The sequence below is a fragment of the Cygnus atratus genome, chromosome 2, assembly GCF_013377495.2.
Source record: "Cygnus atratus isolate AKBS03 ecotype Queensland, Australia chromosome 2, CAtr_DNAZoo_HiC_assembly, whole genome shotgun sequence".
Classification (NCBI taxonomy): domain Eukaryota; kingdom Metazoa; phylum Chordata; class Aves; order Anseriformes; family Anatidae; genus Cygnus; species Cygnus atratus.
Genome location: NC_066363.1, coordinates 69,503,473 through 69,747,671, shown reverse-complemented (window position 1 = coordinate 69,747,671; position 244,199 = coordinate 69,503,473). Strand labels below are relative to the sequence as shown.

The window sequence follows — 244,199 nt, the reverse complement described above, 5'->3', positions numbered from 1 at the left end:
TGGTAAAAAAGTTGAATTGCCTTGCTTTTGTTGTGGCCTGAAAGGCATTTGCATGTGACATCAGTGTGGCTCAGAAGACTCATTAGACTGTGCTAGCATGGTTGTGTGTCTGAGTTCCAAATTAATCAGAGCTGAGACCTGCTCTAGAGAATACAAAATGACAGCCTGTAACAAGACTTCTCTACTAACATGCACAGAGACTGGTTAAAAAGTCAGTTACACATCTGCTTGATTTTACTTAATATTACTAGTGTGTTACCTTACTTAGGTTATTTTTATTAGTACTTAGTGAGAGGTTTATTTCCCATGGGAAGATCTATCTTATCTTTCTTGTAGAGGCCACTTCTGGTCAGATTTTCTCTTTAAAAGACTTGTCTGTTTTACAGGTTTCCAAGTTGAATATTTGAAATATCTGTATCTTTAAATAAGTCAAATTTCAGACCTGGATCTTGAACTCTCCCAAAGTTTTCATCAGCAGGTCACCAGAAATATCGAAGACTTCCCCCCCCCCCCACCTCCTTTATTCCTCTCCACTTCTGCCATCTCTGGAAACAAAAACAGCTCCTACAGCCAAAGCTCTCCCCTCCTGCTGGCCATCTGGGAAGCACCTTTAGTGTTTGCTGGTCCATCAGGTGATCATTCCTTATCATGACTTGCAGAGCCACTGCTGCACGTCTTCCCCATGGATCAGTAGGACTCTGCTTGTAGCAGGGAGGTGACACTTCCTTCAGTCCCATCTGCACCTCGTATACCGCGTCCTTCACAGGACAATTCTAGATCTGTGTTTGCCCAGCAAGGTCAGGAAGGTGTAGTTAGAGCCTAACACCAGAGCATCTTCCTGCCAGCCATCAGCTTCCCTACTGCCTTCGGCCTTTCTTACTTTGGCTTTGCAGCAACTTGGAAAAAAAGCCTTTTTTTTTTTTTTTTTTTTTTTTTTTTTTTTTAAGTTGCTGCTGCTAATGTGCTGGCAAATGGATAAGCATGTACTGCTACATAGACATCTGGTCTTAAAATTGGTACTCAAACTCCACCACTGAAGAAGTGGATGGGGGTGTGTAAGGTAACCCTCACCATAAGGCCTGGTCTTCCTGGGGAGCATCCTAGAGCTTGCTCACCCTCCTCTCCCTGTCAAGGCAGTTGAAAACACCTGGAATCATTCACCTCTGGGGAAGGGTAGTTTATGGTAACAGGCTCATTGTGCAACTAAGATGAATCTTAAGTGAGTTTTTAAGCTGGACTCATCACAGCTTATGGATCTCTCTCCCTTTCTCTCTCTCTAAGGTCTGGAGAAACAATAAAATCTGTATTTCTAGCTCATTTTTTACAGCACGTCTGACAGGCAGGAAAGGAGAAGTTTAGAAGGCAGTAGTAGTAGCCAAGAATATAATTGGATTATGTGGCAAGCCTCTTAGCATAATCATAGTAAAACTTAGGCTTTAGGAATCATCTGGAGCTCTTTAGCCACTCTTAGATATTTGGCAAAGCTTTTAGCTGTAAAGTCAGTCATGTACTGATGGAAGGTAAAGCCCCAGAAGATGCTGCTTTCTGTTATCATTTTCTTTCTTCTTGTTTTGCGCCCTGATTACTATGAGTGTTAAACTGTGACTTTGTGCACTAGCTCTATTGTCTTTACTTTTGGTCACATCTTGCCTTCTAGACCTGCCATCCCAAGAGACCATAAAGATCCGTGAAATCGCTGTCTCTCATATTCTTTATGCGTGAAAACTGGCTTCATTAGCATTTTGAAATTAACTTTATTTACAGACTTTTTTTTATTTACAGACTGCCATCCATTCCTGGGCTCCCACATACCCTTAATCACCCTGGAAATAACAAAGCAGTCCAAATAAAACTCGTCAGCTTGCTCATTATTTATCAGTGTTGCAGAGGATCTAACTTCTGGGGTTTGTCTGGATATCTAAGTGAATTTAATGTGCTCAAATAATCTGCTTTGATATGGCTAGAAAATTATTTCCAATATAGAACAGGAACTACTTGAAAGCTTAAAGTTTATACATCATGTTCCACTTACATGCTTTAGTTAGCTATATTCAGGCATAAGAGAAAGCCTTTGATTTTAGGCCAAAAAAGCCTTTGATTTTAGGCCAAGAAATTATTAATGTAGGTGTTAGAATGACTTGGGTGTGGGGAGGAGAGGGGAGTGGGCAGCAGTGTCAGAAATGTACTTCACAGTGCAACCTCTGATTTCTTTCAGTTGTTTTAAAATATAAAATTCCAATAAATGCTATTATTAGTAGACACTACAGCTTTTTGTTATCTTCAGTTCAAATGCAACATACTGGCTTTTATAGTGGGAATAAAGTTAGAGCTCAACATTTTTATTTTTTAAGTATCTGATGGATAAGTATTATTTGCCATTCCTATGTGTGATTAGGTGGTTGTCCTCTCTTCAATCACAGAATCACATAAAGGTTGGAGTGGGAAGGGACCTCTGGAGGTCACCTGGTGCAGCCCCCTGCTCAAGCAGAGCTACCCATAGCAGGCTGCGCAGGACCATGTCCAGGTGGGTTTTGATGATCTCCAAAGAGAGAGACTCCACAGCCCCTCTGGGCAGCCTGTGCCAGAGGTCAAAGATCCGGGCAGTCAGTGTAAAATGTACTGGCAGTTATTGTTCCATTTTTATACCTTTCCCTACATGGATCCTTCTGCCAGACCTCAGCTTCATCTTAAGCTGTTTTTTTTTTGTGATGACTTTTGTTTCTTTTCTCTTCTTTTTTGAAGAGAAGTCCATTTGAAGTTAGTTGTATTTACAGCTAGATAGATTTGGTAGGCGGGTTCTGCAGTGATGTCACCAAGTAATCACGCTGGGGCACAGTAAAAGTGTTTCCTGATTTTCAGATGGGAACACCTTTGTTTCATTGTGTGTCCATTGCCTTGTTGCTGTGCACCACTGAAAAGGACTCAGCATTGTCTTCAGATATTTGAAATACATTGATTAGGTTTCCCCTGAGCCTTTTCTTCTTCGTGCTGGGCAAAGTCAGCTTTCTCAGCCTTTCCTCATATGAGAAATTCTTCAGTTTCCTTGCAGTACCAAGATGCTTTCCCTTTTCATCTTGGTTCAAGAACACCATAACACTTCTGGAGGGTAAGACATGATTTTGAGAAGATCTGATCATTCTTCACTTCTACTGTCCTCCCTCAGGCATAAATGTGCTTCGGACTAAGCTGTGTGAGTCCCATGTGGAGGAATGGCTCCAAGGTCAGTCTTAACTACAAAGAATATAGATCAGTATTCTTTATTTTGAAGGGTTGTACATTGGTGCTTCTGAAGGATCATTGTAACCTGATAATGCATCACAGAGACAGGAGAGCAGGGTTGAGACTTCAGGCCGGAGATGTTTGAAGGTGTTATGCGATTAAACTACAGGCTAATAGTATTTTACTGCTTTTGATAGCTGTGAATCCTTCCTCCAACCCAGTGTGTAGTGTGTCACTATTAGTAAATGTTAACATGCTTGTAAAGATTTAGGAAAAAAAAAATCTTCAGAGAATAGAAAAAAGCTCTCTTCTCCAGAAGTTAAATTCTCAGTGGCCCTAGAGCTGAAATTTACACTCAAATTCAAATACAGATACAGATCAGAGTAACCAACCTTGTTTGTAATCTTAGGTAAATCAAGAGGAATTAGAAGTCCTTTGATTTGCAGCTATGAGGAGAGAGGCTGTGCCTTCTGGAGATCTAGGATGAAGTTCTGGCTATACGAAAAGAATAGGGAACTGGCTACTATTCCAGTGGGACCAGTTTTTCACCTTAGTCCTTTCATATTTTTAAGCGAACTCAACCTTTAAGCAAATAAGCAATAAGCAATATATATATATATATTTATTTTTTTTTCAAAACCCTAATGCTTCATGTGCAATGTCTTGCTCTACTTTATTCTGTAAAGGTCTGTCTTCCTTACCTCTGAACCAGGAAGTCTGCCATGACCTGGCTCTCTGAAAATGCTGCCACAATCTGTTGTAATTTCCACATATTCCATGTTAGTATACTTCTAGGGAAGGGAAGAAACATGCAACACGAAAAGCAAATCAACAGAGCATAGCTAGGTTAAACATGGCACATTTAAGCAGTATTTGATGCACACTTTCCTTGTGTGTTCCAAGCAGGAGAAAATATACGTCTCACTTCCATATTTACAAACCCATAAAGTAAAAAATAAATACATAAATAAATAAAAAAATCTCCCGCTCATCTTCCTGCATGGAAGAAAAGAGGAGAAGGAAAGAACAAGAGTGAAAATTAGGCAAACAAGTTTAATTACAATCTCAGAGAAAGAAACCACAAGGATGTATTATTTGCAGTCAGTCAACTTGCCACCCCAGGAACTTCACATCAGGTTTCTTTCGCTGTCACGTTACAGTCTGCATGAAGTTCAGGCTGTTGCACAGCAACCTATGGGATATGTCAATAGGAAGACAGGTTCTAAAATTGCCGAACAGTTGCAATTTAACTCCAGACTGTCTGCTTGTCCATATAGGCGCCTTCACTAGTGTGTTTGAGCACTTCCCAAATATAGGACTGTGTAAAAATTCATTGTCAGTCTGTGGATGAAAGAGCTTGGTAGGTTTGTGGATTTGTCTGCATAGGATGGAGAGGAGTTCTGGTGCTTGTATCTGAAGAACTAATTGAGGAAATATTAAGCCTCAAGGAAATATCTTTTGTATTTAGTTCAGAGTGTTAAGGTATGAAGTGATCTCAGTTGGGAGTGAGTTTCTAGAATTTCATGTCTATAAAATCCTCTGTGTTTCCCACACTGGAAGGCCCCGTTTTGTTCTAGTGGTGGCTTTCTGTGACAAGTCAGGGCCACAAAGGGAAGGCAAAAGCTGTATTTGCCTGAAATACCACCTGAATAGAATTTTCTTTGTCTTATTGACCCATATGTATTATCAGTCCATAAAATATTGCATTTGGATGTTCTGCTGCAATGCAGATACTGCATTCAACCATCACAACATACTGCATGATGGAGATGAAATATTAAGTGTAACCATACTACACATCTTGTTCCTATGTGACTTCTTTTTTCCTTATGAACAGTAGTGTGTTGTCTGTGGAGGCTGTGATGCCTCTGGCATTGTTGTAGGACTCTGTTGGAGCAGAGTAGATATAGCTTTCTTTCTATGGGTCATGACCAGAAGAAGTGGACTCATGATAGGCATGAGAGGTTTCTTCCATATAATACAAATAAAAACCAGGATAGTATATAATGTAAGGCATGCTTGTGGTGGTCATCTTCTGCTTATCCCCTGGTGTGTAGGCACTAAAGCGTATAATTCCAGGTTCAGGCGCAGTGGGGAAGGATTCTGGTCCTGTTTTCCTGTAGGTCTCATTGACTCCTAATACACATTTGAGGTATTGGTAAGAATGAAAATGAATGTCTCTTGCACAATAGTAAAGCTCTCTTTTAGTTTCTCCCAGTGTTTCTGGGCCTTTGCTCCTGCAGTACAGACCTCTGCAGAAATCCCATTCTACTTCAAGGTCCACAGACATGTACAGCTGAATTTATGGCACACCAAAGGAAGTATTAACCCCTGTCATCTAACATTAAGTGGTTACATTAAGCCAGTCAGCTAAGCATCTTCTATATTCAGGGAAAAAGGAGAGAGTATCTAAATAAACATGCTGAATCACACAGTGCCTATTAGCAGTGCCTATCTCCTAATTTTTACCTATCGAAGGTAAGTTAGGTGGTCAGCTTAGACTAGCTGCACACCTTTTAGAGGGTTAAAGTCAGATCCCAGTCTTGCAAGTTATGAAGCCAGCATGGAACTGACACATTCATTCCTGCTATAACCTATCATTAGCTGTTATCATTCACTTACCTCTTCATCTACTGGCATTTCCGTAACTGGATTTGCTGTATGACTACTTAGAATAGGTCTAAGTTTGTCACTGGGAAGCCTACTGAAAATATCAGTAAACTAACTGGAAATCATAATAACAGAAGTACTTTTTATTTATTTTTGCTTTTAGCCAAGCTAAAGTTGATTTCTTATCATGTACCTGAAAAGTATCCAGACATTTCTTGTCCTTTGATGTAGAATGGAGAAAGTCACAGCAAAAAATACTAGAAGCCAGGTTCCTACTGTCATCCACATCACAGAGGAAACCTGCTGGTACAGCCAAAGAGAATCAAGACGTGATTAGAAAGACAATCCTTTCTAGCTCATAGCAAAACAATAGTGGCCTTTGGATTCTTCCAAAATTTTGCAATTTGTAGTTCATGCTGTTACTTTGCAGTGTGCAAGTGAGCCGGCAATTGGACTAGATGAACTTCTGAGATCCTTTCCAACCTGAATGTGTTCCCGTGACCCTGTTATATACTAACCCCAGATAACAGCATAATAAACTTCAGAGTGAAGGAAAGAACAGTTCCCCTTCAAGGAGACATACCACCTTCATTAATATCTGTTGTTTGGTATATTTTGCTAGGTAAAAGATTGTAAGTGTTTAAAATATGGCATGGTTGTTCTTTAGTATTATTATTAACTTGCAAATAGGACAGAGCTGTACGCTTCTCTACAAATGTGACATTTAATATCTGTTGTTTTTATCTGAAGCTTCAACTTACAGCAACAAAACTAATTTAGATTCATCAGAACTTGGATGAATTACACAAGTTGTCTAAAGCACAAAAGAGCTTGATACAAGAAGTGTTATGAGAAAAAGGAGATTTTAAAAAAAACAACTAACATACTGTTAAATTTTTGGTATGGAGATGCAACAGTACGCTGTATTATAGGATAAAGAAAAAGTTGAAAAGCAATGTTAAATCTGGGCTAGAAATCACTTAGGAGCCACATTCTCAGAATTGGTGCTGCAGTGCTGAGAGTACCTTTTCAGATAACTAAACACTCTGCAGACAAAAATAAAAATAAATTGCTCTTTTACAAAAACAACTCTACTCCTCAGGGAGAGCTTAAAATGCTCAACCGAAGTGTAAGAATGTTTCCCCCAGAAAGTCAAGTCCTTGTAATGTCTTAATAATGATATCTGAAACCTGTAGAGCTTGGGTGCATGCCTCATGGTTAAGTGTGAGGTTTAAGCACTTACCTGAATTGGCAGTCCTTAAAAGCAGTGGTAAAATGTGAAGATCACTTAAAAAAAAATAAAAATAAATAGTGTAATAGTTTAGTGAGCTACTGTAAAGATATTTCTGTATATATATATCCAAAACTGGAGGGTTTCTGGAAGTGAATAAGCTTAAAGAACATTAACCCTCTACATCCCTTTCCTTACTTTTTTTTTTTTCAAGCTTGAAAATGTATTAAGGGTACTTATTAAAAATAGTAAGGTAGAAAATATGCCTTAAAGTTTAAGAAGAAAAGGCGGGGGGGTGGGGGGGGGGTGGAACCACCAATGCTTAGGAACTATTAATTTCTGAATTGTGTCAGGAACGTGAGTAACAAAGATCAACTGGCAGCAAGACTAGACATTCCCAACCAGAGAAGGTTAAACAGTGCCTTTTGTGAACACAGAGGAAGAACTCCTGAATATGAACATGACAGAGATGTATTGGTTCTTTGTTTGAGTCTGTGAAATCAACAGAAATGTGCAAAATCTAGGTGTTAGTTTTGCTTTTGACCCAGCATCTATACTGAATAGAGTGATTTTTATCTATACAGGAAGATAAAGATTGAATTTATTTATTTATTTTGAACTTAAAAAATGCAAAGCATAACAGAAAATGGCTTCAGTTAAAATATAGTTTGAGGTGTCTTGGTGTGATATACATGGTAAATTTCACTGTCTATCATTTTGTCACTCAATATACCTAGAAATCTTAATGAAAGTTCTTTAACTGTACTATTAACAAATGAGTGTAAGTTAAATGCAGTTACTACTGTCCATTTAATGCCACAGAATGGTTGAGGTTAGAAGGGGCCTCTGTAGGTCACCTGGTCCAACTCCCCTTTTCAAGAAGGGTCACCTACATCTGGTTGCCCAGAATCATGTCCAGGTGACTTTTGAATATTTCCAAGGAGGGCAGACTCCACAACCTCTCTGAGCAACATGTGCCAGTGCTCGGTCACCCTCACAGTGAAAAAGTGTTTCCTAATATTCAGGTGGAAGCTCATACATTTCAGAATATGCCCATGGCCTCTGTTCTTTCACTGGGCACCACTGGAAAGATCCTGTCTCTCTCCTGTTTTCATTCTCCATTCAGGTATTTATAGGAATTGGTAAGGTACCCCCTCCTGCCCTGAGCCTTCTCTTCTTCAGGCTGAACAGTTCCAGCTGTCTCAGCCTTTCCTCACAGGAGAGATGCTGCAATCCCTTAATCGTCTTCATGGCTTGATCTCTTTCCAGTCACTCCTCTCTCTTGTACCGCAGAGCCCAGGAGTGGACGCTAGAGGCACTAGACCTAATTTGCAATGGATTATAAAACAAAACTTGAAGAAAAAATATTTGATATTTTCCCCCTCAGTTTTAATATAATTTCAGTGGAAACTAGACTTATGTGAATGACCAGCTCTTTCTCTAGATGGCTATCTAGTTGATGCGTTTAGCTCTGGGCCCCCCAGCTCAAGAAGGACATGAACCTATTAGAGTGAGCCCAGAGGAGGGCCACAAGGATGATAAAGCTGGCAGGGGCTGGAGCACCTCTCCTATGAAGACAGGCTGACAGAGCTGGGGTGGTTCAGCCTGGAGAAGAAAAGGCTCAAGGGAGACCTTATAGCAGCCTTCCCGCACCTAAAGGGGGCCTACAGGAAAGCTGGGGAGGGACTCTTTGTTAGGGAGTGCAGTGATAGGGCAAGGGGGAATGGCTTTAAACTTAAAGAGGGCAGTTTTAGATTAGACATTAGGAAGAAATTATTTACTGTGAGGATGGTGAGGCACCGGCACAGGTTGCCCAGAGAACCTGTGAATGCCCCATCCCTGGAGGCGTCCAAGGCCAGGCTGGATGGGGCTTTGGGCAGCCTGGTCTGGTGGGAGGTGTCCTTTCCCAAGACAGGGGGGTTGGAATTAGATGGTCTTAGAGGACCCTTCTAACCCAAGCCATTCTGTGACTCTATGGGCACATAGCAATTCCTGCATGCTTTTTCTCCTGATGTGCCTTATCTCACGCTACATCAGCACTGAATTCTACCAGCTGCAGTGACTCCTATTCTTTAAAGATGACCCCTGAAATTTCCACAATACTCTCCAATTCTCATTAATCTAAATAATTTTTGTCACCTGGATGTTTTGCCTCTTCACTCTTAATCCCTGTATTCTGCAAAATCAGTCCTGTTTCACAGGACTTCTGGATTTCAACATATACATATATTTTTTTTAATTATTATTTTTAGTAAGTTACAAGTGACTTCTTCCTTACATGGTGGTTTTCTTAACTGTGGGTCTATTTTGCTTCTTGTTGAATGGTCACTTACTTTAGTATCCTCCTGAGATACAAGAAGGGTGACCTTGTTTTCTTCTTAAAAGATGGGATGGAGAAAGGAGTTGATCCTTATTGGAAGCACCGATTCTGTGCAACACTTCCAGGTTTAATTTTGAATTAAAATGCCATGGAGCTTGAAGACATTTAAAATTGTGTACATGGTTAAGTGCTTTGTTGCCTTTGAGCATGAATTAATATAGATCAACACTGATGAAAACAGGCAACTTCAATGATTCAGTCATTCTCTGACATACTTTTCTTTAAAAGGGGAACAAAATTTCTCATAACAAATTACTGCAGTCATTGCTGCTTAAAATTCTTGAATTATAGCAACTTATTCACTCTTTCTGTTACCTTGATGTGTTAGAAAGGCAGTGTTTTTGTTACAATTTTAAGGAGCACCTTCCTCTGTCCCAGTTTTTGTTTCAGGAAGAAACTACTTCTGACCATGTAGCTGTTGAGTAACATGCTACTCTTTTAGGCCAGAAGTCCTGAAAGCCTAAAGGAAACAACTGATACAGCTCAATGTAGAAGTTACTTGATTTATACAACCTCTTAGTAAGACTGATAAAAATAAGATATTTTGTCATGTAATAAATGTTGTGATAAGATATGCATGTGTACGTATGGATATCATATGTGTCTATATCTTTATATGCTTTTGTAATACATCAGGAGCAACTGCTTAACCAAGCAGGCCACCCAAGTCAGCAGTGTATAGTAGGCTGCAATGTGTGTCAGATGTGTGTGTCACCCTGCAATAACTTTTAAGGTATAGTTTTGCCTTGCAGATTATCAGTGTCTGAGCATTCTCCCTTGAGACATGAAAATATTTCCATTTAATTTTAAACGGGCTGTTCAGTAGAAGGTTATTCAAACCAGGCTGTTAAACTCAGCACTTTGCATTGACGTGGGAACCACTGAAATGAAAGTTAAGGGAGCTGATCTCAGATGAGCAGGAGTTCCAGTGCAGTGGCTCTGGTGGAAAGTGCAGTCAGATTAAATTTTAGTCAATTTCTTATTTGCCCTGAGAATGGAAAGTTACACAGAGAATCAAAATACCAAGATAGTGGTACTGGAATCACTTCCTAGAGGAGATGACATTGTGATGGAGTAGTTCTGTTTTTTCATGGATCACATCCTTTCCTTTGTACGGTCTCAGAACAATGCTGTAGCAAATACAGCCTTGATTGATGTGTTAAAAGTAATCTTGGAAAGGATACATGTGTTTCCAACTGCCTTTTAATGAAAGGGAAGGAGGCATAACTGTGGTCCGCAATTACATAAGTTCTTAAACAGTCCCATGTCCCACTAGCTTCAGATGGATCGATTAAAATACAGCCTGAATATTCCCAGGTTCAAGTCTCATTGAGACTACTCACACGCTGATGATTAAGCAACTGTTCAATATTTTGTTATGCCATTGCCAGAGTGTCTAGAGAGCCAAGACTTATGACTTCATTTAACTTCCACTAGAATAGAAAGACAAGAGTCTTATTGGCGAATGTGCTGGTAAGTCCACCTTTAATTACAGGTGATTACAGGACACTATAATAGCTGTATTTACATCTTTTCCTTTCTCTCCCTGTTTTTCTTTTTCTAGCCTGAAGTTAAAAGAACAAACACATTTGCTCACCTCTTCACATGTAAAATACACAATACTTTAGTCCTTCACAGTCACACACGCTAATTTACTGTCATGCATTTCTGTAAATGCCATAAACATTAGGTTAATAAAAAGGACCAGTTTGCCAAATGATGTGGAAATAGGCACCCATAGGAATATATGATCAGACCAAAATTATATAGCCTAAAGTACACTTCAGGAAATCTTTTTGTAAGGTTCTGTCATCAGGATAAATTATTTCAAAAGCCATACTGTCTTCCAGATTTAATTTTGAGAATAACATTTGGAAGCTGAGATATAAACAGGCTTATAAAAGGTGTTTTGTTTTTTTTTAAGTTAATGAAGGAAAACAGAGAGGTTTTCCTTTATCTTTGTACTTAAGTTTGATATAATTTCCCAAATACTGGCCTCTAAAAGCACTGTCTAGATATGTACCAGTAATTCCACATGCAGTAACAATTCTTTTAACACTCTACCCTTCATAGCTGCATCTTTGTGTATTTTCTTTCTTCCTTGACCATCCTTTTCCTGGTGAAATGATTTTTCAGGGCAGTTTTCCATTAGCTTCCTGTGTGGCAACTGCTTCATGCTGATTTTTGTGCTCCAGCCATGTCTACAGTAATTCTCAAAATGGTGAGAAATACCTGCTCCCAAAATGCAAACCTGCCTGACTCTTAGATTCCCTGCACAGTTCTCATCTTTTCACCTACCCTTCACCACAACATGATCTGTGATTAAACTAGTACATATGATTTTTGCATTTTCTTCAGTATTCTTTTCTATAGAAAGGAAATGTAAAACCCTGTGTCAGAGGATCATAGAATCTGCTTGTGTCCCATTCAAATGCTGAAATGACAAGCAAAAGACCTTTTGCATTCCTAGAATAATTTAAATCCAGCCATATTTCAAACATGAAATATTTTCTTTCCTTTTCTGATGCATTTTACAGATACATATGTGAAAGTTTTTCCACAACACACATCACCTTTTAGCAAATGTTGCCTCACAGACAATCCTTGTCTCTCCTAAAAGAAAAGAAGTCCTAACTCCACCTATTCCCTCTACTCCAGCTACCTCTTTCACACTACTGCCCTGATCTCTCCTTTTCCACTTTCTGAATTCCTTTCCTTATGTCTTTTATAATGAACTAAAATTGTCTTGGCAAAAATATCCTGTTATCCCTAAGTATAAATGCTTCATCTTTACTTTCCAGGATCTCACTACTACTTTGGCAGTTGGTGATCATCTTCTCTCTCATTGTTGTTTGTTTTTTTTGTATCTTGCTTCTTTTCTGCAACTCAGGTAGCGAACTACATCATTATTTGCAGAATCAAGACTAATATGAGAGTGCACAGTTTATTTGTAAAATATAGCCAACTTAAGAGTGCTGCAAAACTAACTTTTCATGTACCCAAACTATCTGGAAAAATGATGCTACGTGGTCTTTTGACACAGAGAAATATAATTAAGTGGAACACTTCAACAAATTTTATTTGAAAGAAAAGAAAATTTTCATTATATGGACAGACTTGTGGGTGAACTTTAGGATTTAAAATGAACAGACCATGCTGTACACTTAAGAGTTGTCTTGTCATCTGTGATCAATATTGCTTGTATCAGCAACAAATACACTGCTTTCTTCCTCATGTGGCCCCACTTGGTGGACATGCTGCCCCATGGCCACGCGGGGACATGGCACTCTCCGTGGTGCTGAACCCACGCACCACAACAAGCAGAGTGTGGCTGAGCCCACGCCATGTGGGGCTGGGAGCTGTGGATCCCCAAAAGGTGGCGGTGCCCCTCGACACCTGCACACTGAACTCGGTCGTTTGAGGAATGAGGGATGAGCGTCCTGGTGATTTGTGGCGGTTGGTTGTGCGGCCCGGATCTATTGTGAGACATTCTTGCCCTTGCTTGTGTGTTGTTTGCTGGACAGTTTTCCCTTGGAGATGGATGTGGCAATTCCTTTCATCATGCGTGAAATGAGTAAGAAGGGATATTCAGAGAAGGAACAGGGGATATGCTGAAACATGTAAGTTAAATACTTCAGAGCTTTGTGTCCGCCAACAACCTGATGATATAAACAAAACTGGAACTGAAAAAGCCTGTTCCTTAGCAGACGCAAACCATTTTCACTGAAATTGCCTTTTGTTTCTCAGTTGAATTCTGGTTAGTCAGACTGTGAGTCATAGCTGTTCACTCTAAGATAAAAACCTTTCATCTGCAATGAAACAAGTCTGTCTGTTGAAGCATTTCATTTAAGATTTACTAATAATTTATTTTTAAATAGTATTTTAACAGTGGTTTGTATAATTTCTGTGCTTGAATAAACAGAAATTTTCAGCGCCTAGAGTACTGAGCACACTACATTGAGGAGAGATTCAGATATGTGTATTCAACCTGGAAAGCATTTTTAAAACTTGGTCTCTTGGGAATGGGGAGGTGGGAAGGAAATTGATTCTTTGTGTCCTCTTTATTTAGGGTCTTAATTCTCCTTGTAGGAACCATAACGGGAGTGGAGATAAAAAATATATTGAGTATTGTAACTTGTCTCTTGCATAAAATGGTTTCTTGGTCTTTGCTCCTTAGACTTTATCTTTCCTGCACTATTCTGTGTCACCTCCTATTCTTCTTAATTATCCTGGGTCCTATTCACCAGCTAAATTGCTTGACAGGAGCAAGAAAAAAGCAATGGTGAGAAGATCATTATGGAGAGTAGGAGTGGATGGAATTATTTTATAGGCATTGCTCTGTTGGATGACTTCCATAGAGAAAAGGCTAAAATAGAGAAGGGATATAGTACTACCTGTATCTTTGTGTGAAAATGCTGCAGAAGGATGATACATATTGATAAGATGACATGCCCCCTCCTCTCCCCTCGCCCCCACCTCCCCCATTAATGATGTCTCTGAACTCTGGACTTTCTCTTTGCAGTTAAACATTATGCTTTTTATTTGTTTGTGTGATATCCTATTCAGAGTGTAAAACAGTCACGAGTTAAGCTAGTGAAAGATGGAAAGTGGTAAGATGACTCAAATGTACCACCTCATTCTATGTTCAAAGATTAATCTCCTAAGGTCTCATTTACACATAAGGACAGTCGATAATTAATATAAATTAATAACAGATATGACTTTCAAGTAAGTTCAGAGCACTAAGTTAAAGCAGTCTTACTCTGTTTTAATAAATACCCACACATATAGAATATATTAACAAAAAAATAATGCTTTAAAAGCTACAATACTAAGTACAGTACAGCTATCTGTCCCAAGTTACAGGATCTATCTGGCAAACCCTATGACAATGTGTTTCTCTTTTACAGCTACATTAGAGGAAAATTTCCACACAGCAGTCCAGGAAAAGATATAAATTAATAAGGAGGTGGGGGGAATCACTAAGATTGAATAAACCTAGATTTGGTGACTCAAAGTGAGAGTCATTGGTAGGGTAGTGGGAGACAGCTTGAATGAAGAAATAGGAGCAGAAAACTGAGGTGACTGGGCAAAGAAACAAGGAGGGATGAAAGAAGATGGAAAGGCAATGAGGGAGACCTTGACTTGAGCTCAGTGGGGAAAAGAAAAGGTATGGAGGTGGATGCTACTATGACAAATCAGAGTCAGGATTAGCAGGTAAGGAAACAAACTGAGGAGGAGAAGGCAAAGGTGAATAATGACAAGGGCATGGTATGGACTGGTGAATGAAACTGGTCCTTTTTGAATGGGTAAAGGAATCTTTGGCCACCATAGTACACTCTCACTTTCACCACAAGGGGATTCTAGAGGTCTGACATTTTTCTGGCAAAGCGATATGCAGCAATTCCTTGTGGGGCTGATTCCCAAAGAGAATGGCAGCTTTGCTGTCATGACATTTTTATTGTAAGTGTGAGAATTTTGTGTGTTAGGTTAAAGGTTGGAACTTTGTTAATACCTGGAAGTGTTAATGTGATCCTGTAAGAGGGGGTTGCAGTGGGGGTGAGAGTACAAATGGATAAAGCATTCAACTTACTATTTCAAAACCTAGAAATTTATGATGCACGTAATACAAAAAAAGACAACAATTCACAAACTCAAAAATCAGTAATTTTTGCTGTACCACCTTCTCTTTGTCTCTTTGGTAGTGTCATTAGGACACACCCTTTAATCTTCCCATCGATCGTTTTCACGGGAAGTCTTACCTCATAGAGGGCAAAAGATGGAACCTTTTTCTGGAGATAAGTTAAGGCTGTGTAATGAAAGCACTATTACCTGTCTAGATATGTCTCTTTTGTCACAGATGTTAGATAATCTGTATTAGGAACTCAAGCAGAAGGCTGCAAAAAGAGGGAAGATGTCATATGGTTCACAGATTAGTGAACAGGCTGAGTTGGAAGGGACCTCTGTAGGTCACCTGGTCCAGCTCCCCTGCTCAAGAATGGGCACCTACATCTGGAGGCCCAGAATCATATGCAGGCGGCTTTGAATATCTCCAAGGAGGAGACTACACATCCTCCCTGAGAAACCTGTGCCAGTGCTCAGTCACAGATTCACAGAATGTTAGGGATTGGAAGGGACCTTGAAAGATCGTCTAGTCCAATCCCCCTGCTGGAGCAGGAACACCTAGATCATGTCATATAGGAATGCGTCCAGGTGGGTTTTGAATGTCTCCAGAGAAGGAGACTCCACAGCCCCCCTGGGCAGCCTGTTTCAGTGTTCTGTCACCCTCACTGTGAAGTTTTGTCTCATATTTAAGTGGAACCGCCTATGTTCCAGTTTGTACCCATTGCCCCTTGTCCTATCAGTAGATGTCACTGAGAAGGGCCTGGCTCTGTCCTCCTGACACTCACCCTTTAATGTTTATATTTATAAACATTAATAAGGTCACCCCTCAGTCTCCTCTTCTCCAAGCTAAAGAAACACAGCTCCCTCAGCCTTTCCTCATAAGGGAGATGCTCCACTTCTTTAATCATCCTCGTGGCTCTGCGATGGACTCTCTCAAGCAGTTCCCTGACCTTCTTGAACTGAGGGGCCCAGAATGGGACACAATATTCAAGATGCAGTCTCACCAGGGCAGAGTAGAGGGGGAGGAGAACCTCTCTCGACCTACTAACCACAGCCCTGCTAATACACCCCAGGATGCCATTGGCCTTCTTGGACACAAGGGCACAGTGCTGGCTCGTGGTCATCCAGCTGTCCACCCAAGGTCCCTCTCCCCTTCACTGTTCTCCAGCAGGGCACTCCACAACTTATCACCCTCACCTGATGTTCAGGTGGAAGCTCCTACATTTCAGTTTGTGCCCATGGCCTCTTGTTTTGTCACTGGGCACCGCTGGAAAGATCCTGTCTCTCTCCTGTTTTCATTCTCCATTCAGGTATTTATAGGAATTGGTAAGGTACCCCCTCCTGCCCTGAGCCTTCTCTTCTTCAGGCTGAACAGTTCCAGCTGTCTCAGCCTTTCCTCACAGGAGAGATGCTGCAATCCCTTAATCGTCTTCATGGCTTGATCTCTTTCCAGTCACTCCTCTCTCTTGTACTGCAGAGCCCAGGAGTGGACACAGTACTACAACTGTGGCCTCACCAGTGCTGAGTAGAAGGGAAGGATCACCTCTTTCAAACTGCTGGGAATACTTTGCCTAATGCAGCTAGGGCTAGAATTAGCATCCTTTCTGATAAGGGCACTTTGTCGGCTTATGTTCAACTTTGTGTCCACCAGGACACCCAGGCCCTTTTCTGCCAAGCCACTTTCCAATTGGGAGGCAGCCCCAAGCATGGACTGGTGCCTGGGGTTATTTCTCCCCAGCTACAGGATTTGGCACTTCTCCTTGTTGAACTTCAGGAGGTTCCTGTCAGCCCAGTTCTCCAGCCTGTTGAGGTCCAGCACAACCCTCTGATGTATCCACCACTTCTCCCAGTTTTATGTCTTCAGCTAACTTGCTGAGGCTATGCTCTGCCCTATTGTCTAGACCATTAATGAAGATATTAAACAAGACTGGACCCAGTACTGATCCCTGGGATACAGAGCTAGGTACTGTCCTCCATCTAGAATTTGTTCCACTGACCACCACACTACGGACCTGACCATTCAGCCAGTTTTCAATCCACCTCACTGTCTGCTCATTCAGGCCATGCATCAGCCACTTGTTTAATGAGGCTCTTATTTGAGACCATGTCAAAGGAATTACTGAAAATCAGGTAGATAATGTCTACTGCTCTCCCCTCATCTACTAGGTCAGCCATTTCATCACAGAAGTTTATCAAGTTGTTTGAGATTGTATATGCTTCTCTGTTAGCATCATGACTAGTAGAAACAAACATGTTTAAAGAGTCACTTAGAACTGATGAAAAAATAGTTTGTTTTTCATTTACTGTAATCACACTAGTAGAATCCTTCCTGACTACGTAAACTGACATACAATGCTAAATATGCAAACAAAAAGTCATGCCATAGGAATTGCCAGCTAAGCATTCAAAAAGAAAGTTTTTAACCTTCATCTCTCTTTGCCTCTTTTCCCACTTGTAATATCTTTCTCATTTATCCTCAGTTTACACGGGTATTATGAAAATAAATGATTTATGAAGCACTTAGCTATTCAAGAGATTAATGCTTTAGAAAATGTAACGAGCAAATTCATAGAAGGGTTTAAATAATGTGTGGCAAATAAGGCTAAGGACCATATGTTAAATGACAGTCAAAAAAATCATTATCGATAACAAAATACATGACAGTCAGTTAATATGTTCTGATTAAAACAGGACTGGTATGGAAAGAAACACCACCTACCTATTATAATGAAATTAAAGACTAACAGAATTTGTAGACTCAAATAAACCAAATTAATAGTCCACAAGCAACCTTAATTCTGGTATTTCCTGACTCTGATATGTTCAGCTCTGCTACCTAAAGAGACTGTTTTTGTACTTTTTGTATATGTGAGATACAGATTCATAATTCGCTTTCATTTTCATAAAACCTGCCATTCTTCATGTTTGCACAAAGAAATTGCCTTGGAAAACATTTTAAATGCTTCCCTGCTAAAAAAAATTCCAAATGCCTGCAGACTAAGCAGACCTCCACAGTTAACGAGATTTCTATATACCTTCAGAAATGCTAGCTTAGTGGAACAAAGCCTTGCCTGGTTCAAGAATACAGTTATTTTCTCTTCCTCTTCTCAACCAAGAAGTTTTGAACTGTGAGAAATTTCCCTCAGAACTCTGTGTTTCCAGTATCTCTCGAACAACCAAATGCATACTACACTATAGGTACTTCCACGAGTTTCCCATTTTGGTGTGGCATTGCCCCCTCAAAATCAACTCCATCTGCAGAAAATCCTTCAAGAGTTGAGGTCATAAGATTTTAAGAGGGCAGTCTTTCCACTACCATGATGATAAAGACACTCAGAGCCATTAATCCCCAGGCAATCCCATATACTATGCATCCAGAGCTCTAAAAAATAAGAAGACTCAGGGACTGAAGGTGTCTGCTGACATATTATTGGTAGATATTATAGACACAAGTAGTCAGTGAGTGATGAAAGTGAAAATAAAACTAGAAATTTTAAATCCATGGCAGTGAGATCTGAATAACAGTACACAGATCTGGTGGGTTTTGTATTTCAGGTGTTGAAAGGTTATATTGATTTGAAACCCACTAATAAAGAGGATTGTTGCTGTCTACTGCACTAGTAACGTGTTTCCATCCTTTCTGCTTTGGGGTAAGAAAAGCAGTCATTATACACATAATGGCTAATTACCAACACCTTGGAACCTTGTATGATGGGATTATTTTTAATGTAATCATCTACACTGCAGAAGATTTTCCAGGCTTCATTCAGCGTGCATGGCCACAGTGCTGAGTACTACTGAAATAAAAAGAGACTGCCACGACCCACAGAATTTCTTGCTTAAAATAAGACTTCTAGTTTCCTCTGTTTTAAAATCACATTCCTTTGCCAATATTGTCTTTAGCAAGAGCATCTGAGAATGGATAAAACAATAAAGAAACATAGAAAATATACTCAAAATGGAAGAGCTTTTCTAGTCTCATTGCTGAAAAATATGGTGTCCTGGAGAGTTTCAAAAGTAGGAAACAGACTGCTGCTTCCACTGTGTCATGTATCGCACCTGTTGTGAAACTTCTCTCCCTACAGATGTCATAAGACTTATCAGGTGTTATAATAATCATGCCCCTCATCATGTACTGACGACCTCATGTTTCAGCAAGGGTAGTGCTATACAGTATGGCAGGAGAAAATCTTTTTTTTTTTTTTCTTCTTTTCATTTTTTCTCTGTCAAACTCATGAAAATATATCTTGGTTTTGGAAATCAGTGTACATTGAAGCGAACAGCATTTATTGTGTAAGTTTATACTACACCTCGCAATTGAGGTCTAGATACATAGCTAGCTGGGCAGTGCATGCAAAACCACGTTTTGAGAGTGCCATCTAGCGGCTCCCTAGTTGGTATGTGTAGCAAAGAGAAGTTGATCTTTCTGAAATTCAGGGTCTTGAAGACCCTGCTGGCTTCAGAGTTGAGGTGGTCGGTGGTGAGGCCTCAGCAGCTATTTGCAGCCCACAATAAGCAGTAAATGCTGTAACTTGGCCCATATAGAAGATGTGACTGGAACAGGAAAACCTGTGCAAATGCCCCCTGGAAGTGCATCTAGCTGCTGCATTTGGATGTGAAATGAAAGTGTGTGCACAGATGTATGGATAAAGGGCACATAGGGATAACTGAGTTTTAGTTCTTCCCTAGCAGGCAATCTATTTCTTCCCAAGAAGAATACAGCCCCCAAATGTCCAGTTTAAGCTGATTAGTAATAGAGATGCTTCTGGCTAGTAATAGAGATGCTTTCCTTAATTGCATTTCTGAACACCTTTAAATTAGCCTGCAGACCTCAGGGGTCTTCAGAGACAGCGTGAAAATCATTGATGCACTTAATTTTCTTAGAAATATAGGGACAAATTAACTGGGTCAAAATAGACAAGGCAATTTTTTTTTTTTAGCAAAACAGTAGTAGTTTTGTTCAGACATAGCCTATAGTTTTGTGACTAGAAAACCAGGGAAAGGAAATTAAACTTTTTCAATCAGATTTTGTTGAAGCAAACCCAAAGGCTTTGTCACTCTGTATAACAACTTCAAAATGAATTCATTGTTTCCCAAGAGCTGCTGAATTCTATATGTGCTTGTAGTAGCTTTACTACTGCTATAGTTTAGAGTTCTTAGACTGGCATTGGCTCTTCATAGAAATCATCACTTTTGACTACTGATCCCTTTCTGCAAGTGACAAAGGAACAGTAAACCAATATAAATCAATGCACTATTTCATCTTTTTACAGTTTTGGAAGACCACAATTCAGTCTCAGAATTTACAATTTTAATTCCCTTTCCATTATTTTATGACTCAAATTTTCTTCCAGGTTATTCTCTTGTGGCTGGAATAAATGGACCGTTCACTCCTGGTTCCATTTATGCATATCTGTCATTATGAGTGAAGCTGTGCAGAAAGACACAAACTTTGTGAGAAGCAGTTAGATAAGCAGAAACTTTATGCTCATCTATGACTTAGAGGAAATGTATAACTTAAAACTGGACCTAAACAGGACTTAAAACTGGCCCTGTACTACACTTTATTCAATAGTATTTTTTTTCCCCCAGTTCTTCTTTCTTGTGGTGATGGTAGTTGAATATGGGATTAAATATATGATTCGCATAAATATGTTGTTTAGCTTCAGACTTGTGCTTAAGTCTTACCACTTCAATGTCGTTCATACAAATGTTTAGCTAAACTTATGCTGAGTTTATTTTTTTTTTTAAACAGATATATATGTTTTTATGAATTGGGGTCGGAGCACTACTGATTGTACTATACATAAAAATAGATGTTCGTGTTGTTGCTATATCTGTTTTTAATAATCTGGGAGACACTCAGGCACCGTGATGTTGGGGCCTAGACATACTTCTTAACCTTCTAAGACCCAAATAAATGATATAACATATGATAAAAGCCCCAAAAGAAAGGGAAATAACCCACAAAGAGCCACCAGAACAAGAATCTTAAAGTCCCATGGAAATAATTCTGTTAATTTAGTTCAAGATTACACGTCTGTTCTTCACAGTTGAAACGAGTTACATCTGGAACACTAAGAGAGAACACCAATTTTTCATTTTTGACAGATATTTTAGTATTAAACCAAATGATGTCCTTGAAAGCGATAAGAGGCCATATGGCTATAGAAGAACATTATTTTTTCCTAATTCTACTGATGCATAAAATCATGCTAAAATTTGACATGTTCCTGCCTCTCCCACACGATCATTTTGGAGATTCATTCCCTAATCAAAAGCATTATCCAATGAAAGAAACTCTTCTCAGAAATCATTATCAAAAAACAAAGATTTTTCCAGAAGGTTCACAAAAAAGTCTTCACCTCACCACAGAACATTTGCAAAAGCAAAATGCAGATGCTTCCTCAAGTTCTAGTTACATGACCCTTAATTTAAAATGTGTTTCTTTTTAAAACGTGGCCTATAAATATGCTTGAGGGGGAACTCAACACAGTCATTTAGGAAACAGAAACTTTAGACATGTGGTTGAAATATGGTGGGAGAAAAATAGAATGCTTCAAATTAATGACATTGAGAGCAATTTCAAATGTAATTTTCCAATTATTTTGTCTTCAAATGGGATTCTGGAGAGCCAGGGGACAAAGGCTAAGTGAGATAATTGGCCTTGCAGTTTGTCATTTGCTGTTTGTATTTAGCCTTAACTTTCTAACACAAACCCTTCTGAGGTAAAGCACTCAACATAGCAACTGTCAACTGTTTATCTGCCATTCTGATCTTTAGGATGACTGGGGAATGGTGTTTTTCCTGTATATTTTATTGCCTATAGGTGATCAATGAGTGAACTGATAGTTGTTAAATTAGTTAGTGTATTCTACACACACACAGAAAGTGTAACCAATACAAAATTTTATACCAAGATATTGCAGCTTGAGTCCCTTTTAATTGTTGCATTAACTGTCAATTTCAATGGAGGAAGGACTTAAATGCACGATTAGGCAGGACAGCAGAGTTGAATTTCTTGCTGCTGAAGAGCTGTTGTGTTTAGGGATCTGCCATTGCCTCTGCCAGTCTGGGGAAAGGAAAAAGAAGAAGAAAAGCTTTGCTACTGGGAACCTACTGCCACTGTATCCAGCACTGAGAAGTAAGATATGAGAACAGTGTATTATAAATACTTCATTTTTTTAGGTTTTGCATGGTTCACAGTGGCCATTTCAGCATAGGAAGGGAAGTTCCACATTAAGCCATTATTTAAACCTTGCTAGCCAAAATGATGCCCAGGCATTGCTACTTCATTTTCTGCAGCTAAAGTGCATTTGTGTAAAAGGGCTGGTCTCTTACATGGCTCATACAGACTTGACAAATTATGAAACACAAGCTTTCTGTCTCATTGTATACCCACAAAAATGATAATATATCTTGACTTCCAGGAACCGTATGCTTTACGACATGCTTTATCCAGCAGAGTTATTTAAAACTGCACACAAAAAAGGCAGTGGTGACAAAGGATAGGGGAAAAAAAATGGGAAGGGGTGAATAAAATTTAGGAGTTAGAATATTAAGATACTGTGGATTCAGATCATTCTTTTTTCCCTATCAAACAGTTTGTGAAGGGAGCATACTGGTCAATTCAAGTCTGTAGGCACAGCTTCTCTGGACCTCTTCTGGTATTCTCCAGCTGAAGGGGCTGGTTAGGAACATGTCACATTCATACAGAGCCTTGACCGGATCTGGCAGGACTTATCACTTAGGCGTTATGTGGTGCAAGGACATCTTATTTCAGGAGGGAGATGATTCTTTGTCAGACTACCCTAAAACCAAGTGACTCGCAGGTCTCCTCAGGAGGTCTAATGTACTCTTGGGCACTGCCTGCCTGCTCTGCTTCTACAGGGTGGGAGAGGGACCAGTGTGCAAAAATCTGTGCCCTTTCCCAAATTATTTTTTCCCAAAGGGAGCAGCTGATGAGCAGATTCATTTCCTCCATGCTGGGGCTGTTACATTTTCCAAACATGACAAGATGGAAGAAGGAAAACTCAATCGCTTCAGGTTCCATGTGTAGCCATATCAGCCAGTGACAGTCTTGCCCTGGGAAGTGGAAGCCTTAGCCAGTGGATTTTTCCTCATGATGCCGCAGAATGAGAGGCTACCTCTAATCTCATGCAGTGCTCTGGAACATGCTATGTGCTAGGCTGTCATTTGAAAAAATATCCGTGGTAATAATCCTGGACAAAAGTCAAAGCTTCCGTCTCCACCATTTTCTTAGGAGGGGAATATTTTCAGAGCTTGTATGTCAAAAATTGTTCACCTCTTTTTAAAATACCACACTACTGTACAACTTGTATCTTTCTTAAATCACTTCCCCAGGGCTCGGGTATTAGTCCAAGTTAGATGTGCAGCTGCCTCCTCTCTTTCAGGGATCTGCTCTGGGTCATGGCCAAGCCCCTTGCAAATAAAATTGTTGGAGGTTTTCTACAGGCAGTAAAGAGAGGCTACTGTAACCACCCATGTTACTCATCAGTTAATTTACTGGAAACCTGGAGACTTCTGCAACTGGTTAAATATTCTTTCTGGAGGTGCACAAAATTCCCCAGGTTAAAATAATTAAAAAGGCATTACAATCTGCCAAATGATGTATCCAGGTTGATAGCAAATAACAGTCTTTTTATTCTTTGGCCTTTTAAGAAGATTACAAATTCTGCCAAAAAGTTATTAAAGCCAATATGTGTATATGAGAATGGCACCAATTTTTTAGTCATCCTGAAGATCAGAACTTGGGATGAAATTTCAGCTATTGAAATGAAGACCATCTTCTCTTCCCTTACTGCTAGAAGGACTCATCTTCTCGTTTGGTTTACAGGAGGAAGTAATTTCATTAAAAATTCAGAAGATGAAAGTAAATTTACTAAATCTGATATAAAGAATTATAACAGATTCTTTCATTCAAAATTTTTCTCATATCTTGATGGAATAGAGGGCATAGAACCATTGTAAAAAGTATATGGTGCGCAAAGACAAGAAATGCAGTAGGGTTAAGAATAAGACAAGTATGTAGTTTACAGCAGATATTGGGATAGTACCTGGAAATGATATTTCAAATCCAGTCCGGACTTGCTACAGAGTGCTTATGGATTGCAGACTTTATAAGGAAGAGCATTCACTGAAAAAGCAAACAGGAAACCACATTTTGAAAATGATAGCTGAACATATGGAAGTTTTCACATACATGATGTGAAGTGAGGACTGTGCGTGTGTATGTTATTTACAGGCAGTGCTATAGCTGACTCTGTATCACAATAGGCCTGAGTTGTAACAGACTCCAAAGCACTATTCTCGTGTTAACTGTAGTAAAGAGCGTATGCCTAAACTGAGAGGTTGGTTACAATAGCTGAGGAGCCACTCTAATAATGTACAATTTCAAGTGTTTTGATCTACAATATTTATTATATGGATGCATTTCTTTTACCTAATAAGAGACTATGGAGAAAATGCTAGCAGAAGTATTCACAGGTGGCCCAAAGAAGTCTGTCTGCCAGCAAACTCTTGAAATTTCATGAAGGAAAGCACTCAAAATATTAGCTTAGGGAACTTTTGCTCCTTCATTGGTTGAGAGCAAAATTGGCTTTGCTCACACAAGCTGAGTAGCAGCATTCAAAAGAAAAGTGGGTATTTCTGGAGTAAAAAGTACTTTCAAAAGGGTCTCTTCAGAAGAAGAGGGAAAATCAAGCTTGGGAAAAAGGATTGGAAAAATCAAGCTTAGGGTATCTGCAGAAGGCATAATGTTTTGCTTTGCAGAGATGCGCTATTATGTGCTATCTGCAGCTGCAGATGCTCTCATGCTGGGACATCTGAATCGTAGGCTATCTGCCTAAGTTATTATGCAAGGGTGATAAAAGTGCTAGATCCCAAGCGGGAGGATATGGTGCAGTCCGTTCAAAATCCTGATGACCCAAATGACTTGCTCATGGTGGACACTGCCATTTTAGAAGGTATGTAGCAAAGAGCAGTATGAATTTAACACAAGGCATCCAGAGACACTTCTGTAGGGCTATACGTTCATAGTTACTGAAGTCAGTGTCCCTGGATAGTCCCTAGCTGGTGCCGCTTCAGCCACTGCCACCAGCGAGAACATGCAGGTTTATATGCACTATTTGCAATGGCCGTCATCCTGCTGGGAAGCTTTCAGTCGGACAGAGGTGTTGTGTGGATGTTGTGCAGGCCTGTGTGACATGGGGTTTCACACAACAAGGTTTTCCAGATTGCAGTTAACAGCATATAAGAGGAAAGGATGCCCTTCGTGCAGTTTGGGGCAGCTGTGAACTGTCACAAGTGTGTTTTATGGAGGCTGATTTTAATTTTTCCACCCAGAAAAGTAATAGTCCCAAGGAAATGAAGTGTCTTTCTGCTATTGTTATATATCCGAAGGAAAAATCCTGGCACATAATTGGCTAAAAAATAGTAGTGTGATGAGTCAATAAATTTCTATTGTGTAGCTTTCTCTGGGTGAACAATACTATGTTCTGGGGTAGTGTTAAACAATTAGTTCACATATCATACAAATAAGCACATCCTAGATGGATACATCTGGGGGTAGTAGAAATTATTCATCTCTAGCCAATCAGAGAGCAGTTTTTATTTATTTCAGTGTTTAACAGAATACCTCTCTGGGCTCCAGGAGACCTTGTGAGCAATTTAAAATACAATAACTTGAGAAGGAAAGCCAGCAGTTTTTCCTCATGCTCAATCCAGAATAATAATATATGACAAAATATCCTGTTCCCACAACTATTACCCTTTCTATCCCCAAGTGTGTAAATAGATAGCTGTGCAGGATCAACGTACATCTTTGCAGAATATGTCCTACCGCAGGGCTCCCTGCTCTCTTTCTCTGGTAGAAGAGTTTTCAGTGTTAACATTTCCATCAGTTGTAGCCCCACCAGTACAAGGCAGAGAGATGAGACCTCCGCAGATCCATCAGAAATGAGTAATAAGGCCAGAGCCTTAGTTTATGTACAACCAGCTTGCTGTGTTGAGGAAAGTAGAAAGAACCAGCTTAAAGCAGTGAAAAATCAGCTGTATTGTTTTTTTTTCTTCTTTTATTTTTTTTTTCTGAATTTCAGATATTAGTTCCCTACATAATGATATTTAAAGGCAAAATGTTGTGTTTTCAAATATATGCCGTGAAAACATTTACAAGGAATGTACCTTCATCTTCAAATGGTACTCAGCATTGTTCTTGATTTTGTTTTGAGTAGTTCTGTGTAAATTCCTACTGTTATTTTTATTGTTTTGTGTTACAGTGATGCCTAGAAATCTGAACCATTTTGCTAAATGCTGTTCAAATACATACTAAAAGATAATCCTTCCCAGAAGGTTTGCAGCCTTGTTGCTTACCCTGAGAGCAGAATTTAACTCCTGGACTTCATTTCTTGATACATTTGAGTTCTTGTATCCCATGAAAACTACATTTTTCTCTGTTGTTGTTCAGTCTCAATCACTGCCTAATTAGAAGTTAATGCTTTTGGAGGGGGACTACCAAGAGAGTTTTCACCCCATTTGAAGTTTGCAGGATTCTGTGAATTAAGTCACAGATGACACATGTCTACAGTGCTGACCAAATCTGTCTAAAGCACTAAGGAAAAGTTTAATACTTCTCATTTTGTGCAGAGGGATTAGTGTTCCCCAGCTGTGCCTGGTACCATCCATTCTTCACAGCTGGTCTTTCTTATTAATCCCCAGGAAATGGCTTATGTTCTGATTTGTTGACTTTTAGATACAGGCTGAGCAAAACCCATTTAAATACAGCAGTGTAAAAATTGAAATCATACTTCATGATGGATCCATTAATGAAGAAGTAACTTCTGTGTGTGTGGGGAAAATAATACTCTAGGTTCACCTCTGGTGTTTATTTTGAAGTGTCATGGTAAATGTAATAGGAGAACATAAGCATCCCAGACACCCTTGTTAATGAACCCAAATGCATTTCTAGTCTGTATGTTGTGTTTTGTCTTCATGTGGGAAGAGAGATGTCATCACAGAAAAGCACAGAGCCACTCTGACAGTTGGGATTAACAGGCCAGAAGCTAGTAATGCCGTAAACCAGGAGAGTTCTGCTTTATTTTTACTGACATTCAATGCATTTGAAGTGCATGGTTCTAGCTGTATTTCCTGAAATAGGTGAGGTTTCCAACAGCTGTCAATCCTAACAATGAGTGGTCAGCAGGTAACTGCAGTGAGAGTTCATTATGGAGCTCATTGTATATTTTCTATCCAGATAAGTCTGGGTAAAAAATAGTTACAATCTCTGTGTTCCTAGGTGCATATTCTCCAGTTGTATGGACCATGCCTGGCCATCTTTGTAGTAATGTAGATCCTCTTAGTTCACATGCCTCAGACCTAAAAACAGGTGATAAACTTCTCCTACTTGCCTCCCTTCTGGTGCTTGTTTTTTTTTTTTTTTTTTTTTCCCAGACTTCTAATTACTCAAGCACTCTAAATGATCATCCTGCTGGTCAAGAACAAATAACAGTAAAAGTAGAAAAGGCATACTTTGCAAAAGAGCTTGCTAAAACTTACTTTTCTCTTAAGCAATATTAAGACAATTACAGATATAACAGAACACACACCAGAGGAATACAGTCTCCCACCCCTCACCTTACTGCTCCAGAGACTTTTGAGGGCTTTAGTCACTGCAATTGAGAAAAATACAGAGCTTTTTTGTTCCTGCTTTTCCAACTGCAGTATTTCCTTCAAGACCCAGACCAGTCCTTTTCCTTCGATGGGATCTCTGTTTAAAAGTAGTTCTATGTATTCTCTTTGTGTTCTGGCTTTTTACTGCAGAGCTTTTACTGTATCAGCTCTACCTTAGGGATATCTAGGTAAAGAGATGGGTTCTGGCTGTGCTGAACCCCTTTCCTCCACTGTGGCAGAGCAGTTCTTTTGGTCAAAATTGCTTAATTTTACTTTGCCAGATGTAACAAGCTGTATAACTAGCATTAGCTGTCAGGCAGATGCTTTAACACAGTGACTTTTGTCACTGAAAAAGGTATTCACCAGGACAGAAAAAATGAAAGAATTATTCTCTAAACAGTGCAAGGCTATTTTCTTCTATCTTTTTTGTTTGTTTGTTTGTTTTGCCAAAGCAAGATTGAAATTTGGACTTTTCAGTATAAAAGCCCTCTGTCCTGATGAGTATAAAATTGGTGGGCACTAGAAAATAAAAAAGCCTGAATTAGTTTATTTTAATCCTGCACTGTCTACTTCTCCTTCCTAAAACATAACATAAATGTATAATTAAATATGATTTGCATCTACTCAAAAAAGATCTTAATCCTCTTCATTTTTTTCACAACTGGATGAAAATGGGCTCTTGAGAAGCTTAGGTTGTGAGATAGACAACATTTTTTTTTTTCTTAGAAGTCTACTTGTATTGAAATTAAAATTAAAGATAGACAAAATATTAAAAAAATGCTGATTTTTCTTTTTTCGGTGCTTGTTATAAAATAATTCTTTGAATTGCTTTGAGCTAGTAAGTCTTATTTTTTTCTCTTTGAAGATTTGGACCAGCATGGTAATTGGTAAATTCAGTATCTCAGCCGTTGTAAAACAGTGTGGCTTCCTTTATTTTCTCCCACAAAGTCTAGCCTCTTAATTGTTTTAATTATAGTGATTGGGGAACTATATGACTTCTGAAAATATTTATTATCCTTGTGTGGAAGCATAGTTTATATTGAATGGCAGAAAAGTCTAGTGGCATTTTGTTCTGTGCTAGCACATCTATGATGATGAAACATAGGATACATCTTAATTAATTTATTAATTTGGAGCAAGGTTGTTCTTCTGAAGCCTAAATCCTGAACATCCTCTCTTTCATGTGCTTTCTTTCATGTCTTGGTGAATTTGAGCTGGGTTGCTTCCACATGACACCAAGCTGGAAGGTATACTCCAGGAGTACAATGGTTACACTGTTGACTGGTGTTCTTTCCATGGGACTACACCAGATCTAAACAAAAGGAAAACTTCCTTGAAATGCGTACAGCATAGACAGTGGGTCCTTAGTACCAAAAACTTTGGCCTGCGCTACTTGGTAATGTAGATGTAGTCAGAGACGTGTGAGTATAGAACCCAAAATAGGGAAAGAGAGCATGCATATTATTTCATATGTCCATCTTATTTATACTATATACATTTATCTTGAAAGTTTGGTAGCTGAACAGTGGAGAGTTGATATATAAGACCCATCTCTGGAAAATGCAATCCTGTGCCCTGTTTCAAAGAACATATCAAAGAACTTTTTTTGAGTTGACAAAAAGAGATAGCAAAATAGGGAGAGATGTGATTAGTTGTTAATTAGAAGTAAGTGTTCTGCATTTGTTTAGGTGGGGAACATCTCCATGTATTGTTTACTATTAAAACATTAAGAATGCTTGCCACATTTCCTGCAGATGTTCTTTACATTTGAAGGGTAAAACCTTGACAATGACACCTTGCATTTGGTTCAGTAGGATCAGTACTTAAAACTAATTGCTCCTATTATTATATTAACTTCTTATCTTTTTATTTATTTTTATTTATTTATTTTGTATTTATGCTCTTGTCCTCTGGTTTACCTTATGAACTATCCAGCATCAAATCTGATTTTAGCACTTCTGTACATGGAAAAAGGTAAATTGAAGGCATATTCTGCCCCAGATTAACTAAATTAGCATTTGAATCTCCTTTCTGTATTTTAAAAGACTATGCATATGGACATACATACAATGTATATAGGCAGATGTGATCAGCAACCTAGAGTATCAAACATTCATTATTAGCCTTTTAATGATAATTCAAAAAATTGAGTGATTAATTTTTAAATGGTGTACTTTTAACATGCTGTAGAAATATAGGCTAAATAAGTGAGAATCACTTGGTGTTTCTGAATCAGAGAAGTCCAAATACAAGCTTTCAGCAGATTTTGAAATAAATGAGCTATTTCAGAGAAGAAGCAGTTCAAACACCCAACCTATCATTGCAGTTCTAGGTTTGAAGTTGGTCAGGATTTTGAAAGCTAATTTTCTCCAGCTAAGTTTGTTTTGCTAAATTTAACTACTGAAAAGAAAAATCAAATTAAAAATTTAATTTAAAAATTTAATCTGTCTTTAATTTATATTTTAAAAGAATGTAGCTGGCTCTATAATAATAGCCAATCACCCAGTAACTGCAGATATAAGCAACCTACTGGGAACTTAGATTTTCAATGATTTTTATTTGGACTATAGTCAAATATAAGGCAGTATAGTGATTATTAAGGAACACACTTCTGATATAAGGCATCCTTCTTCTCCAAGACACACAAATGGTGAGTTTATCAGCCTTGTGATTTATCATTCCATGAGTATAAGACCAGACAGCCTGGACACCAGAGCTTCAGAAAGTACAGCTCCCCTCCCCTGCCACCGCTGGAACAGTTTGGTTCATTCACTCTAAGAAAAGTATGTTGGACCAAATCTCTGTAGACAATATCCTGATTTACCTCAATAGAGTTACAGCCTATGTGAATTTAGCTGTCTTCTGCTATCAGTGCCCCGTATTTTCTGTACCATGGTTCACAGCTTTTTTTTTTTTTCCCTGCAAAGATATTTAGCCCCAAAATCTTGAAAAACGTAGATATTATTCTCCTGTTATTCAGTATGACAACATATTCTCTCCAAAAGTCTGTGTTCCACGTTTGTTTATGTTTTGTTTTGTGGGAAACTTTTTTCAGACTGCCTAAGCCAAGGGCATCCTTGCATGGTTTGACATCAACAAATGCAAAATTGCTCTTCTTTTGCTTTAGACTAACCATTTAGCATGACTTTTTGGCTCAGGCAGAGTAGAAGTCTATGTGTCTTTGGGACAGGTGCAGGCATCCTTTGAGTGAGGTAGAGAAAGCCTTTATCTATTTGCCATGTTTGAAGGAACATGCCCCGAGATACCTTGAAGAGGTGTAACTTAAAGGAGCACTGATCACATCTTCAGAAAAAAAATCAAAATCCTTCCAAAATATCTCACCTTGAGCATTCCAAAACAAAACCATCTGGAATAGCAAATAGTTTTTGAAAACTTCCCCCCTAAGCTTAACTATTCATTTTTTGTCTCCTCAGTTTCCAGACTATTGGTTATTCTACTTTGTAATACTTATTACATGATAACAATCCTAATATGTACGCTGTTACAGAGCCATCACTCTTCTTATCCAAATGAAAAAGAGGTAAAAGGATGGAATTGGAAGCAGTGATATTATAAGTCCACGAATTTATGAAAATGGTTTGTATTAAGCCTTAAAAAAAAAGGAAAAAATGGACTTGTATGTGGGATTTACAGCTTTATTTTCTTATGACATACATGAGCTATATATAGCACACAAATGAACTAAACTGAAAAAATGATGGCATTGGATTTTGCAGGCTTCAGTAGTGATTCTGTCTGTTAATCTGTGCAACGGAGATTTCTGATTTTCTTTTATGTTCTGGAAACTTTTTTTTTTTTTTTTAGCATTATCATACAGTCCTGTGTTAAAGTTAATGCTATGTTCTGATTCCCATCAGTGTGGTTTAATCAGTAGCTAAGTTTTCTTGCTGCACTTGAAAATAATAGTGCCTCAGTTACCCAAAGAAGACTTTAGATTTTTCTGTCTGGGCTGGAGGAGGATGGATGGAGGAGGAACAGCCCCAGTGATGAAGAAATATGTCTGTAGATTAGGAGCGATATATTTCTGGCATGCACTATCTAAACTCTCTGGAAATAAGTTATATTAAACTTCTTATTATGTGTATCCAATCTTAAAATGCAGGGCACATGGCAGTTGCATGCCTGTAGTCTCCCTTTGTATTGTGGTGTATACATAGCTTTGAGAAGCACATACTATCCTCCCTTGTCCAAAACACTCAAATTACAACATTTGCCTAACCTCTCTTTGGGTACCCCTTCATCTTGGCACCAGTCATTGCAAGACTTGCTTTGGCTCTGTGCTTATTCCATTTTCAATGACACGTCTTTACGGAATGTAGTACCTCTTCAGGGAATAATTAGTCAGGGTGCAAGAAAAGGGCATGGGGCAGATTACCAGAAAAATCAGTGCAATGCTGATGCCAGGCAAGAATCTTCACCATCAAGAGGCTAAGCATCTTACTTCATTTAATTGTTATATTTGCTTTTTGGGAAGTGATGTCTTAATCACCCTGAGGACATGCTATACCTCTTTAGTCTCATCATAGCCCTGATGGCTGAAGCACCAAAACATACAACATCTTTTCTAACTTTCAGGTACCAAGTTTTCTTATGGATGTTCCATAGTGGCAATTATTTCTTCCCACTGCTTCTTAGGAGGGGTAACTGGAATTTCTGACAATACAACTGTGTAAGAAATATAAATCAGATATTCCATGTGGTGGGCACAAACCCTTTGTGCCTTAGACAGCCTGTCCTCCTGCAGGTTTGTACAGGACGCAAACTAGGAGTTGGAAGTGTTACCAGTAGAGCTCTGGCTACAGCCAGAGCTGGAGCCATCAGCTCTACAGCCATCCTGGAGAAGTCGTTTTTTAGTCTAACTCTGTCATTGCAGTTGGTCTACAGCTGGAAGAACATTCCATCTTTCATGACACTCTTGCATATGAATTTGTTCTTTAAAATCTGTTTCTTGAGTCCAGCACATACACGCAGCTATGAACTAAAAATTTAGGCCTGCATATGTGTCTTCTGATATTACCCTCTGGTTTTTGGATAGCTGTGAGAGAAACAGCGCTGTGTCAATAAGCTCTGAATTCTACAGTGTTAAATGTAGATCTGAACTTAAGAACGGAGGTGAGGAGGGCACTGCAGAGAACTGCCTTTGCCTCTCATTCACAAAATATTTTGTCTTGGATGACCTCTAAGTTTGTTGGCCAAAACACTTTCAACCTCCTTTGGTACATTACATTGTTCTTCCCAGTTCAGACAACTGGGTTTAATTTTCAACACATAATTATTCTACACTTCTTTGTGCATTCCCTCTTCATCTCCCCAAAACTAAATGCATTTTGACAGTTACTACCAAGAAATAAAAAATGTTATATTCTGTGTCTCACTGGATGCAATACTGGAAAGTGAACTATTACTCTCCTGTATAAGTGCTACTATAAACTGTTGTATTGATTGTTGATTTGGAATATATAACTGCTTTTACCTGATCCTGGGAATTTTACCTGGGAATTTTACAAGTTTGGAGGCTCTGGCTAGTACATACTTTCTAACATTATTAGGTCTGGTCCACACTAAATGGTTTAATGACCCCAGACCTTACATCAGATACGATTGTTTTTAAAACCTGCTATCTGCAATACTTGAACCCTGTCATGGGGCTTTCATAGACAGAAATTTAGTACTTTTTAACAGGAGCAGTTCTTGGGGACTCATTTAGTCAGAACATGCATTATTTCTGTGATTTCTTTTCAACCACTTATTTCTTTCAACCACTTCAACCACTTTTTTATTTTTTCCTTTTTCCATTTCTGCACCTGATATTTTCTTCACCTCAATCACACTGTAAGCTTGAATAAAAAGATAAAAAGTTCATTTTGTATCACCGTCTGCTTCTACCAGTTAGGGTGAATTTACTACTTGTGGGTGAAAAAAAAATCTTGGTTATCGTTTAATCTGGTTTCAGTTTGGGATCCAGATATGTGTGTAGATATGTACAGCTGTGGTTGACTCTCAGTGTTCATTAAGTGATCCTTTTTAATGTCTTCCAATAACTGGTTTCATGAGAGATTTGCATATGTGTTTACTAATCTGCCAGAGCACTGGGACCAGCTTATATCCTGAGATATTTTCCCTTCTATCAACTTCATATTGACCATCTCAAGGATAAAGAACCAGCTCTGCTTGTTGTATGTACTTTTGCACTTTCACTATAAGGACATATTCCTATGCTCAGGGGAATACATCCTCATCTTTCCCAACATGCCCAAGAAAAGTTCAGAAGCATGTCCAAAAGCATGAATTAATTCTTCATCTATTTGCAGATAAACCACCTCATTAGGAGACAACATAATGTCTTTTGAGGAGAATCTCTGTCCTGGAGCAAAACTTCCCGTGTTGTTCATTTTGGGGTGACACAACTTTGCATTGCCACCAGTGAAAAAACAAAACAAACAAACAAAAAAACCTGTTTCATCTTCTCTTCTTGATTTCATACACACAATGACCAAACTTCTACCTCATCCTACACATGAATATTTTTTTCCCGTTTATTTTAAAGATCGAATTGGCTGTTTATATCCTTATTTGTAACCTGGTTTAGCTGGGTCTGAAAGCTGCCAGTACTTGGAGACTTGGAGGCAGGCATTCAGACTTTCTTGGTTTCTTTCTTTCAACCTTCCTTTGTGCATCAGTGTCTTGAAAGGGTGCTTTCTTCCTCAGAGGAATACAAAGTCCCTCACTTTCTTCTCTCACTGAAATATTGTATCATACTTGTAGTAACTGAGCAACACAGATCCCAACAATGAGAAAGAATGCCATTTACCTGTGAATGAATTTCTTTGGATGAGTTTAACATTCCCTGCAGACACATGCTTTTTCCATCCTTCCTCCATCCCTGTGTTGTTCAGATCATGGATTCAGACCTGTCAGTTTGCAAAGTACTGAGCAAAATTTTCTATGGAAATAAATTGGCATATCTCCTCTGAGGGGATACACTGACTGCTGCTGGGACAGGGCCTTATGTGAAACTTTTTAGGCCAACAGATAGAGCTGTTTGCTTGGGCAAAGATAAAAAGGCAAGGGTGTTCATTTAAAAGTTTAGGAGTACTGATTCATGACTCTCACCGCATTCTGAGGCATGTGCTTATCCAGTGAAAAAAGGGTCTCAGGAGGTGGCGAACATCTGGAAACAAAACAAAGCAAAGCAAAGCAAGCAAGCAAGCAAACAAACAAACAAAAAAAACATGTTAGGAAAGAGTCTTGTTCCCTCATTGCTGAGTTGGGTGAAGAAGCACTAAAATGAGGAGTGGAAAGAAGCTTTCAGACTATGGGAGAGATGAAATAAGGATGCCTGTACAATTTTCTCCTCCTTTATAGCCATTAATGCTTATGGCTTGCTTCATTACCATTCACTAGGTCTCCAATAAGCTACATAATAGGTGTAAAAAAAAACACAAAAAAACAAAAAGCAAACAAACAGAAACCCCCCCAAACCTCCTAGGTGAGCATTTAATGTGTTGCGGTCTTAAGGAAATGGATGTAACTGAGCACATAGTGTTATTAGAGAGAAAAGGAGTGCTGCTACAAGCTGCTCAGAATATCCTATGACTTTTCCCTGCAGTCTTGAGATATAAGTTATGTCCTTGTTAGGACCTTCGAATGTCCACAGTGGTATAAACAGGCATTAATATAAGTAAGAATAGTGTACTTTGTTTCTCTTGCTTATGTTTAATACAGCTGAAAGAAAGACCTGTGATAGAACTGTTACTTCCTGTTTAAATCTTAATTTAGGAGTCAGATTTTCAGCTAGTTTAAATTAGTATCCTGATGATATGTCAAGGAAACTATCTCAGTCTACTGGCCCTGTATCTCTAAATATTACTTATTTATAGGCCCCAAAGCCCCCTTGAATTTTATAATTCAGATAATTTCTAAATGAAATGAAAACATTTGAAAGCAGGATATATGATTGGTCTGTACTTATGAACATATTTTTAGCTGTTAGATATTTTCACCGTATTTGGACAGATCTGTTGAACATCATAATCCATTAAGAAATGCTGTAGTCTGACCTAAAATAATTTTACTCCACAAGTGAGGAAGCCAGTACTAATGATCTTAGCTGAACTCAGCTGAAAATTTTGCAAAATGATCATGTTGAGACTTTGACAGACGGGGATCTGAAAGCATGGGAATATCAGCCCTGTGTCATCCAGGATTAAAGATGCTCCCATTGAGGCACAGCTGCATTTCTTATAGGGCCTGTGTAAGGAATTTGCAGATTTTTAAAACTGAGAGAGTTTGACTTGCTATGAATTAAACTTGATGCTTTATTATAGACAAAAGATATCACTGCACTCTTCCTATTGATTCTTTTCAAATACAATGCCTTCCTAGCTTTGTGTTACAGACAGTAAATGGGTTGAAAAAATGTGATGATTGCCTAAGATTTATATGTAAGGTTTTCTAATATAAATCTGTTCCTTGAAGTGTTCATACATCCCCTCCTCCCCCCAAAACAACAACAAACCCACAAAACAACAACAAAAACACACCTGAATTTGTCAATCAGGGCAACATACATTCCTAAATAAAAGCAAAGAGTGTCCCTTCAGCCTCCCCCCAAACTGGTCTTGGACAAACTCAGAGGGGAAAAAAATTAACAATGTTTAAAGCTGTACTGACCCCAAAATGAAGCTTTCCTGGGTTCACTGCTGCACAGTCTATCTTTTCTGCGTTGTTTTGTAGGAGATAATTTCTGTGCTGGTTATGATTTGAAAGAGCTGGCCCACAACCCAACCTCAATCAAATTCGAACAACATGTCACCAAAGGTCCTGGTCCCATGGTATGTACTTGGAAATACAACTTCCCCAGTGTGGAGAGGTTTCTGGCAATTCAGTGAAACTAAACTCAATTTCCATGCTTAGAAATTGCTGCAGGAGCATTTCATTGTGTTTCAGTTGTTCTGCTGTGTATGTTTGTGTGGGGTGGTGGGTGGGTGTGCACTTTACATATGTGTGTGTTGCTGCTTTACATTTAACAGTTAGGGCAACTCTGAAAGTTTGATTTATGGAGAGAAATGACAAATTTCTGTTAAATTATTGACACAGAAGGGAAAATACTTTTCTCCTTTGAAGTTAACTAAAACCAAATGGGATTGTTTCCCCAAGGGAAAAGTAGGAGTTTAGTTATGATGCATCCCCTCCCAGAAATCTTTCAAATTATACATACTGTACCCTCTGTTTATATAAATATGAATTACATGATTGTGTGTACAGGGTCATTTGTAGTTCAAATGGAAATGCAGTGCTGCTATGCTGAGGCTATTGAAAGATAGACATGATTCTGAGATCTGCCATTTAACCCTTTTCTAACATGCCCTGTTATGTGGCTTAGCATAGATCTGAAAGGAAACTTTGGCCCTGTGTCATGTGGAGACACCCCAGTTTTGCTGGTAAATCTGGATTTCCATGAGGCTTTAAATGAACATAGAGAGGCTGGTCATTTCTTACTTATGTGGTGTGCTTTGGTTGTACGTGGTTGTTGATGGTGACAACCAACAGTTTTTTGGTGACAACCAACTGCATTAAATTTGCTTATGTGTTCTCCTCCAATGTGAAGTTCAAATTTTGCAAGAGATGTTTTTCCACAAGCAGAATAGCAAATTTGTCAGATTGACCTAAGGGTTGCTCTTTTCCAATTTGCTAGTCATTTCTTTTTTATTTCAGCTAAGTTAGTTATAGCTATTTTAAATGTCATTAAGACATAAATAAATTGTTTTCTGAAACTTTTTTCTCTGTCATATCATCATGTTTCTGTAGGTCAGTGGAAATACCTATTTTGGCTGAGTGTCTTCCTATCTTTTAAGCTGAGTCAGAGTTCATCAAATTTAATTTCACCATATGACATTGAGTTATGCTTGTTCTTTTATTGTCTATACCCTTGGACTTAGTTTTGGCTGCCTTATGTCTTCTGCAAATTCTCTGTGAAAATGTAGACAGAAGTGACAGAGTACCTTTTGGTAGCTCTGGGCAGACCAAACATGTCACATATATAGGAGTGTCATAACTATTGCCTTGTAGAGAAAAAAAAATTGTTCCTAATCTGTTGTTCTTCACCTCACACCCACCTACCTATGCAATTTTGTCACAGGTTTCCCAAAAGCTCTGAGAGTTTTGGCTAACCTGGGACTTATATCATCTCTGAGAATGTCTCCTCTGCAAAAAATTTCCAACCTAGATGATCTTTTTCACTACAAATTGGGAGTAATCATCACCAGATATGTGTGTTGTTCCCTAAACATTGTCAGGATCAGTGTAGTGGATATGTTCTGTCTTACTAAAAATTTGATTTAGACTGAAGCCCCTGAGAAAGAGTCCATGTTGATCTGGATATACTACATAGCATGGACAAAGATGGCACCCAGCAAAATCTCCTGATTCAGTTCTTCAGACAACATCTTTCTGTAGTGCCGGTGGCAAGCAGAGTGCATGATTTGTCTGGTGTGTTAAAACACATCATTTACTCCTCTACTCTCATGGGTTCAGTTTTTTCCACTGCATCTGCTGCAAAGACGACAGGAGAGCTGCCTCCACTTCCAATTATAGTCAAATGCATTGTTCTGCTCCTAAAAATGTGACCTATACTTTCAGAGCTGCTGTGGTTGGTGGCTGGGCAGTGGAAGGACTTTGTTTTACGAAAGAGGCTTGGGACAAACTGGTCTGTTACAGGCAGGGAGTGTTGGGCAAGTGACTTTTTCCACTTTCTGACGTCTTCACTGCTACATGTCCATGATTGTACTCAATTCTTTATAAATCATTTTACAGAGTATCAAGAGACATGTTTACATTTCGATTAGCAGTAAATTTGCTAGAAGCACATTCGTAATGGCCCATTAATAAAAAGCAATGCAGGGGGATACAGTTTCAGAAAGCAAATGGTTGAATTAGATACACAGGTATCAGTATTGGATTCGCAGGTGTCAGTATCTACTGGCCCAACACTATATCTCTTCTGGTCTCACCTTAGGTAATGCTAGATCCAGTAAGGTCAGTAAGCTTTTCCAGTTGAAATGGAAACAGGGCAGTTGTATCACCTGAAATTTGTAGCAGCTTCTCTCATTTGTAGATCGTTCTTGGTTTTTGACAGACAAAGCTATGTAACTAATACAGAGGGTTTGCTTCCTGAAAGTAAGTTTTCCAGATGCTTTAATCATGCAATTCTGTGAATCTTAGCCTCAACGTAATTCCACTGAGCAAAATAATTGTGCTCTTTAAAGCTGTGCAGTGACCTTCATAAATAGCATCACACTTCTGTTCTTCCCTCTTTTGCTGAAGGCAACAATGAATCTGCTGCAGCCTTCTAAGGTTTGAGGTTGTCTAATGAAAGGTACAGTCTAAGAGCTGTATCCTGCTTTTAAAGTTACTGCCCTGTTGAGAATATAGATTGCATTTTTGTGACTCTTTACTCTCCACCTGCAGACTGTTGCATCGAATAAGAAGCATGAGTATAACCTGGCCACGAATAACTTTAGGCTGGAAATAGGAGTGTTCCCAGTATCAGAGCTCTCGGCTTCTGAAACAGCTTTCTGATAGGAATGGTGGGAAAAGAACAAATTGACTAAATACTTTAAAGATGAGTCATGATAAATTAGTTATCCTCTCTTCCCTTACTGTAGCCACAGGGTTATAAGGCTATGACACCTAGTCAAAACCAAAATGCAGAAAATAACTTGAGTATGTGAATTCATTCAGTGGTCATCAGTGTTATCCAGCATTTTTAGACCATCCCCTACTCTAACCATTGTATTTTATGTAATGGCTTTGATCTTCTGCAGTCCAGCATCCATTCCTTGCTAACACACCTAACTCAAACCCATCCTCTACGTATATCTTGCCCTCTAAGCTCAGTTTGAGTAGCCATGGTCTTCAGCTTAAGACTTTTGAAATCGAACACTCCTTTTCTCCCTACCATTTTTCTGCAACTCTTCACAGCCTGCCTGGTTCCCCCAGCAAAGCTCACCAGACCCCAGGAGCCATCCCAGTTTCTGCTCATTACCCCAGCCCCTGAGATCCCCTGCCTTCACTGCATCCCCAGCCCCTCACAGCCCTTCTCACCCTAGTGGGTGAGGAACAGGAGGCTCCACCACACTGCCCAGGGCACTGCAGCTGTTGTGACACAGCCTCTTCACTTGGCTCTTTGTTGTTGCTTTGAGAAGTGGTGGAGGATGAGGAGGCAGAGGAAGACAAGCCATGCCCAGCCTGGAGGTCTGTATGTGCTCACAGGGTGTGCTGGGCTCTGCCCTGCCTTTCTGGACATGCAACTTCCCACTAACCCACACCTGCTGCTTTGCAGTAAACGTTCCTCACGCTCAGCAAGGGACAACCTTTCAAGGAGGCTTGTCAAAGGTGTGGCAAAACTTATGAGATTGTCTTTGTGGCTAAATAGATGCCAGGAAAAACTAAAGTAGGTTGGAAATACAGAGAGAAAGATCCAAAGTTTTGAAAATACTATCTGCACATTCTACAAACATTTGCACAGTAGCACACTGAATCTTAACTCTGTCATCTCTTTCATTATTTAACTCTAAAGCTTTAAAGGAATGCCTTCTTAATGAGCCACAATAGAAGTAATTACTTTTGGCTTGGTATTTAGCAAGGGTAACTTAAATGTTGTTTTGACCTTTGTCAGATTTGTACATTAATTCAAAGCTCAGTTCTGTTCTAAGGAGTGAATCAATGGAAAAGGTAGTGAGAAAAGTTTCATGCTTGTGGACTTTCTTCCTCACTCTGCAATTATATAAGAAAAAAAAATATTTTTTCAAGCTGCTAGCACCTAAAAATATTAGCCTGGGCTGGGAAAATCAAACAGAGTTTTCTCTGCTATCTACATGACAACCAATAACAACATCCTCACTGTCCAGTCTGGGGTTTGTGCAGCTGCATTTTTTAAAGTAAAGATTTTCAACTTGTGATACTTGAATCTTAGGGACTCTGCAGATGGCTTCTAGGACTCTGTGCAAAGTAACTAAGAAAACTGAATCTGATGGTAGGCTTAAATTTGCTTGCAGAGCTGCACTTTTCCTACTGGGAAAACAGACAATCAGGAAAAAAATCAAAACCACAACTTTAGCAATTTGCAAATTAAAAAGAATTGAAAACCACTTGTCTCAAGTTTATCCTACAGTCACATGAATGTTAACAGACAAAATGATATTAGATTTTACACAATTGTTCCTGGGGAGAGAAATGGAGTTGTGTAGATGTACCTGAGGATATATTTGGGCTTCCAGTTACTATTTAGCCTGTGTAGGGAAGCCACTGCATTTTGAGTTTGGAGATACATATCTGTTAACTTGTTTAACTGTCAGTTCAATCCTCGGCATTGGGTGAGTGTTTGTTGGATTGCCTTTTCCCTGATACAGTTCTGATTAAACAAGAGTTACTCTCATTCAGTTTTATTGCACTAATAGGTGCTTGGGATGCTGCATGCTAGAGCTGTCTCCAATAAGCTAAACAAACTGTAATGATAAAAACATGCCCTGACCAAAACAAATCCAGGATTAGCTGAAGTGCAACGGCTACAGACAGAATTACTGTAATGCATGAGCTTGCAAATACTCCATGTCTCAGGTCTTTTACATCTTTGCATCCTCTATCTGATTTATCCACTGAAGTATTTTTCTACAGAATTAGGTCCTGTGTAAACATAGTATATAGATGCATACATTTAAAAAAAATTCAATGGCATTCTTCATAACCAAAGTTCTCCTAAGCAGTGGCTGTTTAAGTACACGGGTATGCAGTACTGGTGGACTTGAAGTATCTTTTCTAGCTGACTGACATGCTTTGGAGGAAAGAGCTGTTCGGAGTGTTCCACACCACTTTGGTGACTTTTGATGAAGTGTTTAAGGAAAAGGCAAATGCTGAATATCTAAAACAAGCTGTCAGATTCACTTTCTCTTCTGTGTACATATGCATACATGCAGATTTTATATAGGTAAACCTTTATTTTCTTGAAAATTGCATTCCTAAACCCATAGGCATCTGGTTTATGTACGCTCTAGGTTTGCAAATGTAACGTTACAAGCCTGCTTGAGAATTAGACCTAATCCCTCATAATTCGCTACACTTAATTTTTCTTTTGTCTCCTTTTTTAATTGCTGTATTTTTAATGGGGATTTGGAAAACAAGACACCTTACAATGACTTCAGTTAATGTAGTGATAAGTGCAAAGAGGCTGAATTTGAAAGGACCTTGAACATGTGCTAAAAAGGCCAAATGTATTAGAAGTGCAACACAGCAGAATCTGTTATTAGGTCAGTTAAATAGTTTAAGTAATTAGTTTGAATATAGTGATAAAATATATTTTAAAGTTTGTATTTTGAACATACCAGTTTGCAGTGACAATGAGTAAAAAGACACCCTTTTAAAGATACTAAGGTGCTTGTTGCACAAGGATGTACTTGTATACATGGGATTTTCTGAAATTCTTAAATTTCCCAACTTCTATTTAAATTAATTGGAATGCCTGATGTGTTTTTTGGAAATTCCTTTAGTTTCATCACAGTATGTTTGGCCCTTAAATATGTTTTCCATCTAACCTAAATGGCTGAGCTAATATTACTTCACCCACTTATTTGCTATCTGGTGAAAATAACTCATTTTCCTTTGGATGTTATGTTTATGGCTAATATTCATATAGATTGCAGTCACTATACAGATGTCAGGGGCTATCAGAAAAAGTATCCTGGGGTAGGAGCAGTCGTGGACTCAGTGTGACTTGGTCATGGTGTCAAAGGGAGGTGAGTTAGGAGGTACTGACCTCCTGCATGCAAGAGATGGGGACTTGTGGGTCCACCTCTAAACAGACAGAAAAAACACAGGCAGCCCAGAACAGAACTGGCAAGGGTTTGGGATAAGGGGCTATAGCATGGGGAAGCTGTGGAGGAAGTTTTTTAGAGCGGGTTTGAGAGCAGGCTATGATTTTAGTCATTGGTTCTACTGAACCAGCTCTGATAGCACTCAGCATGTCTGTGCATAGACACAGATGATGGCAGTGGAAACTGAAAATGTTAAATATATTTAATTAAAGTTTTAGCTTAAAGGACTGTTATAGCTTACCCAAAAGTAAACATAAAGATAACTTTCCATTTTAATAAATAAACAAAGCAAACTGTTTATCCCAGTGTTTTCCATACCATGTCCTTTGAAGACAAAGATATGTAAGAAATCATGCAAAAGCAGTGTGTGTAGAAGCATTTTATTGAAGTATTTCCTTTGTTGTAAGAAATATGCTATTGGAGGTGGGACTGGGGGGGAGCTGCAAGGTTATAGAGCCTGAGATAGGATTTGTAGAAGCAAAGGAAAGTTTGAGGAATGGGCTGTTCAGAAGGGGTAGGGTTCAGAGAAGAGGGCAGAAAGGCTCCATGCCACAAAATTTGTGCAGCTTCCTACACTGAGAGCAGTACCAATAGCTTATACCATCTCATTCAGAGATATGCTCATCAACAGGTTCACAGAACTACCTAATAACTGCCAGAGTAACTAATAGCTTTCTATCAAACATGTATTTATCTGTAACTCACTGATCATTTAGCAAGAAACTTTATATAGAGTCTACATTATTTTTAGACACTTGGAAAAAAAAAAAAAAGTTTACTTAAGAGGAAGAAAGGGAGAACTGTAATCTTTCTCTTATGGATATTCCCCTGACTTTTGGGAAGTCCTTTGGTGGGAGATAAAGGCAAATTTTCATTAGTTATTGTTAGCACAATTTGCTTAGTGTATCATAGCTGAATTTTCTTTAATTCATGGATGGCTTGAACTAAAACAAACAAACAAACACCTTTGCGAATAGTTGTCATGTTGCAGTTGTTCTTCACAGCACAGATAGCTGTGCACTCTGACTTAGCCAATGATTTTATTGATGACACTGTAGTATATCCAACATATGGGCCTCTTTGTACAGGAAGTAATTGATTAAGGATACATCTAATTATTTGTTTGTTAGCAGCATGGTTTGTTCTAGCACTATCTTGGATCTGAGTTACGGTCAGATATTGAGGATGATGACTGTAGGATGACTGGGAATACAAAGCACTTTCACCACGCTGGCTTCAATATGTTGTCATGTTATAATTATCGTAGTTTATTCATTGTCATTAACCTGTTCAAATATTTGAGAACAAAGTGGTGTGGTTATATAAAACGTCATGTGAGAAAACGCAACTCTTAAGATCTCTTTTAAGTGCTGCTGTTGTCATGTGCAATCCTCTTTGATCACAACCACACAGCCGCATAGTAGCTCTGAGGATCTGTGAACCATTTCTCCCTTTCTCTCTGTTTCAGATTGCAGCTCATGCTCATTAGAACAGTTCAAAACATCTCTTTGAAGAAATGTGGTGGTGACAGTGGCTGATCAAAACCCAAATACTTAAAAACCTTACAGGAAAAAAAAAAGTCCATATGTCAGAATCTTGTTACGGATTGAATCTGTTATTGGAGGAAAAATAGACAAATGTTTAGGGCTCTGAATGGGAATCGGAAAAATGGGATTCAGCTCTTGGTTTCCTTTCCTTGGTAGGACTGTTTTGTTATTGCTGTTCCTTAGTTTTCCAGGTGAAAACGAGACTTTTCTTTCTCACAGAGGCCTGTGAGCTTGATTTCCCCAAGTGTTGGGATAGCTAGGCATTCAGCTGATGATGGTAAGTTGCTCAGAGGGGTGCTGTTGGAGACCTCAAGTGGGGATGTCCTCTGGTGCTTGAGGGATTCAGCCCTGAATGACCACCTATGTGCAGGACAGGGGATGACCAGACTACATGCTTGCTGCTTGCAACTCCTTAGAGCTTTGGTGTCAGAGCAAAGTGTGCGGTCACTTACCAAGTCACAGAGTAGCCACATGAATGCCAGCACTGATTCTTGGGAATTATTCCCACCAACATCATCTTATCTCATCTCAGCATGTAATGATGAGACAGCCCTAATCTGGAGAGTTTTGGGAAAGCAGCTTTTACTTTGTGTATTATACAAACACCCAGAAGATATCTGTACTTTACTTTTGACAGTTTTGTAGAGGCAACAAGGTAAAGGAGATGTGAGCTTGAACTCCTGCTCCTTCAGCACTGGCCCAATGATTCACTAAATTACAGCTTCTGTAAAATGCTGTTGGTGGTGGCAAGTCTACGAAAAAGTGTTTGAGGTCACAATACAGACCAACAGCAATGTATTTTCAGTGATGGGAGCCTATGAGGGGATGGGCATTGTTTGTGGCTAGAAATCCCATCTGAGTTCGTACTACTGACAAATAAATGTGAAACGAGTGTAAGGTATCACTCCTGGCAGGAAAATGCAGAAGTCAACACTGACATTTTCAATGTTCTTTCTACAAAATGAACCTGTGATTGACATTTTACATTTTTTTTTTCCTGTTCAGGTACCAAACTGAAAGGCAAATACTAAAAAAACCAAACCTTTCTAATGACAGTGCTCAATTGTGTAGAGCATTCCTGGCATTCACCTAATTCAAAAAAGAGTCTATCATATCTGTATGCTTTTGCTCTTGGAAAGGGTTCCTCTAATTGCCAGTGGCACTGTCTGACTGCCCAAATGAAGTGATCCACAGGATCTCAGTCCAGGCAGCTAGCCTGGACCCCTCACCTCCCCAAGCCATGTTCCCTGTGTGGTTTAGATAAATGGCTTTTCATGTGAACCTTTTGATGGTACCAAATACTGATTACATGATAAAAATAAGTTGTCATTTATATTTTTAGGGAAGGGATTGAAAACTTGATTGCAGAATCCAGGCCCTGAATCCAAACTGAGGCCTCTGGGCCCTTTCATGATGCAAACAGTAATCTGAAGTATACATCTGGCACAGTGCAAAGACAGAACATCCAACATCTGTCACATCCCATTATCTTGCCTTGCTGCTATTAAGCTATTATTACTATTTAAACTGAATATATCTTCCAGCAGGCTGCTAACCATAATACTTCATTCAAGTACCCATTCCTTTTACTGCCACAAACTGTTCTGAACATTGTATAAATGAAACTGGAACATCACTTGATGGACTGTTATCATCTTTTATTACTTTATTTTATTTTAAGTGGGAGGAAACAAAACTTACCAAATGTTGTCATATGGTTTGAAGAAAATGAAAAGGATTTCCCTATCATCTTGGGTGAGAGAGATGAACAGAGGTTTTTCTAATGCAGATCAGCTGTAGGCGTTTGATTCCACGCTAGCAAGGACACATACACTGTCACTGGTGTATCAGTTTTGTCTTGGGGATTTAAGACTCTGGATTGACTGATTTTTTTTTTAACTGTCTTTTATAATTAATTATCTGCCTCCTCTATCTCTTCAAAGCCGAGTGAAATAAAGACGTTGCAAGAGACTAGAATTACTCTAAGCAAGATGTTCTCTTAGAAATGTTTCCCTCACGAATTGAATGCTCTATGTTTCCACTCAGAGATCTGCTCAGCAGTTAGAAAAAACTGACTAAAACCTCAGGTAGCCTTTTGTAATGAGCAGTGTTTTTAATTTATATCAGCAGAGATCCAGGAACAAGAGCAGCGCCCTTTCCTAAGCTGCCACTGAGGGTGTTTGTGAAGCAGCCCGTTTGTGTCACAGTTTGGCAGGCATTTACACACTAACTTTGTCCCCATACATCAACCAGTGCCCCGTTATTATCTTAGGTCCTGGGACAGGACTGTCTGCATGGCTAAACACCAGCACTTTTTTGCTTGAGACAGCTGTCAAGATCGTGAATGGTTCCCTGGCTGTGTGGATGTTAGCACAGACCAGCAGCACTGGAAGATAATGGAGTGGAAGTGAGCTTTCCCTGCCCAGGGACTCAGTCCCAGAAAGCAGTCCCAACAACATTTAATTTAGAAGCAGGGAAGATTAGGGTCCTGCAGCAATAGTCATCTGCAGGGCCTCTCCCACCACCCCAGCTCATGCTGAATGAGCCTGAGAGTAGCCACAGCATTTGGGCTAGAAAGACTGGGCAGAGTATTATTGCTAATGCAACTATGCAGCTTTCAGTGTCTGAACTGTGTTGCTCAGTTACATCAAATATCTAAAAAGTGCCAGGAAATGACCCTTCTGTTGCTCGTTTCTGAGACTGTCTTTTGCTGCAAGATTCCCCTGGCACAGAGCAGAATAAGGGATACAAAGCTGGCTGTGTGTCAGTCTGACAGCCAAGGACAAAAAAGGACAGCCAAGGACAAAACCTTTGCTCTCTATGCTCCTGTCTGCCCAGTGCAAAAAAAAGGGGATGTGGCTTTGGAGCTATTCTCCCCCAAACTCCTTTGAGCCAAACTGGCTTCTAAGAGCAGGCAAGCTACTCCTATGCACCAGAGGTACTTGTTTTTAAGCTACTCTTATCTTCTCATTGACATTACTTATTTATTGTTTTACATTATTGATTATAGTACTCTACTTGTTAAATATGAAAACAGCAACAATACATCATGTGCTACCCTTTCCACCTTGTGTAAATCATCTTTTTATGTACAGGCAAAGAACCCTGTGGATGCATACCAGATAACTGCCTTGGTCCCTCAAAAACAGCTTGCTGGGGCTGGGAAGGGGAAGTCAGAATCACAGAACCATAGAATATCCCAAGTTGGAAGGAACCCACAAGGATCATCAAATCCAATCCTGGCTCTACAAAGGACCACACAAAAATCAGACCATATTCCTGTGAGCATTGTCCAAATGCTTCTTGAACTCCAGCAGGTTTAGTGCTGTTACCACTGCTCTGGGGAGCCTGTTCCAGTGCCCAACCACCCCCTTGGTAAAGAACCTTTTCCTAACACCCAGCCTGACCCTCCCCTGTCACAGCTCCATGCTGTTCCCTCAGGTCCTGTCACCGTCCCCAGAGAGCAGAGCTCAGCGCCTGCCCCTCCGCTCCCCTTGTGAAGGAGCTGCAGGCCACCATGAGACCTCCCCTCAGCCTGCTTTGTTCTGGGCTGAGCAAACCAAGGGACCTCAGCCACTGCTCATACGTCTTGCCCTCTAGATCCTTCACAATCTCTGTAGCCCTCCTTTGGACACTATCATAGTTTTAAGTCCTTTTTATACTGTGGTGCCCAAAGCTGCGCACAGTACTCAAGGTGAGGCCTCACCAGGCAGAGCAGAGCGGCACAATCCCTTCCCTTGACCAGCTAGCCATGCTGTGCCTGATGCACCCCAGGACACGGCTGGCCCTTTTGGCTGCCAGGGCACACTGCTGGCTCGTGTTCAACTTGTCATCAACCAGAACCTCCAGATCCCTTTCCACGGGGTTCCCTTTCCACGGGGTTCCCTTTCCATGGGGCTGCTTGTCCCCTCAGTTTGTATGCCTATCCAGGGTTGCCCCATTCCTGGTGCAGAATCTCTTGTTGCTCTTGTTGAATTTCATGCAGTTGGTGATTGCCGAGCCCTCTAACTTGTCAAGATCCCAGTTTTCATAACCGGGATTGCGTGCCTGTGCTGCATTCCCAGTTGTGCTGTACGGGCCTGTGTAGGCGTCCTAGCTGGAGGGAGTGGTCATGCTATGCACCAGCCCAACGGCATGGCATCACCCCATCGCAACCGGCTTTCCTGGTTTGGGCACTGGGAGCTGTAACCTCGTGGCCCACATCACAGGGGTGGTGAGCTCTGGGCTTTGTCTTGCAGTGGGGATGGAGGTTTTGGAGTTGGTGCGTGAGCTGGCCTAGGCACAACATTTGAGCTCTGCTGTGGGCCCGCACTTTAACAAAGGCAAAGCTGGCAGGGCAGGCGTGCTGTTGCTTCAGAAACTTGAAGGCTCTCATAAGCAATGCCATTAAGAGCTGGTTATCAGTTTTGCTTCACCAAGGAGTAGATTTTATTAATTTAGAGAAGGCTAAGAACACACAAATAGATGTTTACAAGGCTTTCTTCTAATAGCCCTTAAAGAAACCACATTTCTATCTCTTTGTGATCACTGTAGGATCTACCTCCGGCAGGCAAATTTAAAAAATCTTTTCTGGCAGTCTCTAAGCATTTCCTGTAGAAAGCAAAAAGAAGACTCTTTCTTCTGAGTTACCTCATTCTGAACTGGCACAGAAACTGGTCTAGTGTACAGTAGCAGCTGCTTCTCTTCAGCTTAAACTGATATATTTACCGCTGCTTACCTCAGCACTTCTGACTTGTTCACCAAATTATTACTGCAGTGTGTACCTTTCATGTCTAAACGTTAAATGGCGTTTGGGAACCACTCCTGTCCCCCTTCCTCCTAGCTGAAAACTCAGTTCCCTTCAGGAACTAATCCATAAATCCATCAGACGTGACAGTAAATACAGGTGTTGAAATATATCCTCCATGGGGGATGAGGGAGTGTTTAAATTTGGTTTGTTTGTATGAAAGAAAAGGCTCAGCTATAAGACAATAGTTTTTTTTAAGTTCCTCAAGCTGCTACAGCTCTTAATGCCTGCAAATGCCTTTGCAGACTTGCTGTCCTGTGTGGCATGCCTTCTGAGACCCTGCAACCCTGTAGACCTGTATTTCCTAAAATACACGTTTGGGTTGGCACGGGGTGAGGTTTCTTTTAAAGTGAATGTGAATGAAACCACGTTGTGTTTACCGACTGCTGTAAGCAGCAAAAGCTATAGGAAATGTGTTTTATCCCCAAGAGTAAGCCACAAGGAAAAAAAAAAGACTTGATGGTAGCTCTGGGGCAAGAAGGGGGTGCACTCATCAGTGGCCAAAGAGAAGTATTGGAGATGGCAGCAAGAAGGCACCAAGCTGCACCCGTGCAGCCCACCCACTGCTCTGGTCCAAAATGTCACCTCCTGTCCCCCTGGGGACCATCCCCAGTGCACTGGAGATGGGCCGTGGGCGCACAGAGGAAGATGTTCACCAGGGTCTGGGTGGGATGGGTGTAAGGCTGCTTGGATTTCTGGTGTGAAACAGCTGCTGAACCTAACATGCCAAGGAGCAGTCTCAGGGATTTATTTTTGGAGGGTATTTAGGGGTAATCACCTTTGAAGGCTTGTCCCTATGTGCAAATAGATGAGATGGGGGCAGATCAAGTACAGCTGCTTCTGCTATGGGATGCTGCTGGGAGCAGCGTATGTATTTTCAAACTGAAATCTGTCGGTCCCTGCTGTGGCCTCATGCTTCTTGGGTCTATCCCAATTTTATTGAAAAACGTTGTTGAAAAGACATATTTTGCACACTGGTCAGAGAACAGCTTGTCAGAATTATTTTAAGTAAGATTTCAGAACTTTTTTTTTTCTGTTTTTGTCCTTATCAGCATATTTTTAGTCCTATTCTGCAAGATTTGTTAGCAATTTTAACAGCTGTCCTTAATTATTATACTTAAAATAATCTTTTTTTTTTCTTCTTTTTTTTTTTTTTTTCCTGTTACAAACCAAAAGGTGATGACCAGTCCCTTGTATCTCAAAACTACATATCTTCCTTTATCTGTGTAACAATGTGTACAATCTGGGGGAAAACACCTGAACACCATCCTTACCATATCGAGACAGAAATTATTCACTAATTCTAGTAACTGGCCAATGCAGATACCTTACACTGTCTTTGGTGTCTTTCCCCTTTCAAGAAAATATGAATTAAACTGGAAACCCAACTTTGTTGGACATTTGGCTTTATAATGGATAAACTGTTTGGATTAAAATCTTCCTGAACCTGTGTTTAATCTTAATCTAAATTTAATCTTCATGCGATAACCCACAGCACATTCTGAGGTTATAAGTGGCATTTGAAACCTCCCATGTTTTCCCAGCTTGCTTGCTTCTTTACTCAATTACAATAGCTTTTATGAGCTCAAGGAATTCACCATTTGGCATATCCACTGGCACAAGGGCAGAAATGGCAGCTAATACAAGCTCTGTAAGAGCTTTCCATGTCTGAGAGAGGGTTCTTCAGTTGTATCATCCCCTGCTGCATTTGCCAAGGCTTAAAGTTGGACTGATCTAACTGAGAAACTTTCTTCCATGCAGCTCTGTTAAAAAAGAACAAACACAAATTAATCGCTAAACAAAAATGTAAGCCAGAGTTAGAGTTACTGGTACATGTTTACCAATTTAAAACATTAGAACACAATTGTAGAACAAATATTTGAAAACAAAGTCTTGGTGAAAATCAACATGTTGACCCCCTCCTCCCCCCTCCCCCTTTACCTCTTTATCCTCTCCCAACCTTAACTTATCATCTAGACATTTTTGCCTCCATTCATTATATGTCATGTGAGCTGAAGGTCATGATCTACCTGCTAAAATCACAGTCTTCTCATTCATCATCACATTATGAACTGCCCTGTATCAGCGTTTACTTTTTTGGCCCACTACAACAGATAGCATAAGAGGAGGGACATGGGCTGATAGCTTGCCATCCGCCACCCACAGGGGATTGCATGAGAACTTCTCTTGTCATCTTTTTGCTGCATTCAAGTGCTCTCAGTGAGGTACCTCTTTAGCTGGCATCGTTCAGAAGAAATTCAGTTCTTTCTCTGAGACTCCACTGGAGGACAAAACCACCATGACTTTCATCCAGTACCCACGCCCCCTCTGAAGCCGTCTGTACAGGCTGGACATGGCACAGTTTTTTTTTTTTTTGTACTTGTGGAACAATTACGCAACGTACATGGGTTTATCTGCACAGAGGAAGAAGGTCTGTTTGCAACATAGGCACACCTGCAATCCAGCTTGTATGGATTACAAGGTACATCTTTACTACTGTTGTTTCTTATGACAACTAAAATAATGGGGGCCTAGTGTTATTAAAATCTGGCCTTTGCTTTATGTAGGCTAAAGGTAGACTCTTACCTCTTGTTGAAATTTCTATATTTTCTGAACTTTCACTTAAATTAATCTCAATTCTACATAGAACATGTAACTTCTAGTTTACGAAGTCTAATTCACAGGCTGTAGAGAGCAGATTTTTCTCTTTCCCTTGTACAGTCAATGATTTACTTTTCTTGGTTTTAAACAGAAGGCACATTACTAGTAAAAATAAAATGAAAAACAAATACCATGAACAGGCTCAGAGAAAATATATTTATGATATGATATGGTATATTAATATTTATTTAATTGCTGCCATTGTAGGTCAGTTTCCCTTAACATTTGATACTGTTGACTTCAAATAAACTTTAAGCTATAATTGTTAGCTCATAAGTATATCTTTGATAGGGCATAGATGGTGGACAGGCTTGGAACAGAGTTGAAATTGTTTGTGAAATGTGTGTTCTGACTTACTTCACTTTTAACTGTTTGCTTTTTCAAGGATAGTGGTCCAGCTGTGTTATTGAATTAATATTTATAACCATTTTTATAGTATTCTGATCTGGGAAATCATCGTTACATATTTTTAGCTGAGATTTCTAGGTAAAGAAAGCAGTGGTTTGGTATGTGCAAATAAGATGTTGTTACTATTTTTCAAATGTCCGTAATTGCAGTGGAGAAAGTAAGTTCATCAAATGAAAGGAAAAATTTGAGCTTTCATAGCAAATGCTGTTTTTAGCCTGCTTCCATCTTTGAACTAAGATTATACTAAACCGCTCTTTCCCTTTTCACAAGTATGCCTTGGAAATTAATATGCTAAAATTAGTAGGCATGTTTGCATTTTCAACCTCTCCAAGTGCAAATAGTCCATTCCAGCTGTCTTTATTGTACAACTTTTTTTTTTTTTAAGAATGCAAACGTAATTCTTTATTACTTTATTACTCTTCCACGTTGCTTTAAAAAAATGAAAAAATAAATCTGCCTCTGCTTGGCCATACAAGCGTGAATACAGAAACTCCCTGACTGCAGTGTCCTTGCTGACTCCCTCAGGGCAGAAGACTGGCTTTGTTGGAGGTGCTTTGGCGAGTCTGTCTCTGGCACTCAACGGTTCAGCTTGAGGGAAGGTAGGAATGTAAGGTTATAAAAATCCAATGCCTTTTTTGTTTCCAGGAGGTGGAGAAGGGAATGGGGGAAATCGCCTGATCACTAGAATAGCAAGGCCTATGCTCTGTTCAGTAGTTATTATTAGTCCGGAGAAAAATTAAATCCAGGGTATACCATTTTGCTAGGGTTGTACCTGGGAAGTTGCATACCTCAGAGTATTGACACAGGTTTTGCATATACCTCCTTATGAATAAAGATGAGATGGTGTATTTCTAGTAAGGCACTGCTGCCCTAAAATAATCAATAACTGCATAGTCATGGACCCTCTCCATTTTTTACAGTATTATTTTTTTTTCCTGAAAGTTTCCTATTAAAGTTACCTCTCTTCCATTTCACTTTTTCACAGGCCTGGAACTGCTCCTTCTAACTTGTGTAGAAAACAACTAAGAAGTCTAATTTGCTTAAATAAGATTGATGAATGATTTGCTAAACGAAGACAACTGAAAACCAAATGAATCATTTTCAACTAGAAATAGGTAGCAGGGTTTTAATTGCATGCAACCTAAACACTGGCACTACCAGGAGAAATTAACTGCTGTAGCTAATCCTTGCTGGCCACATGCCATATCTTGGAACAGGATTCCTGTGGGCAAACAGGTCTGGTGGTGGCCACGCTCACAATATGTGAGTGACAAAGGACTGAGCAGGTGTGAGTGTTTGAATGCGGGCTGACGTCTGGCTTACAGGCAGAAAAGTAAATGAGGATTTTTCTGGGAGAGGTAAGAGACCTGTATGAATTACTATCTTTTGTTTGTTTGTTTGTTTGTTTTTCAGAGAAAATGAAAAACGTCTTTATTGCCAACTTGCCAATGAGGAAAGCTTCCAGAAACAGACACGAGTTTCTCCCCTTGGCCACCAGATGTCCCTCCTGAGCAGGGAAATCCGATGACCTGAAAGATACCCAAACGTCTGTAATCCACAAGATTTTTGAAGACACGACAGGCAAAGGAAAATTTGAGTGAAAGTAACTGTTACAGCAGAGTTTTTGGATAGCGTGCGTGCTACGAAGGCTACATGGCAAGCAAAAAATTCTGCCAGTAGCACTACAGTATATGTTTAATTAACTCTTAAAATGTGTCATAGCCTGCAGCAACTACATAATACATAGCCTTCACCTTCCTCCAGAGAATTAGGTATTCATCTCTCTTCTGAAGTCTTCACATCCTTTTGCAGAAACATGCACTTTCAGATTGCAGGGATATCTGAAATCTGTAGCTGTGGGAAGATTAATTCTTTCTAGGTCTGATAACATTAGCTGAAACCCAAAGTACATTCACATCTACACATGAGAGGCATTTCCAGGGATAAGCAGCCTACATCTCTGGGGAGCACTGCTGAAAAAAGATGAAGACTTAAATGAAACTTCACAAAAAGTGCAGTGACTTACTAAGGAGGGCGATTAGCTTCCTAGCTACACACAGAGACTTAACAAGAAGGTAACTTCACAGGGAAGTACTTGAAGGTTTACTGTGTGCCTATGTCCCTAGACCACATCAAGCTCAGATGCCCAAATGTTGCCAACTGTTATTACACAGCTGCTATTTACTGCAGAAACCCACATGCAAATGGAAATGTTCCAAATACTTTTCTTTGAGAATAAAAACATACAGGTGATGCACATTTGCTACTTAGTATCAGGGAAGCACAAATGCGTGGCAGCTGCCCTGGAGTTTAGTGCTGTCTGTCGCTAAGCATGCACTACCTCTGCCTGGCTTCAAGAGGAGCTGGGGACATTTCAAACTGAAGGGCTCATTCTTCAGAGCTAACCATATCATGTGGTACTTCCCTCTGTAGCTGTCAAAACAGGAAACAGCAGCTACAAAGTCTTGCCGGAGAAAGCAGTGTAAACTAGATCTGAACTGGAAACTGGAAAGTGACTGACTGGAAAGTGAATGCCACAGAGGCAGCTGCTCCCTTCCCTGACCACCCTGGGGATAAGTACCTGCCTGGGAAATCACCCTCATGCTGACTCCAGAGCTCCTGTGCTTCCTCCCCAGCCTCCAAATGCCCCCCTGAAAGCAGATATATAAAAGGCCTCGGGAGGGATGCAGCTTGTGCATTGGGCTTGCTTTTGGGAAACATGGGTTTTCCTAGCAGCACCCCACACCTTGCTGCTCACTGCCTCTCCCCCTTTAATCAAATCAGCCCCAGGCTTAGTTAGAAAAGTGGATAAAAAAGTGCACAGTACAAAAGTTTCCCTGGAACAGCCATCCCTACTCCCTAGGCGATGAGGCGTGAAGGTAATGGAGTCCTGTATAGCAAAAGGAGAGTGTTGGGTCCATGCTGTCACATGCACACTTGCTTTCAAACAGAAGAGTATCTGCATAAACTGAAAAATGGGCCAGCTGCAAAAATGACTTCCACACTCTTCCCTTCCACCTATCTGTGCTCAGATCTCCTTAAAAAATACCTTTTTTCCTTCCAAAACAAGGTTTAAATAACCAATGTTATGGTTCCTTGACTGGTGGAGTTAAAGCACTCATCTGTAACCTAACTTGCATATAAGCAAACATTCGGTGTAACCTCCGCTTCTGCAAATAACATATTCTGTCTTGAATATTCTCAGCTGTGTCTCTGGGAAACTGAATACAAGCTTATTGCCAGATTCTGATTCTAATAAAGTTAATGGAAATTTTGCCAGTGACTTCAAATGGTCCAGATATTATTCTCAGGGCCAACTCCTATGAAATTATCCCAGTTCAAACCCAGAGCATTTCCACTGATTTCAGTGGGGCTAGCCTTGACTTATTCATCCAGCCCAAGCAGAGTTGAAGCTGATCCTTGAAGTCAGAAGCCAGCATAGGGAAGAGCCAACTCTCAGTCAAGCTGACGGCCACTAAAGGGTGTTTGTTTCTTTCCAGTTTTGCGAAGGAGCTGGAAGCAGAGCTTCCAATCCCAGCTATTTTCTGTCAGAACCAGCTTGTTCCTTTACAGGAGGAGAACCTTTGTCCCAAAACACACGTGTGGATTGGTACTGCATTGATCAGTGACCCAGAGGGGGTCACCTGTGCTTAGTGCGTGTCCTGTGCTAAGTTCTGCCGGGTGTCCTCGGAAAAGGGACCTGATGCTGTAACCCGTTCACCGCAGGATGTTTTCAGATGAGCAGCAGCCCACCCATCTCCGTAACAAACAACCCGCGTTCCCTAAATCTTGAGGACAGGAGGAACGAGTCGCTTTTCCCCGCCACCCCATTTACTTTTCTCCTCCGAGCGAAAAATCCCCGTTGGTTTCGGGGGGCAGCGCTGCTCGGAGGCTCCGGGGGCGCAACCTGCGGCCGGCGCCCACCTCCCCGGCCCCTTCCCCGTTCCCCCCGCCCCGCTCCGCCCCGGGGCCGCGCTACCTGCGCCCTCTGCGACTCCCCGCCCTGGAGGAGCGGCCGCCCGCCCCGGCGAGAGGCGGGGGCGCTGCTGATCTGCCTCGGCCGCCTGCAGCCCCGGTCCCCGCGGGCTGGCCGGAGCGGAGCTGCAGTTTGCGGGACGGGAGCCCCTCGGCTGCAGCGCGGGGAGGGCGCAAAGTCCGCTCTTCATCCTCAGCATCACCCTCAGCATCATCGCCTTGCTTCCCCGACGGGCATGGCGAGCTGAGCCGTGCGCCCAGCAGCCGGGCCGGGGGGCAGCCCCCCGGCTCACCTGAGCGGCGATGGGCGCCGGAGGGGGGGCCGAGCGCTGAGCCCCCCTGGCCCGGCTGTCCCCCGCCGGCCCGCGGCGTTAGGGTGTCGCGGGGGGCCGGGGGGGGGGGGAGGGAGAGGCTGGAGGGCTGCGGGGAGCCCCAGGGGAGAGGGGGGAAGCGGGGAGCTCGCCTGCCTCCGCCCGGCCCGACGCCATGCCGCGGCGGCTGGTTTGGCTCTGCTGCTGCTGCTGGGCAATGCTGCTGCTGGGCTTCTGCCGCTCCGCGGAGCCCGCAGACGGAGGCAGCCTCGGGGAACCGCCGCAGCCTCCTCCCGCAGCCTCCTCGGGCTTCCTCTACCGGCGGCTGAAGTCGCACGAGAAGCGGGAGATGCAGCGGGAGATCCTCTCCGTCCTGGGGCTGCCGCACCGCCCGCGCCCGCCGCCCCGGCAGCCTCCGGTCCCGGCCCTGGGGAGGCTGCCGGCGGCTCCGCGCTTCATGCTGCGCCTCTACCACGCCCTGGCAGAGGCTGCGGAGGGCACCGCGGCTGCGGAGCGGCGTGATCGCCAGCCGGTGCCCGTGCCCAGCGCGCAGGACAGCGCCTTCCTCAACGACGCTGACATGGTCATGAGCTTCGTCAACCTGGGTGAGTGGAGGCTGCGCGGGTGCGGAGCGGGGGGGCTTACGCGGCTGCGCAAGTCCCCACTGGGGATGTGTGGCGAGGGGCCGGAGGCTGGAAACAGAGTGGGGCATGCTGGGGTTGTGCGGGGTTTGCTGCAGGTGAGGGCAAAGCATCCCTCCGCACCCTCCGACGTTGGCCAGCCAAAGGTGCCCAAACAGAGAAATAATAGTAATAAATCATTAAAAGTTGCATTTTTGCTGTGATGGTAGCACTCAGAGCCCTTTGAGGCTAAAACCACTCCGCACGGGTTTCTGTGCACAGCCGTGGAAGCGCAGGTTGCACTGATGCTCCTGGAGCCGGGGCAGAGTGCCTCCCCTCCTAGCCCCTGCTGTCCCTTTCGTCTCTTTTGAGTCGTCCGAGCTAGCGCGGGGATGAATACGTGACTCCGTGTCAGCTGTTCTGGTGCTTGAGCCTGGGAATGTGATAGAAATCTTGAAATAATTTCTGCTAGACGTCAACCTGCTCTTCAAACAAATTATGCTGTCAGCATGTTGCTGCTGCGAAGGGCTCCGAGGTGGGAATTTCAGTGGGAAAGCCATTAAGCTTTTTACTTGAAGGAGCCCTGAATGCTAGCCTGCAATTACAAGGAAACAGTGTAATTAGATTCAGCCTAATGTGGAGAATGAAAATATTTCAGTTGGCAAATTGCAGTTCCTTTTTTAGTGAATTCCTGTGAAGCTCAAGCATCTCAGCAGCGAGTCAGCTGAAAACTGGATCTTTTCACCAGTGGTTGCAGAGCTGCACATCAGGCACCTGCAAACAGCTTGTGGTGTTTGACAGATAAAAACTGGTGTGCATTTCATGTGTTTCCTAATCTAGAGCAAGGGTATGTCTCAGGAGTGGGAAATCCATCTGAGTTATCAGCACTGGTAGATGCATTCAATAGCTCTGTGCCATAGTACATGTATTTAGAACAGATTTAGCCCTAGTCCCTGGGGCTGGGAGATTTTTGTACCTGGTGGAAATCCCTGGGCAGGTCAGAGGTGCTCCCCTCACGCTGTGTTTGCTCTGCTGCTTTTGAGTGCAGAGTCCTGAAACCAGCTGGCAGCAAAGCCAGCTGAGTCTGTGGCTAGCTCAGCCCCTGAGGCATGTGGAAATAGTGTGTGGATTTTGCAACCAGAGAGCAGGTACCTCTGTGCTCCCTTTTGCTGCACTGCTCCCCTCCCAGCCTCTCCAAATCTGCCTGTCCTTTGGGCAAACAGAGCTGCTGCCGGTGTCTCTCTCCTTTGTCTTGGGGACTTTAGAGACCTGTGCATGAAGCACGTGATTTTAGTAAGCATGGCATCATCCCTGCAGCTTTCTGTGAGCAATCCCCACAGCACATTTTACTTGAGGGGTGCTTGGCAAAGTGCGGGGCAGTTCCCAGAGGAGCTGATTTCAGGGAGAAATTTGAGCATGGAGTGTTTTTAGGTGTTTAGCACCCAGCTTTATAAAGCATCTGGCAAGCAGTATTAGACAGTAGACCTGAAAGAATTTGTTTATTTTGAAAATAAAAGTATTCATACGATTCAAATCAGTTCTAATAATTTCTATCTAGACACTTATGTAACAACAAGGAAAATTATTCATGTAATGTAGTAAAATCACACAATTGAAACGCTGGTTAGGAGTTTCAGGAAGTATGAATCAACTGCAGAAATTTCTCATCAACTTCCAAATTCCGAGTCATAAACCGTAATGTCATTGAACATGGTTGTTTGTTACCGAAGTGCTTGCAGAGTGACTGACTGAAACCAAAGAACTCTTCAGTTGTTCTCTGTAGCTCCTCTGACTTGTCAGGGATATTTTTTCTTCATGTGTGTATGGAATTATTGTTTCCAACAAACAATAATTCATGGCAGAAGACTAGAGGAAGCCAGAGGTTATATTGTGATATGGAAACTGGAGGTGCAATGGGTGAAAGCCAGCCTGTGATCTGTCGGAGTGGTTTGTTAGGATGTAGTCTAGAAAATGCAGACACGGATGGTGGGACCAGAGCAGAAAGGGAAGAGCCCTGCCCCTCAAGGACACCGACTATTTCAGGGGGTGTATGCAAAGCAATCCTGAAAGCTCACAGTTGAAGTGTCCTTATAAGCAAATCCTGCCAGAAGGATTTTATTTGGGAGTTTCTGCATGGGGTCAGGCCTCCTATAATAACTTGCGTTTGGTTAAAATCAGCTTCTGAAGAGCTGCATCCATGTTCAACCTTAAAGAGTTGTCTTTCCATTACTGATGTGACAGCTACCAAAGAGATCTCAGTGGCCCTTGCCACTTTCTCAGAACCAGAGGTGTGTGGTATTATTTGAGTATACCTCACGCAGATTGCCTTGAGGGTGTGTGGATGAAGGAAGCGTGTAGATCTTGGGGAACTACTGTGTGCATGTGAAAAAGGTGTGAAAGACAGCCACGTGCCTCCTTCTGCTTAATGGGCAGCTGCTGTGACCTGCCTTCAGGTGCTCGTGCTGCTTCTGCTGCAGCACAGAACCAGGTGAACATTTGACGTGGTGCTTTTTGTTGTGCTGCAAAGCCATTGCCTAGATTAGCTGCATGGAGAAGTCCTGCTTTGTTGTGAAAGTCTGAAGGTGTTAAGGCTTCTTAAAAAGTGCATTTAATTTTTCCAGCACTCTAGCCTGAAAAGAGTCAGTAGCTTGTAGTCTCTGCTGATTTTAAATGTGCTTTTTTGTAATTTATTTATTATTATCTTTAAATTATTATTAAGAAAAAAGAAAAAGAGATGTGCACAAAGGAGTTAGAGGTTCCCCAAATACAGGGAGCTGCTCCCTGACTGAAAGGACAAGAAACATCAATCTTCAAAGTGTAGAGTGTGGGATTTGTCTTGCATACCTAGTGATGTCTGCACTGTTGTATGGACTTGGGAGATGTGGGCAATAATTACCTGAGGGGCTAACTTCAGGGAAACTTGGAGAATTCAAAATTCCTAGGAAATATTTAGCACTTTGCTTTGTTAGGCACCTGGGAAGCAGTATCAGGGAGTATCATAAGTGCCTGTTTCTGTTGCAAGTGAAAACACACAGAAGATTCAAACCAGTTCATATAATTTAGAGAATAAATTTCATTTGTCAATCTAGATATCAAAACAGATTTTGATAGAAAATACCAGCTACCCCAGGTAAACCTGCTTCCTATTATGGGGGAGATGATCCCCAAAGTATCTTATTTCAGGCATTTTCACCGGGATGAGGCACTCAAAAAGTGCCCATTTCTTTCCATTTCCCTCACAGGAAGCCTGGATATCGAGTTCAGATGGAAACATCTGTGTTTTGGATCTCTTTATTTGAGGTTTATCTGATCAACCAGGGCACCTAAATTCTGTGCTAAGGGAATGTACGGCAGGGGATGAGGTGCTGGAGGGGGCATTATGGATCAATGAATATCCTCATGAAACTGTTCCTCTTCAGGAACATCCCTGATCTAAATGTAGCACTGGCACATCTTGACACAGTGCTTTTTTTGGGGGAAGAAAAATGTGTTAATATTTCCTATTTGACTAATATACCTTCCTCATGGCATCTAGTAGGGTTAACTCTTCTTTATCCTCTTGGTATGACCTGGGGTCAGTATGGACATTGGTCTTTGATGGAGTTATGCTGGACTGAGGGCTAGACTCAGGCAAGTGTCCTTCTGTTTTTCTTCCAAGGCTGCTCTAGTGAGAGATGTATCAAGTCCCTCACAGCAAATCCCTGCTCTCTAAGTCCAGGGAGATGAGGAGAGAGGAGTCACTATTCAAACCAAACTGCAGGCATGGGCTGGGGGCTGTGACTGATCAGATGTCCCCTTGGTTTCCTCTGAATCATCATTGCTGAAGTGAAAGGGAGATGTACTCTGGTCCCTGTTTCACTAGCTGATGCCTTTGGAGAGCAGTACGTGCAATTCGTAGCAGCAGAAACGAGACTCTGGAAGGCTTTTCTAATTTAACTGTGGCCAGAATTACTCCCTGTGTAATGGGAGGAACAATCTGGATCAAAACTGAGAAGCTTATCTGGTCCCTTATACTTGCAGTTCCCTATCCTGGCAGCCACACTGAGAAGAAAATGTGTGCTTCCCCTAAGAAGGGGAAAAACAAACAAACAAACAAAGACCCAAATCTAGGGCTATTGACAGCGAGATAGCAATGCAAGAAAAGTCCAAATTAATCCAAACTCGAGGGACAACTACCATAGAAAACACACTTTTGAGTTGTGATGGCTGATTATCCGCAGTATTGCACATTCCTGTTGCTGCCTAACAGCATGAATTCACTGTATCACTTTATTTATGGGAGAAAAGGCTCACACCTTTACGTCAAAAGACCCACAGGTCTCTTGGAAAGACTTAGGGCAAACCCAAGGAAAACCCAGATCATCCCTGAAGCTTTTCTGCATGATTTGAGTTGTGGCCATGTTGAAAAGCTTCTTGAATCTTTGAATCCCCCAAACCCAGCCAATTACTGTCTTCCCTGCCAACGTAAAGCTTGCTGTACAAATTCTCTCTCTCGGCTTGCCTACAAAGCAGCAACTTATGGATGTGGTGTCTTCTAAGTCTTCTCTTCATCTCTTTTGGCAGCAGGCACTATCCAGATTTCCTTCTAGGAACGATCTTGCATAAATCCATGGCAAGCACTTACGCACAAGCACCATGTCTTTTCATGGGGAGGAAGCAGGACTCCATGTTCATTTCTAAAGCAGTTGAATTTTTTTCTTCTGCAGCCTCTGATCAGCCTACCTGTCTTATTACGTGTTATCGTGCTCGGTGTCAGAGGATATGGAATTCGGTAACCAAGATGTATCAGGGACGTGGCGTGATTATAGTGATGGGACCTTACCGTTCATACTGTCATCCCATCTGTTTATACTCTTGGCCACATGTTGTAAAGGTCAAGACATCTACTCACAGGGAATAACTGGAGTGTGTGATGCTGTGTATCTGACTGTGCGGCCAGCTGGCTGCATAGAGCCTCGCGCTCTCGGCATGCGAGCATCCTCCTCCATGTGTGTCCAGAGCAGGCCAGTATTAGAAATCATGAAGCTGACGATGGGAATAAGCTTACTGACATCTGCCAAGACTAGTGTGCTGGGTTTTGATGCCAAGACGGATCCCAAGTGTCAGAGAGCAGCCTTATATTAGCTGTTCAACTGATGCAGCTCAAGGTCCTCATGTATGTCATCTTCCTGAAGTCGCTGCTTGCTAGCTGCCTGCTGGCACGTAGCTGACTGATGACAGGATTAAAGAAAAGACAAACAGTCCACCGTCATACTTTGATTGTTCCTTCCCTTTTTAGAAGGAGTTTTTAGAAGTCCTTAGCTCCTTCAGGCTATGAATTTGAGTGACTACAGGAATCCTTCTGGCTTTGGACAGGTGTGTGACTCCAGGAGAAGCTGCTGATCAAAATCTGCAGTGTCAAAATTGGTGGAGGGCCACATTTGTATCCAAGCAGTGTATCCAGGTGTCAGTGTCATCCGGACTGAGCTATTCGAACCAGATCACGTGGGATTAGCCAGTACTATTCTCTATCTTCTGAAAGCTTTTTAGAACTTAAAAATTTACACTGTCCTAAATTTGGGTGAGGGGAAAAAAGATAAAAAAGCAATTGTAATTAGAAAAAGTAAGTATGTGCCAAAGTGGTCTTGATCAATTCAAGCCAAATTTTGTACGTGTACATAAATAAGAAGTTGCATTTTGGAATACAAACCTAGGTGTGTGTGTTTATTTATTTTGAAAATATGAAAGCAGCATTTCCTAATTCTTTTTGCCACTCAAACAAAGCTGAAATCAAACTGTTTCTTTAAGAAAGGTGCTCTTTTCAGAGCTTCCCTTCAGCTGAATGTTTCATCAGCAAATTACCTGGGCAGCCATTGTGGATGTCCTGTGCCGAGCTCCTGCAGGGACTTTTTGCTGCAGGCTCGCGCCTTTGCCAAGGAGCTGCATGTCCTTGCTGAGCCTGGCCCAGCATATCGTGGTGGTGACGCTCTCTCTCGTAGTTTTAAATATAAACTTTTAAGTGGTGTTTGTGATTTAGGAGGAAGGAAGGTGGTGTTTAGACTTTCCATGCTGTGGAGGCATGATTCTTTTTAAGTCATCTTGCATCATTGCTAACTTGTGCGGCGTTAGAGGAAAGTACGAGTTACTTGAGACATAAACAGTACCATTGTGTGTTTCTGCTGTTTCCCAGCAGTGGCGCAGCAGTGTTCTTAAGTACGCTCCACCTACCAACAGATTAGCATTTCCGTTTGGCCATTTATGTAGTGATGTGAAACAGAGAACAGACAGTATAGGGATCTTCAAAAGCCACCTGGGCAGCCTGCTCTGGGTGGCCCTGCTTGAGCAGGGGGTTGGACCAGGTGGCCTCCAGGGATCCCTTCCCACCTGAACCCTTCTGGGATTCTGTGATGTTGCATGGATGGAAACATAACTCGTGGTTGAGAGAGTCTCATTTGATTTAGCAGGCATCACACCAGTGTGAGAGAGACCAAGGTCAAGGTCCAGAAAGTCTCTTCTGTGTGAATGGTTTGGAGGGTGACACTGGGTCATCCCAAGGTTTCCTGTTTGATGTGTGGAGAGGACGATCCAGGCTGGGATTCACCAGCTTTGATACATGTGAAAACCGGCCAGTGACTTGTCTCTTTCGACATTTCATGGCTGGATGAGGAGGAGGAGCAGTGCCTCCTGCCTCCTCCCAGGGAGCTCTGCGGCCCTGTGCCTTGCACCTGGGGCTGGTTCCCAGGATGGTGGCTTTTTTGGGAGGGCACAGGGATGCAGCTGCTGCAGGGGCCTTGCAGGGGAAAAAAAAAAAAAAGCTTAATTAAGGGAGCTGAGCCTTGCTGGGACTGCAGGGGTGTTTGGTGGGTCATGCTGTGGTTTGATTTATAAAACCCACTTTGGACTGGGGCCGGTATTTCCTGAACTTTCAATTAGTTAGATTCCAAGGCCAGGAGACAACCACATAGGATTGGGTGGGTTTTAGGGTGTGGATTTTATTTATTTATTTATTTGTGATGGCATAAGATGATTTTTTTGTTTTTAAGGGCACAAAGATTTTGACAGAACTGCCTGCAGCTCTCTCTTTCACATTGCAGTGTTTGTCATAGCACAATGACAGAATTGAGTCAGTCGTAGCAACACTGGGTTTTTTTGGCAAAAAAGTATAATGTAGACAGAGCTGAAGTGTTCTGCTAAGTAAAACAGTAGCTGTATTTTAAGAGAGCTAGACATGACTGTTTTGATCCAATGTGGTGTTAATCACAAGAATACATAGCTGCTTTCCTGTGAACTTTCCCCTTAAAAATATCCAATGATATCACCTGATGTTTTGCATGAATGCTCAGTATAACCAGAATTTAGAACAGCTGGCTCCATGTAAACTTGGAATATTCATAGGTCAAATATTAGTGTATAAATAAAAACATTTTGAAAATGAAAACAGAAGCGCAGTATTTGAAATACACTCAGTGTGCAGATGTACTTCAGGGCTTGAATAGCTTTACAAATTAATCAAGGCACTGTTAACACTTGTTCTGAAGAAGTCAAATTTCCCGATAGTAAATGAGAACGTGTATTTCAAATGGTATTCCAAAGACGTGTCGCACCATATAATTTAATAGTCATTCGCAGTAAGGAAGACATATGAATCAACTGCTTGAAACTCCCACATAAATAAGATGCATTTGATCAAACTGAAAACTTACTGGGGTGAATGGAGAGCCACTTTTTTTTTTATCAGGTGCAGGCTGTAAAATATGCTGTGTTTAAAACACAAAACTGCTATTTCATGCAAGCGCAGAGGCAACGTTCTTATCTTGTCATTTACTGCATTACGTGTGCGTGGTGCGTATGGTCAAGGTATTAGACACTGTGTTTGTTTAAGGGCTAAGGGGTGACATAATGTCTATTGAAGTGTAGTCATTTAGCTTCACACCAGGCAACAAGGATCATGTAAAAAATGAGAACAGATTAAAGCCTGTGGGCAGGCTGTGATATTCACGCCCATAAGCAAAGAGGTGTTGGTGAAAAGGGTCTGTAGTTTTTGTCTGAAACGGAGGAGCTGAATTGCATCATTGTGTCTCCTGACCGCTGCTCCCTGGAGTTTCCAGAACACTTGAGAGATGAATCAGGGAGAGTAAAACTGTACACAGTCAATCCCAGTCCTCTTACAGGGAATAAAACTCTCCAAATTAGTTGGAAAAAATGTTGAACCATAACAAGCATCTACAAGACGCAAAATACTTGTCTGCCTCCGTCTTCATAAACTGTGTAATAAAAGCTGTTTAGACATGAACATGTAGTCTAACTTCCGTATTTTTCAAACCTCATTAAAAGTGTGTGGAATAAGGATCTTTACTGGGGAATAGAGAAGTGGATGGGGCTTTATTTCTGCTTAAGCGCAGTTATGATAGACTCTCAGAATAATTTGCATTGGAAGGGACCTTAAATATCATCTAGTCCACCCCCCTGCCATGGGCAGGGATGTCTTCCACCAGATCAGGTTGCCCAAAGTCCCATCCAACCCTGGTTTGAACATACTTCCAGGGGTGGGGCATCCACAACTTCTCTGGGCAGCCTGTTCCAGTACCTCACTCCCTTCATCCTGAAATATTTTTCCCTTATATCCAAAGCAGATTAAGCCCAGTTCCTCAATACATTTGCATGCAAGCCCTAGAGGCTTTTCCACCAGCTTTCCCCTGACCTTCCTCCCCTTGCCAGGGTCAGGCTTGGCTCCCCTAGGGTCCCAGCAGCGGAATACCCTCTGGGTGCCACAGGCTGGAGGGGATGCGGGGCCCCGTTCTGCAGAGGGGTACCATGCAGGCACCCTCATTTACCCAAGAACTGGGGGTCAAAGCCTACGTCTCAGGCATGCTCCTATGGGTTAGTGAGGAATGCTGAGCAGTGATTCACCAAGCCAGGCTTTTAAAATCTCAGTAACAGCCATGGAGAACTAGAAGATCCCAAATCCCAGTTAAATACATGAGTGAAAGAAGATGTGTGCTTATTTTTAAGCATCAACTTTATAATGAATGGACAGGATCGATTCAGTAGTAGTTCCTGTCACTAAATATGTTTTTCTAATTGCAGTGTGTGGCTCAGCTGTGCATGATCTTTAGTGCAAAATGGTGGGAGCATGGTTCTAAAATTTAAGCTAGTTACATAATTAGTATTTGGATATCTGTACAAAGATTTGATCTGAAAGTACAGAGTCCAGGTATGTGATTGAAATGATGAAGTCTAGAGAATAAACCCTTCATTTTAGAAAAGCAGCGGTCTCTTTTGCCCACAAACCAGCATCCTGAGACCACATTTCAGGCATGCAGACCCTTGTACTTAATTATTGTAACATCAAACGTCTTCAACATGAAAGGGGCCAAGCAGTGGCTATGCAAGATAATGACTTGTTTATAAAAATAATTTAAACAGCATATGAAAAGAATAAACATGCATGTCCTGCCAAAATTCACTGTATGTTCTGCAAGCTTTAGTGATTGTGAATCTCTTGGCTTGCTCTTTCAATCTCTTTTCTGTTAAATTCCTCTCCCCCCAAAAAAAAAGAAAAAAAAAAAAAAGAAAAAGAAGAAGGGAGAGGGAGGAAGGGAGGAAAGAAGGGATACAAAAAGAAAGTCCTCATACTTAAGGAAGTTCCTACTTAGTATGCTATGGAAGATAGCTGGAGAGAAAATGTTTGCTGAATGCAGGGCAAGAGCTATTTTCACTTCAAGATGTCTGTGTTTTGTCTCTTGCATGTGATGGTTTTTACACTTTAATGACTGTAGCAGCCATCCTCTCCAAAAATGTTCCATTCTGCAGGATGTGGAGGGCTCCTTGCCTGTTATACAATGCAAGGATACAACTATCTTTTATCCAGGGCCTGAAAACACTTCACAAGCATCGAAGTCGTACAGTGTGCTCTGACTAATGTAAAAGGCCATTATACTCATTTTCCGAATGGCTGAACGGAGGCTCAGAGGGCATGACCAGACCAGGGGGCTGTGATGAGGTCCACAAGGTTCTTGCTCGCGGCCCTGTGATCTAACCATGAAACCGCATCTCTGGCCTGGCAGGCCTCCAGGTGGCTTGCACAGTATACTCTTATTTGGCAAAATCCATCCTCCCCCAGGTTGCAGCATCAGTCATCTGGAGACCACAGCTTCTCACTTTACGTGCACTGTGGTCTTCCCTGATGGTGAACCTTCCTCACCAGCGTTGCATGATGTTCTGTGGGCACCCTCCCTCAGGGACATGGCTCCTCAGCCGTGCTTGTGAGCAGCTTGGCTTTGGTATCACCTCCTGCTTTTGTGGGTACTCTCTGAACACAAATATTCACCAGTTGTCCATTTGTACCTGATACGTACTATTTGCCCTATCCTGTGGAGTACATGGCATGGGGCAGAGGTGGGCTTGTGTGGCCATGAGCACAGCTGCGCCACCCTGAGTCTGTCCAGGAGGGGAGGGATTTGGGGGCATCTCCTGCCCTGAGCTCTCCCTGCTTTTGATGGTTTTCTCACAGGTTACTAATATTGTCTGGGGAGCTAAGATTATGTTTGAATGCAGTTCTATTTTTAATGTCTATCGAATTAACAATAGTTGAATCTTTTCTGAAAATAGCTCTGTTTTTATGTGTGTGTTGAAGCTCTGGTACATAGGCATTGGCTAGTGTCCAAGAGGATTTCAACAGGAAAGATGAAAGAGGTCACAGGCTGGCACGCTTTTCACTTGAAAATGTTGGAGAGCCTAGTAAAGATTTGGTTGACTTTTGGTAACATGAATGCAGTGAAAGGGGTCTGTTTAGGTAAAGCAATATCCATGCTGCAGGGAGGTTAAAAGTAGATGTTCTGAGTTAACTGATAGTTTTGTTAAAAATCTCTGAAAAAAAATACAATGTAATGGCTGAAGTTCTTATAACGACTCCTTTATGTTGCAGGAGCTATTGAAGTTGGGTCCGCCTGATGCTTTTGCTATCACTAGTCTCAGTAAAAATAATTTTATGGGGTCCCAAAATATTCTGTTGCTTCTGGCAGCCGTTGAGCTGGCAGCTCAGCTTCACTGGGGCTTGAAGAGATAGTTCATTAATTCATGGCACTTTCCAGAATAAACATGGCAAACCTCCTCTGAAATAACAGACGGTAAATCCTCCTTGTCACTCAAGACCGCACATTTGTCTTCGGAAAGGGGCAGTGAAAGAAGCTGTCCATCTCATAATGAATGAGAAAATAAATAGCAGATGAATTGTGCATTGTGTCATGCTTACATGGCAAGGCTTCAAGTAGAATAACAACAAACCTTTCCTCATGTGTTTTCCCTGTTAAATGTGGACCTGAACTAAGCAATGCCCACTAGGCAGGCTATCAGACAGAATAAATATCGCAGCTGTCTGGCAGAGATGCCCGGTGGGAACTGCAGCCTGCTTTGCCCCTGCTGTGGGCTTGCTCTCTGACCCCAGGTGCTTTCACTCGTTTGGGAGGGTGGATTTCAGCACCTCTCCGCTTTGGGTCTTCAGAGACTGGGCTCCCTCGTTTTTTGGCACTGCAAGGTTTCCAAAGGTTGCTGCGAGGCTGGGTTGCTCCGAGTGCACAGATGTTTTGTGAAGCTTGTTATTTTCTATGTTGGAGGTTATGAGTCAGATTACTGTTACCAAAATGTTTATGTGAAATCATTTCTGAGTCATATATTTGCATCATATACAACCTGTCTGACAATCAAAACATTCAGCACTCAGCTAATGATTATACTAAGTTTTCCAGCGCTCTGCTCCAACATAACATAATTACGCAGCAAAGTGCAATATATTACTTTGACAGCATTCATGTGTCTTGTGATGTCAGAACATTATAATTGCTATTATTTGAAATTATCAGATAAATATGTACTTTGTTGCATGCAACAAAGTTAAAAATAGTGAGATGCAGTCTCTCAGAAATGAAATGCCCTGCAACTGTTCCCAGAAATGTGCTTTATTGGTTCCCAAGAAAATATAAATTTCAAAAAGTTTCATAGTACTTTTAACGATGTTCTGTCCAGCGGGGTGCATGATTAAGGTTTGGTGATGAACTAGTGGATAGTTTTGAATACTTTTGTGGAGAAATTGTTTGAATACCAGGATTTCGGCAGCTGTTCGGAAGGCTATTTGAGAGTTTCTGTATGACACAGTTTATAAGATGGGACTGGAGTGTTTGTAGCAGCGTGGAAGACATAAACAGTCTGTAAACTACAACTTGATGCATGCTGTATTTATCTGTTGTGTAAGCTCTAGCATAAATAGGGGTCACTTGCAAAAATACTCTGCATAATTAGGGCAAACATTTAAAAATACATTTAACTTCATGCATGCGAGAGCTAGGGCAGGGCTGTTCATTGTCGCATCCCAGTAAGTCCAGTAACTCCTTTTTAAGCTTCTATCATAAAATGGGGCAGGGAAAAACCAAACCCCTCCACAGCTCAGTTATAAGAAAAGTGTCAAGGAGATTAAAAATACATAAGGGCACAAGGCTGCTCATTTATTTGTTTTTAAGTAACTTTCTGTTAAAAAGCATGTGGATTTTGAAGTGGAAAATGATTCTAGGGCTGACTTGTCTGAAGTTTGGCTAACAGTCTTTTGGAATTGGCTTCTGGAATTGGAATCCGGCCAGTTTTGAGTGTGAAGGGCACTGACCGGTCCCTCTACGTATAAAATATCATTGGATTTCATCACTTTTACTGAACTGGCACAGTGCAAAGTGCAGGATGGATTATGATGACATTCTTTATGTTTGTAGTGAAAAAAGCATGAACAATACAGTAGTGGACTTCCTTGGCTACAAGTGTCTTAACCATGCTTAGCAATCAGGCAGCCTGCATTTGGAGCTTCCCCGTGCAGTAACAGTAAGCACCATCTCAGCTTATCCATCTCAGCTTATCCATCTCAGCTTATCCATCTTTGCTTATCCTTGTCCAGCGTCAGTGGCAAATACATAATTGGACTATGAGGACCAATATATTGTGAAGTTTAGTGAAAAATGCCAAAAAAAAAATTCAGTTGGATAAAGTCCATTTGTCCTGTGCTAATTTCTAGCCCTCTAAACAAACACAGCTGCTGAGCATAGAATCAGTGCTCAGAGTGGTTAAAAACAGTGATGCATTGCTAGTGAGATCACAGCAGAAAAAATATGTAACATATGAGGCTGTACTGAGAATCAAGACTATCCTCAGCTCTGATTAATTGTTTCTGTTGATATGTTTTCCTCTATTTATGATGCTGTTGGGTAACTAGAATGTGAAGATGACTTTTTAGTTGCCCGGCCATTTAGTTGAGACTGTCAGAGTACTAAGTATCGATGAGCCAGTTGTGAACTTTTAGTAAAAGGGTCTGAATTGGTGACTGAAGGCTTAATGAATGTATACATATATATTTTATATTTCTCTTTTTCATTTTGATATGTCATCAGTTTGGTCATCCGGGCTTGATGAGGCATGAGGCTTCAAACATCAGAAACCTTGGGGCAAAGCCTGGTATGTCATTGGCAAATACAGCGGCACTTACACTGTAATTTGTCTTGCGGCACAGTTACATGTTTTGACATCCCTGAGCTGACTAATTGCTCTGGGGAAAAAAAAAGAAGAAACAGTCTTGGTTGCTGTAGTAGAAAAGACAGCTTCCAACCTCTTCTGTCCATCACACCAATTATTTAGTCACTGCTGTATGGTCATCCCAAGACCTAGCACAGTGGGGCTCCTATAATGTGCTTGACATCATATTGTGCATCACCTACCCTCACCTAGGATTAAAGAGATCTCTTTTTCTCTGTCGCTTTGAGAAAAGAGAAGTCTAAAGGAGCTAGATAGTTCAGGTGGAAAGTAAAGGAGAATAGATAAGACGGAATATAAATCACTAAGTATAACTTGTTGGAGGAGTTAGGGAATCGTCCTCTGGTGGTATCTGTGAGGGCTTTTTGTCAGAACGTGTGCCTGGTCCTCGACCGGCTTGGCTTCATGTGTCTTGCTGGGAGGATGTATGCTTTGCTCAGGGCACTTGCAAACAAGGCTGGTTTCTGTTACGTCCTGGCTTTCTGTTGCTTGTCCTTTCTATCTGGGGAGGCTAGTTGCCTAGAAGCCCTGAGAGTGGCAGATTGTCTCTTTCCTCAAATCTGTGCTTGTTTTGCAAACATAAAATCTTGTGTGAAATAGAAGTCTTCATATGAGCAGCTCTAGTTCGAAAATTTCAGGCATTTCATAGCCATCTGGGGCTTTACATCAAATTACACGAGGTGTTTTGTTGCGTGCTTCCCGTGGCATGTAGTGGTGTCACCCTCTTCAGAAGCCTCTTTGGTCTCAGGAGATAATTGGGTGTTTGACTTGCTGCTCACTCAACTGTCCTATCTTGATTTCTGTCACATCTGCAGAACATGACCAAGGCACTTCAGTGGCCCAAGTTTCTAGAAATGCTCTTTGCTGTTGCCCCTGCTAAACTATATTCTGGTGTGGAGAATTTAATTCTTGAACTGTCAGTCTGACACTTTCCATAAACTCTAAATTGACTCAGAGTGGCTAGGTCTAGTGCTATAAAACATACCGTTCAGGTCTTATTGCCAAGAAAAAAAAAATTACCTGTAAATAGCAGACTTAGAGCATAGGGGCTCATTTCTGCGTTTATGCTTTTCACATTTCCATTTTTGCACCAGCCTGGCAAGAAGTTAACTTAAATGTCAAAACTATTTTTATGTAAATATATGCGGTATTGAATCTCTTACTCATAAAGCAAATACTACTTTAAACCCACACAAAACAGCTGAAGCTATATATATTTTCTCACTACTGAATTTGGCTTTTAATAACTTGGAGTTGACTGTCCAAAATAAAGTTAGGAATCAAGAGCACTTTATTTTCCAGCTAGCAACATATGTATTCTTGGCTTTAAACTGTACCTATTTGAGATGGAAGAAAACTTGGATTTGTACGACAGGTCCTCTTAGCAATTAGAGAGAGAGAGAAAGAGATCATGATTAAATAAACATGTTATTTTTAATTTAGATACATTTTCTAAAATTCTGAAAAGCTACAAAAATGTGAAGGAATAGTAAGAAAACTTGAAGGCTTCGATATTGACCAGTGGCTTTCTAGTGGGTCTCTCCTGCTGAAAGTACTGCCTACTGCCCGATTCAGAGGCAGTAGTTATCTTGAGTGAAGGCTGTAGTCTGCAAATAGTCCCATAGATTTCATTGATGCTATTTGAGTATTAAGGACAGCAGAACCTGCACTTAACAAGTACAAACAAAAACAAAGACGAGTTTAGGGATTGTGCACTAAACCCAGGTCGTAATGACCTGGATGGAGATGCTCACTCTCATTCTTGGAATTCATGGCTTTTTTCCACTCCACTTATTTCCTTGTCCTACTGCCCTCCTCTCTCTGGGAAGTTACCTGAGGTCAGTATCAATTCTCCACTGTAGAAATTCATGCAGATGGGAAATTGTTCCAAAAAAAGACCCACCAAACCACTTGCCAGTGCTCTATCATAGTCTCCTGGTGGGACTCATTGCTACCTCTCACACATTCAGAGTTAAAGCAGCCATATCAGAGCTGCACGTTCATTTTGCCTTGGTCTCTGCTGCTGTCAGGACTCCCCAGGCATGTCCCACTAAGGCCCTCATGCTTGCTGGGACCTGAAGAAACAAGGTGGAGGTAGTGGGGGATCCCCTGCAGAATTGCATGTGGTCTGTCAACCCAGATTCGACTTGGAAGGTTTTAAGTTTGTTATCCAGACAGCCCAGGCAAAGGAATTTCAGTCTGAACTGTTTGGAAACTACTGTCTTTGGGTTGCAGAGTACTCGTCTGTCACTATGTGTGGCATGAAGTGTGCACATCGCTATTTCTGTTCTTTCTGGTTGAATAAACCCAAGCTGTACTCAAGTAGAAAAAAAAATCAAAGTGCTGTTTGAGGCAGACAGGCTGTGAAAGCATCCTGAGTTGTCTGAGGCTGGAGTTATAAGCATAACTGGGGAAAAACCCAGCAAAGAAAGCCTTAGACTGTCTGATACTATCACAAACTAAATTGAAAGACTCCACTGATGTCGAAGAAGATGCTGTGGTTGGTCACAAACGGATCATGTACAGCTGGTCACTGGAGCTGGTTACCCACGTCTGACTTTGTGGCCACAGAATGAGGAGAGAAATCTTGGGGGCAGGAGAAATGAGCTGGACTGGAGGGAAGTGTATGTGTATGGGTCCCTGCTCTCATCCATGCAGTTTTGGGGCAGGAAGAACACAAATGTGGGCTTGAAGGATGACGCCTAAGAGATTTGAATTTTCTAAAAATAACGTTTCCAGCTGGATGAAACCACAGCTCTTGTTGATGCAGTTTTTGATCATTTTACCTCTTATTTCATGTCTCCTAGTTTGCATGATTCAGACCTGTGTAAACACTCGTAACAGCATCTCATTGCCATGAAAGTGGAGCTGCAATGGAAGAGTCAAGGTTTACAGGGGCAAGACATTTACCATCTTCATTACATCGACTGATGGAGCTGAGAAAACAGGCAGGCTCTCCATCACAAAAGCCTTTTTGCCCGTCAGATCCTCTGAGCCCTGTCCCCTTTCGGGAGTATTCCCACGTGGCATCCCCTGTATCTCCCCAGGCAGCCGTGTGGTGAGCAGGCTCTGTCTGGAGGTGCCTGGGAGGGAAGTCAGACAGAGCTGCCAAAGAGGAAATGATGTTATTATGCTTTTCTTGTGATCTCCTTTTCTAGGAAAACTGATCATAATGTTCTTTATTCTCTCTCATTAAACACAGTGTCTGTTAAGAGGCTGTTGAGAATAGGCTTGTCTGGGTTGTCTTTAAACACAAGCCTTAAGGAAAAACTGAAATAACAGATAAATAAAATGGTTGTGGTTTAGCTTACAACGTAAATACTGTTTTCCTTTGTAAATACATTTTTGGAAGGTGAGGGGAAATTAATTACAATCGAGTTTAAAGCAAGTAGACTTTCCTATGCTTGACTGAGGTGTGTGATTCGTTTTGACTGGTCTTTTCTTCATTTTTAAGTCATTCTGCTTGTGCAACATCCATTCTCTAAGCTTATTTTGTTAACCTTGCCACCTGAACAAATTAAATGGATGTGGTTGTCATGGGGTGTTCCTTTAATTAGGCACATGTTGGTCACAGCTGCAGGCATCTATATGTTCACCTGCTTCTCTGTGTAGCCAGAAGAGAATTCGTCTGGCGGATTTGTTTTTTTCAGCCTTTGAAAACTTTTTTTATTTTGTTTTGCAGATTATTTAGATAGACTTATATGTCCTCATTCCACTGCTTTTGTATTTCTGTGTGTGCTTGGAGTGCAGAGCTAGTAAGCTAGGGTATAATAATTGTTACTTTCATTAGAGGTGATGGTGCACACAAAAAGCCCAAATTTGGGGAAGAAAGGTGAAATGATGTCACTAGCTAGGATCCTCAGGGCCATTGCAGGCAACTGGATTGTAGCTCCACAGAAATCCTGCACGTTTCTTGAAGGACTTGTACTTACCACCTACCTTGCAAGAAAACTAATAGCAAAGAAGTAAAAGATCCACACCTGCAGCTGTAAGCTGATGGGGGTACATTCCCAGGAGCAGGAGAGATCAACAAAGGTGCCTTAGGTCCTTCCAGCAGTAAAAGAGGTTCTGGGTGACATCCCCAGGCACAAGGTGGACTGTCATCAGTCTTGCCTGACAGCAAACTCTCCTTGTGTTTTGGTTTGAGGAGAATTTCCTTGCTGGTCTTAGCCCTTGCAGTTGTTATTGTTGCCTGTGAGTCACTGTCAGTAACTCAGTAATTGGATGCCAGCAGGCTCCTTTGCCATGAGATGCATTGAGGATCTTCTCTAGTTGGGGTCAATCTCGGATGATTCACAGGTGGATGGAAAAAGCTATGGTCCAAACAAATACAGTGAAAGTGATGATTATGTCCTACTTCATTGCATACTGACAGTGGTAACAAATTTGACAGCTCTGGCCTTGTTTAACAAGCTTCAGTTTCTAATTTCAGGAGCTACAGGAATAGTGGTCAATTAGGATAAAACATACCCTGCATCCTCTCCCAGCTTTTCCTGTAGATATGTCTGTGTGTGTGCTTACACACTTTATCCCTTGTGCTCAACACAATTGGCTTCTTCTTAGGCAAATCTAAAATTGCAAAGGAAAGATACTGGAGCTATCTTATAAGAGATGCAAAAAATGCAGATTCTGTACATTGGCTGTGGTGGAAGGATCTGCTTTTGCTGAAATTTTGGCTTTTTGGCCTGACTTGTGACATCTATACTGGTATAATAATGCATGATAATATTTGGAGAAGCACTGGCTGAATGTCACTGATCAGTAAAGATTTCAGACATGAGTGTTGGTTTAGGTGAAATTATATTCTTATTGAATATTACTGAGAGTGAAGTCGACCTCCAACTCCATGTGAAATTATTTCAAATGATATGCAGTCAGTAAGTACCCTGTATCAAGGTAACTGGTTTTGTTGAGATATTTCTCATGAACAAGATATATTTGAATGACAATGATGGAAAATATAGAGCTGAACTGAAACAGCATTTAGAGGTTGTCTCTTGGATTACAATCAGTGAGTAGTAAGGGCTGTTAAATGGATACAAAATTTCAGTGACTGTACTCTTAATAAAGAAGCAGCTAAATAAATATTTCAAGAAAACGATGAAGTAAAATTGCAATAAATTTTATTATTTAGTGCACTTTTAAGGCCCCAGGGCAGGAATATATCTGTATTGAGGAAAGCACTTAAGTACATGCTTTCCTGAATAGGGACAGTCTAAGGCTTGTATTAAGTGCTTTTTTGAATGTGGGCCAATGCCTTCTTCTAAGAGTTTGTTTTAAAGACACTCTTCCCTTAATTAAAACACTTGGTTGAGTTTAACAATTAGGTGTCAGCTTGCTTACTGACATCCAGCAACTTTCTGGAACAGCAGGCGGTGGTGCTATACAATGACTGAGGTCAGCAAGTGAAGACTGCTTCATCAGTTGACACCAGAAGTGGAAACTTAATTTTATGGGCTTCCCAACAGTCCCCTCTGGCTAGTGCTGGCAATCTAAAATAAATGGACAAGGCTCTGCCAATATGGCCCCAAACTGTTCAGAGGATCTGCAGTGGAACCAGCCTGAGCTTGGGGCTCTTGCCCATTGCAGTGCTGAACAGTTTCTGCTGGTGCAGCTAACAGATGTGGTTGGGCCACTGTGAATGCCGCCAAATGTTTTGGTCTGTTTATGTAGACATTAGAGTTGTATTCAGTCATTCCTCACAAGCATCCAGTTGCTCTTTTTCTCAGTTCTGTGGCTGGGTGCCAGTTGTACTAATGGCACTATCGGTTGACCTAGAGAAAGCAGAGTCAGAGTAATGCTACTTTTTCTCTTCTGCCCCAGGATCCTGGCTGGTCTGTATCACTCTGAATTGTAGGACTGGAATGTTATTCACTCCTACTGGCCTTCCCCACTTTTGATGCTCACTCTTTTCTAACTGGTGGAACAAGATGCTGAAGCAGGCGGGAGGTAGAAGTAGGACCCGGTCATGTTTCTAACAGCTGCTACTGACAGTTCAGTGTCCAGACCTGGCTTTGAGTGCTTTGGTGGTATTTACACTAGTAAGGATAAAAATTAAGCTCTTCTGGAATGCAGTGCTAAGAAGCCGTTACTTCCTGAGGATGTGTCCTTTAAGCACCTCCTGCCATGTCAGGTGAACATAGAAAAGTAATGTTCTTGAGCAGCTTGGAGCTGGATGAGTAGCTTTTATGAGAGGATTTCCCTACAGAGCCCACCCAAGGCCTGACACTTCGGGCACCCCTATCCAAAAGCCAGGTTGGAGAAGCACTGCAAGTGGTGTTAGGGCTCTTGTCTTGTAACAGCCTCAGCTGACCTGTGGAAGAGGAAATTTACTCTTTGGTTTTCCTGGGGAGACAGACTTTAAATGAGGTGTATATGTTCAGAAACACTATTGTGTTTTCTTTCTCTCCTCTCAGGTTCACTGGGCCTACCCTTTGCCTCGTAACCAAAGCAGTTCGCTCCCATTCTGCTGCTTGGGTTTGGCTCCATTGCTACTGTGGTTGTCATGTATGGCTTACTTTTATTTTCTTTGCTCCTTAGTTTGACATTTGTAATTGCAGGATAGCACACAGCAATCAAAGCCATTGTCTTTGTGTGAATGTCTTCCTCTAAGTCGTATCTGTACAGTGTTTTCCTCCTGTTACAATACCTTTGCTTTGCAAATCAGCATTTAAGTCCTGAAATTAACAGGTACTAACCATGGCTAGCCTTGCATTTTCTCCCTTTCGTCACCAAAGCAAAAGGACTGAGGGGAGAGCAAATTCATGAGGCGTTCACAACTGCTTCTGGAGGACATCCCCATGCAAAGCTCTGTGTGCTGTGGTCCCCTCCTTCTCAGCTGCCAGCTTCATCTTTCCCCTCTGGTTATAAGCTCCTGACTGAGTAGGGGAAAGGGACTGTCCCTTCTGGCATTAATTTTTAGGACCTGCTGGAGAGATGGGGGCCCAAGTGGAACAAAGCTTTCTGTCATGAATTTGGGAAGACCTGAGGCTACTCTTGGCAGTGTCCAGGGTGTAGAGAAAACGACTTAATGCCTGTGCTGTACTACTGCATAATGAATCAGACATGAGGTTATCAGGTTTGCCCAGTTCACTCAGCAAGGAGGCAAAGAACAGAGAAAGTAATTTTTGCAAAGAAAGAAAAGAAGGCTTTAAGTTGTGGTAAGCAAAGACTGCAAATTGGATCCCTGATAGGTTGAATTTTCCATTTTATGGAAAATGTGCCAAAATACTGCTATAAAATACATTATGCATTTCCCCTGCCTTCTCATTGTAAAGCTTGAGAGTCATGGTGTATTAACCAAAACCAGATACATCCATCAAGTTTCCATACTCTCAAGCAGTATAGGGTGGGGTGAAGCTGGTATTAATAGGCCTATTCATTACAATAAATTTTCCTGGTAGATGTGGGTGGTTCAGACTGTGAAGAAATGGCTCAGAAGCCATCAGTCTCCACCCAGACAAGCAGGAATTTCTAGCAGGGAGTGTCCCACATACCGGTAATAATAATAATAATAAAAAAAAAAAGGATGGCTAATAGAAGAGAGTTTTCTTCAAGGGTTTTATTTTAATTTCAGGTGAGCTGAGAATCAGTTTGCATCAAGATTCATTTTGGTTTCACAACTGTTTTCTGCTATAATTTGCCAGTCATTGGTCTGTGCTCCATAGGTAAATCTGTATTTGATTAAGAGCTGGCTTTAGCCTGTCATCTTCTCACTTCTGTCCCAGCTCACCATAAAAAGCCCTGTAAAACATGGAAGTTCTCGAGGGATTCAGCATTTGCAGTTCTGACCAACACAAAACCAGCATTTTTGTGAATTTGTGTCATTATGTAAATTGTACAGTCTCTTCAGAAATTTATCTATGTATTCACAGGCTTAATTGCTATTTCTTGTACAGCAGTGCTTGGAGTTAGTAATGAGAACTACTCTGCGCTGGGCGTTGTACCAGTACATAACAGAGAAGACAGATCTGCTCTTGACAGCTAAGAGGACATGACAGGATGATGGGAGTAACAAAAGGGGTGGAGGATAAAAGTAACAAAATGCACAGTGATTAACAGACAAATACACAGCTACCCACATTAAACAAATTATTTGAAAAATAGTGTTATTCACCAATTATGTAGGGAATATGCATTTAATGGTATTTCATATCTAAGTGCTTTTTCTCTTTGAGAAAATGTAAGAATCAGACAAAATTTATTTGTATATACACACACTGTAGTCTTCTGTGCCTAATCTTGCTTCCAATGTCCCTGGGAGGGTTGAAACTGAAACAGAAAATGAAGCATTGGTGATGTCTGGGTTTAGAACTTGGATATTTGTTCATGAAATGTCAAGAGATGGTTTGAATTTTTGCTCAGTGGAGAACAGAAGGATCAGTTGCGTTGCAAAATGATGGACTTCTGTTGATGGTTGTTCTCAGTGTAATATACAGAATTACCATGCTTTTTGGAGAGTGGGGGTATATGAACTTAGGATGGTCAGCAGAACAGAAGGAGAGCAGACAAATCTGTATTTCAGTGCAAAGCCCAAACACAGGCAGAAAGGAAGCTTTTCCCTTAAATTTTTTTTTTTTTTTTGGGGGGGGGAGGGATGGCAAGAGTTGGGGGAAGGGGAATGACACAACCAGGAGTCACTATGGCACTAAGCAATTTGCCATTTCCTTCATATGCTGTTTGCTTGTAGGCATCTTTGGAGGTCGCATTTGGTAGCAGGTTCTGCAGGGAAGCTTATGGGCTCCCCGTAGATGAGGAGCACAGTCTTCCCATGTGTGTTGGATTTTCTTTTTGGCCTTTCTCCTATGACTAATCATTGTGAAATCATTGAGATTAGATGGGACAAAAGATACACTAAAGTTGCCCAAGGAGATCAAAAACGATAATGTACTGCCATCTATTGCAGTAAAGGTGAAGTTAGCCTCAGATCTGTGTTTGCTTGCTGTGGGCCATCTGCAGCAATCGAAGGCAATGTATAAGCTGGTGGAGGACCACTGTTTGACTGGGGCATGGATCATCGTTTGGTAAGGTAATTCTGAGATGGTCACATTTTTGTGGACAAGTGTGGGAGGCTGTGCGCAGTGTCGCACCCTTACTGTCTCATGTTTTACCATTCAAGTCTCCTGTTCACTGATTATGTGATGGCTGAGGTTTCCTTCTTAGGTCTGGGGCTTCCTATCTTTGCCCTGGAAAAACCAGCCATCTCCACTGCAATCCAGCCAGCATTTAAGATGTGTCTTCTAGGCTTGCTTTGTATACCCTGTGGTTGGCACTGACAAGTTGCTGACCCTCACAGGTTAGACACAGTGGGTGCTGGGGTGAGCATGGATGGTTATGGGCTCCTCTGAAATACATGCTTCTGACGCGGCATTGAGGAATTCAGACAGTAAATGAGGCCCTTGGTCTGTGGTGGCAACAAGAGACCAGTGGAAAGCAGCCAGAGGCTGTGGGTGAGTGCCCCCATTGGCCAAGGAGAGATGGAGGGAGACAGATGGGTAGTCAGGGCTGGTAAAATGGGTGAGCAGTCAAGTGGGAGGCAAGAGCATTTCTGCATGAGTCCCTTGGTGGATAAGTAAATGAGTGCGGGAATGAGAGATGTGACTTCTGAGCACTGCTGGAGCAGCTTGGATTTCTGTGCTGCGTGCAAGGGTGCTGCTGTGCTTCTGTAGGTAGTTGAGACAGCATCGGTACCTGTATTCTTGTGCAAAGAATGGGTTAATCACATATATATTATTATATATACACCTTGAAGAATTATATCACCTTCAGAAATGCAATGCTTTTTGTGTAAGGGTTGGTATATAGTGACATTAAAGAAATTTAAAGAGTGTTCTTAAGAGTTGTGAGATGCTGAATTACCTAGGCAATAAAGGAGCAATGCTTTATTGAAGCAGACAAATTTCCAGTGCAAGTTGCAGTAATTTTGCTGACATTGACTTTCAATGTTGCTCTGACATAAGTCTCAACAGCATCTGCAAGAAGGGGATAGAGGCCCTTGGGCTTCAGATTCTGGGATTCTTGCTGTGGGTCACATCTCTGTAGCTTCCCTCCCTTTGTCTAACTGGAGGGTTTGGTTTGCCCTTTTCTGATGTATAGCTGAAGGGACCATATGGGAACATCACCTATACATACCTGCTGCTTCTCTGACATAGTCACTTTGTTGAATTTGGATTTTTTTTTATATAGTTCTATACTACTTCTGTTTTTTTTGTTTGTTTATAAAGTATAAGTAAAGTGGGTCAAGTTTCCCATAGGAAGGAATGCATGTTGAAACATTATTCACAAGAGAAGTCACAGTGAAGCAACTACTAGCACCGACAAGATGTAACCTGGCTTGAAAACTGCCCTAATACCTCTTACCTTCATAGGTGAGAAGTATCTTTCTGATTTGTTCTGCTAAATGATGATTTTGATTTTGCCTAAGTATGGCTTGTTATGAGTTGCACTGCTGGATTTCAGCATCATTGTTGGTCATTTGTTTGAAAAATTAACATTCTAACTTCTTTTTTTAAAAAAAGAGCTGAAGTGTTATGATTTGGGCTTTTTAAGGTCATTATTAATTTTTCTATTGAAAGGGAAATGAAAAAGAGAAGGGGGAGAAAATGAAAAAATAAGTCTTTGCCATTAAGAAAACTTTTTTTTTTTTCCCCCATCCTTTTACTTGAATATGTAGTGGGAATTTGTAGAAATTTATTTCATTTTTTAACAGTCCCCAGCCTTTTTTCTTTAATATTTCAAAAATGAAAAATATCATTTTTCATTTATTTAATTTTGGAGTTTTTTCTTTGCTATGACCCCAGTTCACCAGTTGGGTCTACGTTGTTGGTATCTTGAATCTATTTTTGTCAGTGGATCTCTGCATAACAGTTGTCCTCTTTTTGCAAGAGTAGGGTTTTAATGAGAGAACCATCCAAAAGACAGAGTGGACATAATTAAAATATTTAGCCCAATAAAATATGCAGAAAATATGCATCTCATGCACTGTGAGCCACACCAGGGAAAAAGTACTATCTTTTGAAGGCTGGTTTCTGGAATGCAAAGAAAATGCCCAGGTTACTATAGTTTGGGTCAAATTTCTTGCTTTCTGTTGAAAATAATTGAAAAATCTGTTCTTTTTGTACAGTCACACATAACCATTTCTTTCACAATGCTGATCTTGCCTTTTCATAACTTTTTCTTGCACAGTACTCTAAAAAATTCCTTAGCTGTCTTTCTCAGATTTTATCTCAGCACATGTTTTTGTCATTAATTTCATTCTTATGCATTCATTGTTTTACCAACTTTTGGTTGGCTTACAATCTGCACGCTGTGTGTATCTTCTTATCAGTCCATGTTTATGTTCAGTTTGTCTTGCAAGTGCAATTTCCCCCCCTGCCTCTCAGAAATAATCTGTTTTATGCGCATCAGTGTTACATTATGAATTTCATTGCCAAAGGATGTTGGTGAGGCTAGGAGTGTGAATGGCTCAAAAAAGCTACCAATAGATATATTATTCTCCTTCCTGTTACATGTGATGATCTGAATTTGCTAGGAAGTTGCTAAGTTTCTGATGGCTAGAAGAGTATGTGCTAGGGCTCAGGTCCTTCTGTATCTTCTTTTTTCTTATGTTCATCCCTAAATATGTCCTTGGCTAGCATGGCCGTCCTTGGAGATAAGATGCTGGGCTGTCTGAGTCTTTGCTCTAGTCCAGTAAGGCTGTTTCATCATCTCACAAAAACTGGATGCTGACATGGTCTGTGTGGTGCTTCCCCAGTTCATGGTGCAAGCAACACAAAGCTCATCAGCAACACAATGATGGAAACCTGTAGGGAAATGCTCTCCGTCCCTTGGTTTCTTGAGTGCAGAGTTCACATTTAAAAAAAAACTGAAAGAACACAGTGGTGGACTCCCCATCCCTGGGGGTATTTAAGAGATGTGTGGATGTGGCAGTAAGGGGCACGGTTTAGTGATGGGACATGATATGTCAGATTGGTGGTTGGACTTGATGATCTTGAAGGTCTTTTCCAACCTAAATGATTCTATGAGGTAACCACTAGTTGAAAAGAATTATGGTTTTGAACCTACTGTGATCTCTGAGATTACACCTGAAAGAACATTTCCTTGCGTACTGGATTGATTCTCAGGTGAGCCAGCACAGTTTCTCCTGGGTGAATTCATCATGCACCTGAAGGAAGAATTTAGTTGTTTTGTGATGAACTACTCAGTGCACAACAGAAGTGACGAGCCGTTTGTCACATACATACATAACCTTCTATCTAAAGTACTTTACAGGCAACTAGAGAGAGACCAAGAAGGCCTAGAAGGTAGCTCCTTGCTTTGCACAGGGATAAGCTGAGGCATGCGAGTAAATAAGCATGACTTAGTATCAGCTAGCAGGCTGAAGGATCAGTCTCAGCCTTCAGTAGCTGTGTATTTTGATGAAGCATTTGAAACAGGCAGATCCTTCAGCTTTTTTGCTTGTTGTAGAGCAGCGTTGGGAGACTTTATTGGAAGTTGTCCCTTCACTCGCCTGTTGCTGATCTCTGCTTCCGGGAGGGTTCATCCAGGCATTGCCTTAGGGTGGCCTGTCATCAGGGCAAGAGTTTGTGAACAGACTGCCATGGACATACAGCTACAGTTTTTTGTGATTTGGCTCTCATGAGCAATTTTCCCACATGAAAACTGTAGGGAGCAGGATTGCCAGCCTTTGTTTTGTGTGTATTTCAAGAGCAGAAATGAACAGAGAAAGATCAAACTCCTCAGGTCATCTTGTTTTTGTCAGCCAAGACATTTAGTATTTTTCTTCCTTGCTTTTGGGTTTGGAGCCTGCAAGTTTCTTTTTGTTCTGAATTTTCCCGTGGAAGGCTAGAAAAGTAGAAGTATATATATATACTTTAATACTAAAAAAGGAGTTGGTTTTACTTTATTGGCTGATTTTAGGATTTTCAATATATGAAAACAAATAAGTGTATTACAAGACTCATGATAAAACTCCTCTATTCTGTAAGGAGATGATGAGCAACTAGTGGTTGTACTAGGGCATCAACTGCACCGTGACTGCAGGAGAACCCTTTCTGTGGGTCAGCTGAGCAGATTCTGCGCTAGGCAATGAGATATATGTAGATGCCAGTATTTGTATTTCACTTTTAGACCTGTTCATTAAAGGTCTGTGAGCATATACCTAAATAGTAGGCTATGGGCCTATAAAAAGCTAAGCACACTATTAATACTGGCTTTGTGTTATGAGAGCTCACACAAATGGTAACCTTTCGAGGCAAGATTGTTTGGTTTGGACATACCTACAATTAGGAAAAAAAAAAGTGCAAACAGCTATTTCAAGGTTTTGTTTTGCTTTGAATAAAAGTATCCAGTCCTAGTTCAGAGCTGTTTAGTGCCAAGTTCTCGTTCAAGGCTGGAGGGAGACCTTACAACTGAATTAGAAAGTCCTGAAATGACTCTTCAGGCTGGTGCCAGCACAAACTGCAATGGCCCCTGTGGACACTGCTGGACCCTGGGTGCAGGGGATGGGGTCCTGGTCCCACTGTGGGGTGAGCAGAGCCTCCCAGGAGAGGTCCCGGAGCCCCTGCAGAGCCTTTGTCCTGCAAGAGGGCTGCTTCGTCTGGCCCCAGTCCATGCACGGCACAATGTGTTTTGGGTGCAACACTGTATTTTCGTGTGTATTTTTGGATCCTGCAAGAATGTCTTTGTTCTCAGGGGAGGTTGGTCAAGTGAGTTGATCATTGGGAATCTGCTGACACAAAAGACAGATACTGATACTTGAGCTGCTGGGACCTGGATTCTAAATACTTGTCTTGAAAAACGTGAATCACGGTGATGCTAGATATTATTAATAGGAGTGCCTTTTAATTACATTGACTTCAGTTAAATAGAAGAACTTAAATTTGGTTAAAGACAAAAAAGAAAAAGGTTCCACATGCTCATTTGTTCTTGCAAAATAATTTATTTAACTGTATTGGTGCCTCCTTCTATGTTTGTTGCACACAAATAAGTGAATATGCTGGCAGGGATGGTGGTAAAGAGGTTAAAATTTGGTTGAATATGGGATAGTAAAAAGGACGTTTAGAATTAGAACATGTTTGTATTGGAAAACTGTTAGAGCAAAACAGGAGAAAGAAACATTCCTGTCCTGCAGCCTGCGAAAATTTCCGTATTGCTGATGTTAAGCATGATAGCATAAGATTTTTAGTAGATCTTGAGTACATATGAATGACAAGAAGGTGCAGATTTAGCATCTGCTAGGCAAGCCAGTAGGTCGGACAGTGAACAGTTGCTGTGAGCTGTCAGTCTGCAGCTGACAGCCCCGGAAATTAGTTGGAGAAAACACTGGGGTGGGTGATGCCAACTAACAGCATTGAGATGTTCACAAACTACTCATTGACAACTGGCAAGTGGAGGTTGCCAAAAGGAGAAATATCTTTTGGCTAGGTGAATGCTTGTAGGGTCAGTAGTTCTGAGAACAGCAGCTCTCCAGGGGAAGTACTCGTAACTAAATATTAGTTCAAAAAAATATTTTTTTTTTTGTCTTTCACAAGACAAAATGCAGAACGATGCCTTTCATGGTGAATTTCAGGAAAAGTGAGCGTGATGGGAATTGTTATATCACTGATCTTAAGGGACTATTTCTGATACTTAATGGTTCTCACAAAATTCCAGTACACGCAAAGCATCTCTCAGAGCCATCAAATGATCACATTTAGGTTGAACTGGCTCATGCTCGCTCTTCCTGGCTTACCTGGGAGGTATCCACAGCGAAGCGCACGTCCTTCCTCTACTCCTGGGCCAGTGGACTTCCAGAAGGCAGGATTTGCTTCTTCCACCTTCTTCCTGAAGGTGCTTCTGCTGGTTTATCTCAGACCTTCAATTTTGTTGTGGACATTTATTATTTCTGTGTGTTCAGAATAGATGTGATGCAAGTTTCTGTGGTGGTTTGGGGGATGCAAATGGCTATGTTGACGGTGGAGAACTCCACTGTATATAGATCCACGTTGCATAAGTCTGCTGTTAATCAGGTGCATTAGCTCAAGGATATACTTGTCAAGAGCAAGTAAGAATGCCAGCAGCTGAGCCTCAGTTGTTTCAATGGAGATATATGGGGCTGCCCTCCCCTGTGGCAGGAGGTGCTGGGACTTCTGGGGTCCCTGGTCCCTGCACAGGTATAACTCATCCCCAGATGCACAAAGAGCACATCCAACTTAGTCCAAAACCATGCTTGAAAGAAATGAAAATTTCCTGACAACTGGAAATCCTGTTTTTCTGCCAGCTCTATACCTGGCCCTGATTTCATCTCCTAATGGAAACAACCTGTAAGATCCTAATTACTGGCTGACAGCTTGGGATAGAAGAGGTAATGGCACTGTTAAACTCGGGAAGCAGATTTCATCAGAGCTTTGTCAACTGTCCTGCCGAGTCATTCATGTGAGGCGATGACTCAGCCCAGGATCTGCGGTCCTGCCCCAGGTCTCTGCCCTAGACCAGATCACTCTGCAGCGTGAGTGCGATCTGGACCCACTCTGAACAGACTACGTGGGATTTAATGCTACCTTGGTGCTTTTATGTTGGCGTTATGTTGCCTATGGGAGTCACAGGCTGACAGATGACTTGGCCAGGAGCCTGCCAATACAAAGTCAAATCGGTAGCAAAGAGAGGAGCAAGCTTAAACCGCCAAAGGAAATTTTTACTATGTCTTGGTTCTTTGTCACATTTTTGATTTGGTAGTAGCAGAGTTTTAAAGCTGGATTCACTGTACCAACAAACTTCAGTGTCAGCATTAATATTGATTTTTCGGCCTTGCTGCCTCTTTCTTTATTAGCCTGATCTTTTTGCAGACCTGATCTGGAGCTTGGCTCCACAGATGCTTCACTCGGCACAACGAGGGGCCGATAACAGCCATCAGAGGTGAGGGAATGTCTGGAATGGCATTCTGGAAGCAGAAAACCAGACAGATAGCTCAACATTGTCTCTGCTACCAAAGGACGCAGGACATGGGACTGCCCTGTCAGAGCCAGGATCTGCTGGCCTTGTTCTCTAGGTGGCTTCAGAGGTGGCCTCTGGTGCTGGCTGTTACTCTCTTCAAACTATGGCTTATCTCCTTTTTTTTTTTTTTTTTTTTTTTTTCCCTTTGGTGTTTCAACACAGTTCTGCATCTATTATTTCCTACTGGTATCCTTGATCTTTTATCATTAGAGGCACAATTTCTGTATTTGTTTTGAAGCCCAGCCTATGGGTCTGTCATGTTCTGAAGAACCTGAAAAAGTTAACATGTACTATTTAGTAATACCATGCAGTGCCTTTAAGTGTTTTTTTTTTTTTTTTTTTTTTTTGCAAGACCTTGGCTTTGTAATGTCCATAAGAAGTAAGCAGCCCCAAGTGTTGTCAGTGAGATCTGTGTCCCAGAAAATAGTGGGAAGTGATGGTCTGCATCCCCTCTGGAATTCCCCATCCCTTTCTGTATATGTGCACATATACACACCTATGTGTATGCTTGGTTTGTGTAGCAGCCAAACTGTTACATGATTTCATTGCAGCTCTTGAAAATTACTGCCTTTCCTGCTTTCTGCATTGCCAAAAAATCTAGTTGTTTTTGTCATTTAAGGAAAGATTAAATGTAGGTATACCTAACGTAGATACTGCACATATGCGTGTATGTCAAAAAAAAGGAGGGGGGGATGAAATACAGCTGTGTGGAGGTCAGAGTGTTGCTTTTTGTGTTGGTAAGGGCTGCTGTAGGACTGATATATTAAAAAGAAAAAGAAAAAAAATGCACAAAACAACCTTCTGCAGTTTAAAGACCCTCTGAGCTTTGCTTGCATCTCATCTCCAGGTCTGGGTGAGAAGAGGCTCAGAGATTGGTTGTCTCTTAACTTCTTTTAAGAGGGTTTCCTTTAAAAATCTGTTTATGGTTGGGGAGGACATGCCTGAAAAAACATTTGCACATAAAACAGCTGTTAAGTGAATCTCCACACACTGAGATCAAGAGAACGTGAAGAAATATGTACTTCCAAGGACCTCTCTGCCAACTTGGAGCCTCCTTCAGAAAATAAATACAATCTCCCTACAAGCCTCTGGTAACTTAGTTACTGAAAAATAAATTGAGCTACTTAGACTCTTGAACCATCTTTTTATTTTTTTCCTCCATCCCACTAAGTCTGAAGCAAATGCATAAAATTGTGTTGGAATGATGCACGCCGAAGCCAAATAGATTGATTTTAATGTTTCTTTGGTATGTTCTCAGCTAGTCAAGCACGGGCAGCAGCAGAGCCGTCCATGTGTGAACTGATCGCTTCCAGTAGTGCAGCCGTCTTTCCAGCAGTAAATTAAAATGCTGCAGAGCTCTCTTTAGACTTCCTTCAATGCCACTTGTGAAACAGAGCATCATCTGGGGGGACTCTCAGAGGTGTAGGATGGCATTATTGAGGGCTTTTCTTCGTTTCTGGTTTAATTCCTCTTTTCTTCTTTTGCATAGTCCCGCGTGCAGTAGGAATGGGCTTGCTGTGGAGGCACAGCTCTGTGTCCTCTGTTTTCATTTGTTTTGTTTTGGGGATCCAGTGGGTGCCAGCGTGCATTGTCTCAGGGTGGCTGCAAACCCCTAGTCCCCTGCTGCAAAGCTGTGTCCCTTTAAAACCCTCTGCCGCTGCAGCTAGGGAAGGTTGGTGGTGCGCTACAGATGTTTTTACAGTTTGTTTCCAAACAGCTGCTTTTCCCTTCTTTCGTCTGTTTTTCCTTTATTTATCAAACCCCTCAGGACGGCTCATGGCTTGCAGCCGTGGCAGTGGCTTCCTCCGTGAAAGCCCTCGCACAGGGCCCTGGGATGGAGCCGGAGGCAGCACCTGCTACCCCAGCGGGGCTTCAGCTCAGCAGGTTGCAGCCCTCGTGCCCCGGGAAGGAGAGGGACAAGCGCTCCTCCATGGCAGCAGGAGCTTCAGGGGCACACCATTTTAGTAGTCTTTATCCCGCTTCTGGTGCTTAAATGGATTAAAATCTCTGCATCTATCATCCTTGGGGGAGAGTGCACTCGCTAGCTGCCCTGGCACATCCCTGGGTGCTTCCTGGTGTATGGAGATTTGTCCAGTGTCAATAGTTAAATGTTTAGATCCCAGGTAATAGGAAGCAGGAAGAATGAAAACAAGCTGTGGAGCCCTATTTGGCCAGCAATCAAAAGTCTGATGGCAGTTGCGACTCTAGCCTTGGCTCACAAGCAGGATTTTTTCCCATTCATACACTCTTTCAGCAGACAGATTTCTGTGGATGGTTTAAGGGAGAAGGGGAAGAAAAGTCAAGAGATTAATCTTTTCTCCACCCGCTCTTTAACCAAGTTGTTTGTTCCTTAACTTGTTCACAAAATCAGAAGTGAATATGCTCCATCTGCTGCTTTTCCTTTTATTTTTCTGTGGTGGTTCCCTGGTTTTGGAGGAGCACAGGCAGGCGTGTGCTACAGGGGGCTGCTGGTTCCTTGCTACCCTGCTTGGTTGTGTCCTGCAAGGCCAAAAAATCTGGGTTTGCCTTTTTTCTAAACAAGGCTTCCAATTTTCTAACTCCATGTTTCAAAGACCGCCTGGATCAGAGGGCACTAGGGGAGTTTGTTGAGGGTTGGGTCTGGCTTTGTTAGCTCGGAGGGGCTGTCAGCTGTTTCGTCATCACATTTTCAAGTCTGGGAAAATAATTATTGGTGACAAGTTAGCAACTCGAAGAAATAAGGTTAATTTTGCAGCGCAGATTCTTGGTGGATAAGGAAACAAGATTAAATGAGCTTGCATTTTGTGCAACTCTTTCATAGAAGGACTCCACTCGTTGCCCCTCATGCTGAGTTCAATTAACCACACAGTCTTGCAAAACTGAGCACAAGATGCTGCAATTTTCTTTTAATAAATTGCCATCATGGTCTGTTTTTTTGCAGAGCATGTGGAGCAGCACTGGGCATGGAAGGAAAAAGCACTGAGAGATTTCTTGGAGACCCTTAGCAGAGCCTGTGGTCGAGGTCTCTGCTCCCAAGGGTCCTGCCTTGTCCAGAGAAATGCGCAGGTTTGGTTGCTATCAAAAAACTGCATTGAAGATGCTTTTGGACTTGGGGGGAAATGTGCCCAGCAGTGGTCCAGATCCTAACAAACCTCTTTCTTGTGTGGAGATGGAGCAGGACCTGGGGTTTTGTTGCTGTGTTAGTTTGTCCTTGTGCAGCTGTGAAACCAGAAGGCTGCAGGGGTTGATGCTGGGAAGGCTGAGGTGGGAATGGGACCTTGTCCCTGAGGCTGTGGACTTGGAGCACTCATGAAAAAGAGAAGGACGTGCATCCCCTGCAGGGATGTCTCTGCACCTTTCTTCCACAGAGGAGTGCTTTTGTCCAGGTTCCTTGTGCAGTTAGATCAGAAATGAACCATTTCCTTTCCCATGTGTTGTGCAGCCTACTGCTTTACAAGTGGTTGAGAATCCCCGGGTTTTACAGTGGGTGGTGTTGAATTCCCACTCGAGTCCTCTTTTGGCTTAGTTCTCGAATGTGGAGGATATAAGCAGGCCGTAATAACCAGAGGTGGGTCTGGTTGGAGCTGGAAGGGTTGAAACGTCAACTTTTTTCTTTCCAGATAAAGAAAAAAAAATAATGCTGGCCTTTTCAGATGTCCCAGAAGTGGTGGAAGTCAGGAAGTGTCTTTCCCTCTGATGACACACATTGGTTATCTGCAATTGCTGTGGATCACGTTTGAAATCCTTAGCTAATATTTATGGCATACAGTGTTGTAGAGTAGAGGGGAAAAGGGCTCAGGAAAGCTGATGCTTTTAGACGTTTTCTGTACTCCTGCAAGATTTGAGCAGTTCTCTGAAGCCTTGCACAAAGCAGTCTGGAGCTGAGCAAGATATTTAGAAAACATTAGCTTTGACATGATAGATGTATCATAGAAGGTTTATGTAGTCTTGACCAGCTCTCAGGTTTAATTTTTCTTCACTTCCACATTTTACTCTTGTTGGCATTTGAGATGCTTGCCTTCTGTTGGGATTCTGTTATACAGCAAGTTTTTCCTGTAATTTCTTCAGTATTATGGCATTTGCAGCATTAGCAAGTGTGATACAAAAGCCACTATATGGCTAGAAATGTATATTCAGTTCTCATATTTGCAAAGGTGTTCTTCAGAACAAAACCACTTTTGTGGGTTTGTTATGCAGTTAGAATTAGGATTTTTTGACATCCTAATGTAAGACACCTTCTATTCCTGATAAATAACTGCTCTGATTTCTTTTTTCCATTCACGCAGACCTACCACTTTTGCCCAGCTGCTAACTTAAAAAGGGAGCTCCTCTTTCTCTTTAAAACTTACTTGCTTTAGATTTAGTTTTGAATTCCACAAAAGCTCAGGCTGATGCTTAAATCTGAGTACTTGGAGGAGACTCCTTAAAGTTCAGGTGGAATTTGTGTGACAAATACTGTTTTTCAGGATTGAGGCATTCATGGGTTGACAAAGCAAAAGTTTGAATATATGTTCAACTGAATCAAAGCTTTGTTTTCTTCCATTTACCTTGAGAAGAGTAACCATGCCTCTTCCTGAGAACCTCTTTCTACAAACCCTCCTCTCACAGAGTTGTTAGTGACCTGGGTGGGAGATTTGCCCTGAAATTTTTTCGTCCATGATAGTTGTATTTCGTGACTGTAGAAAAAATACTGTACGTAAATGCACTCTTTAAAAAGATGATGGGAAAACAATTAATTTTACTTCTGCTTAGGATTACTTTTTGCCCAGTTTTTGACCAAAAAGGGCTTAGTTTCAGAGTGCTAAATGTGAAAATCTGTACTGCATGACTTCATTTATTAACAACAGAAAAACTGTCCCATATGTTTTACTGGCAGAGAAAACACATTTTTACAGAATAGAATTAGAGCAGAAAATATTATTCCCTCTTGGAAACATTATAGTGTATTAAATATGACTTGGAAGCTAGGTTTCCAAACAATTTGATTCCAAAAGCTCATTAAAATTTGATGTATGCTCTAGTATCTTTGATTTACATTGGTTGTACGCATTCTTATTAGCTACAGAAACGTCAATTGACAGCTGTAAAGTTATGAATGTGCAAATTACCACTCCTGAGTCCTCAAGCAATTCTCAGGGAATACCTGCACTTTTATGAGGGTTACCACTGGAGGTGTAGAATTTTTTCATCTGAATACGTGAAGAAAGTGTATACGTGAAAGACCTTTTATCCCCTTAAGAGCTAAGTCAGCTGCTCAGTTGTTACTTCCATCCTAGTGCAAACGTTTACATTTATGAACATGCTGTTTTGTTTGTGTTATGGTGACATCTGGAAGCCTTGATCCGAATTGGTCTTCTCACAGTGCAAGGTACTCTACACAGGGATCAGTCCAGGAGAGTTTACCTTCGAAGCTAAACTAGATGCAGAAAGGAGTCTGCCTGATCAGGTGTTAAATACTTCTTTACCTGTCAATGACCCAAGCTGATACTGGCCCTCTACCTCACTGGGCAAAAAGCAAGTTGCAATCAAGACGCTTGCACTGTTGGAAAAATGAATGTCTTTCATAGTAAAGCAGGAGAGTTGAACCACTACCACTACCTGATCCTCCTTTGCAGTCCTGCAAGGCAGGTTTAGGATGGGCAGCAGCAATACATGCTTTGCTGTGCTGTTCCACTGGTGTCCTCTCTCTTCAACCTGGTGAGAAGGTAGCTGAATCCCCGTGTCTATTCATCAGCCTTTCTGCAGGGGTTGGCAGGAAGGGCTCCACCTGAGATGGTTTCCTCATGTCGACATTTCTTCTTGAACCTGGACTGGGAACAGGCGCTTCCCTTCCTGTCCCCGTTCCCCCTTGTGAATGGTTGCAAACATCTCAAGTGGAGTTTGTTCGATCAGGGCAAGCCTCAAGGAGGCAGTGCCAGTAAGGAGAAATCTTTGTGACAAATGCTGGAAATGCCCCCATTTCAGAAGCAAACTTGCATCACAATGAACTTACCATTGTTAAGAAAAGGAAGAATTCTCTTGCAACTCTGGATGTATGAACTAAATCTTACATTCAGTCTTAGCTTCTTTAAAAAAAGAGCTTTATAACATAGGATATTAGTAGAGGCAGGGGGAGGGAAGAACTCTCTTCTTCACGGAGGTGCCTTCGGGCAGTAACTGGAGATCAGAAAAATATGTAAAGACCATCGTAAGCACATTTTAACAATACTAGAAGAAACCGAAGGCAAAAATCATGGTGTTTCCTTTATAACTTTTTTTTTTTTTGCATTTGGAGTGTTCTTTTTTTTTATCATCATGAATGTCTGGTCAGAGAGCTTTTTGTACACACATTCATTATGCAGGGCAAGTTTGAGTAACTTTTTTTTAGCCTCTGTCTTTATGTTGCATTGTGTGTGATGTTCACATGTGCTTTAATGAATGTTCAAGCTGGTATCTTGACTTGGACCACAAGTCAGTTAGGATTTGGTTTAAGATATTTGACGTGGAACATGAACAGATGAGGACTAGTGAATTCCTGTGTCAGCTGGGATCACAGGACCTCCTTGAAAAGGCTTCAGGCATTCTTAAAAATCCCACCCATAAATAATTCTGCAAAATGCCTCTTCCCTCCATACATAACAGAAATCTAGGAAACGGAGGGATGTGTCACGAAGCTGTTCCAGGCTCCCAGGGAGAGCGACAAGCTTGCAGGCAGATGGGTGCTCTTTTTCTTTTCTTTTGCACCACCCAATGCTTACCCTAAAGCCAAATGAGACTGCATGTAGAGTGAGCTCAGGAGAATCTGAAACAGAGCCTGCCCGTCTTGATTTGAGGTTGGTCTGGACTCCTGCAGCCGTCCTTGGCATCGGTAGGGCTTGTGAGCAGCACCACTGGTCGGGAGATGCCCCAGTGTTTGTAATGAAACACTTGCTGAGGCTTGGGTTGGGATTTTTGGCCACCAGTGGAAAAGCTTCCATTCGTTTTGTTGGCTTTTGGGATAGGTCCTGTATTTTGCAGCTGTTCCTTAATCATGCTGGCACTGAAGAACAGTCTGTTTGTTCTTACTGGTCTTCCCATTACTACCCTTGTTTACGGACTGGTGGCAAATGCATTCATCGGTTGGCTGCCTTGCTGTGCCCACGCTGTCTTCATAACCAGATATTTCCACAACAGAAAAGGGGATTAGTCACAGGAGGAAGCAGGTGTGTCAGATGTATGGGAAAGAGCATGATTAAACAGCCGTATTTTCTGCTTAGGCTTCTCCAGTGAAGTGACGGAGTCATCCTCAGCTCAGCATCCCCTGTGGTTCAGCTGTTGAGCTCAGGAAAATGACTAGCCCCCAGGCTAACACCTGGTGGGCTACCAGCTGCATATTTTTCTTTTTCATTTTCCCCAAGAAACACTTTTTTTTTTTTCCTGATATTTGCCGTGGGATCTGGCCACTCATTTTTCCTTTGCCTTGACCATAAGTAAGCTCATGTTTTAGAGGCAGTTTTTCTCATAGGTCGGGCTGCCAACACTTGCAGAGGTAAAGTGGGTACTTTGACTAAGGTTGCGACTTAGCATCCTGCTTACTTTTGAATATATCAAAATGACCAGAAATCTGTGTTTTTCAAACCTGGCTTGCAATTGCTATGGGAGAGTTTGCTTTCGTTTTTCTTAACCCCTAAAAAGTTTTATTTCTGGTTTTATCATGTGTTGCTAGACCTAAGATGAGTTCTTTCTCATTGGATTTTGGTATTTTGAAACCTGACAGAGAGATAGCTGTGAGAAGTGACACTGTGAAGTTGGATTTTGCCTGGTTGGCTCTGAATGCTTCTTAAGGGAGGCAAATCCAGGTGAAGGGAAAATTGTTTCCCCTCTGTCAATGTTTTAGGAGTAAATTTCACCTTCAGAAGCACCTGTACAATTGCCCCTGTGGCAAAGGGGGAAAGAATTTGGGCTTTGATGCTGTGGTCTACTATGATTAAATACTGAGTGAGAGTAGAAATGGATTTTGCCAAGTCATGTGTTGCCCACATATTTATTTTTCTAAAATATTCTCAAATAGTTGTGAGAAGTGGCTGAAAAAGTCAAGAATGAAGACAGAGTGTTTTCAGTTTATTGTTATGCTGCTGTTCAAACAATTTAGAGTAAAACACCTCGTATTTTGGAAGAGACATTATTTAAGCATAAGGACTTTGTGTCTCGCTCCCCTTCTGCGGTTGCTCTGCACATCACCTGCAGCAATGAAGAAACAAAACTTACTGATAGCCACATCTGTGGACTGGTTTCCAAAACACAGACAAAATTCAAGGAGGTACCTTGCTCAGGAAACCATTTTCTCCATGGCAGATACCACAACCAAATTACAGAATGGTGATATGTTGCTAAAAATAATCCCTCTGTGTTTTGACAGCAGCTTCAGTAAACCTCTATCTAGTCGGCAGATTATCTTAATCTGGGTCAAGAGATACTGCTAAGAATTTGCAGGAGGCAAAAGCATTTGGGGTGGCATTGTTTACTTCAAGCAGTTAAAGAGCGGTCACAGGCAAATTCCAATTACAGAGGAGTCAGCGTATCCAAACTGAGCAAGTACAGATACTGCATTAAGGGTATACACCAAGTCATCTGATATGAACAGACATTTGCTAGCAGGGTAGCTCTTCTGTCTGGTGGTCATCATGGGAGCACCCTGTCATGCACCCGGGGAAAGAAAATGGTGGTAGAAACCGTAGTTTCTAGTAGAAACGGTGGTAGAAACAGTAGTAGGGAAGTAGTATGTGGGGATGGAAGTTAAGTTAGGAGGTGATGGTGCTGTTCAGAGGAGTCACGGGAAGGTGGTGGGCTCAGTAACATGCCCATTGGTTCTGTCTAAATTCCACGGTTTGGAGGTTATATCGTGAGGACTTGGCCAAAATTTTAGGTTATTGGCAAATGAAGGATGATTAGAAGGAGTGTTAGAAGACACAAATCATCTGAGGAGGTTTGAACATGAGTGGTCTTTCAAATATCAGTGCAAACTGAGTAATTTTGTTCACAAACAGAGTGGTGAGGCATAGCTGGTCAGAAAGTGGGATGGATGCCATTCAAAGATGTTCCCAAAGTAATTTTTTGTTCTGTCAGGGGCAGAATTACTTCAGTCTTCTCTGTCAGTAAACTTTTATTTGAGAAGGAGACTTCATCCAACTGGTGAAAGGGCCAGCAGCATCCTCCAAGTAGTTGTGCCCACTACAAAAGATTTTTGTGTGTCAAAGGAGCCCAACCTTATTCATCAGATGGCTGAGGGGCTTTAATTGGTCTGCAAGTATGATTTCAGTAATAGACATGGAGTGCAATGATGTTAGGTTTGGCTAATTACAGCCTTTCTGAGGAGCAATTAACATGTCAGAAATGTAGTTACGCCTGAAAGAAATGCTGAAACCTTCCTTGCTTCCTGTTCAAAAGCACAAATGGAAGATTCCTGTAAACTAATGAAAACAATCCGGCAATGCTTGGGGAAACATTTGAGAGAACCTGTTTGTCACTGGTGTGACCCGATCCTTGCCTGTTGGGTGATGGTTGTAAAGAGGGCTGCCTGCAGCTGTAGGTTTGCTCTTGCTGAAAACAAAGGAGATAATGCTGTGTGTATGAGGCTCATTAATACCCCTGGCAGCTGTAAGAATTTCCAAGGCTATAAAAGGAGCTTATCTCCTGAGGAGGAGAGCCCCCTCCCCTCCTGTTCCCCCTTAAAATTAGACAGATTCACTTCCAATGAAATGGAGAGTTATTCCACCCCAAACCAATGCTGCTAATCTCTGGAGGGCTGAAAGGCCTCTTGTCTGTGATCGGAATCATATGATAAAGCCTTGCTTTCTTTCTGTTTTATTGTGCCAAAAAGTTTGTCTTGCTTTTTGATCTAGCTGAAAGCTAAAGCAGCTTTGTGTGTGTGTGTCGTATTGAGCATTTTGAGACAGAGTTTTGGGTCTTGTCTCTCTGAGCTTCTGGCGTGGTGTCTCCGCGTAGCCCACATGGTGCTTTCCTCAGGCATTGGCCCTCCCTTCTCCTTAATGGTGGTTAATAGCACCTCTGAGGGGGCTTTTCCACTGATGTGGTGAGATTTTTCAGACCCGGGGCAAAATGCTGGCAGTGGGCCTTTTCAGCCCCAGTCAAACAATGCGCAGGTGAACAGCCCTGCCATGCAGGCTCCTGCTGTGCTTCCAGGCTTTGCAATGAGCCAGAGTCTCGGTCAGCTGTGCTGTGAGGCCAATTTAAGAGACTGTTTTGTTGTGTGTAAAATGCAGCACTGGGCTGAGAAGATTGCATCCTTGTCAATAGAGGTTGGGAAAGATGAGGCCTTGCCAGCAAACTCCACGAGAAAAAGCTTCCACAGGGAGAGGAGTAGGATTGCCACTAGATAGGGTATGATGGCTGAAATAAATTCTGAAACCAAGGGAAGAGGCACAAGATGTCACATCCCAATATAAAATACTAACTTAATCAGGCATGGGTTCCTTCTACTTCTGCAAAGAGGTGGACTGAACAGGAGGTAAAGCTGCTATTTTAATCCACAGGTTCTATTTTGAAAGCTGCAGAGAAAAGAATGCTGCAGAGCACCAAGGTCGTACCTGCCCTCCTGCATCCTTGCCCCACTATGGGGCTGGCCCCCAAGTCCACCTTTGCTGTCCTTCACTGCTGTACTCTGGCGTGACCTTTTAAAAAATACTGTGGCAAACACTGAATTGGAGTAGCTGCATCTAATCAAGAGATATGATGGGTAATCTCTGCCCTTCCCCTCCCTATAATCCACTAATCCTTGCCTGATGAAACGAGTTTACTTCTGAAGAGGTCTAGCTTTGGCATAGGCACTACTGAAAAAAAAAAAAAAAAAAAAAGACTAATTTTCCACTTTATTAAATGCTCAAGAGTCTTTTACATCAAAAATCTATTTCTGTTTTTTTCCAAAGAGTAAGCAGTCTTTCCTCCTCCCACCCAAAAAAGTCCCAAGGAAAAAAGTCTTTCCAATGTTCAATACATCAGGGTTGTAAAAATGCAACTAGCCCTCGGTGCATGGGTAAAGTTTATGCTCCCCAGGACTGAATCCTCATTCTTCCACAGAGCTAAACTGCATAGGCTTTGCCTGGATGGGGAAAGACGGCATTTCAAAAGGAAGAGGACTTCCACACCATGTTTTCAGTGCCAGTGCTGATGTTGAGGTGTCCTCTGCATTGATGTAACTGGGGGTAGCTGTTGTGGGAATCCATTTTGGCATGAGGAGCCTGGCTGGTGGGTTTTCAGCAGTCTGTGCGTGCTACCACTAGGCTGATGCTGGGGGAATTTTGGGGATATTGTGTGGACTACCAAGCCCCCGCCCTAGATGGTTATTCTCTGCTTTCCCAGGGTGCAGGAGATCGATACCACTCCCACTTTGTTTATTGCTGGCTGGGATTGGGGGTCCTGGGAAAAACTTGGCCCTGAAAGCCCTGGAGGGAGCAGGAAAAGAGGAATTGCAGGGCATGTGGTTAGTTGAGCACTCTGTAATTTGGAAATACCAAGGCAGGCTCCCAGGCTCTCTTCTGATAAGATGAAACACTCTAAACTGTGTCAAAAAATGAGTCTTCCAAAAACATCCGAATTCAGATCACAGCTCAAACCCTGGCTCCATTTTGACCTTATGTAAATCATGTAACCTCCCCTAAGAAACATAAGGGGCCTTGCCCTTTGAACCTGTGGTTCTTGGCTCATCCCTTTTCTGTCTTTCCTTTTAAACTCCTGGAAGCCATTCTTGTTTGCCTTCGGGTTGGGAAACTGGCTGCTCCATTTCTCAGAACAATGGAGGAAGACTCATTCATTCACCAAAAAGAGTTATTTTGTTTCTGTTGCAATAAAGTTTTTGCATTCTTCATTTTCAGTCTGCTTAGCTGGCTTAAAGTCTGAGTGAGTGACGATTCAAAGTCTGCTTAGCTAACGTCATGTTACCAAATGGAATACAACATTTTTGGGTATTGGTAGGGAGGATTGGTATTGTTTTTCTGAACCCTGGGAAAACACGTGATGCAGGGGAGCCTGCATGCCCTGCCGAATGTCTTGAAAATCCCCTCTATACCAGGAGAGGAATGGGAGAGAGCAGAGCATTTGGAAGAAACAAAACTACAATGGAGAACATTTAGCACATAGTTTGTACTATGCCACACACCTATTTATTTCAGTGTTTTATAGCATCTGGCTTTTGTTTGTTTGCTTTAATCTTTACATGTTTGCATTAACTGGTCAGAAATAATGGTAGCCAGTTTCACTTACACTGAGTTTTGCATCCTCCACTGCTTCTGCGGGGGTCAACATGGATGTTACGTTGGCTGCTGTGGTGGAAGCTGTCACTGAGGGCTTCTCTTTATTTTTTCTTTCAGTGATGATCGTAAAAACTTCATGTTTGTTGAAACATCTGTGGCATTTAATGCCCTATTGTTTTCCTGCTTTGGAAGCAGGAGGGGAAAAATGTATATTTTCCTTTACAACAAACCAGCCTCTGTCAGTTGCTGACTCACTTGGCCTTGTTGTGCTGAACTGCTACAAGTGAGTTCATTGTAAACGTCCCTCACAATGTGTGGTTCAGACCTCGTGTTTTTTGGACAATGAAATCATATACTGATATACAGGTATGAGAGAAGCTTTGTGTCCATTCAGCACAGATAAGATTGTTATCTGGGCTGTGATTAGCTTGCATAGGAGACTGGATTTAACTGTTTCCCTATGATAAATTTACACAGTTGAGACTTTCAGATGCTAATTTTTTTTGCATTCCACAGGTTCCTTTTTTTCTCTCATAGCTTATCTCTGTTTTAAGTGGTTCAAAATAGATGGCATTTTAATTGTGCAGATGTATCAGACACTCTGAATGAGACCAGATCTTTTCCAGCTAGGGTCATGCTGAAGTTTTCATGTAATGAAAATGACTGTGAATCAATTACATGATACTTCATTATGATGAAAGAAAACAAACGTGGCATCAACAATGGGTTCAACAGTCTTTGTTTCAAAAAGGAACTTGCAGAACTATTTAAGGCAAAACAAAATCCCAGAGAAGATCATCAAAGAGCTCAAATGAGAGCATAAAGTACTGTACAATGAAAAATGCCACAAAGGCTTCAATGTCTTAGACATGTATGTGAAAAATTTCAGGCTGAGCCTTCCCACACTATGGGAGGTCATCAAGTAAAGCAGAGTTAGCGCTATTTATCTCCAGTCAAAGTGACACATGACTTCATTTGGGTTTTAGTCTCATTACTGCTGTAGTGTGAAGTGTCAGGTTAAAAAGACTACACGCTTTTCACCCATAGGGATTGCTCTGTTTTCATGGGTCAGGTCAGCACTATGGCTCTAAGCATTGCCTACGATTAATATGTAATACGTTTAAAATTAAAGTCCTCAAGAATATAAAATTAACCCTCTGGATGTCTGTGAATGGGACTTTTTGATGGTCACCTTGATTTAAGGAATGCAGTGTGCCACAGCTGCTGGCAATGGAGAACTGAAACAAAATCAGATGAACATATTTTTCTCAGATCCTATTGTTCTTCGCAGAGTGGTCCTGGCCGTCATTGCTCTTGTATCCTTGAAGATTGCCAGGGTGAATTATGTTACACAAACATGTCAGTCTTGGACAAGTCTTGGGGCAAATGTCCAAGCTAGGTCAAACAAGAAAGTACTGCCCTTTATTTTGCCCAATACTTTCCTATTTCTGACTTTACCACATTTCTCATATTGCATACCAAAACTTTTTTGGGAAAAAAGCAACTTATTCAGAAGAGAGTTTTCTACACCATATTCTTGAAATTTTTGTGGAGAAAGTTAGCAAACAGGATACTCTCATAATGCCCACATGTTCAAAAAAATTGTTACATCTGTTAAAAAAAAAACAAAAACAAACAAACAAAAAAAAAAAACAAACATTGATGAGGCTTTCCGAGGTACCACACAGTATATCTGCTGACTTGTGACTTTCTAATTGTAGTGGTGGGTGTCTAAAATAAGTAACTAAGAAGAAATGGGTATGTTTTTGTATCTTGTCAGGAGTGTTACTTTTGTAGTGTTTCATCATGCCTTGTCGTGTATTAATAATGCAGAAAAGACTGGCTAAGAAATAGCTTAATACACTGCCTTTTTTGGAGTGGCATGAGGACAATTTGCCTTAGTCATAATTTTAAAGGAATGCGATAGTCTATGTGGTATAAAATCTAAGAGGAGCAATTTTTTATGGTGGCAGCATTGTTCGTTCAAACCTTTTTGTAACCTAGAGTAACTGGCAAATTTATTTCAGAAAGGCATAGATAATGTCAGTGTTGAGTTCTGTGGCTGTATAAAACAGTGGGACGATGAGTTAAATTAGTGTATATTGATTTGTGGCTTTTTTTAATATGATTTAATAAAAGGAAGCACAATTAAATGAATGTCTTAAAATTTAAGATCAACGTTCTTCTAGATGTATAATCTGTCAAGGTCCTCTCATGGCTCTTGTCATTCATATGTTGAGTGCCAAAGAAAGTATTCTGATCAGCAAGGCCTAATGGAAGGATGTTTCTAAAACAGGATTATGAATCTCATAAATCTTCATTTCTGAGACCTTTTCAGTGTCTTGAAGCTGAAGCCAGCATGTCACAATCTGTTACTCTGAATTAAATGCAACAAATAGCTCGGTTGAGGTTCTGGTTTTAAATTTTTTTTTTGTTTTGAATTGAACATTTGTTCTTAGGAAACCAGAAGGCTAAGAAACATGTTGATATTTCCCCCTCACCGCTGGCACTAGAGTTGTCTATTTTTATTTACTTTGAGAGACAGGGAGAATTGGACAATTGGCTGAACCACAGTAACCAGTGTCATCCGCTTCTCATTAATTCTGATGCTTCCTTAAACTTCTGAAATCTTGAGTCTGTAAAGAAAGCGTACAGTCATTTCTTTTGAAAACCACACAGAATCTGGCAAAAATTCCAATGCTTTCAAACAATGACAGGATATATACAGTCGTCTTTGATGCATACATTGGGAAAGGCTTTGCCCCCTGCTCCATCCCCACCCGTCTCCTCTATGCAGTTTAAATTGGGCTGTCAGAAGTGGTTTCAGTGTATAACCCTTGGCAGGCAGAAATAGATTGGCATCCCCATAAGCACTAATTTTGCTGGCAGTCCCCCCCCTCCCAAAAAAAAAATGCTGGCGGTCCTCATGTTCGCATCCCAGCTTATCTAGCTGTGCTGTGAGATGAAGCTCTTTATAGATTAGCTGTCCTGAGGAGAAGTGGACGAACAGCTCTAGAATTGGGAAAATGCACAGCATGGATGTTATTTTTCTTTGTGGTTGGGTGCAGGCAGAAAAGGATGAAAATGTGGCTCGGAAATCAAATGCAGACAACTGCTGTTCTCCTCAGAGGACTGTGCAGAAAATGTGTATGTGCAGGAGACACTGCTGACCACTCTCCACATCTCACTCACCACCCATTAGGGATTTTCAGAACCCAGGAGAAAGCCAATGGCAAGAGATTTTTATTTTTTCATGAGGAACGATTTATTATGAGTATCTCTTTTAAGGCTTTGCAGCTGGTGAATTGGTTTATATCTGAAGTTGAGGCTCCATCTGGACTGGGGGGTGGAAGAATGGGAAAAGGTTCAATAGACAAAGAATGGGGAATTTATGCTGGGCATTCGCAAGCTCTTCTTGGGGATTTAAACTATTTGTAGACATAAGGTCAGCTGAATCCATGGTTTATGGAAGGGGCTTTGTCTTCTCTGTTTTCACTCCACCCCCGGCTCTTTGAGCAGAGTAGCATGAAGTTTTGAAAGTACTGTACTGAATATTCTTAGTATTAAAAAGCTTTGTTTCAAAGCATAGTTGGCTACCTCTAGTCAGGTGGCTTTAACCCTCTTCAACTCTAACACATCGTATGTAGTTTTAAGCCAGTTAGAAACTGTCAGTCAGTGTTTGAGCTCTTGCCCCTAGGAACTGGGACAGCGCTCCAAGCCTATGTCCCAAAGTGCCATGGGGTTCACAGTTGGCAGAGTCTTCCATCACACCTCTCACCTGCATTGCCTGTGTAAGAGGCCAAAATTCCCATTTTCACTGTCAAAAGCTTTTCACAGCTCCACTGATTCTGTTTGGTGTGCTTCACAACTGGCTTATAAATAACTTGAATTTTTTTTTTTTTCATCCTTGCCCAAATCTTCAGAACTAAATCTAATGTGCAGAAGTTCATGCTTCCAAACCTCTTGTGCCTTTGATGAGGCTCTTTGCTCAGCAACTTAAAGCAAGACCTTGTTACTGCTCTCCTGGTGCTGCAAGTGAATGTGCTGGGGATGACTAGGGAACCTGCTTCCTGTCTAACTTCTCAGGATGCTAGGAAGACACACAGCATAGTCTCCACTCAGTATCTCACCAGGGGTCTGTGAGAATGCAGTATACAAGTGATCTGATGTGTGAAGTGAAAAGTATGTAATTTTATGTGAATTTAATTTTTAAAGAATTGTCTTAATCTCTTCTTTGAGGAGGTAAGGGAAGTGAATGGAGTAAATGTGCCACGGAGACTCTTCTTCCTTCCTGGTGGAGACAAGCGTTGATTTCCTGGAGTTAGTATAGCACTGGGTGTATCAGCTAGATGCAGAGCCATTTCCCTCCCTTGATAATGCTTGCTGGTATAGCAGACCTAAGAGCTTTATGATGTGGATGCAAACTCAACACACAAGAAGAAAGTGTGTTTAAAATTTGCACGGTACATCTGTGTAGACATACCAACCTACCAGTCTCTCATCACCAAAATGAGCATTAGCTTTTACACCTCATCTGACAGTTGCTGTTTTACTGAGTGTCTAAGAGCATGAGGGATGATATGCTTGAAAAGAAACAGCTCAGTTGAGAGTGAATGAACTGCATGCATGAAGGCCCACTGAGCTAAGAACTCGAGGAAGAGTATGAATGTCTGCTTACACAGGCAAATGCTGCAGGAGAAGGTGGTCAGTGGCAAAGCAGGGCTTTTTCTGAGAAGCGTTGAGGATGTGTTGGTTATGCAACATCAGCAGTTCACCTCAGTGAGGCTAGTAGTGGTGATGTTTGCAAGTGACCTGCAAGTACTCTTGGTGTTTCCCAAAATTCAACCCAGTGCTGACTCATCTGTGCCTGGGGTGGTGGGGAAAGCTCGACTTCTGGGAGTCTTATGAGAGGGAAGGCAGTCACTTGTATACAAAGCATTTACCCCTTTGAACCATGGCAGAGATTCAGCCAAGTAGGCAGTTACGTAGTGGTGCATGAGTTACATAGTTTATCTGTGGTTATACAATTGTGTATGGTAATTAAACGAGGGGAGGTGTTTATTCCTTTACTGATGCACCTACACAGATCCTTGATGGTACCATCTGCTTCTGAGCTCTGCATGTCCCTCTCTTGGTTATGAAACACAGATACGTCTATAGCAAAAACTGGGCAACAGTCTGCATCCAGATCGTTTTACAGTTACACTTGTAATGTAGGTAAAGTTTAGCAAGTGCATGCATGTATAGTGAATAAACATTTTTAAGAGGCTAAATAGATTATGCAGTATTTGTTCAGGAGATGTGATATTATTTTCTAGTCTCTCTGAGTGTCTACTACTATACCTTGTGAGCTGAATGCTATTTCCTGCAAGTGCAAAATTTTGTTACAGTTTTCTACTATCTATAGGAATGCAAAATAAAATCTAAACAAATGAAAACTTTCTATTGCCCACATAGATCAAAAAGCAGATGTCAGTCTTTAGTTGATGTTGGTAAGCAGCCAAATAAAGGTCAGCCAATTTTATTGGGAAACAAGGAAAATCAAGTCAAGTATTTTCCAGCATGAAATTGCCTTTCTTGTCCAACATGCTACTGGTATTAAAAATATAGATTTGCTACAGATTCCAGCAAAATATTTAGTTTTTTTTTAAAGCAAAAAACATTGTGAGGAAAACTGCAAAATAATTTACATTCTGGTTTCCCAAGGTCTTTCCACAGCATTTTTTTAATACCAAAAGCAAATAGACTTCTGTTTGTTTTTATGTCAGGAACAAATAGCTGCAATTGGTACAATATCTTAGAGAGAGCTTCCTTTGTGGAAGTGGGTTTTCATGGGATTCTTAACAGTGCTCTGATAAATTTATACCTACTGCAGGTTCATGGAGGGTGTGGTTGTTACATCAGTTAATAAATTAACTTCTCCTGCAGTGCTTTTTGTTGAGGGACTCTTGTTAAGAGCAGAGGTGTGTGCAAGACCTTCGGTGTTTCAGTGTGTCAAAAGTACTGTGCTACCACTGTACAGCCCAATGCTCTTAGGCTTCTTAGAACAGGGATCAATGCTGCTTTGATGGAATTGCGGTGGGTTTCTGTTTCTTCCCCCATGTTGGTCTGATCTCCCTGTGGGGTTGGGACTTTTCTTGGTGGAGGTGGCAGCCCCAGAAAGCACCCAGAACTGCAGCTGGGGTTGCAGGTGGGAGTGGGTGAGCACTTGGGACTAAATTTTGTTTCACATTGCAAAACACAGTTCTGCTTAGAATAGAAATATTTCTCAGGAGCCAGCTGATTTCATTGAAAAAAGAAAAATGAGTTAAGTATCTTCAGAATTAGTTGAGGTGAAATTAGTCTGTTTGTTTCTTTTCATCTAGTAATTTCTGTTTTCTCACAAGTTTGAGTTTTTGTGTACTGTTAAGCATAAAATGGTTGCTTCAGCAAAACATTTTTTTTTTCCAGAATTTTTGTTCCACCAGTTCATCTTTGTTATACTCTGGTCCCAGTCTGATGCTAAATAGAGTCCCCTCAGAGGTGTTTGAGTTTGGGAAAAGGCACCTCCATTTCCAGCCCTGTGGTAGTCCTGGGCTTTTGGGGATCACTAGGCATGTTCCTGTAAGCACTGGCTTTTAATGCTGAGGCAAAGCTACTGAAAGAGATTTAGATACTGTGAAAAGCAGTGTGATTGCAATACCTCAATGAATTATGGATTCTAGGCCTTGTTGCCTTACTTAATGCTCTAAAATAGAAAGTGGGTGGCAATTGCAGCTGATGAGCACTTTTGCACACTTTGAACACCTAAGACTTAAACTGAGTGTCTCAACATTGGAAAATGTTATCCATGGAAGAGGCATTTGGCTTCTTAAGCAGGGCATTGCCAAATCTAGTGTATATTTACCTGCAAGATGTCTGAGCCATGATGGTGTGTTTGTAAACCTTGTAAGTAATTTCTAAAGGAAGAAAAACAGGAAAATGTCACTGCTTATTCAGTAGTGTTCCTTGTTAAAGCTCTGTTTTCTAATAATGTGGAAACCAGACAAGACCATTAACTTTGTTGGCAAAGGCAGCTGCATGGGAGGGGATCCTTAGAAGCAGTATCTTGCCATTGCTTAATGCCCATAAGTTCGAGCTTGTAACGTGCATCGTTGGATGCCTTGGACAAGGCACACAGTGAGCGGTAAGGAGTAATGTTTGCTGTATTCTGAATATGGCATGTATTTGTCCCAGAGGCTTTTGACTCAGCCTGTATTGGTTATTTAAGAGTGTGCAGCCTTTCAAGAACAGTCAGTTTGAAGAAGAAAACTAATCCATATCAGGAAGTGCAACATTAAAGCTGTGTGTACAAGAAACACGAACCTTGAGGATGAGGAAGTGTATAGTGAAAATGCCCCTGCAGCCTTATCTGAGCCATACAGAAATGCAGCTTCAGCCTCTTCTCTCAATCTGCATGCAGAATCCCACAAATGTCGAGCACAGGATGCTGACTGGAGAGTTGGCTGTTTGTGTGTATCAGCAGATAGCAAATATTAAGGCATTTCACTGTATTAATTTTTCTTGGCTTTTATTTTGCTTCCATTCACTGTTTGCATAGAATTATAGAATGAAAGAATGGTTTGGGTTGGAAGGGCCTTAAAGATCACCCAGTTCCAACCCCCTGCCATGGGCAGGGACACCTCCCACCAGACCAGGTTGCCAAAGCCCCATCCAGCCTGGCCTTGAACACCTCCAGGGGTGGGGCATCCACAGCTCCTCTGGGCAACCTGTGCCAGGGCCTCACCACCCTCATGGTGAAGAATTTCTTTCTCATATGTAATCTAAATCTAACCTCTCTCATTTTAGAGCCATTCCCCTTTGTCTTTTCAGTACTGGAAGGCCGCTGTAAGGTCTCCCCGGAGCCTTCTCTTCTCCAGGCTGAACAACCCCAACTCCCTCAGCCTGTCCTCATAGGAGGTGTGCACCAAATTTTACTTCTGTTTTCTTAAGAATCCTGAGGTCTTTCTGTAACGTGGGTAAGGTTGCTCACACAAAGAGACAATTTATGGAGATATTTTGTTTTACAGTAGCAAAACTACAGTTTATTTGAAGTGAAGCAACTTGCATTTGATTCTGCCCTTATGTATGTATTAATTTGGGAAGTTCATCAGTGCACATTTTGCCTTTAGCAACATAATCAAAATAAAAAGGCCCCTGACAAATCCTTCTAACATTTTATTTATTTATGGATAGACTAGTTCATAAACTTTTTCTTTTCTCTGTCCCATCCATCCTGAAAACAACAACTTTTAAAATGAATTTCAACAGGGGAGCAGGGGCAAAACCTAGTTTCTTTTGGAGATGCCTTGAACGGGAGGAAGCTCTGGTGGCAGAATTTAGATTTGGAGGCAGCTTCAGAGGCTTTCCACTGCACTGTCTTCTGTGTGCAGAGGACTATTGGCTTACTTATTTATTTTTTAATGATCAGACTATTTCTGATAGCCATCTAAAAAGCTTGATGTTTACACTTGGCAATGCCCCAGTACCCAAGCAGAATTTATTTGTGACACACCAAGACAAATCAAATTTATGACTGTAGTAAATCACAGATAATAATAGACCTGCCTCAGATTGGTCAGGCTGCCAGTATCAGCCCATTATCCATACCCAGTGTCTTTTTTGGATGAGATGCAACTTGTGTAGGTCCTATGGCAAATGATGCATTGAATGCAGGATAACTATTCCTGCTGCTGTTGCTGCATCAGTGCTGCTCTTGTCACCCCAAGCAGCTGTGAAGGAGCAGCAGCAAGATGTGGCAGAGGAAAAAAAACTTTTTCCTGAATTTGGACCAGGAATGTGAGGTTAAAACAGATGCACAGGAAGACTTGTATCAATTTCACAGTTGTTGAGCATCGTTTTTTTTTTTTTTTTTTAATATATATATATATTTATAATGAAAGCTAGTCTTTGTTGAACACAGATATGTCTTCCCACTAAAAGTGTCTGAGTTTTTTGTGTTCCCTAATTGAAAAAGTAATCCAAGATATGAAGTTCATAATTATTAGAAAAATATTTCTAATGGAAATACTTGTTAGGAAACCTATTGTTTTCACCAGTGTTTTTTTTACATGCCCTGCCTTACCTCGATGCCTACAGTAGTTGCTGAGAGTTCTCTTTCACCCAGACTCTGGCTCAGCCTGAAGCAGGGTTGCTCAAGCTTTTGATTTTTTCCACATGGCAAAGGCAGAAACTTTGTCTCTGTCCCATAGAAAAGGTTTTCTAATGCTGGATGGAAAGATCTTCTAACACTAAATGGATGCTATCCCCGATAAGTTTAGCCCTCTATCTAAAGTATTTTCCAGCTCAGATTTTCCTCTGATGAAAATATATCATCAAGTGATTCTTTCCATGCATTTGGCTAACAGGAAGAGAAATAATATTGCTAGAAACTCTTGAGGATCTTGAAATACAAAGGTGTTATTATTTGGGCTTTTTTTTTTTTATATGCCTTTGGATGAAAAGCATGGGTCAGGAGTCTGAGAGGTTGTATATATCAACACCTCGCTTAGACATCACCTATATGGAATTCTATATTGCGGTGACAAGGCTTTAAAGAATGCCTGAAAGGATTCTTTTAGGCTACCCGGGTGAGTGTGTGTAAATCAGGTATTCACAGGTCTTCAGAAAACAAACAGAAAAGTCCGCCAAAAAAACCTCCTTGGAGTTGGCCTATTTCCTGTAATTTTCTACATAGCGTCAAGTAGCCAAAATCTGTGGTCTAGACTGGTTTGTTCTGCTGATTTTTTTTTCTTTTTTTTCTTGGGGATTTACAAACCACAGAGAGTTGGAATGGATCAGAACAAATATTTGCTCATGCACCTACTGATTAGAGCTTTCAAAGTCGTCAATCTTGTTACAACACACGTGAACATTAGCATTCACACGGTTAGGTAAATACAAGGGGTTTCCTCTCCATGTCGGCCCCTTTGCCTCAATTTCTGTTTAATGGAGACAACACTTTAAATGTGGTGTGTTTTCGTTCTGGTATCCTGCACTGTTTTCTGCCTAGTAATTCTCCGAGAGACTGTTATTTTACCAGAGTGCATTTTTTAAAAGCCTTTTTATCCCCCTCCCTTAATATCAAGCATATTATTACTCATCTTGGAGCGCTTCATCACTGCTGTTTCTGAGTTGGAGATTTCTCCAAGTATGATAGCAGCTGCAGCTAATAACATAAAGTACACAACACTGAAGTTCCTGTGCTCCTATTTCAACTGGAGAAAGCTCCTTCCTAGGACGTATAATGTCATTGTTGGGCTCTCTTCTGCATGCAAATGTTACCCAAAGCTTTAGCCTTGCTGTCTGTTTGGGACGACTGCAGTAAAAGCATTCATTCTCGCAGGCAAGAACATCACTTGTTAAGGTTGGTTTAGTGGTCAGAGGTAAAACTGATTTCATGCACGTGCATTGAAAATGTTTTTACTTGTCACGTTATCCTACTGTCTATATGTTCATAAAGAGAGTGTGTTGAAAAGCTAGCCTGATCCGAACGTTCTGATGGTTGACGGTTTTCTTGCTGAAACCTAACCAAAAATCAATCAGGTACAGCAGCTGTCTCCCTGGAGTCCTACTTACACTGTCAGAGCTATAGCATTGCCATGTTGCAGTAACTTGAAAAAAAAATAAAAAAAGAAGAAAGATGTTAAAAGACTTCTAAAAAAGCTGATTTTTTTGTAACCAATGTGCTTGCCACTGAGTCATAAACCAAATTCTGTGTCTGGGCAATTCAGCTGTTGACAACATTAAAAACACTTAAAGCATGATAAAGGATAAAAGACAGATTTCAAGACCAAGATTGAAATTGGTTTTGGATTCTTATTTAAATCTCTCTCTATATATATATTTACTAAAAATTGTCAGGGTTTTGATGTTTTCATCCAAGGATAGCATGTGACCAGTCAAGGCAAGAGAGGAGGGCATTACTAAGAGAGAAGCAGCAGAAAAATAAAATCAGTAATGACAAGGCTGCATTGGGTGGGGCAGAAAACTGCTAGAATCGTCAAACAGCCGGGACATGAATTGCAAAGAGCAAAGATGTAGAAGCCAAATGTCTGAAAATTAATTTGTGGGCAAGCAGCTCTGCTGGGAATTTTAACACATTCCCTTTTGTTCCTTTCCCTTTTGTTCCTTTTAACTGCTGTTTTCAGGACCCTGATCACTTAAGGAAAATAGTCAAGATAGGCTGAAAGTCAGAAATGCCTACTTACTGGGTTGCATTTTAAATCATTGAGGTTTAAATTTAAATCATTTAAATCATTTCCTCAATTAATTGTTAACCCGTGCACTTCGAGTCAATTATTTGCTGTTCCTTTAAGACCAGTTGTATGTAACTTTGATTTTAAATGCCTAGATCGTAAGGGTTGCTTTGTGTATCTGGTGAAATTGAGAAGGGGAAAAAAAAAAGGAAAAATATATAAAGAGAAAGAACTTGGCAGAGGCTGTCCCTTTTCCTGCTGGATGTTTTTCAGGTGAACTACCCAGCTATGCTACTGTGTTAAAGTCAGGCCAACTGTGTGGAACTAAGGATTATTCCACAAATCCCATTTTAGTAGTTCTTTTAATGGTGGTTTTCCTCAAGTCTTACTTTTTCCTATCATTTCCCACCCTGACTGGGATTCTCCCAGCTTCCCCAAAACATTGTATCTTCTGGGCTTTTGATGCGCTGGGAGCTGCGGCCAGGAGCAGAAGCTGTGTGCCCCATGGGTCCTTGCCTGACATTGGGCTGCAGCCTCCAATCTCTTTATCAGATGGACAGAAGCATTCCAAGTACGCTTCTGGTCACTGGGGGATATGGGGATGTGAAAAATAATGGAAAAGGAAGGCTTAGAGAAAAGAGGCTAGGGAAACTGGGGCTTTTCGTCCTTTTTTTTTTTTTTAAAAAAAAAAGGTTTTTAACTTAATTTTTTTAAGATTTTTTTTTTTAGGAGATGAAATTCTTTACCCCTACGCAGGTTGTTAAAGCAATGTGATACTTTTTTTTTTTTTTTTTTTTTTTAATCAGTGGGTGTAGGAAGGGTGCTCTGGTACTTCTGTGTGGTCTGATGTCTTCTGAGCATCTGGCTCCTACAGGTGGCACAGGGGTTGTTCTGGTGCCATGGTGGTGCAAGACCCCAGTGGTGGTTCAGAGCCTCCAGTCCTAGTCAAGTGTTGGAGATATTTCCTCCAAATTGGTGTGCCAAACCAACATGCAACAAATGGAAGTAGTGAGGGGGTTTGCTCCCAAAACACACTATTCCTTAGACAAATACACATGACCAGGAGGAACGACCTTCAAATGTCTTCCAACTCATCACACCTTCTCTGTCCTCAGTCTTCAGAACTACAGCATCTTGTCCCCTTGACTCTCCCAGAGGGCTGTTTTGTGATCCTGTTGAACACTGAGAGCTTTTGACATCTCTGTACAGTGGTTTTACTTGTTCTTAACCCTGCCATCATTCTGCCCTCACTGGGTGCAGTATTTCCTGCCTTTCTTGTATCACTTTTCTCTTTTTGATAACAATTCTGTTGTCCTTCAGTTCTTTTTTTCTTATTGCCATTTTTTCACCAAGCAACCTGCCAACTCCCTAAAGCCCCTGCTCTTATGTGGTGCGTGGAGATGCTTGATTTGGCCAGACACTGCATCATGCAGTCATTTGGAATTGGAGCCCTGTGTAAAATACTAAACACTAAATCATAATGCTCAGTGACACAACTTACGGTGTCCACGGGAGTCACAAGTCACGTCAGTGATGCTCCAGTCGCAGCTTTTTTTAAAAGGACTTTTATTGAGTGATGGATTAAACATTTTCAATAATTTATAAAATCTTAAATGCTGCAGGCACTATTTTTACAGGGAGTGATTGTGTAGTGTCAGGAGATATCTTTTTCAGCTGGGCTATTACATGGAAAACTGCCTGTGATGCAAAGAGATGAGTACTCGAAAAAATGAACGTAGCTTGCAAACATTTTTATGTTGCCCACTTTCCTGCTTGCTGCTGGTTGATTTTCAGTCTTGCTGATCAATACTAAAGCTGTCTGGAAAAAGGGCAAGAGGGAAATGTAATTAAGTTAAAAATGTTTTCCACTTTGCACAACTTCAGTTTTGAAATTTAGCTCAAGTGTACAAGTGAATTAGTTGGGACTGCCTTAAATTCCTACTGAAGGGCAGATAATTTACAGAGAGGATGCAAGATAAGCCAGGCGGCTGCTACAATGTTTAAAAATCCCTGAAAACATTTCAGGATCCGGTCGATGCTCCCTGGGCAGCTGCACAACTGCAGGGAGCTGCCGCGTGAGCAGCGATTCCAGCAGCAAAAGTAGCGTGACCTGTATCAAGCCCGGAGGACAGGAAAAGCAGCCACGGGTGCAAACGAAGAGCCAAGGGAGAGAAGAGGAGCGGGGCAGGGGTGTCCTCGCCCCTCTGTGTGTGGCAGCAGAGTGCTGTTGGTTGCCTGTGGCTGCCACTGGGCGGGTGGCACTGGCTGCTCCCACAAACGCTGCCTCTGCCTGTACGAAGCTTGGCTGTGAAGTACGCATGGGGTTTGGAAAGCATAATGTTATTTTAATCATAAATTATTTGGAAACTTGATACAGAAATAGCTGCGGATCACTTATTCCAGAGGGGTGTTTTGTGCAGTCAGGGTCTTTATCAGCTTCTCAGTGGGAACTGCATTAATATTGCCACAAAAATGCAAACAGTAGTGCCTTTGATAAAGCAATTTGGCATCGCTTAAGCAGAAAGATGTTTTGTTTTCCTAAGATACAACACTGTTTTCAGTACAGGGACCTGCCATATGTGCCAGCATATGGAAAGAAAATACCAGTTTCATTAATGTTTGTATTCAGAAGCTGTGGGGAGGAGATGTAGGAGGAGGCTGCCTCTGCGAAGAAGGGGACAGCACAGGAATCCCAAAAGTTAATGCCGTGGATGAGATGGTCTGCAGCCAGCCTCCCACACTTAGCCCCGTGAAGCACCCATGGATGTCTCCCCTCCTCACCCTTGCACATGCTGGTGCAAGCTGGTCCCCAGTCCTGCCTGCTGCAGAGGGAACGCCTTGCTGTCCATACAGTAGGTGTCTTGGTGGAGAGTGTGGAAATACCCTTTAGTACTCTCTGGTATCCCGTGTGTATTTTATGTTCAGTTAGTGCATTATTTTGATTTTTAGATGGCTCTCTGGTTCAGGAGTCCTGAAAGGAAGCTGTTGTGCAACTGTTTTAATCTGATTTTACAAGTTGGTTCCAGCTTGATTCCCAGCACAAAGAGACAAAGAGGAGCTCAGTTGTATTTTTCATCCAAAAGTAGAAGGCCCTCCTCCTTTGAAGCTCTGCTGCAGAATGCTATGTTTAGAGAGTGATTTGCTATTGTTTAAATTTAATCTCCATAATTACATTGGGGTTGTATTAATGATGGGTTATTTTTCCGAATCATTCTCTTCTGGCACTCGCAACTCTGGAGTATAAAGCCAGGTTTTCATCGGATGTAAACTGGCATTGCTCCACTGAAGTTAGTGGAGTAATTCCACTTTATATTGTGGCAGCCCAGATGTGATATTATAGCCGTTTCTAAGAAAGCGCCCTTTTGGAGTTTTGTTGGCCTTGAATCTTTTATTATTATTTTTAAGCTATCTAGGCATTAACTTCCAACTGCGTTACATTTGTGGTAGCGTAGCTAGCCCTTGTCTCTAGACAACCTTGGCTGTACTCAGAGGGATAAACAGCAGGTGCGATACCGAATTCAGCCATATGTATCTTGGCTTCTTTCTGTTTAAAAGCTGCTTATATTGTGAAGAGTGTAATCAGTTGCAAATGGGAAAGGCTCACTATTTATGTCCAGTGAGCTTCATCGTGCCCTTGTCTATCAGGATAGAGATTGGTCTGTTCATGGTGTCTGAGATGCAGTACTGCAGGTCCAGGAGAGATGTTTGGGAGGCAGAGGGACTCAAGGAGGAAGAAAAAGACCCAGGGAGACCCGACACGTCTCAGGGTGGCATTAGAAACAGTGGAGAATGTGCTTGACATAGGGGATAGTGCTGCCACCATGGTTGTGGCTATGGAGAGAAGCGGTCTTTTCTGAGACCCTGAGGGGTTGTTCAGAGTTGCTGTGATCATGGAGGGCATTTGAAGGTGCTAGGCTGACAGCAAGATGATCCCCACCTTGCTTTCAGACCTCTTATTTTAATGTCTCATCTCATCTTTCATATCTTCTATTTGAAAGAATTTTCTTGCTCACTGTTTGTAAAATGGTGTGCTAATAGATCTTAGTTTGGAGAATGAGGAGATTTTGCTTTCTTTTGGGTCCTTACTGGAAAGAAGTGGTCAGTGCTATCCCTAAGGGATAGTGGATGTGGAGTGTCATTGCAGTGGTAAGAGCACAGGGCTGTTGAGCCCGATGGCCATCTGGCAGTGGTGTGCACTACAGTTGAGTGTGAACAAGAGGCAGCAGCAATACTTTCCCTGATGTATCCTCACTGCTTCCAGGAGCCAGCTGTTCTGCTTGCTGTCCTACAGATGCAACATCTGCAGGTGCACTCGGTGTACAACTCAATGCTTGTTCCCTGTAACAAGCAGAAGGAAGGTGTGAAGCTTTTTAGATTTCTCTTCTTCCCATTATAAGAAGTCGAACGGGTGCTTTGTACTCTTTGGGGTGTACTCTTTGTTCTTTTTTACACAGTATTTAGGAAATACTTTATATTTTAGTAATAAAAGTCAGTTTTAATCTGTAAGAGTTGCACTGTTTCCACAGTTGGGCTAACTGGGAGACCTGATGTCTTTTTTTTAGATTGACCTGATAGATTCAGAAAATCCAGACAAGGCTTCAGGTCTATCCTGGACATCTCTTCAGAGTTAAAAAAGACTTGCTGCAGGTTCCAAACTTGTAGGTCCTGGTGCCTGATGGTCTGGATAAGCATGCTTTTTGACACAGGAGTCAAACTGTAAGACCCAAATGGAGACCAGGTCTTACACTGAAGTGTACCTCATCTTGCATGTACAAAGCTTGCATGCCAGAAATCTTCTCTTCTGTCCTCTCCCACTGTGTGTCAGTTACTTAGTTACTTACAAAAGTACTGCTAACTTCTATATTAATCCTGCCCTATACTTTGATTCTTACTCCTTTTGCTGTTATTTATTTATTAGTTTTAGGGGCTCTCTCATTTTATTAGGGAGGGGGTCATGAAGGCTGAGAAGAAATGACTAGTAATGTCTTGTGTATGTACTCAAATTTAATTCCTGAATACTTGCAGAAAACCCACTCTCCATAAGCAGGTGATGAATGCTGGTTGCTTTTGCTGGAGTGTGGTTTTGATGGTCCTACAAAGCCAAGTCGTCGCTGAAGCACTTTGGGTGCAAGAGGTTCTTTGGAAGTTTCAGGCTTGCCGGGGACAGGATGGATGCAGAATGCCACATCCCAAATAGTTGTGTGTCAGTGGTCCCTCTCCTTCTCCTCCCCCTCCAAGGAGCTAGGTTGCCACAGAAATTATAACTACCTACCCAGATAATATGTAAAATGTTTGCTTTTAAAGCTGTAGGTTTGGAGCATGTATTTTAATATTTTTGGCTTTATCTCCTGGAGCTTGAGCTAAAGACTTTCTTAAGCCACCGTTGAGACTGTCACCTGAACACCTGACCTAACACTTTTTCAGCATCTGAGAACTTGAGAAAAACACTGAACATCATGACATGTTAGTCATGTTGTTATTCTAAAAGAAAACTGTGTTTAATCGGAAAAGACTGTTGTCTTGTTGTTTCTGCTTACTAGTTACTTCAGATCCAAAGAAAATCCTGAAAGCTCCTACGTGCAAGGAGAGTTCATTCAATGACTGTCATCAGGGTTAGATTCCCTTGGTCCAAGGTGTATGTGACACTCTCAAATGGAAGTAGGATGGTATAGTTACCAAAATAGATAAAATGTGTTAATTTCTGAATTAATTTTGTTTTTATTATTATCCTTGTGCAGTGCTTTTAAAGTAGCAAGTACTGTAAGCAGTACATTATTTTTAAACCAAGGACATCTTGTGCTGAAATTGGCCATTGCAAAACTAGTTTAGAATTAGAATACACAAAATTCAGAACCACAGTAACCCTAATTTTGACATTCTTGCCTTTTTAACTGCTCAACAATAGTGTTGTGTTTGTATAATATTTAAAAATATTTGTAAAGGGGAATGTAAAGAGCTACTGGCACGGTTCTCTGTTAACTGTTTGTGTGTGCTCACCCATTCTGCCCAGAGAGAGTTGTAATGAAAACCTGGGGGCAACTCCCCCATAGCCCCAAAGCCCATAGCTTGGACCCTACTTTGCTTGTGACATGCAAACCTGGATCTGTAGCCTCCAAGGAGCTACTTCAACTAATGGGTAATAATGCTCAGAATGAGGGTGACCCTGAGGATGAATTTTAGAGGGTTACAGTTTGTGTCAGTACCCTACCATCCCTATTTTAGCCTGGCTTGTTCCTGATGTGCTGGTGTTCAACCTGCCCAGCCATGAGCTGTCTGATTTTCTCTGCAAGGGCTTTGTGAAGCTGGGACTTGCACATGTCCATCCTCAGGCAGAAATCAGCTTTGGATTGACCATGTCGCTGGTCAGACCAACCTGAACAAATTCCCGTGGGAGAGGGAAAAAAAAAAAAAAAAGGAAAAAGGAAAGCAGCTTAAGAAATGATTTCTCCTTTTTGCTGTTGCCTTGCATCTTGGCATGCACCATCTGCATTTTGAATAATAGATCATCTGATGCGATGTAATGTGATAGCAATACAAACTGGGTAATCCTGGGAAGCAGCAGCTTGGGTCTTGCCTTTCCAAATTTTACTGTTCTAAAACTTGACTTTTTTGTTAAAAATGAACTGTTTCCAGGGGGTAAAAAGCCCCCAGAGAAGAACTGTTGGCATTTTATATTTTTAAACTGTCTTGCTGAATGAAAACAGTTGATTTTTAACTTGATGGGGTGACAATGAGTATATAGAACTTAAATATCTCACCACTCCCACGAAGAAAAAAAACCCACCCTCCATTCTATCATGGGAAGATACATAGCCAGAAAAACTTTCCAACTCATTAAACTTTTATACTTGCTTCATACAAGCTTAATGTAGGCTTTTTTTCCACCCTGTGATGATGCAGGGACACTGAACATAGCTGAGAAGGACACCATCCACTTAAAGCCTTTCTGAATGTGCATTTCTTGTAAAAGAAGAAGCAAAATTACTTAATCTGAAGGATTGAAAAAAGGTTTCCTTGTGTGTGTGTTTCAGGTTGTTTACTCTCCCAGCCTTGATAACAAAATCAGTTTGAATGCTTCCCCCATAAACAGTGTGGTCAGCTTCTGTGATTGTCTGGGGTGTTCACACAAGGACAGGGAGAAAGGAAGAAATTTTTAAAAAACAGGAAAATACTATTGTAAACATATCACACATGTTGCAAACTGGGAAAGGGTACTCAGAGTCAAAAGCTGTACCTGCATCTACTTTTGATGCTCAGTGGTGGGTGTTTGGGTGTTTTTTTTTTCCCTTTTGTGGATGCGTTTGACTTTTTAGTAGAGGGGTAGTGCTATTTCCGTTTTAAACTGTGAATTTTGTAGCGTAGGTCCGCAAGTAACTGCAGAAGGTGGCTGTTCCCCTCGCACCAAGCATCGTGTCCCCACTGCAGGCCAGGTGGGATGGCTCTGCACTGCCACACTATGCCTTGGCAGGAGGTGTGGGGGCATTCCCATGGCTATTTCTCTCCTGCGTCATTGAGGTTTTCCTGCACCCTGCCTGTCTCCCTGGCTTGGTTCTTGCCTGGGGTCTGCTGCTCATCCCAGTGGTGTCCTTCTCCTTGTTCTTGTAGGTTTTTACCACGCACAGTGGGGCTGCTGCCTGTTATCCTCAGCCATGAGCCTGGGGGAAAGCAGTCTTTCTGCAGTGCATCTTGCCCTCGCCCCACTGGCAAGGCAGGAGGGGATGAGGGTTTCAGCAGGTTGTTGCACCCACAAGCAAGGACGTTACAAGTTCTAAATCGAGACTCGTTGCTTCATCCGCTCTGTCTCTCCAAAACGGCTGATGCAGATGTTCCCTCACCATTAATTACATCCTCTCGCCTTGTAGCAGCAAGCTACAAGGCCAGGCTGGGCACGTCGCTCTGCTGCAGGCGGCTGAACACAGCTTCTGAGTGGTTGGACCCTTGCAAGTTTCTGAAAATACGTGGACACTCTGTTTTGGGAGACATGTTGTGCTTTGGGGCAACTTGGGCACTGGGCAGCTCAGGTCCCTTTCTGGCCAGCATCCACACGAGTCTCATCAACCAGCCCAGCATTTCTGGGGTTGTTCCTGGTTAAAAGCAGGGACAAGTGCTTCAGAGGGTCACCCATAACTGGTGGCTACCTATTTAATTGCTTGGTGGCATTGCATTGTTTAGCTTGGAGCAATCTGTGATGGAGATGCTGGGAATTGCCACCTCCTTTCTGGAAGTCTCAGGGTCTCGTCACCCACAGCTTTCAGTCATTTGACATGTGAACTGCTCAGTTAATAATGCGAGCATGCCAAAATTGGCAGCAGCTTCTGACTTCGACAGCAGTTTTGTTTGCACTGTGGCAGCTTTTAAGGCGGTATCTCAAGGCGCGGTGTCCCACAAAATGCTCCACGGCAGTCATGCGGAGGTGAAAGGATTTCCAGGCGAGCTTCAAAGAGAAGGATGTGACTAAGTGTCTCACAGAGAGCCAGGATGCACATCCAGCCAGATGAGGCAGCTCACACGAAAGGGCTGCCAAAGGAAAGGGAGAGGAGACAGACGAAACTGGTACTGGGGAATGAAGAGGAACAGGCAGTCAGGAAAGGTAGAGAGGAAAATCTCCATGGGCTGTTTCCAGCAGCCAGGAGAGGTTTCTGCTCTCCAGGGAGGTCACCTGTGGGTAAAGCAGTGAAAGTCAGGCTTGTTGGCCATCATTCCTGGCTCTGCCACAAGCCTGTCTGTGAACAAGTCACTCTCCTTGTGACTCAGTATTGCATCTGCAAAACAGGGACTGTGGCTTGCCTCACAGGCTGTTGTGACGTTAGTCTGGTGGATGCTCTTGCAGTTTGATGTATCAGTGAGGAGCAGGGGAAAAAAGGCAACAAAAAGGGGGCACAAAGACTGAAGTGAAAAGGAATCTGCACTTCTATCACTGCCTCCTCTGAATTTAATCATGTCTCTAATGATAATATAATGGGACTGATCCCTCACTGACGTATGCTGCTTCAGTTGCATGGGTGGGAACAGTTTTTTTTGTTTTAGTTTTCCTTCTCCTTAGGGCTTTAAAGATGTAATTATATATGTTTATATAGCATGTTAATGTTTTAAGCAATTACTAATAGAAAATTAGAAGAAATAATGAACAATAAATTCAAATCAGACTATAACTAGATGTAGTAAAGTACTACAAGAATGGGATGAGAAGTAAAGTTTGCAAATGTAGCCTGAAACAGAGAAAATGCAAATCCTCAGGCCTGAAGAAGGAAGGCTTTTTGTTTGCACCTGTCTGAATATCCATACCTGACAGCTTACCTGGGGAGGGTTGAGGCCAGGGAAGATGACTACAGAAAGCAGAAGAGGTCACTTCTTCACAGCTCTCAGTCTCAAATAAGCTCCTGCAAAGGAAGGCAAGCACAGTGTTTGGTTAGGTTTAACTCTTGAGATAAATGCCATGTTAAATCTTACTCTGATCACAAGGAAGTCTGACAGCCAAAGCACAAACCTAAGAGCCAGAAAGCAGCTGCTTTTAGGACCATTAGGGAACCAGTTGACCTTGTGCTAACATTAATTCTGTCTTTGCCTTTATGTTTTGCCTTAAAATAAAAGGAAGCTAATCATCTCCTCTGTTGGAAGAGAGGTGTGAGGCTTATGGAAATGCCATAAAAAACATGGAGATCCATAGGTGGAAAATGGTGGGGGGGGTACCAGCTTCAGAGTTGTTGTGAGATGTTCTAAAAAGGAGCAACATGCATGGTCATATTTCACCTGTCAAAGCTGACTTTTCTTTAAAAAAAAAAAAATTGAAATCTCAAAGGCATAGGCTAGAGAAGATGAACATCAATCTTTTCAAAGTACTGTAGGCTTTAGCTGCAGAAGCTTTTCTGGCACTTGCCAAGTCTGTGTTTGGAGAACAAATCTGATTTCTGTTTTCTTGAAGGAACAGGTGGCAGCATGAGAAGACCTTTTGTTGTTAAATTTTAGTCATGGTTCCTTTTTTTCTTGTCTTCCCTCTCTTCATCTGCAGTTGAGTATGACAAGGAATTCACGCCTCACCAGCAGCACCACAAGGAGTTCAAGTTCAATTTGTCTCAGATTCCTGAGGGTGAGGCTGTCACAGCCGCTGAGTTTCGGATCTACAAGGACTGCGTGGTGGAGAGCTTTAAAAACCAAACCTTCCTTATCAGCATCTACCAAGTGCTGCATGAACATCCAAACAGGTAGGCGAGCGGGAGATAGACCTGTGAGGCAACTCCCTGCAAGGCTTAAAGGAAAGCCAATGGGGCGAGACATCCCAAGCAGTGGTGGACCCCCTGCCATGTCGAGCAGAGGGCACTCTTCAAGAAGGAAATCTTAAAGGCTCAGGAGTGGTCTTTCCCCACATGCCCAAAGACGAGCCAGCGTGGAAGAAGGCCAGCCTGGCTGAACAGAGAGTTGTGGCTAGAGCTTAGGAAAAAAATGAGGGTTTATGATCTTTGGAAGAGAGGGCAGGCCACTCAGAAGGATTATAAGGATGTTCTAAGGATGTGTAGGGACAAAATTAGAAAGGCCAAAGCTCATCTGGAGCTCAATCTGGCTACTGCTGTTAAAGATAACAGAAAATGTATTTATAAATACATTAACACGAAAAGGAGGACTAAGGAGAATCTCCATCCTTTACTGGATGGGGGGGAAACTTAGTGACGAGAGATGAGGAAAAGGCTGAGGTGCTTAATGCCTTCTTTGCCTCAGTCTTTAGCGGCAAGACCAGTTGTTCTCTAGATACCCAGTACCCTGAGCTGGTGGAAGGGGATGGGGAGCAGGATGTGGCCCTCACTATCCACAAGGAAATGGTTGGCGACCTGCTACAGCACTTGGATGTACGCAAGTCGATGGGGCCGGATGGGATCCACCTGAGGGTGCTGCGAGAACTGGCGGAAGAGCTGGCAAAGCTGCTTTCCATCATTTATCAGCAGTCCTGGCTATCAGGGGAGGTCCCAGTCAACTGGTGGCTAGCAAATGTGACGCCCATCTACAAGAAGGGCCGGAAGGTAGACCCAGGAAACTATAGGCCTGTTAGTTTGACCTCAGTGCCAGGGAAGCTCATGGAGCAGATTATCTTGAGTGTCATCACACGGCACTTGCAGGGGAAGCAGGCGATCAGCATGGGTTTATGAAAGGCAGGTCCTGCTTGACGAACCTGATCTCCTTCTGTGACAAAGTGACGCGCTTGGTGGATGAGGGAAATGCTGTGGGTGTGGTCTACCTTGACTTCAGTAAGGCTTTTGACACTGTTTCCCACAGCATTCTCCTCAAGAAACTGGCTGCTCTTGGCTTGGACTGGCATACGCATCGTTGGGTTAGAAACTGGCTGGGTAGCCGGGCCCAAAGAGTTGTGGTGAATGGAGTTAAATCCAGTTGGAGGCCAATCACTAGTGGAGTCCCCCAGGGCTCAGTACTGGGGCCAGTTCTCTTTAATATCTTTATCGATTATGTGGTTGAGGGGATTGAGTGCACCCTCAGTAAGTTTGCGGATGACACCAAGTTAGGGGCGTGTGTCGATCTGCTCGAGGGTAGGAAGGCTCTGCAGGAGGATCTGGATAGGCTGGAGCGATGGGCTGAGGCCAACTGTATGAAGTTCAACAAGGCCAAGTGCCGGGTCCTGCACCTGGGGCAAAACAACCCCAAGCAGTGCTACAGGCTGGGAGATGAGTGGTTAGAAAGCTGCCTGGCAGGGAAGGACCTGGGAGTATTGTTTGATAGTCGGCTGAATATGAGCCAGCAGTGTGCTCAGGTGGCCAAGAAGGCCAACAGCATCCTGGCTCGCATAAGAAGCAGTGTGGCCAGCAGGGCTAGGGAAGTGATTGTCCCCCTGTACTCGGCTCTGGTGAGGCCATACCTCTAGTACTGTGTTCAGTTTTGGGCTCCTTGCTACAAGAAGGACATCGAGGTGCTTGAGCAAGTCCAGAGAAGGGCGACCAAGCTGGTGAGGGGTCTGGAGAACAAGTCTTACGAGGAGCGGCTGAGGGAGCTGGGCTTGTTCAGTCTGGAAAAGAGGAGGCTCAGGGGTGACCTTATCGCTCTCTACAGGTGCCTCGAAGGAGGCTGTAGCGAGGTGGGGATTGGTCTATTCTCCCACATGCCTGGTGACAGGACGAGGGGGAATGGGCGAAAGTTGCACCAGGGGAGGGTTTAGGTTGGGTATTAGGAAGAACTTCTTTACTGAAAGGGTTGTTAGGCATTGGAATAGGCTGCCCAGGGAAATGGTTCAGTTACTATCCCTGGAGGTCTTTAAAAGACGTTTAGATTTAGAGCTTAGTGATATGGTTTAGTGGAGGACTTGTTAGTGTTAGGTCAGAGGTTGGACTAGGTGATCTTGGAGGTCTCTTCCAACCTAGATGATTCTGTGAGAGGTTGTTGCTCTGTGCCGCTATGTGCTGTCCCCAGGAGGTCTGAGCATGGGCGTTCATGCTGGGAGGAATGCTTGATGATAACCAGTCTGGTACACGTGAACAGGACATGTCACTGCACGGTCCTTCGCTTGTGGGAAAAGGGCATGGCAGAGCACTAAATGGGGCTCAGCCACAGAAAGTCCCGGGTATGACCTTTTTGATGTCTTGGCATACAGCAAGAATCTGATGCAAGGCAACAGAATTTTAAACCAAAGATGATGTATGCTTGCATTGCTCTTGCATACTGAAGTCCATGTATCTCCTTTCAACTTGATACTACCAGCATAAAATCATAGCGTTTTTGCAATTGATTGTGATTATTGCAGCCTTGATCTGCTGTCCACTAGTTGATGCTAAGGTAAATAGAGCAGAATAAAATTCAGCATGCTGACGCAGGGATAAAATCACTCCTGGACTTTCAGTGGCCATGAGGTAGGTGAAAGAGAGAGGCTCTGAGGGTACAAACTGACAGACGAAAAAACCCTAAGTGTAAACTTGATTGATTCATTTCAAAAGAATAATGTTTCTGTTGAGGGAGGGAACATGCAAGGCTGGGTAACGTGTAGTCAATTAAATGTCAGAGTAATGCTGTGGTACAAAAGTGTTTCCTTGCTTCTGATGAAGCATGTCAGGATTTTAACTGTTACTCTGCTGCTGAATAATAATAATAAAAAAGGAAATCAGAAATAACTGTGTTTTAAAAAGCTCCATCTCTTCTCCGTGAAGGTTTGCTAAATGTTTTCCTTTCTGGCCCATCTTTCTTCAGCCTTTCCCCGATACCATTTGTAGAATCTACCTTTGATGAAGAGTTCATCAAACAGCTACCAGTTTTTCTGGTTTTTCTTTTTTTTTTTTTTTTTTGTTGTGGGGACTCCGGTCTTTGGGGAAATGGAGAGAAATACTGCATATATAGTTGTTAGTAAAAAATGTGTTTTACAGTAGTGTTGTTCCCTTTGCCCTTTGAGTTGCAGGTTGGCTGGTGTGTCTTCTGGGGTAATGTTACCTCACTGTCCACTTAAAGAACTGAAGAAAGTCAGACGGTCATGCAGATTCCGTAGATATTAGCTGTATTGTTCATTTATGGTTTCATAGAGTGAAAAATTGTGTGTTGGTCCATTTTAGATTTCACAAATACAAACCCATCTCTGGAGCTGGAGGAAAATCTCTACCAAGCATCTATGGAAGTGGTAGATACGCAGTTTTGTGATGGTCAACAAAGCAGGACACAGAGCATGTCAGGTTTGAGGTTGCCTCTTGTAAAAAGAAATGTCAACTTTTATGTGTGTATTACACTATTCTATAGCAAACTGAGCAAGCGAGTAATGCACTTCAAGAAAGACAATAAAGCACAAGGTAGACATACCTCCTTCCTAACAAATTCATAAAATCTTTGTTCAGAAGGTGGCTGTTGTTTTTTTTACACAAAACTATACTGTCACCTTGTATCTTTTTTCAAACACACCAGAAACCTGCCTGGTGAAGCTCAGTGCACATCCCTTGGCTCTGGGTGCTTCAGCCTTCATGAATGCTGGGCACTGCCAGGTGAAGAGACCTCTGCACGTACAGGGCAGAGGCAGCATCTCAGACGGAGGTCACAAGGGAGTTTTCAGCCCAGAGTTGGTGAACTTTGTGGGTCTTTTGGTTCCCTTCTGTCATGGTCCTTCTTGCCGCTACCACTGGCCATGCCGTTGGGACTGGGAATGGTGAGGCAGCTTCTTCTAGGTCCAGACCGCCAACAGTTCACCGTCCCTCCTGCCACAGGCTCTGCATGAACTGCTGACCCAGAGATGAGTGTCTGTAGTTCATTACTAACCTCTGACTCATCCAGTCCCTCCAGACTCCCTTTTTGTTTCTTTTTCTTTTTTTATTTATTTATTTTTGCTGGTGGGAAGGAGGGAGACGTTTGGCTAAAGGAACTCACGCTTCGGATGAGACTGCGGGATGTGTCACACTGCCTGCGCAGAGAGGGGCAAAACATGGCTCATTGATTTTTGCAGCTGTAAAAAGGAGACGTCCCTTTGTACTTTTGGCCCAAAGGACTATTTCATGTATATACAGAATACAAAAGCACATACGAAAACATGCGTTTGTGTATAAATATGTACGCATGTAGGTATTCTTTGTATGTATCTATATAAAAGGGTATATATATTAATATATATTGTCTTCTCTAGTAATTATTCTCTCTATATTAAAAATATACAGCTGTTAAAAGACAATTAAGATCTTAGAAGCTGCTTACCACGCTTCAGCCTTCCCTTCAGTGTAAATTCTGACTCTGCTGGATGCTGTTGCCCCTGTAGATTCAAACATACAGCCATGCTAATACTAAAACATTGTATTTAGTTGTTCTCTAATATCTCTTCATGGAGGAAAAAAAATATTGATTTTCTTTTTTCCTCAGATTCTTCTGGGATGCCTTAAGGAGCTGTATTCTTTGAGTAGTTTTTATTTTTGTCATCAGTTCACTTGCTTTTACTTTTGTCTCGGTGGATTAATTTGGAGTGTAATATTTTCTTTTCCTGTTGAAAATGGTAGAAGGTTAAAATTCAAAATAGCACTATTTTTTGAAGAAACTTGTTAAATATTTGGAAAGCTTCTGCTGCACTTTAGCAGACATCTAATGAGCCAGAAAAAAACAGCTGCCTTTGACTTTAAAAAAAAAAGTAAAAAAAAAAAAAAAAAAAAAAGTTTTGTCACACTTCCTTTAGAATAATGGCTTGAATAACAGCCTGATATTTCCTGACCTTTGACAGCATTTTATTGCATAAAGAAGAGTCTGTACAGATCTCAAAGTCTAGCTCATGAGCTAGCAGGTAAAACATAAGGAGTTGAAGTAGCACCTTTCTTCATCTTGTTCTGTTGGGAAGTACTCCTGGTCAGGAAAATTCATCTCTGAAGGCCACAGAAGATGTTTGTTCAGTCAACAGTGGCAATCACTATATTAATCTTGGCTTTTATGGGGTTAACAGTTGTCTGCAACAGTTATTTGTAGCTAATAAAATATTATCAGGTGCAAATAATTCTTACAGGCGCAGCTGGAGTGTATGGGTTTTAACCAGCCCTTCCCAAGAGAAAGGCAGTGTGCACCTCAGAGGAAAAAAAATACATACATTTAAAAAAAACCTGCCCATTCATCTCAAAGAAATGAGTTTGGTAGTGCAGGAGATAAGTAAAAAGGAAGATTTGGTAGACACAAATCATCACCTTAAACTCACAGCATGGAAGTATCCCTGTGCTCTGATGAAGTGTAATGAAGTGGCTTAATTCAGTATTACTTGAGCAAAAAAATGATCATCGGGGAGTAAGAGTATCAGTGTGTGACTCCAATACAAGCATGGTTTCTACTTAGCAGAATCACACAGCATTGCTGGTAATTCCCTAGGGCACAGTACAAACAAAACAAAACCTGAGACTTAAAATTTCTACCTTCTACTAAATTATCAAACTTATTTTTGCCAGCCAGCATAGATGAGACTAAAAACAAGGATTATATAGGGCCATTTGAGATTGTCTCCTAGGTAGGGGCATACACAAAGAGTGCATGATCAGAGATCAATGCTTATTGAAACAGCAGGAAACCTTCAGGGAGCCACTCGGCACTCTCTGTGTTAAAAGCAATCAGAAATATGGAAGCGATGCTCGTGGAGTCTCCAGGCAATGAAACACATATTGAGGACAGTGTGGTTTAAGAACATTCTCTCTTCAAAAAGAAAACATTTTTAATACTGACTCACTTGTGTCAATAATATTTTCATCTCTCCATTCCTTCCACCCTTTCGTAAGGTTAAAAAAAATAGTGCCTAGAAACTAAGCTTTTGTTTTATAACCAAACCACGGCTAGCAGCCACGTTCTGTCATAACACAAACTGTTGGAGATGCCAGTGGGATGCGGTGAAGAGATTAATGAAACCTTTAGGACAGGCCAGCATGGGTTTCTGACAGCATGGAGCAGAGATGTGTGAAGCAGCGCTGGGGTGGCCTCTGGTTTGCTCTGGGTGGGGTGGATTTGGGCATTCAGACGGGCTGTGGTGGCTGATGGCGGGAGCCAGAATGGGCGATGATGTGTCCACCCAATGCTGCTGCCTGTCAGAGACCAGGCTGTCTGAAGGCTGGTGTGGAATTTTTTTTTTAATTTTTTTCTTTATCGGTATGTGTCAGAAGCAGGGAGGTCAGCCAAAGCACCAGTTTAGGAACACAAGTGGTGCTAGCTCTTCAGTGCTTGTCCCACCTTGGGCACAGCTGTGGGGACATTGTGTTTGGGCAGGAGGGAGCTGTGCTCTCCTCCCTGTGGTGATACAGGTGCACAGCTACATGTAGGCTTGTTTCTGAGGTGAAGCACCAGTTCTGGGGGAGACCAGCAAAGCCTTTTGTGACTTCTGATACCTTTCGGGTGTGGATTGCCATGGAAGCAAAACCTTTGCAAGGGAAAGGAGGAAATGAGTTTGTCTCTGGAAACAGATCATTAATTTCTTTCTTGAAGCTTCCTTGCTCTCACCCAGCGAGGTGTCAGGTCAGGAGTGAGGAGGGAAGGCAGTTTGTGGCTGATCAAAGATGTTAGTCCTTGGTTTGGATCATCAGTGTGTTTTCAAGTGTAAATATCCTGTTAATGCAGACCTCAAAACACTCCCACACTGTCCAAACAACTGATCTATGAAAAACACAGTGGCCTGTGCTAGTGATCAAAGGAAGATACGGTACCTTAATGGTCAAAGTTTATTAAACAGTTTCATTTGCACCTGGAATGAAAAGTGAGGACTGGAGAAAGATTCTTCCTATGTGATAAGACACGTGGGCATCAGCATGCCCTCCTGAGGGACCGTGCTCCTCTGCTGAGCACAGCTGCTCAAGAGTTAAGGCTGTCATCATTTTTTTTAGCTGCCAGTTACAGTGGTAATAAAGTCTTCCTCTTTGCAACAGGATATTTATACAAATACGATCCGAGCTTCTAATCTAAAGGGCAAATTGATTTGCCGGCAGTGTTTATAGCTTAGAAAATAAATATCTGTCCTCAACTGGGTTTTGAACTGGGTTGTGTAACACAAATGACAAAGCTAGCATCAATCTGTTTCAAGTTAGGGTCAGGTTTGTTTATAGTGTGCATATATTTGTATATGATAGAGCTGTTTCCATGATGCTATAGAGAAGTGTCTGTCAGCATTTCAGTTCAACTCCCACCAAGCGTATGTGATTTGTTGTGTTTTTTAGGGTGGTTGTTTTTAGTAGATTAAAAGTCAAAGTTATTCTGGATGAGACTTACCGGTTCCATAACCAGCTGGCTTTTTCTACCAAAACTAAAGAATGCTATATAAATAACTGCCTTCTTTCTTCTCTTAAAGATAAATACTTCCCATTTACACTCTCCCCCATCTTCATGGCTCAAACTGCCTTTAAATGCTGAGGTGTAGTACTTTTAATTATCACTACAACTAGAATGTCCCTTGGTGTCCTTATATCCTAATCAAGGAAATGAGAAATGTGTGTCCTATCCTGACTTTGGACATTTTTTTTTTCTTTTTTACTGTTCCTGTTGGTAAAATGTTCATTCCCTAAAGCTGTGGAGCTCACAACCTTGAGCTGGGTGCGGGGAGACACCTTTGCACTCAAATATCAGCGTTGGCTTTGTTGGGGCTTATCACGGACATGTAGGCTGAGCTTCCCCTAGTCTTGGTGTGAGGGTACCACGTCCACCATCTCTAGGCTCTCACCTTCCACTCTGCCAGATGCAGCCTTAAAACAGGACAGCTTTTTCAACACACGGGAGTTTTTATCAGATGGAGTACTGGTGGCGTGAGCAGTGTGAAGCCAAGCTTACCTACCTCTCCATTCTGGTGTGTCCCTGTGCTCCATTCTGTGCTTTTTCCTGCAAATTAGTTCCCAGTTGCTGGTCTCCTATTCCATCTTGGAAGTAGCTTCATTTGCAGGCTGACAGTGCCTAGTATTTCTTTCCTTATTTCTAATGAATTCTTATAGGACATGCACATCTCTTCCCCTGGCCCAGAGATGGTATAGCTTCTTCAAGACAGTTAAACTGAGTTTTTCTTCTTTTCCCTAAAATGATAGAGACTGTCTTCGCTTTCCATGGCAGCTCATTGCAGGTGCTGACATTCCTTTGCCTGAAGCTCTGTGTATGAACGGGTGCTGATGGATGAGATTTTCCACGGTGCTTTTAACTCTCTGCAATAATGGTCATTTAGACATGCTAAGTTGTTAAGGTTTTATATATTATCTGTTGACAGTACTTTATTCTATATAAGCTGCATATACCATATGTTCTACAAGCAATAAACATTAAAAAAATCACAGTAGGACTTACATCTCTTGAAAGGTGGTGGATTCAAAGTTTTTAAAAGGCTGTGATGATTTCAAGGTTTTATCTACAAGGAGCTTCATTCAACTCAGTAAGGCTGCATCTGTTGTGAGTACAGTTATTTGTCATTAGTTAATAAGAGCAAATAATCTTGGTAGTTTGCTATGTACAGAATAATTTTTACACAAGGTCAGTATCTGTACAAGCTAAAGACTCTGATCCAGTGTACACAGAAGAGTATTTAGAAAGTGTGTTAATTAAAATGTAAATCCCACACACTTCTGTTCAAAATTCCCTTTTGAGAAACTGCTGTTAGGCAGTCTAGACTATTATGTCAACTTGTCTTTGAAGAAAAGTAAACAAAAGGTTCAGCTGAGGAAAGTTTTAGAGACTTTAGAGTAATTAATGCTTTGGTAAATGGCTGTTGATGCATAACAATCCTTTAAACACCTGGGTAATTGCGAGCTTTGAAGTTGGGCCAAAAACGTTTTTCTGAGCTCTGTAATTAAAATAAGAGGCCTTTAACTTGGTCATTTTGAAGGTGAGAGTTCTGTTTATTCTCACTGTCTCCCTGTAAGACTTCTGCCCAATCAGGGAAAAAAGGCCAGGGACGGTGGGAAAGTAAAAAAAAACCTAGCTCAACATATGCTTCTTTAAATTCAGCTTTTTATAGCTTTGGTGTTTTTCCTGTAGCAAAGTTCCATGTTGTAATGTGTACCCAGAACAGAGAAATTATTTTAATGCAAACGTTTCACTAAGTATAGCAACTGAGATTAACCACTTGACCTGGTTACTAATTTGACTAAATTCTAATCTAATTAGTATTCAATTAAAGTGAATTAACACCCAGAAACATTTTGTTGAAAGGTTTACACAGAGGTTTCAGTTAACAAAATATTTATCTGGGGGGGGGGGGGGCGGGGGGAACTGGAGTTAAACGCAAGCTGTTTCTCCTATAAATGCCCGGAGTACATGATTGGGATGCCAGTATTAAGAATAGTAGTTGTATTTGATATTTATATCCTACAAATCATATTGCTCTCTGGGGACACTGGAGCTAAATACTGCCTTCTGAATCACACAGGCCACATTTCTCCGGTAAATTGTGTACTTCTTTCTGTTTATTGCAGCCACTTGTGATTGCTCTGTTGACCTTAGCTTCCCAGTCCTCCTCCAGAGTCCTCTGAACGCCGTGGAAAGACTTCCATTTCTTTCTTGGGACTTGAGACCATACTGCATGGCCCTGATCCAGAGCAGAGAGCTCCTGGTTTGAGTTAGGAATTCCTAATTTGCGTCTTCCCACTTAATGTCCGCTCTTGTCTCAGGAGGGTTTTTTAGCTCATTGCCACAGTTTCTGCCACACACTTGCTTTCCTTTAATAATACATGTTATGCCTGCAACACCCTTATTATGGAAGTCATTAATTAAACTCATCCAGGTTAGGCATGCTGAAAATAAAGGTGAGATTGTTGAGCATTGTAGTAACAGTGAGATATAACAATAGTTGTTATATAATATTGTATACCAGTGAGGGCAAACTGTCTCTCTAGGTTAAGCTGCTGGCATCAGATTATCATTTTTTTTTTTTAATTTTTATCCAGCAACACCCTTTGGCTTGCAGGAGCTCCCTGCTTGTCTGCTGTGTGTGCTCCAACTTTTGCAATGGGTAAGGTCATAGAATCTGGACCTGGTAAGCAAAGACAGAGGACAAAAATGGTCCCTGTCAAAATCAGCCTGCAGTCCAGCATCAGGAGTGGGAGTAAGGCTACGCAGCAGCTTTAGCTCACATGCTTCCCGTCTGTATTTTGCAGCGTAATGGGAGAAGAGTGTAATAGATACTTTTTTCCATGGTCTTCAGAAAGCAGGACTGAAGGAAAAAAAAATAAAAGGTCGAGCAAATTCAGTTAGGTGGCTGCATTTGCTCCTGAACATAACGGGGCAAGACTGGAAGTGTGGGATTCACATCTCTGATGCCTGTCACTGCATTTGTTGACAGCTGTGTTGCCACAAATGGTAGCAGTAGCAGGTTGTCCCCTCTGAGAGCCATCTCTACAGGAAGGTGCCAGTAGTTTCCCAGATATTTCTAAAAGCGGAGGAGTGCTGGCTCGGGAATAACAGGCTTGATTCATGGAGTACATAGTGGTCTCAGGTACTTTCTACTCCTTTTTCTCTGCAGACTTTGCTTTATTCCAGAGTCTCTTCATCTGGTCCTTGTGTGTCCATGTGTCCCCCACCATCACAGCAAGGCCTTCACCCTTCCCCATCTGGCTGGATGTAATATCCCTTCCACCTAACCTGGGAGACCTCTCAGTCTCTGTTCAAGCATCAGACACCGTACACCTTGTTGTCAGGAGCAGCATGGACATTTCTCTGCCATGCAGCTCTAGGGAAGGGCAGGATCTAAGTAAATTCATTTTTTTCCTTAATTTGGTCTTTGGAAATAGGTGATTTTTAATTTAATTTAATTTTTTTTAATCTTCATGCTGAAGACAAAACTAGTAACAAATGCTACTAGTTACTAGACAATGTTGTGCAGCCTGGCAGGTTTCAGGTAACAAACATTAACTGAAAACAGACTTTAAGTATTAGGACTTGTTACCTGTGAACATTATAGATGTGACCTACAGTACCTGTGAGGTGAATCTGCATCATTGGCTTTATCCACTCAGACAAGTCAGAAGCCAGTTAAATAGAGGAGCTGATTGAAAATTAATTGTGTATGAACTTTTTTTTTTTTTTCCAACAGTTAACTGGATTGGAAAGCCCAGTCGTTGCTTTTTCGTTGTTTTACAAAGGCATTTAAATCTGTCCAGAGCCAGTGTGAGATACTGGGCTAAGGTGGAGCGTTCCCATTTGGTAGCACTGTGCCTTGGTCAGAGAGTTTGCTCATTATATTTGTGGAGGACACCGGGATGGAGGAGACCCACTGGAAGACAAGTCTGTATTTTAAATAAACTAATAGTGATGAAGGTCCAGTCTGGGGAAAAAAGTGTGATCTGATAGTAAGGAAAATTACATTTGGGCACGACAAATCAGTGATGTAAATACACCTTAGGAAGTGACTGGGTATGTTGCAGTGCAGCAGCATAAATCTAGGCATTATAGTGAATCACAAGGTGATCATGAGTTAACAGTGAGTTTTGTGAAAAAGCCAAAATGCTATTCTGGGATGTATGAGTAGAGGTACAGTCTCAGAAACACATGAAGATTCTTTCCATTGTACTCAGTATCAGTGAGATCTTGATCCAATCTGGGTCTATAGAATAGCTGTGAGAATAGTTAAAAGTGTAGAAAATATGGCTTGCAAAGAAAGACTGAAGACTTGGTGTTGTTTTAAGAAGGGGAGGCTGTTGTGTCATTTTAGTTAGATATTGTGGGTAATTATTTTTATTTTTTAAAAAAAACACCTTCAAGTGAAATATATTCGACTTCCTGGGAAGATGGTGGAGTTCCAAAGACAGGAAAACTTGAAGATCAGGTCAGGCAAACATCTCTCAGGAGTGACGTGGATGTAGCTGATCCTGCCTGGAGTTCAGAGGCAAGGGACTAGGTCCTTGTGTTCCTTTCTGGCTTTACAGGTCTGTGATGGCCACGTGCCTTCACAAAGTGCAAGGCAATGGGTATTAATGACTGAGCCTCCTCTTCGAATTTGTGCAGAGTTGACTAATTCTGTGTGCTTGAGTGTTCATGAAGGTGTATACAGAGTTTGCTCTCACAGAATTCCCAGCAGCTCTGCAGCCAGACCTGTTTGGTTTGGGTGGACATAATGCTGAAGTTGCTCCAGTCTGGAGGCTTCAGTGGGACATTGTCTGAAGCAGACAAGTGCAAGGGAACGTATGGCACCTAGAGAAGGGAAACTGGGTATGGGAAACCAAAAAGAAATCAATGTGAGGGGGTAGGTCAGAACAGCTTCTAGGAAAAACATTTTTCAGATATAGACTATGTCAAGCACTGGAGAGGACCAATCTGTAAATCTTAGTTAGAGGTAGGGATGATCTAGCAGTTCATTTCTCTCTTAACCAGAGAGGGGGAAAGTAGTCTCAGCTGCAGGTGCTGTTTGCAGCCTCCTGTAAGCAATGCCTCAGCTTACATACCTGCCTGGGAAAGCCCAAATCTTTCAACCTTAAGGTTTCCAAAACATGTAGCAGCTGGCTAGCCCCAGCCACTTGCCGCTGTTTAAGGTGAAGGTCAGAGTTGTTCCTGAACCCTGTTACCGCTGGAGGAGCGATGGCAAAGACTCCTGTGGGAAAGGCTGCTGAGTCAACCACAGGGTGTGCAGCTACCAGCGAGGCAGAGGAAAGCCTCCACACTGTAAAAATAGCTACACTAGAAGCCCTAATATACTTAAGTGCTTATTTTTCCATGTGTGATCTCATGTAAACCAATCTGCTGGGCAGTATGACATAGCAGTTGGCCAAAAATAAAGTGTAACTCAATCAAAACTTTTTTTTAGAAGTTAACCTTTGATGGGTTGAAGAGATAGGTATCCTGTTTTTCATTTCCATTAAGTTATTGTCAGGAAAAAAAAAATCAACAGGGAGAGAGAGAGGTGAAGTTGGGACTGATGCCTGGTACCCACTTTGTGATGCTGGTCATAGGTTAAGGATAGGAACTGTAGCTCTTTTGCGTGTGAAAGTTATGCATATAATACAGTGAGAATATGTAAATGGGATTTCTCTGGGTGCTTCTGCAGTTGATTTCATTGAACTGAATTTTAGTGTCTGTTTGATCCTGCAGAAAAGGCACAGACTTGATAGCATTTGAAGCTGAAGTCCACGAAGGAGACCCAGTACCAACATCCTTGGAAGAACACTCTCTAATCCATGTTGCAAAACCTGAGCAAAATGTCTTTAGGGACCATATGTCTTTAGGGTTCATTTTGCTTCACTGTTTGATGTTTGGCCTGTTACTTGTTTTGGTTTGTTTGCTTGTTTGTTTGTTTTTATTGTTATCAATTGTGGTAGATCTGTCTTGTGAAAGTTGGACTGAAACCACAAAAACCCTTTGACAAAAGTCATTGAATGCCTGGAAATGCTGGTAATTTGACCACTGTCCTGCCAGGACTAGAATTACTCTCTTCAGGAAGAAGAGTGATTTATGAATCTCTTGCTGATAGAGAAACACCAAGACCTAAGGACTGAGATTCTTTTCCTCCAGCCTAGAAAACAGTGGAAAAACCTTTGCAATCCTGAATTTCACATGCAGAAGCACATGCATCTTGTGGAAAAACTCTGGTTACAAAGAGGCAGATTTTGGGGGTTGTTAGCCAGGGGAGAAAACCCCAGATATCACTGTCTTGTCATTGCTTTTTCTTCTGCAGATCCTCTGACCTGTTTCTGCTGGACACACGGGCAGTGTGGGCCTCGGAGGAGGGATGGCTGGAGTTTGATGTCACTGCCACCAGTAACATGTGGGTGATGAACCCTCAGCACAACATGGGGCTCCAGCTGAGCGTGGTGACCCCGGACGGTAGGCCATGGGCCAGTTAACATGAGTCATCTTGTGAGCCTCCTGGATGCTGTTTGGAAGTGGTGCTAACAGCGTCCAGTTTTAATGTGGGTGGCTGTAATGATGGCACTTCACATAGCACAGAAAATTTGAAAGGTGGAAAAGGAGAGAATGTAAGACAGTAAGAGGCTGAGTGTTGCAGGATAAGCAGTAGGGAAGGAGAAGATCTAAGTGAGCAGATGGCAACTAAAGACAACAATGACATTTTATGTCTGTGGGAACTGGCCTCCAACCTTATATTTTCTTCTTATCACTCCATCCTGGATTTTGGTACAACTGTGGGGTCAAATGAGACAGAAGGACTGTTAACTGCTCTCCCTGAGGAAAATGCAGTGCCAGCCTCCACCTCCCCAAATGTGTTGAGAGCCTATCTGTGTACTCCTGGCCAAAGCACCTCTCTTTGCCCTTTACTTTCCCCAAAGGTCTCCTAGCCCCATCTCTGCTCCTTGTGTTTAAACAGCCACTGAGACAGTCACTGGCAGCTGCTTAAACAGTCCTGAGACAGCCAGTCATTGTGTTTTATATATCTATCTCTATACCTGTTTAATGCCTAAAATGGAGTAGAGATTGCATAGGGGGTACCAAAGAGCCAGATGCCATGGTGGAGCTTCTTGTCCACGGTGGATGGGGTGCTGTTGTAAAAATGTCCACAGGTCATGGTGGCAGGAGGGGAGGGTTTAATGATAAAAGAGAAACAACATGATCAAGAAAGGAAATCCTGTTTATTGGGGCACTGCAGCGCTGGAAAGAGCAATCCAACTGTGTAGTTCCTCTAACAAAAACTTTTCTGTTTGATTTGAAGGTTTCAGTGTAAATCCTAGAGAAGCAGGCCTTATAGGGCGAGATGGCCCTTATGACAAGCAGCCTTTCATGGTGGCCTTCTTCAAAGTGAGCGAAGTCCACGTCCGGACCACTAGGTCAGCGACGAGCAGGCGCAGGCAGCAGAGTCGAAACCGCTCCACCCAGGCTCAGGATGTTTCCAGGGTGTCAACTCTCACAGGTAATCATGAAACACCCACTCTGTCTGGGGACTGGGGCCTCCTCTTGTGATGTTCCTGTTTGCATTGGTGTGCAAAAGCAAGAAGGGGGATGTGAGGTGGGGTACCCCTCCTTGGGGGCACAGGTTGTGTCTGTGATGGGATAGGAGTGGCAGTCTCATGTAAGTAAATTTACAGGAGTTTTCAAACCCAGGGTGGAATACAGACCCCTGTGTGAAGTCACAGCCATCGAATTCAATATTTGCCTAGAATCATGCCATGTGAAATGCTATATTTAAAAGATACCATTTCAGTGTACACTGTGATCTATCATATTGCTCATACATGTTTCCAGCAGGGTCATCGTTTGGTTTTCTTTGGAAAAACCCTTTTAGAACAGCATGAGAATTTTTTTCCCTTTGTGGGAACAGTAGTGTAAATGGTGAAGTTCATTTCCAGGCATGCAAGCAGGCTTGCCTGTTTGCTGTGGAAAGATTGCATGTTGCTGTGTTGTACAAGCTTGTGAGTGTTGCTACGTGCTGGTGGGACAACTCTGAAATTTTGACGAAAATTGAGAAAGTCTTGCCTTGTGCATTTTAACTGCTTTGCAGCTGCTCTGCCCTACGTCACAGTGCTGCAGGCTTTCATTCATTGAGTGCCTTCTTTCCTCTCAAACATTTCAGCCAATTCCTAGTTACTTGATTAATTTGCTTATGCTGCCCCCTTCTTTTCCAATAGGATCCCTGCTTTTCCTGCATCTAGGCATGACTAAACCCCTAGGAAGAGAGGTGGTTTTGTTAGTCTTGTTGTTAGTTTTGTTGCGGGAAAATGAGCCAGCCTCGCCAAAGCTTCACCAGTGTGAACCCGTTGGATGCATCCTGCTCTGGCGTGCTCGGGCAGTGGGCAGGCTGCATCCACGGTGGTCATGCACATGCTGCTGGGTCATGGGTAGGGCTGGCAGCGGTGCTGCACTGGAGGCTTTTTTCTCTGAGGCTGGCAGTAGAGCTGGGGAGTATGGGCAGGGAGGAGACATGGGGAGCTGGTGTCCACACGGTCTAGTGAATGAGTAACCTCCCTGCCCAGAGCTGTGGGTACTGTTATTCGTGTAGGAGCTGGTAGCAGTGTCAGGATGGGCTCCAGCTTCCCCCCCTTAGCTCTGCAGATTTCACAGCACTGAAACCGAGATTTGACTACAATTAAATCAGGAGATGTGTTTCAAAGCTCCAGAGGGAGCAGATACATTGGGCAAAAAGGGCCATTTTTATATTGCTGATTTCTTGACTACAACAGGCATGAGATTATAAAATTATTTAAAAAAAAAAAAAAAAAAGAGGGAAAAATAGCTGGCTGTTGTGTGATCATAAGTGTTTTTTTGGTTTTTTTTGAGCTCTTCTCACTCAAAGACAGCTTTAATTTAAAACTTGGAATTTGGCAGTTCAGTAGTCAACAAGGTATAGTCGAGCCTCTATGGATTTAAGGCAGGGAAAAGGAGAGGAATTTAAAGTTAAGATGTATGTTTGTTTGGTTTCTGTGTTTAGAAAAGAGAGACTGCGTCAGCTTATTTTCCTTTCAAAGTGTTACTCTCTCAGAGTCTGTTCTCCTTAAGAAGTGGTTGATTTAATAGCCCAAGAGGCACTGATGACCCCACAGGGACAGCTCTATGGACCAGTGTGGGTTTTTAACATTAAAAAGATTGCAGGGATTTTTTTTCTTTTTTAGTTGGGTGGATTCCTACATACATGCCCCACTTGTGCACAGCAGGGCTGAGGAAGCTTTTGCCACAGGGCAATGTAGGACATGAACCCAGAGGTTACCCTGACAGCCACCTTGCTCCTGGGGGCACCCAGACACACTAGGACCTGAGGTGGGTACAGGACCACACACGGACCCCACCTGCTCAACTCCCCACCTGCATATCTTCCTCTTTCACTGTATCTTGCATCTCATCAGATTTTTGGTGCGTACTCTACCAGCTGGGAGATTGGTGCTACCCGTCAGGGCTTGAGGGCAGTTTCTCTCATGGTAAGCCAGGCAGCTGGTTGGTGCTGTTGCTTTTTTTGTGGATTGAACCATCCCTCCTCTATGTGAGCCCCTTTCCCAAATGACGCTGTGATTTAGGTTGGGGTGCTGTGTTTAAAAAAGCCCTATTTACTCTCAAAATTTGGAAAGCATTTCAAGTCCCGCTGTTAGGAGCATTTGAAGTGTGCTGCTGGACTGGCACTGGATCTGGTGAGCCAGAGGGTTTTGTTAAAGCACGCTCCTGCCTGCAGGACTGGGACCCTGCTGTGTCTCCTGTGATGTGCAGTTCTTGTCCTGAAGTCAGTACCAAGTGCTCAGAGGCTAAGGTTATGGCTGTGGCATAAGAATGCAAATAGTCTGTATTTTTTCGCCAAGAAAGCTCATTTCCCTGAATTATAAACACGTAATTATAATTGGCTTATATAAAGTCAAAGCTGAGTAACCCCCATGGTTATGAACTGCTTTGACATAGAGTCCTGCATCAATGCATTCCTGGAGCCGAGCTCTGGTCTTCTGCAGAAGGAGGATGAGCAGGAAGAAAAGGAAGTATTTTTGGCTGTTAAGGCAGAAAATCACGCGTCATCTCAGGCCCAGGACGCAGAGGCATGATGTGGGTGGGAGGAGAGTGCAGGTGTTTTTCCACAGTTGCCCCCAGGGTCTGGAGGCCATTGCCATGCCATGTCTACAGTGGGCTCAGCCCATGCTCTGGGCTGATCCTGTCATTAACCTGAAGACCTGGGGAGTCTTCAACCCAACAGATGGTGATCCTTGAGCATCAGTATTAGTGCTGTGTGGTCAGCTCCTCCGTAGGTTACCTGAAAACTGGTTTGTGTGTGTGGCCGTCTCCTTGCCCAGTGGCAATAACCATCCTCTTCCACAATTCATCCTCCAGGCACGTCCCACTCCATGCCTCATCCTTACTGAGAGGTTGTGATGTAAACATCCAACTTCTGGCTGCTCATGCTGCTCTGAGCAAGACTCACTTGCACAGAGATCTTCACAAATTAGAGGGCTGGCCAATCACCAGCAGCATGAAGTTTAACAACATCTGCACCTGGGAAGGGTGCAGATGATTATACGTACAGACTGGGGGATGAGAGGCTAGAGAGCAGCCCCGTGGAAACGGATCTGGGGGTTCTGGTTGATGACAAGTTGAATGTGAGCCAGCAGTGTGCCCTGGCAGCCAAAGGGCCAGCCATGTCCTGGGGTGCATCAAGCACAGCATGGCTAGCTGGTCAAGGGAAGGGATTGTCCCGCTCTGCTCTGGTGCGGCCTCACCTTGAGTACTGTGTACAGTTTTGGGCACCACAGTAAAAGAACAATAAAATTATTAGAGAGAGTCCAAAGGAGGGCTACAGAGATTGTGAAGGGTCTAGAGGGGAAGACGTATGAGGAGTGGCTGAGGTCCTTTGGTTTGCTCAGCCCAGAACAAAGCAGGCTGAGGGGAGGTCTCATGGCGGCCTGCAGCTCCCTCACAAGGGGAGTGGAGGGGCAGACGCTGAGCTCTGCTCTCTGGGGAGAGCGACAGGACCTGAGGGAACGGCATGGAGCTGTGACAGGGGAGGGTCAGGCTGGGTGTTAGGAAAAGGTTCTTCACTGAGAGGGTGGTTGGGCACTGGAACAGGCTTCCAAGGGGAAGTAGTGACAGCACCAAGCCTGCTGGAGTTCAAGAAGTGTTGGACAGCACTCTCAGACACATGGTTTGATTTTTGCATGGTCCTGTGTGGAGACAGGAGTTGGTCTCTCTGAGTCTTGTGAGTCCATTCTAACTTGGGATATTCTATGGTTCTGTGATTCACACAACAGCCCCTTCTTTTCAGTCCTGGAGGCCCCAAGATAAGATGAGATGCCCCGTGAGAAGCAGAGGGGCTCTCAAGGTGACACTTCCATGCAGCGCTGCATATGTGTGCTGCACTCCTGTACTGGCAGGCTACCCTGTGCGTGTGGGAGCTCGATACCTCAAAGGGCAGTATGTGCATACACTGAAGGCAAGTAAGGCCAATAAGGCCAAATGCTCTCACAGTGGCAGGGATCTTGTTAATAAACATCATTATCTCACATAAAATCTATTTAGTGGAGGTCTCAGATGCAGTGCAGCCAGCATTCCCATGTGCCATAACGTGCGTGTCCTCTCCAGCCCCAAATCTCCCCTTCTTCCCACCCAGGCAGGCCACTTTCATGTGAAGTGGGCTGTTGTTAACTGTGTGATCGGTTTACACCAGCTTTATCTGGACAAATCACCAAAGTCAAACACCAAGAAGAAGGGGCTGGCCTCAGAGACCTCTGTCAGAGCTATTTGGGATGACAGAGGCAATTAATTACCCTGTGGAATTTGGTAAACTGGCACCTTGGGAGCAGCGAGGGTATTCTCAGACGGATCAACCTCAGTAAATATTTATATCTTCTTTGCTAGCACTTAACGTGGGAGAGGTTATAAGAAATCTGAGGTTGGTGTGTAACTATCTGTAGAAGGAAGATCATTAGGGTCAGACTGTGCTCTCTCCCCTTTCAGCAATGCAAATGCCAGTGCCCAGCCTTAAGAGAAACATCTGTGCTGGCAGAAAGGCAGGCTTGTGTCACGGTGCATCCTTGGTGAGGGCAGACAGCCTTTGGAGCAGGCACCCATGGAGAGGAGGCGCCCTAGCTCTGCTGCTGGAACTGCCCTGCCCTGGGGCTTATTTTTAAGTGCAGAACAAGGGGTGTTCTTCTATTTATTTATTTATTTATTTATTTATTTATTTTAGCCTGTTGCAAGTACCAAGCTGGTATTCCCAAATATACCAGAGACAATTTGCTAAACCCACAGTGGGCCTGTAGGAAGTCCCAAAGCAGGCCCGTGAACTCACAGAGATAGTGGATGTCTCTGGGAAACATCTTGCACTGAGGGTGGCAATTTGGGCCGTTGAGCAAACTGGACTGGGGCAGCTGACACTGCTTTCCAGGGTCGAGATAATGTGTTGTGAAGGCTACCTTCAGTAGATCACTGTGCTTGAGCTCTCAGCCAAAACCCCATTTTTTTCAGGGTCATGATTGGGAGTACGTGGCTCTAGGGCACGTGCCAAGCCCCAAACCATAAGAAATGGATCATTGTCTATTGCTGCATTTTTTCCCCTATCTGTAAAAGCACTACTAAGATGTTTTTAAAGGTTTGTAGCATCCCTAAAGCTGGGCTAAAGGCAATTCCCCATGAATGCAGACAACTTTGCTTGCAAGGATTTGCCAGCTGTAATGCAAACGGGAGGACAAATCTGCAAAATCCTGGAGTGACAGACCTCGGGTCCTGTGCATTCACCATGGAAGAGCCCCCCATTGTCGAGGTGGTCAGCGGAAGGGAAGTTCAACATTGCAGTACTTTGTTTGGGAATCACTGACTGTTTGGAGCTTGACAGATGAATGTGGCACCACCATGAAGCTGAAAGATTTTGAAAGAAATCCTCAAGTATTCGAAGGACGCAGTAAGAAAACATATAACTAGTGGGAGAGAAGGGGTAGGGTTATATGTGGGAGAGTGCAAATCCCAGGAAAAGGGATGTTCACTATGTTGACACTTAGGTAGGTGAGCTCTGTGTTTGGGCAAGTGAGAAGGCAGGACTGGCTGTGTCCACCTGGGATAGAGAGTAGCTGGCATGCAGTGCAAGATATGAATTAGGTGACATTGAGGATCTTTAGGGGCAATTTCACAGAGTGAGAGAACACACTCATAGTATGTTATGCTTGGTATAATTTGTTAAGCAAATTTTTTTTCCCTCTGTTTTCTGGAACTGCTGATTGCTTGCGGCCTTCCTTCCCACTCCTGTTGTCTCTGCCTCCCTCACCTTCACCCCTTTCATGTAGCTAATTAGGGTAAATTGTAGCTGTATTTGGGACATATCATAGCTCTGTGTCCTTTGTTGTGAATAGATAAATGCCATCTAACCAGCCACCATAACTCCCTGTCAAATACAGATGTTCTTTCCCTAGCAAACAGCATATTTCCCATAGAACAATGAAGTCATGTTTTCAGGGACTAAAATGAAAGCCTTTGACCACCAAAAATATCCTCTGTTCATTTTATTTCTCATTATGAGAAATAATATCATTTAGAAACATATGATCATTTAGAAACATCTCACGCTAGAAATTTCAGGGACTGAAAAGCTTCATCTGGAAAGAAAAAAAAGCAAACAAACAACAACCCACACCCTCGTTTCTGCTGGGTATGTCTGGTTTGAAGGTGGAAAGCTTGAACAGAAAGGCCTTCCTCCGTCCTTGCTACCAGGCACTGCTGAAATAGTGTGTGTTTATGTGGCAGCAGCCTGTTAGCCAGCTCTGCTCACCTGGTTCGTGATTGAAGTAAACCTATTGAAGGCCTGAACTGCAATCCTGATAGTTTAAAACCCAAACTGCTTCTAAAAACAGCTCTCTAATCTTTGGTGGTTTGGAGTCTAGGTTTGTTTTGAGGTGTAGGGTTTTTTTCAGACCTCAGTGTTAACTGTACCCAGCTGTAACACTGGGCTGCCCTTAATGTCAGTTGGATGTGCTTTTAGTATTATAGTTTTTCTTCTGAATAAATATTTGCATTTGTAGTTCCCAAACTTGGGGGGTGAGGGGGAGAGAAGAAGATGAAAAAGAAAGGCTTATTCAGAGCCAAGGAAAAAGTCACTAAAAATATTTTTCTATCCCAGCTGCCACACTTGTGGAAAGCTGCGCTGGACCGTGCCCTTTCAGGCAGCATTAGGGGTGCCAGGGGACTGCTTGGCTGGGGCAAGGCATCAGCATCCATGTGTGGCATCCGCCTGCGTGCAGCAGCGTGTCTGGTGAAGCGCTGGGTGGAAACGCTGGGAGGCCGGGTCCAGCTCCAGGCTCTGCCTGCAGGACAAGCGTGTCGTTGTCACCACGTGCACGGGGAGCCGGGCTCCCACCCTGCTTGCCACCAGCTCTTTTGCTTCCCGTTGTGGCTGTCACTTTTTCTTTGCCCTCCCACATGCTCTTGGGCATGAGGGTTGCCTCTCACCGTGGGGGAGAAGCTCAGCCACCGCCCATCCAGGCTGGATCTGGGCAGCCATCGGGGAGCGAAAGGCCCCTCTGTCATGGCTCAAGTCCTCCCTTCGCCGCGGTCCCAGGTGTTCGCGTGCGAAGCCGCCTCTCTTTCCAAATATAGATGGGAAATTCCACTCACTGTTCAAAAGCTGCATTTTGTAGGGCTGTTGGAGCAGCTTCTGCACGGTCAAAACATCGCTGCGGTAAGGGTCAGGGCTTGGTGCACCATGTTTCTCTGTATACAATGTTGGCATTAGGAAGTAAGTTAATGGTGAGAGCTTGTCAAATCCTGTGTCAACTGCAGATAAACGTGTTGCCAGAGAGGTTTGGTGGGCTCTGGGAAGGAGTTTTACAGGGTGTGGATGATACAGGTCTGAGAGCAGAGGTGCTATGTGGAGCCATGCTTGGCGTAGGCTTGGGGGAAGGCACAGACTGAGACAGGGCATGTGGCTTTGCTGGCTACAGGACATCAGAGCTGTGCAAGGATGTCTTCTAACGGGTATGGGGTGGCGAGGAGCCTCCCTGGGACTGTATTGCTCTTGGAAACTGCATTTTGAGCGTATCCCCTGGGGCAATGCACACTGGAAATGTGAGCACGCAGCAGGGACATGGCACGTGCCGGGCCGAAGGAGCAGAGATTTATTTTTAAGAAACGATTTTAGGGGAGGTGTTTTCTGAGCACTGCTTGTCAGGTTTTTAAGGGAGACTGAAGGAGTTGTAACTGAGTCACTGTTACTTGGGTGCCGCCATTCCCACAGGCATCTAAAAAACTTCAGGCCTGCTTTGGATGTCCCTCAACACCCTTCTCTGGGCTGCTGACGGGAGCATGCTGTTTCTTGTTGCTGAGCCCACAGTGCGCACATCTGCCCAGCTGTGTGCTCCAGACTGTTTTACCTCCTAAATTCCTGTTTTCTTCTTTTTTATTTTAACAGATTACAACAGCAGTGACTTAAAAACAGCATGCAGGAAGCATGAACTTTATGTGAGCTTCCAAGACTTGGGATGGCAGGTGTGTGATGTTTCCCTCTGGGTAAACCAGACATTTTGTTATGAAATGTTATCTAAACAGTGTCATGGTAATTCCACTCGAGGCTGCCATTATGCTTTAAAATGTCCCTTGTGCCTCCCCATTAAAACCAATCATAGTGAAGGGCAAATAAATATTGTTAGCTGTGATATTTGATAGAATCCAGAGGAAGTTTGATACTTTATAAGATTCAAATACATGGTCATTCTCTGTCACTCATGGGAGTCACAGCAAGGGCTCCTATCTGTGCGCTTCTAATGATAAGGAAAAAATGGTTTAAGTACCGGTTTTAATGAAATCAAGCTTTTGTAGAGATCAGCTTTGTTTTAACCTGTGCTCCCAAGGGGGCTAGCACTGAGTGCAGTAGTTAGACCAAAGATTGGTTTTAGTTGCAATGCTGCAGGGCTAGAGGGGTCCTTAGGGCAACTTATTTAGGGCCAAGACAGTGTCATTAATTGTCATGTTCCACTGAATGTCCTCTTTTTTTTTTTTAATTCAGCACTTTTTTGTGTGTAGAGCTAGTGGAGTCTCACCTCCCCATGCCCTTTGCAGTGCTTCCCATATACCACATTAAACCACAAATGTATTTACATAGCCAGTACTTGCTTCTGTATCAAGTGAGTGACTGTTTTATGAAGAGCAGCTCTCTTACCCAGGAGCAAATTATGGGTGAGCAAGTGCTGTAAAACAAAGGGGTAGTTTTGATACACCCAGGAATCCTCACGTCAGCAATCACACAGCAGACTTAGCAAAGCTATGGTAACATTTGCTGGTTGCCTAGTTACTGCTATAGCAAAATTCATGCTACCACAGGTACGTAGTGTCAGGTAAAGGAGAAATACTCTAAGACTCTTAAGAAGAGCACCAGTGAGTTCTTCGTCCTGTAGGGTTACTGCAGAGCCTGATACTGATGGAAGAAAAATGTTTCTTGTTAACTGGTGATGGCTCTTTAAAACCACCTTTCTGCACTATTAACACATAGGCCAATTTTTTTATTTTAATTTACTTTTGGCTCTTTTGTAGCAGCAGAAGAAAAATCTGTAAATTTTTTGCGTTATCCCTATGGCAAAGCATCCCCTCCTTCCACAGCATTCTGCTCATTGCCAAGGGGTCCCCTGCCACCTGCAGGTCTGGCAGGCTGTCCTTCCCCTCGTGTGGGAGTGTGGCAGCAGTGAAGTTAGACAGATGAAACTTCCTACAGTGACCCTAGGAAAGGTAGTTCAGCCAGCAGGCCTAACCTGCAGGAAACGTTGGAACATGAAGGCATCCAAACCACAATCCTCCCAAGGCACCACAGCAGCAGTTTTAGAAATAAGACTGTTTTAGTTTGTGGCAGTTAAGCTGTGCATAGCAATGCACCATTCTTTGGACATTAAAATCAGTGTGTCCATGGAAAAGTCACAGCTTACTAAAAAAAACCAAAAACTTTCAGTGAAAACACATTTTCACCCTCAAGACAAAGTTAGTGGAAAATTTTCAGCTGCTCTTAATTGCATCCAGTTGTCTGTAGAAGCTGGCATGAACTTTTTCATTTCAATCAAGTTCTGTTTGTTTCCTAAAAAGGACTGGATAATCGCTCCAAAGGGCTATGCAGCTAACTACTGTGATGGGGAGTGCTCATTTCCACTCAACGCACATATGAACGCAACCAATCATGCCATCGTACAGACTCTGGTAAGTCTTCAGAAAGATCTGTCCCAAAGCCATAAGTGAATTTCTCAAAGAGTTACCATTGTATCAATTGTGTTTTCTTTTTGACAACAGGTTCATCTTATGAATCCTGATTACGTTCCCAAACCATGTTGTGCACCTACCAAACTAAATGCCATATCAGTTCTTTATTTCGATGATAATTCTAATGTAATCTTGAAGAAATACAGGAATATGGTAGTAAGAGCTTGTGGATGTCACTGACAAACAGTCTTCACATGGACTCTGTGATTCTTCCATGAACTTCTATACTACCTTCTGTACTTCGATGAACTACCTGACCTTGGGAAAAAAAAAGGTTGACAGAATAGTTTTCCAAACACCATTTATGTGCCTTGTGCAAGAAAAGGGCTTGGGGAACCACACACTGTGGCGTGAGCAAACAGCTGGAATTCTTAAAACCCAACCCGACACTGCAGCAGCCACTCAGTTCTGCAGAGCCAGGGCTCGCGAAGCAGCAATATGCCTGCACACATGCTTTACTTGGCTGGGATGGTCTTAATCTCACATAGAAGCTTGGCCTTATCAGTTGCTTGGATGTGTGCTGCAGTTTTACCAGATGGATACCCAAAAGCAGTGAGTCTTTTTGGGGGGGAGGGAAGGGGACGCTAAAGAAAGAATTGTTAGTACATCAGACTTAGAGCATACATCGTGTACAGAACAATATGAAATGCCTAAGGCTAGGAATTGCCTTTTGTCTAGAAGGACCCATTACTACACCTATACTGTTAGTCTCCTCTTGAAACCTGTCATGATATATGCATCTTAAATTGTGCCAAAGCAAATGTTTTGAGTCCCTTGGTCTCCAAGCAGTTTAAATCTGATGCTGCAAGCGTGAGATGACTTGGCTGCCCCGTGTTAGAAATACTAGCATGAAGTTGGACCCTGACTGGTCTTTTCAGTTCAGACTGGGCAGTCTAGGTCTATACACTTGTTCTTATGCAACTTCCTTCCACTCCCCACATGGAGCTGCCTCATCTTCTACCACTTACTCAGGAAGGAAGTCAGGACACTTCTCTAGCTGTAGTTCAGATGTAAAAGTTTAGGGGCCATTCATTCTCTAGCTGGACAATTTATTTACAGGAAGAAAGAATGTCAGCAATTTAGTTGCTCAAGTCTTTGGCCAGCCTTTCCCCTTTGACTCATGCAACTAACAAACTGGTATAAAGGATACAATCACATGGTAGCCACAGTTTGCCTAGCAGAAGCTAATAGCAAATTGTTTTGATCAATATTAAACGCGTATTAAATGCACTTACCTCTGATTCTTGCATTTAAAAGGCTTCTTGTAAATACAAGCTATAATTTATTGCACTTGTCACTGTATATTCATTGTGCTGTATCATTTATAGAAAGACTGCTTTTTTAAAAAGTTTTTATTTAGAAAAAATCGCAGTGTAAACAATTGTACCACTTTGATTTTATACAAGAAACTCATGACATTGTGCTTCACTAGAAAGTTGTTAAAAACATAGTAATAAAGGCTTCCTTTAAGGCAGAAGAATATACATTGATCTAATACATCTGCCAGTACAACACTTAGCTTTCATTGTGGATTTTCTTACACATTTTTAGACTGAACAGAACCAAAGGTTCTTGACAGACAGTAAAGTGAAGTACCAGGAGCATTTCACTGAAAAGTTGGTTGCTTTTTTCCTTTTTTATTAAACAAAAAAAAAAAAAAAGGAAAAAAATCCCTACTCCATATGATGGACAAAAATAGGCATTTTGACAGATTAGTCAAATTAGCCTTTAGCCATACTCATTCCATGAGTTTTCTATGCACATGGGATGGCAGAGTTCCGTCCTTGGTTTGCAGCTGTCACCATGTTATGACATTATCTGCAATGTACATTCTTTGGCTTTCAGTTACATCTAACATGGAGCATCTTATGCACCAAAGAATAGATCCGTATTATAATCCAAGGCAACAGAGAGTGCATGGGCCTAACATTCAAACTTATCAACACTTACTTACAGCTTGGAGAAAGGTTAAGGCTTAAGAAGAGTGGGAAACTATTTTAGATGACTGCAGAACAGCTGAGTGGAAAAATTAAACATTGTACTACTTGATGTTCTATAAGTGCTCTGAATTTGTGCTGACCTGCTCCTAAGTCTGAATTCAGGTTAGGGTAGGAAACGTATGTCATCAGCTCTGAGGTCTAACTGATCATTTAATATTAATGGCTTAGCTATAACAGCACTTACTCACTTTGGCTCTATATAAGTAGAGCATAGTTACTCCTCTGGAGCTGGACAGAAGCAGTCTACAAAAAATCCACCTGATGTACACTATGGCATCAGTAATGTTCAGGCACATGTTACAGTACCATTACTTTCATTATGGCTAGACCTTCCATGCTGAGAGGATTAACAGGAAACAACCAGCTCATGGTGGCCTGGTATCTTCCAAAAGCGTGTGTGTTTTCAATCTCCCATGACTCTCTGTTTCTTAACCAGCAGCTATATTAAGACAAACAGGTTATAAGTGCAGTTGTAGAGGCAGAAGTTAACACAGCTGCCGCTTTTACCTTTTGTAGCGATGGTGTGCAGTTTGTAAGGATTACTTTTTAACCAAATCTAACCCAAAGACAAAAATATTCTGCTGGTGTCCTTAATTTGGTTTTCTTAATGTATTTTAGTCTCAAAGGAAACCATTTACATTTCCTTGCGGGAATGCAGAAATGCAGTAATACTACCAATACTGAAAATATTCTCAGTTTGCACAGTAGGTACATGTTAGTTTTCCTTCACAAGTAGGGTAGCATGTCTTTAACACACACACAGAGGGAAGATACCAATGTTTAGTATGTTCAATTTCCTAAAAACAAACAAAAAAATGCCCTCCCACCCCCCATACTATTTAAAAGTTAGCTATTACTTAAATCCCTCAACTACTGTACAAAGACAGCCAGGGATAGAGCATCCAGATTTTTATTACAATTCATCTCTTGCCTGACGCAACACAAAGCTATGCAGCGATTCAAGATCTCTCGTTCCGTTGTGTTCGCTGACTTTCTTTCCACCTCGGAAGAGCAGAAGTGTAGGATAACCGCGTACCTTCAAAAAGACACACACACACAAAAAAGAAACTTGTCACTAATTTCCAGACTTACTGGTATTTATCCGACTCTGAAAAGCCACCAAACCACTCTAAACCAATAAAACATTTCAATTAAATAACAAAGAAAAAAAAGAAAAAAAAAGAATTTTCACTGCCAACTGCAATTTTTAAAAATTTTAAGTGGAAAAATACATGGTCCTCTAGGCTCTTCCAACAGCAACTGGAATGCCAGCTCCAGCCTTTGTCTTCAACTGTCTGGCTACCAACTCTAAAAGCCATCTTTTTTTCTAGGAACAGGACTATTCAATGACTACCACAATGGCTTTGGTGGTTTCACAGTGGGATGGTTCTTAAATTAGGGACTTCTTCACCTTCATCCAATAGTGAGAATGATCAAATCCAAGCAAACTATCCAGGAAAGAAAGTGTGTTACTTGTGCTGATCTCAACCACCTTTTTTCCTTTGGACTAGCTGAGAACCCAGTTTCACTGTCACTAGGCACCCACAACCCAGCAGCCAGCTAGGCTGCACGCTGGAGCCTCTAACATTTGGAACACAATACTAATTCATTTCCAGGTCTTTCACACTTACAGAAAATCTGCTGCAGACATTACGTTCCACGGTGCAGTCTACTTCTGCTATTTTGACATCAGTCAAACCTGGAAATTGCTCTTTGGCAAGGTTCTCCCAAGTTGGAGCCAAGTTCTTACAGTGACCACACCTAGAAACAAAGAGAGAGAGAGAGATTTGTTTAGCAGATACACCTTCTCGTTTATCTCTACTGTCTTATTGCAATATCTGCAAGTTTAACTAGCTGCCTTTCCTATCCCCAAATGATTTAGGCCTCCAACTCCCTTGCACTATTATGTCAGTAAATGAGCTAAGAAAACAGAAGTGAGTGATTTCATGTAAGTTCAGCACTGAAGTTGTTCCTGGCCTTCATTTGTCTCTTCTGGAATGGTATTCTAGATGTCAGCACATTAACATTTTACTCTACAGAGGAATACGAAACCAAATAAAGATGAGCACAGAGAATGCTTAAATGAATGTTAAGATCATGTAGAAATGACTGTGTTTTAGACAAGGTACAGAATGCCTGTAGTACAAATTAATTTTTTTAAACAATGACTGAGGTAACTAGTAGTTTAATTTACTTTTCCACTTAAAAGGTACAAACTTCCTGGAAAGAACTTCACTTTCAAGTTTATCCACTACCACTGTACTTTCGGGTAGAGCCAAAATGGAGTTGTGTGGTAGTCCGTAAACTTCACTTAGCAGAAAGAAAAAAATATCAGATCCTAGTCTGATTTGCATTACATATGGAATTATCCCAGTGATATCACTGATAACACCAAAAAAAGCCTATTTCTACTTCATTTCCCGATGTTCCAGAATAAGTAAATAGAGTAACTTGAGAATGTGGTCCACAGAGTACACACAGTGAAACACTAGTGTCAAAAGAGAAAATGATACTGTAAAATGGCAGGCATTATAGTGAAGTATTAATTTTGTTTATATTTTTAACTTGGCCAAGCCAAGTTCATAACTTGAACTTCTTAAACTGCCTTCAAGAAGTATTCCCAAAGTGCTTTAGACTTTAAGACTGCATTGCTCATTCTATTCTAACCCAGCTGCACCTTAATTGGGTAATTAGAACAGCCCCGTAATTGCCCTAAGGCCAGATCAGGGCATTTACAAAAAATAATAAACGATGTCTCTGCAAAAGTTTTCTTAATACAAGCCTGTGTATATTTAAACCACCATGTTAATGTACAACAGTATAATAGCATTTCTGACCATGCACAATACTACTAGAACAGGATGACTTTTATGCTTACTACGCAAGTTAACATTAATATTTTTCCAAAACTAACTGAAGAACAGAACTAGCAAGCAACATAATAGTGTTTGCTGAGCCCAACGTAAGTTAACCAACTTGGAAGAGAAAAAGGGCATTCATATGCACTGCACTGTAACTGCATACATAAGCATGACATTGAGAGCTAAAACTAGGATACCAGCTACATAAATATACTTAATATTTTCCTAAACGGTGGCTTTCTGAACAGTGTGGCCAGGGAGAACATACTGGTTAAGAACTTGGTTCTCTGCAATGCATCCTGAACCACCATCTCTCAGCCTGCCATTTCTGGGAGCCAACAACGCCCCATTAGAATCTCACAAAGGGGATGATGGTTAAGTTGCCATGCTATTGAGAAAAATTAACTTAAAAGGGAGTATATATCTTTATATCCAACTTTGCCAGAAGATTCTCAGATGATGAACTACATCTGCCAACAAGCAGAAATCAAACTAGCATCTTTCTGCTTTGTGCACAGGTATAAACTGAATTTAACAGCCAGTTCTGCTGGTGGTGTAGTACAACAGGCACAGAATCAATCTCAATACCCCACAGTGCACAGAAAGGATAAAGGAATTGAATGAAGAGCAGTGAGCATGAAGGGGTGTGGGATAAGGGTGGTTTCCTAACACAATGGTGGCAGATACTTTCCCATATTCAAAAGCAGACCTTTCAGACATAAAAGAACATGGAAGTGGCTCTCAAGCAGCAAACCACGCTGCAGTAAAAGGGAAAAAAGACGGGAGAAGAACTGCATCACTCAGATTATGTAAAAATCAAACTTCCCCTGATACTTCTAGCCTACAGTCAGAAACATGGTTGGGCCTACTGGCACAATTAAGAAACAATATTTTGATATTCATGAGTACATTTAAAAATGGGTTGCATTTGCCTGCGTTGCTTTGTAATAGCGGTCTTCTGCCACCACAAACAAAAGATCTTTCTATACTCTTCAAGTCCTCTCATTAAATGGCTAGTGATGAAATCAGATACTGAAATTAAGCTTAATTTTCTTTTATCCCCCTACACTAGGTTTCTTTTACTGGCTAGAAGAGCAGACAATGGATGAGAAAGATGGCAAACAAATTCCCTGAAATTCAATGAAGCACAAATAAGATGAAGTCTATAAACCAGATAAAGCAACTTAAAACTTTTTTTTTTTTTGTCTCAGAAAGGGAATAGTAAGAAAAAAGGGGGGGGGGGGATATTTGTTCTGCGAGTTGGTAATACTGGGGTCTTATGCCAGCTTGGGTCCCAGGCTCTGCTGGATATGCCAGTAATGGCAGAGACCAGATAGGACATGAAGTTTTTTCCCTAGTGCTTTCCACTTGGTGTCTACACCTACACCAGCTGCATCAGTTACTTCAAGAGTAACATCCGTTATCCATAGTTCTACGGCCTGTACCAATTTCCAGGCGCTAAATAACACTTCCAGAAGAGGTTGGTTGTGGCAGGAGAGGTTCCAAAGGCCAGCACGTTCTCCTTTCTCAACCAACACTGCTGATAGCCTCCCTTCAGCTTACCCTAATCAAGGTATAGAAGCACGTTAAGCCTGTGAAGAAAGCTTCACTCTCCTTGTTCCCTGACATTAGCTGGAGTTTGACACAGGAAAGCTTCTCTGTCAGCCTTTCCACAAAGAGGAATCTCAAGAAAGCTAAAAGAGACTGAACATTTTTGCTGTAACTATTGCCAGCATGCACATTCTTCAGTTATTTCACATTTTAGATCCAGACAAATACCATACCACAAAGAACTCAAAAGACCTATAACAACTAATGTACAAACAGCTTAGAACAACAATAATCCTGAAAAATAGGTATAAAAATAGGTGTAAACTTCTTACCATGGAGCATAGAATTTAATAAAGGTGATTCCCCTAGCAATAGTTGCATCGAAGTTTTTTTCAGACAGAGAGAGCACTGCAGCCTGCTTAAAAAAAAATAAAAAAAAAATAAAAACTTTTTGTATGTACAACATTGGCCAAATGAGCTACTTGAGAGGGAAATTCAAACTGGGAAAGATGATGTTATTGATGATATGAACAAGATTAAAAGCAGAATACCTAGCATTTATCCCTTAGCTGCTTTCCTCCCTTAGAGAGTTGTAGAGAAAGACATATTTCACTATGAATCTCACCCGTATTTGCAGAAGCAAAACATCCCTACTTCCAGGGGATTCTGCCTGTAGCCAAACTGATAGCTGTTGGAAAAAAATCACCTTCACACACTGTCATACAAGTGTTTCAAAGGAATAATGCTGAGAGCAGTTGGCATCAAGTCTGCAACGGCCACTGGAGAGTTAGTGTAGGGAGGTATTTACTGCGTAATAGGGATGTCTTGACAGCTGCTCTCCCTCTGCTATATATCCCTGTGCTGCACACACAGAGAAAGCTGTTACCAGAGACACATACTTGCCTGCCAAGGGAACATCACCACACCATACTCACATGGATGCCGTGAAGAATTGTTGCTCCTGATAACATCAGGAGCAATGGGATGGGAGTGAAGGGAGGATAGCATGTTGCTTAAAGGCAGTCTCACTGATTGTATGACAGCACAGAACCAGAACAAACTTCATTTCTGTGTGACACTTTTACGGATGGGAGGGATTCAAAATAAATAAATAAGTGAGTGAATCTCATGCCTGTAAAGGCTTCATATTCAAATGAAAGCAAAGCAAAAAACAAGAGTGCAGCTGAAAGGATTTTCAATTCTACTTTTAACCCTGTAAGAGTTTTATGAAAAGACGCCAAAGAGAGACTTGAAATTACAAATTAAAGGTACTGTATAAACTTTTACTGTAAATGACTGTTAGTTCATCAAATTAAGTTATTCTGTTAAGTTGAAGTGGTATCACCTCTAAAAAATTATTTGTAAACTAGAGATCATACTTAGTCATTAATTACAAAATATTAAATTAATAAAAAATGACAGTAAATACGTATTCCTCTATTATGAGCTGTTCCAAACATCATTTACAATCTAAGATACCAAATCTGCAAAACCCATAAAAAATGTCCTCCCCATAGTAAATATAGTTACATAGTAAAACACATTTCAAAGATGTGTAGATTACTATCAGAATAGCATTGTGAACTATACAACCACAAAACTGAGTGTAATATCGGACAGCTACATTTTAGCTTGGTTTCGTAGGAAAATACAGCTTATGCAACCACTTAATCTGGGTATCTGTTGGTCACCCTGCCTTAATACATCTGGATCATTTTCGAGTAATTTTAGTGAAGTGTGGCTGAACTGCAGTCTCATGGATGTAAAAGTTCAATTTTTGTGAAAGGACTAGCATGTATTTGGCCCATATAATTGGAGAATCCACAATGGGACACACATTTGGAGTCAGAACTCATTGCTTTGCTGCCTGTGGTGCCAGCTGTGGGCTAGCCCCTTGTTTCAAAACTCATGAAAAGAAAAGCAGAACCAAGGTGTCTAAGATGAGCAACCAAGAAATAGGGGCATCCACAGCTGGGGTGTAAAATTGCAAAGACTAACCTTAGTTCTACACTGTATCTACTATTATTTGGCAAAAAATTCCCCCCACAATCTCTTCCTGTTTGCATGTGTGGCGGTGCAATCAAGGCATAAGTGGGAATTTGCATCACATGTGGTTTTTTATTTCTCTAAAAATAGAGAGAAGACTAATTACTTTCTGCATTGTACTAACACCAGCTTGTTAATGTCTTCCAAATATAAGGCCGATTTAAAAAAGTTTTTGAGGGACATGAAAATTGCAAAACTAACATCACTTTTTGTTAGCCACCTTATATAAGATTAGTAACCCACATGGAAAAAGTGAAATGGGAAGGATAATATTCTCTTGTGAGAAACTGAGTATAAACTGTATTTATGTTAATACTATAGACACTTTTTAATTATATAAATTCATTCTACATCACAAGGGAGTGTAAGTCACCATCCTTATTTTCTGGACAGAGTTGTGTTCTCCACGTTTGATAACAAGCTATGCTTTAAAATGATCCCTGATCTTTCAACTTTGCCAATTTTACATTCAGCTGCAAGAAAAATGACAGATGAAAAGCAGAAGTGATTTAAAAAGACAGAAAATTACATGACATGAAGTACAGCTGTGCAGAGGTGATTAAGTTATTCCTGACAATTCCTTGGCAACATTCATAACCCCTGTAGCTCCTACAACCAAGATTAGAGTAAGTCTCCAAGCCCCAAGAGTTTTATTGCCACAGCACACATTACCCTGATACATCTAGATCCGTCTTCATAATCTTTGCTTGTTTGTTGTTTCTGCAGATAGGCTGAAAGAATGGGACAGTGACTTTTTTTAGTGGCTCAGTGCTGTTTGCTGTCTCCTTAGGTTCAAGTGAGAGTCTTGCAAGTGACACTCACCTCCATAGCAACTAAGTATGCTGTCACACAGACAGGTGCCTGTAGTTCAGCACACCAAAAAAGACTGCACTTATGCCACTCTGGCTAAACCACTTATTGCAACCATAAAAAAAAGGAGGCAGGTATTTTTCACATTCTCCAATTCAGCGGGTTAGTAAAAGTATCACTGAGATTTATGGTCTGATTCCACTCATTATTTGCTTTTTTAAAAAGTAGAAAAATATTTGGTACCATTTACATCTAGAAATTTTCAGTCTATCAGAGGGAGAAACACATGGAAGACTTGGACAGGCTGCTGAAACAGTTTGAAGAGTTTCTATACAATTGCAGAGTGCAGGAACACCTACCTCAGCCTGGGGTGGTTCTGCAGGCGGCTGTGGGGCTTCCGTGGGTTTACTTGCTGGTGGTTCTTTCCCAGAGCTCTGTAGTTGGGAATCCACGTACTCCCTTAAGGAATCAAAGTCCCTCTTCCCTTTGTACTGGTCACCCTACAATTATCAAATAGTTTGCAGAAGTGTACGTATGTAGTTAATCTAGCAAATAATTATCAGAAGAACGTAAGATTGCTAACTGTAAACATATTTATAATATGATTAGCTAGCCTTTAAACCTCTCCATGGCATTCTACTCACCCCATGTCTTCAGGATTTGCCATAGATTCTGGCAATAAGCTAAAATTTCTTTTGGAGAAAGGTATTTTAGAAGTGAGCATCTAGAAGTAAATTTCAGAAACTTTTCCACTTTGATCTTTCTCTCCCTCTAGCCAGCATTCTTCATGTTTTATTTTTGTGAACCTAAAGCTCCTGCAAGGAGTAATAAAATACCCATTGCTATCTGGTGGTGGTCTCTGTTACTGTGAGAGCCCTGTCCAATGCAGGAATCTATATCACAAAGGAATTTTAATTTAAAATAACGCGGGAAGCCTGTACCTGCTTGTTTGTATCCATTTCAGCAGAGTGGGGTCAATGCCAATTCATTCCTCCCAGGGCTGCTGCTACCTCTAACCGACATGAATGTTGTGATGCCAGATTTCAGTTATGACAAAGGGGATGATGGTACTATGGACAACAATGCTGGAAGGCTGAAGCAGCCCTCCTCCTCCCCCTCCTTACTGAAAAGTACAATAGCGGCTGAAGAGATTTCCAGGAATCTCTGTGTCACATTATTGGAAAGTTGTTGGACTTGGTTTTGTGTTTTTTTACGTTTAAATGTATTGTATAAGGCAATGAAGGAACATGTGATTCTGATGGCAGTACGTCACCAGGGAATACCAACACTGCCAATGGAGAAAAAACAGTTTGATGTCAACAGAAATATATTGTTCAGACTAACAGCTGAGATTCATCTTGACCAAATACAACAACAGTGATCTGGCTTCTTCTTTCACTTGATTCAAATAAGTCAGAGCAACTTAATCTTCAGTAATTACAAAGGGTCCAAAAAAATGATCTTGCTTGTTGAGAAAAAACACAGCTAACTTTTCTACACTGAGATATTAGTTCTTGCAAAGTGTCATGCCTTTTGTAGCTATTTGAAAAATAAAAATAAAAAGGCTGGAAAATAATTCTGGAGTAACAGCAGAACATTTCTTGTTCTTCAGACTCAATCTATTTACAGACCAAAGTATATCTAACTGAAAATGCCTCTAACCTTGGATGTGCCCCCTTGTCTAACTTGAGCACTCTCTCTGAAGTTACACGTGATAAGTAACACGACTATTTATATACGTTTTGTTCACTGCTGTTCAAGTATACAGTATTTATAAATATTTTACTTTCCCATAACTTCAGAATATTATATTTCTTTGAATTGCTACAAGGAAAAATGTCAACTGGGTGCACGGAACAGCTCTAACTTTTATCTGTGGATCAATTATACCTCTTCCAGTATCAGTCTGAACCTCAAACATCTTCTGTGTCACAAGGGGATTTTCAAAAATGAAACTGATCTTTTTCCCCCCAGGATCTAAGCATAGCCCACGTATTATCCAGGAAAAAATTGTCTGATCTTTTGCTGAGCTTGCAGACTCACCTTTTCACCATTCCTAAACCAGAGGAGTGTGGGATAGCCACGAACTTGGTTGTCAGAGCAGACCTCATAATGCTGGGTACAGTCAACCTACATTTTGAAAAAAAATATAAAACATTCAGTGTATAAAATAGATACGTGTTAAACATCATAGTCTCTCTTATGTTTACAAGTCTCAGAAAAATACATGAACAAGCAATACATGGCTTGGCAAAAGCTGATGCGAAGTACTGTCTTGGGAACAGTTATGTTTCCTTCCAAATAGTGGTTTGGTTATAGAATTGGGAGGCTGTGTGTATGTTTGCTTTTATTTCGGGAGGGATCAAGGAGGGAGGTATGGATAGAAGAAAGTAGAAACAGTAGCAAGGAACAATGGAAATATAATTAAATATCACAGATAAGCACTTGGAATTATCTGAATAAAATTGCTGCAAAGACAACACAAAACACTAATGTGAGAGAGCTTTTAAGTGAAGATTTATTGGCTCATCCATTTTGTAAAAGTAAGACTACTCTTTAAAATCAGAAAAAATGTGAACAGCTACCAAGTTAACTGTATTCCAAGGGAAATTCCAAGTGCACAGCAACATTCAATTCTAATTTGTCATAAAACCATCTAAAGTTACCAGTTCATGATCTTTTTTGAAGCAAAGAAAAAATATAACTTAAGCACTGGAGCCTTTTCTCTAGGCTTGGATTTTGAATTTGACATTAAAAACACTTTGCCTCAGATCACTGAAGATCAGTTCTAAAGATTAAACACAATCCTGCCAGTAGATAGCATTGCTGTTAAGACACTTATTTCTCCAGATTACATGAAGGTCATAGTTCAGCCTTCTTAGAAACAGTTGTGTTTCCTGTTTACTTACAGACCTACAATCTCAACCAACATGTGTTTCAATTAGTTTTGTAAGGTATACAGTTACACAAAATCGACTAGGCATGGGAGACAAATCTCAGTGGCTTTATTCCGCAACAAATATCAGCAACAGTAGCTGTGAACATGACAGACAATTGAATACAACATAAATTTGGGATTTTTAAGATTTTTTTTCTCTGGATAACAGAGAATGGTAACTTCAAGAAAATAATTAAGCTAAGCAATGATTTTATCGGGCATTCCAGGTTCTCAAGAAGTAAATCAGCATATGGACATTTTGTACAAAGAGTATCATAGGAGCATTAGCCTCTGATATTTTACTCTTAGAAGGAATCGTACTTTATATCTACCGGGTCTCAAAAAGTGTATATATATATCTTCTCTAAAGTTTAACCATGCTGATCTGTTCTGTACATCTACAGCATATCTGAATTAGAGAATTTTCAAAAGGCTTTCATGGAAAAAAAAGAAAACACAAAAAAACAAAAGTCAAGCTCATCACCCCTAGTAATAGCCGAAAACCTCATGAGGGCAGAGACGTGAGATTGCCAATTTCTTGTCCCTCTGCAGGACTGACACCACTGCTAACTGTTACGCAGTCTTTCAGATCAGTGGAACCAATCTGAAAGTTTAAGGATATGGAAGCTGAGCCCAGTCAGTTTTCCACTGCTGGCACATACAGGGAGATTTGCAGCATTAGCCACTTGGACTTAGGTATGGGTCAGCAAATAAAGCCAGTAACTGCAATTGCCAGACCACCTCCACACCTCTTGCATAGATGTCTCTCCACGTACAAGTAACAAGTTCCCATGGTAAACACACCACAGAATCTGGTTATCATCCCTAAGGCAAATAGCAAAGCAGGACAAGGTATCAGTTTTTAGGGTGGAAGACCCCCTGAAACCTTTAGAAAGTTCAATGGGGTAAACAGGAAAAATAAAATTAAAAAAAATGTGAAAAATAATTAATCATAAAGAACCCTGTAGGTCTGAAACTTGCTAAGGAATCCAATGCTGTAAAAAGCAAACTACAAGTCACTTTCCTACTCAAAATAAGCAGTTAAGTCTATCAAGTTCTAACAGAGGGGAAGCCTAAGAAAAGAAATCTCAAAATATTATTCCCTGCCTCTGAAATATTTAGACTTTTTCCTAACGCTCTCTGAAAAACAAGGAGCAGTATTTGATGTTTCTAACAAGTCCTTGCTTAAAATGAGGGAGTCCTGTCAATTGCAACAAAACAGACATCTCTTCAAAACAGAGTGAAATATGGAATGTGCAAGAAAAAAATAACTATCTCAAAATTAAAATAGGAACTATGAATATAAAAGGATTTAAGAGCTGACAAAGAAAATGACTGTTATTTTTAAAATCACAGAACGAATATCATGATACTTGAATGAAACATTCATTCGCATAAAACACGTTTTCAGATTAAGAAAAGGTTACTTCACTTACCTTGCCAATCTTTACACTTTCTGAATGTTCAAAGGCTTGAGCCAGCTGCTCCCACATTGGGGCCAAAGCCTTGCAATGACCACACCAAGGAGCAAAGAATTTGATAAAGTGATTACCTTTGAAGTCAAAGAAAAGAAAAAAGATGTAACCCATTTGAAATTAATTTGGCTGCCATTAATGGCTAGGTATTAATCTCAGTCTGCAAATTTATCATGGTATTTCCTGAGTTAAAGATAGCGAATACTGTGAATAAAAGGCCAGGGCAAAATATTTCAGCAATTAGGTTTTCGATATTGTACACAGTCCCAAAGCGTTGCCAATTTCCCTGAAAATTCAAACAGCTTCACAACCTCAAGCCAACAAATGAGATATTAAAACTATGGCATTTTTAACCTTACCACTTGCTAGAACGTCTAATTCTGTTACATCAATCACTTCCCTATTACAAAGTAGAAAGAACCACCAAGTAGCATGTATTTATAACAGCATAAATCCAAGTAAATATTAGATTTCAACTTACAGATCTCTAAGCAAACACCACTGCACTGAGTCCCTGAGCTACCTAACTAATTTTGTTCAGCTTTCAATGCACCCTCTTTCTGCCCTGCTCTTTGCATTTTCACGTTAACTATTCAGAAAGCGCTGTACAGATTCCATGAATAGAAATTTCTTTGTAGAATTTCATAGTGTTTCATAGAGAGGAGAGTCTCTGTACTATCTCATACTAATGCTTCATTTAAAAGTGTTATCTTAATTGCAGAGTAGCAGAATATGTAATTTCCTTCAATTAGAATCACTATTAATTCAAGATGCTGCATGCTTTTGCACACATCAAAGCAATGCTCTGTTAATGCAAAATAAAATGAAGTTAATTAAAACAAGAAAAAAAATAATTTGAAGGAAAAAACAGCTATTGTGGGAAAACTCTTTTTAATAGAATTATAATCCTTTGAAGACTACTTTGGGGCTGATATTACTAGAATTTCTTTCTAGTTTGAGGGCTTGTTCACAGAAGAATGACAGATGAAAAACACCAGAAAAACACTACGAAATGTGAACTGCAATAGTTTACTCTAACTTGTCTATTCTGCATCAGGAATACTTTCATACTGATTGACTTGCTTTGCTTTGGTCACGTAAAGAGCATACTGAAATTTCTTATGAAGAAATTAAGAACATCTAGTCAAAATCATCTATTCTGTATCACATACTCTGTGATATACTCTCTTCTCTGATAGAAAAAAAAAATTCTTTTATCCCTAGAGCACAAAAAATGTAGAGGTAGACTATTTTTAAGAACAAAAGTAAACCTTCCAAGCAGAACTGCTAAGCCTCCAGCTAAATTTAAGCACTGAACTTTCTGTAATTGACGTTCAGAGACAACAAAAGCTTTACAGATGGTTATAAACCTGATCAACTCTTGGGTATCACCATAAGAATACCTCCTCCACTGGTGTATGAATGCCAATGGATACAGCTTAAAAACATTTACACATACACTAAACTTAACAATTGACACTATCTTCTCAGACTGTAAACTTGTTTAATGCTCAGTGTGTCCCTGATGGTGGAGAGAAGAATCCATAAAGAATTTTCATGTAATTCTCTGTTAAGCCACACAGATGGGGAATTTTTTTTTAAGTTCACTGCACAAAACGTTCCTTTACACTTGACAATATTTCTAATTAATTAATGGTTAGCTTAGTAAGCTTTAGTATCTATCTCACTCGTGTTATCACATGGGCACAGACCATATATCTGGCCTTAACTGTACTGTCTTCTGGAATACTGTTCTTAAATTTTCTCATGGTGTGCAATGCGTAATTAAACTACAGCCTTTTTACACAGTGTGTAGTTTCATCCTCTTTTCATTAGGTGTTACTGGAAAATAAAGTGGGAAGGAAGTACCTAGAAAACTAACATTTCTGTTGCATACTTCCCACTAGTTATGTCTCTGTAAGCAGGTATCTTGTGCTTATGAAAAAACAGTTACCTTCTGCTATGTGCATCTTGAAATTGTCTGCTGAGAGTTCATACATTCCCTGCTTAGGTTCAGTGGCTTTGGGTGGTTCCGCAACAGCTTCTGGATCCTATTCATGAGAAAAGTTAATTTGTATTTGCCTCATTCAGTAAATGCACAGTATTTGATTCCTGTATCATGCCGTTCTGTGGTAGTGTTATAAACCCTGCACTCTGAAAATTTAAATTCCTAAAGCTATCTTCCCAATTTATCTTGATTTAGGTATCTTAATATTTCCTAGCAAACTATTACTTGAAAGCAAAATGCAAAAATAGTGTACCAAGTAGAAAAGACACAATAAAACAATTACTGGAATAAGTCTTTCACTGTGCTGTAGTACAGTCACACTCCACAGTAATTACTATGGCATTTGAAACATCACCATATATTAATATGTTTAGATTACTTTACAGCTTCGTGTATCAGCCACAGCTGCTGATGTTTCAAAAATACCACCAGTTTTGGTGGTATTTTCGCTATTTAAAAATAGGTAGTGAAAAAGCTATTTTCTGCTGCTCTAATGCAGTAAAGAGGACCTAATGGTCCTGTGAAGGTAGCAACAACAGAAAAAGTGCGAATACTTTATAGGTAAGTTGCAGCAAACTCATTGGCACTTGGCAAAAGCAAAAGACGACTTTCTAGATACTAGGTGAGAACTGGAAATAATCATTTAAAAACTGCAAAGTAAATTTCTATTTCTTAGTTTAGGATTTAATGCTTAGCTATTAAAAAAGATCACAATTTCTTTTATTTGAATATAAATGTTCAAACTGTGACCAGCAATGACTGTAGATTTATATTGATTAGAAACAGCTATTACAAAGTTAATTTTAGGCAAGTTAACAAAGTTAATTTTAGGCAAGGCTTACCTAATATATGCAAGTACTAAACTCCTAGTTTTCCCTAGTGATGATACTAGTTTAACTTACTTAACTGATTATTTAAAACCCTTTCTGTAGGCTACAACATTATCAGCTAATAACTGAGCTAAAGACAGCATCGCATGTTGTTAAGAGGAAATTAAGCCCAATATAAATGCAGTTTATCCTGGATTACAGCTAAATTGCTTTTCTTACTCTAGAGACATTATAGACTACTGGTGTTAATGGAATTTACACAACGAATTGTATCTTAAAATGTCAAAATGCTAAACATTAAAAATTGCACTATGTACTTTAGCTTTAAATATAGGAACCAAGGGCAGGTCATAGGATGACAGTTTTAATTATTATTCTGATATACGTGGAAACTGTTCCGTATTGTTACTACCACCAGACTTTTATACTCAGGAGCATATTTCCCCATAGTGAGGGAAACCTAACCTATAGACATGACAGATCAGCAAGTCTGCAGAAGGAAATGTTTCCTTTTCCTATTCCCATTTCACTTACAGATGGTTCCTCATTTAGTTTTTCCAACATCCAGTTTTCCAGTGCCTGGAGGTCTCTAGGGCCTTGGTATTTCAGAGGTTCTTGTCCTGGTTTAAGCAGCTTTAAACTAAAGGATTAAAATGTAGAAAAGAGTGAGATAAAAATTTTTGCACATGAAACATTCCGAGAGTGTTAACATACTTTACTAATTCACAGCAATTGAGGCTTAACAGCTTTCTTGACTATTCACATCAGACTGAAATCTCTCCCAGCTAGAAAGAACATGTCCACAACTTAAGACACCTTTTCATTCCCATGTAAGCTTTTAAAGGGGATTTTAAAAATAGCGAACAGAAATGCCATGTTAAAAATCAACATATCTTAATATTACTTTGACCAATAAGCAAGAGCAAATAAAACACTGCAGAGTTCAGGTCTGGGGATAATAGTTATGCTTATGAATCCTATTTCAGTTTGCCAAAAAAGCATTATTTTTGTTTTGCTCTCCCCTCTCCTTCACCAAGGGAAAAATATACAAAGCCTACTTTCCTAGTAATTTCCTTCTCATGTTTTGTTTCCCATTTCTTTTCATGTATTATTAAACTGATTAAAAACACACTGAAACAAGTCAACACAAAAGTACTGTATATTGTAATACAAAAGATTCAAGACTTCATGACTATATCATTTAATAATTGCTGTCAAAACTTTTCCATAAACTACCCAAAGCTTTTACTATTAAATATTTTAGTTAAAATTGGAAATGCATTTGCTAAAGGGACAATACCAAACTTCTGACCTAGTCTTATCTTTTAAAGCAAATCATAATTAGTTTCAATCACTGCTGTCACCCAGATTCAGCTTCCCTTGCCAAGCTGTTATTTTGCACTACATTTTCTTTTTTTTTTTTTTCCCCCCCTTCTTTAAATGCTTTTGCTCTCTGCTCATTCCACAGGTTGGGAAAAATGAACACATGAATATGTTGAAAAAGCCACATAATGCAAGTAATATTACATATCCATTACATATCCAAAAATGATAATACATATCCATTAGTTTTTTTCTTACTCAAAGTCTCTGCCATTCATTCTATTTTATAAGGAACAGCACCACAATATAAACTATTCAAATACACAAACACAACCAGTGTTTGCTTCTGGGCATATTAAAATAAAGTTGCAAAATTCATTGTTTCTTGATATTTCTAGTGGAACTAAGCCACAAATTGCCCTTAAGAACAATTCCTACTTCAGTGAGGACTTTGCTATTTGTAACTCTCAACTTGTAATCAGTGGCACTCATCTGTGTCAAAGCAAGCGTAGCCATGAGTGTATGTCAAGTTCAGTCCATTGCTGGGGTCAGCAGTAACACTAGACAAAGTCAGCCAAGAGAAGGAAAAACATAGGCTGAGGAAGGGCTATGGAAGACTACATTCTCCATTTACCCACTAAGATGAGTTACTAGCAAAGCAGTTGAATCAATTTTTTCAAGAAGCTTTAAAGAAGACACAAATGAAAAAAATCCCCTTGCTCCTTTTTAGCAGGGAAAAAGGGAGTACAGGTATCCGACTCAAAAGCACTAACTAGGCTGACCTCTCATAGATGTTCTAGATCATGTTCTGCCTATCTAAGCTGAAGCAGTAAGATGTTTATCGCTTTTAACAGGATAAGCATAAGCACCTTAAACTCCAACTGAACTTCTCCCAGGTCAGTATAAGCAAAATTACCCAGAAAAGTCTGTACATCACCACTGCTATGCTAAATTCTGCTATTAATTTATAATTTTATGAGGACCCAGGTCCCTCAAAAATTTAACAGATCACCCATACATTAATTAAGAATGGTGCAGTGTACTGACAAACTTGTGACAAATTATTTTTTAAAAGACCATTAACTAGTTCTTTTTGGTTAGATAGACCAGACCAGTTCTATCATGCACATCACGGCTGCGTAATGTACTATTGCTTGAGAAAATGGTACTCTAGGAGAAAAAGTGGACAATTCTGGACTTTACTTAAACAGTCAGGACATGAAACAGTTTCTTCAACAGAAAAAAAAGAGTAAGAGTAGTATACATCACATGATACTTGGCAACATGGTAAAAGGGCTTAAATTGAACATAGATGAGATCCAAAATGCTACATAGAAAAATACCAAAAAATAGAGCTTAGAAGTTATCTTCAACAAGTTGGCAGAGGATCATGGAAAACCAAAAAAGAAAGAAACAGGACCAGACCTCCTTTTATACTTACGTAGGGTATCCTCGGACACCAAATTCAGAGCACAGTGGAGCATCTGTGGTACAATCCACTTTAACAACATAGACCTGTGGGTTTTCCATGTTGTTGTATTTATCTCCCAAATCATTCCAAGTTGGCTGCAGACGCTGGCAATGTCCACACCTGCGACAGAATGAACAAAATATTTTCAAGTAGCTGCTCTGTTTAGAGGGCAGTGATTCGATGGAGAAGTCATACACAGAACAGTCAAAGATTTTGATAAATTTAAAAATAGTTAAGTTGGAAATCTTCCATACTGAAGCACCGTTACAGTAAGTAACAGCAAATACTACTATGCAATGTAGAACAACATTGCAAACACACCTTGTAAAAAGTGTCAAGAGAAAGCCTATTGAGCACCCTCTGAACTTAGTGAAGCTATTAAGAAAAGCTCTCTGCATCTTCCAACCGTCTAGAAAAAAATCACGTGAGGCTGTCCAGCTTTCTTAATTCAACATTTCAAAATACTGTTTTTTTAAGCAGCAGGCAAGAAGTTCAGGGTTCGTAGTCTCTTTGCAAGTCTCTTTGTGTACATCACTGGAATTGTAACTCATGAGTCATATAACACATCAGGCACTAAAATCTCAACAGGGTTTCTCAAAATCCTCCAATGCTGTGTTTTGCCCCTGCAGCACACTATAAACTATGTTTGCATATACACGGAAAAGTGGCCTACTACAGTTGCTGTTAACAGCAACTCTCTGGAAGTAGAAAATGGCTATTATTCTTCTCATTAATTTTCTAGTAGTTCTAGCCATTATAGCAGTACCCTATTCCTGTAAATAACTATGATGAAAAATGTTACGGAATGCATTTTCATTTCTCTTAATAGCTGCTTTTGCCAATCCTTCAAGACATCTAGAAATACATAATTGGATTAACTGAAAACATTTTCAACCTGGCAGTTTGAAAGCTGTTTTTGCCCTTGAAATGACCTAGAAAGTCTACTTTTTAAAGCAGCAATTAAAACAGCATTAGGACTCAAAAGTAAATTACTTCTTAGTCTCTCCAAAGATCCCATTTAAAAATTTCACGTATGCAGATGGTTTTGAGTCCATTTATAGAAAAGCTGCATGGATACACACCTTTCCACAGGTACCCTGATATCATTAACACAAAATAAAACCAACTTTCCATCTTAACAAGGTTGTTGCAGTTGGTTGGAGGGGGTAACATATTCCCGCTATGTGGAGGAATATGACCTTCCATATGATCTCATTCTGAACTGTAATGGTGAAGGAATACAATGCACTACTACTAAAATTAAGTATTCCTTAAATATTTAACTTCAGACTGAACTCCCTCCACAATCAACTCGTCATGGAGCTTGAAGAGGAGAATTTTGGATTCTCTGGTCCCCTTCCCTAATGGCCGTGGAAATTTTAAACATAATGAGTACTGCCCGGTGATATAGAACTGAGGGTGGAAATCTGTCAGGAAATTTCAAGTAATAAACCTTCTTTTTTAAGCACAGAACAGAGCTGCCTTATCCATATTTAACACTGTGATCTCTGCTATATGCAGTTCCCCACTCCCTTCCTTCTTCAGATTATATGAGCTGAAATTGAAAATAAAGCACGAAAAAGATTCATATCTGAATCAGTAACTGACTTGTTAGTCATTCTTGGTTTTCATATAAATTCAGTATTACATGTAAGGAAGCAGAATGCAAGACAGTCCCTGAAAGATTTTTTCTAGAATTCATAAGGTGTTGCTACGAACAACATAAAATCGAGAAGTCAAAAACAAAGAGAGCAAGACCACGTAACGTGTCCCTCTTAGGCCCATGTACCTACACAGTCATTTGTTGCTATCACTCCCTATTAATCAGTGGGACTGGAGAAACAGCTAGTTTTCCCACTGGGGATGGCAGATACCTGGGAGTCAATGAGGAGCCCTGCTATTCCTTCCCTGCATGGACTAGGGAGGTGCAAGAGTTCATAATCTCAGCATAGAAACATAAATGAAGATCCGAAAGAGACTGGCACCGCTATAGGAAAGATCCAGCTTGCTGGAAAAACAAACAAAACAACAACAAAAACTCTTCTTCTTTTATACTACTAACATTAGGAGGTGAAAAGACATTTTTTGTAAGATTTTGGAGATAGGTTGCTCATTTTAACTCAGAGCAACCACGTACCACAATTGCTTGTGCCTGGAGATTATTTTGCTGCATCAGTACCTCCAGAATACCATGCTGCTTTACCTAACGCAGACAGATCAGCGTTCTGCTTATATTATCAGTGCTTCTACCCTAGAAGACCTGATGGTGGATTTCCTGGGCTATGAGAAGTTAGTGTGCAGCAAGGACATTTTTGGAGGTCACCAGTACAGCTACAGTTCTGCAGTTAGCTAGGGCAGCTTCATAGCAAGACACAGTGCAAATCATTACCCAATTAAAAAAGGTCTGTATGCCCGAGGATAGGTATAATTGTACAGGCAGCAAAGGACCAGTCCCCTCTGGACAAATGAGTACAGACAAGATAAAATCCAGTCAACAGAGTTCAATTCAACCACAACAAACTGTGGTAATCAAGTCTGCTTCAGCTCAGTGGACTTCCAGAGTATGTTGAAAAGACCTATACTGGCCAAAATAAAGCAATGAACCTACTCCTTTGAGACTCAGTCCAACTAAGGAATCAGTGAAACCTCCTTTCTCTGTAGGCATGCAATTGGCATGGCTAAAATTTTAAGAATATCTACTTCCACTTGTTTGTGGTTCTGTCCCTTGCCAACTGTAGATAGAAAGGAGGACAGCCTGATGATGAAAAATCTTAGACATCTGATGGTAAATGACTTGGAGTACTCTTTATTTTTTGGTGTAGCTCACCGTATTTGAAACAAATGCAAGACGTCATCTGTACTGTTGCTACCAAAAGGGTGTGTGAGGCCTGTGGAGAAGTTTGTTTCAAGAATTCTGTATTAAAGAGTTTTGCTCTGTCCAACTCAACTCATTGCTAGTATTCATTATCTAACATCAGCAGCACCTGTAACAATCCGAAAGAAAATTCTAACTGAATTTGCTTGCTAGGCCTCTCCCTCACACCTACAGGGAGCACTGACAAAATGTGTGCATTGGTGAGAAGCATTAGGAGATGTGCACATTAGAATCACCTAGGAACAGGGCAGGAGGTTCTAATATAGACTCCAGGGCTGTCAAACCATCATATGATCCCACTGATGACAAAACTACTGGTGTATCTAAGCACCTTTTCTGAAGCATGTGGATGTTCCCTCTTTCCTTCTCTTCCCCTTGAACCTGAAACCTGGACCTGTTGCTGCTGGTCAAGAGGAGTGTGGAGTTCAGACTCAGGCCCTGGAGCTGAAACCCAGAGATGTTGATGAGGCCTGCTAAAGGCGAGAGTAACAAACACAGAAGCTGCAACGAGTCTGGCAAATGACGCAGCTCCCTCATGCTCGTGTTGGGCAGAGATCCTCAGCCCTCCCAAGGGCACAGAATGGTCCAAGTTTGCAAGACCAGAGCTCTCTCTGATGCACTCTGAGGACAGAGCATATGCTAGACTCTGCAACAGCCTACTTGGCAGAGGGTCTCCTATAAACTGTGTGCCAAGACAAAAGTTCATCTGGTTTTACGGATGCCTGTGAAACGGTCAGTCAAAGTTTGAGGACACAAAGATATTATCACCTGAGAAGAGACCAGAGCAGAAGCACTGCTGCTCTGCATAGGAATTTCTTTGACCTTATTCTCAGTCAAGGGTCCTTTGCTACCAAGATGGGCTTCCTCCACTTTTGTGATCTTCAAAGGAAGACATCTGCTCTTTCAAGCTTTTGCTTAATGTCTCTGTATGGCATTAACAAGTTGATTGCAATAACAAAATAAATTAAGCAGTTTTTTCAGTTTTGAAAGGGAATCCTTTTCTAGCATTCATTTCAAGTAGCAGCATGACACACGTATGCCTCAATGGCACCATGTACCAACAGGCTAGCTTAGGATTGAAATGTGTCTTGCAAAGACATAATTTCATTAACTTCACCTAAATTTAAGAAAATTTGGAGATGGGGAACACCTACAACAAAACTCCTGATAACTCTATTAGTATCAGTAAGTCAGAAACAGATTTTTAAAAAATGGTAGGAGAAGAGATGAGGAAAAAAGATGAATATGAGCAACTGCTGGAAATGTGCAGAGGTAAGGGATACTGTCCTCTTGATAGCTGTAATATCCAACAAAGCCCTGTTGTCAAAGTCTTCTCAACTATTCTTGTGTGAGGTGTACCAGCCTAGGGCAAAATCCCAGCAGATGTCTCACAGATGTGACAATTCCAGCTCTGATAACGTGCTACAGTGACCTGTGGCTTCGGGGACACCATGCCACCCTTTCTACTGCTTTTGTAGCACACTTAACCTTTTATTTGCCAGAGCAGAGAGCACACAACCTCTTCAAGAAAGTATCTGCAAGGCCAGAGGAACGGGGAACAGGTAAGTCTGCAATTTCTAAACACTGCTATTACAAAACCCGCCTGCTCTCGCTCTCAGCAGCACCCCCTGAAAGCTGTGCACTGGGAGGGCCGTGAGGAGCCGGGGTGCCTCGTCCCACAGCAGCGGCCGGGACTGTGCCAGCCCGGGGCCGTTCCGGGTGACAAACGCGCAGCTCCGCAGCTGGGCCGGGCCGAGCCGGGCCGGGCCCTCCGTCGCCGCCGGCCGCCATTTCACGCGCGCCGCCCCCCGGCCCCGGCCAAGCCCACGGGGCTCAGAGAGCGCCCCTGGTGCCTCCCCACCGGCTCCTCCACGCCGTCCCGGCTGCCTCCCGCCGCCACGTCAACGGGGGAAGAGGCGGGCGGGGAGGGCGCCGGGCCGGGCCGGGCCATGCCGAGCCGAGCCGGGCGTTGCAGGGCACGGCACGGCACGGCCTCCCGCCCGCCCGCCGCTCAGGATACCCACCACGGGGCGAAGAACATGACGAAGTGCGGGGCGGCAGCGACGCCGTGCCGCAACATCTCGGCGCTGTAAAGGTGCTGCCTGTGCGGCTCCGGCTCCTTCCCCGACTCCGGCTCGGCTCGCCCCGGCACGCCGCAGAGGACGGGGCCGAGAGCAGCCCAGGACAGGAGGCGCCACCAGGCCGGGCCGGAGCGCAGTGGAGCCATGGCAGCGGCGAGCGGCGAAAGCCCCGGGCGGCGGCCGCCGCCACCTCCTTCTTCCCTCCCTCTTTCCCTCCTTCCCTGCCCGCCCCTTGCCAGCCCCCGCCTCTCGCTACCGCCCTCGAGCAGCCCCGGCACGCAGACCCTCGGGCTGCGGACACGCGTTTCGTTACTTCTATGCTTGGGGGATGCCACGGCCAATAAGTAATGGTGGTGGCCAGCAGTGGTGGGAGATGAGCGGTGTGGGAGAGCTGCGAGGAGATGGGTGGGTGGCTGCACGTCTCGTTAATTGCGGTTTGGGTTTTGTGTTTTAACTGCAGGTCCTGGGGTTTGGGGTGGGGGTGGGGGTTAAGTGAATGGCCCACCTTGTTTAAAGAAAAATGGCATTTTGATAAAGCGGACACGTGACCAAATAAATTCCTGTAAACACACACGAAGGCTGGCCTGTGGGCCTCGTGCAGCCCCTTCTGCCATGGCCCATGTGCCCGTGACGCAGCAATGCAGGCCGCTAAAAAGAAAATAAAAAGGAAAGCCTGGCCACTTTCCCCAGGAACCTGCATGTTGGTGTGTCCAGAGCAGTAGAATTCACTTCATGTCGTGTCTTCCAGGCTCCTGTTTTCTGAACACGTCTTTCTCACATTTGTTCTTCACCTCCCTACCAGCATCTTCCACAGGAGCAATGGTAGGAACGAGCTTGCTTTGCCTTCAGCATGCACCTCGTGCAACACCTGTCTCTTCTTTGCCCGAAGAGCAAACACTGCCTCTGGTCACTTATGCTGCAACCTCCAAACAACACGTTTGTGAGGACCGTCATTAGAGCTCACAAGAATCACTTATTAAAAAGTAAAAAATGAAAACTAAATATAATTTTATTTGAAAAATTTAAATTGCTTTTGAAAGCTACTATCTCTCTCAAAATCAGGATTCCAAAAAATCTTTACTGTGTATATACATGAAACAATTGCAAAATTCTGATACTATATTTATCACCAAGCTAGAAAAAAAGCCAGATTCTCCAGTACATTACTCACCAGTATCAGAGTACAAGTTTAGCTTTTGCAAGAGTAACCTTTTCTTCAAACAAATTTAACTTATCTTAATTCTGTACTAACCAAATTAATGTCAATGTTTGACTAATCATGATTTCAAAAAGAAAAAAAAAAGAAAAAAGATAAATGTAGATTATTTCCCTTCTCTAGTGTATGAAAAAATAGCAACAAATCCCCTTTAAAAAAAAAAAAAAAAAAAAAAAAACACTTAAGAGGGGTTGAAAATGACTAATTTTAAGACCTTGAAGGACAGTGTCCTGATACAACCAGGTGAGTTCTCTAACCACAGAAAGCACCTCCTCTAGTTAAGCAAGCTAGTTTCTTTTCCCTGCAAGTATATTTTTGTTCTGTTTTTCTCGGTACCTTTTTTTCTGTACATTTCTCTGTACATTTTTTCTATGTTCTCTAGCACATTTAAAAATAGAGTTTTTAATTAAGTTAGAATCTTAATCCTATTATCTTAATTAAAAATAGGCTACTGAAAAATTATTTTTAAATCGTTTTTAATACATTTATAAATCTAAGGTCTCCACCTAAGTGCAATAAGAAACAGAACACATAAAAATGACAGCAATAAGCGTTACTTTGAGATGTAGTAGAAAAACAAATATAGTTGTTCAAAATTCCCAGGGTGAACAGGGACAGAGTACAGCTGAGCTCTCTCTAATCAGAGAGAGGTGCTGCTAGGTCAGAACTGCCAGTAAGAATGAAATTTCCTTTGTAAATACGTCTTTTTTTCTCCATAAAAAGCTAATAAAATTAACACTGATTATGAAATTTTTTCATCTGCCACCTTGCTCCAGCCCCTTGCTCTCTCTGTCTTTGGAACTAATAAGCTTTCTTTTTACCTCTCATCCTCCCACTTCCATTAACTGTGCTGGGACCGCAGCAGAGCTGGGGAAGAAGAACGGTGGCCGTAGCTTTGTAGTAGGCCTGCCGGCAGCTGCCATCTCCTCAGATAATGTGGAGGATCACCCACAGAGGTGTCACCCAACCCAAGCTGTACTCATGTCTCATCACACAAGGGGAAGGTATGTCAGATGAGCGTGCAGAAGACCTCATCCAGTCACCAACACCCTTGTTCCCTCTCCCTCGCTGCAATTTTCCACATTGTTATCATCTCCAAGGGCAGCGTGCCAACACCACCGCACCTCTTGCTTCTCCAGCCTCTGCCTCCCATGCATCAGATGTTTCCCCAAGGATAATCCATCAGCAGGGGGTTCCTCACAGCTACAAACAATATCCAGGAGATGTTCTTCATGGATGTGATCCCACCACAGAGCAGCTGAGCAGGCAGAACCTGGGGTGAACAGTCCCAAGGACAAAGAGTCACCATCAGCTGCTGCTTCTGCTCAGGGATGGATCAGCAGTGACGGGTTACACTTGCTGCATTTGTTCCTTGCTGCTCAGTAGTTCATAGCAGCTGGTCTTGGGTGACAACATACAACTGGGGGAAAAAGTGTCAACGCCTGTCAGGCTGTGGGTCATAGCTGATATTCACAACTGATCTATACTAATCACTTAATCGAGAGGAAATTGCAAATATACCACAATTAACCTACGTTGCTTATCAGCAAGAGTTGCTTGTTTTAGGATATGAACAGTTACTGCTGATTTTGACTCACAGAGACTCCTACAACCCCCGCACATGCACCCCAGTCCCTATCTCCTGACCTACTCCATGTGCTTGAATTCACTTCTGGAAGCAGAAATAATCTTGAAACCTTTGCAGGCTGCGTGATACACAGAGGAATAATCCTGATTCAGTTCTGATAATCCAGCTTGTTCCTGGCTGTTGCTTTGCTCTGCAGAAGTGACACACTACAAACAAGTTATTTCTCTGCATGTGGTGGTTGGCCAAGGAACATGCTTGGTGGTCAGGGAGAACATACATCGCAATAGGCCTGACAGAAGTGTTTGATAGGACCAAGGGAACCAAGGGCTGGAAAGGACCTCAGAGGTTACAGAGTTTGGTCCTTTTTCTGCCAGATAATGGCACCATATAATCCTGTTTATAAATGTTCTTACCTCTGTTTTAAGATGAGTGAGATAATTTTGCCTACACTACTCTGAAAGTTAGTTCCTTGCCTAGGATTATGAACTATAATTGCTAATTTATACCAGGGCATTCCTGTGCCTGCATTGCCCTTTAGGTGAAATACTCTCTTCCTCTTGCTGATAGTGTTTGGAGGTAGTGATACCATCCTTTCTCAACTTTTGTTCTGCTAGACTAAACAAGCCAACATCTCCCATTCATTCATGAATACTGTCCCACAAATCTTCTGCACAAGTCGGAGTGGCAAATAAAAAATAAATCATGCTCTCATCCATTCCCATACAGCTAAACAGCAAATGTCTTTTAATGCCTGTACATCTTAAATGTCTTATCCCTGATTTTAAATGTATCCCTAAAACATGATTAGCGTCTTATCTAAGAGCTTGTGTATTTTGCAGATGTTTCCCCTTCCATTCATGCCACAGACAACTACTTCCGTTTTATAGCCATCACATGAAAATATGATATTATGTATGCATTCAGTTTATGGTTTTGTTTTGTTTTCTTGTTTTCTTGGCAACCAAAACAGTCTACAGCGACTGGCTTGCATGCTAAAGTCTAGAAATAGATGCGTTGCACACCAAAGTTTCATCCACACACCTCTGTGCCATACTTTATACTATTCTATGTTACTCAGTTTAGATTTTTTTTTTCCACCTAACGTAGAATTCCCTCCCTGCCCCATTTGCAGGTGGGAAAAATGACCCCTCTGAAGCAGTTTTGCTGCTCTATTTTTCTCCACTTCTCATTATTCACTTCTGTTTTCTTCAGTTTTGAGGACTTTGCTACAAGCAGGGTTGTTTTCTTAAGAGCTTCCTGTTTCTGCGACATGTTTTACAATAACAGCTAAGTTTTGTCAACAGGGAATACTCATATCTGGAAGCAGTGAGGAAAAACACGAAGTTGCCCGAGACCCTCAGGGAAGAAATGCCAGAGGCGTCATCCAGTCCAGTTAGGAATCATTTGTGCAGGAAAAGCTGAGCCTCAAGGTTTCCAATCTGTATTGGCCTTGTTTAGCTTTGCTGCCTTCTGTCATTTTGAAATGTTTTAAATAAATCTTTGTATCTTATGAAAACCGTGTATACACACTTCTTTATAACACTCAGCTTTAGATGAAATAAAAATCACCTTTTAGGAGTCACTCTGGCTTTCGTAAAGTTGCCCTGTTCTGTTCTATTCCTTCAAATAGAAATGTAGCTCCATATTTGACTTATCCAAGCCAAGAGCCAAGATTATTTTTCCAACATTTTTCCTCATTTTTTTCTCTTGTTTGGGGAAACATTCTAAAACTATAGAATTATTTCCCTCCCAATCACGTTGGAAGACCACACTGTGACTCCCTGATTTAGTGCTTCTTCATAGCAATTAGCAGTACTCATAACCAGTGCACAGCAGTGGACTATATTACAGCACAGCTGATTTCAAGATATCAGACAATGCCCAGAAAATCAGAGAAGTTTTCACTACACATTGGATGGCGTGAAAGTATACAAAATAAGGGGAAAAGTCCATTTTACTGTACATTACTAAACTGCGCTGTGTCAGTGGAGTGCTGCAATTTGTGTTAGCCTTGATTGCGGCCCCCATGATTCACAGCAAACACGGGTTATTTCAGTGTGTTATTCGTATCTCAGGCATATCACTTAACTTGCCATGTAAATGTAGTTTTCTAATTTACATTCCTCTGTTAACTCTATCTATAATCCATGAGGAAAATAAAAAAATAAAAGCCAGCCTCATCTGCACAACCCCCCTAGGAGACTTCCAAAGCCCAGAATAGAGCATGTTGTATTTTGACAGCTGTCCTTCGAATCCTGAAGCATAACCTCTCAGGGGACATAGCATTATGTAATTTTTGTGACAGCACAATTGTCATTCAGCTAGAAAGAAGGATATTGTGATCTCAATGGAAAAGAAAAGCGATACTGCCATCTATAAGCTTATAGCCCTTTTTCTTTGGTAATTTGTACCTCTCATGAAGGGTTGGGAGTGGAAATTACTACAAGCTGTTGAAGAAAATGACATCATTTTGCCACCCACAAAATGTTAGGAGTTTGACAGCCTAGAAGATGGCACAGCAGAAAGGAAAGAGCAATCTCATGGTAAGGGAGCGCTCTTGCTTCTGGAGGAAATGTATTCTCATTGTGATGGCCAACCACTGTCTCTGTGGGACTCTGACCATGATGGCCACAAAACACTTTCAATAGCTGCTCTCTACACTGGCTGCAGGAGAGGAGTACATAATTGCTGGAACCACTACTCTCTCCATGGTCCTCAGATTCTTACGGTTTGGTCAAATGAACCAGAATTTTGCTTTCGGGCAATTTACTCTCAATTGTAAGTCACTATGCAGCAAAATTAATAAACAGGGAAATTCAGTTATGCAATTAGAAGTTGTTAGGAAGAATAGCATAATATAGATTGAAGATTTCATGGATCATAAAGAAAGAATTTCCTGTCTATTAATTTTGCAGCTGCTTTAATGCATTCCTCCTAATGATGGAATACTGGAGGCTATTTTTTCCATGGTTGAATTTTCTTCCATTACACGGTACACACCCTCTTAAGTAACCTGCAGCTGCTTTTATCTGCCACCACTTATGTTGGTCCATTGTGATATTTGACACATTACAGAGCCCCTGTGATTTCTCAGCATACCCTAAATAAACTCAAACTGAAGCACATGAAATGTGGGTTGCAAGCACAAGCAGAATTTTAAAACGTCCTGAGGTATCCAGGTGAATGAAGATTAGAAGAAAAAAAAAAAAGCACTTGTGTAGAAAGAGTTACTCATTCATCGATTCTGGCCAACTCTGCATGCAATATGGCAAGAAAACTGTTTTTAATTATTTTTTAATCAGCACTTTCTCCCTGATCTGCTCTGTACCCTTCTGGTGGCTCATAACCAGCATACTCCAAAATCCACCCAAAGAAAAGTTGGGCTCTGATGTTGTTCTTTCTAAGACAGCTGCAATTTAGGGGATGAATAAGAGCAACTTTTCTCCCCTTCATTTTCTCTTCTGAACTGTGGCACCACCTCTCTTTAGAAAAGAAGACCCAAAAGCATGGAGGACTATAATTCTAACTGACAGGGTTGCCATTACTTAATGTTTGTTTAATGCTTCCAGTGTGTCACATAATCTAATTTGGATGTTTTGAAACAGTAATGAACTTTTTCCCCCTAACGGCTGATGTCAAATGCAGTATTTATGGTTTCACGGAAGCAAAGAGGAGTGTACAGAGATTCGAGAATAAAGCAAACAGACAACCTTTCACATGGGAGCTAGCTGATTAGGATTTAAACAAGAATGCTTTCCTTATGCATTTCTCTCATTTCAAACTTCTCTCTTTGGTCCCTGCAATCTAGAGTTTTGCACCTGTGGTGCAAGGAGATTTTTCTTTCTAGCTCTCTCCAAGACAACAGCTTCCTTCTTTATTTTTAGCTCTTTGCGTTACATTTTTATACTCATAGTTATCAGTATTTCCCTTCTTTTGCTACAGAAGTATATTAATTGAGAAATTGGTGTATCAAACTATCTATTCTATGGCTCATAAAATTAATTCTCTAGATACCATGTGAAAAATGAAAGAACAACAACAAAAACATACTTAATATACATAGAGTTTCTTTCTAAATCAGGCAAACACTCAACCTCCTTTCTATTTCATGTACATGACTAAGCCATTCAAAATATTCAGAAATGTAACCTACTGGCCATGTTCACCTTAGATTCACAAAAGAAATAGGTTTACAACAGGGTTTTACTACATGCCACCAGAGGAACAGCACAACATCTGTAGGAAGAAAGTTTGGAGACAGCTAAGGAAAATCATTAGTAAGAGAGAAAAGAGGAAGAGGAGAGAAGGCCAAAGATGGAAAATGGTGGGATACTTCCCTAGAAACATGAGGGAGAGCACTCATGGAAAAAGGCAGCAAAAGAAAGAGGAAACAGGAAATAACAATCTTACAAAACCCAACCAACCACCACCACCAACAACAAAGAATAATTTTTCAAACAAGATGAAACAAGTCATTGAGGAAGTCAAAACGAGCAGAGAAATATGTCATCACTCCTCTGAATGCAGAAAGTCATCTAGGAACTCTTTAGGAATGAGTATAATTGAATTTCTGAACAGACACTAAAAATGAAAGAACTGTAAATAAGTGATTAAATATAAATAATTTGCCTATGATTTGGCCAAATTAGCTTTTTCTAGCTTACCCAGAGCAATTTGTTTAACTCCTGCTTGTTAGAGGAAAACATCAAAGCATCATGCACGTTAAGCTCCATGTTCAGCAAGTCTATTACAACCACCCTTTTGCAAGATGGAAAGAGGAGCTGTGACAGGATTTGGAGTTTGCTGTGGACACCTATAGCTAGTGTAGTTTCAACAGCTTTTTTGTTGTTCTCCTTAAGTGTCAAAATGGTTCCCAAGCAGAGACATCTGTTTTAAGAGCAGTGACCATGTCCTTGCTATTTCAGAGTGCTCTTGACTGCATTAGCAACCAGAGATTTTGGGGTCATCGTTCTTAATGGGAAATATTAATTTGCTCTTTATGTAGACAGCAGTTATTCTTAATTATTGAAACATGAGTGTGTTTCTAGCATATTTAGTGTGCTAGAGAACTATTAGATACCTATATTTCTGATCTAATCTTTGGGTAAATATTACCAAATCAGTGACTGTAGCTTTAGGCATTCAGCCAGGGGGAAATTAATTTTCCATGCTAATATTCTGAATGAAAAACTCAGATACCCCAGTTTAACAAAACTAAACGCTAGTTTTTCTGTGAAGGTTCAGTCCGTGTGATAAAAAACAAGCCGCCCTTCCTTGACTGCTATCTTGACAAAATATATTGACTGTGTGTATGCCTACTACTAAAATGTATTAAATAAATAATTTTTTCCTTGGCATGATCTTGAACACAACTTGATTAAGCTCTGCATGTATAATACAATTAAAAATAATATAGTTAGCCAGTTATGGCTCAGTACATTTTGAACTTACTTTTTATAGCAGCTCTAAGCCACCAACCGCACAAGGCCAGCTACTCTGCAATAGTGGATTTGTCTTCTTTCACTCTTCCCAGACTGATCCACGGCAATGAATTCTGCCTCAGGAGACATGAGAAATATTCTGGAAGCAAAAGACAGTCAGTCAGCTGGGGACAACTCAGGGCAGGTCACCGAGAGGTCCGGACACCAGTGTGGCATCCTGCAGGAAGGCAGCAGTCACCTTCATGGAGGTGGAAGCTGCAGCAGTCACTACTGGCTCAGAGCATTGTACCACTGACCTTTGAACAGCCTGCTCTGAGCTCGATCTGTTTTGTTCCTCTGTATCATGCAGAAGAAAATGTCTCTGGATCCACCACTCTGACACAGCAAGGTGCCAACAGCAGCTAGGGAACTTCCAGTCAGCATCACATCCCACCACAGATCCTGTGTCTAGCAAGCCTGGATTAACAGAAAAGCATTCACCAGGGACAACTGTCAGCTTTTCAGGTCCTAAGGTTTCTCTTAAAGGTAACCAGTCACCAACAAACACCACTCTGAAGCATCATGCTTTTCCAAATTCTTGTGTAAATAAAGCGCCTTTTATTCCATGTATTCTGCTATTCACCTTCCTGCTGAAGGCAAAGGGGGGGAATCTTACTCTGTACAATATTCAAAATATATCTTTTCTCACATATTGCTTAATGAACTTGTGTTATTTATGCTGATCCATGATTCGTGTACTCAAAACTGGCAGGTGGCTCAGGATCTAATTTTCTTTCACACGACAGAAACTTTAAACTCTGCAGACAACAGAAACTGAGCCATAATGCCTCACTTTTAATGTGTACAAAACACTACATGGAGTCTGTGATGGCAAACAGATCGCATCACTAAGTCAATAATACAACTGAGGCAATTAGCAGTCATTGCCACTGCAGAGGGCACATCAGCCAGTATAAGGTAGGCATGCATCTCACCCTCTAGAAGAAAAAAGGAAAGAACCTTGTCTCTCATACCAGCAAAACACCCTGCAAATTGGATGTGCTTTTATCTAAATTACAATATTTTCTTCAAGAAATTTGAAATGCTCTGGAAAGGCTGGCTCAACTTTCAAACAGTATCTTGGGGTGTAACATGGCATTCTACAAATATCAAGACAATAATGGTATAAGGGATAATGACAATAATAACACAAAGGGACAAGCATGTTTTGGATGGTGAGGGCAGAAAGAAGATAAAGTTAGGGTTAAGTTGCAGCTCTTGTTCACTTGCCATTTAGTCAGTGTAACACAATTTGAATATAATGAATCTATTCTACCCATATTTTACTCCAGTTCTAGTGTACATTTGAAATAACCCAAGCAAAGAACAGAACTGTGTCTCCTGCCTACAGAGTACCCATACTTTAAAATACTGTAAGAACTGATAACATTCACCATCCAGGCTTATATTGCAAGGCTTATTTTTGCTTAAAGGATCCAGGCAATGACCTTTCTTTGCTTAGAAATATGTACTGGGTTTTGCAGAACCTTTCAGCAAAAAGCAATCTCAGACTTTGAACTAACTGCATTAAAGTGAAGAAAAACAAACAAACAACAACAACAACAGCAAAAAACACATCAAAACAATCAACGGAACAGCCTTCTTCCTCCATGTGTGAATGAGGTGCATTTGACTGGAGGCTGCCTGAAAAAAATTGTTTTGACCATAATATCAGCAGGCTGAAATAACTACCAGAAGAATTGGAAAACGTTTTGATGGTACCTCAGGGAATGCATCAGTCCTGCATGCTTATAGGTCTGAATCCTGTTTGATGTGCAGCAGGTCTGCCTTGAGCAGGCAGCACCTGCGATGCAGGCACTCAGCTCATCCACAGAGATGTGCTTACTCCTCCGTTATCTCCAGACAGATAAGGCAATATAGGGCTCTAGATAAGGCTGTGTACCTGTCACTTCTTTAGAAACGGAAGTTGTTTTTTAACAGAAGATCCTGCTTTCAGAGTGGATCTTTTATTGCCTGCATAATGTGCTGGCATATATGTAATGAGTGTCCATCAGGCAGCTGGTTGAAACATCCTGTGCCCTTGGTGGACAGGCACTGGCTGCCTGAGTCTCTTCCAGTTGCCATTGGCTGTAGTAGCCTACCTGGAGCTCCTGATGATATCAGGTTTCGAGGGACACAATAACTGTAAAACCTTTCTGATGAGTCATGGCACAGTGTCAAGCCTGTACTTTTACTTCACTAGCCCTAGAAAATAATTCACTAGCACTGGAAAATAATTTTTTACATAATTTGCAAAAGTGATTAATTTTCTAATACTTGCAAATTACTTTGAAAACAAAAAACAAACAAACAAACAAAACGAATACCATAAGTAGTAAACACTCTACTGAGCACTCCAACTAGCAAATACATGAACAAGTTCTAGCATATACTTAACTTTAAATTTGCTTTATCCTTCCTCTAAGTTTGTTGTTTCCTGTTTGTTACAACACATTCACTCTTTCTACAATGGGGTTACAGCTATCACACAACTCTGCTTGGAACTCACTACTTTGCAGGAAAAGATCAAAGGGATTTTAAAAATATAACAATGAGAAATCGAAGCTGAAAAACAAACTTTTTAATGTCTTTTATTACTATTGATACCTGTCGTCACAATGACATCTGGTTTGGGAGCTCTGTTTGTATAGTTCAGGTACCAGAAGAAGGAAGTACAGTTCCTTGATACAACTCCATGAGTCAGTATAAGTCAATGAATTTATTACACTGAGTCACTCTTTCAATAGCCTTCATTTGCTCAACCTCTGATGGTGAAAGCAGAATTACCATTTTAGATACTCTAATTTTACAATTGCTACTGTTGGACTACTTTTAAAAAGGGTAGAAAGAAAGACCCATGGAACTACAGCTTGGTGATCCTCACTTCTGTGTCTGGGAATATCATGGAACAGATCCTCCTGGAAGCAATGTCAAGGCACATGCAAGGCAAGGAGTTATTCCCAGACAGCCAGCACAGCTTCACCAATGACAAATTGTGCCTGACCAGTCTGGTGGCCTTCTGTGATGGAGTGACTGCATCAGTTGACAAGGGAAGACCAACTGATGTCATCTACCTGGACTTCTGTAAGGCCTTTGACGTGGTCCCACATGACATCCTTATCTCTAAATTGGAGAGAGATGGATTTGAAGGGTGGACCATTCACTGGATAATGTATTGGCTTGAAGGTCACACCCAGAGAGCGGTGGTCAATGGCTCTTTGCCCAGGTGGAGGCCAGTGACAAGCAGTGTCCCTCAGGGGTCTGCCTTGGGACTGGTGCTGTTTAATATCTATATCAATGACATAGACAGTGGGATCAAGTACACCCTCAGCAAGTTTGCAGATAACACCAAGCTGAGCAGTGCAGTTGATACAACAGAAGGAAGGGATGCCATCCAAAGAGGCCTGGACAAGCTTGAGAAGTGGGCCCACATGAACCTAATGCAGTTCAACAAGGCTGAAGGTTCTGTACAAGGTGCTGCACCTGGGTTGGGGCAATCCCAGACATAAGCACAGACTGGGAGAAGAACCCAGTGAGAGCAGCCCTGCAGAGAGGGACTTGGGGGTTCTGGTGGACGAAAAGCTCGACACGAGCAGCAGAGCATGCTTGTGGCCCAGAAAGCCAACTGCATTCTGGGCTGCATCAACAGAGGGTGGGCAGCAGGTCGAGGGAGGTGACTGTGCCCCTTTGCTCTGCCCTCATGAGGCCCCACCTGGAGTGCTGCATCCAGGTCTAGGGCCCTAGCACAAGAAAGATGTGGATCTCTTATTAATACATTTTAATATTTAATATACATTAAATATACATTTATAAATATACATTTATAAATATACTTTTATAAATATACATTTAATATTTAATATACATTATTAATACATAATCTCTTATTAATACATTTTGGGAGGAGGAAGTCGTCACCCACAGACAGCTCAGTAAGCTGTATTTGTGGAAAAGTTAAGAGATCTGCTAGGTCTCTGGGTCCCTGATCTGCTTAGATGCGTCAGGGGACAAATTCCACTAAACCCACAGAACTGGATTACATTAGACTAGGTCCCAACTTGACACGTAGTTGGAAGAAGGGTTATTTGCCTTTGCCACTTTCAAATGCTATTTTGAAATAACATCAGGTGCTCTTTTTCCACCAGTGTGCTGAGCACATTCAGTACTCACTCCTCAGTCCATGCTCAGGCTCCTCAGGCTCAGCAACGTGTGCCAGGTGCACTTGCTGAGTGTTAGCAGGTCAATGCACTAGGGATGGGAGAAAAACTGCAAGCAGCTGCATCTGTCTATGTGGAAAGGAAGTGAGAAGGCAGTTGCCAGTTGCCACACAACTTCTAGAGTCCTTTATTCGGTAGAAAATAAAAGCTCCTACTGGCATAGCTACCAGACACATTTTGGGTGTAGTGTCAACTAATCTGTGGTGAGAAAGAGCTTGGAGAAAGCTGATCTGACTGCTCAGAGTCCTCTTTGAGCCAATGTTACTGCTGTACATGAAGGAGCAACCCTTACAGAAGAGTGGTGGGAAGAGCTCGAGGCTGAGTGCCCAAGTGGAAGATTCACTGGTGGTATCCACCCAAAAATGAAATACCAGTAGCCAATGCCAGTAACAATAGGAAGAGTCCCTCAAGCTCTTTGAGAAAACTCTGTGTTGCTGGGTGTGTGAATATAGTACAGTAATCTGTGCAAGGATAAAAAGCGCTATCAGCTGCCAAATGCATCCTGAGGGTATAGACAGAGAACATTTTTAGTGATAAATTACAGTCCAATATGTCTGCTAACCCTGGCTGCAGTGGAAACAGCTGACAGTCTTGGCAGTGCACTGCAGACTGTTCCATCCTGAACCATAACTCGTGGACTCTTCACTGCTGTTACTCAGGACCAACTGGCATTTCTTGGCCTTTCCAGGTCAGACAGCTACCAAAAGCCTTTAGGAGCTCCAAGCATGCTCCTCCACAGCCAGAGTCACACTGCACCTGAAGTGGCCACACGTCTTGGTCTCATTTTAGAAAGACATTTCTGACAACACTTCCTTCTTATCTCATTAGAAGGTGTTTAACTTTCTCACTCCCTAGACTTTTTCTTGAAATCCAACAGCATTTGTGTTTCTTATATATATTGTCTTACAGATAAGACAAGAAATCTACAACTCGTTAAAGAATTAGAAAATGTCCAGCCTTCTATTTCCTACAGTATCGGATGGCTGGAGAACTGTGTTACAGCACCCTCAAAACTTTGTTAAAAACAGAATCCAAAAGAAAAGTAGAATTGAATCTTCGGCAAGTTTACCACACAACCACAAAAAGGAGGCTTGAGAAGATATTGGATGGGAAGGACAGAGGCACAATGAAAAGAATGTCTATAAATACCTGAAGGGAGGATGCAATGAGGACGGAGCCAGGCTCTTTTCAGTGGTGCCCAGTGCCAGGACGGGAGGCTACGGGCACAGACTGAAGCGCAGAAGGCTCCCTCTGAGCACCAGGCAGCACTTACGTGCTGTGCAGGTGATGGAGCCCTGGCACAGGCTGCCCACAGAGTTTGTGGTCTCTCCCTCTCTGGAGATCTTCAAAAGCCACCAGGACGTGGTCCTGGACAGCCTGCTCTGGCTGGCCCTGCTTGAGCAGGGTCTTGGAACAGATGGCTTCCAGAGCTCCCCTCCAACATCAACCATTCTGGGATTCTGTGAAAATTCAACAGGCAAAGCCATTCAATAGCCCTTCATTAAATACAAGTAGTTTCACACCGAATGCCAGAAAAGTTGAAGTACTACTAATGCTTATTTGACCGAAGGCTTATAAACATGGGACAAAACTATGTGCTGAAAACCCCAATACCTTAAGGGAAATTAATATTAGTGCTATTTTTAAGCCGTGCTGATTCTGGTCTAACACCAGGGACAGGCACTCAAACACCATTTACCATGCTCAAGTAAAAAGCCATGCAAATGTGAGCAGCTCCAGACCTGCTTTCCCCTCTGCTTCTCCCTTTTCTCGTGTGCTGACCTAGCTGCCACCCAGCAGGCTGGATTAGGGCACTAATCCTGCTGGAAAACAACTAAATGCCTGGGCCTCACCTGGAATTTCGGCAGCCCATGGTGCATCTCCAGCCTCGTCTCTGCAGCTACCCACTGCCTGCCAGCAGTGTGCAGGGTGGTGCCAGCAGCAAGCATCTCCCTGGTCATTTAGGTGCTCCAAATGTCCTTTTGCAGCTCAACAGGCCTTTAGCCAAGGACAGGGGTGCTACAGCAAAGAGATGAGTTTCATTCACAGAACACTGAAAGCATTGATTTCTCATAAGAACAGTGGTTCCATTTTGTAAGAAAACAATTTATTTTTAAGTTCATGAATTTCTCATTTTGCCCTGTTATCTAATGTAGCTTTTTCCTTTCCTTCCCTGGCACCTGGCACCACACTGGCTATTGCTTATTTACAGAGCAAGTAAAAATGGGCTAAGCATTAAAAAAAAAAAAAAAAAGATATGGGAAAGGTGTGGTCTCTTCCTCCAGTGCTAACAGTCTAACTTTAGATGTGATGAGATAAAGTGGGAGTGAGTGTAAGGGAGGCTGAGATGGAACTCAAGGACAGATTACAGCATAAGTACATTTTAGATGTTCGAATTCTGTAATAGTCTTGTTGATTCAAAGGAAATCATTACTTGGCTACCCTAAACTCAGATATACCTCCAAAATCAGTAACTTTCTCATCTCTTGGTCCAGCAGTTCTGAAAAAAAATAATGCAAGCCATCTTTGTGCTGTTTTTTGTCCCTCTCCTTTCTGTTGTGAAACAAAAGCAACGTCAAAGGCTCAGTAAATCCTAACTTTAGAATTCAAAATACCAGGAAATTTGATGTTTAAAAAGAAACAGTAATTTTGTGTCCTTCAACAAGGATAAAGTCTTAAATTGGGTACAATACTACATGGAAGCCATCTCTGAAATCTGAAGTGAGAAGTGGCAGCATCAAAAAATAAAAGTTGAGTTTGAATTTAACACCTGGTGGATTTTTTGTTTTGGTTTAGTTTTTTGGAGGGGGGGAAGCATGTGTCTCTGTGACACTTGCAGAGAGAATGTTGCAAGAGCTGAAGAGCAACATATGGTATAATAAAAGTTCAAATGAGAGATTTGGCTGAAGTAATGGAAAAAAGAAAACTTCAGGAAAAAAAAAAAAAAGGAAGGATCTCAATAAGATCTAGCTGTATAGACCAAGGAGAGGAAAGAATAACAAAAAAATAGTCTCTACCAAGCCAGACTGGAAAGATGGTTTCTGACATTGAGTCAGATGATGAAGAAAATTTGGGTAAGACATATAAAGAAACACAGGACAAATTAACATGCTCCATTTTCTCCTTAATCTGAAGGGAGTTTAGCAGTATGAAGTTCAGCTGGAGTAGACAATCCACAATATACCATCTCATGCTGCTTACCACCCTAAATCCAAAAATTTGCCATATTCTTTTGTTAAATCAAATGTATTGAGTCATATTTCATTACCCATAACAAATTTTGTGTCATTTGAATTCTATCTTCATTGTTTTTTTAATTAGCTTCAAAATGCTATTTATCAAGATGTCTGCTTTGTCCAAAAAAACATGCAAATAATCACTGTACAATTGTAACTGCCAGGAAGGCCATCATATTTGTGGAATATGAATTTATTTGACTAGTAGCAGGGGGATCTTCTCTCAGAGAGAACCACAATATGGTTGCAAGGTCAAAATTTGACAGCATTCCTGTGACAGAATTTGTCTCAAGTTTTTCTTTTTTTTTTTTTTTTTTTCTCTCAAGCAAGCGAGCCATCAAATTCAAGCAGAGCTGGCTTGATATGAGCAGGTGTTCAATGTTTTGCAAGAGAAGCGAGTCCCAGATAGCAAACACAAACTGTTGTGAGCAGTTTTCTCATCACCCATAACGCAGAATCTGACAACTCGCTCTCACTCAAAAATAACAGCACTTCATGCAAGAAGAAGAGCTCAACTAATTCAAGGGCATGTCTGCATTCATGAACAAAACACACCTCAGCACCAAATTACCCCTTGGGTTTTTGTTGGTGTGGGCTTGGCACTTGGGAAGAACCCACTGCATCACTCTGCTGTGTCACCAGCCAGAGCAACCTCTTGGTTATCATGGAGCGTTGCGTTACGATCGCCGATGAGTGCCTGCTGCCTACCACCTCTGCCCCCCCCAGCCCGGTGAGGCCCGCAATGCCAGCCTGGCTCTTGGTCGCATCCTGCTGTTTGTCTGTGGCAGGCAAGCAGCAGCCCTCTACTTCCATAGCTTCGGAGCCGTGCGGTGTGCTGGTGATAAGTTACTCCCTGAGTCCTTTCTGCCAATTGTTCTTGGCAAATGGACCAGGGAAGACTATTGTTGTTGCTGGCTGTTATCTCTGCCTTTGACTCCACTTGGCAGAGGTGCAAATCCATCTCTCTGGTGTGGAAACAAGCTGCTGGATGCTGGATGAGTCAACTCATTAATAAACAAAGAGTTACAAAGGAAATGTGAATGGGTCTTAGCAAAATAAATGCATAAAAAGTTTATTGGATGCTGTGGTATTTGTCCTCCCCAGCATGACAGTTTTTTTTATCTCAGGCCCCAGCCTTCCTATCAAAAAATAGTTTATCAAATTTTAGTCAGCTTAAACGTTGATGTATTACTTACATAGCATGGAAAGTATTTTCTGTGTTGTTACTGGTGAAGGTGGGTTATCTTTAATTATTCCTTTGTATCTTTTTCTCTCTTTCTGTAGCTTCTCAGCTTTGCAGAAAGCACCACTGATAACCGAAAAACCTATTGTAAATCTATTGCTTACCCTATTTCCATGAAGGAGTCCAAGCCAACTGCTCTGCAGGAAGCTCAAGACTGAAATATTAAATTCTCATACTTCCACTTTTCTTACAGCCGCACTGGTAAAGCCTCACAATTTAAGTTCCACAAAAATCAAAACCAGCTAGATAGAAAGCTTATTTACAGTGAACTCCCTTTAAGAAAGACCAACAAAGTACTACAATTTTGGCATAGACAGAAGCCACCTTGTCTTTCAGTACCTTTGCAAGTAAAATTTGCTTCAAGGCCCCAGAAAGTCTGTCTAATGGTGTTGATCTATTTTCTTTACAGGAAAAAAGGGATTCTTTGAATTTTCCTAGCAGAAGTGCTCTCTCTCCCAAATCATCATAGCATATAATTACCCCTTCTACTACCTTTCAAAGCCATGCAAGGTCCAAAGTCACCTTACCTCCCACAAGGTATTTCTAACAAACAGCACTATCTTGGATTGTTCCTCTTTTTCCTGCCTAATATTCATAGATAAGCGTAACTCTGGAAATAAGCCACAGATGACTAGCAATATGAGTTCCTCTCATTTAATGTTTTGTGAAATACATCTGTATTTACCCAGAAAAACAGCAAGCTGGAATAGGAAGGGGGATTACCAAAGACAAAAGAATGTAACAGCTGACTTTTGGTTAAACATTGTTTGTTGTTAATGCATTCCTAGAGTTACCTAACTAATTGTGAATAACGTAGCAACTGTTACACATGGTGTGACAGATATTGTTTGATTCATTAAAATCCATGGAATCCACAAACCTAAAGCTAAGAGTCTGATGAGATGCCTTTATCTATGTTAGATGGTGTTGTGCAGAGGATAGTACTGAACAATTAGGGATGGTCATGATGAAATCTTCTCAAAAAAGCCAAAGGAAAGTTTCCTAAATGGAGCCCTTCAAATGAAGCGTGGGCAATTTTCACAGAATGTTTCACCTAGAAAGAAGCAGTCATATATATATAGCAACCCATAGTGTAGACTAATCTATTGTACATTATGTAAAAAAAACAAAAAACAATTCCTTTAATCAGTTTCAGAATAGATATAATCTTTTTTTTTTTTTTTTTTCCTCAACTCTTGGGTAATAAAGAAATGTGAATAGATATGATTTACTTTCTCTGCATCATTTACTATATTAAAGACTCATTCCTTACTCTCCAATTAGACCTCCCAAGCTTTCTCCCTACATACTCCACACTTTCATTTATTTTCACTGTCCTTTTCTTTTTCTGTCTCAATTCTCTCTCTTCTAAGATCAAGCAAACTGTATGTAGCAGCCTATTTGAGTACAAATCATGGTGTTATTTTAAGTATTGTTCTCCATTCTTCTCTTAATACTACCTAATTTCTCATAAATCTTTTTGCTCTTCAGCCAAACACTGAAGAGATGTTTTCTCTCAGTTTTCCACAGCAACATGGATATCTTTTTCCCTGAGTGGTTTCAGTAAATTTAAAATCTAGGATACATAAATAGTCAAAATTGTTCTCTAAATCACTTTACTCTGCAATCACAGCTCCATTACCATGCCTTTGTCAGGTCCTTCTCATCTTTTCTAAATGCAACCGAATATTTTTTTGTTTTGTGTTGATTTTGCCACCCCACTGTGTGTGCCTTCCTCCAAATCAAATATTAGACAGAGCCAGCACTAGTGCAAACCTCAGGGAAGTCTGCTTTACCTTACATAAACTCTATGAAAATAACTTACATCTATCTACCTTTTCCATTAAGATCTTAGACCTTCTACCATAAAGTAAAACAAAATGACCTTTTCATATAAGAGAAAATAAAAATCAGAGCTCAGCTCCGCAACCCCAGGTTTATCCTTGTTGAGCAAAAGCGTGGCCCAGGGTGAGGATGGTGAAAGAGGAATGTTTGAGGTCAGAGGGCATCCTTTTTCTCTAGGGAGTCCATCACAGGAGAGAAGTGAAAGAGGGGAATACCGGGAGTGATCACAGCCCTCTGGGTACAAATCCTGGGAGGACGTCCCGTCACATGCAAGGAATCCACATGCCTGGTGCTCTGTTTCTTGGCTCTACCACTGCCACACCACACAGCGGCAGAGAGGACTGACCATCGCTGTGAGCCAACATGTCCTACAGGATCTTCTCTCATCTACGTGCAAAGGTCGCTCCCATTGCCAAGGAGCTCTTGAAATGCAAAAAGCAAGTCATAAAAAGGAGGAGAAGAAAAAAAAAAAGGAAAAAGAAAAAAAGCTAGAACTCTCCAGTCCTCCCAGGTATAATTACAGAAAATAACAACAAAAATAAGATGGCTTCTGGCATTTTTGGTGTTCTGAGGTGTTTACTGTTTTGAGTCTCGACTGCGGTAATGTGTAGGATGCATAAACAGTGAAGTTGGCCAACCAGATGGGGCATACAACCTGCTAATTGGGGAAAGTCTACCCTAGGATCCGGCCACTGGTTGACAACACAACAGCCCCCATAAAGTCAAAATTTATTTCCACGTTTTATTATTTTAAATACTTGCTGAACTGCTCATATAAAAAAACTGAATACGCATTTGGAAGGGCAAAAGAAAATTATTTTCTGAATGTGCATTAGCTTTCATCACATCTCTATTTACAGCATTTAACAGTAAGAAACACAGGGAGAGAATCTACAGCTTTGGTTTTAGCTTTTTCCTTAGTATTATAAATTACACAGACCCTAAGAGCAAGATATACTTGTCACAAAACACAGCCAATTCTGAGATATTCAGGAAACAAACAAATAAATCCACCATCCTTGGAGGCAGAGTAGAGTTAGCCGTTGGAAAGAAGTATGATTCAACACCTTTTCTTTTCTGTTCAATATTACAGAAAATAAATTTTGAGGCTTCTTCACTCAATTATTTGTTGTGGAAGAAAAGGTGAAAATTCTGATTTCCACAGACATTAAAATATCCTCAACACATAATAAATTCCATTCTGCTCTAATAACTTTCACAATAAAAAAAAAAAAAAAAAAAAAAAAAGATTGCCTGTGGTTTCAGAACCATGTATCCCACAATATGCTTATTTTCAAGCAGGTTAACACTTGAGTCATCTGATCTAATCTTTAGCTATCTACCACTAAGTTCAATTCCTTCTGATCAAAAGCCTTAGCAAAGTATCAAAATAGGTGTTATTTACCCAATACTCTAGGTCTGTTTTTTCCTCTTTCTTCTTTATGATTCTGTAATAGAGTGAGGCTCTGATTCTCAGCCTGAGTTTTAGCTTTGTGCATGCCTAATTGCATGAGCCCATGCACATGCAGAGAAATTATGTAAGTGAACTACGTACTTGTAATTGTTAAAGGTGGTAACTGAAATCATGTTCCACATTGTAAATTATCTGACCTTTCAGTTAAGCATCTGCTACCAGCTTAATGGCCACTGAATGTGTTTTAGCAATAGAAATAGTTTACTACCTTTAACTCCTCCTGTAACCTTTACATTACCAGCTCAGCAAGGAGCTGAAATGAAGCCAAAGGGACAGTACCTGTGAGAAGCAGACCACGAAGTCCTACAGCAAGGTTGAATCCTGTCATAAGTTGTAACTAGGAGGCCATTTGAAAAGAATGTGATCAAAGCCAGTTGTGCTCCACCAATACAGCTCTGGAAACTATTGAGGAGGTATACAGCCTGCTCACTGTGGCTGAGTACAGAAAACAAAACAAAAATAGGTACTACATCTTTGTATATCCCTGTTTATGCATCCAGGGCTGGCAGGTGGGAAAAGAAATGGTACACTAAGTTTAAGCTTTATTATTTTTTGGTTGATATAAAATTCACTGTATTACCACAAAACTAGTGACCCTCCTGTGGCATTTAGGTAGTCCTACTAGCCGCACTTTACAGGTAGATCTTTCTGGCTAAGTGTTCTGTTGTAAATGCTGAATCCAGTTGAAGATGCTAAGTACAGAGCTACCCAGCAGGACTTCTGCTACCACGCTGCTAGTGCTTACATAGCTACCCCAGAAGGTGGTAGGAACTATTTGGTTATGGACTTTCACACAAGTAACGGAAGAAAAACATCTAGAAAAGCAATATGACTTGCATCTTCTCATTAAATAAGAACCATCTCCTTTCTAAATCAATAAAATATAATTTCCATATTTCCCATTTACAACCACTTTCTTTAAACTTCAGCCAGAAGCAAGAATTAGAACAGGTGCCATTAAGAGCTTCTAGTTTAATAGTATTTGATTTTGATGTGCACTGTGTTGCCATTTTCTTCCTACAATTTTGCAGATGTAAGTTGAATTTAATAGTGCAGTGTTCCCTGTGCTACCTTGCTAAAATGGATCAAAAGATACAGTTTATTCTGAACTATCTTTCATGTGTTTAATTAATACTTAAAGTGGGCTCTCCAAAGATCAAAAACATCTCTTCCCATGATCAGCATTTCACTTTCCTATACGTCCATATATTGTCTAACATACAATTCAAATTTACAATCATACATAAAAACCACTCAAAAGTGAATTAAGTAATGAGTAAGCTGAAAATTACATATGATAAAGAATCTGCAAAAGCAATATCTGAATGCTCTTCAGTATATTTATTTTTCTTTCCCTTACACTGATGAAAAAAATGCAAACAATAAATACAGACAGGAGATGTAACTAATCATTTCCAACTGTCAGAAAAGAGACCAAGATAATGTCAGTAATAATTGTTTTCATTGAGAAGCAAGTGAGGTGAAGGTGCTTTTTCACTACTTATTTTTTCAATTTACTTTTCTGCTAAATTGCAGTTCAGAGACTGTGTTACTGGCTTATATTTCACAGAGGTAAATTGGCAAGAAAGAAAATCACAACACCTTTATTATAGTTTCCTATCTCTAAACAAATTTGTTTTGGGGTGCTTTGCTGTCAGGTTCCTGCTTCTTCTACATGTAATTCATGCAGTTGCTGCTGAAAGCCCATTAAGAAAGAAACCATGCCTGTCACCCAACAAAGAAGGATGTAAAAGCACTTCATTGTTCCTGCTCTGCAGAAAAACAATTTGCCACCACCAGACCCCACTCCCAGCTGTGCCAAGTGCACGGTAATTTATTACCTCTGGATGTCTGATTCGAAGTGAAGGAAACTGGAATGTCATACCTTCATTCATAACACCGTCTCATGGAATTATTTTTTCCGGATTCCTGGGAAGTTGAAATATTTGAGAAGAATATCAGGAACTGTTGTTTTAGCCTGTTTGGTGAGTAGATAATTGCCTTCCAACTCTATTCATTCAGGAAATGATGTGAGTGTTGCATTGTTCCTAGACGGGGGCAGCAATGTTTTTTAAACAAGACACATACATATATATTTTTAAAAGAAACAAAACACAACAAAAACATGCAGTCTAAGCCACTGTACCAAACCAGACTGTTTGAATCTAGTGCAGATAAGAGGTTGGCCCAGACAACTTGTCCACATTTCACATAACTAAGAGCATTCTTTAGAAGGGATGTAAGCAACACTTTTTGTTGAAAAAAGAAAAGAAATCTAAAACAAAACCCTTTATGATGTGGGAGTAAAAAGCTCATTATGTTAAGTGATATCAAACATGACCAGAAAAGGCCCTAGGGAGATATTACACTTTTTTATTGGATTCTGTGGGACAAACTAGCCTGGGAACTTGAAAGCACAGGGACCGTGCACGTGGAAATCACATCATATATGAAGAATAATTCCTTACCGTGTGAAAATTATTTGGAAATAGTTTTCAGCTAAAGTTTCTCTTTGTGGCAGCCATTTGAAAGGGAACATACTGAGGCAATGACCTACAGTAGCACTAATACAATAGGTGCTGGATAACCTCCTTGCAGAGTTATGTAGTCTTAGTTCAGTTCTGTGTTGACAGGGAAAACATAATCAGCACTGAAACTCGTAACAACTCAGGCTAATGCTGAGCGTCTTACTTGGTTTTGACTGAGGACAACAGCAAAAATCCAACACAGCTTTTGAGATGCAATTTAATTTTTGATAATAGTAAAACTGGGTCTCAAGAAAGTGTAAAGAGGGAACCACTATTTCTTCTTTAGGAGAGACTGCAAAGGACAAAGGGACAGCATACTTTTGGCTACTTTGACTTCTCATGCTCTGCTTTGACCATGACACATTTCTCTGGGACTTGATTCCTCCAAAAACAAACTGAAGAAAGATTTTGCATTTTGCGACCCTTCAGTGATGGTGACTGCCACCTCAGTGAAAAATACCAACCACCGTGATGATGGCAACATGGTGCATCATCCCTTTCCTCCCTACTTCAACATCTGGCCAGGAAACAGAAAGTCAATAATTAAGCAGCCCCATTACATACATGGATGTATGTAATTCCTATTACATTCATGGATGTCTTAAAGTAAATTGCATTTGCAGCACCACCCGCAAGTCACAGCTGCTTGTTTTTGATATGCACATTTGCACAACATTTGAAAACACAATACATCTTTTTCCCATCCTGTGTCCTCCCCACTACCCCCATATACAAATTTTTAAGGTGAAAAACAGCAGCCTGTGCTTGTGCTCATTTCTCCTGGATATACAGATATGAAAAAAGGCCTTCCACAGACAAAATGAACCATAACTCATCTGTGCTATGCTGGCTCTCTGCACCAGTTTCTACACTCAGAACATCCCAGATGATAAACTTAACACATTTGCCTGATACTATGAGTGCTTGCTCAGGACACAAATGTCAAAGTCCTACTGCCTCTGAGTGCTTCTTGATTACAGGAAACTTTTTCACAAAACTTTGGAAAGTTTGTGTTGCAAAGTATTGGTGGATGTTTATTCTGAAGAATTTTTTGAATCATTTAGGCTTTGATAGTTTAAAGGAAAATTCCTCCTTAGGATTCCAGACAATAATTAATGGTTTTGAAAACCATACTGCTAACTAGGTGTACTATGGTAATTCTATTTCATGATTTTTAATGTTGTTGAGAAAATATTCATTTTTCTAAATTACGTTTAGAACTCTTTCAGATCAGTACATTGGAGTGATGCGCATTATTTCCTATTTATGTAATTCAGCTTAGAAGCTTTCTAGGTGACATAGTAAATATTGGAACACATTTAAAGCCATCTGGAGAGGGGATTTTCAGGAACCAGAATTTCTTTAATGAGGGCTAAAAACATCTGGAAAGGACAAACTTGGGTCCACTCATAAATGGCTTCCTATGACCTCAAGCAATCCGGAACTAATTTTTCAGAAGCTAAAGCTACTGAAAAGCACAGAGCATGTTCTAGAACACACACTGTGGCAAGAAGCTCTTTTGCATGCCTTTGTTTGGGAGAGCACTGGCTATGCACCACCTTATAAGCATTGCAAAGCAAGCTTGCAAATTTATTTTGTAATTAACTCAAAGAAAACTAAAAATGCTTATCCAGGTCCTGCAGTGCAACAACTGAAGTTTTTCTTCAGATTACAGAATATAGAGACTATAAACTATAAAATGCTATGGATAAATTTATAGATTGCATCTGTCTCAGAATGATAGTAATGAGTAACAAGCAAAGTCATAAATAATGCTTCAGTTTTCACCAAATGCCATTACATTAGAATCATAGAATGTTCTACTTTGGAATGGACCCACAAGGATCCCTGAATCCAACTCTTGCCTCCTCCACACAGGACCACCCAAAAATCCTATGTTAAATACAACTTCTGTTAAAAACAATAAAACAATAACAAAACCAAACCAACCAAACAACAACAAAAAAGCAGATACAAAACAAACAAACAAACCATCAATGATACTCAGTTGCAGGTCTCTCCCTGTATAGACCCAGTCATTAGGGGAGAAGACTGAAATGTAAAGTTTTACTTAAAATTACATTGATAAGTGTCAGTTTTAAAATACAGTACTATCCATTCTTCAGTGCAATTGTCTTGAAAGATCATACTGAAAATGTCAGCTTTTTCTTCACTGTCTATAAAATTACATTAAATAAAATCTAAAAGTACAGATTTTGTCCTGATAAAGCATTTCAAAAGGTAAACTGAAACCTAAGTGAATACCTCTACAAGACTCCTAATTATTCCAAATGCAGAATAACATTCCCAGAATACAAGAACATGTAAGTGTACAGTGGCTGCTCTTCTTTCTACTTCTCTTTCTGCACGAGAAGGTCCTGTTTCAGACATATAACACACATATCTGTGCCCATTTAATTCATGCAGATTTAGTAAAGGTTTTAGAAAGCAAGATGACATTTTGAGTAATATAAAACTTTAAAACAGCAGTGGAGGAACAATTATGCTTACCATTATCTTGAATAAGTTTGTTTCTACTTTGCTCACTAAATATAAAACTGCCATCTATAAAACTGCAAAAGTATGTAATTCTGTACACTTTTTAGAATTAGAAGTTACATATACATAGAGCACCGTATTTCTGTGGGTTGAAATAAGTCTTCTATAAAGCTCCCTTTGTTAATTGTCCTAAAACAGATTTTAAGCCTTTTTGACTTCTCCCTTCTCTTTTACAGGTCTCTTATTTGGAATTTCTGAATAATCATATGACTAAACTATTTATGAAAAGTACTTATGGTCCTCATTCAAATTCTACTACAACAGCTGCAACTGCATCTTTCTACAAATTATACTGGATTTAACAAACAGCATAAACTAGAAAAATACTAGTGTCCTTGCTACTTTGAGAAGTTCATTTAATTTTAAACAATTAAAGTAATTGGCATGTTTAAAAGTATGTGGTGTGATAGATGATTTTGTTCACAATGTTTTTGTAGCAGCCTACTCCCCATCCCCCTTTTATTATTATTTTTTTTAAGCAGGGGCACAATCTCTATCACTAAGCATAAAGTTTTGTCTCAATCCACTTCAGAAAATCACATCCACTACATTGGACAGCAGTATAAGCTTGCAACTCTTTAAGATTTTCATCTCTGACACAGTCTAACTTAATTTCTAATAAATCTTAGTTAGGATGCATACGTATTGCTGACAGCATTGTTCAGATCAGAATACCTTACCTAAATCATTTTAAGAGTGACCTGTTTTAAACTTTTTAAGGAGTAATGGAGGAGAATACTGCGAAGTAGTGCCTTTTTTTGTTTTGTTTAATTTAAAAATGTGTGCTTTCATGCATTAAATATCTCATACTTACACAAAATACTGAACTGTAACTGAAGACAAATATTTACATTCTCTACTTCATACAATGACAGGATGTCTAACCTTCCTTGACAAGCTTGCACTGACACCTACTGGGAAATATTTGTAAATCAAAATCCATAGCCTTGAGACTTGGAAAGCTTTTCAACTCAGGAGTGAACTATATATGAATTAATTTATTGGTTCTTTATTCCATTTATTTGCAATTTAAATTGTCTACTGAGAAAACACAGTTTTCAAGGAAAGATTTAACAAGCCATAAACTAAAATGTCAGAAGATGCAATACTCCAGCTGTAATTATGGAATTAGTCTATAAAAAGTGTTACCTGCTGTTAGCAAAAAAGAAGCTGGCTAGGAGCAAATAAATCTTTCTCCCTTCCTTCCTAATATTAAAATATAGGATAGGCATTCATTGAATATAAATCATCCCAAGGAGAACTAACTTCAGGTTTACTTAAATGTTGAGAACCCATTGCAGCTCCTATCAGAATCCAGTGCAAACTTCTATCGAGTTTGACAGGGATTAAGTCAATCCTCAACATTTTTAAAGCTGTTATTCAATTTAATCATGTAAATATTGCAAGTATAAGCTAAAACATTTTCTTTATGTACCAATAACATAAAACAACTTTGAAAGTATTCCTTTTTCTGTTCTTCCCAAATAGTAGAAGCTACTGATTAAGAATTTTAATATTACAAAATCCCTCTGTGGAACATGGTTGTGCCCAGACAGCCCACAGTATCACCTTGCTAGAATACTGATGAAGATAAGAATTATATCTGTCAGATATGTTCTGAGACAATCAGACATGCTCAGTTTTGACTTTTTTTTTTAACGTTTGAAGAGAAAATATGTTTTTCTTTAAGTGTTGGAGAGTGCCTTCAAAGACAATTTATGCATTTCCAGTTAAATCAAAAACTAAGGCATATCATATAAAAAATGAAGATTACTGAATAAATACTGAATAAAATAACATGGCAACAGATGGTCTTTTGTAGTCCTGCAACAAATAAAAGTTTGCCAATGGGCAGATACAGACTATGAAGAAAAGTGTTTTCAAATGATCTTCAGCATAAAAATTTCTGTGAGAGTCTAGAAGATGAACACATTTTCAATGTTAATATTTAGAAGAAGCTTTTCAAAGAATCCACAGCACACAACCCAGAAGTTTTTGGAAATACCTCTTTATTTTCCAGTGGATACCCAACTTGCAACAAGTGTATCATTGCTTAAGAGCCCTCAAATTAACAAAGTACTAAAACGTACAGTTCCAGTGCAGTTAATTAGGTATTGAAGTCTTAATAAAAATGATCAGTGCAAAAATAAAATTAATTCAGTATACTGTTAAATGCATTTTGTTATAAAGATATTTGGGCTTTGAGTGCATATACATCAAAAGAATCTGGTAAGACAGAAGCCTTTTTGAGTGTGTCCTTAAAACAAAGTAATTCCACACCCAATTATAAAGACAGGCAAGAACTTCTAAGTTGAATACCGAGCTTAGTTATGACATTCGTAAGTGGGTGCATAAGCTGAGAAATATAACAGAGGTCACCTTCTGTTCAGAGAGGGGTTGTTAAAAATGAAGCTTCCCTGCTTTTCATGTGTGGGATACACATAAGACATCTATGTTTTTTCCATCCACAACAGAGAATTAACAACATTCCAGCATGCCCCAGTGTCAGCAAGTTCTCTTTTTCAGTCCAGATGCATGATGATAATTGATGAAGCTGTCAGGCCTACAGTAGCGGGCAGAGCAGCTTGGCAGGAATTCAGTGTTACTGAAAGAAATCTCAAATACTTATTCCATTTCTTCTACTAACTTTAATCACACTATCAACATGCTGCCAGGAATGGAGCCTTGACACCTAGCCATAAATTTACACAAGCAACCATTGTCGCCGTATTACTATTGCAATACAGGTAAAGGGTAAATTCTGTTTATTTTTACCTGTTTCCATTCTATATATTGGACGCCAGTTAAATTATGGAAACATATTTCCTGTATTACCAGTTAGCTTGCAGCAGATTTCATTAAGGTACTATGTCTCATTTTGCTTGGTTAATGAACTGATTATGTTAACTTCTTCAGTTACACTGCTGTTAAATAAAAGTTTTAAATAAAGGAAAGCAATACAGGAGCTTCACATACTCCATATGAGTAATGGTTAGTAAGAAAAAAAAAATCAGTACTGCAAGTATTTTACCATTAATGTGATCATTTGTTAGACTGAAAAAGAAACAAAAGTTTCCTCAGCTGGTTTATAAAGTTCTGATAAGTTTATCTTAAGTAAACCAACAGCATGTCAAATATTTAAGGTAGATACTTGAATTAGCTTTGTAGCTAGTACAGGACCAATATGCTTCTCATGGTTACTCTTGAGCTTGTTTTAACTTTGTGTAGAACAGTAAAGCTTAAAAAGAGAGTTCTGAGATATTTACAAGGAGAGGAAAGTGTTTCTTGTCAAAACTCACCATTTCTACATTAGGAAAAAACATTTAAATCTCAATTTTACTTCATAATACTGACCATAGGAATCAGAAGTTGGAATTATAACTGGATTTACAGCTTTGCTGAGATCTCTCATCACTGAAGTTTCAAAGTCTATTCTGTAAAATAAGTTGGTTTTCCTGAAATCTACAAACAGGATTTACAGATTTCCCAGTGAGTTCTCAGCTAACTATGGATGGAGCCTATTACACCTACTCTTTTTTGGAAAAGGGCTGTGTTTGCACACTGGGATGGTTAATGTTACATTAAGCTCTATTTTCCCAAAAGATATGATACACTGCAAATGGAAGAGAATTCCAATTTGCAACACCCTGAGCTGATGTAGTCACAATGTAATTTCCAATTCTACTTTCCAACAAACTAAGAAATACTGGCATTCCACTTGCCCTGAACAAAGATAGGCACTTAAGTTGAAAGTATGCAAAACTTTTCTTCCCATACCAAACACGTAGAGGAGATTCTTCTTTTATCTTACTTGCTTCATATTTCCAAAAGAATCTCAATTTAAGTCAGAAGAAATTGAGTAATGGCATAAAACCAGCACTATTAAAAAAAAAAAAAGGTCTTAAAAAGAAATGTATTTGTCCAGTTCCTTCTCCATCTCAGAATACTGCTCTTTGAGGCGCTCCATAGCTTTTCTGTGCTCTTCATCCACCTCTGCTTGTTTATTCTGTTGTTCTTTCATGAACGACTCCCACTGGGCTACGCGATTCTCTTCATCAGCCATTAGCTTGTCAGCCTGAAGCTGAAGAGAAAAATGGGAAGATTTAGCGATCATTTCTAGATAGAAATAGCCATGAAATCTAATTTTAATTCATCAGAGAAACTGGGCTTTTACTTCAGTAGAAGTGAAAGTAACAAACAAAATAAATACAAAAAAAGGGAAACAATAATCATAAAACACAGTCAACGCAAAAGAAACGGTTAAATGTTTGATACTTTTAATGATAGCATCAGCAATAGCACCTTTTCTGCAGCCTGGTGAAAATTAACTAAATAAACAGACACTTCAGAATTACTAGTCCAATTCTATTAGTCTCTAAAAAGATTATACTTGTTGCATTATTTCCTCCTCTGACTACAGACAAAATTAGCAGCACTGTAAGCATCTGATATAAACCTGGATTATCTCACAAAGACTTCATTTTAAGGTGAGTTTCTTATCTTGGAAGCGTGGTATTTAGCCCCTTCATTACAGAAAAAAAAAAATCGGTATGAATAGACATTCCCCCATCACTCCATTCTCATTTGTTGAAACAAAAACATTTTTCACATTCCTGAATACATTTTTAAAACTAGAAGCACGCCACATTTCTGTTATACCACAATGATGAGGTTCAGCATAGCCATCAGATCAAAGAAACTATTGATAAAAAAAATCCTCTAACACAAGAAGGACAGAGTGAAAAACAATATAACAAAAATATACAATGTTTTGAATCTGGCAGTTAGGGTTTCTGCTCTAGCCAGCTCTCTCTCTCACTGTGATTAATGTTTTCCTTTATAAACAAACTATTTTCCCCCTCAGAATTTCATTCTGCTTGGCTTCTGGTAAGCTTGATTCCTTTCACTCTCTTGTCTTAGAGAAGAAAAAAAAATCCAGCTATCTAGAGAGATCATACATGCATCCAATATGCATGTTAAAATGAGATGTACTTCTACAGACTTTTTGCATGCAGTATTAATAGTCTGGCTTCCTTACACTTGAGTCACAGTAAATCTAGACAGTTGCTCTTACATTTGCTCTGTCTTCTAGCAAAAGAAATGATTCATCTTCCTTATTTTTCTTCTTTTTAGTATATCAGCAATGTTTGTTTTCTATGTATAGCACTTCTGTGCAGGAATAAATACTGTTATAGGCTTCAATAGACATCTGACATTTTTGTCAACTACATGCAATGGAAACCCATTTCTACAGTCTTCAACACTTTCTATACACTGCTCTCCATGATCACACATTTTAGGTTAAATACACATCATTTCATATACATTATAACAATATTATGCCAAGTTCTGTTTTGTCTGCCACAGATACCACCTACTAACAAAATATACTAGTGTTTACTACTAGTTCCACTAGCACACTGTTTATTTTTTGAAACTGTCAATGCATTACACACATACTGACAGGATTACACAGAGCCTCCTTGAACTACACTCTTGACAAAACCACGCTCTGGAAAAAAAATAAATAGTTTGCAAGAAACGTGAAACTTTTATTTTTCTGCTTATTATTTTCAAGTTCCACAGCACCACTTCTACCTAAGGATATAAAATGATTTACCAGGCAAAACAACTGAAGAGATTTAGAGAGTATGAGACAACTAAGTTCAGTTTATCAAAACTCACTGTACAACCAAGTGCAATTGCTAACAGATGGGTGTCTTTGGGTACAGTCTTTTCAAATGATGTATATTCTGCAGTGTAAGTTTGCTTCTTACAAGAAGGTAAAGAATCTGTGTAAGAGAGACCTATGAATGCCACAGCTGTGGGAAAGCTTCAGCTGGCACTGCAATCTGGTTAGACATCAGAGAAGAATGAAAGAGAAATTGTGACCAAGGACAGACTTCTCCTACACCCACATCTGACTGCAAGACCCAAACTGCAACAGACATTGTCTCTGAAGCTAAGGCACTACACAGCTTCCATCATCCAAGCATTCACTGCTGTCTTGCAGCAGCTGCTACTGTGCTACTGCCTCTTTTTGCTCAGAACACCAGGAACGGCCTCTTGTGGACCCGAGCTCCCACACAGGACACCAACACCTAACTCCAGCATATAAGCAAGCCACTAAAAGATTCAGTTTCTCAGCACAAGATGACTTTCACATTGTAGCTCTGCAAGTTCCCTTCACGTTGGTCCTGTTTTTGTGTTTTCTTTCTACAACACTTTCCACTCCTACCATATCCCCTTTTTACCCAGTGCTATTTACTTCACTGCTTTATTCAATTGACTGTAACACACAGGAGGAAAAACTAATGAAATGAAGACACCATGCACAAAATATTGTGCCCTAGCTGTAACTGTAGCTCTAGCACAGCTAGAAAGCATTGAGATCCATAAAGGTGGATGAAATAATCTCTCATTAACTGTGCCATTGATAGATATGAAAAATCCTTAAAATGCAAATGTATAGACATCTTGGCATGGATGCGTACTGGTTAAGTCAAAAGGCCAGTTTCGAAAAGCAGTTTCCAAAAATCAACACCATTAGGTAAATCAGTGATCTGTAGAGACAATGTTCAGCATTTTATAGTGTCAATTTGTAATTTCCACATTTATAGATTTGTAGAAAGTTTGTTTTCCAGAAAACAATACATGTACATTTTGATAACATGCCTGGCAAACGACTTTACAGGGCGATTTGATAAAGGTGAGGAAAATAGCATCTTCATTTTAAGATTAAAAAAATAATCAGGTTATTTTTCATCTGTTTGTTATTTAGGAAGCTTTCCAATGCCCTTGTATTACATGTCTCACTCCTCAAAGACTAACCACTCAAACCTGAAGAAATATTAAATTTAAATATTAATAAAAATAGGCACTATCTCCTCAAGCTTCAGGATCCCTAGTTATGAAGGATTAATTCAATTCATATTTAAATTCTCCCTAAGTAGAGAGGAACACAACTTCAGTGAACATCATTTAAGAGGTAAAATCTTTGAAATACATATGTTCTCTTGCTAAAGATGAACTGAAAAGATAAAACAAAGATAAGGCTCTAGGTATCTCCTACAGTTTGCTGACATTGAGTATGACAACAGTAAGAAGAATGATCGCTTTCTAGAGATTTATATCATATATCAGTGATACTGATAGGTAATTCCAATCATTCTTTCTTAAGTTAGAAATTAAATTTATCACGACTAAAATAATTGTTAATAATTCACCCTCCAACTTCTGCATGTTGTCAGAATTTCTGCGTTCAGCAAACGTTTAACAGAATTCCAAGCAACCTCAAACATGCTACTGGTGTAGGTTTGAAAAAATAAAAACAAGTATCTCACTTCTAAGATAATAAATACATTCTAGCGAATTATCATCCGTACAAAACTGTGATCTGTATTCATGTGGGAAAGACACCAGCCACATGCAGAGTAGTCTGTTCTGAGATGTTAGAATTGTTTGAGAAAGTATCTTTTTACTTACAGAATCTAATTCACATACCCCAACTCACAAGACAGTCTCGATATTACAGAGTAACAGAACAGTCCAGATTCAGTCTCTACGGTTTCCTTAACCAGATGTATTCACTGGGCAAGTGAGGAGACAGAACTGAAAACTTTTTTTGGTTATGGCATTAAACCTGATGGTGGGAACCTATTTCCAGTTCCTGATACACTGAATAATTAAGCTTTTGCTAAGTGATGCCTATAACTATTCCAAACGTTAGAACAGTTGCTTATTCTTATATGCTTTTTTAATGTCAGTTATTTCAAAGGAATACAGAACTGATAGATGCCCTTTATTTACTATGCCCTTTATCTATGTGTAGGTTGAAGAGAGTGACACTGTCATTTCTATAGATACTTACATGTATTTACAAATCTGAATTCATCAAATCAATGACTCATGTCAAATGTCTTAACAATAATCCAAAGTCCAACAATAATCCAAAGAACTTCAGTAGCTGTACCCCTTAACTGACACACAGCATTAAGAGACTCAATGGCATTTGCATACTCATGTTCAGTTAGAAAGCACTTCTGCTTTACCACACAGCACAAAAATAAAGCATGCATTCTGGATAAATAGGTATTCATATTTTAGGAAGGTAGAATGCGTTTTTCTAAAATCCAGAAAGTACTCGTGGAAATAATAAATAAATATCTTCTGATTTGATAAAATCAATGTTTTTTACTGTCACGGAGAAGGTAATAACACCTGAATGTTCAAAAACGTGGGTACAATTGCATGAGAAAACAGACTCTTCATCCTATTTTTTTATATATATATATATATATATATATATATATATATATATAAATCAAATTATTCTTTCATGAAGAGCAATGATTCAGTGTTATTTTCTGTATTTCTAAACTCATAACTTTGCAAAACTAACCCAACTATCTTAAAGATAAATTTAAATAAGGCATTATTAATTTTTCGAGAAAATGAAAATGATTATAAAACCATTTTTTTTAATAAATATTGCGTATTACTTCGGTTTGAGAGATGGTAATGATTTCTTGTATACTGTACTGAATCACCCAAGTTGGTTTTATTTATTACTGGTTTTGTTTTACTGCCAATGATTATGCAAAAAATAACATTTGTAAGAACAGATTTTTTTTTCAGTAGCATTGTTTTTAGTATTACTCAGGCTATTTTTGCTGAAATTTAAAACAAACAAAAAATCAAGCCAAATGCCACACCATTTGAGGCACAGACTAGCTTTCTTACCATACTAATTCGTGTTACAAGCAATGAGAGGTAAGGCTAGAACAGGAAGCATTAGGCAGCTTCCAGTATAAGCCTACAATCTTGCAAATAAAATGAGTGAAATAAATAAAAGAAAAATATATAGTACTCAAAAACATGTTTACCAAAAGAAATAAAAAAAAAAAATCAATGAGACAAGATTCCTCAAATGCTTCTTCCAATGACAATCCTGTAATCACAAGTTACTTTACACCATTTCCCTTTTGTTACTTGGCTGATACTAATAACAGAAAGGAACTAAAAAAAAAAAAGCTGGTAAAGCAAATAATTTTCAAATTAATTCTGTTCAGCAGAAATGGAATTCATTTCACTGAGGGCTGTAACACAAATCACTTGACACCATATCTTACCCAAAACAACCAAACCAAAAAACCCAAACAACCAAACCAAAAACCTCCCTTTTTTTTTTTTCCAAAATACATGATTTCAGAAAGAAAAGTAAGGAAAAAATATTTCTCCTCGAGTGGCTGAACTGCAGTGACAGCTTGTATCTGTAATTCAAAAAAACTTATCTAACTGCTACTATTCACATTTGGAAAGTTTCAAAGCCAAAAAGTCTTACTATACAAGCTTAAAAAGAAACATTACAAATTCTGAATAGCTTTTAGCATTGCTAAATTGCATTATAAATTTTCTGAATGGAAACATAGAGCTAATATTCTAAAAAAAGAATAGTTACTGTTCTTATTAAATGAGTTCATTTTATAAGAAGGTTTTTTTCATTAAAGTTTTACTTCAGACAGTAGAACTGTAAGAAAAATTTCCTAGTTCAGCCCTCTCCCAATATCTACACTTGTGTTGGGCACAAGCAAACTTTGTCAGGGTTCAGTAGTGTGCTATTCACACAGTATTGGTATTCAACTGCAACTAGACTGCCCATCTTCACTGATTACAAAAAGGAAAGAAAAACATGACTATTGACTTACATATATCAATGCACAGCCTATTTTGTGTGATGGCCACAGAAATGTCTTCTGTTTTTCTCAGCTACTACATGATTACTTGCGAAGTTTTATTTATAAAAAGATAACATTGAAATACAATCATGAAGGACTAATGGGAAAACATGAAACTGATTTCTTGTGTAGTTTTCCAAATTTTAGATTCGCAGCACATGTATTTCAAATGAGCAAAGTGTAGCCAACTGAAAAGATTCCAATGATTCGCATGTTCCTATAATACAGCCCTTCATTAATAACCCATCCGCAAGTGAAAAAAATGCTTCCTTTTCAAGGAGCAATACATATAATATACTCAAATGTTCTCAGCTAACTAGGAAAGATTTACGTTTCCATTCTGGTAGGTTAGTAGGTGTTTTTTGTTCCACAGAAAATAGTTTTTTTTATTTAAGCTTTCCCTATATGTGACAAATATTACAGTCTCAGCAAGGAGGGAAAATAAAGCAAAGGAATTAAAAAATAGTTTCCACACATCAGGAGATTGTAGGAAGAACTAGTGATCCATTAAGCTTACAGTCCTAAAACATATACGCTGCTGCAGTATGCACTTTATAAACGTAAAAATAACTCCAAATCTTTTACTGCAAGTATATAAAATATAGAAAACTACATTTTTGATCTGCTATACTGAAGGCAGGTAGACCTGCTGTAGAAGCATATAAGACTTTTGCTTAGGTCACATTATAAAAATCTATCCATTCATCCTTTACCTTCCTCTCTTCACGTTCCCTCTCTTGGAGTCTGTGGATCATATTGTTGGAAGCTTGCACTGAAACAACAAATCACAGTAGATCAGTCTGCTGTTCTAAATCAAAGAGAATTTTGCCTGAAAGGGACTTAAAACACGTAAGGCTGTTGCTCATCAAATGTTGTATGACACTGTGTCACTAACCTCTGCAAAAAAGATTTGTCAGTACTTGCAGAAAATGCATTACGTTGCTAACTATACGTAGGCATATCACTGACTTCAACCCTTGTGCGTGTTCTAGAAGCCAAAGTGAGAAAGGCAGCCAAATCCTTTTGTGCCCATATTCCTTAATGTTGCTGACAAGCTGGAGCATAACAGCACCTCAAAAGAAAAACTCACAAGTCAGTAGGTAGGAACAGATGACCAGGCACTATGTTTAAGTTCTTCCTTTGTTTCTTGTTTTTCCTCACCAAATATAAGAAGTAATTTAGTAAAAACAATCTGCACTCAGAACATCTTTATGCTGGAGCCAGCCTCTTCTATCCTAAGACTAAGTCTAAGGGAACTTGCCAATGGAAATAGAAACTGTATTCCTACATAGTTTTTCCCCCCTAACTCATCAAATAATTAATGCAGAATCAAATTAACTAATTTATCCAAAGCAATTATTCCTCTCACTAACACAGCCTAGTTATGAGAAATGTATTAGTCATTTATCATCACCTTAAAGCCGTATTAGCTGGTGACTTCTCACACCAGCTAGAAGGCTTCTGCTCCCAAAAGAACTTGGGGTTACAAAATAGGTTCATTGCCCTTGCAGGTGAAAAGGAGCTGGGAGGGCCATGAAATGGAGCATCTCTGGTGGCTAAGCCTGAGCCACTCAGGCCCATTACAATAAAGCTGCAAGTGACAGTGGTGGCAGACTCCCTACTGCAAGCAACAGAGGCTCCCACTTGTCAATCTAATTTGTCATCTAGGGAGGTTTGCTGCTTGCTGGTGGCTCACACTCGGGATGTTGTGAAGAGGCTACAAAGGCACAACTGTCCCTTGGGCTCCCCATCTGCTGCTCTTCCAGATGGACACCAGTGATACTGCAGGGGTGAGCTCCAAAGTAGGGAGAATGACTACAGGACTCTGGGGACAGTGGTCAAGGACGTGAGGATTCTGGTCATGTTCTCCTAAACCTTCCTCGTGATGGAGACTTAACAGATCCTGTGGGTTAACAGCTGGTTATGCAGCTGATGCTGGCATTAGGGTTTTGTTTCTAGAAGTGTAAGACCCCCTCTGAGGTTTCAACAGCTGCTTGAAAAAGACGGGATTGACATGACTAAATAGGGCAAAAGTAGCTTTGCCAACAGGCTGGCCGACCTGACAGGGACAGCTTGGGACTAGAAATGACAGCAGATGAAGTGATTCCTCAAAAAAAAAAAAAAAAAAAAAAAAAAAAGGAAATTGGGAACAGGGTGGGCAAGCCAAGGGGCTGGGACAATCATAACAGAAGGGACACAGCAATCACAAAAACAGAGATAACGTGGAATCACTCCAAGTGTGGGCACCTAAAGAACTGTCTGCACAACAGCCTTACAAGGAAAGCTCTCAAGCCTGTGCTAGGGATAAATGTCAGGCTTGGGAGACTCTCTGAAACGTCTCTATGCTAATGCACACAGCATGAGGAACAAGCAGTAGTTTGAAGTCTGTGTACAGGGCTACTACCTCGCTGGGATCACAGAGGTATATGATGTGACTGGAGTGCTGCAATGGGTGGGTACGGGCTCTTTGGAAGGACAGATTGGGAAGGTGAGGAGGGGAAGTTGCCCTTTATGTGAGTGAGCAGCAAGAATGCACAGAGCTCTCTGCCCTGGAATGGGTCAGGAGCCAGTCAAAAGATTCATTTTCAAGGATCACTTTCTCCATGCTCCAGAAAGGTCCATCCCAACAACTAGGAAATCAAACAAAGGCGGCAGGAGGCTTGAATAGATGAGTAAGTTGCTTCTAACTGAATTCAGCCATAAAAAAGAAGTGTGTAAGAGGTGGAACCAGAGGCAGGGGACCCAAGAAGAGCACGGATCTTGTGGGGACATGGTTAGGAAGGCCAAGGCTGTGAAGCGCAAGATAGCATTCTAAAAGGACATAAATAGAAAAATGGAAAACTAGGGAAAATGCAAGCCCTGTACTGAATGAGGCAGGGCTCATTCATATCCATCAATGACCACGATGCTGGAGCAGAGTGCACCAGCAGCAGGTTTGCAGACGATACACAACTGGAAGGAGTGGCTGATGGACAGTATGGTTGTGCTGCCATTCAGAGGGACCTCAATAGGCTGAAGAACTGGGCTACGATGCATCACACAGTTCCACAAAGGGAAGATGACAAGTCCTGCATCTATGTTGGAATAACACCAGGCACCAACACCCACTGAGGGCCAACATCCTGGACTCCATTAGGAAAAACACTGCCAGCTGGGCAAGGGAGGTGATCCTTCACCTCTGCTCGGCACTGGTGAGGCCACATCTGTGCTACTGTCTGCTTCTGGGCTCCCCAACATGGGGGAAAGGGGGGGGAGGAGGGGGGAGAGGAGGGAGAAAGATGTGGACTTACTGGAGCAAGTCTAATGCAGGGCCAAAAAGATGATTAAGAGACTGGAGCACCTCTCTTGAGAACAGGCTGGAAGAGCTGGGAATGACCAGCCCGAAGAAAAGGAGGCTCAGAGGAGATCTTATAAATGTGAATAAATATCTGATGGTAGGGAATGAAGACGAGGGAGCCAGAATCTTCTCTGTAGAAACACATGAGATTCTGTGTAGAAACACAAGAAAACTCCTTTTTCCTGGGAGGGTGGTTGAACACTGGAACAGCTTGCCCAGGGAGGTTGTGGAGTCTCCACCTGTAGAGATATTCAAAACCCAGCTGGCCACAGCTCTGAACAACCTGCTATAACCTGCTTGAGCAGGGAGGTTCGAAAAAATGACCTCCGGAAGTCCCCTGCAACCTCAACCAATCTCTGATTCCATATATTCCAATCTGTCATTCCTTATTACAAACGATATATTGTGCAGATATACATTGGAGAGTCAGGAAGTAATATCAATAGTTCATTCCATTTAGAAGGTATTAGAACATATGCCTTATGTACATGACTAAATGATAACTTTCAAATACTTTCGTGCAACCTTGTTATGTGTATAGCATCATTACCGCTTGCTATTCTACATATTCCAGATGCTGCACAAGTAAGCTATATGAAATTAAACGTTTACAAAGTGCTACACATAAAATGAAAAAGCCACACTGATAAGTTTCAACAGCATAAATTTGGTAGTTAAAGCTTTATGGCCACAGCCCCCTAGAGTATCTTGTTCAGAAGCTGAATGATCAAGAAAAAAAAATGCTGAAAATTTATTATAACAAATTTTAAACTTCCTTCTAAAAATCTAAGCAAAAAAAAAAGTTTATTAAATGCTTATAACTTTGAAACTAGGATTAGCATACAAGAATTATTACAGCTACCATATTTGCGACTAAAGATAATAATAATAGCACATTTCATATCTCATATCTACATACCAGCAAGATTTGTTTTAAATTGTGGGAGGAGCCAGTATTATGCTTTCCCACGGAAAAATTAAGAAACTCGAAGGTCACATCACAGCATGTTTTCAAAAAAAAAAAAAAAACAAAAAAAAAAAAAACAAAACAAAAAAAAAAAACAGAAACTTGAGATTCTGTCTACAGCTTTAGACAACATGGAGCAAATACTATCTTGCTTTTAAGTGAATAATGTAAGTTTGACCTGAAATAGCTTTGACTGAAGTCAGCCAAAAACTTTAATGTAATCTTAGTTGGCTGGGACCAATACATAGCAAAAAATGTCCCTGTTATTTTCCTTTTAAATCTTCAGAGAAATGAGAACAAAGTATATAAGTGGTAGAAAATTTACCTAAGGATGGTAATCTTTCCAGAAATCATATTTTGAATCCAAACTATTTATTATTCCTCAAAATGACACAACAAGGCAAATAAGAAAAAACTTGCTTACATTTCTTGAGTACTTTGTTCAGATTGTCATGCATTGAAAGCTCACACTTGGGAAGAATGTTTTCATTTGCTTCAAAGATGGTGCTCTTTAGATTTTCAAGTACTCGTAGTTCTCGGAGGCCACGTTTTTCCTGCCAGAAGAATTGAAAGACAATGAATGGATAACAAGAAATTCCACTTTCCAAAACAAGACAGTTTCCCAGTTGATAAACTAATAGCTTTTATCTCAAGAATTGTACCATTGTTTACTGAAGTGTTACTCTGCTTACTTAGCACAATTGTTAAAATAAGTTTTGTGGGAAAAAATAGAACAAGACATCAGGTGCAATGAGAGAAATAGACACAGACACAGACACAGATTTCTAGGTTGGAAGAGACCTCAAGATCATCGAGTCCAACCTCCGACCTAACACTAAGTACTCCACTAAACCATATCGCTAAGCTCTACATCTAAACGTCTTTTAAAGACCTCCAGGGATGGCGACTCCACCACCTCCCTGGGCAGCCCGTTCCAATGCTTAATAACCCTTTCGGTAAAGAAGTTCTTCCTAACATCCAACCTAAAACTCCCCTGGCGCAACTTTCGCCCATTCCCCCTCGTCCTGTCACCAGGCACGTGGGAGAACAGACCAACCCCCACCTCACTACAGCTTCCTTTAAGGTAACTGTAGAGAGCGATAAGGTCGCCCCTGAGCCTCCTCTTCTCCAGGCTGAACAAGCCCAGCTCCCTCAGCCGCTCCTCGTAAGACTTGTTCTCCAGACCCCTCACCAGCTTGGTCGCCCTTCTCTGGACTCGCTCGAGCACGTCCATGTCCTTCCTGTAGCGAGGGGCCCAAAACTGAACACAGTACTCGAGGTGCGGCCTCACCAGAGCCGAGTACAGGGGGACAATCACCTCCCTAGACCTGCTGGCCACACTGCTTCTTATACAGGCCAGGATGCTGTTGGCCTTCTTGGCCACCTGAGCACACTGCTGGCTCATATTCAGCCGACTATCAACCAATACTCCCAGGTCCTTCTCGGCCAGGCAGCTTTCCAACCGCTCATCTCCCAGCCTGTAGCTCTGCTTGGGGTTGTTGCGCCCCAGGTGCAGGACCCGGCACTTGGCCTTGTTGAACTTCATACAGTTGACCTCAGCCCATCGCTCCAGCCTATCCAGATCCTCCTGCAGAGCCTTCCTGCCCTCGAGCAGATCGACACACGCACTTAGCTTGGTGTCATCTGCAAACTTACTGAGGGTGCACTGGACGCCCTCATCCAGGTCATCGATAAAGATATTAAAGAGGACCGGCCCCAGTACTGAGCCCTGGGGGACACCACTTGTGACCAGCCTCCAACCAGATTTGACTCCATTCACCACAACTCTCTGGGCCCGGCGTGACTAATAAGTGACTAATAAGTAACTAAATAAGTGAATTTAGTTACAATTCTGTAATTGGGTTTCAAAATTCCCTTCCTATGAAGGGACATACAGAAGTATTTAGTGCATCCTATTCAGGAAAGTCAAAGAAAAATCATTCTTTGAGACTTTCAGACCTATACAATACACATCTGATGAGAGCTTAGTTCACATACTTATTTTGCTAAACCAGTACTGGGAGAATTTAGGTCTGGTTGAAATATTAGCTACAACCTTGAGGAAAAAAAAATAAATTAATGTCATTTATTAAAAAAATAATCTCTGCAGACAAGAAGTCTAAAGCGTAACTATATTTTTCAAGATTAATTTTAAGATTTTAAATCCCAACTTTTTTAAGAATAAGAATATATTCTTACAAATAGCCTGTTGACACAAGATTCTACTTTTCTAAACTTTTGCTGCCTTCTTGTGGATACTGTATTAAGCTTCAAAGAAAATGTGTATTAGAACAACTTTTATACCTTCAGTACTTTAGCTTTATTCAATCAGGCAACATTCATTCAATTTTTAATGATTTTCTCACTTAGCATAATGCATTCCTTTTCTCTTCCAGAAACATTAATTTTTGTTCCATGAAGGTAAGTAAAGCAAAATTAAATTACAACTGTGCAAGCCGAATCCATCTGAAATACCAGCCAGTTCCTTTATCAGACTTAATCCTATACCTACCAACAGCATTTTCGCTGAACCTAAGAGACTTGTTTAAGACAGCAGAACTACATCATTCCCCTCCATCGATATTCCTACCAGTCTTTTGCAGGAAATAAGAAGTTTTGAACAGGGCATATATATTAAGTAGAGAGCTAAATTTATCCTTCTTTACCAAAGATGCAAACACATACTACAGGTGAGGTAATCATTTTGGGCAAGAAATTCATGCCAAATCTTTCTGAAGCAAATTACATATGCATTCAAAGCTCTAAAAAGATGCTAAAACTGCATGAAGTTTCAGTTAACAACACCCAGTAAAACACAAATACTTACTTCAAATTCTTTAACAAAGTATCGTATTTCTCCCTGAATTACTGGTCTGTGATCCAACAGTCTTGAATAGATTTCCCCGACGTCTAGAAGATTAATGAAAGTTAGTTTTTCTCTCATGCTCCATACTTGGCTACACAACACATGCTGGCACAATATACTTGAACGCAAGGAGCACTTACGCTCACCAAAAACATAAAAAATAAAAGAACAGCAGAATACTGTTAGTTAGCTATCCTATTTATGCAGCAAACCACTGACTTAAATAAAATACGAGTCAACAGACCAGGTGCCACAGACACCTTGCTGTGAAGGCAAACGTTCTCCTCTGCCTTCTGTCACCCTGTTTTCAACCTCCTCCTCAGTACATGGCTTCCAGATCTGACTATTAACGGCAGTAAAGAATTGATACACAGAAGAACTAAAGGCTGCAGTTCAACAGAAATTCACAGCTTAAGATGTGGGAGCCTCCTGCAGTGAGAGACAACTGGAAAGCTCACTATACAGCAAAACTGTCTGCTGTGTTTCAGGGCTAAGGACTTGAAACATACTCATAAAAATACAAGTATTTACAACATTTGTGTGTATGAGAAGTAGGCTGGGCTCTCAAACAGAAAAAAAGACTGCTTAATTTAAAGAACTTTGGTGACACGGCAAACAACGCCAGTTTGAAGAAGCACTTCAGACGGATGCCAAGCGGCCAGTGCCACCCAGAGGCATGCTCCTGCGCTTCCTCCTCCTACCTGGGGGCTCTCCCTCTCCATCGCACCTCCCTGCATTTGTCCCACAGCCCGAGCCACACCCCAGCAAGAAACGCACAACCCCCGCGGGCCTACCCTTGATGATAGGCTGAAGCAGGGCCCCGGCAGACAGCGCCTCCCGCTTCCTATCGCCGGCCAGGGGCAGGGGAAGGGGCAAGTGCAAGGGTAGGGGCAGGGGCAGGGGCAGGGGCAAGGCCGCCCCGCTCCGGCCGGGGGACGCGGGGCCTGCCCTGCTCATAGCGCCGCGGCCTCCCTGTGACGCCATCACCGTGCGCCCGGCGCCGTTGCCGTGGCAACCGCGGGGCCTGCCCCAGGCGGGGGCCTGAAGCTTCCGGGCCGGGGCGAAGGGGGCGCCCGGGGGGGGATCTTCTCGGCAGTCCTGCTCACTTCCGGCACCCCGCGCTGTTCTGGAAACGAAAAACAAAACAAACAAACAAAAAAAAACCACGAAAACAACCCAGCACCACAAGGTGCAGTTGCTAGTTTTAATAGATGAGGCACTGTGAGAAACACTCCGTAGCCAATAACTTAGGCTCAGGCGAGGATCTCAGTGAAGTAGTAATTTATTCGCGATTGCAATGGCGGGCGTCCCACAAGCAGGAGCGCACCTACTAGTCACACAGTACGGTTTATATACTTTCTTTCTCGACGATCGGGACCCTCCCCTGTTTCCCCATTGACTGGGTAATCCAGGTTCACAACCTATCTGATGCTTCACAGACAATGCATGGCCTTCAGTTGCTGACCTGTTAAATTTCAATTTTCTTTTGACTTTTTTACTGTTTGAAGTGGTAATGTTTCTTCACTTGACTTGACTTGACACCGTGATTTTCACCTAATTGCTTTAAGGAGTCCGGTTGTCTGCATTTTACAAGGTTGTCTGTTAAGCTTTCTTATCACTGCAAGCATATCTCAATACCACATTCCTTCCCTTTAAACAATGTAACTCTGCAAAAACAACATATTTATTCCCACAGCACGAATTCACATAAATCAGTTTGCTTCCGAACAATCATTAGTCATGGTTTATGAAAATTAAGACTAGTAGTCTACTTCGTGAGCAAAGAAAAAAATGACTCTACGCGTTCCTTTGACTTGCGGAAAACGGACTCCACAATCAGTAAGATTGTAAAGTAGGTATGTTTATTCAGTGCTGGGCAGCACAGGGTGTAGTCCCACCAAAGTCGTGCACACCTGACACAGCAACTTGCCTTGGTTATATGCAGTAAAGAAGTAAAGAGTTACATATGCATGAAGTTTCACAATATGCCTATACATATTAATAACCTGTCCCCGCTTCGTATTAAAATTAGTTGCAAGGAGTCATTTCCATAAACTCCTCCCATCTGTGCTTGCACAGTGTATTCTGGTGGTGGTCGTTGGGCGTCATGGGGATGAAGACTGATGACTCTTCCTCATCACCACTAGTTGACCTCTTGTCTTTGCGCAGACTCAGTTGCTCCTTGGCTCTTGTCCATCCGCAGGACCAGTTTCTACCAGCTTCTTAAGATAGGCTCACACTCCTATTAGGAGACTGACCTTGGTGAGGGGCCCAAGGCTTCTTGCTTTAGTTAATTTGCACAATGCACTATAGTTAGCAAAGACACTAGGTAGCATCCTAGTTTAATGCCGTCAGCGTTCTCTCTCTACTTGATAAGATTCTCCTAACTCCCTCTTTCACCTTTTACCCATCAGGAAATGTTCTATATACTTCCCTTCCCACCCTTACAAGTTACAATATATTTACTACAATTTTTCTTGTTATCCTTTCTGTTTTGTACTATATATATGCAATAACTTTTAGAATAGCATGATTCTTTTCAATAGCATGATCCAATATCCTTAGATCATTGCATCTATAGTGTTCATTGCATCTATATTTATTTTATTTTTCTGCCCATTGACCCATCCTGTCCAGGTCCCTCTGCAGGGCCTTCTTACACTCCTGCATATCGACACTTCCCCCCAACTTGGTGTCGTCTGCAAACTTATTGAGGGTGCACTCAATTCCCTCATCCAAGTCATCAATAAAGATATTAAAGAAAATGGGCCCCAACACTGACCCCTGGGGAACACCACTGGTGATCAGTCGCCAGCTGGATTTCACCCCGTTCACCACCACTCTCTGGGCCCGGCCGTTCAGCCATTTTTTAACTCAACAAAGAGTGTACCTGTCCAAACCATGGGCTGCCAGCTTCTCCAGGAGAATACAGGAGACTGTGTCAAAGGCCTTGCTGAAGTCTAGGTAGACTATGACAACAGGCTTTCCCTCATCCACCAGGCGGGTCACCCGGTAGTAGAAGGAGATGAGGTTGGTCAGGCAGGACTTGCCACATGCTGGCTGGGCCTGATCCCCCAGTGGTCCCGCATACATTGCGTGATTGCATTCACGACGACCTGTTCCATCACCTTTCCTGGCACTGAGGTCAGGCTGACAGGCCTGTGGTTCCTCGGGTCCTCCTTATGACCCTTCTTATAGATGGGCATCACATTAGCAAGTCTTCAGTCACCCGGCATCTCTCCAGATGACCACAACCACTGATAGATGATGGAAAGCGGCCTGGCAATTACATCCGCCAACTTCCTCAGCACCCTTGGGTTGATCTCATCTGGTCCCGTGGACTTGTGGCAGTCCAGGTGGAGCAGCAGGTCTCTGACTGTTTCCACCTGAGCTTTTGGGGGGCTCTTCTGCTCCTCATCCCAGACTTCCAGGTGGGGAGGCTGAGTACCCCGAGGATAAGTGGTCTGGCTAGTAAAGGCAGATGCAAAGAAGGCATTAAGAACCTCAGCCTTTTCCTTATCCTCATTAGTCATGTTCCCCACTGTGTTCAGTTAAGAATGGAGATTCTCTTTGGCCCTCCTCTTGCCATTAATATACATATAAAAACATTTTTTTGTTATGAAGGTAGACACAGACACAGACACAGATTTCTAGGTTGGAAGAGACCTCAAGATCATCGAGTCCAACCTCCGACCTAACACTAAGTACTCCACTAAACCATATCGCTAAGCTCTACATCTAAACGTCTTTTAAAGACCTCCGGGGATGGTGACTCCACCACCTACCTGGGCAGCCCGTTCCAATGCTTAATAACCCTTTCGGTAAAGAAGTACTTCCTAACATCCAACCTAAAACTCCCCTGTCGCAACTTTAGCCCATTCCCCCTCGTCCTGTCACCAGGCACGTGGGAGAACAGACCAACCCCCACCTCGCTACAGCCTCCTTTAAGGTAACTGTAGAGAGCGATAAGGTCGCCCCTGAGCCTCCTCTTCTCCAGGCTGAACAATCCCAGCTCCCTCAGCTGCTCCTCGTAAGACTTGTTCTCCAGACCCCTCACCAGCTTGGTCGCCCTTCTCTGGACTCGCTCGAGCACGTCCATGTCCTTCCTGTAGCGAGGGGCCCAAAACTGAACACAGTACTCAAGGTGCTGCCTCACCAGAGCCGAGTACAGGGGCACAATCACTTCCCTAGACCTGCTGGCCACACTGCTTCTTATACAGGCCAGGATGCTGTTGGCCTTCTTGGCCACCGGAGCACACTGCTGGCTCATATTCAGCCGACTATCAACCAATACTCCCAGGTCCTTCTCGGCCAGGCAGCTTTCTAGCCACTCATCTCCCAGCCTGTAGCTCTGCTTGGGGTTGTTGCGCCCCAGGTGCAGGACCTGGCACTTGGCCTTGTTGAACTTCATACAGTTGACCTCAGCCCATCGCTCCAGCCTATCCAGATCCTCCTGCAGAGCCTTCCTGCCCTCGAGCAGATCGACACACACACTTAGCTTGGTGTCATCCGCAGACTTACTGAGGGTGCACTGGACTCCCTCATCCAGATCATCGATAAAGATATTAAAGAGGACCGGCGCCAGTACCGAGCCCTGGGGGACACCACTTGTGACCAGCCTCCAACCAGATTTGACTCCATTCACCACAACTCTCTGGGCCCGGCTATCCAGCCAGTTTCTAACCCAGCGAAGTGTACGCCAGTCCAAGCCCCAAGCAGCCAGTTTCTTGAGGAGAATGTTGTGGGGAACGGTGTCAAAAGCCTTACTGAGGTCAAGGTAAACCACATCCACAGCCCTTCCCTCATCCACCAAGCGCGTCACTTTGTCATAGAAGGATATCAGGTTCGTCAAGCAGGACCTGCCTTTCATAAACCCATGCTGACTGGGCCTGATCACCTGGTTGCCCTGCAAGTGCCGCGTGATGACCCTCAAGATAATCTGCTCCATGAGCTTTCCTGGCACTGAGGTCAAACTGACAGGCCTATGGTTCCCCGGGTCTGCCCTCCGGCCCTTCTTATAGATGGGCGTCACATTGGCTAGCCGGCAGTCAACTGGGACCTCCCCCGATAGCCAGGACTGCCGATAAATGATGGAAAGTGGCTTGGCCAGCTCCTCCACCAGTTCTTTCAGTACCCTCGGGTGCATCCCATCCGGCCCCATCGACTTGCGCACATCCAAGCTCCTTAGCAGGTCGCCAACCATTTCCTCATGAATAGCGAAGGCCACATCCTGCTCCCCATCCCCTTCCACCAGCTCAGGGCACTGGGTATCCAGAGAACAACCGGTATTGCCGCTAAAGACTGAGGCAAAGGCGGCATTAAGCACCTCAGCCTTTTCCTCATCCTTAGTAACTAGGTTTCCCCTCGCATCCAGTAAAGGATGGAGATTCTCCTTAGTCCTCCGTTTCGCGTTGATATATTTGTAAAAGGATTTTTTGTTGTCTTTAACGGCAGTAGCCAGGTTGAGCTCCAGATGAGCTTTGGCCTTTCTAATTTTCTCCCTGCACAGCCTTGCTACATCCTTGTAGTCCTCCTCAGTGGCCCGCCCTTTTTTCCAAAGATTATAAACCCTCTTTTTTCTGCTAAGCACAAGCCGCAACTCTCTGTTGAGCCAGGCCGGTCTTCTTCCGCACCTGCTTGTCTTTGGGCACGTGGGGACGGACCGCTCCTGTGCCGTTAAGATTTCCTTCTTGAGGAGCGCCCAGCCTTCCTGGACTCCTCTGCCCTTCAGAACCGCCTCCCAAGGGACTCGGCCAACCAGCGTCCTGAGCAGCTCAAAGTCAGCCCTCTGGAAGTCCAATACAGCAGTTTTACTGGTCCCCTTCCTGGCCTCGCCAAGAATAGAGAACTCTACCATTTCATGGTCACTCTGTCCAAGACAGTTTCCGACCACCACATCTCCCACCAGTCCTTCTCTGTTTGTGAAGAGAAGGTCTAGCGGGGCACCACCCCTGGTAGGTTCACTGACCAGCTGCGTCAGGAAGCTATCTCCCACGCTCTCCAGAAACCTCCTAGACTGCTTTCTCTGTGCCGTGTTGTGTTTCCAGGATATATCCGGGAAGTTGAAGTCCCCCACGAGGACAAGCGCCGACGATTTTGCAACTTCTGTCAGTTGCCTATAAAACTCCTCATCCGTCTCCTCATCCTGGTTCGGCGGTCTATAACAGACCCCAACCAGGATGCTAGCCTTGCCGGCCTTCCCGCGGATCCTAACCCACAGGGATTCAACCTTATCATTCCCAGCCTGGAGTTCCACAACATCAAAAGATTCTCTAATGTAGAGAGCCACGCCACCACCCCCTCTGTGCTGCCTGTCCCTCCTGAAGAGCCGATAGCCAGGCATTGCAGCACTCCAGTCGTGGGAGCGGTCCCACCACGTCTCCGTGATGGCAACCAAGTCGTAGCCTGGAGAAGGTAGAACTGGACCACGAATTCTGCTAAAGCAGCTGCCACCTACGACATTCAGACTTGGAGTACCTGAAAGGAGCCAGTTTCGCTGGCACAGTTACTATTTTATTAGTAGAAAATGGAAATAGTTTTTTGTTGCTTTTAGAATTTACTTTTGCCCATGTTGTGGTTTAGCCCGGCTGGCAGCCAAACACCACACAGCCGTTCGCTCACCCTCCCCCCTCCCTCTCCGGGATGGGGGAGAGAAACGGGAAAGTGAAGCCTGTGAGTTGAGATAAAGACAGTTTATTAAGACAGGGAAAATAATAATAATAATAATAATAATAATAATAATAATAATAATAATAATAATAGTATTAATAGTAATAATGTGTACGAAATAAGTGATGCACAATGCAATTGCTCACCACCCGTTGACCGATGCCCAGCCTATCCCCGAGCAGCCGGCCCCCCCACCCCGGCTAGCCACCCCTATATATTGTTCAGCATGAGGTCAGATGGTATGGAATACCCCTTTGGCCAGTTTGGGTCAGCTGTCCTGGGTCTGTCCCCTCCCAGCTCCTGCTGCATCCCTAGCCTGCTCGCTAGCAGGACAGAGCGAGAAGCTGAAAAGTCCTTGGCTTGGTGTAAGCACTGCTCTACAACAATTAAAACATCAGCATGTTATCAGCGCTCTTCTCATTCTAATCCAAAACATAGCACCCTGCCAGCTACTAGGAGGAAAATTAACTCTGTCCTACCTGAAACCAGGACAGCCCACATTCTATTCTGCCTAGCATTTGTAAGTAGGAACAATTGCCTGAGTGAGAAAAATTAGGACTTCTTTCATGTATGAAGCCATTACAATAAACAAAAAAGATCCCATTACTCAATACTGTATCCCATCATCAAAGCTCAGAAATTGCTCACTCAAAAAAAAAAATTAACAAGTACATAGAATCTTCCAAAATCAGCCTTGAAAATGAGTGAACTAGAATCATTCTCTCCCCAAAAATCTGTTATCCACTATGGGCAAAATCTGCTTAAATAATAAAATGAATCTTACATTGGGAGGTGTTGAATATTTCAACTAAAGTTATAATTAAATTCAGCATAAATATATAAACTAAAATACTTTCTCACTCCTTCACTGTTGCATAGTCTGTAAATATTACGTGTTAAATAGACAATAATTAGCAGAGATAAGAATCATTAAAACAAAATTCTGTTCCCTTTCACATACTTGTTTTTTTTTTTTTCCCTCCCAAAGTAACCATCTCTTGCAATCTATAGATTAGTACTTAGATTTTTCCACTCGGATCTTAAGCACTTCAGTACTTGACAACCACCAATAAATTACATTAGTGCTCACATTTTAAAAATATCTGTAGGATATTCAAGATGGCTTAATGATCACTGATGATTAGGGGTAGAATCATTCAGATGTTGATTTTATCCCTGTCCAGCCTATCTTCAGTCCTCCCCAAGGGCTAGTCTGTCCCTCAGACAAGTTATTTAACCCTCCAAGCCAAATGCTATTTTTTTTTAATTTGCTACGGAGGAAATCCTTAGCTAAGGGGATTTATAACTGCTACATTTCTAGGAAAGACTCTTTTTTTTGTATCATGTATAATGTCAAGTTCAGAATTACAGGACTGCTACAAGGGCAAATCCTGTGACAGATAAATGCCTCGGTTTCTAGGTCTACTGTCCTGAAACTATTTTTCCTCTTTGTTTGAACAGTGCTTTTTTTTTGTTTGTTTTTAAGAATATGCTTTATTTGCTGCACTTATGCCTGTTTTTTGTTGGTTTTGTTTTTGTTTTTTTTTTTTCTTTTCTTCCCTTGCTTAATCTTACTGCCCCATCAAGCTTATTCTCAAAACATATTTAAAAAAATTAAGGAGGACTTAAAGAGGCGATGACTATAAAAGACAATACTTGTGGAGCTCCTAACCTGTCAGTTTGCAGGAAGTAGTCATCAAGTCACAAAAATATGGAAATATCTATGGCTTGGAGCATGAAAATCAACATATGCAGTCATCATGTGTTTTTTGGAAGATAGGCTAAACAAACTCTGTCACTTCTGCTTTGCACTAGAACCCGCTTTCTCTTTTAGGGATCACCATGCCATTTCCTATTAGTGTTAGCAGTGCTCCAAATTGCAAAATCTTTAGATCAACGTGCTGAATCCTGTCATTTTTCCCACAGGCTGTCTGGCGATGATAACCCACTAAAGGATTGTTTCATTCGAGTGGCGGTGTCCAAGTCAAACGCTGGCAACAGGCAGGGAAACCCAAACCTGTTGAGGCAGACTTCTGCCGAGGCACGAGGAATTGGAGCGACAGCCCGTAGGGGCGGGAGGTGGGGGACACACTCTGCCTGAGCATAGCAAGTCCATGGGCTGTGCCTGTGATGGAAGACCACGACCGTGATTGTGATAGCTGGAAGTTTGTGGGCTGTGATGCTGATCCTGGTCAGAGCAGGCCTGGGGCTGCATTCTTTGGAGTGGTGCCTCATCAGATTAGCCACACGGCTACTGTATGTGATGCTCAACCTGGACAGACAGGCCTGCCAGGCAGAAACTGCTCAGGCAGATGATGCTGGGGAGGACAAAAATTATCCACCGCAAGACTAAGAAGACAGATGACACCCAGCAGGAACAGCGAGCCAAATCTGCAGAATCTACAATACAGCTGGCTAGCCCTAGGCTACTTGCCTCTTTGAAGTGGAAGAGACATCACTGACGAGCTGTCAAATTAGATCACCAGCCTGGAAATGCTGAAAGAGATTTAGTTCTTCCAACAGAGGATGGAAAGTTTAATAGACGAAAATCTTCCTAAAGGGGCCAAGGTAATGTGGGAGGGGAAGGGGGAATCCTTAACATGCAACAACAATGAAAAATTACTAGCCTCCCTCCTGCCTGCACGAGGAAAGATGAGGTTGGCTGCGTTATACGGCAGCGGGAATTACTGTAGTCACTACCAGCACAGGAAATAAGGTCAATGCCTGCAGGAACGTGCATACAGCAGCAACAAGTAACCGTTTCTACAAAATCAAATTCCCTCCCAAATCTGTGATATCTCTATATGTCACCCTAGAGCTGGGGTCTAAAGTACTATAAATCTAATATTCAAAATATTCAAGACATGCAGCAGAGGGATAAAAAGACCCAGTCTGACTCTAAAAGCTCAGTGCAACAGAGGCACATGATGGCAAATCCACCTGCATTTCTTTTGCAATAATATTCATGGACAAAAAGCGTGAGGAATGCAATTCAGTTTCAATAAATCAAGAACAAAAATTAAGATTACGAAGTGCATAAGCATGTGCTCAGGTGTATGGTGAAAATGAAACCTGGTGTTTCCATTAGGAATAGCAGCAGCACAATCTAATTATAGATTCAAAGAAGAAATATCGCTCTTTGGGGGAAAATATTAAATGTAGTAATCCATTAAACAGCTCCATCACTGCCATCGTACATTGAAGTTAAAGACCATGAAATACACCAAAGATTAAAAGAAAAGATGAAATTGAAAACCAAAAGGAAAAAAAGCCACCAATAGGCCTAAAGATCCCCCCTCAATTTCAACTCAAGGATTTTTGTTGTTGTTGTATTGCTAAATAGGTTTTGTACACATGTATAATTATAAAATCAATTTATAGTCATACCAAGGAAATTTACTTGGAGAAAAATCATGATAATCTCTCTATTGCCTGCTTCAGCATTCCTGTTGCAGACAAACCACAGAGATGCAAACAGATGATGCTAGACAACAGTGTATAAACTGGATCTCTAAATATGAGAACTTACACTGGATTCCTTGATAATTTTATAGGTTTATCTATTCCTTATTTCGCTCAGCTAATGCCTTTGCAAGTACCTCATCCCACTCTTTTCCAAAGCCACAGCAATGAGGAGCAATTTTGATCATCTGTTGCTTTTTAACCAAGAGAATAAAGATGCCCAAGTTTTAGATCAACCTTTACTCTGGTGCTACTTTAGTGTATTTTATTTCATGGACGGAACCACATTAACACTTCAAAGTCACGTTTTCATATAAAATAGCTAGTACACACAAGCATCCTCTTTGAATTACAAAGCACTCATGTTCATCTTAAACCTTAGTTTCAATTCCCTGCTACTAACTCAGGATCCACACCCATGCTGATGTGTCTAGATTACTCTTCTATCAGCTATAATTAAAATAAACCACTCTAATCTTTCTCTCTCTGTGTGAGAGAGACAGACAGGGAAGTCGAAGAATTATTTTGTCAAGATATTCCAACGAGTTATGATATCTGTTGGGAAGTTTAAGATGTACCTTACGTACTTAAAATAAGTTCTGTACACATGTAAAATTAAAAATCAGTTTATAGTCATACCAATGAACTTTACTTTGAGAAAAATCATGATAATCTCTTTATGCCTGCTTATACAAAATTTGCTCATACTTAAGGCACCCATTTCTAGGGCTATATTCTTTCAAAGTACCAGATGCTATTAAGAAATTCCTCGGAAAAGATCTACCTCAATTTAAAAATACTTAGAAGAGGGTGGAGCAGGTAGACTATAGAGAAGGGCTACAAGCGGAAAAAAAAAAAAAAAGATGAAAAGATTTGAAAATATCACCTCTTACAGGCAAACAGCTAGGACATGTCAGAGTTCAGTAATTGTACTTTCTACCCAAAGAATCACTGCAATTCAACAATTCACTGGCTCTTGAAAGCAACTGTCTACTAGTGGTGGGCAGCAAAGAAAGTTAACAAAATTTGTTTGCTTTGGCTGTTCCAGCTGTTAACCAGAAGTGATACTTACATAAACTGGATTCTGTGTGGAAAACTGGGATGCTGGTAGGTAGACCATTGATGACACAAAAAGAACTTGACAAAAAGCATGTCACACATTCAAGCTATTATCAAAAATATTTCTAGAGTTTTGATGCTGTAAAGTTTACATTTCTGTTCCATCTGAATGCTCAGGTTTTCTTAGTACCCTGGTCTACACTGGAACTAATTTTTTTTTTTTTTTCAGTGTAACGCAGACTCTGAATTTCTCAATCCTACACACTCTTCTCTGATCTTCCTATATTAAATCTGGATTTTTCTATAAATCACTGTTGCCCAATTGTAAGTCTGCAAGAGCTGCCCCTAGAGACTTCTGAAGCCAAACTGAACACCGACATCTCACTTGAAAGTGAAGTTACTCATCCAAAGACAGCTAAAAATCATCAGCACATTTCTAATATATCCACACTTGAACGTTTCAACCTGGCTTGTCAGCAAGCGGTGGTCATCTTGGGATGAAGGGGAGAAAGACAAGACAAAGAGTTAAGTGTAAGGTTTCACTGAACACTTACAATTATCATATTTATTTCACTGTTGAATTCTTCTTGCTGCTGAAAGGTTGTCATGCAGTACTATCTCACCATATGGCAACAACCTCAAGTCCTAGAGGCACATACTTAAAAGACCATAACATGTCAGGCCCCTTGAATAAATTAGATAGAACGATTATGCAAAATAATAATACTGCCATGATGAGATACATTAACAAATGAGAGTGTCATTGCTCATGAAATGCCATGAAAATAAATTCCACACATCACCGTGGCCATCATCATCATCAAACTGTGAAGCAACAAAAGTAAAACATCACAGTATTTACTGTGCCCTTCAGCAACTGAAATTTTCTGAAAGAAGGGGTTGCAAGTGAAGAAAGTCACTTTTTACTAATATCCAGTGGAATTATGTAGTGGATGTATGTGGCAAGGTTTTGGTAGCAGTGGGCCATAGGGGTGGCTTCTGTGAGAAGAATCTAGAAGCCACCCCATGTTAGGTAAGGGTCCCTCTGCTGACTAGAGCCGAGCCAATAAGTGATGTTGTTTCATGCCTCTGTGAGAGCATATTTAAAACAGGGAAAGGAAAAAAAAAAAAAAAAAAAGACTGACCACAACCCACATTCCCCCGCGCTGCTTGGGGGAAGGAGGTGGAAGAGGGCAAATGGGGGGAAGGTTCTTTTGATTTTTTTTCCTTTGTTTCTCACTTCTCTAACTTGTTAGTAATAGGTAATAAATCTTACTATCTCCCTATGCCGAGTCTGTTTTGCCCGTCACGATAATTGTTGAGAGATCTCCCCGTCCTTATCTCAACCCTTATCCCTTTTCATTGTATTTTCTCCCCGTTCCTCTTTGAGGAGGGGGAGTGAGAGCGCGATTGTGGTGGAGCTCGGCCACCCACCTGAGTAAAACCACCACAGTCCTTTTTGGAGCCCAACACGGGGCTTGAGGAACTTGAGATAAGGTTGACAGCTGAGAGAAGTAATGGGCAAAACATGGACTGGATGTTTTTTTTATGAATGTAACAGTTGTGAAGAATTCAAGAAAGTCGTAATTGTGAGGAATATGTTTCATGTTAGTGTGGTGAAGGGATGAGGGGTGGTGTGTGTGTGAATTGTCCACCTTGTCGGTGTTGTGATGATGTTATGCTTATTTTGGTGTGGGGAATTCTTTTTCTTTTTGATATAAGTGAACTTTGTGAAGATTGTGATGACTGTAAAGTAAGAACATATTGTGATTGTTCTTAAATATGCTTTTCACAGAAGTGAGGGGTGGCAGTTGTGGTGGAGCTCGGCCATCCACTCGAGTAAAACCACCAAAGTACAGTAAACAGAAAATACAGAAACAGAGAACTGAGCTTTTTGTTTGTTTTTAAATAAAATAGCAGGATATTTACTCATGTACTCTTTAAACAGCCCATGAGCATTAATTTAACAGATCTGAAGTACACCATCTCTCATCTGTAAATAATTTGAAGTTTCATCCTTAAAAATGTATGTCGCATCTCAGGCTGAGGTACATTTATACTGATTTTTCATTTTAAAAATGTTTAGTTGTCCTTACTGATCAAAAGGTATTAAGCAGAAAGTGGGAGTGTGGAAAAAAAATCACTATCATCTGGTTTTCCCTGTCTTCTCTCTGAAGCAGTCTCAATTCATCCTTCTTTGCTTTTAACCCTCTCTGCCTCTTCACAAAAATTTTGTCCCCTACATAAAGTGTTCAAGTTAACAATATGGCAATGACCAAATGCCTTTTAGATGGTATAGAGTTAAATTTCACTAATCACTTCTAAACTTTCATGTTATTTGTTTCCACCCCCCCCCCCCCCACACTTTAACATCAATCAACTCTTCTATTTTAAACCAGAGAAAATAAAACTGGCACAAGAGGCTAAGGGATACTACAGTCACAGCATGTAGCTACCTTGAGAAATCTTAATGCTTGGAAACAGCAGCTGCTTGGGATAAAACAAAAACAAAAAGCCACCTCGTTCTCTATACACCATCCCTACAAAACTTATCCGAGAAGATGACAGTATTGCTTCCAGTTGTAAGTTGGAAACAAAAAAAAAAGCAAGCTCACAATAGTTTGAATGAACTGGGAATCAATAGCACAAGTAACGACAGTAAAAACCTGAAGCCCCCGGGGCAGTAAACCATAAAAAGATGAGCACATGAAGCTTCTAATAATTGCACCTTATTCCAGTGTACATTACATGTCCGCACAATCCTCAGACAGATCTTAATTATGAAGATCTCACTGAAAACTTAAGCATAGAAGGCCTGCTTCTAAATAGCAAGGAACAAAAGTAACTATCAACAGAAACTGTAGAAGCTGAGAATTAAGCTTCCTGGAAAATTATAACCCTTTCAAACCAAACGAGAGTTTTTTTTTTTTTTTTAATCAATATAAAACATTCCTAAAAGTAACTCCATGTGCCTGTAAACCCTTTATAAGTAGTCATGTATATTCAGAAAATACCTGTAAGAGCCTGAAATTTTCAGGTTAAGCCTACTGGTGACTTGTGCAACTTTTTTGTCCTCATCTATTAGGATATATTTTAATTATCTTGCCTCGTTAACTACTTGTTTCTTAAAACCTTGAAGAATTCAGATCTCTCTCTACCTTATTGCATGTAGCACACAAATTAAGAGAAAAGAATGTACAACAGACCACATAGTAGAGTCACAGTTTCTATGACTGTTCAGCAAACACCTTCTAACATACAAGTTTATCAATTAAATACTTTTGTATTTTTTCAGTGCTTTAAGGAAATGTTAACTGAATTGCGGAAAATGTAGTTACCCAATCCAGATACACATCTTAGAGCACTGTTAACATTTTGAAATTCATTATGAAAAAAAGACCATGGTTCTAGGGTGAAGTGACCTGTGAAGTGTTTGATTCAGCAATAGTGTCCTTGGTTTTAAAATAAACTTCTGCAAGTTGAATTTACCACTCATTACCTTGCATGTTTTTCCCCCACCTCTTTCTTTTTAGGATCTTGTAATTTTACTTACATGGAAATAGCATAGAAGCAAGGCATGCACAATCTTTGAAATAAAATGCTTCTAGGGTCTAAGCAGAGGTCCATAATATCATGAAACGAAGTAAAAAGTCAACTAAGATTTTACGTGCCTTTTTTTTAATAAACTAAAAAGTTTCACAGCCAAATTAAGACTACAGTTTCAAAATAATTTATTCAGTCACTTAAATACTTTGTAACATTTGCATGTTCCCTTTTTCACATCCTTGGCACACAATATAGCTCTTAACTTTTACAAAACTAGTGTAAACATTCACGGAAAATAAAATGGAAAAGGGGGACATGTGCATAAATTCAATAAATAGTGAAAAATCAAAGGAAAATAGCTAATTTGTTCCTATAAAGGCCATGCAATTACAGTTGAATGTTTAATTGAAAAAACATTTCTTTTTTTAAAAATAGTGAATTAAAACTCAGTTTCCAACTTTCTGCCATCGTTCCATTTAATCAGACATGATACAAATTCTGGAACTAGTTCAAATTCTTGAACAAGCAATAGCAGTTCAACGCAAGTATTATTTGAGACATTGCCAGTTTTGGTTCACATATAGAAGGTTAAAAACCAATATTTTCAAGTTAGTGGTTTTGGATATAACTCCTAGACTCCCAACATCATTCCAACATGACATTAAAATTTTCCTTAATGAGCATTAGTATATAATCTGTTCTTGATAAAGACGACATTAGACAGCTGTTGTCGGACACCTGGATAATGTTGAATGTGGTTGAACCAGCGAGACACGTTAAGGTATTTCTCCTTTTCTTGCACTGTGAGGTCCACCTGCATGGAGAAGAACACAAGGTTGCATTATTAGTATCATAATATGTGGGAAGGCAAATTAAAGTGTATAGTTTTACAGCCAATTTCAACTCACAGAGTTGTTACCGAGCAGCAGAATGTCCTTAATACGTTAATTTCACAATCTAAATTATGCATGCATTTTTCATTTATTCAAATAAACAGATCTGGAGGGTGGAGGGGGTAGGAGGAAAGGTTGTTAGCATGCTTTAACACTTATCTACTCATGGTTAACATATAGTGTCAAGATACAGGGAAGAATTCCTCATTATGCGCAAGTCTTACACGCTCCTCTCATCCAGCAGGAAGTCTTGCTTCAGAGGCAAAGCGTGACGTATATTAAAAGTGCAGGAATACATTTTTTCAGGCTGTTTCAGACTGGTTAGTAAAAACTATTTTCCATTTTGATCAATAGTCATACAATAGTTACCTGAATAGCCACAAGAGCACCCAGAGAGAAGCTTCCAACTGTTATATACCTACTGCAACAGCTCCAGTCTACCTCTAACTTTTACCATAGGACTAGGTCAGATAGAGTCATCTATAACTACGTCAGCTATACCTTTCAGAGTCTTCTACGTTAAAGTCAGCAACATCCTTAAATATTTTCAATGAAGTCTTTTTATAACTTCAGTCTCTTTCAAGCCAGCAGTAGTAGAACTACTTCCATACTGTATCACCTGTATTACCTTTCCCTGATAACCAGTGCTAGGTCTGCATTCCTCTGGAACCAAGTTAGTGTATCAATTTAGACAATAACCTGCTTCCACATGTTAACCTTCAACAAAAACTAATTAGAAATAGGGTAAGCCTCAAAAACTACTAAAACTATCAGGAAAAAAACATCATCTCCATGTGAACTACTCTATCTCATCTCCCTAATATTTAACCCATGCAGTGTAGGAGTCATCTCTCTTCAGTCAGCCATCAAGCTTCACTGATTCACTTTGACAACACCTGCAATAAACAAAAGGGGGGCACACCTGTAGAGGATAGTCTTAGACAAATCACTAGCTAGACACACCTGCTTTTTTCATGCTTAGACTTCTACAGCTAAACAAGGTTAATCCCCTCCTCAATAGCTAAACAGATAGCATACTCCTTGTGCCTTGTTCTACAAGCACCAGATTTCATGGATAATGCAGGTTCATTGCCAATTTCATCATGGGCACAGGACAGCTGGAAACAAGTATGTTCAAACAGACTTTAAATTACAAGAAAAACTATATGAATTCATTTAACCCAGCTGTAGGAATGAAAAGCCGGTGTTCAAAACTAAGCCTCATGGTGAATTCTACCTTGTGACAAACCAGCCTTTTGGATTTTAAGAGTTGACTATAACATCCACTGGTTCCCCTTACTATTGTCTCACACAGGCCAGCACTTGGCTTAGAATCAGAAAGCTTTAAACACAGAGATAAAAAAAATCCAAACAGAAAAAACACACCATAAGGATATATACTACGTTGAACTGGCTAGAGGAACAAAAAAGAAAAAGAATTTTGAAGAATTACAGGAAAGAATTCTAAATCAATGTCACGTAATTTTCTGTTCTCTCTGAGAGTAAAGCTGTATTAACAGCAAAGAGCACAGTAACTGCAGCAAAAAACAAGAAGTGGGGATCTTTCAGCTGCTCCCCAGACCAAGACGCTCTTCTTCCTACAGAACTCACTTGCCAGAACATAAGCATACTACTGCACACATTTCCACAAAACACCTGCAGTTTTAAACTGTTATGTACCCCAGTTCAGGCAGTATGAGAAAAGCTGTTGCATCCTTCGTCTTGCTGCTGGCATGAGATGTAGACGCTGTTCCTACAGCTGTATAGTCCGACCAAAGTGTACAGCCCAATCAATTAAAGCACAGACATTTTCGCAGAGCTCTAAACTTAACATGGCTAACCTGCATTAGTCAAGTGGAAAAAAAAACATTGGTAAGAAGAGAAACTCCAAAGTTTTCTGAAACATTACAAGCAAAAGGAAGTGGAAGCTATTAAAATGTAACACTGAGTGCTTTTTTTTTTTTTTTTTTTTAAATTAAGATACTTCATAAACTGCCTGAGGTTCTTCAGACGCTAATACAAGACAGAAAAAACATGCAGCACCATTTACAGGAAGATGCTTTTGATCACATGCAGTTTGTTATAATTAATGGCAGTTTGAAATTGGTGCTTGTAAATGGCTCTACAGCTTCATACCAGAGTATGTAAAGAACAACATACACCCTAAAGGCTATCTATGATTAATACCTTTCCCCATTTTCAGTAAAGTATGAGCAGGTACTAAAAATACTGTAACTTCATTGATTATTGTACACTGACAGAATTACAATACCCTTTTTCCCCAAAATCTTTACTGGGTAAGCACTTGGTTATGAAAATCCTGAACTGAACTTCAGATTTTGCAGCAGATACTGTTTCCTCTCCCTGTAATTTTATATTGATAATTCTCAATTTCATTTTTTAAAATTACAATTACAGTTAATTTTAATTACAATAAAATTACAATTTACAGTCTCAAAAATACATTTCTCTGAAGTAAATCAAAAATAAGGTTTGGAAAATGAGTCCTCCTCCATTCTGTTCGCATAATGGAAAAACATCTGAAGGGAAAAACAGACAATACTCTAATAATAAAACCCTTCTTTGTACTCCAGGCAGAACAGGCAAGATATTTTTGCTTATTTACATAATGTACTCTATCAGTGAAATATATTAAAAAGCACTCTGTGGCATGCTCTACTTTTTACTCAGAACACAACTCTTAGGTTAATTGTTTAGAGATCACTTCCACAGCATTTTTACAACATTTTGTTCGATGGGTATTTTCTATTCTTCCTCATTAAATTAGACAATTCCCCCAAGTTAAGGAAGGCTGATATTCTACTGATAAAATAATTATTTGCTATTAAAGCAATTATTTCAATAGCAAAGAAGCAGACACTCAATTTGATTTTTTTTTTTTTTTTAACTATGAAAAAAAGTCTTAGCTTTCCACCACACAGCTCATGAAGGATAACGAAGGTGGTCATTACACAGTGCAACCAGAAGAGTTTCTAGAAGGGCTATAAATACACAAGCTTTAATTATATTTGCTTCCAGTAGCACTGGGAATGCGGGCATAAATTCCCATGCCTATATCCTACATGTACATGGGAAGTCTAAAAATACCTGTGTATGTGTAAAGCTCTTCACCATCAAGAGAGGAACAGATACTATTTCACTTTTTAATTTAACTTTTACATATAAGGATAGGGGTGAGTGGAAAACAACAGCTGAATGCTGCGTTTTGTAAAATACTTTCACATGGTTTTGAAGCATTTTTGGTTTAAAGAAACGTGCTAAGAATTAAGAAATCTTTAACATAAAGCCATTTTTTCTGAATTTAGTTTAAGAACCACTCCTAGCATCATTCTTTAAAAGGAAAGCCCATTACCCCAGTATTAAGATAAGCAGTGTATCAATGAATATCAAAAAAAGGCAATCTGTTTATTACTGGAAACATTCATACGGGAAAAAAAATACTACTGCAGCCTCACACATCAGTATTAGTAGCTCTGACCTGAGGAGAACTTAGTAGTTTTTGTACTAGATTATACTTAATTTGACCCCAAAATTTAGACTGAGATTTATTCTATTTGTAGATACACATTTCACCCGTAAGTTATTTTCCAGTGCTTATTAAAGAAATTTTAAACTCAAACATATAGACTTCAGACTACTACAGTTCTGCCAAAATTTACAAAGTATAAAGTCAGACCAACCTGTGTATTGATTATTTCTCTTAAATATTTTCAAACATTACTTCACTAGTTTAGTTCTATTTGTGAAGAAGAATACAGGGAAAATTAAAAAAAAATAGTTCTGATATAAAAAACAAGTTCATTACCACACAGGAATTTAATGCTTACTGATTGCCTGAGTTATCCTCAAGCAACGCTTCCAAATTCATGTTCTCTCTGCAATCCATGCTTTAACCTAGCAGAACTTCACTGTTCATCAAAACCATTTACATATGTATTTAAGTAATCAAAATGTCAAAAGACAACAATATTTATACTAGACACACGGAGACCCGGAATTATCTATGACAGTGTAAGTCACACCAACTTGAAAAAGCCCATTTAGACAGCCAACACCAAGCATTACATTTTTTGGGTGTTTGTGATCTACACTGTGATGCAGAACAATGTACATAATTTAGTTACTGCTTCATCATTATAAATGTATATTTCTAATTAACAGACTGAATTTTTTTCCTACAACCCTGGCACGAAACCTCAAATGCTACCTCTGAATACCCTCACTCATTAAAATACTAATTCTTTTGCCACAGTATGGATTTTTAAACATTTATCACTATTAGGTTTATTAAGATAACTAGAAGAGAAGGGAAGAACTAATGAAAAGCACTCAACTGCAAAATTAAAAGTTACTGTTGGTCTATCTGACTATTGAACAGTGTTCAATTTGACTATTGAACAGTGAAGAATCAGGGTCCAGAATTCCGTCTGGATAATGTGGTGTGTGTGCGCGCAAAGTAGAGGTGGGGAGGAATACAAAAGTTTATCATTTATTCTCATTAACACCAATGAAGGAAGGTGAAGCCAAAGGTGAAGAAGCAAGCAGTAAGAGCATGTGGTCTTAAAAACTTTTCTAGTTCATCAGAAGGTTTGTAGAGTTTTTGTAATACTTGGCTTGTTCAGGACAATCATGGTACGTCACTAGTATTTACAGTATTCTATTAGTGATGTCTGCATTAGTATGTAGTTGTTAGCCCATCAAAAGCATAGATGAATCCTAAAGGACATTATCAGTACTATTTTCAGATTCATTTTCTAGACAGCAACTGTGGATCCCCTTCTCCCATCCTCCCCACTTTTTCTCTTGAAGGATTATAGGAAGAAAACCTTACTGACATTTTGCACAGTTTTCAGGCTTAGCTGAAACAGTGGTGGATATGATAAACTGCTTCTCTGGACTGCATCACATTAGAGGATAGAGCAGCTTTCCCTCCTGCCTAATGCTTGGGGCAGAGAAGCAGCTCAAAGTACTCTGTTCTCATTACTGGAGGAAAAAAAATCCCAGTTCAAGATCTTACCTCTATAGTTAAATACCAACATTAACAATTTCTGAAACCTTAAAAATATGTAATTCTTAACTAGCAGTTTCTAGATTTTCTTCTGTTTAGTATAGCAACTCCATCATTTGCCCTTTATACCTTTCTGAGTCAGAAAATTATCTTCTGCCAAAATCAACCATTTCATAAACAGATGTTGTACTATAAACTTGTCCCAAGTAGCGTCTAGATGGTTGCAGGCACCCAGGAGCACTAAGTCATTTGTTTTTACCATCTGTTCTATTTCCCAAAGCAACAACTTGTATCTTTTCTTCTTGATTAGGTCGTCTACTCTAGAGCAAACTAAATATAAAATATGCTTGAGTTTCCCCTGATTAATTTAAAAAAAAAGTCTCATTTGAACTTCTATTGTCTCACAGTACACAGCCATATTGAAAAAAATGCTTATATGTATGTTTTCATATAATAAGTGAAAGGTAACTCATTTGACATTCCAGTCAACACATCTATCCCTTACAAGGAAAACACAATTTAAGTATAACTTCTCAACATAATTAATTCTAAGTGATTTTAATGTGTTTTCAAAAACCCGAAGTGAAGCTTTCTTTTCCTCTCCTCTGCTTGCACTATCTTATTTGAACGTTTATTCCTGGACAGTCAAGAGATACACAAGATCTCTCTCATTTTAGTAATATTTCATTACCTGATCTCTTGCCCCTCCTCTTCATATTCCCTTTTGAAGCACAAGTCCTCTTGTACTCTTCTCCTAGTACTCTGCTTTTAATTGCATAAACTAACAGTTCAACCAGCTGACTGAATTCACAGATCAGACAGGCATTTAATCAGAGGCGTTTTTTTCTTATTTTTTCTCTGCCATTTTCTGATGTAAAACTCAGTGATTTTATCCTCCCCTAAGATTTCAGCAGACCATTTGGTTTGGTTTGTTTAGAAATACTCACTTCAAAGAATGAATGCTCATTCGCAACCATGTTCCAGCCACCCAAATACAAATAACTGCTATTGCTTCATTTTCAAATTACCTCTTGGGGTTCCAAATTGATGTGCAGTGATCTATAAGCACTTTGCAGTAAACCCTGAGCTACGTATGAAGAATCTCAACATCATTTCTATTCAGTACAACCTTTTTTCCCTTAAGCACAAGCCTTCACATGTTATTTTCATATTCTGTATGTTATCAAGCCTTATCACTAAACCTAGAAACAAGAATGACATGTCATTGTAGCTGACGCATGCATTTATCCTTCAGGAACTTTATTCATGGGCAACTTTTATAGTAGCACTTCTGTTCTAAAAATTTTTACTATTTCCAGTTCTGACACATTCTTTGAGTTTCATTTATCTATTTCCCGCGTAGTTTTATAAGCAGTCACGTTTCAAACTTGAACAGGTAAGCTCTAGAAACAGAGGGACAGGTACCATCCATATGTTACCGTCCATACAGGCAACTGAAGTACTCTGAGTACTACAGATAATACACTTATTTTCACAGATCCATAGCTAAACATTTAAAAAAGTAAAATATACACTTACAGGCAAGTTATATATGAAGTTCCTCACAAGAAATCTCACATTTTTTTTTGTTCTGCAATTGTCACTGATCCAGTAGTTTAACTTCTACAGCAATAAACTGCCCTTGAGATAAATAAACAATTGTGATAGCTCTCTATATAAAAGTAATGCAAATAGCACTTACCATGACATGATGCAATCCATAGTACATCAAAATATCTGCTAAGGTAAAACTGTTTCCTGCAAGGTAGACTTTATCTTCGAGGTGTGTGTTAAGATCCTAAAAAGGAAAAAGTCATTATACTGCTGTAATACAGACTTCGTATGACAAAACATTAAGGCAATTGTTAAAAATAATTGAGACCTTCCTCTGGAGGCCAGGTATTTAAATAAGTGGCACCTTTAATTTAGCTAAACTCAGTAAAGGAGAAAAAACACTAAAAGAAAAGTTTCTAAAAAGCATCAAGATAATAACTTCAGTCATTGTTCCTTGACAGTGAGATCTCAACAAAATTTAAGTGTTCGTCTCTAAACAAAGTGCAAGACAATTTGTTGCTGTCCCACAATTTTCCATCATTCCCTTATTTACTGACATCCACTCAAGTTTTTGTAAATACAAGTATTATTTGTTTTACATATTAAGCTGACCCCACAGAAATACTTTCAACTGTCTTTTCCTGGCTTCAAGTTACTCAAATAAAAAAATGCAAGAATCTTGCATTTTCTGGACTAGTACATATGACTCATAAAAGCATCAGTGTTTCAAGAAGATCTCAAACTGCAAGTGTGTAAGAAGTGAAAGAAACACAAAGGGATACTGGCATAGGAGATAAACATGCTTAACTCATGCCTGAAATTTGATACCCATGAACTGGTACCATTTGCCACCTGCTTTTATTAATGTTGAAATCATTGCTAGCAAATCTTAATGACTGATACAGTCAGCTCAGTCACTACATAAGATCGTATGAAGGAGCACTGTTTCAGCACTCTAAGATCATCTCTCTCAACAACTCTGTATCAGATGGTATAAGGATGGGTGGTAGAAGACTTCCATTTGGGTTCAATAAATAAGTATTTCAAGTCTGCATTACTGAAGACTTTTCACATGTAGTTGTTCTCTGCAGGAAAACAGAGGACAGAGAGACTCACTGTTGGTCAACTGTATCATGCCTGAGAACACAGGTATTGCTTATGGACATGTGTCGCTTCCTTTCCTCCACACCTTACCTACTCCTCATCTAAGTCCAACACCTTTGTGCCCCCTACTTCCCTCTAAAGAGGAAAATGTAACAGCAAGCAAAATTTACTTTAGTCCTGAGGGTAAACTACAGCATAAGCAAGCTCTAGTTTTATGACATTCTTTTCTGAAGCGTAGGAAAAAAGTCTCCTAGCTTTTCCTTGAAGGTAGAAATTCCCAGCTAATATTCCTCTACTGGTTTGGAAAAAAAAAAAAAAAAAACACCACCAAACACCCAAGAAAAACAAACAAGCTTACGATAAGTTATTGCTCAGAGCACTCCTGCCAGTTTTCTTAGGCCATTTATTCCCTTCTGGAAACTGGTAAACAGCTTAAACAATGTTTTTCAAAATGTCCCTAAAACGATTTAACAGTCTCAATTACAGCACATTTCATTTTAATAGAACTCTATATTTTTCAAAAAAAAAAAGGGTAGGGCAAGGAAAATGTGTTTATTCATTCATGAACAATTAAAAAATAATTTAGACTATAGAGTATTGCAATTTCTGTGGTTCTATAATTCTACTGCCTCAAATATATTGACATATTCTACAGTTAACATGAAAAAAAAAATCGAAACACTGACATTTTACAGCCTCTGACATCGCATTTTAACATGGCAAGTTTGCCTCCTTTATGCCACCTTACAATTTTATTTGACAATAACTTCATGACAGGACTCCCATACTTCTCTAAGACTGAAACATCCTAATGTCTGCTTTGTTTTTTTTTTTTTATTAGAGCAAATCAGGGAAAAATACTGCACATTTAAGACTCTAAGGTCATCTGCCCCTGGCTACGCAGCTTTTTCCTTTACACTTGCTTGCTGCTTTCTTCATATTAGTTAGGTCTCAAATTACTTTAAACATGTAACTACAGTTCTGGGGGATTTTATTTACAGAACACAAAGGCAAATACATTGTTAAAAAGGAGCTTTCACAATTAAAAAGGAGCTTTCACAAAAGAAAATCTGTAAGTCAATATACTAGGAAGAAATCATAAACCCCTTCTGACACAAGTTCTCTGACCAGCACTTTACTTGGATTAATTGGAAATAACACTTTATTGTGAAAAGTAATGCCACTGAAATTTTGCTCCTCTGCCATGACCTTATTTCATATTCTTGGCTATACAATTAAGCTTTTTACTTTATAAACATCCTGTTAACTATGACAGTACAGTTGATGCAGTTATTTCACTGTTAAAATCCAGAATTTTGGCCAAAGAAGTTATAGCATGCTGATTCTTAGTTTTATATATCTTCAAGAGTTAGGCTAGTTTGTACACAGAAATATTGGTTTGCATAGGTCATTGTTCAGGATGGGTTAACACCATCACAATACCTGCATAGCATATTTGCAGCCTCAAAATATCTATCACTAAGAACAAATTCAAGTCTTAAGGCAAAGTAGGCTATTACAGTTTGAACGATTATTTATTCTAGTTCACCAAATTTTACCAAGTCAGTTAACTGAACAAATGGAGTTTGGCAAATGTAGTGGAGTCTTGGATAAACGAGCATTAGTTTGCAATTCTGTTTTTGAATATATACATTATTCCCATAAGGGAAGAATAGGAAGATACTCCAATTTCATACTATAAACGTCAAGCTAATTCAAAAACATCACAGTACAGCTTTTTCCATGTGTGTTAAAACATGTAGTAGATCTTGCTTTATGGGTTATACTTCCCATACATTGTTATGTTATTGGCTAACAGCCAACTGTGGTAAAATTCCTGAAAGTGAAGCTTTCTTAAGTGACCACACTATTAAACCGGAACAGTCTTTCTGTCATGGAGAGATTACTGAAAATTTGAATACAATACTATATTAGAATTTCTAGGACATCCTGAAGATTCAGGTCTGTTAGCTGTTATTTTTATCACTGCCTTTCGTGTACTTAATGTCACTACTTAGACTGATTACGTACATACAATTTAGTATTAAATAATTGATAGTCCTTAAGGCATAACTGCAGTTTGCTGTAATAATATGCACTGAACGACTGCAGCAATTCCAATTCCATTTTGGGGTAGGGGAATAGTGGAAAGAAGCAAGCTGTTACATTACTTATGTACTAACTAATGGATTTCAATTTGCCTGTTTTACGAATAGATATGTGATGTATAGCCCTTATCTACAGCAACAGCTCAACACATCCCATCCACAGCACACTGCTGGTTACCCCCCAGAGTTGGATACTATAGGTATGTAGTACAATTGTCTGCAATCCAATTCATCTGTTAAGACACCACAAGAGACACTGCCCATCACTGTAGCTCAGGTAAGTAACAGTTGATTCTTACAACACCTCCATAGCTTACGATGCATCTAATCATCCCCTAATTGTGTTCTGGATATTCTGTCCCTAAGAATGCACTGCTGGTGTACACACTTCCTTTACATACAAAACCACGTGCTTTCAGTCAGCAATATTCACAAGGTCATTTCCACTCTAACTGCCTTTTTATGACAGCACGCAAAAGCAAAGAGCCTTAGAAAGCCCAGAAAAGTCTTGGGCAATACAAAACCCAAAATGAAGATTCTGCAGCCCTATCCAAGAAAGGCATAGCTTCATGGCTAGTGCATAGCCTTATTTTTAATTATAAGGCAAGACCCTTACCTAACTGAAAATATGAACTAAACCTGTTCTAGAGGAATATTACGCTAATCATATTGCACTTCATGTGAAGGACAGAGGAAAAACAGTTCTATTAAAAAATGTTGCTCAAATAATCAAAGTGCAATCTTTTACGCCTGTCAACATGCAACAATATCCTGGTGTTGTTAGAAAAGGGAGGAGTGAAAACAGACACGATGTTTAAAGAACACGATGTACAAGCTTTCCAAAGTGGTTAGGCATCCTATTTACAAGTCTGTTGAAAAACAGAATACAGGAACTGTGGATTAACTCTATGGACAGAGAACTGAATGGATTAACCTACTTAAACAGTGGTGGAAACACTAATTTTTCAAACAAGCACTTTAAACAATAACTGAAGCTCTTTTATTCAGATCTCTAATTGAACTTGATTATTAGAGCCAGATAGCACAGGAAATTGGGACAGAATTGGCCACAATCATGGAATATTTTTGTATGAGATACTGCAAGTAGTATGTGGAACTTCTTGGTTATAATAATCCTTCAGAGCACTTCTGCTATTTCTGTGGAAGCTTTTCTGTGAAATCTAGTACAAGCTCTCAGTAATACTTTGGATAGAAGATATTTTAGAACCCTCAACATCTGAATACCTAAAACTGACAAAGCAGAGACATTCAATCTACTGAATGGATTTCATTAATATTCAAGTAGAAATTCGGTGGCATAAGAATACATCAAAGGTTCTCAGTTCCTCCTTAGAGGAGCAGAAATCCTACAAGGTATCAAGAACAACAACTCAATGATTTAGAGACACCCACCTCCCTGCCTTCCATGTAACTTCATTTCCCACTAACCAACCATCACTCAGTTGACCAAAAGCAAAGGAAATACTGCCTCATCCTGTGAAAAAGAAAGTTCACGTAGTACACTGGCCATTATGTAATCACCACTACTGAAATTTATTATTCCTACATTACTCGTATCTGCCAAAGGACAGTCTAGAGGCATTAATCCTGTTTCTTTTTTTCCAGCACAGGAGCTCAAATCAGAAGTGGACAAAAATTTGCGAATACTTTCGCTGACAGGTTCAGAACCATATGGGATTTGCTGAGTAAATAAAAAAAATCCTTGTTAATATGGTCTGACTACCTGACAATTGTCTTCGTGCCAGGTAACAGCTTTAGCCAACACACCAGTAAGAAATTTTCTTAAGGTCAACAACAAAAAAAACTAAAAACACTTTCCTGTTCAAATGAACAGACATTAACCTAGCTATTGTCCGATGTTCTTCAGAAACAGATCACCTCATTTAAGGGTTAAGTAGAGGCAGTCTGACGTTTATAGCAGAAGCAACTGAACGAACTGTTTTTGACACAGCTTATTATAAATTGTGGCTCTAGGCTGCAACCGTCCCAAGTCTGCCATTGTGTATTCCAGACACGTTGTAAAACTACAATCTCAGACTTGCCTCCCTATTTTAATGTTCTCCCCCACACCCATCTCCTTTCTTCCCCCTCCTCATACTCCCATTTGGCATAGTATACTTTAATGGTAGGCTGCCTCTTTTTCTGATTAATGATGGTGGCAAGAGAACAAATTAAAAAAAAATTTAATTGCTACACTATGAAATTATTAATGCTGGAACAATTCCACAGCAGTCCTGCATAAAGATAAACTCTGGCCATTCAGCATCTGCTAAAAAAAAGTCTGTAGGAAAATTTTAAAGTGGTATTTAGGATATTTTATATATATATATTTAGGCAGTCAGTATAACTTCAGGGAAAATCTCTTTCTCAGTAAGGAAGTTTTGTTTGGAAACTATTTATTTATGTATTTGTATTTCAGTTCTTTTCCATACTACTAGCGCTCCTAAGGCTAACACTGAAAAATATATAACTTAGATATAAAGATATAAGGCTAACACTGAAAAGATATAAGTACAAAGCCATCACACCTCTGTGCCTGGTATTCCTACCCAAATGCAGTTCTACAAATACTCATGCTTGCGATAACAAAGCAGGTATTATCACTTAGGGCATTCAGAGCAGATATTTTATCATAACAAGACAAATTTGTTTTTTGTTTTTATATGATGAAATGGCAAAAAAGATGAATAAAAGTTAGTAATTCTCATACAGTCTTCTCATGGTTTGGGACTAAACAGAAGGTGGTTTACCTAAAACTAAGAAAAGCAACTGGAATTATTATATATCTGCCATACATTAAAAAAAAAAGAAAAAGAAAGGGTTTACACCAGGACAGGTACATAGCCGACTAGCAACTGACTACAATAATCAAAAGTTGAAGTGATTCTCTTTAATGGATTTCTTCCCCAGCCTTTCTTTTATTGTTTAGTTAATTTGACAAAATGCAAATCCTTGCAATAAGTTAATTCATTTGTTTGGAATATACCAAGCAGATTAGGAAGGTAAATTGCTTCCTATGCAATCAACAGTTCTACAGAGCTGGACTGCCTTCTATCAAATTAGTGAGAAAAGTACATCAAGGTTGAAAGGGACCTCTGAGGGCCACCTAGTCATATCTTCTGTTCAAAGTACAGCTAAACCAGAAGTTAAATCCTGATTAGTCTATGCCTACTTCAGCCGACTTCTTAAAAGTCTCAAAGGACAGAGGGAACTCTGGAGAGATGTTTGTAGAGTAATCCTGACCATAAATGTTTTGATAGTATCTACACGTAGAAGATAAGACCAATGATGTCACAAAAAGAAGCAATGCAAACAAGCTCATGCTTAACCAGCAGAAGATATTCCATAGCTAAAACGAGATCAAGATACATCACAGATAATCTGAGATAAGTGAAAGAAATGGTTCTTTAGGGTGTTCACCAAATCTGTTTTTTTTTTTTTTTTTTTTTTTTTTTTTTTTTTTACAGATCAAGGAGACTTGTCAGTTTGAGAAGAACAACAGATTACTGGCAAGATTTTGCTTTGCACCATTTTAAGATCAAGATTTCCCTTGAATTTAAGCAACCTAAGCTATGTCTTGCCTGCTGCTTCAGCAGTCTTTGGCTTGCTGAAATAAATTCTGTATGATGATGCAGACTTGCTGCTCCTAACAAAAATCAGAAATATTAAGATACCGCTATCCACAAGTGTAGTTAATCTTTCTAATACCTTGCAGCTCAAAGCTATTTCCCAGCATAGGCTAATTAGTAGTATTGAGCATTTTGTACATTCTGAAGCTGACATGTTTTAAAGTTAGAAAAAAACACTTAATTGACTGAATTTCACTGCTGTTTCATACACACTTAATAAAACATAGCTCTCAGTACTTACCAGTGTAAAGCAATTTCTCTCTTCAAACTTTGCTCCCAAAAGATTGCAAAGATAATAATTATCAGTCACAAGGAGTAAGAAGAAAAACAGAGCAAGTTTTTTTCCCCATCTACTTGCTGCCATCTGACTACTCAAATAATGGGGTGACCCTCGAGATTTTTTCTGCTTCCACCTATCTCAGGGGAAGCAGCTTCAGACTACAAGAAAAGTTGAGCGGACTGAAGCCTCCACATGAAGTAGCTCAACGTGAAGGGCAGTTTTGCAGGAGTTACCTTATGATTTCATTTTTTACTATTTCACATATCACCATGTCACAACAACATCCATAATTACCAAATCAGGAAGAAGAGCTCTTAAATTAGTGCAGAATTATCTCTAAATGCAACACAACTTGTTTGTAAGTGAGGTTTCATGAAATATTAAGAAGCTGGTATCTTACAAGGCTAAAGAGAGACTACGCTATTGAATAATCTCTACATTATCTGGAATGTTCTAAGTAGTTCACCGCATTACAGCCACAGAATATGGTAAGAGTTCAGCCTCATGTATTTTAGAATGCATCTTCTCTCCCATTTTCAGGCTTTTTTTTTTTTTTGTTAATCAATAAAAGGCAGCTGGCAAGTCTTCAGCATTTTCCCACTTTTATTAATTGCTTCTTTTTTACACACATTACTACTGTAATCTTCAAGGTCTATCCACTCCAAAATTCACTGCCAAGTTAATTAAGTACTGCTTACCTTTAGGATTGTTCTAGTATCTTCTTTACTAGAACATCTATCTACTTGAGTCACTCTGTATTCCAACCACTGCTGAACGACAGCCTTTTCCTCTGCAGTGCTTCCAAGCAGTTGTTCTTTCTTAGCCTGTTTGACCAAGTGGGCAGCTATGGTAATTAATCCTGTCAGACCAGAACCATTGTTCGTCTGCAGAACAGGAATCTAGAAGAGAAAAATAATAATATTGTAACTCATTCAAAATGTACTCTATGTGACTGTAACTGTTGTTTCTTTACAGTCGTTCAAAAGGACCTTTAAAGAGAGACCAGAATTTAGAAATACTAATGCTAAAGGTAGTAATATCAAAAGGAAAACATTTGGGTTGTATTTTTACTTTGTGGTGGTTTACTTTCATTTTTTACTGGAGACATACTTAATGTGCCTGTGGAGAAAACAAGACACCTATTTTTCAAGACACCTTCAGCACAAAATAATCCAGTTATGCTAATCTTAGCAAGAAGTAGCACTGTTTGTTCTGACCCTGGCAGAATACCTATTAACTAACTTTTAACGAATTTTTCAAATTCGGATCTCTGACTGAAGGTTATAAAGTCAGTAGCATCCAGTTTCAGTCACAGCAGCCAGATCTACTGAAATGCTTATTCATACTTACTGTTCTATTGCCAAATACCAAGACAGAAGTTATTTGTTCACCCACAGCAGGGGAAGACAGCATATCATATGCCTCTAGTTTTAATCACATCTTTGTTAGTGACGTTACTATGTTAAAGTGATTTTAATGCAATTTAATTGTTATAACAAAAATGCGTGCATATGAGAATACGCCTTTTAAAGTGTTTAAATTTAAATGCTGAAGTTAAAGATACCTGTTATCATAAACACTGATTAAGATTCGAGAAGACTTCTCTTGTATTTTACAAAGAAACATAAATGTGAGTTAGATGCACAGAGTTTCTAAAGGCAACGTACTAAGTCACAAAACGTATTAAACCTGAGAGCACATCAAAACAAGTTGACTTTGGAACTGGATCCTTGCTACTGTCTCACAAATATTGCTTCAAAGAGAAAAAAAAAACAACAAAACAAATAACATAGAATTGACCGAACACACCATACAGACTTTTGGGGTATAAAAGAGGGCACTAATAAACAAGTCAGTTTGTCTTAAGAAATTACTTCAGAAAATATAAAAAATAATGGAACAAGTACTGCCAGCCTTTTTGAGTGGGAAAGGAAACAGAGCCACTATGAGTCACAAATGAAATGAACCTCACTGCAGCAGCCTAAAACCCATTCAGCCATTTATGGCACCAAATGACCACACAAGACACTGTCTACCTTCAGATGTAATTAACAAGCAATGCAAGCTTGAAGCACATTATATATTTTGCATTTTTATGCAGAGTCCTTGACTGTTCAGTTTCTCCACTGAACATGAAGTCAGAAAAACCATGGACAGATTTCATGACCCACTTCTTTAGACTTACACTTTACACCAATAGCATTAAAATACCATCTGAACTGTTAAATGCTTATGGAAGCTTACTATATTTGAAACCAAAGAATGCTTACACGAAAAGAGAAAACACAGAAAAGCATAACTGAACAGCAATGCTTCTGTTATTCCTCCCAGAGAGGGAGCAATGTGAAAACTGCTACACGTTTGTGACTCCCCCAGCCCCACGTTATTTGTCATGTGCTTGCCTTTTAAATCACACAAGGAAATGCTTCCCTATGAGCTTCAAAAACATCAAGCCAGCTACTTCAAAAAGGTATTTAACAGCAACAGCTCTTTGCTGTAGCTGCATTTCTAACATTAAGAGTTGACCATTTTCCTAGGATTTAACCACAGCAGCATGGACACAGCTGGGCTGACTGCAGATAGAGCGATGCAGCAAGACCAAGCCCGTTCCAAGCCGCCAGCCCCCTGACGGGCGGACAGAAGGGGAACGGCTGGGGGTAGGCAGCGCGGCCCTACGCCTGGGGGGCACGAAGCGAGCGGGGGAGGAGGCCGAGCCGCCCGGGGAAGGCCCAGGGCCGGGCTGCCGTGATGCGGGGACCCCCGCCGGCTCCCTTCACCTGCCGCTCCCCCTGCGCGCCGTACTTGGTCCCTTTCCGCAGGCCCAGCGTCCCCTCCAGCAGCGCCAGCTCTGCCGCCGCCATCTTCCCTCGCAATCGCCGCCACCAACAACCGGCGAGCACGTTGGGCGGCCGGACGCCACTCCCCCTCAGCAACCGTCGCCGCTATTGGGCTGAGGGAGACGGCTAGCCAATCAGACGCTCGGCTCAGCCCACGCACGCGCAGGGGTTCTTCGGACTGCGGATGTTCTTCGTACTTCGGAGGGCGTATGCGCAGAGACGGCCCTCCACTCACTTGGTGTTCTGCGCATGTGCGCTCTGGGGACTAAGCCACGTCTCCCGGCGTGACGTCACTGCGGGCTTCGGGTCGTTGTGGCCGTAGTTGAGGGAACGGCCCCGGGGAGGGGGGGAGAAGAGGTGCTGGGGGGGGTGGGGGGGACCCCGCGTTGTTCCTCTGAAGTAGGGACATGCAAAGAGACCGGGGGTCAACGCGCCCTGCTGCGTGTAGAAGTGGTGGTCCCAGACGCTTCATGTGTTTGTCAGACCGCTGTGTGGAAGTTTGCTGGGGAAAAACGTCCCATCCGCACGGTGTTGGGTTGTCGTCAGCTG

The 244,199-nt window shown here is 40.9% G+C and overlaps 4 protein-coding genes across 5 annotated transcripts; 1 reads left to right on the top strand and 3 right to left on the bottom strand.

Moving 5' to 3' along the window:
• The first annotated feature begins 56,493 nt into the window (after positions 1–56,493).
• BMP6 (bone morphogenetic protein 6) lies at positions 56,494–147,760 on the top strand. Its single transcript, XM_035560246.2, has 7 exons — positions 56,494–56,936; positions 119,900–120,092; positions 133,934–134,082; positions 134,924–135,121; positions 143,069–143,145; positions 144,727–144,837; positions 144,928–147,760. The coding sequence occupies exons 1-7, from the start codon at positions 56,507–56,509 to the stop codon at positions 145,075–145,077; spliced, it is 1,308 nt and encodes a 435-aa protein (XP_035416139.1). The 5' UTR covers positions 56,494–56,506; the 3' UTR covers positions 145,078–147,760.
• A 31-nt stretch (positions 147,761–147,791) lies between these two features.
• On the bottom strand, positions 147,792–169,395 carry TXNDC5 (thioredoxin domain containing 5). Of its 2 annotated transcripts, none has more exons than XM_035560249.2 (10): positions 169,110–169,395; positions 164,181–164,330; positions 161,951–162,056; positions 160,533–160,629; positions 158,540–158,655; positions 156,209–156,295; positions 154,525–154,665; positions 151,642–151,724; positions 148,529–148,658; positions 147,792–147,933 (listed from the first exon to the last, which is right to left on the bottom strand). In XM_035560249.2, the coding sequence occupies exons 1-10, from the start codon at positions 169,310–169,312 to the stop codon at positions 147,811–147,813; spliced, it is 1,236 nt and encodes a 411-aa protein (XP_035416142.1). In that variant the 5' UTR covers positions 169,313–169,395; the 3' UTR covers positions 147,792–147,810. The 2 variants fall into 2 exon arrangements, with proteins under 2 accessions (XP_035416142.1, XP_035416141.1); XM_035560248.2 differs by having other exon boundaries at positions 151,642–151,727; positions 169,110–169,394.
• A 27,146-nt stretch (positions 169,396–196,541) lies between these two features.
• BLOC1S5 (biogenesis of lysosomal organelles complex 1 subunit 5) lies at positions 196,542–212,472 on the bottom strand. The gene is made up of 5 exons (XM_035560359.2): positions 212,254–212,472; positions 211,421–211,503; positions 209,018–209,147; positions 205,003–205,061; positions 196,542–198,633 (listed from the first exon to the last, which is right to left on the bottom strand). The coding sequence occupies exons 1-5, from the start codon at positions 212,441–212,443 to the stop codon at positions 198,454–198,456; spliced, it is 642 nt and encodes a 213-aa protein (XP_035416252.1). The 5' UTR covers positions 212,444–212,472; the 3' UTR covers positions 196,542–198,453.
• Positions 212,473–226,363: 13,891 nt separating this feature from the next.
• On the bottom strand, positions 226,364–243,755 carry EEF1E1 (eukaryotic translation elongation factor 1 epsilon 1). The gene is made up of 4 exons (XM_035560274.2): positions 243,591–243,755; positions 241,512–241,712; positions 233,820–233,915; positions 226,364–227,009 (listed from the first exon to the last, which is right to left on the bottom strand). The coding sequence occupies exons 1-4, from the start codon at positions 243,672–243,674 to the stop codon at positions 226,869–226,871; spliced, it is 522 nt and encodes a 173-aa protein (XP_035416167.1). The 5' UTR covers positions 243,675–243,755; the 3' UTR covers positions 226,364–226,868.
• Positions 243,756–244,199: the final 444 nt, after the last annotated feature.

Coding starts and splice junctions, on each gene's coding strand:
- BMP6 (XM_035560246.2), top strand. CDS start 56,507: ATGCCGCGGCGGCTGGTTTGGCTCTGCTGCTGCTGCTGGGCAATGCTG. Junction 56,937..119,899: donor CATGAGCTTCGTCAACCTGG/GTGAGTGGAGGC, acceptor CTTCATCTGCAG/TTGAGTATGACAAGGAATTC. Junction 144,838..144,927: donor ATGCCATCGTACAGACTCTG/GTAAGTCTTCAG, acceptor TTTTGACAACAG/GTTCATCTTATGAATCCTGA.
- EEF1E1 (XM_035560274.2), bottom strand. CDS start 243,674: ATGGCGGCGGCAGAGCTGGCGCTGCTGGAGGGGACGCTGGGCCTGCGG. Junction 233,916..241,511: donor ATACTAGAACAATCCTAAAG/GTAAGCAGTACT, acceptor TTTCCTTTTTAG/GATCTTAACACACACCTCGA. Junction 227,010..233,819: donor ATGGATTGCATCATGTCATG/GTAAGTGCTATT, acceptor TTCTCCATGCAG/GTGGACCTCACAGTGCAAGA.
- BLOC1S5 (XM_035560359.2), bottom strand. CDS start 212,443: ATGGCGTCACAGGGAGGCCGCGGCGCTATGAGCAGGGCAGGCCCCGCG. Junction 209,148..211,420: donor ACTTTGTTAAAGAATTTGAA/GTAAGTATTTGT, acceptor TTCTTCTGGCAG/GAAAAACGTGGCCTCCGAGA. Junction 205,062..209,017: donor GAACAAAGTACTCAAGAAAT/GTAAGCAAGTTT, acceptor TTGTTGTTTCAG/TGCAAGCTTCCAACAATATG.
- TXNDC5 (XM_035560248.2), bottom strand. CDS start 169,312: ATGGCTCCACTGCGCTCCGGCCCGGCCTGGTGGCGCCTCCTGTCCTGG. Junction 162,057..164,180: donor GGTGTCCGAGGATACCCTAC/GTAAGTATAAAA, acceptor TTAATCCTTTAG/TTTAAAGCTGCTTAAACCAG. Junction 160,630..161,950: donor AACTAAATGAGGAACCATCT/GTAAGTGAAATG, acceptor TCTCATGAATAG/GATCCAGAAGCTGTTGCGGA.